Source organism: Paroedura picta, chromosome 9 (genome assembly GCF_049243985.1).
Source record: "Paroedura picta isolate Pp20150507F chromosome 9, Ppicta_v3.0, whole genome shotgun sequence".
NCBI lineage: Eukaryota > Metazoa > Chordata > Lepidosauria > Squamata > Gekkonidae > Paroedura > Paroedura picta.
The window spans coordinates 2,255,022-2,510,000 of record NC_135377.1 but is presented as its reverse complement, the minus strand read 5'-3'; the positions used below and the strand labels follow the sequence as shown (position 1 = coordinate 2,510,000).

At 52.3% G+C, this 254,979-nt stretch overlaps 6 protein-coding genes across 12 annotated transcripts; 2 read left to right on the top strand and 4 right to left on the bottom strand.

Annotated features, from left to right (window-relative positions):
* Positions 1-8,171: 8,171 nt before the first annotated feature.
* LOC143844366 (lymphocyte antigen 6E-like) lies at positions 8,172-19,602 on the bottom strand. The gene is made up of 4 exons (XM_077351351.1): positions 19,502-19,602; positions 16,030-16,096; positions 9,393-9,506; positions 8,172-8,589 (listed from the first exon to the last, which is right to left on the bottom strand). The coding sequence occupies exons 2-4, from the start codon at positions 16,079-16,081 to the stop codon at positions 8,393-8,395; spliced, it is 363 nt and encodes a 120-aa protein (XP_077207466.1). The 5' UTR covers positions 16,082-16,096; positions 19,502-19,602; the 3' UTR covers positions 8,172-8,392.
* An 8,454-nt stretch (positions 19,603-28,056) lies between these two features.
* LOC143844977 (lymphocyte antigen 6E-like) lies at positions 28,057-30,459 on the top strand. Its single transcript, XM_077352884.1, has 3 exons — positions 28,057-28,114; positions 29,473-29,592; positions 30,335-30,459. Exons 1-3 carry the CDS (start codon positions 28,057-28,059, stop codon positions 30,457-30,459), a joined length of 303 nt encoding a protein of 100 aa, XP_077208999.1.
* Positions 30,460-35,976: 5,517 nt separating this feature from the next.
* On the bottom strand, positions 35,977-43,111 carry LOC143845282 (lymphocyte antigen 6E-like). Its single transcript, XM_077353576.1, has 3 exons — positions 42,874-43,111; positions 41,054-41,173; positions 35,977-39,161 (listed from the first exon to the last, which is right to left on the bottom strand). The coding sequence occupies exons 1-3, from the start codon at positions 42,923-42,925 to the stop codon at positions 39,010-39,012; spliced, it is 324 nt and encodes a 107-aa protein (XP_077209691.1). The 5' UTR covers positions 42,926-43,111; the 3' UTR covers positions 35,977-39,009.
* An 11,418-nt stretch (positions 43,112-54,529) lies between these two features.
* On the bottom strand, positions 54,530-82,514 carry TOP1MT (DNA topoisomerase I mitochondrial). Of its 6 annotated transcripts, none has more exons than XM_077351346.1 (21): positions 82,388-82,514; positions 79,715-79,831; positions 78,749-78,868; positions 77,395-77,488; positions 76,983-77,041; positions 76,047-76,109; positions 74,344-74,419; positions 72,403-72,935; positions 68,377-68,492; positions 66,717-66,838; positions 65,677-65,799; positions 64,637-64,824; positions 63,414-63,558; positions 63,176-63,319; positions 62,563-62,748; positions 61,951-62,019; positions 61,004-61,118; positions 59,528-59,655; positions 58,065-58,159; positions 56,340-56,489; positions 54,530-56,220 (listed from the first exon to the last, which is right to left on the bottom strand). In XM_077351346.1, the coding sequence occupies exons 2-21, from the start codon at positions 79,810-79,812 to the stop codon at positions 56,118-56,120; spliced, it is 2,727 nt and encodes a 908-aa protein (XP_077207461.1). In that variant the 5' UTR covers positions 79,813-79,831; positions 82,388-82,514; the 3' UTR covers positions 54,530-56,117. The 6 variants fall into 6 exon arrangements, with proteins under 6 accessions (XP_077207461.1, XP_077207464.1, XP_077207460.1 ...); XM_077351349.1 differs by having other exon boundaries at positions 78,749-78,865; XM_077351345.1 differs by lacking the exon at positions 82,388-82,514 and adding an exon at positions 79,956-80,059.
* A 1,548-nt stretch (positions 82,515-84,062) lies between these two features.
* Positions 84,063-118,925, top strand: RHPN1 (rhophilin Rho GTPase binding protein 1). Its single transcript, XM_077351344.1, has 15 exons — positions 84,063-84,691; positions 95,963-96,078; positions 104,115-104,243; positions 106,103-106,178; positions 106,893-106,970; positions 107,344-107,468; positions 108,540-108,706; positions 109,651-109,838; positions 110,395-110,551; positions 113,690-113,809; positions 114,091-114,285; positions 115,533-115,609; positions 117,202-117,348; positions 117,754-117,912; positions 118,476-118,925. The coding sequence occupies exons 1-15, from the start codon at positions 84,584-84,586 to the stop codon at positions 118,662-118,664; spliced, it is 2,031 nt and encodes a 676-aa protein (XP_077207459.1). The 5' UTR covers positions 84,063-84,583; the 3' UTR covers positions 118,665-118,925.
* An 8,984-nt stretch (positions 118,926-127,909) lies between these two features.
* ARHGAP39 (Rho GTPase activating protein 39) lies at positions 127,910-253,682 on the bottom strand. 2 transcript variants are annotated; one of them, XM_077351342.1, is made up of 11 exons: positions 253,537-253,682; positions 189,185-189,619; positions 181,292-181,372; positions 160,245-161,640; positions 152,502-153,063; positions 143,776-143,868; positions 137,554-137,627; positions 136,124-136,323; positions 134,817-134,908; positions 133,220-133,389; positions 127,910-132,531 (listed from the first exon to the last, which is right to left on the bottom strand). In XM_077351342.1, exons 1-11 carry the CDS (start codon positions 253,545-253,547, stop codon positions 132,337-132,339), a joined length of 3,309 nt encoding a protein of 1,102 aa, XP_077207457.1. In that variant the 5' UTR covers positions 253,548-253,682; the 3' UTR covers positions 127,910-132,336. The 2 variants fall into 2 exon arrangements, with proteins under 2 accessions (XP_077207457.1, XP_077207458.1); XM_077351343.1 differs by lacking the exon at positions 143,776-143,868.
* Between the last annotated feature and the right edge of the window lie 1,297 nt (positions 253,683-254,979).

The window sequence follows — 254,979 nt, the reverse complement described above, 5'->3', positions numbered from 1 at the left end:
CGCACTCCTAACCACAACACCAAACTGGCTCTGCACATAGATCTTAGCATATCTCTCCGAATGTGATTTTTCAGTAATCCTTCCATTCTAACAATAGCCGGCAGAACACTCTCTCAGCATACTGACAACAATGCCCATTTTAAAGCAAACTCATCCCTGTAATGTCATGAAGCTGCATGTAAAACTGCCACATCCTTAAAGCTAGTTAGTATACAACGATTAGCATATAATGCATTTAATTATTTCCTCAATAACAAATATTATATATCTAAGTTGAAACCTATAATCATGCAATATTTTTTTCTTGGTCTTAAGGAAGTAACGTCTATAAATGACATGACAGTTCCAAATTTACATTAAGTCCATGGTGTGTACACATTTTAACATGTAAATCCAAGTCACCTCCTGATGGAATAACATTGTTTGAACATCAAAGAGGAGGAAAGGGAGGGAGATTGTAAATCGCTTTGAGGCACCTTATGGTAGAGAAAAGTGGCATATAAGAACCAGCTCTTCTTCTTCTTCTATATGTAAATGATAAATGTTTGCTTACTATAAAAAGTAGCTCATCAGCAAAGTGTCCCTTTTCTACAAAATTTGCTTCAAAAGGTGCTTTGATGTTTTTATTATGGATTTGTGATCTGTGTTCTATAAAGCATGTCTTTACAATGCATACACTTATTCCAACATATCAATGCTGTCATGTGCATGAAATGATTTCATGTTGCACTTCGTTAAATGAAAAATTGGTGGTATACAAAAGTTTCCATCACCAGTCATTGACTATGTTCTGTACTAGTTTTCAACTGCTTGAGACGTTGGGATAAGAGTTTTATATTTTAACCGCCATCTTGATTTTTATTATCTTGGGGAAATGTTGCTCTAATTTAATGTGTTTTCTAAGATCTGATTCATGTTTTAAGGTTGGATGCTGTATTTTTATGTGTATTGTGAACCTCCACGAGCCAGCTATTCTGGAAGCAGCAGTATATAAATATAACAAATAAATAAACAATGACCACATTTGTAATGTTCAGAAAGGCTGCCCCTATTTCTTTATTTACTAGCAGTAAAGCCCACTGTACAAAACATGCAATGGGCTACAGGCTGCCTGAGCCCATGGGGCTGTCATGATCAGCTATAGTTCAGGAGTGTGGTCCCTTTAAACCGAGTGAACCCCCCCCCCCCATGTTACAGCTGATCATGACATCACCACTTGGCTATCATGATCAGTTGTAAAGCAGGGGGTGGGAAGTCCCTTTAAATGCTCCTGGCCTTGGTGGGGAGTGTTTAAAAGCAGTTGGATCCCCCCCCCACACACACACACACATGACAGGCCATTATGGCAGCCACTCATCAGGCATCAGGCATCATGACTGTCATAATCAGTTATAATGTGGAGGGCAGTCCCTTTAATTGCTCTCCTCCAGCCTGCCAAGGCAGGAGGGAAGAATTTAAAGGGAGGGGCTCCTGCATTACAGTTGATCATGAGCTTCCCACACCTTTGCAGGCAAAACTGTTTCTGGGAAGAGGGGGTGTGCATCTTGAATATTCCAAAGCCTCCTCCATGAACGCTTTGGAGGGTTCAACACATCGACAAAAGAGCATGCACTTAATTATACTGTATAGATTATTATCTATTTATCCTATGGGACATGATTCTATGATTCTAATATAGCCACGAGGTCCTTAGATTATTAGGCTGCCAGGCAAGAGACGTTCGGAGGAGGTTTGCCATTGCCTGCCCCCATGCCACAACCCTGGACTTCCTTGGGGTCTCCCATCCAAGTGCTATCCAGGGCTGACCCTGCTTAGCTTCTGAGATATGACAAGATTGGGCTTGCCTAGGCTATCCTGGCCAGGGCATCCCTACTTGACTGGTTATCATGAAAATCAGAACAAATGAATGTCTCTCTAACATGCCTAATTCCCCTAAATCCAATAAGTGGCCAGTTATTACATCCTGGCAAATCTGCAACCTCATGCCAATGTCTATTCACGGTTCCATTCATTGAATTGGCTAAAGGTGTATACTGAAACACACCTTTATCACATATGAATTTCAATAACCACCTTTAGCCAATTGGATTAAAGAAATCATAAACAAACATTGGCGGGTTTGCAAATTTGCCAGGATGTAATAATTGATCACTCCAGATGGTGCCTTGATTTAAATTTCTGCATCCTCATCCTGTTTTATTGACTGCATTTGACTTACAACGCATCATTCGCCTTCGGTCTCAGTGATAACCTACAGTGTAAATAAGGTAAATTATAAATAATGTAAAGTATCGAGGACCAGCTCCTTCAATATATTCCTGGTTGGCGCCAGCCTCAGTCATCTGTCAGCCATCTGTTGACTATCCCACCACTCAGGTTGGCCTGCCTGGCATCAACCAGAGCCTGGGCCTCTTCTGTCATGGATCTTCCTCTGTGGCTCTCTCTCCTTGGAAATTTTCCGGGGGCCCTGCAAGGCCTGCCTGTTTGCCAGAGGTTTGAATAAGAACATAAGAGAAGTTTTGTGGGATCAATCCAGCACTTTCTGTCACACAGTGGCCCAAACACAGGTGGCATCAGGAGGTCCCCCAGCAGGGCTAGAACTTCAGAATCCCTCCAACTCGGGCCCCTCAACCACCAAGCATACAAAGCATCACTGCTCCAGACATAAGAACATAAGAGATGTTGGATCAAATCAGTGGGTCATCCAGTCCAACATTCTGTATCACACAGTGGCCAAACCCTGGTGCTCTCAGGAGGTCCACCAGCAGGGCCAGAAATCCAGAAGCCCTCCCACTGTGGCCCCCCAAGTACCAAGAAGAGAGAGCATTGCTGACCCAGACATAAGACAAGCCACATTGGATCAAGCTAGTGGTCCATCCAGTCCAGCACTCTGTGTCACACAGTGGCCAAAAACCATGTGACATTAGGAGGTCTACCTGTGGGGCCAGAACTCCAGAAGCCATCCCCCAAGCACCAAGGGTACAGAGCAGATGTCCCAGGTGGAGTGTCCCATCTACACCTTGTAGCCACTGATGGACTTCTGCTCCAGATGTCAATCCAGGCCCCTCTTGAAGCGGTCTATGCTTATAGCCATAAGAACGTAACATGGCAGGCATCTTTCATGGGGAAGAACGGAGGACTTGGGGGGTTGTTTTCTTTTTTATTTTAGCTGGGAATATATTTACCTGTTGTTGTAAGTCACCCTGGACCACGAGAAAAGTCAGGATATAAATGTTTTAATAAATTTCATTTTTAAATGAATGGAATAATCCATTGGGGAGACAGTTTGCTTCCTTGTAAAATGAAAGGACCTTTTAAGGGTGTTGCGCATATGTCATACAAACAGCATCTAAGAAATCTAGTAGATTACGACAGAGCTAATGGATCTGGAGGCCAGAGAATAGAACAGGAAGAGAAGGTCAATGGCGGGGGAGGGGCTGCAGCAGATTTAAATGGTCAATCATGGTGCATTCTGGGTCAAAAACAAATACGTTTTCTTGGATGCTTTAGGATGCTCTGGGCTGATCCTGCGTTGAGCAGGGGGTTGGACTAGATGGCCTGTGTGGCCCCTTCTAACTCTATGATTCTATGATTCTAAGTTGGTGCAGGAGTCACAGAAATTGCAGAAGAAAAAGTTACTACCATTCATGAGTCAGAAGAACTGGCCAAGGTGAAGGCAAAGGGGTGGCAGGTTACAGTAGATGAGCGATTGGGATGTGAGTGTCCTGCATAGTGCAGGGGGTGGACTAGATGACCCATGAGGTCCCTTCCAACTCTATGATTCTATGATTCTATGATTCTAAGGTGAGAGTAAAAGAAGATGTAGGTGCAGCTGCAAGGATGTTGAGAAGAGCCCAGTTTCAAGCAGAGCACAGAGCTATTGATTCTATTATCTCTGACATGTGTGCAGTGCAGCCAAGCAAGAGATGGACTGTCTGGCAGCCAAGCAAGAGATGTTCAGAGGTGGTCTGCCATTGCCTGACTCCAGGTCATGGCCCCTCGCGTTCCTTGGAGGTCTCCCATCCAAATACTAGCCCAAGTCTACCCTGCTTAGCTTCTGAGATATGACAGGGTCGGGCTTGCCTGGGCTAGCCAGGTCAGAGCTGGCTTGGAGCTTAGATGGCCTCCTGAAGAGTGACTGGGTAACAGGAGGGCAGCCATCATGTTTGGCTATAGAACAGCTAAATTTGAGTCCAGTAGCTTAGAGTTTCAAGACCAACAGAGAGAGAGAGAGAGAGAGAGAGAGAGAGAGAGAGAGAATTAGGCATAAGCTTTCATTTATGTTTATTAGATTTTTAGACCGCCCTCCCAGCAAGATGGTTCAGAGCTCAAAATCTCGTTGTCATACCAATCTCCTTGAATGCTATGGTGCTGCTGAACTTGAATTTAGCCCTGGGTACCAGGAGCAGATTTAACAAGGTGGCTCCTTGAACAAGAACCTATATTCCTAGCTGGAAGGTATCCTGTGCAATTTCCAAGCATGCAGGCATGGTAATCACAATGGGGTTTAGAATAGTTCTGAACAAGAGAAGCTAGAATTTCAGTTTCGTGCAAGATTCCTTTATAACTACGGCTCGTTATTCCTAGCTGGTCCTTGAATCTTTAAAATATCTTCATTATGTTAATTTTCTGCTCACCCTCTGCCTGTAGGGATGGACTGGTAACTTCCATTGCAATGTCTCTGAGGAAATGCATGCACATGTGAAAGCTTATACTTTGAATACAACTTTGTTGGTCTTAAAGATGCCACTGGACTCAAAACTGTTTTAGCACAGGTACCCAACAAAGGTTTATCTTGCACTGGTATTTTCCCCTTGCTTTACCATGTATATCTGTTGGATTTTCTTTGCCATTTGGCACTGATTTCCCTCCCTTCAGCACTCAGTTCCCTTTCTGGTTGCTGCTTCCCCAGATTTTCTGAGAGTGCTTTGGTGGCGATATTTCTACTGTTTCCCTTCCAAGCCAAAGATAATTCAAAAGCATATGGATTCGCTTAGATGTTCCTCCGCCCTTTCCCCTCCCCCTGAAGGTCACTCCCCTGCCCACATAGAGGTCATCTGCCCACTCTGCACCTCCCACCATCCTCCCTCTTCATCAATGTGAAAACTCAAATTTTCACTTTGTTGTTTTAATTCTTTTTAATTTTAATTTCTAGTGATATGAGTCTATAGCTAGTCTCAAATCACTGAATTAAAAATACAGTGAGGGAGGAAGTTTAAAAACAGCTGTACAAGATTTTGTTCCCTATTGGTATTACTTGAAAGAGGGATCAGAGAGGAGGCAAACAGCTGTATCCCCTGTGCAAAATAAAGAAGTACTGCAAACAAATAAAACAGGGGGGGAGGGGGATTATTAGCACAGAAAGAAATCAATATGAGACGTGGGGGGTCTGACCAGTGCCGTATACAATGGGACTATGACATCTTGTGATTTTGATGTGATGCCTCTGTTGATACAGCCCAAAATGGCATTTGCCTTTTTTACCGCTGCATCACACTGCCTGCTCATGTTTCGTTTACAACCACACGGACTTTCTGCAAATGGCCAAATTTAAGAATTGCTTGGGGTCAAACCCATTTTGAGGACAGAGCACCATCCACACAAAACGCCTTTGAAAAGCTACCCAAACCACCACTAGTGTGCAGGATCTAATTAGAGAATCACAAAATATGCAAATACGCAAGGAAGGGCAGGAAATTGGTGTTACTGTGCAGCTGTACTAGGGCATCGGCAAAAGTGCACACACTCCATATTTTGTCTAATTTAGTGGCACGAGACTAGAAAGTTCTCCAGAGCTTCTGCCAGACGACTCCTCCCCAATACAAACTGCAGTCCTCGGCAAAGTGTGGTGGAGTTGCAACCCATTCGCACTGGCACACACGCATACAAACACATTGATGATGATGTCATCCATTCAGTTGTGTCCGAACCTTGGCGATTCTGTAGGAAATTCTTCACCATGCGCCCCTGTCTCTGTCTGCTTCTTTCAGTTGGTTCATGGCCATCCCTGTATCGGCTTTGATCGTGTTGAGCCAGCGGATCCTTTGGTGACCACGTTTCCTTTTGCCGCTGACCATGCCGAGCATTAATGATTTTTCTAGCGACGTTGATCGCACGATGTGTCCAAAGTAATTTAGCTTTAGCTGTAATAGCTTGCCTTCTTATGACATAGTTGGTTTGCTCCTCTCTAAAACTATCCTTGTTGGTACCTTTGGCTGTCCATGGTGTTCGCAGCATTCGTCTCCAACACCCTAATTCGAAAGTACCTATTCTCCTCCTGTCTTTCTTCTTCAGGGTCCTCATTACACACATACAAACACATAACCCAGCTGGCAGTGCCAGTGTCAATGGGTTCTGCTGGGCATTGTGCACACTCAGCATGTTCCCCCATGTTATGAGATGGTGTCACTCTTTCCCATTCTTCATTTGGGTCAATAACACAGCTGAGAATCCCCTAGTGCAGGGGTAGTCAAACTGTGGCCCTCCAGATGTCCATGGACTACAATTCCCAGAAGCCCCTGCCAGCATTCGCTGGCAGGGGCTTCTGGGAATTGTAGTCCATGGACATCTGGAGGGCCGCAGTTTGACTACCCCTGCCCTAGTGGCAGCTGCATGTCAATTTCAAAAAAAATACTCTTGTCAATTTCAACATCTTTTGCTTGTGTTCTTTTCTTTTCCTTTCCACTCAATGAACTTATGCTAAAATGCAAACACAACACCTGAACCCTGAGGATTTAAATGGAAGACGCTTGCTGGACACTCCTGCAAAACTGCATCTGGATGAATTTTGAAAAACTTTGGACACTCCCCACACACATCATACGTGGCTTTCCACCCTGATTTGGAAAAGTGTGTGGGCTTCCTTTACTGTAGCTGCTTAATAAATGCACCAAAGGACAAAGAAGGGTGTGTAAGGCAGGCGCAGAATCCAAAATCACGATTAAAGGATTACAGCTCTGTAAAGCTGCAGTAAGATGTGTGGGCAAAGCAGTTGGGTCCCAAATGCCTAAAGTGGCGTTGTTGTGTTTTGACCACTAGAGAGCAGCATGCCTCAGCTAAACCAGCTTGGTGTAGTGGTTAAGCCAGGTTGACTCCCTGCTCCTCCTTCACATGCAGCCAGCTGGGTGACCTTGGGCTTGCCACAACCCTGGTAGTGCTTTTCTCACAGAGCAGTTCTGTCAGGGCTCTCTCAGCCTCCCCTCCCTCCCAGGGGGTCTGTTGTGGGAAGAGGAAAGGGAAGCCGATTGAAAGTCGCTTTGAGCCTCCTTCATGTAGGGAAAAGCGGCATCTAAGAACCAACTTCAGTAATATCAGGGCTCCCTCAGCTTCCCCTCCCTCACAGGGTGTCTGTTGTGGGGAGAGGAAAGGGAAGGCGAATGGAAGCTGCTTTGAGACTCCTTCGGGTAGAGAAAAGGACAAACTCTTCTTCTTTTTCGCATTTCAGGACCGTCCAACTTATGATTCATCCAGATGAGAGATTCTTCCTTGGGACAGTAACCAAAACTGAACTTTGCTAACTGTCCCTCAGCCTTTCCCTGCCCCCCTTCACACATATGGGGAGGGAGGTGAGGGTTACAAGCCCTGGGGACTGCTGGCACTCCTGGGGGGCTTCCATGGGCCTCCTTCCTGCTAGCGTCTGGGAACATGGTGGGGGAGAGAAGAGTCATTTGGGATGCCAGTTCATATCCCAAGGCAAGCTGGAGGCCAGAGCCAGTTTCACCCAGTTGCCAACTCTGAAAATTGGGGTGTGGAGCCTATGGAGGGAGGGGCTGGAGGAGGGACTTCAATGGAGCATGAATACATTGGATTCGCCTACCAAAGCAGCCATTTTCCCCCAAAGGAACTGATCTCTGCATTCTAGAAATCATTTTAGTTCCATGAAATATCCAGGACCCACCTGGAGGCTGGCAACCATAAGAAAACAGGAAAGGAAGTAAGATCCATAAGCAGAACAATAAGACAACTGACTGGCACAGAGAGAGGAAGTGAGAGAGAGAGCAGTCTGGGGGAAATCCAAGAGACAATCCTGATATTCTGTGAAATAAGGGGGCAGAAGTCTACTCTGCATTGTAATTTTGGCGTCAGTATTGTCGTTCCAATAGTTTTGACTGTTTCCACCCTCCCTAACACACAAACCATGGACTTTCTCCATAGACTGGCCACACCAACCCTTTTCTTCCTGAAGTGCTAGTTTACTTCATGCGGGGAGTTTTTACATGGGAAGGTTTTGTAAAGCGGCATCCCACGCCATGCCCAGGCAATGCAGGCAAGGTGGCTGTTCTGCATAACAACTTGTGGGGCAGCAGAAAGCAGTCTCAGTGGGGGGGGGGGGTCAGCGTCTCCCGCGAGCTTCCGGCAGGCACCCTCTCCGTGTCTTCTGGCCTCACCTCCATCACAGCCCAGTCCGGAGGGCGTAGAAACAGCTGGCAAGCAGAGCTGCACCCAGGAGGGCGTAATTGCCTCTGGCACCACCGGCACCCCTGTTGCAGTAGTCGGTCTGGCAGCAATCCACGGTTCTCTTGCCCCCTTTGATTTCGCCGGGCTTTGGGCAAGTTGGAGAACACCATTTGGAGACTGAGATATTCTGACCTGGAAAGTAGAGAATCCAGAAGAGGGAGGAAGAGGGAGAGGGAGAAGTTGTCAGAGATTTGGCTACAGGCAACAGAGAGTGTCCTAGGTAGAGGCTGTGGCTCAGTGGTAGAACTTCTGCTTGGCAGGCAGAAGGCCCCCAGTTCCTGGGGCCGAGAGAAGGCCGGGTCCCGCCCCCCACCCTCCCCGAAGACGGAAGAAGGCGGCGCGGCTCCCTCCCCACCAGCAGCTCTCTGGAGCCTTCTCCTGGCCACTGGAGCGGCCGGGAGAAGGCAGCGCCGCCCCCCAGAGAACTCACCGCATTGGCTGGCAGTCCAGTCTATGCGGTGATTCCCTGGCCAGGCGAAGCAGCCAATGCCATTGGTCTGTTTTGGTTTAATTTCTGTGAAAGAACACTGGCATAGTTTTATGGTTGGGGGTCACCACAACATGAGAGACTGTATTAAAGGGTCGCGGCATTAGGAAGGTGGAGAACCACTGATCTAGGGAAAGCAGAAGTCCTAGAGTGACACTGTACCCCTCCTGAGCTCTCTCCCCTCACCAATTTCCACCATCTCCACCCCCAAATCTCCTGGAATTCTCCAGCCCAGAGTTGGCAAACTTATCTATAAACGTATCGATTCATTCAGTTTGTTCTTGAGGCACTCCTTGTAGATGTCACCCCCTTCCCTCAGTTGGGGCGCCCCCAGGTGAACCCGGGGTGCCTGGCAAATTCGGCTTCAGAGGGAAGGATCTCAAGCCCAGCGCTTTGGCTGGCTCCTCCGGCAGCCCACCCACAGGCTGCACCTCTCGTGGAAACGTACCAGAAAATTCACTGGTCGCCGTCACACAATGAATCTCCATGTCGGAACATTTCACCTCCTTGCAGTCCTTGTGATACTTCGCATTCTCACACTTGTAGCAATAGAGAGAGGAAGCTGCCGAAAAAGAAAGAGGGGGAGGAGGTGGTTAAGGTGGACCCGGGGAGACATTCAGAGGTGGATTGGCATTGACCCTGGTATTCTTCGGTGATCTCCCATCCAAAGATTAGTCATGGCCAACCCTGCTTAGCAGCTGAGATCAGGCACAATCGTCCTAGCCTGCACTATTCAGATAAAGGCTTGATGGAATGGACCCTAGAGGTCATCTAGTCCAACCCCCGCACAATGTGAATAATTCACAACTGCCCTCCCAACTCCTCCAGTGGCCACGGCCAAGATAGAGGCAAAACCCTCAAGGATCCCTGGGCCGATCTGGCTTGGAGAAAAATTTCTTTCCAGACTCCAGGGTGGCAATTAGCCACTGTGTGGGATGGGAGGCTGGACCGGATGGATCCTCAGTGGTCTGATCCAGCAAGGCTCCTCTAGTGTTCTTCTCAGGGGAAGGCCTCGGCCTCTCTGCCCTCTTGTTGGCCATTCAGAGGAGCTGGCTGGCCCCTGCATGAGACGGGAGGCTGGACTAGATGGACTATTGGTCTGATCCAGCAGGGTTTTTCTGATGTTCTTCTGATGTCCAGAAAGAGGAGGTTAGAATTCTGGTGGCCAAATGGGTTGTACCACTTCCAACGGCTGGAGGGGGAGTCCAATTTCCATCATTCTGCCATGAAAAACAACCTGGCAGAATAAAAGATCACACATCAGAGAGTTGGGTTCTAGCCTCTCCATTCAAAAAACTGTGCTGGTTTTGCATTACCAGGGAACCCACTGCACCCCCCCCCCCCAGGCAAGCAGGTGGCTTTCTATCAAGCCAAATTATTTGGTCTTGCAACAGAGAGTACAGCCGGGCAAACCCAATCCTTTCCCCAGGGATATTTCCATGCCCAGGTGGTTGCTTCATGTGGGTCCCACCCGCTTATTCCAACCTGGGCAAGGCAAATACATTGTATGCAGATGAGGCCTGAGCTGGGGGTCCCGGACAATCATCCACCAAGCCTGTGTGTGCATCCCTTTTGTCGGAAGGGCTTTCCAGGTCTCTGGCAAGAAAGAGGACCGGGCTGACTGCCAGGTGGACGAGGATGAGACAGGACTGAGGGGGTACCAGACCTTTGGATGGGGAACCCAACGGAGGCAGGAGGAGCTGCAAAACAAGCATGAGCAGGTACAGTGCACTCACCTGTTGAAAGGCCACCAGGGATGAGGATGAAATACATTTTGTCAACAACGCTCGGTCATGTCACTGCATGTTCCTTATGCAAGCATCTGGTTCAGGAGGAATTTTTTCCGTGCACACGCCCCATTGAAGTGAACGGGAAATGTTTTCCCATTCATTTCAAAGGAGTCTGTGTGGGAGAGATTCCAATTGGGACAAAGGTTGCCTGCCCAGCAATCCCCCTGGAATTTCAGCCCCTCCCCAGACAACAGAGATCATAGATAGAGCAGGAAGCAACCCCAAAGATCATCTAGTAGTGCACAACCCAGGAAATCCACATCAGCCCCTCCATTTGTCCCTTCCGTCGCCAACCCTCCCATGGTTTCCCCACCGAATCTCCAGAAATTTCCCAACCCAGAGTTGGCAACTGGCTCTGGGTGTGACCTGCCCCGTTCCAGAACTCTAAATGTGATTAGCCCAATGTCACCAAGGGTGTTTAACATGGCCCAACTCAACGCAGGGCCCGGAATTCAGAGTGGTTTCCAGACTAGAAAGCGGGCATGTATCAGAAACCTCATACCGAGAATGAAGGCTGGTTCTGTGGAGGCTCAAGGGGGTGGCAGGTGACAGTGGGTTGTGAGTGTCCTGCATAGTGCACGGGGTTAGACTAGATGACCCAGGAGGTCCCTTCCAACTCTGTGATTCTATGACGTGTAGACTCAACCTTGGTTCTGTTTGCTTCAGACCAACACAGCCCCCCACCTGGATCTATCCCAAATGTTTCAGAACTATCAGAGGCTCGTGGGCTTATTTGCAGGGCCAGATTTTGCAGCCCAAAGTGAAAAACGGTGGCAGACGGGCCCAGTGAAGAGGTCCAGCTCCCCGTAGCGAGTTGTTGAGTCCAGAGTCTGGCCAAGTGGCCGCATGTTTGCTTTAGGATGCTCTGGGCTGATCCTGCGTTGAGCAGGGGGTTGGACTAGATGGCCCCTTCCAACTCTAGGATTCTATGATTCTATGTCCTGGCAGTGGGTTCTTCGAGCTAATGACGGGCTGGGTGAGGTTTTCTCTCTTGAGCAGGCCTTTCAGTCATCTTCCCGGATCACTCCCAGGGGTGAGCATTGCCCGTTCTGGATTGGGACATGCTTGGAGATCTGGAGGGGTGAAGCCTGGCGGTAAAACCTCAGCGCGGGGAATAATGCCATAGGATTCACCTCCCCAAGCCGACCTTATCTGGCGCTTCCTCACTGGAACAGGCTTCCTCGGGAGGTGGCAGGCCCTTCTTCCTTGGAGGTTTGGGAGCAGAGGCCAGATGGCCCCTGACAGCAATGCTGATTCTAAGACTTGGTATTAGTATAGGCAGATGGCGAGAGGGAGGGGCCAGGAGTAGTTATGAGTGTCCTGCATTGAGCAGGAGGTTGGGCTAGATGACCCTGGAGATCCCTTCCAACTCTAGGATTCTAGGATTCTACAAGACAGTTCTCAGCTCTCGGGTCCCTTTCTTACACGTCTTCATGGATCCTGGAGGTCTTCTGCCTTCGCCTGGCCATACCACAGCGGTCACTGGAGTACGGGGATGGGAGGTCCCTCTGCTGGCTTGAAGTTTCTGTGGCTGCAGTCTGGAGATCAGTTCTCCTTCTGGGATATTTCCAGGCATCACTTTTGAGGTTAGTAACCTTACCTGGCAGGAGTTGGATGTGTTTTCTTGTTAGTAAGTGCCATTTTTGGGCAGATTATGGGGCGAAATGGAATGTCGTTTTAATAGGAAATCTTAAAATTTTTATGATGTTTGGAAATTGGATTGTTGTTTTACGCTTTGTTGTAAGCTGCCCCAAGACTATTTGGAGAGGGATGGCCTAAATGTTGGATGGATGGACAGATAGGCAGACAGACAGATTCCACTTTGTGGCTTCTATTCCCTACTGGTAAGACAAAAAGAGGCATCTTTCAGGGCACAGTAGGAGCGCCAGGGGGCTCAGGGCAGAACCTGGAAGACACACAAATGGAGCTTAAGAGCAAAACGTCTCCTTGCACCAAGCCCGAGACAGTCTGTGCCCTCTTCTGTTTTGTATTTCTTTTTATTAGTCTATTGTACTCTGGCAAGCTCACTATAAGCAAAATCCTGCTGTTTAATTTTGCATTGTTTCCTGTGTCATATTAATTAACTCAGCCTTGCTCAAGTTTTTTATTGTTGAGAACCCCCTGAAACATTCTTCAGGCTCCGAGAAACCCCCAAAGTGGCGCATTTGTGCAGAATATGGGTGGGAAGGGAGCTCTGGACACGCCCACCCAAGCCCCTCCCCATCCCACCCCCTCCAGGCCCATCATTGGCCATTTTGGGAGGGAGAGGTGCAAGTTGACATGACTATGTATGACAGGACTATATATGACCTGATAAATGCTTAACAAATTTAAAAAATATATAGAAAATTAATGAACTCCCACCCTACCAGGGCCGTTAAGAAACCCCAGGGTTTCCCAAAAGCCTGTCTTAAGCTTTGCTTTGCTTCTCCTCTGTTTTCAGACATCTGGTTGGCTTGACAACTCTAATTCCTGTTGTGTTGTATATCCCAACCTATCAACTCTGTGTTGTAACCCACCTTGAGTTCAACTGAGAAAGGGGGACTAGGAAGGAAAGAAGGACAGGAGGGAGGGAGAGAGAGATTGAGGAAGGAAGGAAGGAAGGAAGGAAGGAAGGAAGGAAGGAAGGAAGGAAGGAAGGAAGGAAGGAAGGAAGGAAGGAAGGAAGGAAGGAAGGAAATATTTGGGCATTTTGGTTCTGCCTTTCTCCCCAAAGCAATGTACAGAAATTTGCAAAACAGAAGAGAACCAGTTTAAATATAAGGCTGGTGTCCCAGACAACAAGCCAAGCGCCAAGAGCCCTCTGGCTCTTCATCCTGCTCTTCCATTCATGCACCTGCATGTTCCTGCCTCTGGAATTCACACCTGCAACCAGAGGAAGGGAACCTGTCCCAGGTGATCCCCAGCGGCTGCTTACCAACTGGCTGGATTTCACCATTTTTCTTTGTTGTCTTCTCTCCTTTTGAGTTTTCTTTTCTCTTCTCGCCATGGCTAAAAGCAGCCTGGCAAGGAAGTGGGTGTTAATTCGATCACAATGCAGGGGAACCTGGCTAACTCCAACCTCTTTCCTCCGTACCCCAGTATCGTGTTGTGGTTAAAAGTGGTGGCCTCTGATGCAGAGACCCAGTTTGATTCCCCACTCCTCCACGCGCAGCCAGCTGGGTGACCTCAGACCAGTCCCAGTTCTCTCAGAGCTGTTCTCTTGAAGTTCTCCCAGCCTCACTTACTTCACCGGGTGTCCGTTGAGGGGAGAGGAAGGGGAAAGTGTTTATAAGCCGCTTTGAGGCTCCTTCGGGGTATAAGCGGGATGTAAAAAAACCCCACTTATTTGGTCAAAGCCACTACGACAAGGAAAATAGTCCTCCAAGGCTGTGTGTATCACGCCTGTTTTGACCCACCATGCTGACGACACTCTGTCCACATTTTGTGGAGAGCCACTTTGGCCATTCCCGTTGACCAAAAGAGCCACGTAGAATCATAGAATCGTAGAGTTGGAAGGGATCTCCTGGGTCATCTAGTCCAGCCCTCCTCACTATGCAGGATGCTCACACCCCTATCACTCATCCACTGTCCCCTTCCACCCCCTTAAGCTTTCACAGAATCGGCTGAATCACAGAATCAACTGTATAACCGTAGATTTCCCTGATGGGCTCCCAGCCAAGAACCAACGGGCCAGTCCTGATTAGCTTGCTGCAGCTGCTGGGATCCAGGTCAGGGCAGAAGACCTGCAGAGGTATGTCTAGGAAGCCCAGGGTTGCTATGCAGAGGCAGGCAATGGCAACCACTTCTCTGTGTGTTTTGCTCTGAGCTGGATGCCCTTGGCGAGCCTGACCCCAGCGGACTTCAGACATTAAGTAGGGTCGACCCTGGTTCGTCTTGGGTGGCTGCGTAGAGGCAGGGAATGGTCCGGGGATCTCCCAGAACTACAGCTCATCTCCACACGACAGAGATCAGCTCCCCTGAAGAGAAATGGATGCTTTGGAGGGGGGACTCTGTGGCATTGGATCCCACTGAAGTTCCTATCCCACCCCCCACCCCCCGCCCCCCGGCTCCATCCCCAAATCTCCAGAAGTTTTCCAACCTGGATTTGACAACCCTCCGTTAGCTGGACAGGCATTTATGCTCCAGAGCAGAGGTGGCCAAATTGTAGCTCTTCAGATGTCCATGTACTAGAATAACCATGAGCCCCTGTCACGCAGGGGCTCATGGTAATTGTAGTGCATGGACATCTGTAGAGCCACAGTTTGGTCACCCCTAAATGCACAATCTCTCTCTCTCTCTCTCTCTCTCTCTCTCTCTCTCTCTCTCTCTCACACACACACACACACACACACACACACACACACACACACACACACAGAGACCTACCCCTTCCTATATCCTTCCTCAAGATCCACCTGGGGCATGATCCTTTTTCCCTACTGATGCCAAACCAAAGCAAGGGACAAATACAGATTTGTTCTTAACCCTTTAATGGCCTCCTTCATCTCCCTTGTGCAAAATGTTGGGGCAGGGACCCTTCTTCTTGTCCTCCCCACCAATGTCACATGCAATTCATGGCTAGAAGAGACCTAAGGTCTCGCGTTCTAATCCTGCCACCCTGAGAGCCTCAGAAGGTTTAATTGGTGCCAGGTGATGGATAAGCTGATAAAGGAATCCACAAATAGTTAAAGCGTAGACAGCTGGGGTAGGATTTTGCCTAGGGTCATCAAAGGGGAATGGGGACAGAGTTGCTAGATCCAAGTTAGGAGACTCCTGGAGTTTTGGGGATGTTTCTAGGAAAGGTCAGAGACTTCATTGGGGGATAACGCCTGAGGGTCCCCCCTCTAAAGCAGCCACGTTCTCCGGGGGAACTGACCTCTGTAGTCTGCAGTCAAGAGTAATCCTAGGGGATCCCCAGGTCGCACCTGGAGGTTGGCATCTCTTCCTGAGCCAGGGGCGCACCCCAATCTTGCATCGTCTCCCTGCTTATTACAGTCCCTGTTGCAAATGCCTTTCATCCATGCAGGTCCCAAGCCCCCCCCCCCCAGGGTGGCCTTTTGGGGTGTTTGAAGGAGAGCCCTTCCTCCTGTTCACCCCAGCAGAAAAGCCAGGTGAATCCAACCCTTTATGCTGGGAAATCTAAGCATATTCAAGCTCCGAAACTGTTTCTCTGCTCTCTCTCTCTCTCTCTCTCACTTGCACCAACTCGGCAAGACAAGTTCGGCAGCTTGAGGTTTGCACGCCGTCTCCAAGATTCCTTCTCAAGGCCCCCTCGAGTTTGGCACAAGGCAACCCCCCCCCTCCAGGGCTTACCTCTCTGCACACTCAGAGCCACCACCAGCAGCACGACCGGGAGAAGCTTCATCTTGGCCGGGCGTCCCTGGGGAAGGAGAGACCAGTCAGCTCTTCTGACATTAGACAACTCCTGGCTACACCAGAGCCAGCTGCAATGCCCATTCAGGGTGTGTCGTCAGGGAGGGACCCAGATGAATCCTGCGCATCACGGCAGGGGTGCATTTTCCACAGCCAGTCCAAGTCAGGCGTATTGCAACCTGCATGAAATTCCAAGGAGGGGAACCTTGTCCAAGAAATGTCAGCATTTATTATTTATTTAGAAGGAGAAGGAGAAGGAGAAGGAGAAGGAGAAGGAGAAGGAGAAGGAGAAGGAGAAGGAGAAGAAGAAGAAGAAGAAGAAGAAGAAGAAGAAGAAGAAGAAGAAGAAGAAGAAGAAGAAGAAGAAGAAGAAGAAGAATTGGTTCTTATGTGCCGCTTTTCTCTACCCGAAGGAGTCTCAAAGTTGGTTCTTATATGCCAACTCTTATCATTTATTATTATTCTATTTACTTGTTCAAATTTATTATTGAGAAAGTGCACAGATGACTCGAACCTTTGCTATCTTGGTTGCTGGGGGCTGACATTCTCAAAGAGAGACCCGTGAGGAAGGAGGAGGGTAAAACTTTTGGCCAGGGTGGAAAGCGTTGTCAGAGTTTCGATAAGCAGAGGAGAATGGCACCAGCTGCTTAAAGAATAACTAGCTTTATTGAGTACAGAAAGAACTTTGCAAAGGGAGAGGAGGGAGATAGTCCTAACAGTCTAACCAACTGTGTTTTTCTGTTCACGATCAGGGAGGAAGTGTGCTCAAAGGAGCCAATTGAGACGCAGGAAGAAATTATTTCATAATTTCACTTATGATTCTATTTATCTGTGATTCTTTGATTCATTTGACATTCACTTTTCTGCCTCATAAAGACACCCTAAGTAACTAGGAGAAGAAGAAAGTTGATTTTTATACCCGGCATTTCACTGCCCAAAGGAGTCTCAAAGCAGCTTATAGTTGCCTTCCCTTCCTCTCCCCACATCAGACACCCTATGAGGTAGGTGAGGCTGAGAGAGCTCTGACAGAACTTCTCTGTGAGAACAACTCTAACAGGACTGTGACTAGCCAAAAGGTCATCTGGCTGGCTTCATGTGGAGGAGGAGTGGGGAATCAAACCCTACTTTCCAGATCAGAAGCTGCCACTCTTAACCATGACATTACACTGACTCTCTTAAAACTATAAAAGAGTATCAAAATGTTGATGTTGTTATGTGCGAAGTCGTGTCCGACCCATCGCGACCCCATGGACAATGATCCTCCAGGCCTTCCTCATTCTCTGTCGTCCCCTTCTTCTTTTGCCCTCGATCGCTCCCAGCATTAGGCTCTTCTCCAGGGAGTCCTTCCTTCTCATGAGGTGGCCAAAGTATTTGAGTTTCATCTTCAGGATCTGGCCTTCTAAAGAGCAGTCAGGGTTGATCTCCTCCAGGACTGACCGGTTTGTTCGCCTTGCAGTCCAAGGGACTCGCAAGAGTCTTCTCCAGCACCAGAGTTCAAAAACCTCAATTCTTTGACGCTCGGCCTTCCTTATGGTCCAACTTTCGCAGCCATACATTGCAACTGGGAAGACCATAGCCTTGACTAAACACACTTTTGTTGGCAGGGTGATGTCTCTGCTTTTTAGTATAGCTATGAGTAAAACCATCATCAGACCATCAGCAAACCCCTTCTGGAATTAAAATGTTTGGAATCTCTTGTGTGTTTTTCTGTTCTGAAAGGGAACCTGAAGGGAGAGGAAGTCCTTCAGATATGGGCTTCAGGTCCAGAAGGGGTCCAAAGGTGAGCACCAACAGCTTGAACTGGACCCAGAATCTAACTGGCAGCCTCAGGGGCCTCAGAACTGAAAGGATGTTTTCCAGCGGTAGGCATGCCAGCCTCCAGGTGGGACCTGGAGATTCCCTGGAATGATAGCTCGTCTTCAGGCAACAGAGCTCAGTTCCCCTGAAGAAAATGGTTGCTTGAGAGGGTGGACTCCATTGCATTATACTCCACTGAGCTTCTTCCCTTTCACAAATGCTCCACTCCCAACGTCTCCTGGGATTTCTCAAGCCAGAGCTGGAGACTCTAGTTAGCTGACGAATCTCCAGGAACAAACAAGCTGCAGTTTGTACTAGCTGCAGTTTGCATGTCAACCCGCCCCCTCCCTCCCAAAATGGCCAATGATGGGCTTGGAGGTGGTGAGAAGTGGAAGGGACCCAGGTGGGCGTGTCCACATCTATGCATCCCAACCATATTCTGCACAACCATGGCACTTCTGGGGTATCTTGAAGCCTAAATAATGTTTCTGGTGTTTCTCATTAGAAAGACTGACATAGAATCATAGAGTTGGAAGGGACCATACAGGCCATCTAGTCCAACCTCCTGCTCAACGTAGGACCTAAACCTGAAGGGAGAGGCATAGACAATCCCCCTTCCCCTGTCCCACAGAACACAGTTCCTTATCTTCAAAGCAATTTCAGAGCAATTTGAGAGCAGAGCTGGCACGGCCTTTGGCCTTCAGAGAAAACAGACAAGCATATACAGATGACACTGCCGAGAAACAGAACTTCCTGGGAACAGACTGCTGGGAACAGGGAGATTAGAGCAGCTAACTTCTCCCAGAAAGCAAAATAGGGATCTGGAAAAAGCAGGCATGTTCCTCAACAGGGACTCATGGGAATTGTAGTCCATGGACGTCTGGAGAGCCACAGTTTGGCCACCCCTGATATAATACCTTCAGAGCGTCCCTTTCAAAGCAGGTTTCCTTCAGGGGAACAGAGCTCTGTAATTTCAGGAGATATTCAGGCCGCACCTAGAGTTTGGCAAGCTTAAAACGAAACGGAGGAGAAGCAGGTGCCAAGCAAGTCATCAAACAACCAATCGAGCCGCTGCATTCAGAAATGCAATCAAGAAAGAAGTCAAGAATGAGGGTTTGCAGTAAGGGGAAAAAAACGGCAAAAAATTTAATTTAACGATGGAAGTATTTAGCAGGGAAGCTTAATAAAAGAGTAACAGGGAAAGATATTGTTAAAAGAACACTGCAGGAGAAGGAAGAATGGAAGAATTACCAAAAGTGAAGGGAAAAAGGAAGACGATTTAGACGAAGGATGACAAAGCAGTCATACATTTTTTGGCTTAAGAGTCAGAGATGCCTTAAGAAATACCAGCAAGAGAGTATCCGAGTTTAGCCGTGTAGGTCTGCAGCAGAAGAGCTAAATTTGAGTCCACCGGCCCCTCGGAGGCTCCAGCCTAGCAGCAAGAGAAGATCTTGGAAAAGAAAGATGAGAGTCAGAAGGAAGGGAAGAAAGAAGAAGGAAGGAAGGGAAGACCTATGGCTCCTCAGGAAAAACCACAGGAAAAGGAAGGAGACAAGCTGAGGATCCAGGACAGATCCTTGAAGGATTTCAGTGGGAAGAGGGAAAGAAGACTTACCAGTTCTAGAGACAGAGAAAGAGTGCGGGGAAGTGGAAAGGGAGAGCAGAGGCAGAAGAGATGAGTCACTGCTTGGCAGCCACAGCACAGCAGTTTAAATTAGATGCAGCAGGCCTGCTAAATTCCACAGGGGGGGTGGGGGGGCTTCCAGTCCCGTGAAATCAGAAGAAAGGCTACATGAGCTGTTTGTTTACCGGTGGTCTCTGGGTTCCCTGCTTTGCTCAGAGTGACACATCCCTGTTGTAGAACAACATTCGAGGCCAGCTGGTGCCTTTAAGACCAACCAGGTTTTATCCTGGGGATAAGCTTCCGTGCCCACACACCTCTCTTTAGACACACTGAAATGGAAGTTTCACATTTAGCTTCTTCAGGGAGATCTACACATATTTTTCTTCTGAGCAGGAATCTCAGGGCTCTCTCAGCCTCCCCCACCTCACAGGGTGTCTGTTGTGGGGAGAGGAAGGGAAGGCGACTGGAAGCCGCTTTGAGCCTCCTTCGGGTAGAGAAAAGTGGCATATAAGAACCAACTCTTCTTCTTCTTCAGTAATCTCAGGGATCTCTCAGCCTCACCCACCTCACAGGGTGTCTGTTGTGGGGAGAGGAAGGGAAGGCGACTGTAAGCCGCTTTGAGCCTCCTTCGGGTAGGGAAAAGCGGCATCTAAGAACCAACTCTTCTTCTTCTTCAGTAATCTCAGGGCTCTCTCAGCCTCCCCCACCTCACAGGGTGTTTGCTGTGGGGAGAGGAAGGGAAGGCGACTGTAAGCCGCTTTGAGCCTCCTTCGGGTAGGGAAAAGCGGCATATAAGAACCAACTCTTCTTCTTCTTCAGTAATCTCAGGGCTCTCTCAGCCTCACCCACCTCACAGGGTGTCTATTGTGGGGAGAGGAAGGGAAGGCGACTGTAAGCCGCTTTGAGCCTCCTTCGGGTAGGGAAAAGCGGCATCTAAGAACCAACTCTTCTTCTTCTTCAGTAATCTCAGGGCTCTCTCAGCCTCCCCCACCTCACAGGGTGTCTGTTGTGGGGAGAGGAAGGGAAGGCGACTGGAAGCCGCTTTGAGCCTCCTTCGGGTAGAGAAAAGTGGCATATAAGAACCAACTCTTCTTCTTCTTCAGTAATCTCAGGGCTCTCTCAGCCTCACCCACCTCACAGGGTGTCTGTTGTGGGGAGAGGAAGGGAAGGCGACTGTAAGCCGCTTTGAGCCTCCTTCGGGTAGGGAAAAGCGGCATCTAAGAACCAACTCTTCTTCTTCTTCAGTAATCTCAGGGCTCTCTCAGCCTCCCCCACCTCACAGGGTGTCTGTTGTGGGGAGAGGAAGGGAAGGCGACTGGAAGCCGCTTTGAGCCTCCTTCGGGTAGAGAAAAGTGGCATATAAGAACCAACTCTTCTTCTTCTTCAGTAATCTCAGGGATCTCTCAGCCTCACCCACCTCACAGGGTGTCTGTTGTGGGGAGAGGAAGGGAAGGCGACTGTAAGCCGCTTTGAGCCTCCTTCGGGTAGGGAAAAGCGGCATATAAGAACCAACTCTTCTTCTTCTTCAGTAATCTCAGGGCTCTCTCAGCCTCCCCCACCTCACAGGGTGTTTGCTGTGGGGAGAGGAAGGGAAGGCGACTGTAAGCCGCTTTGAGCCTCCTTCGGGTAGAGAAAAGCGGCATCTAAGAACCAACTCTTCTTCTTCTTCAGTAATCTCAGGGCTCTCTCAGCCTCCCCCACCTCACAGGGTGTCTGTTGTGGGGAGAGGAAGGGAAGGCGACTGTAAGCCGCTTTGTTACACCTTCGGGTAGGGAAAAGCGGCATATAAGAACCAACTCTTCTTCTTCTTCAGTAATCTCAGGGCTCTCTCAGCCTCACCCACCCCACAGGGGGTCTGTTGTGGGGAGAGGAAGGGAAGGCGAGTGGAAACCGCTTTGAGACTCCAATTGCCTTCCCTTTCCTCTCCCCACCACAGACACCCTATGAGGGAGGGGAGGCTGAGAGAACCCTGACATTACTGAAGAAGAAGAAGAAGAAGAAGAAGAAGAAGAAGAAGAAGAAGAAGAAGAAGAAGAAGAAGAAGAAGAAGAAGAAGAAGAAGAAGAAGAAGAAGAAGAAGAGTTGGTTCTTTTATGCCACTTTCCTCGACCCAAAGGAGTCTCAAAGTGGCTTCCAATCGCCTTCCCTTTCCTCTCCCCACAACAGGCACCCTGTGAGGGAGGTGAGGCTGAAAGTGTCTGATATTATTGAAGGAGGAGGAGGAGGAGGAGGGGAAAGAGGAGCTGGTTCTTATTTGCTGCTTTTCTCTATCCAAAGGAGTCTCAAAGCGGCTTACTGTGGCTCAGTGACAGAGCATCCGCTTGGTATGCAGAAAGCCCCAGGTTCGGTCCCTGGCCTCTCCAGTTAAAAGGACCAGGCAGTAGGTGATCTGTTCAACAAGCTAGCTAGCCAGCCAGCCAAGGGGCCAAGCCGTAGTCTGACATTCAGAGGAGCTTGGGAGGCTGTCTGGGGGTTGTTTTCATCCCAGAGAAGCAGTAGCCAGCAGACGCCCGCATGGGCAGTCTTTCCATCCTTGGCTGGCTCCTTTTCGGCTTCTTCTGGCAAGCGTCCAGTGTTCTCGTCCTCCTTATAATGGCCCGATCTGTCTTCTAAGCAACAGCCTGACAGCTGCTGGCCAGGAATTCCCGTAAAAGCAAAGCAGTGACTGAATCCCACCAGAACAAAGTGCTTTAAAAGCTCTCTCTGGCCGGGGTTTGTCCATTTTATTTATTTTAAAGTGTTCTGGGCCGGCCTTTCGCCTGGGCATCTCAGGGACCAGGGCTCTCCTATCAACCACCCAGAAATGAGGCTTCCCAGCAGAGTTTAATTATGCAAAGAGGAGTAAGGCACCAAGCTGCTTAAAAGAATAAAATAGTTCTATGAAAAACAGAGTCTAACTTTGTCCAGAAAGAGGGGGGAGAGAGTCCTAACTAACTGTCTAGCTGCTGTTCTATTGATTTCATTCTGTCTGTGGCAAGCAGGGAGGAAGTGTGCTCAATGGAACAGGAAGCCACCGAATGATCCAATGAGGACACAGGATGAGACTATTTGAAGAATACCACAAAGTTCATGAACTAACTATGCTAAATGCACATCTCCTCTGATGTCCCCTATAGTAGCGGTCCCCGACCTTTTTAGGGTTGAGGATCACCTCCGGGGGTGGGGAAGAGCCGACAGCCTGGGCCCTGCGCATGTGCGTTAGCGCCCCTGGTGGTGAAAACATTCATGCGCGGAGCTGCCACGCATGCGTGTTTGTGTCCTGCCTCTTCCCCCCCTCTCACAGCAAAAAGCTTCTCTCGTGGCCTGGTGAGCTTCTCGCTGGGAGGGAGGAGAGGCAGGCGTGGCGGCCCGTTACCGAGGCCAGGGCAAGGGAAAGAGGGTGGGCCCCTCCTCTAAGCCCCAACCCTGGGGAATATGGCTGCAGTGGGTGGCAGCGGGGTTGTGGTGGAGGGAGGGTGAGATTGCGTTTGAGTTGTTTTTAGACTGTTGTAAACATTCATGTGATCAACCTCTGCGAGATGGCTGGTCTAGGAGCGGTGGTCTACAAATGTGATTCATAAATAATGTGTTAATTAATTAACACCGCAACAAAGTTAACTGATTTTAACCAAACAAATTTTGAGCCCGGTGGCACCTTATGGGAAGCCAAACACAGCCACGGGGCTCTGACCGTCATTCCCATATTTAATCCCTCTGAGGCCTTCCAGGTTTCTCCTTCTTCCAGTGCGGCTTGGTTTGGTTTCAGGGTCTGTTCACCCTGGCAACGCCCTCATTCCTTCCAAATCCCATTGTGGTCCCGTCATTCCCCTGCTTCGTCTCTCCTTGTTCTTGTAAACATCTCAGAAGGTGTGACCAGTCATGCGGTAGCATCCCTTCAAAAAGAGAGTTGATTAGACATGTCTCCATAACACATTCCCAATTGGCAAAGTTCCTAAAAAGAGAACACCCTGTTCAGTAAATTACTAATGGTGGGATGTTTTCCTCCCCTGGGAATTGCAGGCTTCTTCGTATCCCACTGAAAAGGGGGAGATTTGGGGGCTGCACTCCTGGGAGATTGTGAGTGTTGTATTTGGGTGGTTCTGTTCCCACCTAGAAGGTGGGTGTCAGAAGGTGGGCCTGGGAGTTGGCTCCTCCGCCCTGGTGTTACATTCCATTTTTGTCTCCCACACTATTTAACATCGACCTGAAACAACAAGACAAATTTGTTGAGGGATGTGGAGTGCCACACCATCGCCTATGACAAACGCACTACGAAAGCTTCAAATGAGTAGCCGTGTTGGTCTGAAGTAGCACAATAAAATCGGAGTCCGGTAGCACCTTTAAGACCAGCAAAGATTTATTCAGGGCGGGAGCTTTTGAGTGCAAGGACTCTGCCTCAGACTATGAACTACCATCATCTTATTCCCACTGTCATGATGCTAGTTCTTAGGCTGAGGGAGAGTGCTTGCACTCGAAAGCTCACGCCCTGAATAAATCTTTGCTGGTCTTAAAGGTGCTACCTGATTTTGCTGCACTTTGAAAGCTGTCTTCTCACACTCCCAGGGTTCCACCGGGATCTGCCAATACTCCTTTGCAAGGTCCAGTGCTGAAAATATATTTGGCAGACCCTAGCTGGTCTATCAAGACGTCTCTTCTTGGCATGGGATAGATGTCAAACGTCACAATTTTGTTAACTTCCTGATGTTGTTGTTGTTAGTTGCGAAGTCGTGTCTGACCCATCGCAACCCCCTGGACAATGATCCTTCAGGCCTTCCTGTCCTCTACCATTCCCCGGAGTCCATTTAAGCTTGCACCGACTGCTTCAGGGACTCCATCCAGCCACCTCATTCTCTGTCGTCCCCTTCTTCTTTTCCCACCATCGCTCCCAGCATTAGGCTCTTCTCCAGGGAGTCCTTCCTTCTCACGAGGTGGCCAAAGGATTTGAGTTTCTTCTTCAGGATCTGGCCTTCTAAGGAGCAGGCAGGGCTGATCTCCTCTAGGACTGACCGGTTTGTTCGCCTTGCAGTCCAAGGGACTAACTTCCTGATAGGGCACACAAAACCAAATACTGCTGTCTGGTTTCAGGACCAGGACTATTGGACTCCTCCGTTCACTAAATAAGACTTTAATTACATCCATCCTTAGCATTTCTTGCACCTCCATGTCTACTTCTTCCCATCACTTCTGGGCCAAGGGCCTCCTGTGGGATTGGGCTACCACTCCTGGGGATCTGTCAATTCTGTGGGTGGCTAGAGAGGTGAGTTCTGATTGGGACAGAAACACCATGGGGAACTGGGCCAGCACCTGTCGGGTGGCTTCTTTTTGTACTCTAGATAGTTTTTCTTCCAGGTGGGGCAGTTGTTGCTCTTCTCCCAGTTTTTCCCACCATGGAAGCTCCTCTTTGCTAGTTCAGAGTGGTCTTCCATCAGCTGACGCTGGACCGTCATGTCTTGGAAGAATAATTCTTTGAGGAAGTTCATATGGAGTTGCCTCCTTGTGTGTTTCCCAGCTCTTTACTGAACCACATTGGTCAAGGGCCCCAGCATGTGCTTAATCACAAAGGGCCTTGCTAAGATTCATCTTAAAAGAAGAAAAAATACGCCAGATTTTTCCTAGACTTAGCTTCATGCAACTAGTGGGTCCTCCTTTTTTTCAGCAACCTGCAGGTGGGACCTGGAGATTCCCTGCAATTATGACTAATCCCCCAATGAAGGAGATCAGTTCCCCTGGAGGGAACAGCCACTTTAGAGCGTTGACAGAAGAAGAAGAAGAAGAAGAAGAAGAAGAAGAAGAAGAAGAAGAAGAAGAAGAAGAAGAAGAAGAAGAAGAAGAAGAAGAAGAAGAAGAAGAAGAAGATTTTTGTACCCCACTTTTTATTACCTAAAGGAGTCTCAAAGTGGCTTATAATTGCTTTCCCTTCCTTTCCCACAACAGACAGAACAGATGAGGCTAAGATAGCTCTGAAAGAATTGTGACTGCCCCAAGGTCACCCAGCTGACTGTACGTGGAGGAGGAGTGGGGAATAGAACTCAGTTCATCAAATGACAGGCTGCCGCTCTTAACCACAACACCAAACTAGCTCTCTGACAGACGCGGACAGCTAAGCCTGGAAAGTACCTTGCATAGCCTCTGTCCGTCATAATACTGGCCATGACTGTGCACGTACATTGATGGGCTACAACCATTCGGTCTCAGCAACCTGTTTTACAACTCCATGTTTATAATAATTAAGATCGTCTTACTTAACACCTACAATGAAACTATGAATCAATGGGTTGCGTTGGGTGGCTGATGGAGCCCATGTTTTGCCAGCCGATGAGGACTCAACTTCTGGGTGACCCCAAATGAGCCCCATCGTGGTATCATTTCCTCTGGACATTGGATGGCTGTATTCCAAGGCTGCGCAATAGTGGCATTCCCTTTGCCCAGCTCACTGCTGGAATATGTAATATCTGCATGGCTGAGCAGAATGTAAAGAGTGTCCTGCAGGGGGCATCAGAGGAGATGTGTATTTAGCATATTTTGATCAGGAACTTCCAGATATTTTTTTCAAATTCTCTCCTCCAGTTTCCTGATTGGCTCAATAGGAGACTTCCTGCTCCTTTGAGCACACTTCCTCTCTGTTGGCATCCACAACAGACTGAATGACCACAACCAACAATTATTAGAACAAATAATATGCTCTCTCTCTCTCTCCCCCTCTCTCCTTTCAACACAATGATATTTCTCTTCACAATAAAACTATTTTATTTGTTTAAGGTGTCTGGTGTTCAGCTTTCTACCAACACCCACAGGCTGCTTTTGACAGCAAAGAACTCGGATGCATCTAATCCAGCCGTGGTGTAACCAAGATGGTCGAATGTGTAGGGTGCTGAGTGGTGTAACAGTCATTAAACAGGCGGGGTCTGAAAGGTGTGCCTTCAAAAACACAGCCCAGGTGTTCCAAGGGAGAAGATACACACCAGACCACTCCAGGGCCTCCTGCACTGTGCAGAATTCCTCACACCACAAGCAGGTACTGGATCCAGTCCCCAAAGCTCCCCAGCCAGGAGAAACAGAACAGTTTCCCTTTGGCACAGGTGTCATGTTACCTCTTATCTCTTCCATCTGTGTGCAGAGCATTTCAGAAGGAAGGCTGGATTAGACTGAGATGAAGGCGGAGAGGAAAGTGGTGGAGGGAGCATTAACCCTTTGAGATACGCAGATGGCACAGTAGGGTGCCTTCCCTGCCTCAGGAGCACCCACTGCAGACCCTCCAACCAGTGGGATGGGCATGTGGGGTGGGCACTGGCCCCACCACCACCACCCCCATGCCTACCAGCCTGATGCAGACTGCTAATGATGAAATTGTTCCACGTTTTCTGTTCTTTGGCTCCATTGTCAACCGAGAGGGAAACCGCACTAAGAAACCAGAAGGAGACTGAAAATGGGAAGCGTAGTCATGAAGGAGCTAGGTAAGATCCTAAAATGTAGAGGATGTGGGTTTTAGACCAAATCATGCCCAAACTTTCCCAAGAAGCTACCAGGGGTAGTCAAACTGTGGCCCTCCAGATGTCCATGGACTACAATTCCCATGAGCCCCTGCAAGGAATTATGCAAGGAAAAGTGACAAGAGGAAAAAGCAACAGGAGAAGAAGGACTGACTACACTAGCCCTTGCCTATGACCACCCCTAGATGTGCCCATATTCTTCTGGGAAAACACAGAGACAGAATAGGTATTGAGCCTTTCTGCTTTCTCTCTGTCCTCTGTCAAAGTCTCTCCACCCAACAGTGGGCCTATTGCCTCGTTCACTTCACGTTTGCTCCTCACATATTTGAAGAAGCTTTTCTTGTTATAGCAGGCTTTCCCTGGCCAGCCTCAGTCCACTCCCAGCTTTGGCCTCTCTGACGGCTGACCTGCAGTGCCTGGTCACCTTCTTTAGAGGTCTGCCCTTCCCTCCATCTCTTGGACATTTCCTTTTTCTTCCTTAGCTCCTCCTGAAGTTCTCTGCTCATCCAAATACGCTTCTTGGATCCCCTACCAGGTTTTCATTTTGCTGGAATAGTCGTGGCTTGAGCACGCAATAGCTGTTGTTCAAAGAGAGCCCCCCCCCCCCCCCATCACTCACTCCTGTCTCTTCTAGCGTTCTGGTCCATGGGATGATCCTCATCATGTCTCTGAGTTTATCAAAGTCCACCTGATTATGGACTTCCCTGGCCCCCCGTCTCAAAAGGAATTTGAGAAGGACATGGTCACTCCCTCCCCCCCCCCAGGTTCCCCACTTCCTTCACCCCACCCTCCAGTATTTATCTGAGCATGGCCAAGCCACTGATAGCCCTAGTGGGAGCTGCATCCTGGTGGAGGAGGATTATTTGGGCTTTTCTTCCAGCATTATGTCCCTGTCCCCAGAGGCCAAGACGATATCAAAGACATCTCTTGGGACTCTTTCCTCATCTACCCACACTCCTCGAGCGCTCACGCCCAGTGCTTTTGGTCTTAAGTGACACCCAAAGGTGATCCCAGCGAGGGCGCCCAGATGGTGCATCGCCTCCACGCTGCCGTCTCAGAGCAAGGCGGGACGAGACTATGAAGAGCAAGTATTTCTTGGCTATCTTGGTGGGAGCAGGTCTCTTTGTGGGGATTGGTAAGTCCCTTGGGGTTTTTGTCCCTTTCTCGGGAGTGTCCCCTAGGGTTGCAGGTCCCCTTTGCTCCAGGGGAACTGATCTCTGTAGTCTGGAGATGAACTGCAATTCTGGGGAAATCTCCAGGTCGAACCTGGAGGCTGTGAAACCGAGGGTCTTTGGGTGGCAGTTCTTCCAAGATCTGGTGCAATCGGTCATACAAGGGACTGTGGCCATTTCCGCACTTGCAAAATCCATCAGCTTTGTCTTTCTAAAAGGCTGAAATTTGCACCCCTTTCTGCATTTAAATCTGCCTTACCCTGTGACAAATGAATCTCCAGATATATTGATTTTATTTTTGAGGTGGGTCCAAATTCAGGGCTGTCCAGTGGGGAGTCTCTCGCATTCGGGGGTTTTGCTGCCATGACCCCCCTTAGTCCCCTGCTGCCCTCCGGCATCATTTCTGTTGCCATCTTCCCTCCCTCCCTCCCTCCTTCCCCCCCCCCCCCCCGAAGCATTTTTTAAGGGGATGAGCGCATTACAAGGTTGCCTCTAAGAAATAAAATATATTGTGGCTGTCTTGATTTTATCACAGCAATGTAATGTGGTAAACAATTTTTAAAAATGCATGTTTGGCATACTGGGCAGGGCAAGGTAATCAGTAAGAACTCAGATTGGGGCACATTGCAAAGAAAGGCGCAATCCATGGTTTTGTCTGTTTGCATTTGGTTTTTCCATGAATATTATCCCTTTTAGGTTGGTTTTTACAAAAGGCATGATCAAGTAACATACCTGTGCTGGAAGCCCTAAACTACATCGTAATTCAGGGGTAGTCAAACTGCGGCCCTCCAGATGTCCATGGACTACAGTTCCCATGAGCCCCTGCCAGCGAACGCTGGCAGGGGGTCTTGGGAATTGTAGTCCATGGACATCTGGAGGGCCGCAGTTTGACTATGCCCAGCACTTTTCCTTGTTATGACTTTGCAGACAGGAGGAGAATAGAGGCTTTTGATTATGGTGTTGGAGACGAATGCTGCGAATCCCATGGACAGCCACAGTTAACAACAAGATTGTTTTAGGGAGGAGCAAACCAACTAAGTCATTAGAAGGGAAGATATTATGGCTGAAGCTCACTTACTTTGGACACATCCTGAGATCAAACTCGTTGGAGAAATCATGAATGCTCGGCATGGTCAGCGGCCAAAGGAAATGTGGTCGCCAAAGGATCCACTGGCTCGACACAATCAAAGCCGACACAGGGATGACCATGGACCAGCTGAAAGAAGCAGTCAGAGACAGGGGTGCAAGGCCAAGGCTTTCCTATAGAATGGCTGAAGTTCGGACACAACTGAACGGATGACATCAAACCATCTCTTTGCAGGCCGTTCCATCATGTGCTTCACGTGTAAAGAGGAGAGGTCGAACTGGGGCTGCCTCCGGCTGTCCTCCTGCCCCCAGAACGCCCAGAAATGCCTGACTATTTCGTTCTATTCTGGAACTGGTAAGCAGCTGGTGTACCTAGCCAATTCGATACCCGGGGCAAGTGGGTGACATGGGGACGGGGCATGCCCAGAAGGGCTCTGCAGCTGGTGGAGGCCACACCTGGCCACCTGGTGGCAAATTTCTCGTAGCCATCCTTGCTGCGGGGCTGAGTTCAGGAGAACCCAGTCCAGCCACAGAACCAAGGGACTCAGCTCCTTCTGCAACGGTACTCAGCTGGTGAGCCCTGGGCAGGCGGGCAGGCAGGCGGGCAGACAGGGGGAGGCTCAATGAATCTCAGCAGCAGCCCCCATAAAGCGACTCCCAGGGGACGTGCCCTAGCTGCCACACCCTAGAACAGGGGTAGTCAAACTGCGGCCCTCCAGATGTCCGTGGACTACAATTCCCAGGAGCCCCTGCCAGCAAATGCTGGCAGGGGCTCCTGGGAATTGTAGTCCACGGACATCTGGAGGGCCGCAGTTTGACTACCCCTGCCCTAGAAGATCATGGGTGGCCACACTGAGGATCTCCAGACATCCATGGACTACAATGCCCATGAGTCCCTGCCAGCACTACAGCAAGGGCTCGTGGGAATTGTAATTCATGGACATCTGGAGAGCTTCACTTCTTCAGATGCTTCGTTGTGGGGCCCCCATTGCTTTCCATAGCCCTGGAGCAGCACCATGGTTGCCGTCCCTCCTAGAGTCCAGGAAGGCCGCTCTGACCTCCTCCTGCGTCTCTCTCGTTTCCGCTTTCTTTTCCAGGGAGCCGACCTGAGCGCGTCGTCACCAAGATGTGTGCTCCACACTGTCCGTCTTTCTCCGACTACTCCAGTTCTATTTACTGCTGTGACCACTCCTGGTGCAACATCTGGCCTCCAACATCATAGAGCTGGAAGGTGCCTCCGGGGTCATCTAGACCAACCCCCTGCAGAACGCTGGAAATTCAGAAATGAAACGGCTGCATAAAGGGAGGGTTGCCAAGTCCGGGTTGTGAAATTCCTGGAGATTTGAGGGTTGAAGCTTGGGAAGGGGGTGGGGGGTGGGGAGAAAAAGAATCACAGCAACATTTGATGGCATCGTCCACCCTTCAAACAGCGCCTTCCCCTGAGAAGACCCTCAGAAGAGCCCTGCTGGGTCAGACCAGTGAAGGTCCATCTAGCCCAGCATCCTGCCTCACTCAGGGGCCAGCCAGTCCCTCTGGAGGGCCAGCCACAGGGCAGAGAGGCTGAGGCTGAGGCCGAGGCCTTCCCCTGAGGTTGCCTCCAGCCTCTGGGCTTCGGGGGCTTCGTGCCTCTCAATGTGGAGGTTCCCCCTTGGTCCACATGGCTAATAGCCATTGATAGACATCCTCTATCTGATCCCCCTTGTAGGGCTGTTTCTTCTTGTGACCATCATGGCATCCTCTGGCAGCCAATTCCATCCACACTTGAATCCCTCCCTGTGTAAAGCTGTGTTCCCTTTTGTCTGTCCTGAACCGACTGCCCACTGGCTTCATTGCATAGAGCTGCAGAGTGACAGAGCGTCTGCAGCTATCGGTTACCTTTGGTGGATTAGGCACATAACCAGACTCACAGAGGTTTTAAAGGGAAAATATTTACTGGAAAGATTGTACAGAATATAGATCGTATTTATCTGCTTCCGTCTCCTTACTGAAGCAGTGCATCAAAGCTTAAAAGTAGTTACAAAGAAAACACACTGCAAGCCCCTATGGCTGGCCTTGCAAGCAAGACTACATGACCACGCATCAGCAGCTGCTGAGAGCTGAGAGCTTAATGGAGAACCTCTTCCTCCTTGCTAGCAGAACAGCTTCTCATCCTGACAAAAGAGGAAGTGGGTGCTTAAACAAAGAGATCTGTGCTGGGGGATTTCCACTCCTTGCAGCTGCAAATCCACCAGTGGCCATTGGGTGTCACTAGTGAGCACATAAGGGCATCTTAACAGTTTAATAGCTTAACAACAACCCTGCAGGGTTGACTTCACCAAATTACTGTTGCCATTCCAACAGAATCCTGCTGCTAGATGCTTTGTGCCAGGCAAAGAGGATGGCAACGTTAGTTAAACCAGGCACCAAAACAGAATATTTAGTTGTACTCCTTCCCAAAGGAAAAAGAATTTCAGGAATCATTAATTGCCAGAGATTGGGGGGAAGGAATCACTGAGGTGTGCAGTAATTTTTTTAATCAGCTGGGAGCAAAATGCTGTTCCACTTACCATGGCCCCTCCCTGGTTCAAAAGGAAAGCAGGCTGAGAATTACTAGAGATATAGGAATGGGGGCTGCTGCCTCACACACAGCCATGGGATTGGACACACACACACAAACACACTTCCAGAAAAGCATCTCCAGGAGCGTCTTCCCCAAGGGCAAAAGACGGGCGGTGGCTCGACCCAGAAATAATTCCAGAGCAGCAGCTGTGCCTGGTCACTACAGACAACAATCAACAGAAGTCCAGTGGCACTTCCAAGACAGGAGAATTTTCTCTTCCAGCCCAGGGAAGGCTTCTGCTGCAATAAAATTTGCTCATTCCCCCCACGCCGGCTGGTTCTTAGCCCAGGAAAGAACCAGAAATTCAGGACTGTTCCCGTAAATAAAGGTTGGTGCAGCAAACATAATAACCCCAGCCCATTAAGGCAGGTTCCCCAGCTGGCCTTGGTCCACCGGGATGGGATGGAGTCCAGATGGGTGCCTTCCTCTGCACGGGCGGGAGAGAGCGGAGAAGGCCTCCAAACAAGGATCCGTCCTCCTGATTCACGAAAAGGTGCCCACGACGGGCTTGAGCGTCACAAGACTTGGTGGGAGCCGGGTCTGGGGGGAGAGGGGGAGAGGTATTGAAACCTCGCCCTTCAATCAGGTTCAGGCTGTGCTCAGCATGCAAGGTGAGGCTGCCAACCTCCAGGTGGGGCCTGGAGAACAACTGATCTGCAGGCAGTAGAGGTGAGTTCCCCTGGACACCATGGAGAGGGTGGTCTCAGTGGCACTGGACCCCTCCCTTCCTCCAAACCAGCATGAGGGAACAGGCTGTCCCACTGGCTGTGGGAGATGGATGCCCCCCACCCCACCCGTGCTGCAATTGCCTCATCCATTACCAGGCACAATTTGAGGTATTAGCCACCACACCCAAAGTCCTCCAAGCCTGGTCCCCTCATGTTTGCAGGACTTTGCTTAAGTCTAGGGCAATGATGCTCTATATTCTTGAGGCCATTCCACACTCGTTCAAAATTGCACAATGGTTGCAAATTGAAATTGCAACAGTTTTGCTGTTATGCACAACATCGTTGACAATCTGCAACACTCCTGAAACTGATCCGCAAAAAGCGCTTCGTTATAGCGCTTTCAGGGAAATCCCAAAAAGTGGATTCACCCTCCGGAAAGCGCTGCACTCTTGCAACCAATCTGCAACACTAGCGGGAAAGTTCTGTGCGTTACCATTGTTGTGGTTTCTGCAAAGTCCCTCCCCCTGGCTCTCTCCTCTGATCTTCCAGGGAAGCAATCGCCATTTTTTTTTCTCGGAGTGAGCAGAGATCAACGCACCGGCGAGCCTTCGTTTACCCAGCGAGGCTTCCCCGGCTGCAGTCCCTCCCCAGAGCTGTTTTAAGTCACCAAGCACCACACAGCCCTGTTTGCTGGTTTATTTTCCCGTTATTTTTCACTCTATTTTCGGCCGAAAATCGCGCCCGTGCGGGGGGGTTTCACTCAGGGGGAGCGTGGCAATGATGAAATGGCAGCTCAAACACCACCTGCCAGCTAGATGGGACTCTCCGTTGCAACGAATCAACGCAGATTCGTTGCAACGTGTTTTTTTTTACACCTTCCTTAAAGGGAAAGGGGCTTTTTGGGAGCATAACGGTCGCCCATTGGCTGCTTGATGGCCAGGGGCGGGACAAAGCTCGGCAATAGCGCTTCCTGGCTAGCGATTTTTGCCGAGACCGGAAACCTGTGGGAAACGATAGAAACGGAACCGGATTCCACTACAAAGGCAGGTATGCATAACGATGAATTCCGCTATTTAAAATGGCGTTTTTTTTTGTTCTGCAACCAATTTGCTACATAGATCCTGGTGCGGAATGGGCCTTGGTGTTTGGGGGATCACTGTGGGAGGGCTTCTAGAGTTCTTGGCCCCTCCAGTGGACCTCCTGATGACTCCTCGGATGGGGACACTCTGTGACACTGAGAGTTAGTCTTGATGTGCTACTGGCCTGATCCAACGTGGCTTCTCTCATATTCTTAACTGCAACTTGACAGCATTTTACCCAAGTAGAAGAAAAGATAGTTGGATTTATACCCCACTTTTCATCACCCAAGAAGGTCTCAACACAGCTTACAAGCACCTTCCTTTCCTCTCCTCACAACAGAGACCCTGTGGGGCAGGGGAGGCTGAGAGAGCCCCTGCTCCTAACCACTACAGCATGCTGGTTCTGTTCACGAGTGGCTTCTTAGGTGATATTGCAAGTGGCCATTAGATGGCAGTGTAGGATCCCAAATCTTCAAGTTAACAGTTTTGGGTGCAGGTTTTATATAATGCTTAAGGTAAAGGTAAAGGTATCCCCTGTGCAAGCATCGAGTCATGTCTGACCCTTGGGGTGACGCCCTCCAGCGTTTTCATGGCAGACTCAATACGGGGTGGTTTGCCAGTGCCTTCCCCAGTCATTACCGTTTACCCCCCAGCAAGCAAGCTGGGTACTCATTTTACCGACCTCGGAAGGATGGAAGGCTGAGTCAACCTTGAGCCGGCTGCTGGGATCGAACTCCCAACCTCATGGGCAAAGCTTTCAGACAGCTGCCTTACCACTCTGTGCCACAAGAGGCTCACTAATAATATAATGCTTGGCTGGTCTTAAAGGTGCCCCTTCTGGACTCAGACTTTGTCCCGCTGCTTCAGCCCAACAAGGTGATCCCCCCTGAAAGTCTTCCACTTGTCCGACTTTTCTCTGGACTCATCCGTGGCCTTTTGAAAAAAGGACCCCCATTGAATATCCTGCTTGTTAATTGAAGTTTTCCCCAGACCCCAAAGAGGGTCAGCAGTGTGACTCGGTGGCTAAAAAGGCAAATGGCATTTTGGGCTGTATCAAACGGAGGATCATGTCCAGATCACGGGAGGTGATGGTGCCGCTTTACTGTGCTCTGGTTCTGCCTCACTTGGAGTCCTGGGTTCAGTTTTGGGCACCCCAGTTGAAGAGGGATGTAGACAAACTGGAGCGTGTCCAGAGGAGGGCAATGAAGATGGTGAGGGGTTTGCAGACCAAGACGTAGGAGGAAAGGTTGGGGGAGCTTGGTCAGTGCTGTGGTGAGCCCGAGGTCACCCAGCTGGCTGCATGAAGGGAGAGCCAGAATCGAACTCTGCATTCCTACCACTACACCAAGCTGACTCTCACTTCACCAGCTTGGTTCGATTCCCCACTCCTCCACATACAGCCAGCTGGGTGACTTTGGTCGAGTCACAGTTCTGAGATCAGTTCTCTTAGAGCTCTCTCAGTCCCACCTACCTCACAGGGTGTCTGCTGTGGGGAGAGGAAGGGAATGGCGATTGGAAGCCATTTCGTGACTCTTTTGGGTAGTGAAACGTGGGGTATAAAAAAAACAGCTCTTCTTCTTCCGGTGTCTAATGACCTCAGGCTAGCCTAGGCAGTTCAAGAAGCTGAATGAACTGTTCTCCAGAAAGTTAAGGACTGGCTTCCCACTCATGTCTATTCCTTCCCCTTCAAAGCGCCAGGTGGTGAAATCCTGGCAGGGCCAGGGCAAGGAAGGGCACGTGAAGAACTGCCCACATTTCTACCCATCAGCCCACCTATCAGAAAAGTCTTACCAAGGCTCTCTTTAGCGCACTCCTGCCTGCAGAGCTGGCAACCAGCGAGAGATCCTTTGCAGTCGTGTACCCCACCAGTGGAACTTCCGTGCCTTGGGCCAGTACCTACACTTTGTGCCAGAATTCCTCAAACAGGGTTTTGTGAAACTCTGGGGTTTCTTGATGTTCCTGGAAGGATTTGCCAAATGGGTGGGAGTGGATTTTTTAATACATTTTTAAAAATCTGGTCAACATTTATCGGGTGATGTGACCATCATGTTCCAGGTGGTTCTCAACAATAAGAACATTGAGAAAATCTGCTTTAAGTGCTTAGGGCACTGCGAGATGTCGTCACCTTGGCCTTTGCAGAGGGATCCCGGTGTTGAGCTTCTCCCGCATTTACTGTCCTTGCAGGAGTGTCCAGGTCATCTTATATTTTGCAAATTGACTTCGGTGTCAATAATGTTGATTCGCTTGAGCTTTTATTGTTCTGAGCTGCTTTGAGGACCCCCTTTTAACATTTTAATCGAAGAAACATAATAAACCAAAAGACATTTCAAAAGCCACCAGCTCCCTTTAGCGACAGCGCAGATATGAACCAAGTCTGAGTCCAGGAACACCCGTAAGACCAAGGAAGTTTTATTCAAGGTGTAAGGTTCTGCATGCTCACTTTGTTCTTCAGTCCAGCATGGCTTGTCGATATTAACAGACAGACATTACATATTAACAGACAGACGTCATTTGTAGATATTAACAGATAAGCATTTGGCCCGGGTCCAAGTTTACCTGTTATGCGCAGGTAGGGTTTGTCTTATTTAAATCCAGATGAAGGTGCACCCTACTTGCTGGCATTCCATAATTTTATGGTGGGACTCAAATTTTTTTTTAAGAGAATAACACCCCATCCAGTGCCCTGCACATTTTGGACACAGAAGGGCAGAATTCTTCAAGATATTCAGTCAGGGAGAAGATAAGGACATCTTGTATCTCAAGATAATATTGCTCCACCTCTCCTGTCATTCCCTGGTTCGTGGAATCCTTTGTCTTCTTTCAATGCCTTTAACATCTGTAGATCCATGGCAGGAGCTACTACCCCTGTTTGGGTTACCAACCTCCAGGAAATGGCTGGAGAACTCCCAGAGCGATAATTATTTATTATTTGGATTTATATAATTAATTTCCAGGTGACAGAGACCGACTCATTTGGGAGGTGAATTCTAAGGTATCTCATTAGGGAAAAATCTGGACTGTAAAATCTGGGCTGTAAAATATGTCTACCCAGAAAGAGCACCTTAGTTCTATCAGGATTAAGTGGTGACACTCACTAATGGTATGCAATAGGTCCACCAAACACACGTATGGGTTATATGGAAGGTCGCCAGCCTCCAGGTGGGGCCTGGAGTTCTCCCAGCATTACAGTTCATCTCCAGGCTACAGAGATCAGTTCCCCTGGAGAAATGGCAGCTGCCAAGGGTGGACTCTGTGATGCAACAGGAGAAAAGGCAAATGCAGTCTTGGCTGTATCAACAGAGGCATCCCCACAAAATTGCACAATGTCGTAGTCCCGCTGTGTATTGCATTGGACAGACGCCACCTGGAGTCCTGGGTGCAGCTCTGGAGGCCCCACTTCAAGAAGGAGGTGGACAAAACTGAGAGGGTGCAGAGGAGAGTGAGGAGGGGGATCGGGGCCTGGGGATCAAGCTCTAGCAGGGAAGGCTGAAGGAATTGGGAATGTTCAGCCTGGAGAAGAGGAGGCGGAGAGGGGACAGGATGGCTCTCTTGAAGTATCTGAAAGGTGGTCACTTGGAGGAGGGCAGGGAAAGGTTCCTGTTGGCAGCAAAGGGCAGGACCTGCAGTAATGGGTTTAAATTACGTGTAGAAAAAAAAGTATTGGCTAGATATCAGGAAAGAATTTTCACAGTCAGAAGTCCAGCCTTGGAATGGGACTTCCTCAGGAGGTGGGGAGCTCCCCCTCACTGGCCATCTCCAAGCAGCGGCTGGACAGATCCTTCTCCTGGATGCCTGAGGCAGATCCTGCATTGAGCAGGGGGTGGGACTAGATGGCCCCTTCCCACTCTAGGATTCTATTCTATTGCATTCTATATCACAGGTCCTAGGTGAATCCCTCTCCATGTTCCCTCCTCCACAGGCCTTGCCCCCAGATCTCCAGGGCGGAGTTAGCAACCCTCGTTCTATACTCCCCATCATCCCAGACTCAATTAAATTCTGAGTGCCAGGCCAAACAGGAACCAAAGAAGAGTCAGAAGATTCTGCTAATCAGAAAGAGAACCCTGAGCCACACATTTCCATCAAGGGGCCTGATCCACTAGAGGTTTTTTGCTGTTTGTGCACTGGCCCCAATCCTGAAACAGGTGGGAGAAGTTGCATACCTTGAGAGCCGTAGCGTAGGGGTAGAGCAGCTGAATCTAATCTGGAGAACTGGGTTTGATCCCAATTCCTCCTCCACATGCAGCCAGGTGAGTGACCTTGAGCTAGTCACAGTTCTCTCTGAGCTCTCTCAGCCCCACCTACCTCACCTTGTTTGTAAGCTGCTTTGGGACATCTTCAGGTAGTGTAAAAAAGGAGCCCTTCGCTCTCTCAGCACAGCTTCCCAGAAGTCTACCCTTCTTGCTGACTTGCAAATGTTTTTTTCATGTTCTCAAAAGGTCTGAGGGTGGAGCTTGGGTACCGGGGGGGGGGGGGGTGTCTCATAGGACTGGGATAAAACCTGGCAGGTGAGTGGGGGGGGGGCGGTCTGTGCCCAGTGGACCTGTGGGGGGAGCTGATAAGCCAAAACTCTTGAGCCAATCGGAAAACAAGATAACCTGGTTCTGGATCGTACCCTTCAGATTTCAGTCCATTCTCAGGAGGCCTTGAGAAGAGACCTAAAACCTTGAAACTTCAGGTCCCAATTGGTGACAGGGCGCCCTTTTTCCTCCCTGGATTTGCCAGCCTGCAGGTAGCAGGCAAGCAGATGACCACTCAGTAGTGGGATAAGCAAACCAAGAACGAAAAACACGGAATCTTCATGGCTTCAAAGTCAGCTGTGGTCTCTCCAGTGGCTTGGTATTCCTTCCTGGCCACTGACTTATACTTTTAATAAACCAAGAAGGAATAGCACACCTCCAGAGAGATCACAGCTGACGTGGAAGCCTGAATTTAGTGTCTTTCGTTCACGGTTTGCTTTACCTCCCGGTGGTGCCTGGAATATCTCCTTCTCTTTCAGCCGATTGCCAGACAAAAGAGATCCCTTCCCCTGGAGAAAATGGCTGGCTTTGAAGAGGGAACTCAGTGGATGCTCTGAAGACCCTCCCCCAAATCCCACTCTACACAAGCTTCACCTTAAAAAAAAAACTCGTTATTTCCCCAGCAGCTGGTAGCCCTCCCTTCATCCACCATATTATCATCATAAGAAGTTCTATGGTTGCCAACTCTGAGTTGGAAAATAGCTGGAGATTTGGGGGAGGGGAGTCTTGAAAGAGCAGAGTTGGGGAGGGGCTACAATGGCCTAGAGCCCACCCCCCAAAGCAGCCACTTTCTCCAGAGCAACAGATCTCTGGCGCCTGGAGAGGTCTGTTGTAGAAGTGAGGGATCTCCAGGCCCCACCTGGAGCCTGGCAACGGGAAGCAGGTCTGTTGTGAGGCCCGTCCAGCCCTTCACCCCAGTGTCCACCTCCTGTACCCCCAGAGGTTGCATAAGAAGTGCTCGCAGCAGAAAGAAGCATGCGACATGAAGCCCAGATCGATGTTCAAAGACGGGCAAGTCGGAGAGCATCTCTTGGAGATTTTCCTTCGGCGGGTCAGGAAGGCTGGAGAAGGCAAGCAGAAACAGGCAGAGAAACACATTAGTGTCTATCCGCATGCAACAGATAGGAAGGAAATTATTGCAACAGTCTTGTTCTGAACACATTTGATCATGCACTTCCCGTGTGCTGTAGAAGCAGATTTTCCATTCTTTGAGGTTTCCCTTGGTTGTGACTCATATACGACCTGCTGGGCCCCTAAAACAGGGGTAGTCAACCTGGGGTCTTCCAGATGTTCATGGACTACAATTCCCATGAGCCCCTGCCAGCGAATGCTGGCAGGGGCTCATGGGAATTGTAGTCCATGGACATCTGGAGGACCCCAGGTTGACTACCCCTGCTCTAAAAGATATTTCATGTTGATATGGCTATAGGTTGTGTATTGGGGTGTGTGTAAAAACAATTTTGACTAATGAAGAAGACCGTATTGGATCCTTTGTTTATGATTCATGGGTAGACGAGAACCAAAAAGGTCACAATCATAAAGATGGAAATATCTTATTGGAGATCGTATATTTAAAAACATTGAAATCTCTGATGGCACACATAAAATATCTGGGTGATACATCCGCCTTGCCAAGTACTTAGGACCTGAACTCCAATAAAATGTTTCCATTTTTATAATTGCTTTCATCCCTAAAATTTGGGGGGTTTGCCTGTTTTTCAGGTGGGGTTTTTTGCTTCCCTTTATGGGACTTGTTGTAGGATCCATGTGTGACCTTCAGTGTGACTCTCTGGAACTGGACACACAACTCTATCCTACTGCTGTATACGAGGCTGTGAATATTTAATTGTGTCTTCGTAGGTTGTTCTTAATCCTATTTGTTATGCTGGGCTTGGTCAGCGATGAAAGGAAACCAGGCCGACAAAGAACATGAGGGTTCTATACGATCAGGCTGGACACCAGCCAGAGCATTATGCAACTAAAAGAAGGGCCGCAAGGTCGAAAATCGTGGCAGCAGTTGATCAGTAGAAGCACCAAGAGTCGGACATGACCAGGGGTAGTCAAACTGCGTCCCTCCAGATGTCCATGGACCACAATTCCCAGAAGACCCTGCCAGCGAATGCCAGCGAATGCTGGCAGGGGCTCCTGGGAATTGTAGTCCATGGACATCTGGAGGGTCGCAGTTTGACTACCCCTGGACATGACTGAATGGCTAACATCTCCAGCCCTCTCATTTGAGCGCCACGTAATAAATAGCTGCATTCTATTTTATTGTTTGCTCAACCTTCTTGTTCCTGGCTTAAAACCCCACCTGGTACCCAAGCTCCCTTGGCAATCTTGGGCCAGATTCAAGTTGGGATATTCCTGGAGATTTGGGGATGGAACCATGTGCAGGACAGGGACCTCGGTGGGGTCCAAGGCCACAGAGTCCCCCGTCCCAAGCAGCCCTTTCAGGGGAACTGATCTCTTTAGTCTGGAGACGTGCTGTAATGCCAAGGGGTTCCCAGGTCCCACCTGGAGGCTGGCATCCTTAGGACTTCTTTGGAAGTAGTTAGGGATGCCAACAGCCTCCAGACCGGACCTGGAAAACCCTGGAATTACAGCTTTTCTCCAGACTAAAGAGACCAGTTCCCCTGGAGCAAATGACTGCTTTTGGAATGTGAACTCTGCAGCTTTGTATTCCACTGAGGTCCCTGGCCTCCCAGGTTCCATTCCTAAATCTCCACGGGTTTCACAGTCTGGCCCTTGCAAGCCCAGAAGCAAGGGCTCATGGGTATTGTAGTTCATGCACATCTAGAGAGTCACAGCCTCCCCCCCCCCCAAATGATAGGTAACTTTGGTTGAATTGTATTCATGTCATGTTGGCAAAGGCCACCCCTGATATAGGTACGAAATGCCCAAGGGGGCAGATCCGCCGCTTGCTCAGTCTGCCGCAAGCTCATCTGAAACGTACTGAGTCCTGTCGTGCTGACAGTGGTCACGCAGTAGTTATCTTCGGGTGCACATCTGGTCGGCCTCAAGCACCTCCAGTTCCGAGACTGGTTCTCGCAGGTGAAGCACACGAGACAGTGAGCTGCAGGAGAGAAGGAACCGTGTCCGTGGCGAGCTAAGGTTAGAATGCCCGTTCCCAAACTCCCCTTCCAGCATTTCTGCTCTTAGTCGCGTTTGGCCTGGCTGAGATCACCTTGGAGACACAGAGCTGGAAGGGACCTCAAGGGTCATCTAGTTCAACCCTCTGCACAACGCAGGGCATTCTCAACTCCCTTCTTCCCACACTTCCCTAGCGACCTCTGCTCTAGGCCCAGAGGAAGAGAAAATACCTCCAGGATCCCTGGCCAATCTAGTGTGCAGCAAGATTCCTTCCTGACCCCAAAGTGGTGGTTGGCATGGCCCTGGGCTTCTAAGAAAGGACCCCCAGAACCGAAAACTGACTCCTGCCCTCCCCCTCTCCTGCCCTCGCCCTCTCGTGATCTGCCTACATTCACAGAAATGGCATTGGTGTCAGATGGCCGTCCAGCCTCTGCTTCAAAATCTCCCCAAAAGGAGGTGGAGGAAGAAGAAGAAGAGTTGGTTTTATACCCCGCTTTTCACTGTCCAAAGGAGTCTCCAAGCGGCTTACAATTGCCTTCCCTTCCTCTCCCCACAGGAATGAAGACAACGTCAGACCCAAGTACCATCTCTAGCTCATTCAAAACTGACAAGTAATCTTGTGCCTTTACGCTTCCCTTGTAAGGCGAGCCACTCGTCTCAGAGTTCGCGGCTGACAAAGATGCCTCCCCTGCAGGTCCTTGTTTAAGTAGCTCCATGAGATCAAGCAGAAGGCAGAAGGGGGGTGATGAAATTGCTCCCTCTAAGAAGGTGCAGACCACTGAAACAGTTCTCTGGGATCAGGTATGTTTCGCACTCAGCACTCTGGGGGCTGTGTGCAGCATTAGGAGAGGGCTTCAAAGAACTAGCACGTTATATGTACCAGAGTTGTCAGGTATGGGGGAAGGACCCTGAAACGGGCCATCCAACATAAAATAGTTTTTATTTATTTAGATGTAAAAGATTAGATTTATATAACCACCCCTCCCGAACGCCAGCTTGGGGCGGTTTGCAACATGATAAATGCAATAAAAACATTTATCATAAAACACTAAAACTGTAGCAATTAAACGGCTGGGAATCCAGCACAGCCCGCTCACAGGGCTTATACCCACTGCGTTCCACTGGAGAGGTTCTGTTCAGGTTGCTTTGGCAGCCATCTCAGTGTGGGATCCTCGAGGTTTATGTGACCCTGCACCGTTTAGTAAGATGGAGTTTGGTCCAGTGACTTAGTGGCAGTCTCTGCTTGGCAGGCAGAAGGTCCCCGGTTCAATCCCCGGAATCTCCAGTTAAAAGGACCAGGCAGGAGGGGATGGGAAAGACTTTGACGTGAGACCCTGGCTCAGTGGCAGAGCCTCTGAATGGCCTGCAGAAGGTCCCAGGTTCAATGCCCGGCATCTCCAGTTACAAGGACCAGGCTGGAGGTGACGGGAAAGACCTCTGCCTGAGTCCCTGGAGAGCAGCTGCCGGTCTGAGTAGACAATGCTGACCTTGATGGACCCAAGGCCTGATTCAACGGAAGGCAGCATCATTTGTGGGTTTGTTTGAACCCACCTGCCCGGTCTAGGGTCTCCACCAGGGCATTCTCCAGCATCCAAAAACCATCAAGTTTTTCCCAAGAGAGCTACCAAATTCCTTCTCATAAAGGGAGCCCAGAAAGACGGGAAGGTTGGGGTGGAGTCTTACCTTGCTCCATACACAGGAGGACGCACAGGAGGATCACCACGTACGACTTCATCTTCTCCTTCTGCCGCTGGCCACAGGGACTGGCTGCTCTGGGGCAGGTTCTGCACTTCTGGGCAGGACGTCTGAGACGGCAAGAACCGGGAGAGGCAGGAGCACCTGCAAGCCGTGGAATGCGTGTGGGTGAACCACCACCCGGCCGGTGTGGCTGAGGCTGTCAGAATGCAACCATTGTCTGCTCCCTGCTCCGGGCCTTTCCCACCACCCTGAACCTCGGCACCACCCACCCAAAGCTCCCTCCCATCTCCGCCCACGGAAACCCCGCCTATCCACCAGGCCAGTGACATGGAGCTTCCATGTTCCAGGGCACACTACCACAGAGATTGCCTAAGGCAGGGCTTCAAAGAAGGATCACTCATCTCCATGTGAGATAGTTGCCAGGTGGCCACCGATGGGGGCTGGTGGGGTACAGTTGCCAAATCCAGGTGGGAATGGAGTCGGGGGTGGGTGGCAGAGGCATCAGTGGGGTCCATCCTCCAAAGCAGCCACATACAAACTGGGTTTATGTATTCCTGAGACTGGCCCAAGGTCACTCAGCAAGCTGCATGCGGAGGAGGACTGGGGACTCGAACCCGGCTCTGCAGATTAGAGCCTGCCGTTCTTCACCACTATCCCACGCTAAGGGGCACACCTGCACGAAGAAGGGCCACCGAGAAAGAGTTTCAAGTGGGCAGCCGTGTTGGTCTGAAGCAGCAAATCTTTGTGGGTCTTTAAGGTGCTCCTGGACCCTGATTTATTTGTGCTACTTCAGACCAACACGGCTACTCTTTTGAATCTTTCTCGAAGTCCAGGGGGACCTTGAAGACCAACCAAGTCGTATTCAAGGTATTTGCATGCACACAGAAGTTCATGCCTGGAATAGAACTCGGTTGGTCTTCATGGTGCCTCTGGACTTCGAGAAAGATTCAAAAGAGTAGCTGTGTTGGTCTGAAGTAGCACAATGAAATCAGAGTCCAGGAGCACCTTTAAGACCAACAAAGATTTATTCAAGGCGCGAGCTTTCGAGTGCAAGCACTCGAAAGCTCACGCCTTGAATAAATCTTTGTTGGTGTTCCTGGACTCTGATTTTATTGTCCAGAAAAAGAGTTTGTCAATCAAGGTCAAACTCCAGAAAGCAGAGCAATTGGCCCCTTCCCACTCTAGGTTTCTCCACCGCGGGCAACACATTTCCAACTTTTCCAGGACCAGCTTTCCAAATAACAGAAATCAAAATGTTCCCTTTGGAAGAATATTCCGCTCCTTGGAAACAGCGAGGTACAGGAACACTCAGGCCATACGCAAGACAGCCAGATACACTTTCCCAGCTCAGTCTCCCTCGCAGGGATGTTGTGAGGATAAGAACCCCAGAATTACAGAGGTGGAAGGCGCCATCCGGGCCATCCCGTTCAACCCGCTGTCTGGCACAGGATCACCCAGAAGGATCCCTGACCAGGGTTTCTCCAGCTGCTGCTTGCAGACCGCTCGAAGAAGAGGAAGTGTACAAGCTACCAGGAAGAAAAGCGCAGCAGGGGGTTAAATGAGGGTCAAGGGGACGCTAGAGAGAGATCGTGGAACTATGCGTTGGGCTCGGCAGCTGCAGGCATGCGCGCACGTGGACATTCCGTGCAGATTGTTTTTATTTTGGTCTTCCTAGAGGGTGTGAAGGCCAAGGGAGACAAGATCTGCCCTTGAGAAACAAATCAGGAGGCCGGCACACATGTAGACTTAGTGGGACGGGATGGCAGAGAGATGGCACTTGATTAAGTGTGGCAGCCCTCATTAAATCCACCTTGGCCCCGGCAAGGGCAATATAAATAGAACAGTAAACAGGGCCTTTGACTAGCCTCTTGTAGGAAGCATGAGCATACGCAATAGTAATTTTTATGGTTCAATGAAAACCAGTCTCTCGAGGGAGTCAAGAGGAGTCTGCTGGACCAGCTCTCTGTACGTGTGCATCATTCCAATACCCTGGCCAGGCTGGCCTGGAAGAAATTCGCTTCCGAATCCTAAAAGTGGTGATTGGGCAAAGTATTCCAATAACAAATTAACAACTCAGCACAGCGCTCCACAGCAAACGGAACCATCGAAACCGAACAACTCTTACTTAACGACGTTTCCGGCCCAAACTTCCTGCATGCAGAACGAATAAAAACTGCTAACTTTGGATTTTCCCGCCCTGATACATTTCACCAGGCATGCAAGGAAGGGCCGCAAGAGCCATGCGCTGACACAACCCCTTCTGGTCTCTCACGCAATCTGCCAAAGTGCACAGAATCAGCCCATTGCATGGAGAACGTGGGCAGGGCCAGATAGGACTTTTGCCAAGCAAGGATCCTGATTGGCTAATGGAGATTTGATTGACTGGGCTGATTTTTTCTTTAAAAACATTTTTTTTTGCCCTGGCAGCAGCTTCCACCACAGCCCAAGAACCTTCACTGGGTGGCCAAAAGTCAGATGGCTAATTTGAGACTGTGCACTCAGGATGCCAGCCTCCAGGTGGGGCCTGGGGATCCCACCAGAATTACAGCTCAACTCCAGACGTCAGAGATCAGTTCCCCTGGAGAAGAGGGCTGCTTGGGAGGGTGGATTCCATGGCCTTGTACCCCAGGAGCCATCCCCAAATCTCCAGGAATTTCTTCACTTGGATCTGGCCACCCCGATCCCCCCCCCCAGTGGACCTTTCAACCCTGCTGTGTGCCCCCCCCCCCATGCGGAATCAGAATTCCAGCAGCCCCTGCAGGCTCAAACAGGTTGGGGACTCTCTTGGGTTGATCAAGAGGGTTTTTTCCAAATACTGTTGAAAACAGCGGGGCGGTAAAGACCCCAGGCTATTGGCTCATTCTGCAAGGGCATCATCTTTCCCAGCCTCCAAGGAAAGGGTACATTATCCTATTGTTCTCTGCGCAGATTTCGGAACTCCCCTGAGTCTATTTCTTTAGTCTAGTAAATAAATATTAAAAAGGCTTTCCCCTGTGTGATCACATTGGGAGCATTGCACTGGGCAAAAGAACCCTGAGTAGGTCGCTGGGCTATCACAATAACGACACAATAATAATTACAGGTAGAGGAATTACATTTCATCAACAGGTGCAGAGAATGTCTTTTTTAGAGAGCCAGGGTGGTGTCATGGTCAATAGCAGGGGCCTCTAACCTGGAGAACCGGGTTTGATTCTCCACTCTTCCTCCCCATGTAACCAGCTGGGTGACCTTGGGCCAGTCACAGTTCTCTCAGAGCTCTCTCAGCCCTACCACCCTCACAGGGTGTCTGTTCTTGCGGGAGGAAGGGAAGGCGATTACAAGTCGCTTTGAGACTCCTTCAGCTGTACCCAAAACAGCTGTCCTCTTCAGTAGAAGGACAAACACTCACACCTGGGACTAGTTCATTGGAAGTCCTTGCACGGCACGTGAGCACATCTAATTAAATGGGTTGCTGGTCTTTGACTCACTCCCCGCTCCCTGGTACAGTGGAATTCACTGAAGGGTGATAATTGGGTCAGCACAGGATGTGTCTGGCTGAGGAGTGACTTTCCCAGGACATGCAGCCCAGGGGCGTGGAGCGCCAGCAGCTATCTTTGCACAGCAACACACATGTCTTTCCCAATGGGTGGGTGGCGTAGCACATATTTAGAGCGCAGTGATGTGGCAAGAATTGGCATGAGCACGAGGGGACCTCAGCTCTGACCTGGATAGCTGTGGCCAACCTGATCGTGTTGGATCTTGGAAGCCAAGAGTAAATAAATCTAAGCCCTGCTTAGAACTTGGTAGGGATGCAAGTCCCCAGGTAGGATATTATAATAATACACATCTAAAGAGTGGTATCTTGTTCACTAAGCTATAGCATAAATTACCACATTGGATATTGATACACAGGTACAATATCAAGACAAGATGGAAAGGAGTTGGTTTTTATACCCCACCTTTCATGGCCCAAAGGAATCTCAAAGTGGCCTACGATCCCCTTCCTGTCCACTCCCCACAACAGACGCCCTGTGATGTAGGTGGGGCTGAGAGAGCTCTGACAGAACTGCTCTGTGAGAGCAGATCTAACAGGACTGTGACTAGCTCAAGGTCGCCCAGCTGGCTGCATGTGAAGGAGGAGCAGGGAATCAAACCCAGCTCCCCTACAGTAGAAGCCACTGCCCTTAACCACTATACCTAGCTGGCTCATGTTGTACCACCAGTGGACGCTGTGTTTCAAAGTGGTTTTTCATCAGATTTCCAAATGAAAAACACAGATCTCTTCTCAGCAAAATAACCCTCAAATGGCTCCAACATTTATCTGCGCAGCCGCATCATCCCTCCGTGTTCCAGCCCTGCAAGAGGACTTCCGCTGACTCCGTTTGAACCAGTCTCCCACAGCAATGTCAACAGACGGCTGTCCCTTAACAGAAATCGCTGGGCATCGTCCGCATATTGGTGACAACTCAGCTCAAACTCCCAGATCAACTGGACAAGGGGGCACGTGTGGACGTTACATAACACTGGAGAGAGTATTGTTCCCTGTGGGACCCCTCAAGTGAGAGCCTGACACTAGGAGGTGCTCCCCGACCCTGCAGAAAGGGCTGCAGCCACTTCAGGGCTGTGCCCCCATCCCCATGTTGACTAGACCAGGGGTAGTCAACCTGTGGTCCTCCAGATGTCCATGGACTACAATTCCCATGAGCCCCTGCCAGCTGGCAGGGGCTCATGGGAATTGTAGTCCATGGACATCTGGAGGACCACAGGTTGACTACCCCTGGACTAGACAGTAAGTCAGAAGCTTGGGATGGGCCATGTGTTGAATGCTGCTGTCAGATCTAATTAAAAGCAGGACAATAAGGAAAGCTTCTGTGAACAGGGTTTTTCTCAGGTTTAGAGAGAGGTTTGTCTCCTTCCATATGTTGCTCCAGTCTGCAGAATGAAGCAGCCACAGGTGGGGCCACAATCGTCAGAGTTTGACCTGAAGGAGGTCAAGGGGCAGGTCCCTGCTGGTAGGTCAGATCGGAAGCCAGAAAACCACAAGAACTTGGCTGGAGTCCACCCATGCCAGACTGACCTGGAGAGCCCCGATCCCATCAGATCTCGGAAGCTAAGCAGATCATTGTGAATTTCCTGCATTCTGCAGGGGGTTGGGCTAGATGACCTTGGAGGTCCCTTCCAACTCTATGATTCTACGATTCAGGGTCAGCCCTGGCTACCACTTGGAAGGGCGGCTCCAAGGAACACCGGGCCATGATACAGGGGCATTTGGAAGCCGCTTTGCGACTCCTTCGGGTAGAGAAAAGCAGCATACAAGAACAAACTCTTGTTCTTCTTCAGTAATCTCAGGGCTCTCTCAGCCTCCCCTCCTTCACAGGGTGTCTGTTGTGGGGAGAGGAAGGGAAGGCGACTGTAAGCCGTGTTGAGCCTCCTTCAGGTAGAGAAAAGCGGCATATAAGAACCAACTCTTCTTCTTCTTCAGTGATATCAGGGCTCTCTCTGCCTCATCTCCCTCACGGGGTGCCTGTTGTGGGGAGAGGAAGGGAAGGCAATTGTAAGCCGCTTTGAGACACCTTTGGGTAGAGAAAAGTGGCATATAAGAACCAACTTATTATTATTATTTTGTAAGCACACAAAAGCTTACACCTTGAATAAAATTTTGCTGGTCTTGACAGTGCCTCTGGACTCAAACTTTGTTCTGCTGGTTCAGACCAATATGGAAAACCATTTGAAATAATCTATTATTGGTTCGTCTGAACCTAGAGATACCAGGGATTGAACCTGGGACCTTCTGCAGGCCAAATGGATGCTCTGCCACTGAACCAGGGTCTCAGGTAAAAGTCTTTTCCATGACCTACTACCTGGTCCTTTTAGCTGGAGATGCTGGGTATTGAACCTGGGACCTTCTGCCTGCCAAGCAGAAGCTCTACCACTGAACCACAGCCCACCCTGTAGGTCAGGGGTAGTCAAACTGCGGCCCTCCAGATGTCCATGGACTACAATTCCCAGGAGCCCCTGCCAGCATTTGCTGGCAGGGGCTTCTGGGAATTGTAGTCCATGGACATCTGGAGGGCCCCAGTTTGACTACCCCTGCTGTAGGTGGTTAGAGACAGAGAAGGTAGATCAGGTAAGGAGTGCATGTAATGCAGAGTTGGAAGTGGGGTTTCATGAGGCCATTGTAGACTTCAATAGTCCTTCCTTTTGGCTAGAGGAGAGAACAGCGTGGCAATACTCCAGCACTGATTATATGTTAGCAAATCCAACTAGGAATTATAATTGAAAGGAAGACTCTGGGGGCAGGGAGGGAGTGGGTGTGAATTCCGCCCCAGCCTTTCAAGTGTAACATCGCTGTGTAAAGGACTGGAGTGAGATTAGCAGTTGCAAACAGATAAGGAAGGGGATGAAGTCAATTCATGGAGAAGTTGTTTAAGTCCAAGGGGAAATCAACAGGCCTAGATAACAAGGTTATGATCTGCTAGAACGTGTTTAAGCACAGCCTCCTCTAATCTGACAGCCTGGCAGATTCTAGGGGATTGGATAAATATCCTGCAGCGGCTGTCAGCCATGAGGTTTGGATGGGGCAGGGATGCTCGGTCTTCTTTGGGTTTGGGGGCCACAGTGGGAGGGCTTATGGAGTTCTGGCTCTCTGGTGGAGCCCCTGATGGCCCCTGGGTTTGGGCCACTGTGCAACATAGAGGGCTGAACTGGATGGGCCATCTTCCTGATCCAACATGGCTTCTCCTATATTCTTATGTCTGCGACAGTGATGCTGTGCATTCTTGGTGCTTGGGGGGCAACCGTGGGAGGGCTTCTGGCTCTGCTGGTGGACCCCCTGAGGGCCCCTGGGTTAGGGCCACTGTGGGACACGGAGTGTTGTCCTGGATGGGCCACTGGCCTGATCCAACAGGGCTTCTCTTAGGTTGTTAATTTACTATTTTATTATAATTACTAGAAAGAAAGCCCATTTTACCCATGGATAAAATGGGCGCTAGGATTTTACCCATGGATAAAATGGGTGCCCCCCCACCCACCAGCGGCTCTCTGGAGCCTTCTCCCGGCCGCTGGAGCCACTGGAGGGGCAGTTTAAAGATATCATTATAAACCTCTATTGGGTCGCTAAAAGCCAGGTACGATTCAACACTTTCATGCATCACCACCACCAACACGACTAAGGAAACTCAAATCTCTGTCTAGGCCAGGATGGCATGGCAAGCTATCTCTTGGGCACAGGGAGACTCCCATCTTGCCATGTCCTACCTCTGAAGATGCAAGCCACAATTACTGGCGAAATGTCAGGGGCTAAAACCACCAGACAGTGGCCACACCGCTGGAAATACCTTGCATAGTGCAGGGGGTTAGACTAGATGACCCATGATGTCCCTTCCAACTCTATTATTCTGATTCTAACCCACAACAGCTAGTTGATTCCATCTGTGAAAGCCTTCGACAACTGAAATGACAATTCAAATGAATATTTGGAAGAGGGCAGAGCATCTGATTGGCCTGTAGAAGGTCCCAGTCTCAATTCCAGACATTTACAGCAAAAAGAATGAGGATAGTCAAACTGCGGCCCTCCAGATGTCCACGGACTACAATTCCCATGAGCCCCTGGCAGGGGGCTCATGGGAATTGTAGTCCGTGGACATCTGGAGGGCCGCAGTTTGACTACCCCTGGCGCAAGGGATATGAAAGACCTCAGCCTGAGACCTTGGAGAGCTGCTGCCAGTCTGAGGAGACAGTTCTGCCCTTGAAAAGCCGTGTGTGCTCAGGTCTCCTTCGCAAGAGGATGAGGCTTGCAGCTCAATGGACATGCCACACAGCTGGGAACAAAGGGCCCTTGAGAGCTGCAATGCAACTAATTGCTTGTTGATCCTCTTTGATCACCCCCAGCAATTGTGCAGGTCCTCCCATTGCACAGGGAGAAGGGAATTTCTCCAGCTTGCATCACTGAAATCCAGAGCCTAATAACGTTCATGGGAAAGATGGGAGGGGCAAATAAATACCAAAAGAGAGCCATCCTTCAACAGAAACCTGGCACAACAAAAACACATTGGCACACAGTACCACGGGCCTGTTGTGTCCTTATTGTCATGAAAGGAAAACACTTCATTGCAGGGTACGTAACACACAGACGTATCCGTTTGCCAACGGGGTGGACTTTTGCCCAACACCGTATAGAATTAGGACACTTGCCGTGTCTAATGCGGTAGTAGAGAACTAGGGTTGCCAAATAACTTGCGGGTGCAGGAAGAAGTGCACTGTTTTGTTGTTGTTGTTGTTTTGGGGGGGGGGGGTTGTGATGAAAAAGACACCGACCTTCCAGATTATAGACAGATGGGCTAGTTCATACCTGATTGTCACTTCAACCCTTTCCAGGCAACCATAAAGTGGAAATCCTACGTCACCTCTGAATCATAGAATCATAGAATAATAGAGTTGGGAGGGACCTCCTGGGTCATCTAGTCCAACCCCCTGCACTATGCAGAACACTCACATCCCTGTCGCTCATCCACTGTCACCTGCCACCCCCTTGAGCCTTCCCAGAATCAGCCTCTCCGTCAGATGGCTCTCCAGCCTCTGTTTAAAAATCTCCAAAGAAGGAGAACCCACCACCTCCCGAGGAAGCCTGTTCCACTGAGGAACCGCTCTGACTGTCAGGAACTTCTTCAGGAGGTTTAGATGGAATTTCTTTTGCATTAATTTCATCCCATTTGTTCTGGTCTGTCCCTCTGGGGCAAGAGAGAACTATTCTGCTCCATCCTGGATATGGCAGCCTTTTAAATACTTGAAGATGGCTATCAGATCCCCTCTCAGTCACCTCCTCTCCAGGCTAAACAGACCAAGCTCCCCCAACCTTTCCTCCTACGTCTTGGTCTCCAAACCCCGCACTATGTTGCCCTCCTCTGGACATGTTCCAGTTTGTCAACATCCCTCTTCAACTGGGGTGCCCAAAACTGAACACCGGACTCCAAGTGAGGCCAAACCAGAGCAAAGCAGCACCATCACCTCCCGTGACCTGGACACGATACTCTGGAGCAATCTGCTTTTCGAGCCAGAGAAGAAGAACAGGTATTTCTACCCTGGGACACCTCACTGGCTGGCGGAGAGAACCAAAGGGATCATCTTCACCTTGAAGGAGGTGACCAGAGGTATCCCACAGGGTTCTGTGCTGGGGCCGGAATTGTTTAACATGTTCATTAATTATTGGATGAGGCAATTGATCAGGTCTGCAGATGAAAGGAAACGGGGGGGGGGGGGTGGCTAATAGCCCAGGCCCAGATTTCAAGGAAATCCTAGTTCCACAGGGCCTGCAAAACAGCAGTCTTCCACCCGGCATCTAGCTGAGGCCAAGGTCACATTGGAATGAGTCCCGCTGCCTAATTCCCTTGCTGGGACTTCTCTCTAGGCCGTCCCCCCCCCCCCAATGTAAGTCAAGTTGGCAGCTGGATGTTCACCTGCAGTGGTTTTAGGCTCTTGGAGGGGGCTTATAAGACAAGCAAGTGGCCAGTATACATTTTTACCATCTAATTTTTAGGATTTGTAATTTACTGCATGGGGATTGAGCTGCTTTCCCCTTTCCTTCCTTCAGAAAATAAATTACTCTCCAAAGTTCAAACGGAGGATTTTAAAAGCAAAAAGAATCCTTTTAAAAGACCCAAGAGCTGATGAGCACAAAGTCAAAACCAAGTGAAACCACAAAGACAGACGTGCCAAGGAAGAGAGCCAGCTGGGTGTCGTGGTTAAGAGGGGCGGCCTCTAATCAGGAGAACTGGGTTTGATTCTCCACTCCTCCACATACAGCCATCTGTGTAACCTTGGGCCAGGCTGTTAGAGCTGTTCTTTTAGAGCTTTCTGTGCCCCACTTACCACACAGGGTATCTGTTGTGGGGAGATAAAGGGAGGACAATTGTATGCCTCTTTGAGATGCCTTCAGATAGTGAAAAGCGAGGAATAAAAAGTTCTTCTTCCTCTTCAACAAAAGACCCCAGCTGTGGAGGATTTTCCCCCTCTCAAAACATCCATCCAAAAGGAACAGAAGTAACAGACCACGGGAATGGCAGGATCTGGGGATCTCCTAGAATTCCAGCTCATCTCCAGACTAAAAGATCAGTTCCCCTGAAGAAAAGGGCTGCTTGGGAGGATGAGCTGTTTGGCTTTATATCTCTTCTCCTTTAAACCCTTACCAGGCTCCACCCCCCCAAATGTCCAGGTGTTTCCCAACCCAAAGGTGGCAACCTGCACGTGTGAGAATTCTCTGCTATAATTGCCCCTCATTGTCTCTTGAACATCCTACCCCTGGAAGTCAGCATTCAGTACTGATGGTGCCAAACAGTCTCCACGGGCAGCCCCACGCAGAGCACTCTGCAGTAGTCTGTCAACCAGGCCATGTGATTGAAAAAGGATGAGCTCAACTGGTAGCATGGTGGCAGTCCTGCTCACAGCCCCCTGTTGACTTCCTGTGCAGCTTTACACAGATGCCAGCACCGGTAGGAGGAGGGGCTCCAATCATTTCTATTTAATTATATAACGCCCTGCCCAGCACCCTACCCAAACTGACCTACTGTGACTCATCTAGCTGGACACCGGCAACCGCCTCCGTCACCGCGGCCCTGTCTGGGGTGGCTTCAGTGCATCTATTCATGGCCCTTGGGCTGCGGTCCCCGCAGGAAGGGTACAATTTGGGCCCATTTACTGAGCAGCGAGGATGAAATGGCCCAGTGCAATGCACAGGGGACAGGAGCAGGATGACGGGTGCTTCCTGACTTTGCCTCGCCCCAATTTCACCCTGCAATTTAGGGCCCTGAATTAGCTAACCTTGTTTGCAAGAGAGAACTAATGCCCTAGGAATCCGCCTTTGTTCTACTTTTACATTTCCGATTCCACAGGCCGCCGTGTGCTGCAACGATGCCTTCTGCTCCCCCTTCTTTGCTGCAGCTGTCTCCCGTGAAGAAGAGAAGAACTGGGATTTCATACCCCGCTTTTCACTACCCAAAGAAGTCCCAAAGCCGCTTGCAATTGCCTTCCCTTCCTCTCCCCACAGCAGACACCCTGTGAGGGAGGTGCGGCTGAGAGAACTGCTCTGTGAGGAGAGCTCTGAGAGAACTGGGACTAGCCCAAGGTCACCCCAGCTGGCTGCATGTGGAGGAGTGGGGAATCAAATCCAGTTTTTCCATATGAGAGTTCACTGCTCTTTAGCCACTATGCTCAGTGGTAGAGCATTCACTTGGCATGCAGAAGGTCCCAAGTTCAATCCCTGGCACCTCCAATTTGAAAGCATCAGGCTGTAGCTATTGTGGGCTCAGAACCCCAGAAAGCAGCTGCCAGCCTGAGCGGCCAATGCTGACCTTGAAGAACCGATGCTCCGAATCGGTAGACAGCAGCTTTCCTTGTTCATTACCTACATGAGGTGAGGCCTGCCTGGGGGAAGAGACTTTCGCCCTCAAAGGTAGAACTGCTGCCCACCCCTCCCCGTGAGTTTGTTGATGTGCACTTGTGGCATGTGCTGGCGGGGGCTCATGGCAATTGTAGTCCACAGACATCTGGAGAGCCACAATCTGGCCACCCCTGGGCTAGAGGGTGCAGCTGGCCCAGGGACACCCAGAACGTGACAGATTCCATTCCAGAGTTAAGTATCCTGACAAACAAAACACAGGGACCAGCATGGAGAAAAATATTAATATTTTAATTAAGTGCTTCCCCAAGCAGCTCAACCTCAAAAACAAAAGGACGTCTCAGGAACGGCACCCGGACCCTCGAAGCCTGGACGTGAACGCAGAGAGTGGCTGGACATCGAGCAACCAGAGGGCCCTAAAGACCAAGGAACTGAGAACGGCCTTGCTAACTCGGCCAGCCTCTGCGACAGCCGCTGGTTTAAATGTGGTGCGGAAAATCAAAACAACCCTTTCCCCTCCCACTGGGCCCTTTGGGTTGGAATCATTAGCAAATTATTAGCAAACACCAGAACTGACCAGACGGTCCGACCCTCTTTCCTTCCAGGATCGTGCCCGGGACCCAACTCTGTCCACCCTCCCCACAATAAACTACAAGTATCGTTCAGCCAGTGAGTGAAGATGGTCGTGCCACAAACCCGTTATTTTGAGTACAAAACTACAGCAAATAACCCCTGTGCTGCCCTTCAACGTATGCCTAATTTGCTTCCGGTGATGAAGGTGTCACAATCTCCTTAGAAAGCCAAGGAGGCCCCACCAGGAGAGGACGGCTGCTGAGAATGAGCAGGGAGCCACTCATTCTGGCGTGAATTCAAGTGATACCCGCAGAATGTCCCCAGGGGAGTTAAGGTCCGGGGGCCTTTAGCACAGACCCCCCCCACCAATCTCTTTCTGAAGCAACATCATCTTCCCTGCCCTCCATCGCTCTGAAAGGTAGCGTCCCCGAAAGACGAAGAAGTAACACGGAGCACATTTCTGTGCAACCCCCAGTAAGACTCTCCACTTCAGTTGTTTGCTCCAACGTGGACAGGCTAATCTGGTTTGACGGCATCCAGGAATTCCTTGATCCTGCCCGCAAATTTCTAGTTGTGCAGATTGAGAAGTGTGGGGTAGGGTAAAACGGGATCTCTGATGCAGGGAACAGGGACCGGATCAGGAAAACCTAATCTCATTATTGGTCAGAATTATACCATCCCCTTTGTAACATCCATCTCCCAGACAGACAGCTACTGGACTTCTGGTTGACGCTACATCTCTCAATGCATTCTTTCAGGGGTCGACAAAAGCCAGAAACCCAGTTCAGCCTCATCCCACCCTCGGAAAAGTGCTTCTGAGTGGCACAATGTTTGGGACACATTCAACAAAATGGCTCACAGAAAGCATCTGCTGTCTCAGAACGGGACAAAAGACAAGGGACCAGGAAAAGGCGAGGGGAACGGCAACGGCTACATCTGCAGGACAGACCAGAATGGATGCTGTACCTGTCATGGCCTCCCCTACGGAGCCCTGGGATTTGTAGTTCTCGGGTGCCTGGTATCCAGGACTTTTATATCCCAAGATCCTTAAAGACAAACGCCATGACAGCTAAGCCTGTGAAGGGTAAAGGTGACCAAACCGTCACTTAAGTTCCCCAAAATAATAAACCGAGGGAAGGTTGCGGCCCAGTTACCCAACATGCCTCGAAGTACGTATCTTCTCAGCGACACAAAACGTGATAGAGACAACAGCTTCTTCCGTTAGAGATGTATTTTGCTGACAAAAAGGCGTAAAAATGATGACTCGCTACCCAAAGGCCGTGCCTTAGAATTCAAAATCTTCGTCCGCCATCGCTATGGCCCAAGCAAACTTCTCCCGCTGGGTCTTATTGTAAATCTTCTCAATGGGCACATCAAATTTTTTACACCTGTAGACAAAGACAAAAAGAAAGGTGTGGAGTAATCCAAGCTGAGCACCCCCCCCCCGCCTTCCCACTCCCCCCAGGCCTGCCTCCCCCCCAAACCCTCCAAGGCTGCCCTCACCCACCAGGCCACGCTGATGCGAGGATCCAAGTAATTCAGCTTGGAGGTGCCCAAGGCGATCTGCTTGTTCTCCTCCTTGTCGGTGGCTTGCATGCTCAGCTTGGACAGCTGCTCCTCAATCTTCTCCACCAGCTTCTTCTTCTTTTCCACGGCGCTAGTTGCAAAGAGGAGAGCGACCCAGTCATGCTCCGGGGAATGCACAGGAAGCAAAAGGCGCAGCGCCCCGCTGGGTCTCACCAAACACGCCAGATTCTAGTCCTCGTGCTCCGTGACGGAAAACCTTGTTTCCTGAAACACCCTCCCGATGAAGAGAAGGTTAAGGAGGCTAGGGCCCTTTGGATTGGAGAAATGCCAACTGGGGGGTCGACAGGAGAGAGGTATACAAAGTTTTGCTTGGGACAGAGAAAGCAAAGGAAAAAGTCCTTTTCTCCCTTTCTTACAAGAGCTGGCGGGCACTCTGTGAGATTAAGGAGCAGGAGGGTTAGAATAGAGAAAAGGAAGTCCTTCTTCACCCAAGGTCATTAACCCGTGGGATTCACTGCCGCAGGAAGTGGGGGTGGATACCAGCATAGACAGCTTCAGGAGGGGACTGGATAAACCTAAGGAGCAGGGATCCATGAGTGGCCATGAGCCACTCTGTCTGAGGCAGGGATGCTCTGTCTCCTTGGTCCTTGGGGATCAACAGTGGGAGGACATCTGACCCCTCTGGTGGGGGTCTCATGGCCCCTGGGCTTTGGCCACTGAGTGACACAGAGTGTTGGACTGGATGGGCCAATGGCCTGACCCAACACGGCTTCTCTTATGTTCTCTTATTCTCTCTGACAGATTTGTGGCGAAATACCCTGTGTTTATCTAATACTAGAATAACACAGTCCACAATAAATTTGCGCCTTATGAGACTCTGGCTGAGATATAAGTGCTTATCAAAGCGAGGTTCTTCGGCCGTCTGGATTGATTTTATCCACTGGACACGCTCTTGAATAGAATTACTAATGAATGTAAAAATTCCACTGTTTTTTCCGTGCAACTACACTTTTACAGCCTGACCTGAATGGCCCAGGCTAATCCCACCTAGTCAGATCTCGGGAGCTAAGTAGGGTCGGCCAGGATCAGTATTTGGATGGGGGGCCTCCAAGGAGGTCCACGCAGAGGCAAACCACGTCTGTTTGTCCCTAGCCTTGAAAGCCCTATGAGGTCGCCCTAAATTGGCTGCAGTTTGAAGTCGAAAAGAACCACCATAATAACAGTAACAAAAGGCTTAATCATTATTTTCTTGGCACTCCTGACTAACATGGACCCGGGTGGGCTACACAAGTACAACTAACATTTCACTATTTCCGTGAATAGAACAAGACATGCCCACCTCCCAAAGCAGCTCTGCTGGTCCTCTATAATGCTACAAGGGAGAGCTGAAGGCCACCTTCCAACAACACACTCTAAAAACCAGCATTACGAACATACCCAGGGGAATTCTGAAAAGATCCGTCTTATAGGATGCCGGTTATGTCCCCCAGTGAATGGGAGCTTTATCGTAGCTATGCTCCGCGTTCAGAGGGATTCACTTCCCCGGGATCACATGAGCACCGACAGAGATGGCAGCGATCCAGAAGAAGAGGATGTGTTCAGGCCGGCATCCAGAGTCCTTCAACGGCCAACCAGCCGCCTCCAGGAAGTCTCAGAGGTGAGTTCCCAACCTACCAGTTCCACGAAGGAAGAGGGATCAACTCACGCTTTAGATTTCACGTCCTTCTTGGTTTTGTGATCCGCCTTGGCCCTCTTCAGCTCCGCTTTGGCATCGGCCAGCTGATCCTTCTTGGCATCGATCTAAGAAAAAGGTAAAAATCAAGGTGAGCACGGACCTCACACCCCTCTTCCTAGTAAGCTGCATATATGCTGCTTCCCCTGACTCAACGTCATCCTCACAACCATCCTGCGAGCGGCAGGCCCAAGGCTGGCTGGTAAGCATCACGGCAAAGGGTTGGATTTGAACCCAGGCCACCTATGTACACCCTATCACACACACTCAAGCTGCTTTATCCTCAAGCACACCCAAGGTGAATTGGGATCAGTATTGCCCGCTCAGACTGGCAGCAGAGCTCCAGGGTCTCAGGAAGAGGCTTCTCCTGTCACCTGCTCCCTACTCCGACTGGGGATTGAACCTGGGACCTTCTTAATGCCAAGCAGAGGCTCCTGCCAATGAAACATGGTTCTCTCCGAGTCAAGTGCCCTCACCTCTGCACTGAACTGTGGCTCCCTGCTTCTTTCAGCAGTTGTTTGGAAGGAGACCTTCTCCCCTGCCCATCCACCTTCTGAAATACACGCTCAGGCCTACCACGCCAGCATGGTGTAGTTTTTAAGAGCGACAGCTTCTAATCTGGCAAGCCAGGTTTGATTCCCCGTTCCTCCTTCAGCGGGGGGACCTTGGGGCTCACACCACAGTCCTGATAGTGCTGTTCTCACAGAGCATGTGTTTAGGCTAGCATTCAGCGTCCTTCAATGGCCAACCAGCCGCCTCTGTGAGAACTCAGCCCCACTTCCCTCCCAGGATGTCTGTTGGGGGGAGAGGAGAGTAAGCCGCTTTGAGGCTACTCTGGGTAGTGAAAACCAACTCATCATCTTCTATTTATATTTTCATCCTGTGCTCATGGCGGGTTACAAAGTCCAGCTAAAATCCCCATTAAAACCCATTAAAAGGATTATTTAGGGATTTATATACTGCCCCCTCTTGGACATACCGTCTCGGGGCACAAAACCTTCCTGAACCCTGAGGAAAGGGCAGTCTAGAAATGTAGGAATTAAATAAGCAGACTCAGGCTAAGAAGCCCAATTCTCCCTCCCTCCACTTCATCACATGAGACCCAGAAAGGTCCAGTCCGGGGTAACCAGTGAACACCTGACTGACCAAGGATTCAAACCCGGGTCCACCACCACCAGACCCAAGGAATCAACAACACCCCCCCATCCCTGCCTGCGTCGAGTTCACAGCCCTCGCTGTACAACAGCCCGGAAGCCCCACCCCACGCTTGGGAAGTGGCCCCTCGCTAGCCGGATGAAAGACCACTCAACCGCAACAGGGAAGCCTGTTGTTTCCAGGCCCAGGCAGGAAGCCGCTAAACAAGGAGGCGCCCTTCCGCTTCGCCAATCAAATGCCCATGCAGTCGGTTTGCAAAACGCTCCCCCTGCAAGGCTCACCTTGGCCTGGAGGTTCTGCATAGACTTCTCAAAGGTCTTCGGGGTGGCCCGCTGATGGTTGCACAAGACGGCGACGGCCCGGTTGGCCCGGTTGTAGGAAAGCATCTTGGCAGCCACGTTGTCATCTTCTGTGAAAGTAACAACAACAACAAAAGGCTGCTGGGAGACGGAGGTGCCAGGATAGGGGACCAGCTCCTGTAGAATCCTAGAGTTGGAAGGGACCTCCTGGGTCATCTAGTCCAACCCCCTGCACTGTGCAGGACACTCACAACCCGTCTTGGGGAAATGTCTGAGGAAGCGTGCGTGCACACAAAAGTTCACACCTTGAATAAAACTTTGTTGGTCTTAAAATGCCCCTGGACTCAAATTTTGATCTCCCCTTCCTTTCCTTGCCCTTTCTTTTCTTGTTGAACGAATGTGGCATTTAGACATCAATTTGAAATTTTTGAGTTGTTTCAAACCTGTTTTAAGATGTTGTAAATCGCACTGATACAATCAAATCAGCAGAGCCACAGGACTGCTGAATCTAGAGGATTACAAGCAACATGCAGCCGCTGTGCAGGCCCCCCCTAACACAATGTCACAAACTCTGCAACTGCTTCTTTTTTGGCATAAACATGCATTTCATAACAGTGGTACCTGTTTAGCAATCAATACGATGTACCTGAACATGAATACTGACACCCCGGTACGAAATCAGACAAGCCACCAGTAAATGCTGGATTGCAAAATGTTCTCCAACAGCAAGAGTTTAGAACTCTGACCATATCACCATCTTTTAAATCATAGAATCATAGAATCCTAGAGTTGGAAGGGGCCATACAGGCCATCTAGTCCAACCCCCTGCTCAACGCAGGATCAGCCCTAAGCATCCTAAAGCTGATGCAGTCCAAGGCAGCTTCATATGCCTGCGGTGGGCAAGAGGTGGAAGCACAGCTTCGGACCACAGCCATGTTTAATGTATTCATGGTTTAATGTATTCATGGTTTAATATATTCATGGTTTTTTAGGAGTTTATTGTATTTTATTATTGTAAACTGCCGCAAGACTAATTGAGAGCGGTAGTATATAAATTCAAAGATAAAAAATAAGATAATTTGGGCTGATCCTGCGTTGAGCAGGGGGTTGGACTAGATGGCATTTATGGCCCCTTCCAACTCTAGGATTCTGTGATAATTTCCAAATGCAAAAAGAGACGTCTTCATAGGGAAAACCCTGTAATGGCTCCAGAATCTATCCATGTGTCCCAAATCTCTACCATGCAGCATACATGCTTGCAAAGTTGGGGGTCCTCATACCACTGTTACGAAATACTTGAGTATGCAAAAAACTAAAGCAATTATAGTTTGTAAGATTGTGTTAGGGAGTGAAAGCATCGACGCTGCATTTTGCTTGTAATTCCATGTAATCCACGCCCAGCTCACCGGGAAAGGTGGTCTAGAAATTCCCTAATAAAACAAAAATAAAATAAATTACCATTGGTGAGCGCTCTCAACTGTTCCTGCAGAGTGATGGATGCGTTGTATGTTCGGAAGACCTTGGCCGTCAAGCCGTCCATCAGATCCTGGAGATGTTTATTCAACGAAGTCGTCTGGAATATAGGATGGGAGGGCAAGGTCACGATCAGCCCACTGCAGTAAGGCCATGGCTGGGGACCGAAGCTGTGCTTCCACCTCTTGCCCACCGCAGGCATATGAAGCTGCCTTGGACTGCATCAGACTTCTGGACTCTGATGGGCCAATGCGCGGATGCACTATGTCAGAGGCAAATCTACACTGTGCTTCATGTCTCCTCTGTGAGACGGCTCCTTGCTTGCTGATGTGGGAACAGATTAAGAGATGTAGACCGGCTTCCTTCTTGGGTAAGTGTAGAGTTATAACTAAAAAGTCGAAATGATCCCAGGTAGCTTGTGTGTCCTGCATAGTGGACTAGATCACCCAGGAGGTCCCTTCCAACTCTATGATTCTATCTCTGGGCAGGTAACTCCTGAAGAAGACCTAATAAGAATAACTTCTGAGCAAGGATGGCTACGAAACGGGCTTACTAATTGAATGCTTGCCTATGGTTGTACGAATACATGATTGCTTGTTTTGCCTCTGGAGAAAAATTGCCTGCGGAATAGTGAATTTTAAAGGAGGAGGCCCCACACAGCCAGAAGCGTTTTGGAACTATTGGTAAGAGTTGACTTAGCCACAGGACCATGTCTTCTGGCTTTTATTAAAAAGGCTTTGTGCATCAACGTCCCTAGTTGTTTGGCCGCACTGAGCACTTCAATGTTTTGGGATTTTAGGCTGTAATCACCCCCACACACACATTTCTCATTGGTAGAAGAGGCCAGCCATTAAAGGCACGGGGAAGCCAAAAGCCAGCCAGACAGGGAGAAACGCCCACCCCAAAGCACCCCAGACGGACCCCGCACTTACGGACAGCCTGTCAAAGAGATCTTCCCCGGGGTCCTTGTTCTCCATGAATAACTGCAAGTTCTTGAACACCTACACGGATTGAGAAGAGAATGGCTACAGGGAAGACTCCGCTTCCAAAGGGACCGAAGGGACAGGGGGGCCAAGGTCCCCAAAGCAGCTCCAAAATAACCAGCCAAGATGTTGCACCGTTACCACCGCCGGGCCTGTGCCCGGAATCAAAAACCCACACGCCAAATCAAGGCTCGTTGGTCTTACGGCTCAGGCATGAGAGCGGGTAGGGGCCAGAATATCAGACTAGACCTCAGTACGAATTTGGCTGCAGCACAAAACCAGATTTGGGAATGACGGCCCTACAGCAGGGGTAGTCAATCTGCAGCCCTCCAGATGTCCATGGACTACAAGTCCCAGGAGCCCCTGCCAGCATTCGCTGGCAGGGTCTCCTGGGAATTGTAGTCCATGGACATCTGGAGGGCCGCGGTTTGACTACCCCTGCCCTAGAGTATTCCTCTTTGTCATCTCCCACCCCACGCCCACCCCCATATCCCCAGGGCCCTCTGAAGCTGCCTGCACTGGGGACAGGTTGGGTGGGCCCCACGGAGGTGCTGTGCTCACCTGCTTCTCCACGGGCACCTTGTTGTAATAGCGGATGCAATCCTTGCCCAGGAAGTCGAACTCCACGACATTCTCCTTCCCGTCCAGCCGAGGGTGCAGCATGAGGTGCTCGACACGCAATGAGCAGCAGCCCACCGTGTCCGCCGTCTCCCCCTCCTCCTTTTCATTCCCCGCTCTCAGGGCCAGCTGGACAGGGACATGGGGGGGAGAGATATGGGTGGGGGAGTCAGAGGACATTCACTCTACCCTGACCGCTCCACGCTGGGGTGTCGGGGCTCGACTTTGACCATGTCTTCAACCAGACAGGAGCCTGTCAGAGTTTAAATATGCCGACGCACAGGAGACTTAAAGTATAGTTTTACTGAGAATTGAAAAACCTTTGCAAAGAGGAAAAGAGAGGGATAGTCCTAACTGTCTAACACTGACCGTGTTTTTCTGGAACTACAAACAACTTAGCAGTTACTGTGCAAACAGGAATTAACCCAAGTATTCTGCATTCCCTCCATTATAGTACTCCTCATGCAGTTCTGGAGGTGGACCCTGTTGTACATCACCTTCCTACCAGCATTCCTAAGGAACAACAGGCCCCAGAAATCATCAAAGCAGCCCTCACCTTATCAATAAAGTAAAGTGCCACGGACCGCTGACGTTTCTTCATCTCCTTGGACTTCCAGTCGGCGCGGTACTGAGATCGGATCTTGCTCACCACCTCCTTCAACCGGCGTGCCACTTCGTACTTCTGCCAGTCCTTCTCCCCCTGGAAAGAGAGCCCAGCATGGGGGTCACCTTTCCCAGAAGAAGAGCTGGTGTGAAGTGCACAATGAGCTCCTGAGCCCCCCACAAACACACACCTTCAACTTGGAGCTGGGGTTCAGCATCACGTATTTGATGGAGCCCTGGATGTTCTCTGTCCAGCACGCCAGCCAGGTGACGGTATTGTCACACCTCACTTCCTTCCACTTGTGCCCTGGAGGCGGCGGGGGGATCAAGGAGTCTCTGGCAAGAGCAAAGGAAGAGGAAGGACGTGAAATGTACAGAGGGAAAGAGAAGTCCCCTACGGCAGGGGTAGGCAACCTGTGGTCCTCCAGATGTTCATGAACTACAATTCCCATGAGCCCCTGCCAGCGTTTGCTGGCAGGGGCTCATGAGAATTGTAGTTCATGAACATCTGGAGGACCACAGGTTGACTACCCCTGCCCTACGGTGGTGTTATGACCTGAATTATCCCCTCTTTAAGTGCTCAGAGAGGGAAATTACTCCCAGGACACGGCCACTGGCCTCCGAACTCTGCTTTGCTAATCTGGACCGGCCTGCACATTTCCACTTCCTGCAAGAGCTGGGCAGTGCTTCTGGCCCTCGCAAGAGGCTTCCAGTAAGATCCGTCCTCTGCTACGCATTTTGTGCCGAAAATCTTGTTTCTTCCCTATAACAGGGAAGAAATATATAATTTTGTCCTTGAGTGTAGGCCTGCAATTTATATTCCTTTGTTTTCTCCCAGCAGGGCAAAATTTGAGCCCGGGGTCACCCTTACAACCAACCAAGTTTCACTCAAGACATATCCAGCGGCTTATGGGCTCAGCACATGGGTTAGACAGAATCACAGAAGCCATTTGATCCAACTCCCTGCTCAATGCAGGATCAGCCTCAAGCATCCAGGAGAAGGATCTGTCCAGCTGCTGCTTGAAGACGGCCAGTGAGGGGGAGCTCCCCACCTCTTTGCTGAACTTCTGTGGCCCTTGCTCGCCTTCTGTGTTTCATCTCATTTGGGACCTTCTTCTCTCTCTCACCTGAGCCTCACGCTATAGCTAGTTAAACTTCAGAAAGTTTATCAGCTCACAATACGTTAAATATGCCTACATGAAAATGTCATGTAAGATGTGCTCCTGTTTTTGCAAGTAAAATTTCTCCCTCTTGTTACTGTTGGAATCAGGCCATCTTTGTCATTTGTTTGAACAGCATCCCCCCCCCCCCCAACCAGAAAGTGAGGAGGGGATCAGGGACACCGCGAAAAAACACCTGAGCTTCCAAGGCAAATTTTTTCCCTCCCACCAACCGTCGCCGTTCAGGGGCCCACCTGCTGCAGTTGATGATGATGTCCTCAGGCAGTATCCTTTTCTTGAGCATCCCCATTTTCGGGTGGTCCCCGCGACCCCGGAAGAGACCCGGAGGTTCGGTTTTGAAGTTGCCGATCTTCTCCCGGTGTCCGTCGATCATGCAGTAGCCGTACTTCTCTTGGATTCTCTCTGCCTCCTGTTTCAATTTCTGTTTAAAAACAAAACCAAATAAGGGATTACTTTTATACGACCTTCAAGAACACTGACCCTAATTTCCGGTCACCGTAACGGAGACTTTGACTCCATTCATGGTTTCGTTAAACAAAGCATGGTTAATGTGATTGTCCACCAGCAGGGCACTGCACTACCTGTGGCGAGTTACAATCTGTGTGGTCTCAAAGCTACGATCCGTTGATTAAGCCCTCTGCTTACACCTCTCTGCTTACACCCCCCAAAGAGCCTTACACTCCAGCACCTCCAACTGCCTGGTGGTCCCTGGCCCCAGGGAAGCCCGCTTGACCTCAACCAGGGCCAGAGCCTTTTCCATCCTGGCCCCCAACTGGTGGAAGGAGCTCCCGGAAGAGATCAGGCCACTGACAGAACCTAAACAGTTCTGCGGGGCGTGCGAAAGGGAGCTCTTCCACCTGGCATTTGGTTGAGGTCGACCCGTGCCATCCCTTCCCATGGGCCCTCCTTCCTGAGCCCCCTCCTATGGCACCCACCATAATTCTGCCCAACCCACTGGGCTATCAGTAGGAGTTACTTTAATGTTTCCCACATTGCTCCTTGGTGATGCCCTTCCCAGCAACTGTGCAAAGGGAATAATAGCAGCGTTGGTCCAAGGTTCGGACGACTGACCACAGACCAAAAAAGCCTGTGTGAGGCCTGGATTGAGCCCTTGACAAGGTCGGAACAGGAAAGCCGAGCAGACACTGTCCCTGGCAGCACCTGCCATTAAAAGGGCCAGGCAAGTGGAGATGCAAAAGAAAATACTCCGGAGAGCGGCTGCCAGTCTGGCCCAAGGACCTCCGATTCCACCGCTCAGCAATGGTGACCATACCTGTTTCTCCTCCTTGGCCAGTGCTTTGTGGGCCTCGTGCTTCTCCACAAAATACTGATGGATCTCATCAAAATTGCACTTCCCCAGTTCTTTGATCTTCTTCCTCTCCTCTGGGGTCATCTCCTGCGGGGAAAACCAAGCAGCAGCAGAGAAAAGGGTTCTCGTTCCAAGAGAGGGCCGGTTCCTGATTTGTAGGGGAGGGACCGGGCACAATTCCAGAGGTCCCCTTCCCACCCATGCAACCCACTGGACGCCTTCCCTCTGCCCTGCTCCCTCTCCCACTGTGCTTTTGCTCACGGCTCTCCCTGGTGGCCGCTGACCACTCGGGCTGCAGGGGGACCTGGCAGAGGAAGGGCGTGAGATGCCGGGGGGGGGGGGGGGGTCAGCGGCAGAAGCCCCAACCAACCATATGCTGAAGCCTGCTTTGCTCCAAGAAATAAGGCGACTGGCAGAAGAGCAAGGCAGGGGGGAACTCCACGGCCAAAGCATGCTGGGGAAGTCAGGGTCACATGGACGCTATCGAGAATTTTCTTCTGTTTTGATGCCATCATTTGGGCCTCTAAATTGTTTTTAATCATTTTGTAATTAATGCATAGGGTTTTTTTTTTGTATAATTGATGACTTTCATGTTTTTTGTTGAGAGTTTGAATCCCTGGGCCTTTAAATTTTAATTTCTTTAACCTATCAGCTTTTGGCCATCATGGCTCACTCCTTCAGGGACGGCTAGAAGGGTGAGTCCGTCTGTCCTTATCTCTCGGAAAACAGAAGGAAAACGGAGGGATTTTGGGCGGAAGGACAAAAGCCTCTGCATGCCACGCCTAATCCAATCACGCCTGCTCTTGTCCCATGAAATCTCTCCACCCTCCAAGAGATAAGCACAGACAGACTCACATTCCGGCTGTAGCTGAAGAGGTGAGCAGTGACTCCCAAAAGCTCCTCCCCTGCCACAAATGTGGTTCTGACGAGAGATAAGGCAGCTCCATGCGTTCCCGTGATTCACGCACACAAGGACGCCACACAACCGTGCACGCACCAATTACCTTTGTCCAGTCGTTGAAGAAGTTATTCTGGAAGATGTGCTTCCTTGTGTAGTCGTGATCCAGCATCTTGGCATAGAACGTCGCAATTTCCTCGGCTGCCAAACTGAGCTTCATGGGCTTTCCTGCAAGAGTCAACAGGGAGACCAGCGGCTTTGCCTCCACGTGCTTCGTGGCCTCCCCTCTTGGCATGAAGGGCCTCCCCCTGCTGCACGCTAAAGCCCCGTGGACCCATCCGTGGCACCTTCACTTACATGGAGCCAGGGAGGCACAGTGATTAACAGTGTCAGATTAGTATCTGGAAGGACCAGGTTCGAATCCCCACTTGTGCCATGGAAACTCGTTGGGTGACCTTAGGTCAGTCACCCTGTCAGCCTGGCTTACCTCGCAAGATTGTTGTGGGGAAGAAATGGAGAGAATGACGCGGGATATAAATTAAATTTAATTAATTAATCAAATAAAAATACAGCTGTGGCTCTCAATTTCTGAAGCAGGTGCCCCTTTCTAAGCTGATTTTGCAAACAGAATAACTCCACTCCACTTTCCTTTCCCAACATAAAATACAAGAAGAGTGCATAAGCTAACCCTGGACATGTTCTACTTTTCTTTCTCTCAGTGTTTAGAAATATTTATCTGCTTCATTGACGCCTCCACCTTTTCAGCCCCAACAGAAACACAACGGGGCCTACATCCGACTCCATTTTGTCCTCACAACAAACCTGCAAACCTGAGAGAGTGTGATGGGGCCAGCAAGCCTCCATGGCAGTGGGGATTCGAACAGCTGCCAGTCAGAGGAGACAATTCTGACACTGATAGACCAAGGGCCTGGATACTTCTGATCAGATAACAGCATGGATTCCAAACACTGTGGCAAAATGTATTGTTGTTGTTGTTATTATAATTATTTATTCAGTCATACCTCAACCTCCTTCTCAATATGCAAGATCTGTACTGTGCCTGATTTAACATCTCCTCCAATATCCCCTGTAGCATACTCTTCATGTGCTGTTAAATTATGTAGTTAGCATATTTAGATTAAGAACTTCCTGGTACTTATCAAATAATCTCCTCCTGATTGGCTCCAATGGAGACTGCCTCTTCCTTTGAGTACACTTCCTGCCTGCTTTCCCTCTAGAGAACCTTAGTCGGTTAGACAGCTAGGACTATCTCTCTCTCCTCTCTTCTTTACGTTTTCTATTCTTTCTTAATAAAACTATTCTATTCTTTAAGCAGCTGGTGCTTCTTAATTCTGAGTATAAGCTTTCAAGTGCCCAGATATGCCATCAAGCCTTCCAAAATTCTTCACTCCACCTCCTCTCTCTTGGCCTCAAGAGTCACCTCAGAGATGAATCCGAATGGCCTAGTTTGAGGTCCCAACCCACAGGTGGGGAACTAGAGAATCTCGGAGGTAGCAAGGCTGAGTGAGACCTCACCCTACAAGTGAGAGCACCCCTGGCAGTCAAAATATCCTCTTCCTCCCTTGCCGGCACAGGAGACCTTAGAGCAGGGGTAGCCAAACTGCGGCCCTCCAGATGTCCATGGACCACAATTCCCAGGAGCCCCTGCCAGCATTCGCTGGCAGGGGCTCCTGGGAATTGTAGTCCATGGACATCTGGAGGGCCGCAGTTTGACTACCCCTGCCTCAGAGCAAACAAGGCCCTACCGTTGTAATAGAAGCGGACGTCATCCGGCAGAGGCTCGTAAGGCGGTGCGAAGAAGGGCCCGCTGTGCTCCAGTTGCTGCCACTTGACCCCATCTTCTCTTTTCTCCTCTTCCCACCTGGGGAGACAAACGTCGGAGAAGACACAAAGGGTCACTGGTCACTCCCGGCTTTTAGGAGGCAGCTGAAGAGGGGTGGCTTCATTCATGACAGCGGTATCTTGAAAGCCAAAACCCTTTTGACTTACAAAAGATTATGCTCCTTTGACTCGGGACGCAAAACTTCTCCCCACCAATGAACTGTTTGGGTCTTAAAAGTGCCACTGGACTCAAACCGGGTTAAATTGTGCATCTGATGATGCCTTGAAAGCCTACCTTCTAGAGCATGAGACTGGAGGACTGAAATATTTATTTATTAAATTTTTATACCAGCCTTCCAAAAGGTTCAAGGCGGCGTACGACTGTAGAGCATCCTTCCTGAAGGCCCACAGCTGCACTCACGGAAACTCCCACTCTGTTTTCTTCGCTAAGCAAACTAATAACGAAAACTCTCTTTGGCACACGGCACACACCTATGTTCAGCCTAACCATTTTGCTGTACCGTAGTGGATCAAAGCCCATGGGGACCTGATGCGTGAAGTGTTGTCTTCAGGTAGCATCTTAAAGCAATTTTAAAGAACTTTTAACATTTAAGATATTTACATTTTTTAGAATCATAGAGTTGGAAGGGACCTCATGGGTCATCTAGTCCAACCCCCCGCACTGTGCAGGACACCCACAACCCTCTTGCTCATCCACTGTGACCTGCCAACCCCTTGAACCTTCACAGAATCAGCCTCTCAGTCAGATGGCTACCCAGCCTCTGTTTAGAAATCTCCAAAGATGGAGAACCCATCACTTTTAGCATTATACCACAGACATACTCATGAGAAAACTTATTCCCTAATCAATTCTCTTCTTTGGTTAGCTGCTATAATGTTAAGACATTCACAATTAATAAAATGAGGGCCCTCCCCTCCTGTTTCTTACCACCAGAGACAAGGATAGGAACAAGGCCCAAGAAATGAAACCCAAACTGGGCCCTCAAGATATTGTTTTATCTCTTTGATTTTACTGTTTTATCAGAATTTGTATTACAGTTGTTTACGCCACCTTAAGCCTGACAGGAGAGGGCAGTTTATAAATGGAATACATTATAATAATAGCAACTATTTTGTACCTAATTAATGTTTTGTGCCTAATTAATATTTTTTAAATTCACAAATATGCCGAGAGATGCAGCATGCTTTAGTGGCTAAAGGATGCAGGAGACCCAGGTTCGAAGCCCCACCCTACCTTAGAAAAATGTTGGGTGACTTTGGCCTACTCACACACACTTAAACCTACCTTACAGGGCTGTTGTGGGATAAAGCAGAGAAGAGGAGAACGATATAAGGCAGGATATAAATGAAGTAAATAAGTAAAATGTTAAGGCTATCGGTTTTTGATAGTTTGTTTATTTCCCTCCCTTAAAAAACAATTTACAGTGGGAAAAAATTAAAAGGAAAAAAGTACAGGCGTTACTTTAACTTTTTAACTTTTAACTTTACTGGATGCATATTTAATCCTAAATCTAACTGCTCCCTTTTCTCTACGTGGATATTTAGGCCCAACTCTCGCATTAGAATTGCTTCGGCCGTAGCTTGAAAACCAGATGCATCAAACCTTTGGCAAGGATAAAGTTTGAGTCCGGTGGCACCTTTAAGACCCCAAAGGTTTTATCAAGGCATAAGCTTCCATGTGCATGCACACTTTGAGGAGTCTTAATGCCTTAGGACAGGGGTAGTCAAACTGCGGCCCTCCAGATGTCCATGGACTACAATTCCCAGGAGCCCCTGCCAGCATTCGCTGGCAGGGGGCTCCTGGGAATTGTAGTCCATGGACATCTGGAGGGCCGCAGTTTGACTACCCCTGCCTTAGGAGTAATTGTCCAGATGTTTACACGAGAGGCATGCTTCCCCCCCAAACTCATACCGTCAATAACCTTCCCATCTCCGCCTGGCCTTACCTGCCCTTGAGAATCTCCGCCCTTTGGGGCAACGCAGAAAACCTCCGGAGAGCAACCCTCAGGGAATTGCAGCAAAAAGCCGAGCCGGGCTTGAAAGTGACAGGCGGGCGGCTCAGCCAGCACATCCCCAAAAGCAAACCTGCCCGTTTCCTCCACATGCCAGCCGGCCCCTGCTCCAGCTGTGTGCAGGGAAGCGCCCACCGCATCCCTTGCAGTCAGCCACACGCCCACAGCGGTGCAGCGGGGCATGCCAAGCACGCTTCCCCTTGGAGATGTGCAACCCGGCAAACCACGGAGCGCGGCATTACAAAAAGCAGCAAGGAGTTACATGCAAGCAGGGGCTGTCAAATGAGACATGTGAGGCACCCTTGTGGCTTCCTGGTTTCCCCTACCCATAATGCCAGAGCGAGCAAGGAACCCTGGGAAATGGAGTCCAAAATACACGGGAAATGTTGCTTGACAGTGACCTCTGGTGGGTAAAGCAGATACAAGGCAGGACAGCACAGCTCAAGAGAAGAGGTTGTGAATGAAACCCCTGGCTGTCAAGCAGAACAGAGTCTGGGCACCTTCCTCACAGGGTGGCTGTTGTGGGGAGAGGAAGGGAAAGCTGTTTGTAAGGCATGTCAGGACTCCTTCAGTCAGTGAAAAGCGGGGAATAAAAACCAGCTCTTCTTCTTCTGCAGCAGAAATAGAGCCCATCCTCCAAAGCAGCCCTTTCTTCAAGGAGGGCTGAATTCTAAACTAGAGATCGGCTATAATACGGAAAGATCTCCAGGCCTTGCCTGGAGGTTGGTAACCCTCCCCCCTCCCCATTAAAAAAAAAAACCCCAAACTGAACAACCCAGACTGCCAGAAGAGCTCTAAGGCAGGGGTAGTCAAACTGCGGCCCTCCAGATGTCCATGGACTACAATTCCCATGAGCCCCTGCCAGCGTTCGCTGGCAGGGGCTCCTGGGAATTGGAGTCCATGGACATCTGGAGGGCCGCAGTTTGACTACCCCTGCTCTAAGGAGTTTGCCCTGCGCCACTCGGATTGGTTCTCCAAAACAGGCAAGGCATGCTGTTGTGAATTTGCAAATTAACTGCTAATCCCCTCCTAAACTCCCTAGAGATAATTTTAAACAAGCATTTTAAAGTGCCTCCAGCCTCCTCCTCCCCCAGCTTCAAAAATCAGCAAGCAGGAAGACTTTAGGTGGGAGTCAAGCAGCCTCCCAGCTGGAGATCCCTGCGGTCAGCTCCCACGCAACAGAAACGCTTGGTCAGAGATGTGAGCAATGGTTTAAAAATTCCTGGCTTCCCCCCCCCCCGTCACAACACAGGACTCCTTTTCTCTCTACCCCCAATGAGCAGCGATGAAGAAGATGAAGAAGAAGACGTCTAACAAATAAACAAGATCCACAGAGACAGGCCATGGCAAACCACCTCCGAACGCCCCTCCCCAATCTGGTGTTCCCTTAAATAATAGGTTTGTTCTGCGTGGGTTAGAGAGAGGCACTGGTTATAGCGTCAGAGTAGAATCGGGAGACGACAGTTCAGATCCTGCATGGAAGGTTGGGCTGGGTGACTCACACCTTAGCCTACCTTACAAGGCTGTTGCGAGCATAAAATGGGTTCGCCATAAGTGGTGTGAGAGCAGCAACCAAGGAGTGTTCAAAAATATTTCTCTGGATTTGTTTGTGGTTTTTTTCCCCAGTGGCAACCAGAGCAGAAAGTATTGCTTGCTGTTGCCCAAGGCTGCCAGCTCCGGAACGGGAAATAGCCGAAGATTTGGGGATGGAATTATGCCAGACCTCAACAGGGCATAAAACCACCATCCAAAGCAAGCCACTGTGAAAGCAGCAGGAGACCTCCAGGTAACCCCACCACACCAAGCCCAAGTGGGGATTTGAATCCAAGTCTCCCAGCTCCTGGTCTGCCCCTCACCCACCTAAGGCTGGCCCCCTCTCTCTCCAGGAATTCATGCTGCGTTCCTCGCCCCACTTACCACTTCCACTTCCCCCCGTCCTCCTCCTCGCTGCTCTTCCTCGGCTCCCTGTCCTCCTTCTTCGGCCTCTTCTTCTTCCCGCCCTTGCCCCCATCTTTGGCTTTCCTCTTTTGGGAGCCCTTCTCGGCCTTCTTGCCGGTTCTTCTTCTCTCGGCCTCCTCGGCCACGTCTGCTTTCCTCTTCTTCTTTTTCTTGGGCTTTTCTTCCTCCGAGCCTTTTTCTTGGGAGCCTACCTCGCAGGGCTCTCCCAGCAGCCTCCTCACTCCCTCCTCTGCCTCCAGGATCCGTCTGGAGATCTCTTCGCTATCACTTTCTCGGTCAGGAAGCCCCTTCTCTTCCCACTCCCCAGAGCCCACCTCTTCCTTCACCGGGGGTTCCCTCCTTTCCTTTCCAGACTTTTTCAACCCTTTCTCCTTCTTCTTTTCCATCTTTGCTTCCTCCGTGGCTCTGAAGTTCGCCTGCTCCGGGTTGGACGGGGCGCCGGAGTCCAATTCCGAAACGGCCGATACTTTCTTGGCTTGCTGCCTTGCCAACTTAAGGGAAATTAAGAAGCCCAAATTATTGCTCAATACTTCTGCCCTGTTCCTCCAGAGCTGGGAGTAGCTCAACACAATTTAAAGGCAATACAAATTTTTATTAGGTATTGGAATTGCCTTAAAACTCCACCAATTAAGACCTACCTGGCAGAACCATAGCAGGCGATTTTAAAGGGGATTAGACAGATGCATGGAGGCTAGGTCAAACAGCAGCTACTAGACATGGGGACTAAAGAGAACCTCCATGTTTGGAGGTAGGGAACCTCTGAATTCCAGTACCAGGAGAAAACTTCAGAAGATTTCTTCCAGGCCACACTGGCCTGGGATTCTGGATTTTTTTTTTGGGGGGGGGGGCTCATCTGGGCATGGTGTTGGGGTCACTGTGGATGGGAAAGTAGTTGTGATTTTGGGGTAGGACTAGATGACCCTGGAGGTCCCTTCTGACTCTATGATTCTAGTCTATGATTCTAAGACCTCCGCCTCTGCACCCTTTTTTGGATCTCCAGAAGAACTACTTAGCCACTGTGTGAAACAGGATGCTGGATGAGATGGACCACTGGTCCGATCCAGCAGGGCTCTTTTTGTTATAGAATCATAGAGTGGGAAGGGGCCATACAGGCCATCTAGTCCAATGCAGGATCAGCCCTAAGCATCCTAAAATCCTACTTAGGATTGTTATTAAATTTCCATCCAGTCCAGCATTTTGTTTCCGACCAGATGCCTAGAACATCTAAAGCAGAAACACAGAGGGGCCAGCAGCTGGCATTCAGAGGTATACTGCCACTGTACATTCAGGTTCTGTCGTTTAGCCATTATGGTTTATAGCCAGGGATGGGTCCCTCTTCTGTCGATTTGTCTAATCCTCCTTTAAACCCATCTCAACCATCCTGTGGCAGTGAGTTCCACAAATTATGCACTGAATGCAAGAGTACTTTCTTCAGTCTGCCCACTAGTATCACTGGGTCCCCCAGAGTTCTTGTATTTTGAGGAAAGCAGGGCAAAAAATACCACCCACTTTCTCCATGCCTTTGAGAAGCCTCTAGCAAGCCCCTCCCCTCTGCTTCTCCCAAGGTAGTCCAGCAACCTGCATGACTGGGGGGGGGGGGGGGGGCTCAAATTAAGTCTCTTCTTAACTTAAAAAAAATCTGCTTCTGAGATTTCATCAATAGCCCATTTGCGTTCAGGACAATATTTTGCAATCTGAATTGATACCCCAAGCACATTTTAGAGAAAGATTTCTAGAGAAAGAAGGCTGGTCTTTGCAAACAGCCAAAGAAATTCTGCAAAGTATTTATGTGCAAATGTGGGTAACATACAACTCCAGAATCTCTGCTTTTGTTGGCTCAGAATTAAGATGCAGGATTCACCAGCCAAGATCACAATTCCAAAATCTGACATTACTTACACCACGGTTGTCCTCTGCAGGCACACATGGATCTTCTTCCATTTCCAGCTTAATTTTCTTTGGCCTGGGCACTAGACTTTAAATGCAAACAGAGCACAAGAAGACCCTTAAATGTACTATTAGACAATTCCACAGCCATCTTCCTCCGCAAGGCGAGACCCTCTTGACCCTGGCTCAACCAGGGCAGCCAAAGGAGCAAGCTAAATGCTGAATAGGGCCAAGAGAGTCCTGGATTGAAAACCTGGCTAGTCCACGAAGCACATAAGGCCAGCAGCTCTGCAAGGACAGACTAGGGTCAGCTTGGGACACGTTTCAAGTTCATCCCAGGTGACTACTACCTGCTCTCACACAGGTTCATCACAGGCGAAACTTGCTCTAACATAATAGTCCCTCTTTTTGCATTCTCGTTCCCCATCTCTGCTCCACCCAACCCTCACGTAACACCCTGTGCTGATGGGCTCAGAAATTCCACGCAGATCTGCTGTGGGAACCAGAGAAGCCAGGAGTCCAGCCTTGCAAGGCAAGTAGATCTTGTGCCCTCTATGCGCAAGGAAAATATCTCTTCCATGTGAGAGCATTTAACGTAAGAACATAGGAGGATCCAAGTTGCATCAGACCAATGGCCCTTGCAATCCAACACTCTGTGTCACACAGTGGCCAACATGCAGGAGCCTTTCGGCTAGGCCAGAATTCCAGAAGCCCTCCCACTGCTGCCCCCAAGCACCAAGAAAACAGACATGCATGTTCATAAGAGAAGCCCTGTCGGATCAGGCCAATGGCCCCTTCTGTCAAACTCTCTGTGCCACACAGTGGCCAAAACCCAGATGCCCTCAGGAAGTCCACCAGCAAGGCCAGAAGCCCCCCCACTGTGTTCCCCACGCTCCAGGAAGACACAGCAGCCCCACCCCAGACAGAGTTTGCCACCTATTCCTTGTGGTTAAGAGCCGCTGATGGGCCTCTGCTCCAGATGTTTATCCAATCCCCTCTGGAAGTTTTGTTTCCAGCTGCCACCACTTCCTGTGGCAGGGAATTCCACACGTTCATGACTCTGGGTAAAGAATGTCCTTGGATCTAAGCCTACTGCTCATGAATTTCATGGAGTGCCCAGGAGTTTACTTATCACTCTATCATCTGTATCCAATGCAACTTAAATACGCATCTCTCCTTCCCCCAAGTAAGAAGAAGACAAAGAATTGCCTTTCCCTTTCCTCTCCCCACCTCAAAGCGGCTTCCGGTCGCCTTCCCTTTCCTCTCCCCACAACGGACACCCTGGGAGGGAGGGAGGGCTGTCACTCAAAAAGGAGGTCTTGCATTTGACTCTCTGTCCTGCAGTCTCTCTTTGGAACCTGAGAACCTGCTAAAGGCCCATCCCTGACCCTATTAAAACCAAAAGAAACCAGAAGCAGAACTTAAGAGGATTCCCCACCCCATCCCAAAGTGTTTCTCTTCTAATTCTCCTAGAGCACACCCTGCAAGGAAACTTCCCAAGCAACTGCAGTGGCCCCCTCTTCATTGTTTGTCTTCACCCTTCCTTTGCTAGGTGTGTCATCTCATTTCTCCCCCTTCCTCCCACCCCTCCCCCCCAAATCAATGGTGTTTCTATGTCTCATGCAAGTTTGTGGACATTGCAGCACATTTGTCTGGACAGTCAGTGACACAAGACCCTGTTGGGGCATGCTTCCCCCACCCTGTCCTCCTTTTACCTCTGACTAGGAACGCTGTCATGGCCATTACAGTTGGAGAAGTCCACGGCACCTTTGAGATCTCTGGAAGAGAAAAGGCCAAGGTGTCCTGGTCAAACATGGCTGGGGGTGCAAGGGAACCCAGCGGTCTAAATGCAAAAATGGTGTTCATGGGGTGGACCAGAACCAATGGGATGAAATTAATGCAAAAGACATTCCATCTCAACATCCTGAAGATGTTCCTGACCGTTAGAGTGGTTTCTCAGTGGAACAGGCTTCCTCGGGAGGTGGTGGGTTCTCCATCTTGGGAGATTTTTAAGCAGAGGCTGGAGAGCCATCTGACGGAGAGGCTGATTCTGTGAAGGCAAAGGGGTGGCAGGTGACAGTGGATGAGCGATAGAATTGTGAGTGTCCTGCATAGTGCAGGGGGTTGGACTAGATGACCCAGGAGGTCCCTTTTCCAACTCTATTATTCTGTGATTTTATTGGGTTTTATTGTTGGATTGTTTTTATGTGACTCACCGCAAGCCGGTTTCTGAGAGTGGTAGGCTGTAAATCCAATAAATAAATATTTTTTTAAAAAAAGGTTTGAGTCTCGTAGCACCTTAAAGACCAACAAGTACTTTGAGCTTTGGAGAGGCAAAACCTCTGACGAAGAGAGCTTTGAGTCTTGGAAGTTCATAGCCTGATCATCTTGTTCGTCATAAAGGTGCTCCTGGAATCAAATTCCACTCCACATGGCTCGAAACTATATCCAGAATAGTCCTCCTGCCTCTTGAAACTAAATCATGACTATGCATAAGACACCAAATTAAGAGCAGGGTACAAATGTCCATTTTTTAAAAATGAGGAATGCCCCTGATTTCCCAGCACTTCACGGCCCCCGACCTCTCTGCTGTTGGCAGAAGCTTAAGCAAGTCCCATCAGGGGCAGCTGAGAGGCCTGAAACAGACTCACCTGGGCAGGTTCTCTCTTTTGAGTGAAGGCGACCGAGAGGGCCTGGATTCACCCGTCCCCTGGAAGAGAAAGGGGCAGAACAGAGAGTTCTAGAGTTTGTCACCAAGGCATAGCAGTGCTGGCCTCCTGCACTCCGCCTCGGGCTTCGGTGATCACCAAGACAGCCGAACCGAGCCGAAGCGCACATCCTTAGTAGTGGATACAACCACAACATGGCTGCCACAACAATGCTCAAAGTTCTGACAGGGCCCTGACTGTGCATTTGGCCAACTTCCAATTCTTACCCATGGGAGACAAAAGCACACCTACAAAATGTCCAGCACATGGCCATATTAGTTAGCATTATGTGAAAACAACTCGCTGATCTCCTCCTTTTGCCCCCAAGCTGCAGTCCCAATCGCGAGGGACGTACCTCAGGGCTTTCATTCCTCAGCGTGCCGGAAGTGTTGGCGGCCTTCTGGTGTGCCTCTCTGCCCCTCTTGGTCTCCTCTGGCTTGAGAGAGCTTCTTAGCAAAAGAAGTAAAGAGAGAGGTCGGATTCTGGAGCATCGGCCTGATGCCGGTCACTGATATACGTGAAGGCACCTTACGCTGAGCCAGGTAACTGGCCCGTCAAGGTCAGTATTGCCCACTCTGACCGGCAGCTGCTCTCCAGAGTCTCAGACCGAGGACGTTCACATTGCCTGTTGCCTGCTGCTTTTTAACTGGAGACGTTGGGGACTGAACCCGGGAGACGTAGTAATGGTAGGACAAAGCAGAAGATCAACAAAGATTTATTCAAGCTGAGGGCTTGTGTCTGCCTGCACTAGTCTTCAGACCATGAGATGGACATCACTAGACCACACATATAAGGGGAGAGTAAATCACTAGGCTAGGCCACATATATAAGAAGGTAAATTACTCTCTCCTTATATTCGTAGTCTAGTGTAGTGATTTACTAATCTAGAGTAAATTACTCTCTCTTTATATACGTAGCCTGGTGATTTCCATTTCACTGTCTGAAGAAGTGTCTCTGCAGACGAACGCTTACACCTTGAACGAAGGTTTGTTGGTCTAAAACAGGGGTAGTCAAACGGCGGCCCTCCAGATGTCCATGGACTACAATTCCCAGGAGCCCTTGCCAGCATTCGCCAGCGAATGCTGGCAAGGGCTCCTGGGAATTGTAGTCCATGGACATCTGGAGGGCCGCCGTTTGACTACCCCTGGTCTAAAAGGTCCCATTTGACTTCATTCTGCATCTTCCGACCAGCGCAGCGGCCCACCTGAACCTACGGCTGTGGGAGTTCAGCCTGCCTTAGGGACAGCCCTCGTCTGGCCTTGCCAGTTTCTGCATGGAAGACCGACAGAGTTCCAAGTGTGCAGTTTTATTAAAAACGCCTCTGGGCTGGGAAATGCTGCAGCCATCCGTGCATTCCTGAGGAAGGTGAATGGCCTTGACCTTTTCTCCCATGGCTGCCAGTTGCATCACACGCAGTTAAGGCTGCCTTCAGGGCCTGACATCAAAGGCAGTCACCCACCAGGTTTTGCAGAAGAGCCAGGATCAAAATGGAAAGAACAAAAGCAAGAGACCGGTGCCTGGAGAATGGGGCCCAGCTGGGAATCTAAGGGCAGAGTGAAAAGAAAATGCCCCCCCCCCTTTTGCCTGACAGACAGTATGGTGGGTGCCAGGTGAGCCTCACGGGGGAAAGCGCAAGCATCAGACCTGGGTGTGGGAAACACACCGAAGAAGGTTTAAAAAGTGTATTAAAGGAAAAGAAGGAGAGTTACCTGGAAATGGTGTTCTCTTGCAGCGGTTTCTGCCTTGACGGACGCTTCTCCTTGGCTTCTCTCACCCTCGGCTGCCTTGGTTTTTCCGGCATCCACGACACAGTTTGGTCCCTCTTGCTCCTTTACAAAGTTCAGAGCAGAAAGAGGAAGACACCTTAGAAGCAGGATTTGGAGACCAGGTGGGAAAACGCGGATAACCTTGCCGCTGCCACCAGCCGATTGAGCTCATATTTGTACTGACAGGTTCTGGGTTGGTTCATAACTACAGGGAGTTATTAATCCTAGTTTTATTGATTGTGTACACTTATATTTTACGGTTTTAAAATGACGTTAATACACCTACATTGTATTTTATTCATGCTGCTATAGGTCAGCTATAGTATATAAGGGGGACAGAAATCTATTAAAACAATAATGACAACAACAACAACAACAACAACAACGTTGTGATACGCCCTGAGTGTGCCAAGAGAGGGCAGAATAAAAGTTACAATAATAATAGGGGGAAGATGGCATTTTTCTGCCATCTTGGGAGGATTTAAGTCTTTTAATGGGAGTTTTAATGGGATTTTAAGACATTGTGACCCGCCACGAGCCATCTAGGGCAGGGGTAGTCAAACTGCGGCCCTCCAGATGTCCATGGACTACGATTCCCAGAAGCCCCTGCCAGCATTCGCTGGCAGGGGCTTCTGGGAATTGTAGTCCATGGACATCTGGAGGGCCGCAGTTTGACTACCCCTGGTCTAGGGAATGGCAGGAAATAAATCGAATCGAATCGAACGAACGAACGAAGGACCAACCCAGTAAATGTTCCACCTTGTGCTCCCAGTCAACTCTTTGGCCCTTCCTGACATGAGGTTGGTGCAGACACGATCCAGCCTGTGCCCCTTCCTCCCCTGCCCTCCTGAGCCCACCCATGCTGCCCAAAGACTGGGAGGCCATCATGCCCCGAGCGCCATGCCTCACCGGAAGCCCCCATCGATCCTCTGAAGCGAAGGCTCCCGCCAATCAGGTTCAAGGGCGCCCCCCATCGATCGCATGGCCAAATCTTCCCAATCGGTCATTCTGCAAGCAAGCTTATTTCTGCAGAAACAAAAAAAGGATGATGCATTCGTAGAAATCCGTTATCAGCAACACCCGCCCCTTCAAACAGCTTGATTCGGTTACACTCTGACAGCCGTAGCCATCTATGTTGGGGAATATGTACATTTCATGAGCAAATAATCTTGAGAATTCCTGTTTTCATTCCTGCCCCCCAGAGATGTTACGGCCGTTGTTTAGTTCATAACTGCCTTCTGGGGGGGGGGGGGATAGCACTATGACATCAGCAATTAGCCCAACCAATCACCTCTGCTGCCAGGTCACTATGATGTAACATCACCTGGGGTTTAGGGCTGCCAACCTCCAGGCGGGGACTGGAGATCCCAGAATTCCAACTCATCGCCAGACTACAGAGATCGAATTGCCTGGAGGGAAGGGGTGCTTTGATTGGCAGGGCATGATTACTTATCATCCCCCTCATGTATCAGTCGTCTCTCTCATTCGAACTCAAGGCAGACCATTCGTAAGTGAGTCAATACGGTCCATGAAGTGGGACAACCAATATAGGAAGAGGAAGAAAAAGAGGAGGAGGAGGAAGAGAAAGAAGGAATTGGTTCTTATATGCCGCTTTTCTCTACCCAAAGGAGGCTCAAAGCGGCTTACAATCTCCTTCCCTTTCCTAAGAAGTTAGGGTTCTAGAACCAACCAGAAGTCTAAAGACAGAACTGAAGCAAGGTCCAAATGTTGCGACAGCATGTCAAATGATGCAAAAATTCCACCGCAGGGTCCTAGGCTCAGCACTCTTAAGCACTCCAGCACACTGGCTTATTGTTGTGTGAGGAGAGAGGAGAGGAGCGTTCTAAATAAGTGATTCTGCGCCCCTATTAGGGAGAAGTAAGAGCCTCTTTGTGGCGCAGAATGGTAAGGCAGCAGACATGCAGTCTGAAGCTCTGCCCATGAGGCTGGGAGATCGATCCCAGCAGTCGGCTCAAGGTTGACTCAGCCTTCCATCCTTCTGAGGTCGGTAAAATGAGGACCCAGCTTGCTTGCTGGGGGGTAAACGGTAATGACTGGGGAAGGCACTGGCAAACCACCCCGTATTGAGTCTGCCATGAAAACGCTGGAGGGCGTCACCCCAAGGGTCAGACATGACCCGGTGCTTGCACAGGGGATACCTTTACTAGGGAGAAAAGGAAGTAAACAGAGGGCGTTTTTACAAAATAACATGTTTTTAATCCAGTTTCACTGCATTTTGCACCTGGATTGAACTGTGTGAGATAGCAAAATCCGTTTGCAAACCGTTGCTGAAGCGGACTGAAGCCACCAAGGTGCCCATGGCAAATGCGTGCAATCCACTGCTTCTTTCCCACACAGTTTAGGATCACCTCTGAGAATGGAAGGGAGCTTTTTAAGCAGATGCACATTTTAATCAATGCCGATTATTCCACGGCAGGAAATGGAAAATGCAGACTTAAGCACTGCCTGTGGGAAACCCTCAAGGGATAATAAAAGCAAAGACACCTTTCGCTTTTTCATCAAGTGACATCTGCTGTAGAAACTCATCCCACCCCCCTTGAAGGCTGGGGAGACCTCAGGGCAAAAGAGCAGCCTGGTTCTGGCTGCCAGATGTGTCGGGCACCGGAGATGCCAGGAGCAAAGAGCTAAATATTGCTGGGGAAGCGTGGAGAGACCTTGGCTGGTGTTTATTTCCTTTTATTTCTTTTTTATACTGCCCCTCTCGGACGCTGCCATCTCAGGGCGGTGAACAACGATTGAATAAAACATTTTTTAAAATTGACATAACGATAAATAGAATCACAATGCCATGGACACAACCAAAGAGGTGCCTGCTGAAAGGTTTATGGGCACAATGGAAGAAGCCTTCATGCAAATAAACAAGGCCGCCATTTTGTGGCTGCCTCCAGCCCCCTGCAACAGAATTCCAAAGATGCTTGCAGGCTCAAAACATTTGGGGATGCAACAGCATGGTGGGCTGGAGACCCCCTCCAGTCCAACGCTCTGCGTCACACAGTGGCCAAAACCCAGGTGTCATCGGGAGGTCCACAGCTGGGGGCAGAACTCCAGAAGCCCTTTCCCTCCTGCCCCATGCACTGAGCTGGCAGAGCATCCCTGCCCCAGGTGGGGGAGGGGGGCAATGAAGCTTGTGGGGCCACAGGTGAGCCTCTGCTCCGTACCTTCCTCCAACCCCCCCTTGCAGGGGTCTCTTACATTTGGTGCTCCTGCCACCCCTTCCTGCGGCGGTGGATTCCAGGCGTTAAACAGTTAAAACACAGGTGTGCCATATTTTGAAAAACAAAAAAACAGGGCCTTATTTCCTAACCAGTGGCCACTCTGACCGGCCTCCTTTTAAATCCCTCTGCCAGTTAGGCTGTGATCATTGCTACTGACTAGGAACAGGATTCCAATCCCCAAAGAGGGCATTTTCATCATTTTTTTTAAAAGCCCCAAAGAGGGCCCTCAAAAAAAGAGGGCCCTTGGTCACCTTCTAAACCAGCAAGCCCCCCCCCATTTCCCCCCTTTAGCTTTTCCTCCTCCCCACCCCCTGTGCTCCCGACTCAGCAGGCAGCTGCCACCCACCTGCCCAGAGGCGCTCAGCACCCGGCCGCTCCTTTCCTCTCCTCTAGGGCGCGGCCCCCTCCCCAGCCCCCCGTTTAAGGATCCCGCTGGGCTCTGATTGGGGCCCAGGAACGACCCAACGCGGCCGGGAGGGGGAGCTCCGCGCGCTTAAAGCGGAACGCGGCCTTGCAAGGTGGGAGGGAGGGAGGGAGGGAGGAAACGGGACTCCGAGCCGATTCTCGGCCCAGGGGGTCGTCTGAGTGCAGCGTCGGCAATTGAAACCTGGTCCCCAGAGGGAAACGTGGCTGGGCTTAAAGGCGCGCGCGCCATCCAAAGCGCAGATGCGCTTTGGATGGCGCGCGCGCCTTTAAGACCAGCCACGTTTCCCTCTGGGGACCAGGTTTCGTGTGCACGCGGGCTTTTTCAAGGTCCAGGCATGCACACGAAAGCTCATACCCGGGATTAATCTTCACTGGTCCCGAAAGGAGGCGAGCTAGTTGCAGAAATGATACGGAATTTTGCCTTGCTTTATTGGTGCCTTTCTTTGTCGCGCGCTGTTCCGGGGACTCAGGGCGGCTCCCAACAATGTAAATTACAAGGGAAACGGGGTTCCAAATGGATCGATCGATCTGGGCTGCCTTATTTTATTTGAAGATGGGGGGTGGAGCAGGTCGCCGTGTGGGTCTGACGCAGCAGGGCAAAGTCGCGAGTCCGGTGGTCTGTCCACCTTGAAGCCCCCGCAAGGTTTACTCCCGGTGGGAAGTTTTCGTGTGCACGCGCACCTCGTTAGAGACGAAGAAGCGCGCGTGCACGAGGAAGCTCGCACCTTGAATGGAAAATGGGATTTTAATGTGTGTATGTGTGTGTTTTTTTTAATGTTAATGTTTGGATGTTAACTCTGTGATTGTTTTTTCCATCGCGGTGCGCCGCCCTGAGCCGGCACGGGAGGGCGGTGTACAAATTAAATAAATAACAGAAGTGAAGCGGCTTACTCAGCAGTTACTCCTGATTTGAGCGGCACTTACTTGGGAGTAAGCAACGCTCCCGCCCGGTCCTTTGCACGCTGCCTTACCAACACCTAAACCCACAGGCTGCGCATCGCCCGGCCCCCCCTCTTCTGCGGAGACCCAACCGGGGCAACCTTTGCGGGCGCTTCGCAGACTGCAAAAACGCCCTCGGCAGCAGCAGCCGCCCGGGGCCTCGCAGGGACGTCTCCCCGCCTGCACACCGCAGGCACAGGTGCCACCGAGGCCAGGGCGGGTAAGCCGGCCGAGCTCTACCTGTTGAACGAGCTTGCTCCTCGCACGATGCCCCCCACTCCACCCCACCCCCCGGCATCTTTCCTCGACTTCGGGGCGGCCTTACTCCCAAGTAAAACTGCAACAATGGCTTTGCACCTGGGAAGCGAGTCCTGCAAGCCTCGCACGTGACTCGCGCCCTCCCAACAAATATGAAGTTCAAAGGGAGAAAGTGGGCGGGTCCCTCTCCTCCCCCTCCCCCCGCGGTGGCAGCAGGGCCCGCGCGCGAGTGAATGGGCCGCCCGGCGTGACGTCACCCGCGTTCTAATTCCCACGGTTGCCCCGGGAGACAGGAGGGTTCGGCTACATCGCTCGGGAAAAGAGTCAATGGGCCCGCCGGCCCCCCCTTCCCGGCGCTGCCATTGGGCGGCCGCGCCGTCTCTCAAAGCCCCGCGGCCCTTCTATTGGCCCGGGCGGCTCCTCCCCTCGCCGCCTCGCTCTCGGTCGCGCTGCAAAGCTCCAGGGCGAGGAGCGCCTCGCAGGTCCGCCGAGCGGGCCATTTTGGGGGCCGGGCGGGGAGGGATGCTGCGGAGTCTCCGCGGGAGTCGGGGCGGCTGAGAGGTCCGGGAAGGGGAGCAGGACCGCAGGAGAAGGCAGCCCAGGCAGCGCCCCACTGCAAAGCGGACCTGAGCCCCAAAACCAGGCAGGTCCCTACAGGTGGGGGGTCCAGTTTCTGCAGGGTCCGGTCCAGGGGCTTCCCTTGGGCCTGCAGGGCAAAACGCGCCCAGAAGGGATCCCTTTGGAAAGAGCACTCAGGAGGACCCCACGGTCAGGGGCCCTACATCCTCAAAGGTGCCCAGGTCTCTGCAGAGGGGCCCCAAGGACCCCGGAGGGAATGCCCAGGGTCCAGGGCCCGCGGGTGCCCTAGAGCCATAGTGCCGTCTGGGGCTGCCCCACAGATGTGCCCCCCATTCCGGTGATGATGAGCCCAGAAGAGGAGAGGGCCCCGCCCGGAGAAGCCTGCCAGGACGGCGATGAAGGCTTCCCGCTGCTGCGCCAGACCACCCAGAGCTCCAGCACCCGCAAGGTAAGGCTGGGCAAGGGCTCTGCACCCGGGGGACATCTCACGGTTAGCTGGCCGGCAGAGCTTCTTGGCTGAATTTGAGCGGGGTTCACTCCATGACGAGACCTCTGCTTGGGGTGCAGAAGCTCCTAGCTTCCGGTCCAGGCCTGCAAGGGGACCAGGGGGTCGGGGGTGTGAAAGCCCCTGCCCGGGACCCTGGGAAGGGGCTGCCACTCTGCGTGGACAATACTGACCTTGTGTTCAGGTGTCGGTAGAGAAAGACCTCCAATTGAGGCATTAGAGAGCGGCTGCCGGTTGAGTTGGCAATACCAACCTTGATGGGCCGAGGGTCTGATTCAATACAAGAAAATGTTATGCGTTCCCATGGCTGTCCAGGGTATAGCGTTGATGAGCGTGCGCTCTAACTCTGTCTGACAAGAGCTTCTTGTGCCATGTCCATCTATCCGTCCACGTAACGCCTGTGTACGGAGCTGGTCAAGTGTCACTTCTTTTAACTTAACATTTAGCGTTCGTGCCGATTCTGCTCAGCCATCGAGCCTCCTGAATTGGGTTTTGTTACTTCACTTTTTAACCTTAGACGGCCACAGGCAGGGGTGCAGGAAGGGGCTTTGAAGGTAAGGGCAGGTGGTTGCGGTGGGAGGTCCCCGGAGAGGAGGGTCCCTCTGCCAAAACCACCCTAAGGGGGTGGGCGTGGCTCAGCATCTGCTTGGCCTGCAGAAGGTCCCAGGTTCAATCCCTGGCATCTCCAGTGATGGGAAAGACCTCAGCCTGAGACCTTGGAGAGCTGCTGCCAGTCAGAGTAGAACAGGGGTGGGCAAACTGTGGCCCTCCAGATGTCCATGGACTACAATTCCCATGAGCCCCTGCCAGCTTTGCTTATCTGGCAGCTTCCTGGGTGCGTCGCGTCTTTTTCAAGATTGGCCCATCCCAAAGTGAAACTCAGAAGTTCTTTCTCTCTCTTCCCACTGCTGTTTGAAGCCGGTCCAACTCAGCTGATTCTGCTGTTGTAGGCTGAAGTTTTCCCCACAGGCTGCATGACGGCTGTGCTCTTGGCAGCGATCCGGACCTGCTCGTCAGCAAACACATCACCAACTCCCCCCCCCCCCAAATCCTAGCCGTGGATTGTTGGCCCATGGCTAGTCTTTCCAAAAAAGAAGGGTCTGGCTTCACTGGGTGGAAGTCCACGTCAGCTGCTTGCTCCCTGGCCTGGGGTCGCTGGTTGGAGATGCCTGTTGGAAACGGGCTGACCGTGGAATATGTTTTCCTGCTCTGTTTTATCCTGCTTGTCAACCGGTTACTTAAGAGTTTTCATTCCCTTGTCCAAGCGGGCTTGTAAACAGCTCTTCGGTTGCAAAAGCTGGCTGCAAGAGGCTTGTTTTTGGGGGGTTGATGATGCCCCAGGAAGAGAGAATCTGTTTTGCTGGCAATAAACTCCTCTCTATCCCTTTATTCTTTTCTGCCCTGGTGTTTACAGCTCTCCACCGCACCTGGCTCAGCCTTGCCTCCCCCGCATCCCTGCCCTGCTCTGGCCCTTTCACATGTTCCTTAAGGACAAAGAGGAGTTTGCCTGCCTACATGGTGTGCACACTGAACAGGGGATCCCCCCCTGGTCCTGGGTACCCCTGAAGTGGAGGTGCATGGTACACATGCTGGCAAACATGTTTTTGTTGCATTCCCATGTGACCGTCGCAGGTGTGCATTGAAACATTTTGTGTATTTCTGTCAAGGGGCTGTAGCGGTCTTGTTTGTTGCAGGAGTTGTGCGTTGCTCTGAGGCCCTAAGAAGGGAGAAAGGAGGATGGGGCACCCCACTTCTTTCTCCACTGGGAACCCTACGCAGCTTACATCTTTCTCCCCCATTTTATCTTCACAATAACCTTTGAAGGTAGATTAAACCGGGGAGCCATGTTGTTCTGAAGCAGCAGGACAAGATTTGGGTGCCTTTAATTTCTGGAAAATAAATTTTTATTAAAGCTTTTTTTCTTTTTTAGTAAAGGCAAAGCTAAAACCTAACGCAAACGGCAAGAAAAACAAAAATAAAAGAAGAAAGAAGATAGAGAAATAGATTCAGAAATATAAAGAAGCAGCATCTGATTTTCTCCATGGAAAATATACGTAGAATTACAAACTTGACACATACTCCAAAGCTGTAAATATGAAAAATAAATAAAACTCTCTTCTTTCTAATTATAATACATTTTTTTCCTCTTAGTCGTCAAATCCCCAAAGCATCGGTTCCTTTCTCCCCACTTTGAGCAAAAAGTTTATAAAGGTTTCCAGCCAGTCATTAATCAAAAAATTGTTTTTTGTCTGATCAAAGAAACAAGCTTGGCTACTCCTGCAAATGCCGTCATCTTCACCAGCCAGTCTGCCCCTGTGGGTAATGTCGCATCCTCCCAATTTTGCACATATTAGCCTCGCTGCTGGTGTTCCGTGACTTCCTTCTAGCTGTCCCCAAAAGAAAAGCCTCCAGCTTCAATTGTACGCTGATCTCTAAAATCTAGATCAGTGGATGGATTTGTGTCTCCATAAGTGGCACGTTCAAGGCCAATAAAGTTTTATTCCGGGAATAAGAGGTGCGCATGAAGAAGTGTGCATACATGCGAAACCTTATGCCCCAAATAAGACTTCGTTAGTCATGAAAGTGTCACTAGACTCAAATTTTGTTCTTCTAAGGTAGGTTCGGCTGTGAGAGTCACTGGCCCCAGATCACCCAGCGAGCTAGGTGGGGATTCGAACTTGGGTCTCCAGCGCTTGTTCTGACACTCTAACCACCGCACTTTACGGACTCTCAATAATTCTGCTACAACATGATTTCTATGAAGATGTAAAAGAAGAGCCATCTTGGTGCAATGGTTAAAGAGCGGCAGCCTCTAATCTGGAGTTTTATTCCCCGCTCCTCCTCCGCATGCTGTCAGCTGGGTGACCTTGGGCCAGTTACAGTTCTCTTAGGGCTCTCTCAGCCCGTCTGCCTCACAGAGTGTCTGTTGTGGGGAGAGGAAGGGTACCGGATGGTGACCCACTCTGAGACGCCTTAGGGTAGAAAAGAGTGGGATATAAAAACCCAGCTCTCCCTCTAAAATCCAGTTCTGCACAGCTCTCAAACGCCTGCCATTTCTCCCTAACCACCCGTCACTTCAGGGAATCGTCCTGACACTTCAATCCTGAGCAGAGTTAGCCTCTGCCAAGTCCTTTGAAGTCAGTGGGTTTAGAAAGGTGTAACTCCGCTTAGGATAGAACCGTAAGCCGCGAACCTGTTTGGTCGGTGGCCGTCGCCAATACTTCTCCGGACTGGTTTCTGCTAGGAGTGGGGGGGGGGGGGGGGCTCGTTCCCTGTTGACTCCGGGATGGGGGAAAGGGCCTTCCCCAGTTCAAGCAGCCCTGGGCAGACAGGACAGGAACTGTAATAGTTCTCGAACCGAATTCGCAGCCTGCCGAGATTTGTTGGATAGTGCGGTCATGGTCCTTTTTTTTGTTTTCACAATTCAGAAAGAAGGATCAGGTTGTATAGAATGCGGTTATACAGTTAACTGTGCACAGATATTCATTCATTCATTCATTCATTCATTCATTCATTCATTCATTTAATATGCCGCCCTCCCTTGAGGCTCAGGGAGGTTTACATAAAACAACAGAAAGCTCAGCTTTTCAACAATAACATTAAACGATACCAGAGTATAACGTTGCAAACTGTTTTTCACAGTCAGAGTAGTTCAGCAGTGGAATAGGCTGCCTAAGGAGGTGGTGAGCTCCCCCTCACTGGAAGTCTTCAAGCAGAGGTTGGATACACACTTTTCTTAGATGCTTTAGGATGCTTAGGGCTGATCCTGCGTTGAGCAGGGGGTTGGACTAGATGGCCTGTGTGGCCCCTTCCAACTCTATGATTCTAGGATTCAAACAGGTCCAGAGCAGAACGCATGGGTGAGTTTCTGGGAGGGAGGGAGGGATCAGGGGCCCTGTAGATGTTGCTGGTGACCTGGTCTCAACCAAGTACCTGGTGGAGGAGCTCCCTTTTGCAGGCCCTGCGGAACTGTTTTAGCTCCATCAGGGCCCTGATCTCCTCCAGGAGCTCCTTCCACCAGGCGTAGTCCTGTCGGCCAAGATTGTGTGGTAGGGAACAGAAGCAACAAAATCCTGACCTCATTCGGAAGCTAGCCTGATCCCATCTCGGAAGCTCAGCAGGGTCAGCCCTGGTCAGTGTTTGGATGGGGGCCCACCGAGGAAGTCCCAGGGTCGCAGCACAGAGGCAGGCAATGGCAAGCCACCTCTGCATGTCTCTTGCCAGAGTCACCCTGTCAGCTGTGACTTGACTGCCAGGAAGAGACAGATTTGGGTCGGTGGCCGTTTTCGCTTCCTTGCACTCCCACCATAAGTGGGACCTTCAAGACCAATAAAGGTTTATTCTGGGAATATGCTTTTGTGTGCATGCACATGAAGCCATATACCCCGAAGTAAATTTTATTAATCTTAAAAGCCAGCAAGGGGGGACTTACGGGAAGAACCAGGAAGTAAACATGAGGTCCTTGTGTCACCTGGAAGTGACTTGGGGGTGACACTCTGATTCAGAGGTAGTCAAACAACGGCCCTCCAGATGTCCATGGACTACAATTCCCAGGAGCATTCGCTGGCAGGGGCTCCTGGGAATTGTAGTCCATGGACATCTGGAGGGCCGCAGTTTGACTACCCCTGCTCGGATTTGTGGGCAAAACCTCTGTGTTAGAATAAGCTTCTTACTGTAGAATATTGCCCCAAAACCAGTATGTCACCCATGTCCCTACGTTGCTTCCAAGTGATGTAAGGACATCCAAATTTACTTCCTCCTTCTTCCTAAGTTCCCCTAATTTCTGAGAGCCTTTAAATGGGGGAAGAGGCTCCAAACCAGCGGATCCCCTGGCTCCAACTGTGGATTAACAACCTTAATTGGACCCTGCTTTGTCCAAGACAGGTTGTGCCCCCTAGACTTACACTCTAGACTTCAACAGTAGGGGAAAGCAGCAGAGAAAAATTGGGTACCAAGCTAGAGGAAAAGGGCTGGCCAAGAAAGACTCAGAGCTCACATGGCACCAGTGTGAGTTGCTGGGAACATTGGAACGGAGCACTGAGGAAGGATTACTGTTCCATGCGTGCTGCTTACTATTTAAATGCAGTCGTCTCGGTTTCCACGTGCAGACGGGCATTGTCACCCCTGCCTGGTTACGCCCTCATCTGCCTGTAATTCATCCAGAATAATTACTTTCCCACGGCTCAGTTCTCGCTCTATAGTTGTGTGCATTAAGACTCCAGCACTTTACCCAGAAAGCAGGAGCTGACAGATGGAAATAATTCACCGGCTCAAATGTCAAATTTATTTTGATGTCACGTGTATGGGAATGGTGCAAAATCCCCTCTAAGAAGGAAACAAATTAGGAAAGCAAAGCCTGAGCCTGGGAGCCCCCGAAAGCTTCTGCCCAGGATAAAACTTGGTGGGTCTTCCAGGCGCCCCTGGACTCAGACTTTGTTCTGCTGCTTCGGACCCACACGGCAGCCCCACTTGAAACGAACCGGGAGCACAGCTACCCAGGTTGACCCACAGCAGCAATCCCCCCCCCAGCCTTGGGTTGGGATGGAGGCTTGAAAAACAGCCTGATCACATCGTTGTTGTTCTGATAGGCAGCACGGCTGGACTTGACAGCGGATCAGAGGGCTTTTCTTTGGCGCGGTCCACCGGAAGCCTGGCAGGAGGGATGCGGTTGCCACGGCGATCCCATGCGATGGCCTGTTATCTCCCTGGCTTGGATAATGCTATCTTGTCACCGAGGTCTGAATGCATCTGTTTCCTGCTTCTGATTCTCAGTTTGGCCCGTGGCCCTGATTTTATAACGCACAGCTCATTTGCAATCTGGTTTTTGTTTTCAATTCTGAAAGGAGTGTCAATTCCCAACAATTTGGGCTCTGCCTGGTTGAGCCGAATAGCCGGGGCTGGTGCCCATCACCTGCTCTCACAGTGGCTTGCGTCCTCCTTGCGTGAGCCGGGCGGTGTGAGAGGGGGAGAGGCCTGTGGCTTCTCTCATGGTTAGCAATGGGGCGCTTTCTGCTGGGCACATTTTATATCCAGATTGGTACAGTAGTTATGGTCAGGGACCCAAAAGTTGAGCTGCAAAACAATATTAAAATCATTACAAATATTTATTAAACAAAGCACACCAATGATATATATTAAAAACAAAGTAAAAACAATACATGTCTAACAGCACATGACAGATTCAAGTGGGTCGCCGTGTTGGTCTGAAGCAGCACAACAAAACAAAATCAGAGTCCAGGGGCACCTTTAAGACCAACAAAGATTTATTTAAGGTGTGAGCTTTCGAGTGCAAGCAAGATTTAAGACCAATCTTTGTCTGGACTCTGATTTTGTTTTGTTGCACATGACAGAACAGACCAAATGCCTTTTGACCCCCAGGGGTCTTCCTCAGTGGTCAATTTACTGTGTGACATGCTCTCTTGTATAAGATCAAAATCTAAAGGCTTGCTGGGTGGCAAAGAAAAACCTGTTCGGTGTAGCTCCAACTAGTCTTTCTAAAGAATCTGATTTGGAGCCCCCTTCTAAAATATGTTTTATCTGAGGCCCCCACTCTCAGCTGTTGCCTAACTCTACATCAAGACTGCATTCTCATGGGTGTCAGAAAAAGCTTCTTCTTTTTTTTTTTTGCCCGCCCCCCTGCTTAATTAGCACATAAACAATCCCAGAGGACAGTGAAGAGGCTGTCTCTCTTGGCGTTTCCATAGCTGGATCCCCCTGGTTTTGCTCCTTTCTAAACATCCATAGACGGTCATTTGGGGAGGGGCTGTGGTCCAGGGGCAGAGCCTCTGCTTAGCATGCAGGAGGTCCCCGGTTCAATCCCCGGCAGCATCTCCAGTTGAAAGGACCAGGCGGGAGGGGATGGGAAAGGCCTCAGCCTGAGGCCCCAGAGGAGCTGCCAATCTGAGTGGGTAATATTAACTTTGACAGACCAAGGTTTGGATTCAGTAGAAGGCAAGCTTCATGTATGTTGCTGCTGTTGTTTTTATTCCAGTATTTTATATTTTAAAAAATCACACACCATCTGTCTTGAACAACTTTGGAAAACTGAACTGGAATTTTGGAGAGGGGCAATTTAGGAATGAATGAATGAATGAATGAATGAATGAATGAATGAATGAATGAATGAATGAATGAATGAATGAATGCATACTCAGCCCCAGGCCACTAAATCAGGGATGCAGTGCAAGTCTTACGAGGAGTGGATTTTGGTTTTCCTTTTGGAATGAGCATCAGACATGGTTTTATTCACTCGAAATATATCGCAAGAAAACATCCGGGACTGTTTCTGTAGGGAAAATGGGAAATTTGGGGAGTACAAGAGAAAACGTCTATGAATTGGATTCGTTTTCTTTTGGAATGGTTGAAATGTGCTGAGATGGCCTAGGCCACAGCAGCCTGTATCTCTCTGATATATTTTGGTGATGTTTGCAATTCTGCAATCCGTTAAGGCATTTCTACTTTTAAATTGCACAGATATGCCACTTGATATACCTTCTATGCAAAGTTTCTTTTTAAAAAATCATGCATCTTATGATGGCAGCAAAGCACGTTTAGGTGTTGCATATATTTCAAGTTTTCCAAGAATTTCCGTTCCCCCCTCCCTTCCAAATGTTTGGGAGTTTTGCATCTCTCTTCTCAGGTGGCTCGTCCCACGGAAATGCTCGTCTCCCATTCATTTCAGCAGGGCTCGTGGAAGAGAACTTTCCACCCCTTTGTGCCCTTAGTTTTTCCAAAGCGGAAAGAAGAGAGGAACATTTTCCCATGTGCGTGTGTGGTTCAAACCACGGTTCCCCAACATGGTGTTCGTGGGCACCGTGGCTTCTGCCAGTACTACTTTGGGCACCACCAAGCGTTTCTGAAAGTGGGCTGGAGGGATTGTGAGGAAGGGCTTCTACGTGGCTGCCTTCCCTTGGATGAGGTGGCTTGCCACTGGAGGATCAGGGGAGCTGGTGAGCATCTGGGCTTTTCGTGGTCCCTGTGGTTTGACTCCCCCTTCAGGATTCCCTTTTCCCAGGAGGAGTAAGGAAGCACGTGTTTCATTTGGCTTCCCCTCCTGCAGAAGCCTTTAGGGGGCTCATCCCACCTCCTGTGGAAATTCACCACCTCCTCCCAGATTTCCAAAATGGTCCCCCACCAGGCTCAGAAAGTTGCCTTTTCCTGCACACGGGAGCCAAAGAATTCTGGCCCGAGGTTCAAATTTGTACCCAGAGGAGATGGAAATTTGGGAGTTGCACCTGAATTACCCCCCTCAGTTCCTCCTATACCCAAATGTTTATATGAATGGCCCCGCAGTGCGAACTTCCTAAAATGACAATGTGATTTGCTGGGCACTAATCCTTTGCGCTCAAATTTCGCACCGGAGCAGCCCAAATCCCATGCGGAGAAAAGGTGATGAACGCCGTATAAATTATGCAGACTCAGCTATTGTGCCCGTATTTCTTTGTGCCGCCCGATGAACTCTGGCCTCGGGTAGCAGCCAGGGCAAAGGGGGTGAGGTCATGCTTTAACCCCGGCGGATTCTCTTCGGCTTGGAATGGCTTAGGTCTTGGGTTCTGGCCTGGAGAGTCAGGCTTTAGCCTCCCGGGCATAGAAGATCCAAGACAGGACTGGAATCTTCATCCTGGTTTGGCATTTTAGCTCTCCTTCACTGTGGGCACGGCAGACTAAAAACATCTGAAGAGCCCTGCTGGATCCGGCCAGTGAGGTCCAGCCTCCTGTCTCACACAGGGGCCAGCCAGGTCCCCTGGAGGGCCAACAACAGGGCCTGGAGGCTGAGGCTTTCATAAGGACCTCAGAAGAGCCCTGCTGGGTCAGACCAGGGAAGAGGGTCCATCCAGTCCAGCCTCCCGTCTCACCCAGGGGCCAGCCGGTTCCTCTGCAGGGCCGTCTGTGCCGGTGAGCATCACTCCATCCCTGCTTTCACATTCTGCTTTCACAGCCCGCCTCTGTCCTTTTCTGGGGTTTCTTCAGAAGCCTTTGTCAGTGCCTGTAGAATCACAGACCCATAGAGTTGGAAGGGGCCTTACAGACCATCTAGCCCAACCCCCTGCTCCACGCAGGATCAGCCCAAAGCATCCGTGAACCTTGCAACCCAGTTCTTACGCACGAGTACTTAGAGTTAAGGCTTCTTGCGTTCAAAGGGAGTCACTCCCAATTAATCATGCCTAGCATTGCATTCTTAGAAAGTTGAAGCAGACAGTTTAAGAAGATTGAGGGGAGTTTCACAGCCACTCCCCTTTGGACCGGCTGGTATTAGACCGGCCTTGATCCCGTGGGCCCCCTTGACATCCTCCCAACTTTCCATTGGCCCTCCTATCCCACCCAAGGGGCTTGTGTAGGATGTAAATGATATTATATTCCTATCGCCATGACTTGTATGGAATTTTAGTATCTTGTTTTAATGGGATTTTATGGGAATATACTGTATGATTTATATGACAATATTGTGAACCACTGGGAACAGCGCTAACAGAAATGTCAAATACATACCTACATACATACATGCATACATACATACATAGGTAAAGGTATCCCCTGTGCAAGCACCAGGTCATGTCTGACCCTTGGGGTGACGCCCTCCAGCGTTTTCATGGCAGACTCAATACGGGGTGGTTTGCCATTCCCTTCCCCAGTCATACATACATACATACATACATACATACATACATACATACATGTTTTTGAAATGGCAGAACAGCCTACTGAATTTGTTAAATCAAGTGGCAATGTCTGTTGAGGGTGTCAACTAGGAGAATCAACTTTTCTTTCAAAGTGACTTCAGCTCCTTTAAACAACAACAAAAGGCAAACTGCCCTCTGTCTCAAAAGAATTATTTAGGAATTTCTATCCAGGGTGGTGTAGTGATTGAGAGGGGTCGGTTGAGGGTCTGGGAGACCCTGGTTCAAATATCTCCTCATGCCACGGAAGCTAGTTGGGTGACCATGGGCTAATCAGACTCTCCGCCTACCTCGTAGGGTTGCTGTGAGGATAACGTGGAGGGGAGGAGAACAGTGTAAGTTGCTTTGGTTCCTTGTTGTGTGGAAAGGCAAGGTGTAAATCAAGTAATTAAGTTAATAGAATGTTAAGAATAAATGCTTTGCGATCAGGTTGCTTGGATCTGTTGTTCTAAAGGCTGAAATGTTTGTAAAATGTTGTTATGCACAATCTAAACCAGGAGTAGTCAAACTGCAGCCCTCCAGATGTTCATGGACTACAATAGTCTAAACCAGGGGTAGTCAAACTGCGGCCCTCCAGATGTCCATGGACTACCATTCCTAGAAGCCCCTGCCAGCATTCGCTGGCAGGAGCTTCTGGGAATGGTAGTCCATGGACATCTGGAGGGCCGCAGTTTGACTACCCCTGGTCTAAACTATTTTCCTGATGTATTCTTATAACATTTAAGTATGGCTGCATTGCTAAGGCAAAAATACTTGTGAAAAAGGGCACAAAGTGTGATTGCTGTTTTAAGGAAGCCCATTTCTGCATCAGCATTCGAAAGTAATGCCAAAATTTTAAAATGCATTTGCCATTATATTGGTTTTATGAGATTCTCATCCTGTTGCTAGCATTGACTGTATCAACTGCCTCGAAACTCATTGAGAAATGTGAGCCGTTAAGAACATAAATATGCCAATTCAGTGACTGGTAGACTCCAGAGGGGTGGCTGTGTGTAACCCGCTACAACAAATGCACAAGGCCCCCACCAACAGAGGGTTGAATCCAAAGGTCCTTTTCCGCTGCTTGTAGAGGCTTCCTCCCAGTTAGAGAAACTTCCACCTGCATGTAGAATTCTGCTTGTGGGAAGGAGGGGAGTTCTGACAATGGAAGTCTTCTTGTGCCAGCGGAAGTTCCCCTGTGTGGAAGGACTGATGAACCATGAGCGGAACACATCCTCTGGACCCAGCCCAGAGTCCTTTGAGGTTTTATTTTTTGTGTCCATGGGACAACATGACTGATACTTCTGTCCTATAAGTCTTTAAGCAGGATCTCTTGTGGGTGTTTCCCCTGCCTTCTCAGGCATCCAATTCTAAATGTTACAGATATTGCTGAAGAAAATTGCCCGTCTGAGACAGGATTCGGCATCCTGAAAATTCCCCGCTTTGACTCTTTTAAAAACAAAGCAAGTTTCTCGTCCTTAGGATTACAGGCTTGAAAAGAGGCAGGCAAATCTCCAAGCCAAGTTGTGTTTTTTAAAGCCGGGTTCTTTTTCCGCAGGGCTGCGACCCTTTAGCGCAGACGCAGCGGAGCAAGCTGCAACACCGGCGGGCACGAATCAACCAGCAGATCAACAAAGAGATGAGGATGCGTGCAGGTGCAGAAAACCTGTTCAGGTGAGCTGGGACCAGTCTCCAGGTTGCTGTCCCTGTCTTCGTTGTTTGTCTGCAACAACGTGACGTCGAGATTGGGGGAGGAAGTTACAGTGGGTGTGATAGGGTGTTGATGTGTCCTGCACAGAGCAGGGGGTTGGACTAGATGACCCAGGAGGTCCCTTCCAACTCTATGAGATCTCTGCACTCTCCTTTTGTGAAAGTTATCATGCTCAGGAATCTGCTGCATTAATCTGATGCCTCTCTAAAATCCACACAGAGAGTGAAACACCAAAGAGGAAAGTTTTGGGGTACTTAAATCAACAAAATTGTTGAACAAAGTTTGAATCTAGTGACACCTTTAAGACTAATCAAGTTTAATACTGGATATAAGCTTTCATGAATATTCTTAAGTTTACACTCTGAATTAAACTTTGTGGGTTTCGCAGTTAGCTTTTAAACCGCCCAATCAGAGGTCCTGCTGGGCAAACGCACCCTCTGGCCCTCTCCGCTTTGTAGAAGTGCCGGGCAAGCACCAGGGAACGTGCCGGGGGCACTGTGGCGCCCATGGGCACTGCATTGGGGGCCCCTGAGGAGCAGCATTAGAAGCAGTACCCTGGGATAAGGAACCTTTAAGATTTTTTCAGCATTCCTGCAAGGCAAATTCTCCGCCATGAGAGGCCAGTGCGGAACTTGCGTCCAGAAAGCTCAAAGAGTAACGTGGAGTATTAACTAAGCTCCAGGATTGTGCCAAGTGATTCAAAGAGCAGAGAAGTGACTCATCCGGGAACAGGATGGTTATAGATTCCCGAAGACAGACACCGGGGGAGGAGAAGGGGGTTAAGCGAAGTCAGAAATTGACCAATGAATAGGGGGTCACATTGGGCAGGCGGACGGGCAGGTTAAAGGGAGGCTTGGGGGGTGGAAGAGAAGTTTTGCTGCCAGCCTGAATCACACGGTGGGAGCTCCTTTTGTTTGTGTCTCCATTTGAATTTTTGAAAGGGGGGGGGGGAGATTCGGTCACCAGGCCATCAGTTCAGATCTAAAAGTCCAGACTCTCGCACTGAGTTTCTAAAATGCAGCATTCTTTAGGGAGAGCTGTGTGGGATTACAGAAAACTGTGAAGATTACAGAAAACTGGCTGTTGTGTAGTCCCTTTGCTAGCCATGAACGCACAGCAACTGGGAGGAAGGCTCTACAAGCGGTGGAAGGGGACCTTTGGATTCATAGAATCATAGAGTTGGAAGGGACCTCCTGGGTCATCTAGTCCAACCCCCTGCACTATGCAGGACACTCACAACCCGTTAGGGTTGTGAGTGTCCTGCATAATGCAGGGGGTTGGACTAGATGACCCAGGAGGTCCCTTCCAACTGCTGTAGACTGAACCAGATCTTTGGTCCCTCGAGGTCATTCTTATCTACCCAGACTGGCAGCGGCTCTCCCGGGTCACAGGCTGAGGTCTTTCACATCACCTGCTACCTTAATTGGAGATTCTGCCAGGACTTGAACCTGGGGCCTTCTGCATGCCAAGCGGAGGCTCTTTCACTGAACAATGGTTCCGTCCATTGGAGACCACCAGCTCTGAGAAGCCCCCAGGAAAGAGGGAGTGCGATGATGGGAACTGCGCTGATAACTGCTTCCTAATCGGAAGAAACCAAAATGGGACGAAGCAAGAAAAACGTAAATTGCAGCCAGTTTCTCTCAGCTGGAGCCCTCCTTGTCACTTATATTGAGCAGGCAGGAGTGTACATCTGTACATGCAAACATGCAAACTGCAAAGGAACAGTGATTACCAGAAACTAAAACAAAAGCCAGAACGGCCAGCGTTGTGGGACAGGGGTGAATTTCACCGCAAAGCACAGGTGAAAGCCAGAGTCATTTAAAAACGCAGGTATGGACTACTTTCCGAGAACAGGCCTCATGGAAGACTGGTCTGTCAGAATGTCGGAGGGGTCTGTCTGCAAACCTCGCCTCTTCTCCAGCAGTCTGGCTGCTTTACCTTTGCCAGGTTACTGGGCAGGCGACAAAGTTCTGCAATTCGTGGCTGCAGAGCCAACAAAGGTTTCTCGCTTGGCAGACCGTACCATATAACGTTACTTATGGGGCAGGTGCCGGTCGAGAGAAAGGAGGCGGGGCACGAGGCCAAGGCTGCGTGGTGACAGATCTCTTCATTCAGGGGAGGTTAACGAAAGTTCCTCCATTGTGCCTGACCTTGGATGGTGTGCCAAAGAGCTTCGGTGTCCCTTTCAGAACGTGGTCGGAGGGGAAAATGGTAACCCAACTGGATGAGTATTGGTAACAGGACACATTAACTAGGGTTGCAGCTCATCTGTGCGCGTCAACTGTGGCTACCTGCATGTGCTTGGCTTTTGTACTTAAAGAAATGATGGTTTTTCAAGGCATGCCTCTAAAGCAGAGTCCCCCAACCTGGTGCCCATTGAGTTTTCCTTTGGTGCCGGCTGAATTTTTCAGAAACGGGAAAACGTCGGCAGTTGAATGAGGGCAGCCAATAACAAGGCCTGTTTATAGTGGCCTGATAGCCTGAGACAGGGCTTGTTATTGGCTGCCTCTTTCAAATGAAAACGTTTTCCATTGGAGATTTCCTGGGATTTACTTAGTGAACTTGTGATTTCATTTTTCATTCAGGTTTTCCTTCCCAGGGATGTGAGGCGGAAGATATTCCAAGCAGCTTTGCCTCCTGTGACAGCCATTTTGTTTTTTCTCTTCCTCCTCCTCCTGTGGCAGCCATTTTGTTTTTTCTCTTCCTCTTCCTCCTCCTCCTCCTGTGGCAGCCATTTTGTTTTTTCTCTTCCTCCTCCGCCTCCTGTGGCAGCCATTTTGTTTTTCTCCTCCTCCTCCTGTGGCAGCCATTTTGTTTTTTCTCTTCCTCCTCCTCCTGTGGCAGCCATTTTGGACCGTCATCTCAGAATTCCAAATGTGCCCACAGGCTCAAAAAAGACGGTTGCCAAATTCGGGGTGGGAAATTCCTAGAGATCTCAGGGGTGGAGCCTGGGGGAGGCGGGATATGGGGAGGGGAGTGTCTGCAGGGGGCTCCACTGCCATACAGCCCATCTTACAAAGCAGCCATTTTCTCCAGAGGAATTGATTTCTGTTACCTGGGAGCTGGTTGTAATTCCAGATCTCCAGCCCACACCTGGAAACTGGCAACTGTGCTAAAGAGACTGGTGCCCCCTTCTCTCTCATGTGATGGGGGTTAATTTTTTGTTGACATAGAAAGGTTTGCGTTAGAAATTTTTCTCTCTAGGTGATCTTTCTGGCCCTTCATCACCAGAGGCCAGTTGATCTGCTACAGAACATAGCATTGTTCCCGGGACATTCATAAGAGCACAAGAGAAGCCCTGCTGGATCAGGCCATTGGCCCATCCTGTTCAACCCTCTGTGTCACACAGTGGCCAAAATACAGGTGCCAACAAGAGGTCAACCAGTGGGACAAAAACCCGAGAAGTCCTTCCAATGTGCCCCCACCCCCCCAGCACCAAGAAGACGGAGCATCACTGCCCCAGGCATAAGAACAGAAGAGGGGCCATATTGGTTCAGGCCGAAGGCTCATCCAGCCCAACACTCTGTTGCACAGTGGCCCAAACCCAGGGGCCATCATGAGGTCCACCAGCAGGGCCAGAACTCCAGAAGCCCCCCCCCCCCCCCCCGTTGCCCTCCAAGCACCAAGAAAACAGGGCCTCCCTGCCCCAGACAGAGTCCTTGGGGCTGTTCCTTGGGGCTAAGAGCCACTCATGGGCCTCTGGTCCAGATAAGAACATAAGAGAGGCTCTGCTGGATCAGGCCAGTGGCCCACCAAGTCCAGCACTCTGTGTCCCACAGTGGCCCGAGCCCCACATCAAGCTTGTTAGTTTTCGGTTTTGTTTCTTTAAAGCAGGGGTAGTCAAACTGTGGCCCTCCAGAGGTCCGTGGACTGCAATTCCCAGGAGCCCCTGCCAGCGAATGCTGGCAGGGGGCTCATGGGAATTGTAGTCCGTGGACATCTGGAGGGCCGCAGTTTGACTACCCCTGCTTTAAAGGAATTGTCCTGCGTCAGCTGGAAAGTGGTTCCCAAAAGCAGAGTTCAGATTGTCTTCTCCCCTTCTTGAGTCAACCATTAAAACCTGACCCATTGTAAGAAGGGGGGGGGGGAGAGAACCTGCAGCCTGCTGGAATCTGGAGGATCTCAAGGGAGTTTCCCAGTCAGGTTTGAGGAGTGCCTCACAAACAAGCCATTTGGATTCCTGGATAATTGGAAAGGTTCTCTTGGGTCACAGAGCCCAGCCTCCTCCGGGGAGACAGGAGTCCCAGCGGAGGGCGAGATTTCCTTCCCAAGGACACAAACAAGGCACAAGAACACCCGACCTGTTGAAGGTTTCAGGAGGACACAAGAGCTTGCATCTTGCAAACCGGAGCGTGTCCAGAGGAGGGAAATAAAGATGGTGAGGGGTTTGGAGACCAAGACGTAGGAGGAAAGGTTGGGGGAGCTTGGTCTGTTTAGCCCAAAGAGAAGACAACTGAGAGGGGATCTGAGAACCATCTTCAAGTATTTAAAAGGAAGCCATGTAGAGGATGGAGCAGAGTTGTTCTCTCTTGCCCCGGTCCAGAACCAATGGGATGAAATTAATTCAAAAGAAATTCCGTCTAAACATCCGGAAGAAGTTCCTGACAGTCAGAGCGGTTTCTCAGTGGAACAGGTTTCCTCGGGAGGTGGTGGGTTCTCCATCTTTGGGCGTTTTTAAACAGAGGCTGGAGAGCTATCTGATGGAGAGGCTGATTCTGGGAAGGCAAAGGGGTGGCAGGTTACAGTGGATGAGCGATAGGGTTGTTCAAGGACAGTGCAAGGGAGGTGCGAGAGGGATGTGAGTGTCCTGGATAGTGCAGGGGGCTGGACTAGATGACCCAGGAGGTGCCTTCCAACTCTTATTCTATGATTCTATGCTGTCAACCGGTCTTTGGCTAGCCCTGGTAAAAGACTGAGAGCCAGTGTGGTTAAAGCGTCGGACAAGGATCTGGGAAACCCACGTTCAAATCATTGCTCAGCCATGGAAGCTGGCTGAGAGACTTTGGGCCCGGCCAAACATGCTGTCCTCAACCTACCTCACAGGGATGTTGTGAGGATAAAGCAGAGGAGAGGAGAATAGTGTGAGCCCTGTCAGAAGGCATTATAGAAATTAAAAAATATTCCCCCCCAATCTGCCTGTGAACCGACCTGCAGCCCTTTCCCTCTCCTCTCGTGAATGTTGTTTCCTGTGGCCCCTCCCGTCTCTCCACCCCCCTTGTGTGCCCCGGGGTGGGGGGGGGAGAGAGGGGCGCATGGAGCTGCCCCACCAGCCGTGCTTTTTGGCAAGGCAGCTGCCCAGGGTAGCTCCCTTATCTGTTCAAACAAAGCAATCGAAACAAAAACAGGCAGCAGCGAAGCGCCCAGTCTGCTCATCCGGAAGCCCATGGACCGTTATCACTCCCAGACGGGGAGTTTTGGCTTCCATTTCTGCCTCAAACCCCAGCTTCCTCTGACCGGTTTGCTTTGTGCTGTTGTTGGGGGGGGGGGGGAGGCCCACAAGAGCTGGAGCTGGAGAGGTGTGTAAAGCTCAGCCAAGCCTCAGGGGAGGCCTGCAGAAGGTCCCCGGTTCAATCCCCGGCAGCATCTACACTTAAAAGGGCCAGGCAGGAGGAGATAGGAAAGACCTTGGCCTGAGACCCTGGCTCAGTGGCAGAGCCTCTGCTTGGCAGGCAGAAGGTCCCCGTTTCAATCCCCGGCATCTCCAGTTAAAAGGACCAGGCAGGAGGGGGTGGGAAAGACCTTGGCCTGAGACCCTGGCTCAGTGGCAGAGCCTCTGCTTGGCAGGCAGAAGGTCCCAGGTTCAATCCCCGGCATCTCCAGTTAAAAGGACCAGGCAGGAGGGGGTGGGAAAGACCTTGGCCTGAGACCCTGGCTCAGTGGCAGAGCCTCTGCTTGGCAGGCAGAAGGTCCCAGGTTCAATCCCTGACATCTCCAGTTAGAAGGACCAGGCAGGAGGGGATGGGAAAGACCTTGGCCTGAGACCCTGGCTCAGTGGCAGAGCCTCTGCTTGGCAGGCAGAAGGTCCCAGGTTCAATCCCTGACATCTCCAGTTAGAAGGACCAGGCAGGAGGGGGTGGGAAAGACCTTGGCCTGAGACCCTGGCTCAGTGGCAGAGCCTCTGCTTGGCAGGCAGAAGGTCCCAGGTTCAATCCCCAGCATCTCCAGTTAAAAGGACCAGGCAGGAGGGGGTGGGAAAGACCTTGGCCTGAGACCCTGGCTCAGTGGCAGAGCCTCTGCTTGGCAGGCAGAAGGTCCCAGGTTCAATCCCCGGCATCTCCAGTTAAAAGGACCAGGCAGGAGGGGGTGGGAAAGACCTTGGCCTGAGACCCTGGCTCAGTGGCAGAGCCTCTGCTTGGCAGGCAGAAGGTCCCAGGTTCAATCCCCGGCATCTCCAGTTAAAAGGACCAGGCAGGAGGGGGTGGGAAAGACCTTGGCCTGAGACCCTGGCTCAGTGGCAGAGCCTCTGCTTGGCAGGCAGAAGGTCCCAGGTTCAATCCCCGGCATCTCCAGTTAAAAGGACCAGGCAGGAGGGGGTGGGAAAGACCTTGGCCTGAGACCCTGGCTCAGTGGCAGAGCCTCTGCTTGGCAGGCAGAAGGTCCCAGGTTCAATCCCCGGCATCTCCAGTTAAAAGGACCAGGCAGGAGGGGGTGGGAAAGACCTTGGCCTGAGACCCTGGCTCAGTGGCAGAGCCTCTGCTTGGCAGGCAGAAGGTCCCAGGTTCAATCCCCGGCATCTCCAGTTAAAAGGACCAGGCAGGAGGGGGTGGGAAAGACCTTGGCCTGAGACCCTGGCTCAGTGGCAGAGCCTCTGCTTGGCAGGCAGAAGGTCCCAGGTTCAATCCCCGGCATCTCCAGTTAAAAGGACCAGGCAGGAGGGGGTGGGAAAGACCTTGGCCTGAGACCCTGGCTCAGTGGCAGAGCCTCTGCTTGGCAGGCAGAAGGTCCCAGGTTCAATCCCCGGCATCTCCAGTTAAAAGGACCAGGCAGGAGGGGGTGGGAAAGACCTTGGTCTGAGACCCTGGCTCAGTGGCAGAGCCTCTGCTTGGCAGGCAGAAGGTCCCAGGTTCAATCCCCAGCATCTCCAGTGAAAAGGACCAGGCAGGAGGAGATGGGAGAGACCTCTGCCTGGGACCCAGGAGAGCTGCCGCAGGTCTGAGTAGACAAGACTGACCTTGGGGGTTCAAGGGCATGGACAGGGGCTTTGGCTCAGTGGCAGAGCCTCTGCCTGGTATGTAGAAGTCCCCAGGTTCAATCCCCGGCTTCTCCACTTAAAACAGACCAGGCTTCATGTCCTTTTTGTGGCCGTCAGACTCCCAAGGGCGCCTCCGAGCTCAAAACGGATGGAGACTCCTAACCTTCCTCTCCGAGGATAACGGTCGCAACGGTTTAGTAAGCTGCTTGGAGCAACTTACTGGCGAAAAAAATTCTTCGTTGTTTATTTTTTTCTCTTTACGGCACGTATCGCCCACCTTTCTCATGAGGACTCAAGGTGGACTTCACGGACTGAGTCTACGCAAGCAGCAGGGTGGACCATCCAATGACCAAGGCAATAGGAGCTGGTTGTAGAACCAGCCAGAATTCTGAACACAAAACTAAAGCAAAGTGTCAGTGTTGACATGATGCATTAAATCAGGGTAGTCAACCTGTGGTCGTCCAGATGTCCATGGACTACAATTCCCATGAGCCCCTGCCAGCAGACGCTGGCAGGGGCTCATGGGAATTGTAGTCCATGGACATCTGGACGACCACAGGTTGACTACCCCTGCATTAAATCCTTCAGAATTGCACAGTGGGGTCCAACCCACGGCAAACCACATGCAGAAATACAGACCGCACTCCCCACTAATTCATTTGAGTAACTCACGGTGCCTTTTGTACATAACGTGTATTTGTTTAAACAGGAAATGACTTAGCCCAGTTCGCATTGGGCTCCTTGGAGTAAGTTGGAGGTGCAAATTTGACAAGCACGACCTCCCCCTCCCCTTTGCTCTGATTTCAGGGCCACCAGCAACCACAAGGTGAAGGAAACAGTCGCTCTGGAGCTTAGTTACGTCAATTCGAACCTGCAGCTTCTGAAGGAAGAGTTGGAGGAGCTGAACAGCTGCATGGGGGCTTACCAGAATGACAGGTAAGGGGCCTGGCGGCGATTTGGTTGGGAGAGGAAAGCAATTAGGGTGGGGCGGGGGAATCTTCGTGCCTCCTCCCTCCTTCCAAAGAGCTCCGCGTGGCATACGTGGTTCTCCCCTGCAGTGTTTAAACCTCACAACAAACTTGGTGAGGCCAGTGGCCAGCAGCCCTAGGAATCCTCAAAGTCAGATTCTCACTTGGTGGCCTTCAGTCCGGCGAGGTAGGCGAGGCTGAGAGAGCTCTGAGAGAACTGGGACTGGCCCAAGGTCACCCAGCTGGCTGCATGTGAAAGAGGGGGAGTGGGAAATCAAACCAGGTTCTCCAGATTAGAGGCCACCCTCTTAACCGCTGGAGGAAAGCAAAGTATAAATAAAGAGGTAATTTATTTTTATTTTAAACCACCAGCATCCCAAAGTGTCTGGTGAGAACAGTGAAGAGGCAGGCAGGGGGAGGGGAGGGAGGGCTTCAGTTGGTTGGATCTTGCCCCATTTGCCCTGTGCCCTCAGTCTTTGGGGGTTCAGTGCAGGGCGGACTCTGACGCCTCTAAAATAAATCACCCCTTATTGGCTTCTCTGGCATTTGGAAGGGGCCTGACTGTCTTCTCATGATCACCTTTGGCTAAGCTGTTTCCTTACTTCCCGGCAAGTACAAACAAAAGAAGATTTGCTATTTAAACAAAATCCCACCCTCGACCCCCTTCCTCATTTCGCGCGGACCCTCTTGCCTTTTCCAAGTGGCTAGCCTGACCTCTTGGATGTATGCAGATGGGGAGAAGGGAATGGCTCTCTGATGGAATCAGCGGCTCAGGCTGCATAATCTGGTGAGGGTGTTGTGCAAGGGACTTGAGCGCACGTAAACTTGCCGTCCCGCGTGTCTCTCGCTGCCTGGGATGCACAACGAGAACTCAAACAGTGTGCACCACAAGGGATTAGTCTGGTGCTCCTTTCTTTGAATGCTGCTTCCAAACAGTGTGCCTTTCTCCATAGCACTGTGCAGAGCTGAGGGAGGGCTTTACATGCATGTTCAGTTCCTGGCGGTCCCAGGCCTAAAAAGGGATTGGAGACTTGGTGAAAGGCTCCACTAGAGACACTGGGAAGCGGCTGCCGGCCTGAGTAGACAATACTGACCTTGATGGACTGACGGTCTCATTGAGTAGAAGGCTGCTTCAGGTGCGTTAATGTGTAGATAGAGAAAGACCTCCAGCTGAATCATTTGAGAGCAGCTGCCGGTTGAGTAGACAATACTGACCTTGACAGGCCATCTGAGACATTGAAGAGCAGCTGCCGGGTGAATAGGCAATACTGGCCTTAATAGGACAAGGGTCTGACTCAATAGAAAGTAGTTTCATGCGATCAAAGATGGCTGAAGGAATGGGGGGGGAGAGCTGATTGGGTCTTCAGATACCTGGGGCATTGTCACTTGCCAGGTATCTTTTGCTGTTCTAGAGAACAAAATTAGATTCAATGGGTCTAAGGCAGGGGTAGCCAACCTGTGGTCCTCCAGATGTCCATGGACTACAATTCCCATGAGCCCCTGCCAGCAAACGCTGGCAGGGGCTCATGGGAATTGTAGTCCATGGACATCTGGAGGACCACAGGTTGGCTACCCCTGGTCTAAGATGCATTTTGGTTGTGCATTAGAAGGAACTTCCTAATGGTAAAAGCGTTTATCTTCAAGCAGAGACTGAGCAGCCAGTATGCAGGGCACCTCTAGCCATGGAATTAATTTGTTGAGCAAAGGGTTGGACTAGATGGTCTCTGAGATTCCTTTAGGCTGTTGGATTCTGCAATTGAAAACTCCGTGTCGTGTGCAGAGCGGCAGGTGGGCTTTCAAGGTGTCCCCCACTGTTGTCTTTTTCAGTGACTCCATCAGTGTCCCCATGATCCCCCTGGGGCTGAAGGAGACCAAGGAGCTTGACCTAGCTGGACCGTTGCAGGTAGGAGAACCCCCTGCTGACTGGCGTGGAGATGACCCACTCTTCTCAGGGGCAGTAGAGTCAAGCACAAGGGAGCGGTCAGCATATGAGGCCCAGCAGAGTTTCTTGCTACGCAGTGAAAAAGGCAACCTCTGTGTAAAGGGTACTCAGGAAAGGGACTGAGAGTAAAATGACCGATATTGTAACCAGGGTTGTGCACTTCGGCGCGCACCAAAGGACCGCGCAGAGATGGGAAAAGTCCAGAGGGGGCAGCCAAGACGATTAAGGGGTTGGAGCACCTTCCCTGTGAAAGAAGGCCAAGGAGTCTGGAACTTTTCAGTTTGGAGGAGAGGTGGAGAGAGTTGCCAAAGAGAATTCTTTCTCCCTCTCCCAAAATACGAGACCTTGAGGGCATCCCAAGAAGGGGATGGGCAGGAGGCTCATGCCACAGGATGTAGTGAGGGTCCCAGGCCAGGCCAGGAGTGTCAAAGCCCTGTCCAGGGTGACATTTCTGTAGCCCACATAGATCTTTGTCCCCACCCAGAGGGGGAGATGCTGGCAGCCTCATGCAGTGACTCCCCTGTCCAGCAAGCCTCCAGCATAGGGGTGGGAGCTATTTTAATTATTTTTTAATCAAAGCTGTCTTGTCCTGTAGAACGTGGGGGTGGGACTAAAGATTTGAGTGAAAATCCCAACTTCTTCTCTTCCCCCTCCTCTTCGTTTCTGCCCTCCTAGGACATGATTCGGGACCACTACGGCGAGGACGGGGCCCTATACGAGGCCGAGATCAAAGAGTTTCTGGACTTGCGGCAAGTAAGTGAACCTTTCGTTTTTTTCCTTAGGAGGAAATGGCCACACTCGGAATTCGGGTGCTTTCTCCTACTGACGAAACACCCTGCCCTGTTTCCACACGGCCCCCCTCCCAAATATGTGCTTTTAAAATTAGTTTAAAACTACGGTTGGGCCCTTCGGCGCGCCTCGGCTGCTTCGGGGATCGCGGAAGCCCGAGGCGGCCTGTGCCGCCTCGGGCTTCCGCAATCCCCGAAGCAGCCAAGGCGCGCCGAAGGGCCCAGTCCTATTTAAAACCTTAATCAGTTAGCAAATGCATCAGAATCCTTTGGACTGCGTGCCTCGTTCCACTTCTCGGTCTCTTGCCTCCTCCGGCCCCCTTTCTCTCCCCAAACAGGCCATGCGGACCCCCAGCCGAAACGAGGCCGGCCTGGAACTGCTCCGAGAATACTACAGTCAACTTTACTTCCTCGACAGCCGCTTCTTCCCCCCCAATACGAACTTGGGGGTCTTTTTCCACTGGTCAGTAGACCGCCTGGTTCTCTCTCTGGGAACGAGTGTTTGTTTTCAATTTTATTGACGTTTTGTTTTATATACACAACGCAAAGACGTTAGCCTGCAGGTTTACGTTGCGTCGTGAGTCAGGTTGTGTGAGTTTCTGCTTCTTTTGGTGTGAACCAGTTGTGTCCAGCCTTCCAGCGTCAGTCTGGGGTACATAAGAACGTAAGAGAAGCCATGCTGGGTCAGGCCAGTGGCCCCTCCAGTCCAACACTCTGTGGCACACCGTGGCCCAAACCCAGGGGCCCTCAGGAGGTCCACCAGCAGGGCCAGAACTCCAGAAGCCCTCCCACTGTGGCCCTCCAAGATCCTAGGAGAGAAGAGCATCACGGCCCCAGGTGAAGTGTCCCGTCCTTGCCTTGTGCCTAAGAGCCACTCAGGGACCTCTGCTCCACAGCTCCTTCAGGTTTTTGCACAAGCCCCGTTGGGTTGGATCCAACCAACCGTTTTGCAGCAGCAGTTTCTTCCCGTACCAGCGGTCCTCCTCAGATGTAGGAGGCTTGCAGGAAGGCGCTGCTGCTAGTGGAACAGATCGGTGGGTGCAAGGGCGCTGTGCCAGATTGGTGTGGCCACATCAGTGGGGGGTCTCCATGCAGCTCAGAGTAGATTTTGCTTCCCCAGTCACACCCCCACACTCCCCTCCTGGGGTCAGCCGTGTTGTTGTCCCTCATCGAAGGGCGGAAATAGAACACGGCACTGGCCATCAGCTTTTTGTCCTGGCTCAGCCCCTGCACCCAGATGGGCACAGGACCTGAGGAGCTGGGTGCATGCATGTGGGTGTCTGGCATGTGGGTGTCCTGCATGGTGCAGAGGGTTGGACTAGATGACCCAGGAGGTCCCTTCCAACTCTTGATTCTATGCCGGATGAGGTGGATGCAGGTGTGCTTTCTCTTTCATTGTGAAGTAGATCAGCCATTTCCTATTTGACAGGTGAGAGAGCTAAATACCTGGGTCTTCTCTGGGTGGGGGGTTTGGCTCCCTGTTTGCTGTGGCCCCCGTTTGCCGCGTAATGTTCAGCAGCCTCCCTCTCTGCAGGTACGACTCGTTGACCGGAGTACCTTCACACCAGCGGGCGCTGGCCTTTGAGAAGGGGAGCGTCCTCTTCAATATCGGGGCGCTGCACACACAGATCGGAGCCCGCCAGGACCGTGCCACCCTGCAGGGCGTGGACTGCGCCGTCGATGCGTTCCAGAAGGCAGCTGGTATGACGGCCGTTCCAGCGGTGGAGGGCGTGGAATGATAACATCACATTGTCCCCCGTGTGTATGTGGGCAGAGATTAAATTAGCACAGAGGGGTGACGCACCAAGCTGCTTTAAAGAATGAAATAGTTTTGAGAAGAAAAGCAACTTGAGAAAGAGAAAGAGAGAGAGAGAGAGAGAGATTCCTAACCGTGTAGGTTCCCTGTTCTCTGGTTTTCCTCCTGTCCTGGAGGCAAGCAGAGAGGAAATGTGCTCAAAGGAGCAGGAAGTGGCCAAATGAGCCAATCAGGACACAGGAGGAGAAATATTAGAAAAATATCACAAAGTTCCTATTCTAACTATGCTAAATTCACATCCTCTCCAATGCCCCCTGCAGGACACTCTTCATATTCTGTTGAATCATGCACGCTGCAGATCTTGCAGAACCCATCAATATATGCAACGTGCATTTAGTTGCTTTGATTTACTCAGAAGAATCACATCGCTGCCCTCTGTCTCCCAAGCACAGCCTCATACCCCACAGACGGCCCTTCCTGAATTCTGCCTTCTTCATACTCCAACCCCAACTCTCTAGGAATTTCCTAAACTAGCACAGAGAAAATGATGTGCAAAAATGGACTGAGAGGGAAATTTCTCTCCCTTTCCCACATTCCTACAATTCAGGGTGGCCAAATGAAATACACAAACAGCAGACTCAAGGAGGTTCTTCACCCTGAGCACTGTTAACTTGTGGGACTCCCTTCCACAGGATGTGGTGGTAGTCAAAGATTGCCTTTTTGGGGTAGGAAACTGTCCCAGAGGTTTGGGGGTGGAGGTTTTGGAAGGCTGGCTTTGGGGAGGGGAAAGGCCTCCGCTTGCGTCCTTCCATGGCGCCCACCCTGATGCTGCGCAGCCCTTATCCGCTGGGTCGATGCAGCTGCTTACGCCTTCCGGTCTCTCTTTCAGGGGCTTTCAACTACCTGAAGGAGAACTTCTCCAACGCTCCCAGCCTGGACATGAGCGCGGCCTCCTTGAACATGCTGGTGCGGCTGATGATCGCCCAGGTGCAGGAGTGCGTCTTCGAGAAGTCCCTCCTCCTCTGGCCCCAGCGGGACTTCCTCACCCGCCTGCAGCTGGCCCAGGAAGCAGCCAGGGTAAGCCGATCCGGGCCCACACAGGGGTTGGGGGTGCAGCCTTGCTGGGCGGGCAGGGGCCCTTCGCTGCCCCTGAAGATGCTGATTTCATGGGCGACTGCAAGCGAAAAGGCACAAGCTCTGCCGGGCAAGATTAGGAAGGGGATTGAAACCAAATCATCCGGCCTCATCATGCTCCTGAATGAATCTACTGGGGGGCCTCACTTGGAATCCCGCGTACGGTTCTGGTCGCTGCACCTCCCAGCAGTGATGGTCCGTCTTGGGGTGTTCTGGTCCTGCTGGTGGACCTCCTGAGGGCCCCTGAGTTTTGGCCACTGTGGGACACAGAGTCTGTGGACTGGGGTTGCCACTGGCCTGATCCAACATGGCTTCTCTTATGTCCTCATTAACTGCCTCAGAGCACACACAGCCCTGGCACTGCTGAGGAGGAGGGTCTGCTCTCTCTGTCCATGGCTCAGGCCCCCTGGGCGGTGTCCCCTCTGTGTCCTTGGTCTTGCCTTTGGGACCAGACCCACCTGTACATCCCCAGGCCATTCCTGTCCCTGTTTCCCCCCAGGTGGACGAGGTGTACTCTCTCGTGTATCAGACCATGACGCAGCCCCACGTGAAGGACTACGTCCCGTTCTCCTGGACCACCATGGTCCACGTCAAGGCGGAGCACTTCAAGGCCCTCTCCCACTACTACGCCGCCATCGCCCTCTGCGACTGCCCACGTGAGTACCCTGGCAGGCAAGGGGGAGGGGGGGCTCCTGCTCCATCCTCAGGCACTGGCCTTCGCGTTCAGCTGAGCCCAGTTTGGTCCCAAGTGAGCAGGGGGCCCCAGGAACAGGGCGAAGGACTTGGCGAGCCAGTGACAGTCATGGCTGACATTCTTGGCTGGATGGGCCCTGCAGCTTGCTGCTTCCACTCTCAAGGATACCTGCTTCCCCTGCGTCACCCAACAGCAAACAGCAAGGACGTTCCATGTGCCAGGTGCCATCGAGCAGCTTCTGATTGGTGGCGACCCTTTAAATGAAGAGCCTGCTAACAGCCTTGCTCAGCATCCGTCTCACCCAGGGGCCGGCCAGTTCCTCTGCAGGGCCAGCCACAGGGCAGAGAGGCTGAGACCTTCCCCTGAGAAGACCCTCAGAAGAGCCCTGCTGGGTCAGGCCAGGGAGGGTCCCTCCAGTACAGCCTCCCGTCTCACCCAGGGGCCAGCCAGTTCCTCTGCAGGGCCAGCCACAGGGCAGAGAGGCTGAGACCTTCCCCTGAGAAGACCCTCAGAAGAGCCCTACTGGGTCAGGCCAGGGAGGGCCCCTCCAGTCCAGCCTCCCGTCTCACCCAGGGGCCAGCCAGTTTCTCTGCAGGGCCAGCCACAGGGCAGAGAGGCTGAGACCTTCCCCTGAGAAGACCCTCAGAAGAGCCCTGCTGGGTCAGGCCAGGGAGGGTCCCTCCAGTACAGCCTCCCGTCTCACCCAGGGGCCAGCCAGTTCCTCTGCAGGGCCAGCCACAGGGCAGAGAGGCTGAGACCTTCCCCTGAGAAGACCCTCAGAAGAGCCCTGCTGGGTCAGGCCAGGGAGGGTCCCTCCAGTACAGCCTCCCGTCTCACCCAGGGGCCAGCCAGTTCCTCTGCAGGGCCAGCCACAGGGCAGAGAGGCCGAGGCCTTCCCCTGAGGAGACCCTCAGAAGAGCCCTGCTGGGTCAGGCCAGGGAGGGTCCCTCCAGTCCAGCCTCCCATCTCACCCAGGGGCCAGCCAGTTCCTCTGCAGGGCTAGCCACAGGGCAGAGAGGCCGAGGCCTTCCCCTGAGAAGACCAAGAGAAGAGCCCTGCTGGGTCAGGCCAGGGAGGGTCCCTCCAGTCCAGCCTCCCGTCTCACCCAGGGGCCAGCCAGTTCCTCTGCAGGGCCAGCCACAGGGCAGAGAGGCCGAGGCCTTCCCTTGAGAAGACCCTCAGAAGAGCCCTGCTGGGTCAGGCCAGGGAGGGTCCCTCCAGTCCAGCCTCCCATCTCACCCAGGGGCCAGCCAGTCCCTCTGCAGGGCCAGCCACAGGGCAGAGAGGCCGAGGCCTTCCCCTGAGGAGACCCTCAGAAGAGCCCTGCTGGGTCAGGCCAGGGAGGGTCCCTCCAGTCCAGTCTCTGTCTCACCCAGGGGCCAGCCAGTCCCTCTGCAGGGCCAGCCACAGGGCAGAGAGGCCGAGGCCTTCCCCTGAGGAGACCCTCAGAAGAGCCCTGCTGGGTCAGGCCAGGGAGGGTCCCTCCAGTCCAGCCTCCCATCTCACCCAGGGGCCAGCCAGTCCCTCTGCAGGGCCAGCCACATGGCAGAGAGGCCGAGGCCTTCCCCTGAGAAGAGCCTCACAAGAGCCCTGCTGGGTCAGGCCAGGGAGGGTCCCTCCAGTCCAGCCTCCCGTCTCACCCAGGGGCTAGCCAGTTCCTCTGCAGGGCCAGCCACAGGGCAGAGAGGCCGAGGCCTTCCCCTGAGAAGACCCTCAGAAGAGCCCTGCTGGGTCAGGCCAGGGAGGGTCCCTCCAGTCCAGTCTCTGTCTCACCCAGGGGCCAGCCAGTCCCTCTGCAGGGCCAGCCACATGGCAGAGAGGCCGAGGCCTTCCCCTGAGAAGAGCCTCACAAGAGCCCTGATGGGTCAGGCCAGGCAGGGTCCCTCCAGTCCAGCCTCCCGTTTCCCCCAGGGGCCAGCCAGTTCCTCTGCAGGGCCAGCCACAGGGCAGAGAGGCCGAGGCCTTCCCCTGAGGAGACCCTCAGAAGAGCCCTGCTGGGTCAGGCCAGGGAGGGTCCCTCCAGTCCAGTCTCTGTCTCACCCAGGGGCCAGCCAGTCCCTCTGCAGGGCCAGCCACAGGGCAGAGAGGCCGAGGCCTTCCCCTGAGGAGACCCTCAGAAGAGCCCTGCTGGGTCAGGCCAGGGAGGGTCCCTCCAGTCCAGCCTCCCATCTCACCCAGGGGCCAGCCAGTTCCTCTGCAGGGCCAGCCACAGGGCAGAGAGGCCGAGGCCTTCCCCTGAGAAGAGCCTCACAAGAGCCCTGCTGGGTCAGGCCAGGGAGGGTCCCTCCAGTCCAGCCTCCCATCTCACCCAGGGGCCAGCCAGTCCCTCTGCAGGGCCAGCCACATGGCAGAGAGGCCGAGGCCTTCCCCTGAGAAGAGCCTCACAAGAGCCCTGCTGGGTCAGGCCAGGGAGGGTCCCTCCAGTCCAGCCTCCCGTCTCACCCAGGGGCTAGCCAGTTCCTCTGCAGGGCCAGCCACAGGGCAGAGAGGCCGAGGCCTTCCCCTGAGAAGACCCTCAGAAGAGCCCTGCTGGGTCAGGCCAGGGAGGGTCCCTCCAGTCCAGCCTCCCATCTCACCCAGGGGCCAGCCAGTCCCTCTGCAGGGCCAGCCACAGGGCAGAGAGGCCTTCCCCTGAGAAGACCCTCAGAAGAGCCCGGCTGGGTCAGGGCAGGGAGGGTCCCTCCAGTCCAGCCTCCCGTCTCACCCAGGGGCCGGCCAGTTCCTCTGCAGGGCCAGCCACGGGGCAGAGAGGCCGAGGCCTTCCCCTGAGGTTGCAGCCTGGCTCTGGGATTCTGAGGTTGACTGCCTCTGAATGCAGGAGCTCCCTTCTGCCCTTGGCATCCCACTGTTTCTTCTGGTGACGATTGTTGCATCCTCTGACAGCGAATTCCTCAGTCTGATCCCTCTCCTGTGCTCTGCCATTCTCATCCCATCAGCTTTAATGGACTTAGGAGGGTCTAACTCTGCTGAGGATCTCTGCCAAGGGTCTCCCCTGAAGATCCCCATTCTGGGGAAAAGAGGACCTGAGCTTTCTCAGCTGCGCTTGGCAACCTTCCATGCATTCTCTTGAGTAACCCTCTACTTGATGTGTTCTCTGCAGCTGCACCTGATGTGGATCTCCCAGACCACGAGAAAGCATTCCTTCAGTTGCATGTCAGCATGCCGGAAGGGCCAGCCCCCTGCCAGCTCTTGCAAGACGCCGAGGAGCGAAGGAAACTGGGTAAGTGCCCTGCTGGGTCTCCTCTGACCTCCCTCCCTGACCCAGCAAGAGCCAGAATCCAAGGGGGAATTGGGAGAGAATTCTTCCCAAGGAGGCGGGGAATCCTTCAAGCAGCGGCTGGACAGATCCTTCTCCTGGATGCTTGAGGCTGGTCCTGCACTGAGCAGGGGGTGGGACTAGATGGCCTTCATGGCCCCTTCCCACTCTGCTGCTGTACGTGAAGCCGAAGCAGTACCCAGAAGTGCTACTGCTCCACTGTTGCCCCCTGGTGCTCTCCGCAGGGAAGGCGCACCTGAAAAAGGCCATCATGCGGCACGAGGATGCCCTGTGGTTGCACAGCCTGTGCCGGGTCCTGCGGAAGATGGACATCCTGCAGGAGGTGTTGTGCCTCGCCCACCAGCGCTCCCTCAGCAAGTACGCGGAGATCGACCACGAGGATGACTTCTTCGAAACCGTGGATGCGCCCTATGTCCACCGTAAGTGAGACTTAATGACCTTATAGGGCAGCTTTGCCTGGTGTGAGCGATTGCCCCATTGATCAGCTGGAAATCCTGGATGCATTTCATATTTATTGCAGCAAACAGGAAAACACAGACTCCGGGGGATGAATCCAAGAAACCCTGCACAGGGAACAATTACAATTCCATCGCGTTCAATACCTTCTCCTTGGAGGCCTGGAGGGAAAGTGCCCTTCCAGGATGGTCTCCACCCCCATATTCCACCTCATGGGACCACCCTGCAGCTACTGAACCAGCCGCTCCTGAGCTGCTGACAAAGTCCAAAAAGCTGCTTATGTATCTCCCTCCCCCAGCAGCAGGAGTGGCGATCACTTCTTCCTCCCGACCTTGAGATTAGGGCAGGTCAACTCCATAAACATTGCTGCTTTGTTCACAAGCTTATCAAAAACGTCATTTCAAAGGACAGCAAATTGCATTCCCTGCTGCAGAGCAGGCCGGCTGAATCGGAAAACAATTTCCTGCCCAGCATCTATTAGCTCAGCAAAAGTTTTAGGAATTTGTCGCCCCTCCCCCCCCCATATCAGGCAGGCAGAGGCTTGGCTATCCGGGCTGGTCATGGCTCTTCGGTGTAGGAAAGAGAAGATTAAGGAGGGATGTGAGAGAGTTTTATAAAATTAGGCATGGGGTGGAGGGAATGGACAGAGAGGACTTTTGCTCCTTCTCGCAAGAGACGAGACCTTGAGGGCATCCAAAGAAGTGGATGGGCAGTAGGTTCAGGATGGACAAAGGGAAATACCACTTTACACAGAGATTGAAGAAAATGTGGAATTGGCTGACAGAGGATGCAGGGATGGCTACAGGAATAAGCAGCTTTCAAAAGGGATTTGATTCGTGGAGGAGAAGTCTGTCAACCAGCTATGGTGACTGAGGGGAACCTCCACATTCAGAGGCACTAAACCTCTGAATCCCAGAGCCAGGAGGAAACATCAGGGGAAGAGAGCCAGCTCATCATTCAGGGTGTCTTATTCATGCCACTGACGTGATTGCTGGGTCACAGACTCCCTCCCTTTGGGCAGTCACCGCTTCCTGGTTTCAAGCTTCTCTTTGCAGATTTAAGGACTAGAAACTTGGTTCGTGGAAAGGACAGAGAGAGCAAGTGCTCAGCTGAATTGTGCATAGAACCAAAACATCCTACATCTGCCTCCTCCAGTTGTGCAGCAGTTTTAACATTGTTGTCGTCCCTGTCCTCCCCGCTCTCCTTTTAGCCAAAACGCACCAGAGGCCAGAAATCAAATCCCCCAACTTCTCCAAGGTGAAGGTCACGGACATCTTCCACAGACTGGTACGTACCAAGGTGCAAGCTGAGGCCACAATGAGCAGTCGAATCAGATAACTGAAAGAGGTTAGAAGGCTGGATTTGAGTCCTGTGTAGACCAACAAGATTTTTTTTTGGGGGGGAGGGGGGGGTTCTGACTTTTGAAAGTCAAAGGTCACTTCCTCCAGACCAACATGGCTACCCTCCGAAACTGTCTTTGCAGAAGGCTGCTGAGTTTAGCGCAGTTCCCTGCATCTGCCTTGCACAGATGAATTAGCAATCAGTACAATTGTTGCATTGCAATTGTTGTATGGTTGGCAGGATATTTCGGTCCTGGACCCTTCTTCCAGGACTGGTGCGTTCTTTCTTCCTATTTCTAAAATTATGCAAAATGAACAAACTCAAGCTTACCCCAGTGAAGCTGAGGGACGACAAATTTAGGACGCGGAAAAGATGGTCCTTATTCACCCGGTGCTGAATGGCCTTGTGCAGTTCCCTGCTGCACACTGGAACAATGGCCCCAGATTAGAGGGGTCCAAAAGGGGGTGAGACAAAGGCATAGAGGAGAGGTTCCCTCAAGAACCGCAATAGTTAAGTAGAACCTCCAGGTTCAGGGGCAGTGGACCTCTGAATACCAGTCGGGGAGGGCTGCCTCCTTTGTTCACTGCCTGTGGATCCTGGCTGGCTGGTAGAACTCAATTTGGGATTTTAAAATGAATTGGGAGGTTTGTTTTTTTAAACCCAAGAAAATAGCTGTGAATCAGATAGGTATGCATGTCATATAAAGGATGGGGAGGGCTTAAGAGAGTCTAGTTATTTGTACCTGGATAGCATCTAACATGGTCTAGAGTTTAGCATGGTCCCCCTAAATCAGGGGTCCCCATCCCTTTCGAGGCTTTGCGGCCCCCCTTTGGCATTCTGGCAAGGTGTGTTTGGAAAAAGAAAGAAGTGCATTATCATGTTGAAGATTGAGGAAGCCCCCTCGGAGAAAGAGTGGGGTGATGTGGGCCATTTAGCCAGCACCCCCATAGCGACGTTTTGACCATCATGGGACGTTTTGACCGTCGCTTCCTTGTGCTCTTCAACAATACATGTTAGAGATTGCAAATTCACTTTACCTTGATGTTACGAAAAATGTCTATGTATGATATTTATTTTGTGAGTCTCTAAATACATTTTGCATTTTGTTACATGGTCTCTGAACGGATGAGTGCAATTTACACAGTTTGCCTTTGCATTTTTGTCATTTGTGGCTACGGCAAACTGTGTATCCCTTTTGGCGTGTGTCTTAGGGAACTTCTTCAAAACTCTTGGCTGTAGCCCCAGGCTGGGAGGGTCTGGATCAGGGGTAGTCAAACTGCGGCCCTCCAGATGTCCATGGACTACAATTCCCAGGAGCCCCTGCCAGCAAATGCTGGCAGGGGGTCATGGGAATTGTAGTCCATGGACATCTGGAGGGCCGCAGTTTGACTACCCCTGGTCTGGATTCTAGCCTGGAGCTCTATCTCCCCAGCCCTTCTGCTGGAACAACTCGTCAGCCTCCAGCTTTGTTTCTGCCGCTGCCCACTTGGCATGACTGCCCCTGCCGCCTCCTTTAGCGCCCGCTCTGCTTCCCCCAGGGCCCGCTGTCTGTTTTCTCCGCCAAGAACAAGTGGCAGCCCCCGCAAACGGTGCGCCTGGTCCGAGGCGGGAACGGCTTTGGGTTCACGCTGCGAGGGGATTCCCCGGTCCTCATCGCTGGGGTGGTCCCCGGAAGCTGTGCGGCGGTGAGTTGCGGATCTTGGCCTCGTGATTGTGTATGCTCTGTAGAACATGGGGAGAGTTAAAGGGGCGGTTTTCTCCCAGTCCCAAAAGGTGGGCATCTAATGAAGCTGATGGGCAGTAGGTTCAGGGTGGGCAAAGGGAAATACAACTTTACGCAGAGAGTGATAAAAATGTCTGCTGGAGCAGGGGTAGTCAACCTGTGGTCCTGCAGATGTTCATGGACTACAATTCCCAGGAGCCCCTGCCAGCAAATGCTGACAGGGGCTCTTGGTAATTGTAGTCCATGGACATCTGGAGGGCCGCAGTTTGACTACCCCTGGTCTACTGAATCAGACCCCTGTCTGTCCTGTCTACTCAGGCTGGCAGCTGCTCTCCCGACTCAGTTGGCCTGCATGGTTGCTTTTCAGGAAGCCGGCCTGAAGGAGGGGGACTACATCGTCTCCGTCGGCAGCCAGGACTGCAGGTGGGCCCGACATGGGGAGGTGGTCCAACTGCTGAAGGGGATTGAGGAAGAGGGGGTGGACGTCACCGTGGTCACGCTGCAGCCCCCCGACGGGCAGAGCACAGTAAGTCAGCCGGTGGTGGGTCGGGGAGGAACCCCCTGGCCAGCAGAAAAGAGCTTGCTGGAAACATCGGGAGGGCCGGTGGCCTTGGCTGCCTACAGGGGCCGGGTGGACCCTAACCCTGCAGCTCGAGCCCCTTGGGTCTCATTCAGAAATTGAGGGCATCGTTTGAAGAAGACATGAGGACTAAAGGAAATCTCCAGATCCAGAGGCAGCATCAGGGGAAGGCCTCGGCCTCTCTGCCCTATTGTTGGCCCTCCAGAGGAACTGGCTGAGAGCCCAAGGTCACCCGGAGACCAGGGACTGACTGCCTGTGTGCAGGGCAGCCACGGAGCAGATTTCTGGAGATTTCTGGCTGAGGGGCGCCCTGGTATGATTACGTGACCAGGAGGGGGCACTGCTCCTCCTGTTCTCTCCAGGCCACCGCCCCCCCCCCCCCCGAGACTGGCCGAGGTCATCCAGACGGGGGTTTTCCAACCCCTGCCCTGCCCGGGCTGTTGCTTTTGCCCTCCTCCCCTCTGGCTCTTCTCACGCTGCTCCTCCCTGTCCCTTTCCCCCCCTGCAAGGCAGACAAGAAGTCGTCGGCCATGTCTTCGGAGGCCAGCAGCCCGCTGAAGGGCAACAAGGAGAACCGGCGGAAGAGCTTGCTGCCGGGCAAGGGGGCCAGCACGCTCCTGGCCTGGGGCCGCAAGAGCAAGCGCAGCACGTTTGGCCGCCCCTTCGCAGCCGTGGGAGACAACGAGCAGGCCTGCTGAGCACCCCGCTGCGGGGGGAAGAGGAGACGTCAGACAGCTCCTGCAGCAGGCCTGGACTGCGTGAGATCAAGCCTAGGCGATCCGAACGCTTTTCCGGAATGGAGCCTCCAAATCCCAGATGAGTGGGAAGGGTGCGGGGTGGGCTCCCAGCTGCTCAGCCACCGGACCCTTGGCTAGACAGAACTTTGGGCTGTGACCTTGCAGGACCCTTTCAGTGAGTGAGGACTCTTGACACAAACAGATTAAAAGGTGTTCTTTTTCTTTGTGTCGTTTTCCCTCTGCCCGAGTGGCCTGCTCTGCCGTGGTCACCCAAAGAGCCACAGACATTCGGGGCTGCGTTGGCGGGAGGATCGCGCCCAGGCCCTGTGCAAGAGGAGGTCGTGCCCCTTTTTGGAGACCCTTGCCCTCCGTTTGGGGCCACATTCCTTTGGGAAGTGGAGGCGGGAGGGTTTAAGGCAGTTAAGAGCTAGGAGGGCGACCAAAAGGGTCTCAAAGATGAGCCCTCGAGGAGCGGAAACTCAGCTCAAGAACTGGGAAGCAGCTTCCACAATCCCTGCGCAGGGAGGCTTCGGAGGAGGGACTGTGGCTCCGTGGGAGAGCCTCTGCTTGTCATGCAGGAGGTCCCCGGCATCTCCAGTTAAAGAGTACCCGGCAGGAGGGGATGGGAAAGACCTCTGCCTGAGACCCTGGAGAGCGGCTGCCAGTCTGAGTAGACAATACTGACTTCCATGGGTGGAATCCCCCTCCTCGCTTCGGCTTCACTTCCTGAAGATGAGCTTGGCGATTTTTACAGGGTTTGTACGGGGGAAGCCCTTGACCTGACAGGACCCTGAGCTTGTCACATACCCAGGAACCCTGAAGAGGGATGGCCATTTGGGGGTTCAAGGCCAGGAGAGGCTCAGGAGCCCAGCAGGATCCAGCAGCTGCAAAGTGCCTTTTGTTGCAGAGGGACCTTCAACTCTCGGACGTTCATTCCCTGAAGGTCTGGCTTGTCTCTAGGGGAGGGGCTCCCAACCTTGGCTCCACAAAGGCCCCTCAATGGTGCCACAATACGGGGGTGGGGGGGTTCAAATTTTTTGCTGGGGAGGGCCCTGCCACTCTGTGCCTTCCGTTTCTGGCTCTGAGCAAACGGGGGGGGGGGGGGTTGGTTATGTATATTTTTAAAATGTCTGCCGTTATTCAAGCAGGTTGACCCACCCCCTCCCCACATGGCCAGTGATGGGCCTGAGGGGGTTGGGGAAGGGAGGGGTCCCAGGCTGAGGCTCCTCTCACTTCCAGGGGTGACGTGACCAGTCTGTTTGACCACCTCTGTAGCTATTCCAGCATCTGGGGTCCGGGTCTCAATTTTCTCCAAATTGTACACGCCTTGGGGCAGAGAATTCTCACAGCTTGGCATCCATTCGTTCTGAAATATTTAATCGCCAGATTAGACAAGAATCCCTCTGCGTCTCTGAGCATTCTTTAGGAGAAGGGAGACAGGGTGCCAGCACTTCCTGAGCAAAGGTAACTGGCACACTGTTCTTAAGCAAGATCCAAAGTCATGCGGTAGGATCAGGTGACCACCTGCTAACCAGAAACATGGTGGCAATTTCTAGGCAGACTGGAGCCAAACTGGGCATGGACTGGTCCCAGATGGAATGACCTGAAGTAGGTCAGACCCACAGGTGGGGGAGTTAACTTTTTGACTCACTTTTAAAAACACAGATTCAAGTGGGTGGCCATGTTGGTCTGAAGCAGCACGACAGAAAACAGAATCAGAGTCCAGGGGCACCTTTAAGATCATCAAAGATTTATTCAAGGCCTGAGCTTTCAAGTGCAAGCACTTGAAAGTTCACACCTTGACTAAATCTTTGTTGGTCTTAAAGGTGCCCCTGGACTCTGATTTTAAAAACATGATTAAAAAAAACATGAACACATTCCCCCTCACCTGGATGGGCCAGTCCAGCCCAATCTCCTCTCTTGGAAGCCAAGCAGGGTCAGTATTGCTGGCAGAGTCTGAGTGTGCAGAGAGGGAGCCGCATCAGGCTGCTTAAATAATAAAATAGCCTTTATTCATGCAGAGAAACCACTTGGGTTGCACGTTCTGACATGTTTTGGCCACTTTGGCCATCACCATGGGGGGAGAGGAGGGGTGGCAGTGGCGCGCCAGCCGGTGCCCCTCCTCTCCACGGCGCTGAGCACCTCTGGCTCTGGCGATCGCCCGAGCGGCTGGAGCACGCAAGCTTAGAAGCAGCTGTATAGAAAGAGAGCGATGGAGACCTAGCTGCAGTCATGGTCTCTTCAGCTGCTGTTTGGAGGCAAAGAAGCAGTTAAGTCTCCCGTTGAGCCAATCAGGATGCTGGAAGAGAATCTGAAAAGCATCAGGACGTTTATCTATGCTAAATATACATCTGCTCCGATGCCCCCTGCAGGGCACCCTTTATATTCTGCTCAACTATGCACGCTGCCGGTTTTGCATGTTCCAGCAAGTATTTGGCTGGGAGACCCCCAAGGAAGTCCAGGGCTGCTCTGCAGAGACAGGCAAGGGAAAACCGCCTCTGTTCATCCCTTCCTTGAAAAACTTTGCCTCCTCTGCTTGGCCACAACTTGACAACACGGGGCACCAGCCCCAAGACCGGCGTTACCATTCCTTGCTTCTGTGGATCGTCAGGCTCCTGGTGTCTCCACAACAGAACCACCAAAACGTGCCTCTAGAACCACCTGCCTGGTTCTGTCCTCCCCTTGGGGGAGCTGGGGTTGGTTTTTTGGCACTTGGCCACCATTCCGAAGGAGAGAGTCCCACCTCCCTGCTTTCTCACCTTGCTTAACTGCCTCCCAGGCCCAGATAGGGCTGTGCTGAGAGCAGGTGGCCATGTCAAGGGGCTTCTTTGCAGCGTTAACCTGCCCTGGAAAATTTGGGGGGGTTCCTCCTGCGGAAGAAATGTCAGCACCATCCCGTGTTTTTCTGTGCAAGGCCTTGCTTAAGTTTGCCATTAACAGGGCTTATCACTCGGCAAGGATCAAGATATCTATCGGGATATCCTATGCGGATTAGGGCTTGGCTTTTCCTGCAACTAGCTGACCCCAACAATCATGTTTTATATTACACTCTTATGTTGATTTTTTTTTAGCTGTTGGTTCTGCCCGTTTTGAACAGCACTGGAAGGGAGGGGGCTCCCTCGTGCGCCATTTGCTGAGAAATCAGGAGTCGTAGCAGAGTGTCTTTACCTGTAGTGGTTGCTGGAACCAGTGTGCAACGGCCATGCACTGCCTTGGAGCCATGATGTAGCAATAAAGAGTGCCTCAGCGCATGTGCAGAGTGTTGTGTTCTTTTCCACTAACTGGGAAGGATCTCTTAGTTGGATGAGTTCTGGTGTTAGAAGGGAATAAACAGGAGGGCAGAAGAAGAGAAAGAAGAAAGAAAATTTCTGCTCTGCAGGGACCGTTTCTGCTCCAAGACAGGTGTGTGCAGAATACTGGAGAAGAGGGATTTCTTCAAGGGGGAGAGAGATGATGCGGATTGAACGGGGGCTTCCTGCATCCCATCCACCCGGGCAGGGCCTGGCGTAGGCTTCTTAGCCTCTCTCTCCTCGGCATCCCTGCCCAGGTTCTTGGCCCTCCAAGGTACCTCTTCTAGCCGCTTTGTGAAACAGGATGCCGCATGAGACCCCCCACCGGCCTGATCTGGCAGAGCTCTCCGGACGTTCCCCGTTCGGACCACTGCTTAAGCCAGCTGTCTGCCCAAGCGGCATCTGTCAGGAATCAGAGACAGGCCCCTGCAAGTAATAGCCATCGTCATCTTTATTCACACCACATGGAGTTGCCTTCTACATTTCCATGCTTTATAATTACAAGAGTTAGTCAGACAACGTTACACAGTAGGTTGCCCCTCTCAATCGCTCTGCAGGAACATCCTGGCTCCGTCCAGCTTGGGGGGGGGGGGACAACTGACCCAGAGATGCCCATCCGTCCCCCCCACCCTTGCCTGCCTGCCCACCCAGGGTCTTAGATGATTGTCCAAGGACAGGGGGGACGGGGAGGGGGTGCTCTGGTTCTAAAAATATCTGGGACAGAACGGGAAGGAAAGTAGAAATTGAACGCACTCGCTTGTCCACCCCTGCCCCCCCCCCAAATCTAAGTAGCTGGCCATTCCACAGCCTGTTTTCTGCTCCGCGTTTCTCCTCCGTGAGTCAATGCTGGAATGGGTCCCTGCTCTCCTCACACCCACTCTTAAGTTGCTTAGGCCGAGAGGCCACAACTGGGCCAAGGCCGCCCAGTTCCCACTCGCTACAGAGTGGGGAGTCAGACTTGGCGTTGGTCTTCCAGATCGTAGGACAGGGGTGGCCAAACTGTGGCTCTTCAGAGGCCCATGGACTACAATACCCATAAGTCCCTGCCAGTGCTGGGGGATTGCACATGGGATTGCGCACGGGATTGCACAGTTGCCAATAGCCCACAGGTAATGCACCGAAAGCTGAGCCCTGCCCTGCCCTGCCCTGCCCTGGATTGGCCCATACTCAGATGGTGGTCTAGACCAGGGGTAGTCAAAGTGCGCCCCTCCAGATGTCCATGGACTACAATTCCCAAATGCTGGCAGGGGCTCATGCTAATTGTAGTCCATAGACATCTGGAGGGACGCACTTTGACTACCCCTGGTCTAGACACTCCAGCATCAGAATTCCGCACTATTTTGACCCATTCCTTTAAAAAGAAAAATCTCTTGCCGCTGACAAAGTCATAGTTGAGACTTTCACACACACACACACACTGTTAATTCAATTGATATTTTTAGATTGGCTTTTATTATTTGTTCAATTTTTTTTTAGATTGATTTGTCTACCAATTACGTACTACCACCTAAGGATGTGGGGCCGGGGATAGTTTGAGAGTTTTTAAAAACCTGGCAGCTTGGGGAGGCAGCCCTGACTGAAACGCCACATTTTGCAGCCGCGGCTCTCCTTGGACAACTCTGACGAATCCAGCCGAATGCTTCCGGAGAGTTCTACTGAGGATGGCAGAGCGGGGTAGGCACAAGACCATCCCCGAGGCAGGCAAGTTTCCTTGCCTCCAGTAAACAGGTTCAGTGGGAAGCTAAAAAAAAACTTCACCCCTTGTGTACGGGTACTGCTCTTTCTTTTTCTCCATGAGTTCTTTACTCCCTCTAGTGGTCACTTTGACAGTACATCCCTGTGTCTCCGGCATGTTGCCCTCCACTTAAAATATGCGTGGGAAGACTCTGGAAATACAGCAATGTAGTATCAAAATGACTGTTAGAGGGAGTAAAACGTGGGAAAGGAAAAAATATCCACAAGCAAGAGAGCCAAACACACAAAGAAAGGGTGGCAGGAAGCCCAAATATGAGCACTGCCTTTCTCGGACCAGCTATTTGAGAACGGGGGGGGGGGGGGACTCAATGCTTATTGACGGCCATTCCACCACCACTCCGTTCTAGGACTTACGCTCTGATTCAACACCTTACTGGCCTGTTAGTGATTACTCCGTGTCATTATAATGCATTGGCGAAGAGAGGGTCTGGTGAGGAAGTGATGCATCCACAACTCCCTTGGGCTCCTGGTCTTGCCCATGCATCTGCTGGGTAAAGGGACTAGGATAACCCAGGAATTTGTGCACCTGTGTCAAGTAACCCCAAGGAGATCCTCCACCAAGGGCCTCTAAAAGGATATTGGCAAGAATTGGTTCCAGGAAGTAAGTAGAGGCATTATAAAAAATAATATTAAAAACCCTTTTATGGTGTTTTGCAAACCAAGAACTGCTGGATGAGCGGCTTCAAAAAGTTACTCCTGCAGTAAAGATAAGGCAGTTTTTCAAATGTTTTGAGAAAGAAGCCAAATAGACCCAAGTTAGAATAATCACTACGGAATCCTTTTGGAGTGCTTCGCTTTTGACGCCATGGAGGTTGTCCCCGGGGTGGTGGTATTTAGTTTCCTGACAACCTTTCGGAGGGCGGGGGGGGGGTTGATGTTATTAAGCGGGGAAATCATAATGGAGGGGGAAAGTGAAGAAACCCCCTGCCTAGTCGCAGAGATTATTTGGGGGAGAGGCCGACTTTTGAAATAAATAATTTTTTTACAAGGAGCGTTTAATGTACGTGTGTTTATACCATGTTTTATGAGATGAAAATAAGTTTACAGCAAGAGAGAGCAAGATCCCTCAAAACGTACGAAAAGGGGAGAGGGAATGGGCTGCAAAATATCTGACTGGCTTGCCAACCAGACAGGAAAGAATGTGTATTGAATGTGTAGAAACGAGCCGTTGAGGGAGGCATTAGATGGACAACTGCTGCTCATCAAACTGATGTTCAAGGGACAGCTCTGAGGAACAGGTTTAAAAACTGGCAACCCGACAAGAAACCCATGCAATGTTTTTTCCCCCTGTGGTCTTGGTGAAAAGTGCTGTCAAATTCCAGCTGACGCGGTGTCCCTGCAGGGTTGTCGAGGCAAGAGACATAATTTCCCTCTTGGACGCAACCCTGGGTTTCCTTCGTGGTCTCCCCTCCTAGCCAGGGCTTAGAGCAGGGGTAGTCAAACTGCGGCCCTCCAGATGTCCATGGACTACAATTCCCAGGAGCCCCCTGCCAGCATTCGCTGGCAGGGGGCTCCTGGGAATTGTAGTCCATGGACATCTGGAGGGCCGCAGTTTGACTACCCCTGGCTTAGAGTCTGAGATCTGGCAATGTCAGTCTCACTTTGGACCACTGTTTCTGAAAAAAGGTTTAAAATCCGTGCAGCTGCTGAGCTTGAAAGCTCTGTGTCTTCAGCGGCTCTAGCCCCTTAAAGGCTGCGGCTTCACAAGGGGGGAAAGCCCCTTCCGCCTCCTTTGGGTAAGGGAACTTGTCTTCTGCTTGAACTTCTCAGCCACAGCAGTTTGCAAAATTCCCAAATGGGCTGGAGACGGACCTGGTAAGAAGAAGCAAGCCCGCAATAAGATGCTCTTTGTCGCCATGTCGAATCCTTTCCTCCCACACCAGACTCATGATTCCAGGCAGGTCCTCCGTTCCTGGATGTCTGTTATATCAGCCATTCTCAACGGGGGCCACATGGACCTGTGGGGTGGCCCTGGCATCTTTCGAGGGGTCCACAGACTGAAAAATGTGAGGAGGGGAGCCCAAAGAGTTTGGGAGGGGGCTGGTAACTGAACCAATGAAATATTATTTTTGCCAGATATGTCATTAATTGCTAGACAGTCAAGGGGAAAGGAAAAAAATCACGTAATCTGTTCCTTTGTCTGTGGAAAAGATGCAGAAACATCTTAGGCGGCAGCCCTGGCTCACTCGTGCCTCTCTTGTCAAAGGGGGGGGGGGCACCACGACTGGCCAAGCACTGCACTCCCTCCTGGGCTTCTGGGCTCCCCATCTTCCCTTGCTTGGTGGGGTGAAGATGGGCCAGGAGGACAAAGAGGAGCTCAGGGGTCAGCCAGCTTTTGCGCTGGATCCATCTGGCCGTGACTCCACCAACGGGGGGCTGCGGTGGGCATGGGGCTTCAAGAGACCTCCTCCTCACGGGGTTAGCTAGCTCCATGGGGCACGAGGTCAGGGTGAGCCCCATGGGGATGGGACGTCAGAGGAACCGCTGGTGGAAATGGGAACAGCTGCCCCCCAAGAGTAGGGCACTGGACAAGTCCTGCCTGCCTCCTCTGTCAGCCATTGGAGCAGTGGCCTGATGGATGCAGTGCCAGCCAACCCCCGGAACTCCTCTGTGCCCAGCTGGTTCACCCACATTGTGCCTGCTAAGGGTATATGAGGAGCACGTCGCCCTTCTTTGAGCTTTGGGGCGGTGGTCAAAGGGAGTCTTCTTGGCGGACCTTCCCCTTTGAGGCAGCGGACCAGGAGGGGGCCAGCCTCTCACCCTGGCCATAGCAGTGCTGCTGGCCAGAGCACCCTGGTCAGGTTATCCTCCTGGACATGGGTATGGGTGGGAGGAAGTGGAGCCCGGAGGCCCAGGAGGCAGCGCAGTGCTTGGCCAGCCACAGCACCCTCCCTTGATGAGAAAGTGCTGAGCAAGCCAGCTTCATAGAGCACCCACAACGGTGGTGGAAGGGCAGGCAGGGCAGGACTTCTGCCATGCATTTCCGTTGCATTGCCTTATTAAGGGTGCCACATAAGATGTTTTCACATAAAAAAAAATCAAAAACATGCACGCTTCTCTTGGTTGAGTATTCTAGAAAAGTCTCGAATATAGATAAGACAAGGTACGTCAAGTATAGTTAATTCACTCTTGGCTCAGGCCTTTTTTTACGCAAGTGGCCAGGCGACCGCAGGGGCCCTGGGACCTGGGAAGACCTCCCAAAAGGGCCGTGGCCTAAAAAAGGTTGAGAATGGTTGTCTTTATTTACAACACATCCTCTTAAGACAGGAGGACCAATTGGCAAGAATAAGCAGCAAAAAAGGTCTCCAAAACCGGATTTGGATGACTTCGTTGGGAAGAGGGTGCACACTGGAACCTTGAAAAGAAAACGGAAGCTGCAGGTATGAAAAGGCTCAGGCGGTAGCTTGGTCAGCAATGGGCAGCAGCCCATTAAGGTCTTAAGGCACTTGATTAGACTAAGTTCTTTGCTCATTCAAGGTCCCAAACTAAATGTTTACTGGAACATTTAACTCCTTTTCAAACTGTGTCCTCAGAGCTGCGAACTGGCTTTTAGAAGTCAGACACTGATGGGCAGGTAGCTGGCCTTAGGCATGGCTCTGTTGGGGTTGGCTGCGTTGTAATTCCTGCCTCCGCTCATTGGGAAGAAAAATATTTTTGCTGAGTTGGTACTTTTTGCCAGCACAGATACAGCAGGGTGGGGAAGCAGCGAGGAGGGGGGTGAAAAGTTCCTCCAAAGTCAGAAGTTGGGACCCTTTCATTTCCCAGACAGAGCTGATAATACAGTCCAGGGCACACATCGGTTTGCATTAGAGCATGGTTGGTGCATGACTGGCCACAATGAACAACCATCAGTTTCCCACCCGTACCCAGCCATGATATGCTCAAGCCCCCAAGAGGTGCTGTCCATCTCCTGCTGTGACAAACTGAAGTTGAGGGACAAGCAGGCAGAGAATGGGATAGGCACGAGGCAATAAAAGCTGTGAAATTTGTTTAAATTGTTGTCGGTGTCTCTGCTGGGAACAAAAACTCCTTGGATTTCCATAATCCAATAATCTAATTTGACAGGAAGTTAAATTAAAAAAATTAAAGAACCAAGATTTGCATAGAGGGAGGGAGACAGGGGGACGGACAAAAATACAAACAGAATGGCACCTCTCCAGGTAAAGGGAACAGAAAGGAAATTTTAATCTAGCCACTTTTGACCACCATTCATTCGTCAGCCATACTGGAATGAAACTTTTTTTTCCCTCCGAGAAAGTTGTTTACAATTAAATGCTTCCACTTGAAGGAAAACCGGCCTCTCTACATGAGTGCCGTGTAAGACATACGTTACCAGATGAGAAAGCTCCGTCAAGGACTGGAAGGGAATAAATATATATTTCGGGGTCAAACTCAAAGTGAAGTGAATGTTCAGGAGAGCAAAAAAATAAATAGCGAAATCAAGATGAGAACATCTCCCCACCCCACCCCACCCCCGGTACAAATAAAAAGCCCCAACAATGGGTAATAAGATATATACACCTCTGGATTAAAACTATGTCGTTAGCAAATTTATAATGGAACGCTTTTGTCATATATCTCTGTATAAATTCTTACTCGCCTGGGGCGAAGATCGCACGCTGCCTGGGGTCTGTGCAGGTCTGACCCTGGCAGCCTGCCGGATCCTGCAGGGGGCACGGCTTCTCTCAAGGGGGCGGTTTGCTCCTCCACTCCCACCCACCCACCCACCCTCCAGGACAGCTGCTCAGGAAGCCAGCTCACCTGGAAGACGGTCTGATTTGCACCAGGAAGGATTCAAGGTCACGGATTAAGATGCCCCTCGATTCCCACATGGAGCTGGTTGGGCAGGCCACACTCGCTGCCCACCCAGAACACTCCTTTGTTGGCTCGTAGCATGGAAAGTCCGGTGGATTTTCTCAACAAGGAATCTCTGCCCAATTTTGGGCAAACCCTGAACTTCCTAGGAGCACAGTTTGGAAACCTCTTTGCCGACAAACGGCACCGGGATGATAGAGCTCCGTTGGCAGCCACACACATGGCCCGTGTACATCCAGCGAAAGGCAACTTCAGCGTTGCCACCACGCTGCAGGGGGGACCAAGGGATGGGGCTGACCATCTGCCGGCTGGGGGGTCGTCCTTTTGCAGCGTTGCTCTGAATCCTTTGCGTACTCTCAACTCCCAGAGCCCTTTGAAGCCCCCACCTCTGTGCTGCTCCCCAGCTCATTATGATCAGCAGAAAAGACCAGATTGGAAGACGGATGATGCAGAAGTGCTTGGCTGGCACGGCACGGGGACTGTACCGATTACGGACCTTCCCGAGTCTTCCTGCCGACCTCCCATTTCAACTCCGCAGTCCTTAGCAGGGCCTCCGAAGATCCCAAGGCAGGTCAATTAACTTCCCTGGCAAGGCTTCCTTTCCGAAAATCATATTCACAAGAATCTCCTTGGCCTTCTGCTCATTGCAGAGGCTGCATTTTTCGTTTCACTACACTGACAGGCCCGTCGGCCTCGTGTCAACCTATTCTTCCCTGTGGCCAGGAGTTGCACGGATCTGGGTCTACTCAAGAGTTGTGACACATTTGCATGCATGAAACAGGCAGGTGTCTCGCCGCCGGGAAGTTTTGGCGTCACACATATACCAACCAACATGCTGGATGCTGGACGAGGGAAGGAGGGATGTCAAAAGGGGGGCGGAGATGACCAATTTGGGGCCCTGATGCCATCGAGGTTCTCCATAATGGTTTGGTCTGGGGCTAAGCAACCAGCCCAGTTAAACCACGCTGGAGAAACTATTCAACTGAAGGTAAGAAAGCATCGGGGGACGGATGACCGGGGGAAGGGAGTGGCTGGCTTGCTTGGTGGTTCTTGTGAGAAGACAAGGCACTTTCTCTGGAGACACCCTTTGGCCCACTGGCGCAACCAGGATCCAGGTTCAAAGCCCCAATGTACGGGGCATGGCTGACACCCAGCTGAAACATGGGGGAAGCTCTTTTTGAAAATCAACCTGCCACCTCCCAGGAGCAATGAGCAACGCTGGCTAGCAGCCGCAGCAGAGAAGGGTCAAAGCTCCTGGTTGATGGCCACATGCTAAAGGACGGCTCTAAGCTCTTGCTGTAACTGCTGTGAAGTGGGTCCCATCCGTGGGTCAGCGGGGAAGCCCTGCCCCATCACTCTTTTCCACCTTCCCCACTCTCCAAAACTCCTCCTGTCAGGTTCATCCTGCGTGGTGAAAAGGGCTGAACCCCGCAGTTCAGAGAAGGCCGTTTCCTCCACTGGCAGACGCCCGTCCCAGCTACCATTGGAAGAGCCGCACGTGTTGGCAGGAGGGACCTGAGAAATCCAACCTGTCATCTTTGGTGGTAGCCGAGCGGAAGCCGAATCTTTCAGTGGGGCAGACGAGAAGAGGGAGGTCCCATCCGCAACGCGGACGTAAAAGAGGAGAGGGATTCATCCCACCAAGAAAGGAGTGATGGGGGGATTTCCAGCCTGACACCTTTCATCGTCTGTGCCCAGTTTTGCACAGAGATTTTGGCAGACACCGAGAACGGGCTTTACAGGTCAGGCAAACGGGCTTCCAAGAAGGGTGGGGGAAAGACGGTGACAAACAGAAATTATTCTGCCCCCTCTAGAAGCTAAGTCAGCATGGAGTGAGCATGATCCAGTTGCTCAGGGAGAGCACAGCTGCAGGGCCCTCCCCTGACACCAGCTAAGCAAACCTTTTAAAATTGCCTCTTGCCTCCCCCCCCCCCAACACCACCCCAATACTTCTTGGCTTATGTACACAGGATGAAACAAGAGCTTCCTTGCCCATATGCAGGGCAGAGGGGTGTGTGTGTGGGGGGGTGAAAGGTGAGGCAGAAAAGCCCCCCCCCCCCAAGTCCTGGTCCCAAGTGCTTCAAAGATAGGGTGTAAACAAAATAAATAGCACCCTCCCACACACACACCATTTCCCTGGAAGAAGAAAAAATACAAATGGGGGGGGGGGGGTAGAATACATAAACAGGACAGACCTGCATGGAGAATAAAGGGGGGGGGTGAGCAAGGGAAAACCCTCATGTTTTTAGGTTAGCAAGCTGGCGGACGGGGGGACGTTGGGCTTCATTGTGGAAAGAGAGAGGAGTTCTCAATGGATCTGCCTCCTTAGGGGACAGTCAGGAGTAAAGGGGGGTGGGTTTTATTCCCCCCTTGCCAAATTCCCGGGGTCCTCATGCTCCCAGCCCAGAAGGGAGCACCACATTTGCTGACCGTGAGCCCAGGGAACTGGGAGCCACTGGAGAAAAGCACACGCAGAGGGAAGTGCCGGATCGACAGCAGTCCTGGAACTTCGTGGGCCTTTGGCCCCTCTTCAACACTAGCCAGAGGGGGGACTCGTCTCACGCCTGATTCAGCCCCCCCCCCCTAGCAATTGCCAAACCGTAAAGCGGGGGAGATATCCTGGGGGAGGGGGGAATGGAAAAGCTACATGCGGTGCAATACAATCTCATGCCAATATTGCCCGTCCCGTGGAAGGCACCAACTTGGCCCGTCTGGCTGAATGGGGACCCTTCCCCCCCCCCCAGTTCCCACGCCACCTCTGAAGCAAACACACCCACATTTAACCAGCCTTTCTGGAGAAGCAACGACAGAACAGAGGGTGGCTTTTGGCTGTCCTGTGCGAGATACACACATGGACAAGGAAGCCAGGTCAGCTGCACAGCCCCGCACCAGCTCCTGGCGTCTAGACAGTGTCACAGGCCCATTTCTTGGGCATTCGGGGGTGGGAGAAAAAAGTCCTTTTGGGGAGAAGGGAGCAGGGCTTGGCTGGCCCCTTCTGGCAGTGGCTGTGCTGGAACAGGAAAGGGGAACAGTAAGGAGAGCCATGAGAGAACTGTGCCCAAGCCAACACCCTCCCAGCCCTTGCCAGGGAGTCCTTCCCATTCCCCACCCGTGCCCCCCCCCATGAGCCCCGTCTGACCGCCATCTCCCCAAGAGGGTCTCAAGGAAGGGGGCCAGACTGGTCGAGAGGCTCGGACGGTGGGACGTCTAATCGCACGCCCCTGCTTGCCGCTCTCCAGCCAATTCAGCGGCCACTTAGCGACTCCGTGCTGAAGCTATCGGTTCCCTCCGCAGGCCTTTGGGCCCAACCCCAACCCCAAGCACAGGTAACCTGGGAGGGGTGTGGGGGTGGGTGGTCTCCCCCCCCTCCCATCAAATGGCGCCATTGTTCATCGGAATTTTGCCAGGCTGCCCATTAATTCCTACTCTCTTTGGACTCCCCCAGGAAGCACTTTCCCCCAAGACAGCTGGACCGCGATGCCTCCGGAAGGGGGCCGGCTATGGGGCAGCGCTCTTTTGTCCACAGCAGGAGCACCAGGCAGATCGCGAAAGGGGTTCCCGTGCAGTTCTCGACGGACAGACCAAGCCAGCGGGCACGTCCTCCCCCGCGGGAGGTGAGCGATCCACAGCTCTCCCCTCAGAGGGACCGACCGAGGACTTTCCCTCTCACTGCGTTCAAGGCTAGTTCTCGCGGACTGATTGAGTTGGGGGGGCTGGGGGGAGGACCTGGATTGATGGTGTCCCATTCTGTTCCGGGCGTGTGGGTGCCACCGCTATAGGACCCCCTCCATGAAGCTTGTGTCCAGGTGCTGGATCAGCACCCGGATAAAGGACATTTCTTTGCGGGTGTTCTCGAAAATGATGCGCGGGTCGTCCGATTGGCAGCGCAGGCAGTTGGGCGCCATCACCATGGCCAAGTTGTTGACGTCCATCTTGGTGACCGCCACGTTGGCCGGCTGCACAAACACCTGCCAGGGAGGGAGGGGGGAGGGGGAGGTTCGTTACTGTCCACTAAGGAGGAGCAACCACAATGCAGAAGATACGAATATGTACAAATGGCTTCGGAGGAGATGGTCAAGGGCAAACTTTATCCACCCTGATGAAGACGGACTGCAGAGTCTACGGTTGGGTGGTTCGGCACGCCTTGGCCACTTCGGCAATCACCGAAGCGGCCGAGGAGCGCTCAGTTGTCCACCCCTACTGCAGACCTGTTCTCCTGAAGCTCTCCAAGGAGAACTCCTCCAAAGGGCAACTTCTGAAGCTCTCCTTGGAGGGTCCCCCCTCAACTCTTCCCATTCCACAGAGCTGGAGCCGAAGCTCGGCTCCAGCTCTGTGGAATGGGAAGAGTTGAGGGGGGACCCTCCAAGGAGAGCTTCAGAAGTTGCCCTTTGGAGGAGTTCTCCTTGGAGAGCCAGACGGGCCACCCTAACTGGCGGGCGAGCCAAGAAATGGCTGCGTTGTGACTGGGGTTGGCACACAGGGACACGTGGAAGGAGACCGTCTTTAAAAGACAACCGTTCACGGCCATGAAGAGCTTTAAGCACCCGTGTGCTCCTTTGTGGCATTCAGAAGCATGCGTTAAGAAATACACGCGTTTGGAAAGGCACCAGAATCATGTCAGCGACCCTTCTCGGCCTCCCCTCCGGACGAGCTCACCTGTAGGAAGCGGATGAGGTAGCAAAGCACCATTTTGTTGATCCGGGGCAGGGAGAGGACGACAGCGATGGCTGCTTCCGGGTTCTCGTAGTGAGTGATGCACTGTTCGTAGAAGTCGTGGGGGATCAAAGGCTCCTCCAGTTCCCGGTACCAGAGCTTCAGCAAGGAGGCTGGGGAAGCAAAGCGGCTGAGTCACTCCAGCACAGGAGGAAGAAGGAAGGATGCAGCAGGAAAACGGAACAAGCCACAAGAATGGGGGGCCCAATTCCTCAAGCTGCGATCGAACCTTCCCTACGAAATTTCAGTGAGCTTCCGAACTTCACTCCAGATTAGGGAAGTGCGCTTTGGCTCAGTTCACCAAAGCCCGAGGTGGCGCATAGGGGGCCTGCGCCACAGCACGGAGGAAAGAGGTAGCTGGTGCACCGCCACTGCCCCCGCTCTCCACACTGTGGCGCTGGCCTTTTACGCACTGCCTCGAGCTTCAGTGGTCGCCAAGGTGGCCAAAGTGAGACAAACTGCACATCCCTAAATCCAGGAGAAACCAGAAACAGTTTCCGCTGCCAGAGCTCAGCTCTGCAACATGGAACTCCACCCCAAGAGAAGGACTCAAAACACGGTCTGTTGCCGTGGCTCAGAGAGCCTCTGCTTGGCATGCAGAAGACTGCGGGTTCAATCCCCAGCATCGCCGGTTGAAAAACGGACCAGGCAGGAGGGGATGCGAAATGACCCCCATCTGAGACCCCGGAGTGCTGCTTCCAGTCTGAGTGGACAATACCTATTTTGAGGGACCAAAGCTCTGATTCAGTAAAAGGACACCTGATGTGTTTAGAATCATAGAGTTGGAAGGGGCCACACAGGTCATCTAGTCCAACCCCCCGCTCAACGCAGGATCAGCCCAGAGCATCCTAAAGCAAAGTTTGTGTGCAGAGAACCTCCCCATGACCCAAAACATGCAGCCATATCTGGGATCTGGGCGCTATTGGGCAGTGTAGCTTTCACTGCTTGGTCATACATAAATCTGAACAGACCACCTGTTCCGTTGGCACTCCAGCAAGAGAGGAGCTGCTCTCAGTTCCTGCCACCCCAGACAACAATCCTGGGCTGACGTCTCATAGAATCCTAGAATCCTAGAGCTGGAAGGGACCTCCTGGGTCATCTAGTCCAACCCCCTGCACTGTGCAGGACACTCACAACCCTTGTGGTCTGTTTTAACCGGGCAGCAGGAAAAGACAGCCAGCTCCAAGTTGCGTTATTAGAGCCTGTCTTCTGTAGCCTCTTTAAATTGTATAGAGATGGCAGAAGCCCTACAAAAAGTTGAGAGGATCTATCAGGAATTCCCGAATATATCCAGAATTTTCTCAGGATTCCCACCCACCCTGTTTTCCTGAGGAAAAAAAATATATCTGAAGAATACTGATAAGGTGTACTTTCAGCTCAGGAGGATTTGAAAGCACACCCCTACAGGGAACCCTTTCCCAAGGAACAAAACTGACTTTCTTGGCCACCATCCAAAGCAACCAGCTGGGCTGGAGTTCACCAGGTTCTAGCTAAGTGAAGACAGAGCTGCCCTCCCAAGGATCCACCTGGCCGTCCTCACCAGGAACATGAGGGTCTTCTAAGCCAGTAGGGATTTTCCACTGGTCCACCTGAAGTTTGAGGGCATTGACCTCATCAATGTCTCCAGGGACTCTGGAAGAGAGAGAGAGAGGGAGAGAAGGCCGGACCTGAGTTTCAGAATAATAGAATTCAAAAGTTGGAAGAGCCCTAAAAATCATCCAGTCCAACATCCTGCACCGGACAGTTTAATCTAAAGAACCCCCAATAAATAATCGTCCAACCTCCATTTAAAAACCTCCAAGGAGGGAGAACCCACAACAGTCAGTCTGAATAGGCTGGGGATCCTTGCCCCATGGGAAGTGGACCTGACCTTGGCCAGAGCCAGGGGCTTTTTGGTCCTGGCCCCTAACTGGTGGAATGAACTCTCAGAAGAGCTGAGGGCCCTGTCGGAGCTTTCACGGTTATGCAGGGCCTAGAACAGGGGTAGTCAAACTGCGGCCCTCCAGATGTCTGTGGACTACAATTCCCAGGAGCCCCTGCCAGCGAACGCTGGCAGGGGCTCCTGGGAACTGTAGTCCATGGACATCTGGAGGGCCGCAGTTTGACAACCCCTGGCCTAGAAGATGGAGCTCTTCCACCAACAATTTGTTTGAGGTCCAGGTAAGGAGGATCTGCTGGGTTGAAGGGTCCATCGAGCCTGTTGGGGGCTGGGTCTACGGGTTGGCAGGAATTTGATGGGAATGTGGGGGTTTTATTGCATTTCATGCTTACAGATGTAAGCCGTCACAAGGCGACTAGACTGAGAGTGGCGGTCAAGAAATCTAATAAACAAAATAAATACCCAGGCGACCGATCCCACCCACCGAAATGTCCTTCTCGTTCAAAAGTTTTTTCTATTAACCTGCCGCTCCCTCCCCATCACAATTTAAATCCATTGCTAGAAGTCCTGCCCTCCGCTGAGCGCTGAACCGGATTCCTCTCCTCCTCTCAGAGACAGCCCTTCAAATCCTGATAAGGCGTAATCGTATCCCCGGCTCCATTTTCCTCGCTCCCCTGGAACGAGGGCCCTCTGGCCCATCAAGAAAGCACCTCCTGAGTCTGAGTTGGCTTTCCCCAGGCTTCCCACTAGCCCAGCATTTCTGCTGTTTGTCGCTCAAATTCAGTCCGCTGCCTACACCCCTTCGTGGCATCTAATGTAGGTCAGAATACAGGTCGACCTATGTGCCTGGAACTCTACACCAATCCCACAATGGACGGATCTTCACCCTGTGGACTTCTGACGGCACCCTCTGCTTCAGGAAGACCAGATTGCTTAGGGGGTGGCCTGGCAAGGGGGGGTGGGGGTACCTGAAAATGCCCTCCGTCTGGTCTCCGTTGAGAGCCAGCACTTCCTCCGACAGCCTGGTCTGCACCCACGGGAGCTGGCGATCCGGGTACCTCTCCTTCTGCATGTTCATGATCTCTTGCAAGGAGCTTCCGAACATCGAAGGGCTGAAGACGGCGTTCTTGGCATGGCGGATCTCCTCGATGTTTGGCTTCTTGAGACCCTGCCGAAAACGAGTTTATGCAAGCGGGGCGTTAACGAGGAGGTGGGAGGCGAGGCCTGGAGCCCCATCCCCCAACACAGCTAACTAGACTTTTTAATGGCCCCATCAACACCCCCACCCACCCCCACAGCCCTTGGAGGAGCAAGGGAAGCAAAACGGAGACCGCTCTGCCCCAACGCTCTTACAATCTAAGGGATGGGGTGTTGCGATGGAGCTGGGGTGGAAGAACTCCCTAGAGCAACTGACCCCCATCCCCCCCCACCCCAAGATCTCTCATGCTCCCGCTCTGCTGCCGTTAATGGCACCCAAAGTCACCACTCACAACGGAGACAGGCACTGGGGTCCTCGGTTCAAATCTCCCCACGGCCAAGACCCTTGGAGGCTGGCTGCAGATAAAGCCCACCCGTGCCCCTCCCCAGCAAGATTTTGCTCTGGTTTGATGGGGGAGGGGCTGAGCCCTCCTATGACGACATCTCCTACTCATCCGCTGCCTGGGCTTTCCCTTGCTTAGTTGAAATCTTTCCCAAACTGGGTTTGCACGTTTGCATTGCTGAAGGGACGTGGGGGGGGGGGGGCATTTTCGCAGGCCCTACCAACATCTGGAAATTTCCGTTTGCCTGGGACACTACTTCCCCCGGCCACCAGAGGGCAGCTGAAGCTTCCTTTAAAAACTGGCAGCCTTAGCCAAACTGTGGCTCTCCAGAGGTCCATGGACTACAATTGCCATGATCCCCTGCGGTAGTCCATGGACCTCTGGAGAGCCACAGCTAGGCTGCCCCTGTTCTACTGTTTCCTCTGGTACATTCTGTGAATTTCCAACTTTCACTTCAATAATCAAGCCTTTGTCTTCTTTTTGGTTTTGAGTCGTGCTTTTCATTTCATTTATTTTCAGATCTTTAGCCTGCCCATCCGCCAGGGCCCAAGGCAGCTGACAAAAGCCTGAACTGTCTGGGAACAACATCTGCTCAGGGTCCCCGGCCCAAAAGCGGTGGAGCGGGCCCACCCAGAAAGGCTGGTCTCACTGCAGGAGGAGGAATGAGATGACACCTGTGCTACCGTTGCACAAACAAAAGACTGAATCAGCGCTGTCTGGCCAGGCTGGCAGCCCCTCTGCAGGCATCCCAGGCCGTTGTTCTGCCGCAGAGCCCACCGTGCCCTCCCAGACGCCGGCCCTTGGCTCTCTGCAACGGCCCACCACCTCTGGAACCCACATCCAAAGGCTGGACCTACCTTCTTGGCTCCCGTCAATGCTGCTTTCTGAAGCTTGCTGTAGCAATACTTGGCGTAAGTGCTGATGGCCACCCCTGGAAGAGAGACAGCGAGAGCAGGAGAGAGGGAGGGAGAAAGAGAGAAGGCAGAGTCAGAAGGAGGCAGGGCACTCCGGGGGAGGGGGGCAGCACTAAAGGGCAAAGCAGAGGAGAGAGACCCCAAACCATCCAGGGAGGGAGCCTCCGGCACGCACGGCCCTTCCCAAGCCACGTTCAGGCCAGAGGTCACCGGAGGAATCGCCCTTCCCTCGGGCATCTCCCACACAGCCTCGGCCCAAGACGGGGGCTTCTGGAAAGGCTCTGCTCCAGAGAGAGAGATGCCCCAAAGGTCACAGATGCCGAGGCCTGTGAGGACATCAGGACCCCCCAGGACTCCCCCCGAAGCTTCCACGCTTTGCGGTGTCCTGGAACTGCCGATCCTCCACTTGCAGCCTTTGCCTCCTTCCAGCAGGCATTCAGGAATCCCCAGCAGCTGGACCCGGGAATCCATCTCACACCCCGTGGGACCCAGCCTTGCCTCCAGAGAGCAGCCATGGGGGTCACGTCCAGTCGGGCCTTGGAAGCCAACAAGTTTTCGGGGATGAGCTTCCGAGAGTCTGACAAGGGGGGCTTTGACTCTCAAAAACGTACGCCCTGAAGATCATGTTTTCTCTGCGGTGCTCCTGGGTTCAACTCTAGCTAAGCCAGCGCGGTTTGTTCTGATGGGCAAGGGCTCTCCTGATCTTTAGAATGCCTTTAACTAGAGGGCCTGGGGAGAGTCCTCCTGCATGTGGAAGCTCCACGCCCAAACCCTGTGAGCACTTCAAACAAGCAGGTGGGTTTATTAGCAACAGACAGAATGACCTAATGATGCTTTAGGGCTGATCCTGCGTTGAGCAGGGGGTTGGACTAGATGGCCTGTATGGCCCCTTCCAACTCTATGATTCTATGACCAGCTAGCTGTCAATACAGCAGGCAGATTTATGGACTGCAGACTCGACAAGGCCCCGATCCTAGGGGTGCACATTGCATTCATGCCAATCCAGAGGAAATTCCAGCTGAGTGTAGATGTGGTGATTCTAGTGTGCTGCAGGCTGGTCTCTTGCTAGTTGCACAACCCTGTGCAAGACAGACGTATGTGCTAGCCCCACTGTGGTTCCAGCTGCTAAACTGGGGCGCATTTAAGACCAGCAAAGTTTAATTCTGGACACAAAGTGTGCAAGCACATGAAAGCTTATTCCCAGAATTCAACTTTGTTGGTCTCAAATGGGCCACTGGATTCAAACTTAACTCTATGTCTAGTATCTGAAGGACAGCACACAGGTCACCGTTGTCTCTCTTTCCCGCCTTTCAAAAGACAATCCCACATCAGCCTTCTTGCAGGGAAAATGAAATCAAACTGCAGCCGCACCATAATCATTCCAGCATCTCCCCAATGCAAAAGAGCTGGATGAACACGCACGAAGCTGCCTTCTACTGAATCAGACCCTGGGTCTACCACAGTTGGTCTATCAAACTCAGCCTGGCAGCTGCTCTCCAGGGTCTCAGGCAGAGGCCTTTCCCCTCCCCTCCTGCCTGATCCTTTTAACTGGAGATGCCGGGGATTGAACCTGGGACCTTCTGCATGCCAAGCAGAGTCTCTGCCCCTGAGCCAGGATCCCAGATCAAGGCCTTTCCCTTCCCCTCCTGCTTGGTGCTTTAACTGGAGATGTCGGGGATTGAACCTGGAACCCCCTGCCTGCCCAGCAGAGGCTCTGCCTCTGACCACGGCCCCGCAAGGCAGAGCACAGACCACGTGTGTTTTTCGCCCTCTAGTGGTCGATTCGAGGTTACTCTGGTTTAGGTCCAGCATAAAAACTGGCCATTTAAGTGGACATAAATTGGTGTCGTATCAAATTGACTGGTAGAGGGAGCAAAACATGTGTGGAACAAAAACACACACACACTCCCCTGTCGAAGAAAGAGGCACCGTGAGAATGCAGAAAACACTAGTTACACCTGAAAGCATCTTAAAATCTCTCGGCCCCCTGAGATTCGAGGCAGGTGTTTCCACGGTCATCTGTCGCAATGCAAGCCCACCAGGGAGAGGTTTCTTGGGGAAGGGGGTCAGCCCCCGCCCCTGCTGCTGCCTGTCTCAGGGAAACCTTGCCTGTTCTGCTTGTCTTGCCCTGCTTTTCACGCCTGTCAAGAGGGGGAGGGGGGCAGATCAAGAACTGTCAGGCAGGAAGAGGGGGAGAGGGGAGTGGTCCCAGGGGTCCCCACCCAGGAACTCTCGATCCCCACTGGAGCATGGCAGCTCTCAAACCACAGCTTCTCAGCAGGTTTAAGGGGGCTGTTTTGTTCTGTCTGGGCTTCTCTTGGGCCATGCCTGGTGCTCAGAGACAAATGCAGCTTCATCTTCTGGGCTGGTTCACGAGTTGAACGATTCTGTTGAGCTGGCATAGCTACCCGACTGATCTAGGCTCCTGATCCACAAAACCATAACGGAATCCTCACTTCACCCCAAAGCAGGCACTGAGAAATGCGGGAGGGGCAGAGGGAATCCCAGCTTTGAGGGGCAATTCACCAGCATGGGCTGTTCCCGGGTCTGATCTACATCAGGGGTAGTCAACCTGTGGTCCTCCAGATGTCCATGGACTACAATTCCCATGAGCCCCTGCCAGCAAGCTGGCAGGGGCTCATGGGAATTGCAGTCCATGGACATCTGGAGGACCACAGGTTGACTACCCCTGATCTACATAACCGGCCTGGGCCCCCCCCCCTCCGTTTCCAGACCCTCCGTGCAACGAGTCGATGCTGAATGGCGGACAGAAGCAGCGGCAGCTCTGCATTACCCAGATTAGGATCAGAAACTGCCCAGGCGACCCCGTGCCTTTCCTCCTCTGTAAGCACTACCCATTTAATTAAAACACACTTTGCACGGCCGCTTGCAGAGAGAGGGAGGATTAATTCCTGCCTGCTGGGAAGCACACAGGCCTGACTGGCCATTAATTGCTTTTCCTCGGGCGGAGAAGCCCTGGTCCCAGAGCAACAATATTTGGGGCACCGGTGTTGCTTTTGCAGGTGAGGCATCAAAGCACCGCATCCCCAGATCTATGGGTCTCTTTGCAATTATGCCTTGCCCCGTTCAGGGGGGCAACAAGCAGCCCTGAGCTCTGCTGATCCCTTAGCTACACAGAGCCGGTTCTCATCCCACGTCCCCGTTTTCTGAGACAGGGGAAGCTTTGGAGCTGCCCCCATGCAGAACTATTTCACTCGGGGCCAGTTCTGGGGGGGCAGACCAAGAGTACCCAGGGCCCCCATGCCCAACTCCCAGAAAAAGAAGAGGAGCTGTTTTTTTTTGTATCCTGCTTTTTACTACCTGAAGGAGTCTCAAAGCAGCTTAAATGGCCATCCCCTCCTCCCCCCACAACAGCCACCTTGTGAGGTGGGTGGAGCTTAGAAAGCTCGGAGAGAACTGTGCCTGGACCAAGGTCACCCAGCTGGCTGCATGTGGAGGAGGAGTGGGGAACTGAACCTGGTTCTCCAGACTGGCGGCCACTGCTCTCAACCACCTCCCCATGCTGGGCCTGCCCTTCCTGCCCACCAGCTGGTATTCCATCTCTGCCCACTCACCGGCTCTTCCACCCCCTGGAGTCGCAGCTTTCCACGTTGCCTGCACAGCTGTCACCAGTAATGGGTTAGGAGCGCCACCTTCTAATCTAGCAAGTCGGATTTGATTCCCTGCTCCCCCACATGCAGCTAGCTGGGTGACCTTGGGTAACTAGCCCTGATACAGCTCCTCTGACCGGGAAGTAATCTTGGGCATTCTGTCTCTGGGCGGTTTACAGAAATTAAAACACAGTAAAAGCCGGTATACATTCCATATATAAAAACAAGACATAGTGGCATCAGCCAAGTTACTGAAATTCGATGAGTTCTAACCTGCCAGGTGTTAAGTCCTAGGAGGTCTCGGAAGAGGGCAGGAGAGCAGAAGAGGCAGGTCTGAGATGTTGTTATAATCGGCTTTAACTGGAAGCCCAGCAGAAGAGTTCTGCCCCACACGCCCCACAGAGCTCAGAAAGTTCGGGCAGGGCCCTGATCTCTCTCGGGAGGGAGCTCGTTCCACCAGGGAGCTCATCCCTGCTCACCTGAATGCCCTTCCATGTGCAAACGAAGGGGGTCACTCCTGCAGGCCGCCTTCCTTGCCTGTTCCAGCCCTCCGGTCCTCAAACAAAACCAGATACAGAATCCTGGGCAAAAGCTACCTTTTGACTCTATTTCATTTGGGGCACAGTAAGCAAGGGGGGGGGTCGTCTTTTATTCCTGGGGATGTGGTGACCCAACACCCGAGAGCCAGGCACTGGCAAACCAAACAAGGGGCTCCAGACCCCCCCCCCCCCGGCCGTCGAGGCAGTAACTCAAAGCAGCTGCCGACTTGGTAGCTTCCGCTTGGCTGCGCTGAAGGTGGCATTGCCCGTCCGCCCACCCAAACTCCGTCAGCAACTTCTGCAGAATTCTATTTAGGAGGAGAGGCCTAAAAATAGCCAGGGAGCATGGGTCGTATTTCTGCTCTCCGTTAGGACGCGGGAGCAGAAGGGAGGAAAGCCGGATAGGGTCACTCCTTTGTCAGCACGAAGGGGAACGTGGCGACCCCCTCTCCACCGAGAAACCTTTCCTCCCGTTCAGCTACCTGGGACCACGGCTTGCAACCCCTCCCTGCCTGCATTTCAGGTGGAATGGAGATTTTTTCCTGATCCTCATGGGGCTGTCGATGGAATCAGCAGCCCCGCCTTGAGCTCGTCCTTCCGTTAACCCTGCAAAAGTATTCACCCGCACATCGACGATGTCTTGCTATGCTCTGTGGCCTGGCTTCAAGAGAGGTGGGACCGTTTCGCTAATAATAGTCCTCCGTATTTGCACTGCGCTTGTGAGGGAATTTAGGAAAATATGTGACTAAATCTGAAGGAAGCGGCTTGGAAACACATGTGCCCCTTGGAACATAAAGTCCATGCCATGAATGCAAACCGTTTCCGCCATGAGCGAGTGGCCACCACGCAAAGACAAAGAGACCAGGTTATAATGCAGGAAGCCCCGAGTTTGAATCTCACCTCCGCCTGGAGTGCGCCAGGTAATTTTGCAAGCCATCTCTTCCACATAATATACTTCTGGTAAGGGCTGGGAGGAAGAACGTGTCTCATGGCTTCAGTGCCACTCAGCTGTCCCGCCCCTGAGTGCCTCCTCCTCCTCCAACCGGCTTGCCTGTCTGTACAGCAGCCAGCCAATCATCTTCCGTCCCCCACCCCTGACCACCCCCTCCTCCTTCCACTTCCTTCTGAGGTTCGGAGGCTGCAGATCCCTGCGGTGTGAGAGCTGCCCCTGCCAGTGAGTTCCCTAACAGTTGCCTGCAGCATTTTCAGGTCCTGGGAGATGGGGGGGAGGTTGGCCACAGAGCTCTTCCCCCCCCCCCCAATCTAGCACCCGTTGTATTCCAGAATGCAGTGGGCTTGGTCCCTAGTTTGGATATAATCCTAAACTGCGCTTCAGGGATGCTACACCCATTAAGTCAAACTGGGGCCTCCCTCCTTCCTGCTGAGCTTCCGAGGCAACCAAGCCTGGCCCATCCAGGTCTGGGCAAACATCTTGAATACGGATACTCATAACGCTCCCCCCGTGGGACCCAGTGCTCTTGGACTTTCCACTCCCTTGAGTGCTCGCAGTCAGAGAAGCTGAGGCATCGTGGCGCATGCAGCCACGTGGCATGCGAAGGAGCCCTTGCCAGCTCTGCGACGTTGGATGTGGCCTAATCAGAGAAGAGCCAGAGCACAGTGCTGCCCATCCAACACTGGGCACGTGGGAGCCACCAGCCACATTGGCAGCCACACCGAGACGGTGGCACCCTTCTGCACCATCTCTCTCTCTCCCCCTCTTGCACCCACACCAGGCTCAAGCCAAGACACTCGTCCACGGGTCAACCCCAAGGTCGCCCCCTGTCGAAGAAGCGTGGTCGGCAGCAATGGACCGGCGTCCGGCATCGAGGGCTCGGAGAGAGGCACGCCCCAAACCCAGCGGTTAAATTGGGGGCGGGGAGGGAGCGTGAAGCTGATGTTAGGAGAAAGATGAGCAAGTGATTAAGAAGCCTGCAGACAGATCAAGCAGAGTGGGGCGTCTACGTCTAAGGAGAGGAAGATGCTCCGGGAGCGCTCGGCCCGTGGGGCCACCCTACCATCGTGGTCTTCGATATAGGGCTTGGGTTTCTTTCTCAATTTGGACTTCTTCTTAGTGTTCCTTTCCAGGAGCTCTTTAATGTGCTGAGTCACTGGGAAACAAACAGAACGGTGAGGACGACGGAATGGAACGGGGAAAATAAAACAGGAGGGGCGGGGGGAGGAGAGAGAGAGAAAGGGGAGGAGGGACAAAATTTCAAACACAAAATGTGAAATCAAAAATGCCTGGAGAGCCCCGCTTTCAATGCTGACAGGTTGGCTGGATTCTCATCTCTCAGAGTTCAAATTGGAGCTGTGTGCAAATATCCTTTTCAGTTTTGGGGTGCAGGAGCCAACCAAGGCGGCAGGGCAGAAACGGAGGTTGAGGACTGGAGATCTCCTGGAATTCCAACTGACCTCCAGGTGGCAGAGATCAGGGCCAGGGGGGGAAATGGACAACTGGGGGGGGGGGGGGCTCTGTGACATTATACCCTGCGGATCTCCACCCCCACCTCAGTCTCCATGGCCGAACCTCCAGGAATTTCCCAAGCAGAGATGGCAACTCAGGGCCATACAAGTCTTTAACTAACCTCTCCTGTTTCCTGCTTCCCACCCCCCCCCCCCACACACACACACACACACGCACACTGTTCATCTGGATTAGTAGTGTGATATAACAATTCTGATGCAGAGTGGGAGGGCACAGCCCCAACATGGCTGCCCCAGGAGGCGGAGCCAGCCCCATCATGGCTGCCCCAGGAAGCAGAGCCAGCCCCATCATGGCTGCCACAGGAGGCGGAGCCAGCCACATCACTGTGGCCACACATCACGGCTATCACATCTTCAATCTCACAAGAAAGATTCTTGTGCTGTGATGGCACCTGCTGCTAAAGAAGCATTGTTAAAAATCTGCCCGGCCAATCAAATCTCCAGTGGCCAACCAGAAATCTTACCAGGCAGAAACCTGCCCTGACACTGTCCGTGTTCTAAAAACACTGGATGGGCACCAGGGAAGGTTTCAGCAGGTGCCTTGTTGCCCACGGGTATCACGTTAGAGAGAATGTCAGCCCAAGCACAGATTTCTGCAGACACCCAAGCCCAATCCCCATTCCTGCCTTGGCAGCGCCCCAGGTGATATTGTGGACCCAGGCCCAGAGCTCCTCCAGGAAGCCGCGCTCTGCCACCTGCTTTCTTTCCCAAGAGCAGGCCGAGTGTTTCCATCCTTCCAGTCAGCTCCGGCAGCGGAGAAAGCGAGGCTCTGCTTAACGTAAATGGCAAGGGGTGTGGGACACATATAAATGAACAGAAGGCCTAACCGGCAAAAGCCCAGCACGGGTGGGCTGCAAGGAACTGCCTGCTGGGAGGCCCACAGCTTACCCCCCACACACACACACACACTCACAGAGGGGGTTGAACTCTGGCACTCCCAAGAGTTGAGCCTGGCAGGCAGACATCAATCCAGCACGGGACTCAGCCCTCCGTCAGAAATGAGCATGATGCACCTGCCGTCTTTTTGTGCCGATCCGCTGATCCCTAAGTGAGAAGGTGCCCACCTTCCCCTGTCAAAATTCTCCCAGCTCCTTGGATCAGGGAGGACCCAGAGTCACGCTTACGTGGGGGCAACTCTTGCGTCACGCCCCCTGCCTCACCCACCGTGGTCCAAGGAGGAAACGGAGAATCTACTCTTGGGTCAACTGGGAGGAATCACCGTGCCAACTAGCTTTCCCGCCTCTCCCTGTTAATTGGCAGGTCTGAGATTCTGGAAGCGAAAAAGGCACCCTCCCACCTTGCTCCCCTGAACTGGATCACTTCTTCCCCCCCCCCCCCCCCGGCCAGGCCAAGCTGGGCCAGAGAAGCTGTCCCTGGAGATTCTTCCTGGAGCCTTTCTAGTCTCAAGTATCCTCCAAATATCTGACCCCTGCTTGGAGAAGGAGGAGAGGCTGAACACCCCATTGTCTAGACCAGGGGTAGTCAAACTGCAGCCCTCCAGATGTCCATGGACTACAATTCCCATGAGCCCCTGCCAGCGTTCGCTGGCAGGGGCTCATGGGAATTGTAGTCCATGGACATCTGGAGGGCCGCAGTTTGACTACCCCTGGTCTAGACCTATTAGCTTTGGTGTGAAGGTGGGCTGAGCTAAGCCTTCCCTCCTTCCTGCCTGTTATCTGCCCAGAGAGAGAGAGGAAAAAAACCTTTTTAAAACTGAGAGTGAAGGTTTTGCTCAGTTCTAACCTCCAAGGGAAGAATTGCTCTTCTTCACGGCATGCACGGGGAATCCTCAGCGGTGATTTCTGGCACTTCAGGTGGGACTTGAAATCTGGGCTGTGCGTGGGAGGAAGCAGAGGAGGGAAGAGATCCCGGCTACTTTGCTGAGTGAGAAATCTACTGGTAAAGGTCAGTGAGTTGGCTGTGGCCAGGAATCGGCTCTTTTTCACGGAAGGATTTAAAAGAAGAAGAAAACCAGTCCTACCCAGCTTATCTCATAGGCCGCACACTGTACCAAGCGGCATTTCCGGTGACTCCGGCCTGTCAGGGAGTAATGTCAAGTCTACGCAGGGGGTTTCTGGTTGACGATGAAGACCCTCTGTGACTGACATGCCCTCCCACCCACCCTGAGATGCCAACGTCCCTGGCATCTCAGAAACAGCTGCTTTGGGAGGCTATTCTTCATTCCTAACTGGCAATCCCAGCGGACTTCCAGGCAATCAAGTGCAGCATCAAAAGAAAGCACAGAGATCAACACTCTGTCTGGCGCAGGGAGGCTCTGTCCTCTTGGTGCTGGGGGGGGGCAAGAGTGGGGGGCTTCTGGAGTTCTGGCCCTGCTGGCGGACCTCCTGAGGGCCCCTGGGTTTCACCCGCCGCAGGACCCAGTGTTGGGCTGGAGGGGCCACTGGCCTGATCCAACACGGCCTTTCGGATGTTCTCTCTTCCCGCAGAACCCCCTGCTGAGGCTCAGTCACCGCCAAGCCTTCCAGCCTCCTCCAAAGACCACTTAGTGCTACTCATTTAAGTCCAGGAATGCTGCCGCCTAATTAATGGCTGCAATCAAGCCAGCAAAAAAAGAAGAAGATAAAAAGCGTTCCTTGAGAAGAAGCAATTAAATGCTCCTCTGGATCCTGGGCAATAATTTGAGTCTAGTTACCGGCACTGTGAATTCCCAGGGCAGCCTGTCTGAGCCAAGGCCAAGTCCGGCTTGAAAGGTTTTGCCATTGCCTGCCTCTGTCCGGCAACCCTCAGCGGTCTCTAACCAGGACTGATTAGATTCTGAGATCTGATGAGAAGGGTTGAGCCTGGGCCATCCACGTCAATAGTGTTGTGTGTGAAGGGCTGTAAGTTGCAGATGGCTGATGGAGAGTCTGAAGGCTTTCCAAGGCAAGAGACATCCAGAGGTGGTCTCTCATTGCCTGCCTCTGCGTAGCAACCCTGGACTTCCCTGGTGGTCTCCCATCCAGGTACTAACCAGGGCCAACCCCTCTTAGCTTCCAAGAGCCCATGAGATCGAGCTGCCTGGACCATCCAGGTGAGGCTAGACATTCAGAGGTGGCCTGCCTCTGCACAGCAAGCCTTGGACATCCACAGCGGCCTCCCCTCCAGGTCCTCCCCAGGGCCCACCCTGCTTTGCTTCCGAGATCCGACTAGATCAGGAGAGGCTGGGCCACTCGGGTCAGAGGGTGATGCAAGTACTTGCAAGAGTTCAGTGCTAGCTGGGGACATCCGATGCCTGGAGGAGAAATCCCTGCTTCCGTTGGCAGCACGGAGGGGCTTGGGGGCGGGGAGGGGAGGCTCTCGGGGGCGTCCTGTTCTCATTTTTCCTTCCCTGCAAAGGCCAAAGAGGCCTGACACAAGAGAGAGACTGTCGCACATTCACAGCCCGCCGGCATCCTGACATCACAAAGAGCCGCGGATGAAGGACAGAGGATGTGAAATCACTTGCATGGAGGGGGTGGGAAGAACCAAACGTGGCCAGAACAACACGGCCTCTGTTCCGTCTGGTCCGGTCATTGCTTCCAGGATTACAGGCCTCTCTGATAACTGGGGGGGGGGAGTTTTATCATGACTGACGGGGCAACCAGGAACACTTCCTGGCATCAGGGCAGCTGGCCTCCAGAGGGGCATGGAGATCTCCTGGATTTACAAACTGATCCCCAGAGTACAGAGATCAGCTCCCGGGGGGGGGGGGTTAGGATTAGGGTTAGGGTTAGGGTTAGGCTGCTTTGGAAGGTTATACCCCTCAGGGGCCCTCCCCTCCCTCAGCCCCAGCTGCCCTGAGCCACAAGGGCAGGTGGTATAAAAACGTAAGGGCATTAAATAAATAAATTGACCATTGGATTGGCATGGCACCCAGTCCAACAGCGGGCAAATGAACTTTGCTGGAGCTGCATCGCAGAATGGGCAGCCAAAGAGGGTGTGCCCCACCACCTCTTTCAATTCATCGTGTTTAGAAATTAGAATAATCTGAAGTAAGAACTATTGTTGCGATTAAGATGAAGAGGATGCTGGGGAGAAATCTTCTGGGATGTTTCCCCCCCCTTGTTTATTCTGTAAACTCTGAAAAGTCTAGTAATTCTTTAACGCTGCAATTTTGAGTCCCTTCTCTGTATGATGTTTTACTGTGTCTTTTATGATGCTTAACGGACATTTTCACATGGAGAGTTTTTTTAGCCGAGAACACTAATATTTCTGATTTAATTAAACTTCATAGTCTCCTTTTCGATACGGTGCCTGAGAGTCTGGAGAAAGACAGTTTTTTACAGAGTGTTCGATGACTTTTAATCAAACGGAGGATCGTGTCCAGATCACGGGAGGTGATGGTGCTGCTTTACTCTGCTCTGGTTCGGCCTCACTTGGAGTCCTGTGGTCAGTTTTGGGCATCCCAGTTGAAGAGGGATGTAGACAAACTGGAGCATGTCCAGAGGAGGGCAACAAAGATGGTGTGAGGGGTTTGGAGACCAAGACGTAGGAGGAAAGGTTGGGGGAGCTTGGTCTGTTTAGCCTGGAGAGGAGGCAACTGAGAGGGGATGTGAGAACCATCTTCAAGTATTTAAAAGGCAGCCAGGTAGAGGATGGAGAAGAGTTGTTCTCATAGCAGTTCTGTCAGGGCTCTGTAAGCCTCCCCTCCCTCACAGGGTGTCTGTTATGGGGAGAGGAAGGGCAGGTGATTGTCAGCCGCTTTGAGACTCCTTCGGGTAGAGAAAAGTGTGGTATACAAATCAACTCTTCTTCTTTACCAGATTATCTTAAGCCTTCAAAACTAAAACAATTTGTGACACAATATGAGTTTTTGTGGGAGTCGTTCTTCATGACTTCAGAACTAACTTCTTCAGCTCTGACTTGCAAAACCTCATTTCCCCTGCAAAAGACGGACAAGCACAACCGCCCCCCTTGCTCGATCCTGAGCCCGCCACCTTCCATCTACTGCATGGGGCTACTGTGAGTATTAAGCAAAAGGGAGAAATGTTTTATGCTCCCTGCTAGACAGGAGGGGGAGAGGGATCATAGCTGCTGGAAAGCAGCCTCCTTGCCTGCGGGAGGATCGATCCGTGGCATTACCTGATCTCAGGCAGCGAGAGGAGGGGATGACCCTTCTCGGTTGGGGACTTTGGAAAGGAGCTGCCGTTCAGAGGAGGCAATACCGAGCCGTATGGATCCGTGGCCTGAATCAATAGAATAACAGCTTCTGATGTACATCCCTGCGTGTGTTCGTGATACCTCCTCCTGCATTCCTTACATCAAAAACCTGTTTTTCCTACTTCCCGGGAGTTGGTGCAGGCGGTATGTTTGGGGCACAATGTTCCCAGCGTGCGCTTGCTCTGCAGGAGCATGAATTCCTCCCCCACCTGGAATTTAAACTGTGATCAAATGTTGTGCTTTCGGCAGCGGTGCCCACGGCTGCAGCAACCCAAGGCCCTTGCTTAAGGCGGGTTTTGAACGCACGGGACTGAATCGGATCCCTGGCCCATCAAGGGCACGGCTGCCTCAGGGGCCGAATCGCGGGGCCACAAAAGGCAGCCAAGCGCTGCATTTCCACACCTCCTTACGGGAACCAGGCAGAGAACATTCGGAGGTGGCGACTCGGTCAGGAGCCGGCCTGCAGTTTGGCGGTTAATGGTTTAGAATAACAGCACCTGCATTAACCACAGAGCAAAAACTGCGGATGATTCAAGGACTGCCATATTGCCAGTGACATTTATAAGGAAGTGACACGCGAAGGGAGAGGCAGATGGCACCGAGCTCTGCCAGGGAGGCTGCGGCTGCTGGTTCCACACGGTCAGCGGAGGATTGAGAAACGGGGAACGAGCCCCACCCCCTGGGAGGTTCGGGCTTTCCTTGGCCTCCGCTTCCTTTGATGTGGGCTCCCCCCACATCCAGTTCATTTATTTATTTTATTTACACCCCGCCTTTCTTCCCAATGGGAACTCAAAGCAACCTCACGTTGGCCACTAATCCGTTTTATCCTTACAACAACCCTATAAGGTAGCCTAGTTGGGGGTGTGCGACTGGCCCAAGCTCAACCAGCAAGCTGGGCAGGCAGAGGAGGGATTCCAGCCGAGGTCCTGGACTGATCCTCTGACCGCTTGCACCACACTGGCTCTCAGAAGACCCCACACCTGGTAACCAAACAGGCATGTTTCCTGCATGTGAAGAATTCACTTTCAGTGTGCTTTTGCAGCTGGATTGTCCTGTGCAGAACAGGAAAATCTACTCCTAAAGTGCATTAACTAATGTGTGCGGAATGGGCCAGGGTCTAAATAAAACTGTTTTCAGTTGCCTGTGGAAGATGGCGAGTAAGTGGGCCAGGTGGAGCACCCTGGGGAGATTGTTCCGGAACGGCAGGGCCGCCACTGAAAAGGTCATCTCTTGTCTACCCAACAAAGGAATTGTTTTCACTGAAGGCCTGTCCCTAAAATCTTTATCCCCACCACGGTGCTTGCAGTGACAAACCACAATTGGGTAGGGTCTTGGAGCGGAGTTCTATGTGGTAAGCCTGGTTTCCACCACATCCTCCTCATTTACTAACTTCTTCTGGCATGGATACCAATTGCTTAGGGTCGCAGGGGGAAAGGACCCCTTCCCACCTCCTCTTCAGACCCCCCCTTCCTTCATGATTCTCTTTATGCACGGCAGGGAACAGTCACGGGTGGGTGGGCACCCCATTAAGGTTGTCTCTGCTACGCCCAAGCTTAGGCAGCTTGGACTGGTTTCCGGATTTCTGTCATCCTAGGCCTACCGCAAATGAGCCTCTTGTGGCGCAGAGTGGTAAGGCAGCGATATGCTGTCTGGAGCTGTCTGCCCATGAGGTTGGGAGTTCGATCCCAGCAGCCGGCTCAAGGTTGACTCAGCCTTCCATCCTTCCGAGGTCGGTAAAATGAGTACCCAGCTTGCTGGGGGGTAAACGGTAATGACTGGGGAAGGCACTGGCAAACCACCCCGTATTGAGTCTGCCATGAAAACGCTAGAGGGCGTCACCCCAAGGGTCAGACATGACTCGGTGCTTGCACAGGGGATACCTTTACCTTTACCTTAGGCCTACCGCAACGTTGCTGGGGCTCTTGTGCTGCCTGATTGAACGGTTTTCTATCATTCTGCAGACCACTTTGAGTCTCAATGAGAAAAGTTGGCTCTAAATGAAGTAACTAAATAAGTAAAATGAGATCTACTTAACTCGCCCAAATCACATCCTTTGCTCCAAACACGCAGGCAGAAGGATGGCTTCAAAATTTGCAACCCATGTCCCACCCCAACAGCCTAAAAGTCCATTCCCATCCCAATTCAAGGAGTCATGCAAAAGGACTGCTAACATCTCGGAGTATTTATTAGCATTGTTGACCCAGAAGATTCAAACAAGTGACTCGGGACACGATATTATTTCCTTCAATGGTGTTATTTTATTGGCTTCCTTCAGATATATCTCCCCCTCTCTCCCCAGTGGCGACGTAAAGCAGCTTCCATTGTGTCCCTCTCATCCTCATATCTCCATTTCCATCACGGAAGCTCACTGGGTGACCTTGAACTGGTCTCAACCTCAGAGAGATGGAGAAAAAATATATAAAAAATTCACTCCCGCCTGTTCAGGAAACCCTTCCAGGACTCCCAAGAAACCCCAGGGCTCCCAAGAAACCCCAGGGCTCTCAAGAAACCCCAGGGCTCACAAGAAACCCCAGGGCTCCCAAGAAACCCCAGGGCTCCCAAGAAACACCAGGGCTCTCAAGAAACCCCAGGGTTTCATGAAACCCTGGTTGAGAAAGCCTGGGGTAGAGAATAGAAATGTGAGGCACAGGTGAAGAAACAGAGAGTATTCCAAGATTTAAAAAAGACAAGAAAAAAAAGACAGCAAAGGAGATCTAGAGGAAGGTGCCATCAAGGATGCCTGTTCTCCATAGGTAAGCCAGATTCCTGCTCTGTAGCACATGGACCATGAGAGTTAATCAAGCCTTGCTTTGAGATACTTGGACCGTGAGATCAATGCAACCAAAGAGGAAAACAGGCCCAATCTTCCATGCTGCTTGGATCTCGTGCAAGCCTAAGGCTCTACAGGACCTGAATCTAGGTGCCCATCATGCTCATGTCACAGGCCGCTGGATGTTGCTCAGGGAGGGAATGCCAGTGTTAAAGCCCAGAACTGAATTGTGGGGAGGGGGGAGAGACTCTGGAGACAACGTCAACCACTGAAAACACAAAGAAGAGCTCCTGGTTTGCAAAGAGGCCGAGCCAGGCCTGCTGCGGCCTCCCCTCCTTCATTTCTTACCTTTCGTGTCGTTGACCGGATCCATGTGCCTGTAAATGTACCCTTCCAGGTAGGAGTGGAATTTGGGCGTGGGCGGGAAGAAGGCCAGGCAGATGGACATAAGCTCCCAGCCGCGGGCCAGGCTCTCGTAGCGGAAGTTCTCCGTCGTCTGCCGGCACAGCTGGATGTAGAGTTCGTCTCGGAGGCCCTGCATGCTCCAGCCTTTGGTGGCGATCTCCAGGGCCACGTTCAGCTGGTCCGTCTTGGCCCGCCGGTCCCCCATGTACATCTGGATCAGCTTGAAGATCTCGCAGGCCTCCTTCTTGACGTTGCGGTCGGTGGTCATGATCATGGGCTTCTTGATGGACTCGCTGCTCCAGGCCAGCATGTTGGCGATGGAGACCTTGCGCCGGAAGAGGCCTTGCGTGTGCTTGTTGAAGTGCTTGGAGGCCCAGTTCTCAATGTCTGTCTCCGAGGAAGGCTTCCTCAGGTTGAAGGTCGGGAACACGCAGCTGCTGCTGGGCATCATGTTCCGGTTCTGCCTGCTGCTCTCGAACTGGGCACAGGCGCCGAGATCCTCTGACTGCGGAGGAAAGGGAAAGACAAGGTGACCACCTGCGGGAGACGGGAATTCGTCACCGCCAAAGAGAGCAGGGTCCAATCCCCCCACACGCACCCCGCTGCCCAATTTCTATCCTCTCCCCGCTCTCCTGGCAGAAACGGCAGCTGCTGCCTCTCTCGCCCTGCTGTATGTCATCCACAGACTGCTAAGTGTGTCATTTCCCTATAAATGTGAGCTACGGTACGGCCGTCCTTGAGTCATCTGCAAGCTGCACCTTTCCCCCCGTTTAAGGGTCCACTCTGGCAGTTAAACCCGGCTGTCGCTATGGCGTGCTTTTGGGGGAAGAGGCCATTGTTCAGGGAGAAGGGGGCCTACAATACAGTTAGACACAGGTAGGGTAGTTAAGTGGTGTTTGGCAACCAGCCGGGGCCTTCCGGGGAGGCCATGCCACTGCTGGAGAATTTTTTTAAATTACAGCCTTGTGTACTTATCGGACGTTGACACAGGAAGTCTACCTGGTAATCAGCAGAAACGGAAGTTAACACAGGAAGCGATAAAAGGGAGCTCTAGGAATGGCAAGAAGCTCTATGGTTTTTACCATAGATTCTTGCAGTTCCTAGTGCTACCTTCTACTACTTCCTGTGTCAATTTCAGTAAGAATATGAGGCTGCCTTCCCCAGCCCCCTTTTCTCCATTGCCACTCAAGGTGATGACAGCCAATGTCACCTGCAGATGAGGGGTATCCCACTCCCACCAAGGGCTAGGTAGGGCTGGGCTTCAAACAACAGACGTGGAATCCCACTTAATTAACATCGACAGAGCCCATTGGCTGCACAGTGGGACTGCAAGTATCTGGGGCTGATTATTTTTAAGTGCCAACATCTGTTGTTTGTTGATGTTCTTTAAGTTGTTGGGGTTTTATGGGGATTTTATTGTATTTTATTATTGGACTTTGTGAACCGCCATGAGACAAACCGTCACGAAAGGCGGAATATAAGTTGTAAAATAAATCAATAGATCCATCAAAGGCTAAACCAAGGAAGTCCTTTTTACTGACCAGGCATTACAAGCTCTAAAGGCAGCCGTTCCTTTTTTTTACTCTGAACCCTCAAGTTGGGTAACTTTTGAACAGTGATCCTGCTAGAGACCCCAGGGTTGCTCCATGTCGAGAAGCATTTCGGGTGTTGCTAGATTGTGATCAAGACCCTTAACCCGGACAACGTCCTTAATGGGGAACGCCGTTAAGAAATGTTTCTAGTGAAGGTCTAGCTTTCTGTAAACTCATTCCTGTTAGGAAACTTCCCTTGGCGGGAGGTTAATCCGACCCCTGCGTTTACATTTTTGTGCATACAAAGCCAGTTTACGGCTCAGACCCCTTTGGGCCAGCTGGCCTCCGAGGGCTACTCCGACCCGACACTTTGGTGGTCTCACGTTGAAGGCCCTCTCTACCTGTCACCTTTTCGTTTTCAGGTAAAGGTTCTGCGAATGGAGCTTAGGAACTCGGGCATGCTCTGGGGCTGAGCTGAGAGCTTTCCCTGGACAGCTGCCTTCCCTTCGATCCTGCCCACTCCGGCTGCATTACAGAACAACCCTTTCTTCTCTGGCGCCTTCTAAACAACAAAAAGAGCTTTCTTGGATATCACGGCATGGACGCAGCTCACAGATTCCACTGAGGTTTTGCAAGACCTTCGGTAAACCAAATGAGGCAAAGCCAAGAGTGGATCCAGGACCAGATTAACGACCGTTTCCACGATCTAGGGCAGAGTTTAATACTTGGGGGTTTGTGTGGAGAAGCATCTCCTACGGGGCTCTTTCTCGAGATGCCAGTGGATCACAGGAGGGGAGGACTCGAAATCCCACAAAAGAAGTCACGTCATGCAAAATCGTTTCCAGATACTGAGGGCTCACCCCCTTCCCCCCCCCCCAGCAGCCGAACAGTTTGGGACTTCCAAGAAGGGAGCCAACAAACCTCAGGCGGGCTTACAATCAATCTCATGCTCTGTATAAACCTGCTCCTGAACCAGCCTGGAGATTCTCAGGGCTATAAACTGCAATGCAAACAAGTCAAGCAGTGAGAAGGCCGGGTTTGCAGAGAAGCTTCCAGAAAGGAAGGAAACTAAGTCAGGACAGCAGAGCCCGTCTCAGCTGTTAGAAGCATGGGGAGGACACTCTCTAGAAGTGGATGGAAAGTGGGAGGATGGATGCAAGGAGCCACCCACCCACCCACCTGACCTCAGAACACACCTTACTGATCAAGGCTTGTCAGGGGGTGGGGAGTGGAAAACGGTATAAATGCAGACAACAGGATAGAGTGGTTAAGAGCGGCAGACACAAAGCTGGAGAACTGGATTTGATTCCAATCTCCTCCACAAGCAACCAGTTGGGTGACTTTAGTCTAGTCACAGTTCTCTAAGGACTGGTCCCCCAGAGCCATTCTCTTATAGCTCTCTCACTCCCAGCTACCTCACAAGGTGTCTGTTTTATTTATTGTCATTATTTATAATTTAATTTATATACTGCCGTTCCCAGAAATTCTGGCTCATGGCGGTTTACAACATGTACAATAAAACAATACAATCAGAACTGATAAAAAACAACATCCAATAAAACATTTTATTGGGACCTTTTTGGGTAGTGAAAAGTGGGATATTAAAAAAAAAAAGCTCTTCTAACTCTTCTTCTCCTGTTTGCAATGGGGCAAAGCTTGACTCAAAATCAAAATGGGCTGCTAGTCCTACGGCGACTGCATGAGCCTCTTCAAACACACGCAAAGTTGCTCTATACCAGGGGTAGTCAAACTGCGGCCCTCCAGATGTCCATGGACTACAATTCCCAGGAGCCCCTGCCAGCGAATACTGGCAGGGGCTCCTGGGAATTGTAGTCCATGGACATCTGGAGGGCCACAGTTTGACTACCCCTGCTCTATACTGACCCAGGCCCTCAATCCATCCAAGTCAGTCTTGTCTACTCCAGGGTCTCCGGGCGAGGTCTTCTCCATCCCCTCCTGCCTGGTCCTTTCAACGGGAGGTGCCTGGAGCAGAACCCGGACCTTCAGTATACAGAGTGGATGCTTTGCCATTAAACCTCCGGCCCTGAGCCTCCAGGGAGGGTGGTATATAAATATAATAAATAAATAAATAAATAAATAAATAAACCTCAGCTCCTCCCCGTCCCTGATTCTGAGCTCCCATTTCTCCCCTCTCAACCGTCACACAATTCTGCAATCCGTGCTTGCTTTTCTCCAAGTAAGGATTTCTTCCTGCCTCCGAGAAAGTAAAGATTAAGGGCCGTGAGCCACAGTTCTGCAGCTTTCTCGCTGTGGTGCTGTATATATTCACAACTACGATTGCTGGAAGAAAGGCCTTTATATATCTGCATTCTAGAAATAATCCAAATAGTAAAAGTTTTATATGCCAAGATACGGACTGTGTATTTTATGTTCTTAAAAGAGTAAACTTAAGTGCATGGGATATATTTGATAAAGGAGCTAGGGCCTATATTTGATATCCCCCAAATATTTCTTTTTGCACAATGCCCATGAGGAAAAAGCATGCGTGGAGGGGATTTGTAAGCTTTAAAATTTCTGGGAATTTTATATCTCTGCCCGGGACCCTCATGTCGGCACAGGCTCTCCGAGCCCTCCAGGAAGGTGTGAACTCAAGCATTTCTGGATCCAGTCCAGAGAAACCGAAGATGGTGGTGACAGCTCTTGCGGGGTGTGGGGCCCATTCAAGCAGTTGGGTCTCAGGAACGGCCAAGGTCTTGGGCCTTCCCCAAAGTGCTTTAAAGTGCTTTTCCAGCCTGCTGCCGTGTTAATGACTATTTTACGCTGCCTGTTCCGAAGGCATAGATCACAGCGGTTTTATTTCACTGGATTTCACAGGATTGTTTTTAAGGTGTTTTGCAGACACTGCTGTTTTAAGCTAGAAAATAGAGAGAGAGTTCAACGAGATCTGAACACGCTGGAAAAGTGGGCAAATGAGAAGCAATTCCATAAGGAGAAGTGCAGAGTTCCACATCTGGGTCACACAAATGAGAAGCAGGCCTCCTGGATGGGAGATGCACTTCTGGGGAGCCGTGTGTGTGAACGAGATCTTGGGGGCCTCGTGGACTGTAAGCTAAATGTCAGCAGACAGTAAGATCCGGTGGTAAACAAAATGCAGTCTTGGGCTGTATCATCAAAATCACAGGCTGTCCTAGTCCCCCTGGCCAGACCCCACCTGGAGTCCTGGGTGCAGTTCTGGAGGCCTCACTTCCAAAAGGGCGTGGACAAAACGGAGTGGGTGCAGAGGAGCGCGAGGAGGAGGATCCAGGGCCTGGGGACCAAGCCCTAGCAGGGAAGGACTTGGGAACGATCAGCCCGGAGAAGAGGAGGTGAGGCTCCCATGAAATTTATTTTAGATCTTATTAACAGTAGAAACAGACAAGCGTCCAGGAGCACCTCAACGACTAACACAACTGGTGGCCAGAGAGGCGCTTTGGGAGTCACCGCTGACTTCTTCAGGCCCCCTCAAGTAAGGAGCTCTTCACGAAAGCTTTCACGAAAAGGGTTGGACTAGATGACCCTGGAGGCACCATCCCATCCCATGAATCTATGATACTGTGAAAAATAAAACAGCAAGCCCCAAATCTATGACCCCCCTTCCCTTAAAAGATGCCTGCTAACTCACACACTCCAAGGCCCTGGCAAACAGGCAGGCCTTGCAGCCTGAAGATCTCCAAGGGAGGCAGAGGCTCTCCCCTGTTCAGGGAGCCCGCCCACAGAGCCGAAGCCACGGTGGAAAAGGCCCGCAATCTGGTCGGTGCTGGGTGGGCCACCCTGAGTGGTGGGCTGGCCAACGGGTGACTGCCTGGTGACCACTGCTGGCACACAGGGACATATGGGAAGAGAAATGCCACCGGGCGGGGGGGTCAATGGGACACCTGCCCCAGATTTCAAGCAAGTCCCTCCCCAGTGAGGCTTCTGGTTGGCAGGTGGTTGTTTTCCAGTTTCAAAAAGGCCACAGCCTCTTTTGGCGGAAGACAGTGCCGGATGGCGCTCTCTGCGGAGTGAGTCGCGCTGCCTCAAAGACTAGCTTGTCCCCCGATTCCGTTTCCAAATCGCTGCTGGGTGGAGAAGCCTCCCTTGGAGGATTCGGAACTTCTGCAGCCTTTGGGGGGGGGGGGGAAGTGATGCATGCGCATTCCTTAATTAAACTCAAAACGAGGGAACCAAACAGGGGCATGGGCGCTCTCAGAACGCCCCTTGCAGCGGGCACGGATGAATCAGAGCCTTGCGATCGGGCCAGGCTCATTCATGCTCCCCAGGCAAGCAGCGAGCGCCAAGCGTGACTCACTGGAGCTTCTTTAAAGCTTTTGTTAGTCACACAGAAAGGCCTTTCCTTTCCCAGAAGAAGACGCTTTCAAGCTATTCTCCCATTGACCTTCTTGCGTCTTTCCTTCAATACCAGCTGCTCAGGGTCTCTGAGATCACCGGGGACAAGCTGAAAGATGCCGGAGAGCAGCTAGATCCGCCTTCAGCAGTGCGCTGGAGACCAACGAGATGTTGGGGGGTAAGAGCTTTTGGGAGCCAAACCCTCCGAAAACCGTGTTTGTCTCTACGGTGCAACTGGAGTTCATTTTGTTGCAGACCAATATGGCCGCCGCCTGAGACGAGAAGGCAGGTTAATTGGTAGTTAATTGATCAAATCCCAACCGTCGTTGTGCCACGTGGAGTGAGCATTAATTTTCCAATTCACCGGCTGAGCCCGCCTTGAACTGGGAAGTTTGTCCTAAAAGGCAACAGGGGACTCCAGAATGGCAACCAGACCCAGGGGCTTCTGGGTGCCCTTTTTCTTGTTCTTTGCCCCCTCGCTGGCCTTCAGTCACCTTGGCCCTCACTGCCCTCATCTGATTGGCTGTAGGAACACTTTATTTTGCTCATGAGTGTTGGGGATATTGACACAATGAGACTCACTGCCACAGAAATAAAAAATGGCGCCAAACAACAACAGATTTTATATTATTGCATGTTATTTTATAATATTAAGAAGAAGAGTTGGTTCTTATATGCTGCTTTTCTCTACCCGAAAGAGTCTCAAAGGGGCTTCCAGTCCCCTTCCCTTTCCTCTCCCCACAACAGACACTCTGCGAGGGAGGAGAGGCTGAGAGAGCCCGGAGATTACTGAAGAAGAAGTAGATTTGGTTCTTATATGACGCTTTTCGCTACCCAAAGGAATCTCAGAGCGACGTCCCTTTCCTATCCGCACAACAGACACCCTGTGAGGTGGATGAGGCTGAGAGAGCCCTGAGATTCCTGCTCTAAGAGAACAGCTCTAAGAGAATTGTGACCAGCCCAAGGTCACCCAGCTGGCTGGATATGGAGGAGCGGGGAATCAAACCTGTCTTGCCAGATTAGAACTTGCCACTCTTAACCACGATACCACGCTGGCTCTCAAAGGTTTTCAAAGTTTTTATCTTTGCCACCTTGGGGACCCTGGGTGGAAACGCATCCTTTAAATGTTTTTAATGAAATAATAAAGAAATCAAAATGGCACCACACAACAACGGAACAAGAAAACAGCAAACAGCATCAAAACTCGAATCCCCAGTAAGAAATAATAATGATGCCCAGCAACAACGGAGCAACAAGTGAGCCACTTGAGACAGGGCTGGACAGAAATTTAAAAAATGAATCAAACAAACAAACAACATCACCGCCAAATGGCATCCAAACTTGAATTTCTGGCAAGGTGTTCACTTGGAAATTTATTCAACAGCATTCAGATCTTAATTGCGGAATGCTCCATGCCGTTCTAGCCGGAATAGAAACAGAAGGGCCTTGAGCTAAATCCTGCAGATTCATTGTTTGAGCAAAGGGGCTTTCCAGCGCTTGAAGGAGCAATAGAAGAAAGCTCTCGAGTCAGAAGGTGGTCCCTTACGCCAGGGGTCGTCAACCGGTGGACCTCCAGATGTTCATGGACTACAATTCCCATGAGCCCCTGCCAGCCGGCAGGGGCTCATGGGAATTGTAGTCCATGAACATCTGGAGGACCACAGGTTGACGACCCCTGCTTTACGCCTCGGAACAACACCTCCGGATGCAGCTCTTTTTAGTCATTACATCCACCTCTACCCCAAAGACATTACTTGCTTCCCATGGCGGACAATTCCAGAACACTGTAAATACCTGGAAACCTGCCTCGCGGTTGCAGGCGCCTTACCTGAGACGGATGCAGGTAGGGCTCAGGTGAAGCCAGGTTCGTCTGCACGGACACGCTCTTCTCCAGGAGGATCTGAGGGAAGCCCAGCTTCTCGAAGGTGTTGCGCTTCCAGTGCTTGTTCTCCTGCTGCGCCAGGGCCTCGTCCTCGCTGAAGGCCCGCACCACCGGGCCCGGCATGGGCAGCGGCACGGCCCCGTCACTCTCGTAGCCCGAGCCGTCCTTCTGGGAGTCCCAGCTGCTCCGCTGCTTCATGTGGTAGTGGGCCTGCTGAGCTTCCCAAGCCAGACGGGCCTGGGCCAAGAAGGGCTCCGGGAAGCCCCTCGACGACTCGACCTCCACGGACCGGCTCTCCGTGCGATTCATCTGAGACCTGTTGCAGCCAGAAGGCGGCCTCTCCTCCGGCAGCCCGTCCTCCCGCTCCCCCGAGCCGTCCGTGGAGGAGGCGTTCGGGTCGTACGAGAGGGAGGGCTTCCTGCTTTTCCGTTTGCGAGTGCCGGGGGAGTACCCCGTGGAGGACATGGTGTTCTGCTGGCTGGACCACGACATGGAGTCTTCCCCCTGCGACGTCTGGCTGATGGGGGGGCTGTGCCGGAAGTCAGACCCTTCCATGCTGCTGTAGTCCCCGGATTTGACCTCCAGGCGTAGGTCCCTCATCAGGCAGGGGCTGTGCTGCAAGGAGTAGGAGCCACCGATAGGGTTGGGAGAATATTTGTGCCGGAGTCCGGTCTTCATTTTGGGGCTGGAGCCCGACTGCTCGACGTAGACCAGCTGACGGACGTATTCCTTGCCGGCAGGGCTGTACTCCAGGCTCATGAAACGGTCCGGGCCCTTCTGCTTGGTCAACACCAGCTGCTGGTAGGGGGAGTTGGAGCCCTGCTTGGGGGACTGCAGGAAAGGGTGGGGCTTCCGGATGGGCGATTTCTGCGGGGAACCCGCTTTGTAGCTCCCGCTGGCCTCAAACTGCATGTCCACAGGGGGCTCGTCGTAGATGGGGGCCTGGTACTCCATGGGAGGTTCCTCGTACAAGGGCGGCTCGTAGGCGTAGCGTGGGGAAGAGGGTTGGGACTCGCTAGAGTGTTTCCGGTGCTGAGCCTGGAGCGGGGAGCAAAACGACTCCCCCCGCCCCAGCAGCGGGGAGCAGCTGCCCATGTGCTCGGCCCGTTTGAGGAAGGGGGACTGCTTCCTCTCTGGGAAGAAGACCGAGTTGTCCGAATCGGAGGCAAAGGTTTGGAGATTAGGGGAGGGCTGGCCTCCCGAGGGTCTGCGGGATCGTGTCCCCTGCTGGTTGTCGGGGATGTAGCCATTGCCTTGGTGCATGAGGAAGCTCGGCTCGCGGTCCGTCACTTTGATGAGCATCCGCTCCTTGGTGCCCGTGTTCCATCGGAGAGAGGAGGCCCTGAGGAGAGAGAAGACCAGGAGGCAGTTAGAAGCAGCAGGGGTGAAAATCTCACCTTCTCGTCCACGCTGTCCTGCTCTTCCGCCAGGCCGATGGTCAAGGATGCTGGCCTCCCTGCCTGGAAATTCACCCACAGGCAGAAAAACCCGCCAAGCCCTGTTCAATCCTCAGAGGGTTAAATCATAAGAGGCGGCTGTTTTTATATTACAAAATTTTTTATTGTTAATTATTGTTTTAAGTCTGCTGCTGTCTGCTGCCCTGAGCCAACCAGGAAAGGGAAGTATATAAAGGTAGACAGACAAAATATTTCTTCATTCTGTCTTACTGTGACTATCATATACGCTCAACACACTAGACCAGGGACCCCTGAAACAGTACTTTTCTTTCTTTGTAGTGTTTGGCTCAGGGCACTGAACAAGAGATGCATACATTAAAACAATTAAAACATGCAAAAACATTTTAAAATTCTGCTGCTGCCATTTCCACTCCGACGGTTGTCTTGCTTAGTGCTGCCATGGGATGTCAAAGGCTGGATACACACTTTTCTTGGATGCTTTAGGATGCTTACGGCTGATCCTGCATTGAGCAGGGGGTTGGACTAGTTGGCCTGGATGGCCCCTTCCAACTCTAGGATTCTATGATTCTATGATCTCCGAGTGCAGCGGGGAGTTTGGAGCAGGAAGAGACACGAGATGGGGAGGCGGAGGGAGGCTCGAAGTGGTTCTTGTGCCCACAGAGTTCTTAGAAAATCGGATGGGGCCAGGTGCAGCTGTTGGCCAGCAAGCCTTCGCATCGGCCCCTAGAAACTTGACTGGCTCTGCAGATTTTTTTTAAAACCTTGCTTTAGCAAAAGTTGCCCCCGCAGCACAGGAACCTACACCGTGTGACTGAAGTGACCCTGCATCATCTTTCTGTGCCGGCCAGTTTTTGGCTCTCTCAGAATGTCAAAGGTGTCCACAGCCTCAAAGACATTGGTGACCCCTGTGTCCCGCTGCACACTCTGCTGAAGGACACCAGCCCTGCTGACAGACATCGAGGGCTACGCTGGGCAAGCAAAACACATGGCAGGAAGTCAAGAACGGCCATGAAGGACTGAGAAAGACAGTATCTGACCTGGCTGGGAATGCACAGCTGACCCCAAACAGCCCTGAGCAAGGCCTTTCCCCTCTTATTGAGACAAACAGGAAAAGGGCACTGAAATGTTGGTTATACCATGAAAAGGTTGTTCCACTAGCAGAATCGCACCAGGTAATGGTTGAGGCCAGGGGTAGTCAAACTGCGGCCCTCCAGATGTCCATGGACTACAATTCCCATGAGACCCTGCCAGCATTTGCTGGCAGGGGCTCATGGGAATTGTAGTCCATGGACATCTGGAGGGTTGCAGTTTGACTACCCCTGGTTGAGGCCAATGCAAGCACAATATGACATCAGAAAACAGCCCCCTTCTCCTCCTCCTGAAATCCAGCTATCAAATCAATGCCAGGGCTCCTTCTGACCCATGTGGCTAAAGTCACTCAGTAGGGTGTAGTAACCAATTTTAAATTGCCGTTTATAAATATTTTTGCATAGGTTTTTACTGCTGTTAGCTGCAATGAGCCTGTTGACAGGAAGAGGTGGCCCATAAATCATAATAGTAGCAGCTCTAAAATCCCAAAAGGTGTGAAAAGGGAAGGCCCCAGCTGGAGAAGAACAATCAGGGCCTTGTTATGGAATCACAGAATTGGAAGGGAACTCCAGGATCATCTAGTCCAACCCCCTCCACTATGCAGGACACCCACAACTACCAGCCCACCACAGTGACCCCAATTCCATGCCCAGATTACTTCCCCCCTAAAAAAAACCTAGAATCCCCGGCCAATCTGGCCTGGAGGACATTTGTATGAACACAATCCCTTCTGCCCACCCACCCACTCCCAATCTGCCTACGTTTACGGGATCAGCATTTCTGTCAGGTGGCTCTCCAGACGCTGCTTAAAAACGTCCAAGGATGGAGAACCCACCACCTCCCGAGGAAGCCCACTGAGAAACCACCCTCGTGAGGAGAGCCAGTCAGCACCCCCTCATCTTGCCGTCTTCCCAAACCGCGGGAATCCCAAATGTGTTCGTTTGTTTGGAACAATTCTATACGCTTAAGACAGCTAAACAAACAAAACATCCATCAGAGGAAAAAATGACCCTTAATAAACTACTGGAAAAAAAACTCCAGCAAGGCATAAAACTGTACATTTAATTATTTACACATGGAGCTCTTTGAGAGCTTCCCCACACTCCAAAAGCCAGGGGTGACTGACTGCCTTTGCTTTCAGCATATTGTCAAAGGCCCCATAACTCCCTCCCAAGCAATGCGCAAGGGCCAGGGCTCCCTTTTGGAAAGACCAGAGGGTTTATTCCGCTCGAGGGGCAGGGAAGAGACTGAAGCTACAGTGCTGGGGAGCTAGGGGAAATTTAGTCCCCCCCCCCCGCCAATGCTTCTTCCCCAGTTGAAAACCCACCCACCCCACAGCAGCTTTGAATGCCCTGTGCCTGGCATTTCCCCCTCCGTGTGCCAAGTGCCACAGAGTGGTTTCCTAGCAGACCTCTAAATCTGACAAGTAGGACTCGGGAATCCAACCTGGCTCTCCAGATCAGAGGTTGCCTCTCTTAGCCCCCCTACCGCACATTCTGATTTCAGCCAGGCCCTTGCAAACGCAAGAACACTAGAATCCAAAATAAAGAGGGAGAAAAAAAGAAAACTTATCCCCAAAATTGGACTCAAAACCAAAAGGTTAAAGTACATACACTCGGTGTATGAGAAACTGTTGTATTAACACCGCAACATCTGGAGCCATTGTGCAAACACCATGCTTGACCGCTGAAGAAGGTTTTTGGCCAAAACTCATCTAGTCAGGGTCACATCAGGTCTATATTTGACATAATTGTATGGTGTGGGTTTTTTTCTGTTCTGAAAGCATTATATATTTTGAGCCCTATTGATCTTTTCCTATATTTGATAACGTGTTTGTCATATATTACAACAACAGCACTGCTGATCTTTTGGCTCTTAACACACTCACAATCCCATGTCAAACTCCGTGGTTAGTCTCCCTAAGTTTCCATCAGGTCTACTAGGGTGGGGCTGGGGCGGGGCATCAAACCTGATCTCAGGTGCTGAGCCCCTTGGCCTGGATCCACCCTGGCTGCCCATCAGTTGTGGCTCCCCACAGGCCTACCTGTTCCTTTACTACCCCTAATATATTCCCCCCCTCCCTGGAGGCTCACCCAATACGTTGAAGCTCAGAGGAATTCTAGACAGAATGCTACCCCAAAAAAGATAGACAGATTCCCTAAATGCCACAATCTGGACCTTAATACCACTCGGTGAAGCAGCAGAAGCAACTGACAGTTCAAGCATGTCCTTTTGGCCTTGGCTTTCGGGAACTTTATGGCTCAATCTTTGGAGCAAAGTCAGGCTGGGGCTGGGATTTGGGATGTCAGTAACAGGAGATTGGACGGCAGCCAGCAGGTCAGTATTGTCTACGAGGTAGTCAAACTGCGGCCCTCCAGATGTCCATGGACTACAATTCCCAGGAGCCCTTGCCAGCATTCGCTGGCGAATGCTGGCAAGGGCTCCTGGGAATTGTAGTCCATGGACATCTGGAGGGCCGCAGTTTGACTACCCCTGGGACTGGCAGCAGCTCTCCAAGGACCTCTCCAAGGTCTTCCCTATCACCTGCTGCCAGATGTTGTAACAGGAGATACAAGGGATTGAACCTGTGACCTTCTGCATGCATACTCTGATGCAAAAATCTCTTCCACCAGTAGAGCACCCCTCACACTTTTTGCAGGAAAATGCCACCAGCTGAGGACTACATGAACACGTGAAACTGCCTTGAATTAAACTCTGGTCCATTAAGGTATTGTCCACTCAGACTGGCAGCAACACTCCCGAGTCTCAGACGGAGGTCTTTCACACCCACCTTCCGCCTGTTCCTAAACTGGAGAGGCTGGGGATTGAACTTGGGACCTTCTGCATGCCAAGCAGAGGCTCTGCCACCGAGCTACAGCCCCTCTCACAGGTTCACAGAACCTAGCCTAGGCTTAGAACGTGATTTAGATGGACAGACGAAGGAAGGAAGGAAGGAAGGAAGGAAGGAAGGAAGGAAGGAAGGAAGGAAGGAAGGAAGGAAGGAAGGAAGGAAGGAAGGAAGGAAGGAGTAAGCCATGCATGTTGTGGCCCGTGGATCCGATCTCCTCCAGCCATTACCATTCCAACGGTGTCTCCTCCAGTCAAGCGCTTCCACTTTAATTGGGATTTGCAGCAAAACTGAGGCTTGCCGCTCTGCTCCCAATTAATACTGCATGGACAGAAATAATTATCATCTCCGCTTCGTCTTAGCTCTGCAATATTAACTCTTTGGGGATTGCGCATCATGCTCTGCTCCACCACTGTGCCCACACATTCACCAGGGAGGGTGCGTTGCCAAGCACTCTGGGAAACTCTGCCGATGCCGGGTAAGAAATCCCTGGAGGTTTAGGGGGCGGAGCCTGGAGGAGGGACCCACTTCAATGGGGTAAATGTGGCAGAGTCCCCCATCCAAAGCGTTCCTTTTCTCCAGGGAACTTCTGCCTGTTGTCTCTGAGAGAATTCCAGACACTTCCTGGAGGTCGGCCATCCTTAATTCTGGGGCCCTGTCTAGGACTCACTCCCCGGCCCCAAGAGTCATCCTCCAGCAGGGCTACTGGGCCTCACTTTCACCACATGTGAACCACAGATATCCCATGGTGGCTGTTTTGGCTTTTGAGGCCTGAAGTCAAAAGCAAAACACAACAGGAAGAACCCGGTCGGTGGCCACAGTGTGGCTTCCAAGATACTGCCTGGAAGCCCAGGAGATGGAATGGCCCTCTTGGGAAGAACTAAGGAAGTCCAGAGAGAAGACAGGCAAGGGAATCTCAGGGGGCCAAAGAAGAGGCCCCTAATGGGACCCCCCACCCATCTGACTCACAAAGCAGGCTCCGGATGGAGGAAAAAGCCCCCTTGACAGAGCCTTTGTTTTCACATGGGTGGGTTCAGGTTTGGTCCCTCCCATATGAAGCTGCCTTCCACTGAATCAGACCATCGGTCCATAGAGGCTGGTATTGTCTACTCAGACTGGCAGAGACTCTCCAGGGACATGCCCATCCCCTCCTGCCTGGTCCTTCTTACTGGAGATGTTGGGAATTGAACCTGGGACCTTCTGTGTGCCAAGCAGAGGCTCTGCCACTGAGCTATGGCCCTCCTCTGTGGCTCTCTAGAGTCCCAGGCCACAGCTGCCAGCAGGTCACCTGCTGCCTGGTCCTTTCAACCTGGAGCTGCTGCCAGGCATTGAACCTGGGACCTTTTGCACACCAAGCAGAAACTGGACCACTGAGCCACGACCCCTCCCCTATTAATACATGAACACATGAAAGTGTATTAGACAGAGAGACCATCAGTCCACCAGGGTCAGGACTGTCTGCTCAGACTGCCAATGGCTCTCCAAGGTCTCACGCAGAGGTCTTTCCCGTCACCCACAACCTGACCCCTTTAGCTGAAGAGGCCGAGAATCAAACCTGGGGCCTTCTGCATGCCAAGCGGATACTCCACCACTAAACCTTCTGTCTCCTGCTAAAGGGTATTTATGCCACAGGATCAGGACGGAGACCTGGACCTTGATGGGCAGCCGATATTACTCGATTCATGGCAGCGGCTGTTTTTCCCACTCCTTCTTATTAATGTTTTGTCCTCTCCGGTTCTTCTCTCTTTTATTACCCGGACAGATACCCTTGACAGGAAACCTTCGTAACTCCTCCAAAGAAGGGTCGGAAGCATTTGTCCAGGAAATTCAGAATCCTACGACTCATTCTGGCGAGCTTCAGTTGATGGAAGGGGGATTTTGGGAGAGATCGGCATGGTGCGTTCAGTGCGTGGAGAGCGGCGATTCAAGACACGCTGGGAACGTCTTCAAAAACCGGGCCGAATCCAGGACATGCTGTTTCCCCATCACAGCCCACGCTGGGCTGCTCACATGGCCCCTCCAGCCCTTCTGCAAACCCTCTGGAAATAATATCAGCGTTCCCTTGCCTGGAAATACGGCTACGGCTAAGCGGCAAGCGAGACTGTTCTTTTCACGCTTTGGGCTGAACAACGGCCAAATATTTCACCACGTGGCCTTTGTTCGTATTTTAAGCAGATTTCTGCTCTTGTGCTCTTCTTGGGTCCTGCTTAGAGAAACGGAGGGATTTGGGATTTCAAGACACACCTTTAACCCAAACCAGCAACACTGGTTGGCGCCTGTTTTTTTTAAGAGTTACTTGAGTGTTTTGATCTTTCCCCAAGCTCCATTCAGACACAATAACAGACCAAAGTTAAGGGAGGGAACTCTAGGGCAGGGGTAGTCAAACTGCGGCCCTCCAGATGTCCATGGACTACAATTCCCAGGAGCCCCTGCCAGCATTTGCTGGCAGGGGCTCCTGGGAATTGTAGTCCATGGACATCTGGAGGGCCGCAGTTTGACTACCCCTGCTCTAGGGTATCCAGAAGGAAGTGGATGGGCAGTAGGAACTATGACTTTGTGCAGGGAGTGGTTCACATGTGGAATTCGCTGGCAGAGGATGCGGTGATGGCCACAGGAGTAAGCAGCTTTCAAAGGGGAGTTGATAGATTCACGGAGGAGAAGTCTATCAGTGGCCAGTGGCCGTGGTGACCGAGGGGAACCTCCACATTCAGAGGCACTCATTCTTTGACTCCCAGAGCCAGGAAGCAACATCGGGGGCAGGCCTCGGCCTCTATGCCCTGTTGTTGGCAGCTAAGAGGAACTGGTTGGCCACCCGGTGAACGAAGAAAATCGAAACAAAAAGAATTGGTGTTAGAGGGAAAGAATCTTTAAAGTTTATGATACTGAAATGTGTTTCGCATCAAGCTTCTTCAGGGAAGGAAGGGAGGGGATTCTACTGGGAATGTGAAGTGAGATCCCCTGAAGTTTGACGCAAAATGCATTGGGAGTTTCACAAATACTTTCTTTCCCTCCAAGCACCATTTTTCTATTCCTGTTGTTGGACTAGGATCAACCCTTTACTTCATTCAGTGGCCACTGTGTCAGACAAGAAGCTGGACTAGATGAACCACTGGCCTGATCCAGCAGGGCTCTTCTGTGGTTCTTATCAGAGGAAGGCCTTGGCCTCTCGGCCCTGTTGTGAACTGGCTGGCCACTTGGTGAGACAGGATGCTGGGCTAGGGGGCTAGGGGGGCTAGGGGGCCCACTAGTCTGATCCAGCAAGAGTCTTCTGATGTTCTGATGAGCACAGAGCTTCTTCGCTCCAAGAAACACTCAGCCGCCCATGTCTATTTTGCTCTGCTGTCTTCAAAGCTTCCTGTACCACTTGAGAAAAAACAAAACTGCCCAGGAACAGTCAGGTCAGGCACCTTCTCCCTGCTGCTGTTACTAGGACGGATACCCTATGGCTGTGGCATGATGTAAAATGCCACACTCCACTCACAGCAAAGGAGGGCCAGGGCACAGGGAAGAAGCCAACCCTTTGTGCAAAGGGAGCCCCAGAGATCCAGCTGCTCAGCTGGCCCTGAGGGGCACCTAAGCTAACCTCCAACCCCCCTGGTTTCAGAAAGAGGAGCATCTGCAGCAGATACAGGAAGGGCACAACACTGTATTTACGCTAGACAAACGTTTCTGAAAATGCAGAATGACGCTGTTGATTCTGGTTGAAAAGTATATGGTGGCTCAGTCCATTTTTCTGAGAGAGCCAAATCATGCAGGGGTGTTCCCAGTCATTGAACAGCTGGACTCGGACTCATTCAGCAACAGACTCGGGCAGCATCTTCCGGAAAGGGGTGCTGAGCTTCAATTCTCCAGCCTGAGAACGCCCCCCTCCCCCTCCCCAGGGACCTTGGAGAGGAGCTTGAAGAAGCCAGATTCTGAGACAGGAGCTCAGAGTCAGCTTGGAGCCAGAAAGACCCCCTATTTCCTCCGGGGGAACTGATCTCCGTCGTCTGGAGAGGAGCTGTCATTCCTGGAGTGCTCAAAGCCCATCCTGGAGGACGGCAACCCTCCGAAAAGAGAGGGAAAACCCAAAGAACTCAGAGCCACAAAAACAGCAGCAGCAATCACAGAATTGGCTTTAGATCCGCAGGAACAGCAACCAACTCAATCTGCCAAAAACTTACAGAGCAGCAAAGGAGAGGAGAACGTTTTCTGGCAGTGCAGCAAATGCAAAGGAGAAAGGCTCTCCCGTCGGCCAAGGGAAGGCAAAGCGGGAGACGTTTTCCCACATCAGGTGTTTCCTTGCAGGCAGCAGAAGTCACCACATGAGTGTATTCTGGTCTTGAGAGGCCCTGCAGCACGGATTCCTCCACCTGTCTCTGCTTTTGCCTCTTCTGACAACCCAGCTGGGGATACAGGCGGGCGGCGGAGAGGCGCCTCTGGGGTCGTCCGGAAGCAAAAGAGACGCTTGGCTGGGATTCCTTTCATGTGGGATGTTCGTTCCAGTTCAAAAAAGGGGTGGGGGGGAGAAAAACTGACCACCCCCGATCTTGAAGCTTGGGGGTGCCAACCTCCAGGTGATGGCTGGAGACATCCTGCTATTGCGATTGAGACAAGAGCTCAGTTCCCCTGCAGAAAAAGACTGCCTTGGGAGTCCACAGCATTATACTCTCCTGAAATCCCTCCCCAAACCTTCCCCGACTCAGGCTCCATCCAATTCTCCAGGTGTTTGCTAATGCAGAGCTGGCAACCTTACTGAAGCTACTTAAAAGGAGTGTTTCCCTTCCAGGAAACCACCTGCACCGTGCAGGCAAAGAGGGACACGCAGAAATTGCATCCATTTCTCCTCCCCACCTGGGCTCTGGAAATCAGTTGGCCAACCAGCTCAGTCACCCCCACGAACTGACCTTTTCAGGGGGAAATCTCCCTTTTGGTCCCCCCCCCCCGTGAATTTCCCTCCCCCTGAAATCCCAGCCCTTGGATGTTTTGATTGAGCCTGTCACGGTTCAGATTCTGAGAATCGCAAATCAGCCGTGGAGAAAAGAGGCTGATTATAGGTGGCCCTCTCCACTTTTATCGACAGCGGCAGCTCCCCGCTGGAGGCTGAGGGCCAGGTACTAAGAGGGGGGCTTGGGTCTGGGGAGCGTGGGATTTGCATGTCACAAGGAGGAGCCCAAAATCTGCCTCGTGGGGACTCTCTTAATGGGGGGGAGGGCGATTTATGCTGCTTATGTTGGCAAAACCAAGCAGGCTCTGCCAGCCCCCGCCCCAATCCCGGTGCTTCTGCCGCCATGCAAGCTTCAGTTTCTGTGTGCCAAAGATGGAATCGGCATTCAAGAGCTGCATCTCCCTCCCCGGCCCGACTCAGTTCCCCACCGTCTGTCCGTATTAATTTGTTTACAACTTGGCCTGCTTCTGCTCCGGCAGCGTAAAAGCTGCTCTCTCGTAGCGGCTCCTCTTGACTTGCGTCCAAGAGCAGGCGGCCCCGGCCTCGGCCCACGTCCTTGACAGGCGGGCTCAGATATCTACATGAGGGCTGCATTTCCGGGAGGGCGGGAGGGGAAGGGTCTCCCCTGGGGACGGCACAAGCAAGCACACATTCTCAGCTTCCCAAAGAGGCCTGCGTCTATGCCGTGATTCCGGACAATTACCAGCACTGGCAGGGTGACGACGGAGCGCGTCTCCCATTTCTTAGTTCAAACAACGTTTTGGGTCCTTATGAATGCAGAGAGAGACTTGGAAATGGACTCTCAGGAGACACGAACCTTTCCCTGCCCTCCTCCAAGGGGCAGCCTTTCAGATCCCTCAAGAGAGCCCTCCTGTCCCCTCCCCTCTTCTCCAGGCTGGACCTTCCCAAGTCCCTCGGCCTCTCCCCAGGCCCCGGATCGCCCCCCTCGCTCTCCTCTGCACCCTCTCCATTTGCATAAGCCCATGCAAAACAGGGTGCGACATCTTAAAGGCAACAGAATGCGACTTGTAGAAATTGGAAACCGATCAGAGGCCCAGCCAAGCCACGCCAATGCTAGTGAGAGGCTGCACTGAAAACCTTTAGGACTCGTGGAGCATAATGGCCACGCCTCCTAATGTGTGCGCAGCTAATGGAGGACCGCAGAGGCCGGTGGCGTTAGATGGGAGAGGCGTACCTGAGTTCTGCAAGCCAGGGCAATCTCCTCTTCCTCTGACCATTCTGCCAGGTCTGTCCCTACCATCACTGCATCCGCACGGCTGCTGGCAACGTCCCTGGCCCACCAAAGCCATGGAAGCCGAAAGGAACCTCCGGGAAGTGTGATCCTAAGCACGCCTCCTCAGAAGTCAGCCAGCCCTCCCCACCCCACCCCCGAGCTCATTGGGGCACACTCCTTAGCAAGAGCACGTTGGGATCGCCACCTGACTGGCTCACTGTACCCTGTCTGTACAGCAACACCATTCAAGGGGGTGGCAGGTTCCAGTGGGTGAACGAGAGGGTGGTGAGTGTCTTGCATAGTGCAGGGGGTTGGACTAGATGACCCAGGAGGCCCCTTCCAACTCTAGGATTCTATGATTCTATGATTCTATTCTAGGATCGAGCATGAAATTAAGATCTTAACACATATACATTGTCCGTGTAGATGCAGGGTTATTGTGTTCCAGGTGCGGCCTGGAAATATCCTCGAATTTCAACTGGATTCCAGAGTGCAGGGGTCAGTTCTCCTGCAGAAAATGGCTGGAAGAGGGATTCTATGGTCTTACATTCCATCACAGTCCCTCCCCTCCCCGAACCCGGCTTCCCATAGGCACCATCCCCAAACCTCCAGGGATTTCCCAACCTGCCGCTGGCAACCCTATACTGAGGGTGAAAGGAATGCAAAGTGGAGTCCCTACCCTCTGAACAGCTGTCCCCATTCAAAAGCACTTCCCGGATGGAGGTTTTTGGAAACGATTTCTGGGTGTAGGAGAGGAATCGGAAAGACTGTAAACTCCTCCGCCCACCAAAACCTTCCCAACAGATGGGCAGCTCTGGGCTGCAAAATACCTGGAGAATTTGTTTATTTTATTTTTTTTAATTTATTTCGAGAAAGGGAGCTCCGTAGGGTGTAATTTCACACAGCCCCCCCCCCCTCCCCAGAGCAGCCATTTTCTCCCAGGGAGCTGACGTCTGTTGTTCTGCCGGGACATGTGCAGTCCCATCTGGAGACCAGCAACCCAACGCCGTGTCCGTCCGGGATTTCTTAATTCTACCGAACCAGAAAAACCTCTTGGGCAGGAGGAACACAAGAACACAACCCCCTAGCCTGCCCCCCTTAGCGGAGACTCAGAGGCCCTAAATTATTATATATTCAAAAAAACATCTCAGAGCGGTCCTTCAAAAGAGGGGGGGGGGGGTTAATCACACAGCTTGCTGCCAATAAAACCCAGAGGGAAGCAGACAGATTTATGTTCGGTTGCAAAACACGTGCCCAAGCAGCCGGCCGTTCTGTGCTCGCCACGTTGAAATCTAATCTCCTAATTGCTCCTGTGCTGGAAAAGGAAGAAAGGGCAGGCAGCTGCTGCAGGAGGCAGAGGCAGGAAAGGGAGGCCCTACGAAGACCACCGCCTCCCCCCCCTTCTCCAACTCCTGCACTTCGAGCCTCGGAGAGTTCTGTACTCAGCTCTACAGGGTAGTCAAACGGCGGCCCTCCAGATGACCATCCGATCCCCTCTTGGTCTCGTCTATGTTTGTAGATGCCAACACTTCCTGCAGCAGGGAAGGCCACCTGTGCATGACTTGCCCTTATCTGCTCCTAGCCTACTGCTCATTAATGTCTCTGCATGAGTTCCTGTACTGTGAGAAAGGGATCAAAGTACGTTCTTCCTCTACCTTCTCTATCTCGTGCACATGTGTATCCATGAGCAACACTCTACCATAGCCCTCCCAGACCCCAGGCTCCAAGAGTCCAGTGCCCCTGCTCTTCACCCCAGTAATCCCAGTTGTCCTTTTCTGGCCCCCTCCCCAGTTCCACGGCATTTACTCCAAGTGGCAATCAAGACCACCGAGCACCTTCGGAAAGGTCACTGCAGCATGCGTTCATCCACTGGCCTCGTGACTCTTGCCATTTTGTTTGGGGTCCCTGTCCTAATAATCCCTCACAAGGAACGGGCTCTTCTCCCTGCCTCTAGACCAGGGGTAGTTAAACTGCGGCCCTCCAGATGTCCATGGACCACAATTCCCAGAAGCCCCTGCCAGCATTCGCTGGCAGGGGCTCCTGGGAATTGTAGTCCATGGACATCTGGAGGGCTGCAGTTTACTACCCCTGCTCTAGACGCTAAGCAGATGTTTTGAGTTTGGCCTTCAAAGAGGACTCTCGGTGATCTTTCCTGCCAGCTTAGACATCAGTATCTTCTCAGGCGTTTGTAGCACCGAGAAAATAAGAGGAAGGGCTGCTGGCCCAAATCCCAGGGATTCTTTCAGCTACGAGACGCGCTTCCCCCCCCCCCCCCCGGAAAGCGCCCTTTGCCAGAGGAAAAAAGCTTTGAGTTACGGCATTTTAATTTCTGATTGCACATAGAATCATAGAATCATAGAGTTGGAAGGGGCCATGCAGGCCATCTAGTCCAACCCCCTGCTCAACGCAGGATCAGCCCTAAGCATCCTAAAGCATCCAAGAAAAGTGTGCACGTTCTCACCCATGCAGATTTTCACTCAAATCGCAGACGCGGGAGATAGCACACAGGGGGGGAGCTGTGTCTCTTCCTGACACACCGGTCAGCCCACGGAAGGCCCCAGGTTCAATCCCCGGCATCTCCGGGTAAACGACCGGGTGGTAGGCGGTGTGAGACCCTGGAGAGCGGCTGCCAGTCTGAGCAGGCGATACGGACCTTGAGGGACCCAAGATTCAACAGAAGGCAGTTCCATGTGATAATCCAGGGGTGGCCAAACTGCGGCCCTCCAGATGCCCGTGGACTACAATTCCCATGAGCCCCTGCCTGCGCATTCCACCATCCCCTCCAAACGGAGGAAAGCAGAATGGACTGCTTGAATGGCTTGCAGGAGGCTATGGCCGGTGCCAAACGCAGCCCTGGGTGTGTGGCTGAGGGCTGGATGTGTCCAACGAATCTTTGCACCATCCCAGTGGCTGCCGGCTGCAGAGTTCCAATCAGAGGCTGCCCTTGGCCTTTAAGCCAGTGATGCCAGGGGGTCTGCCGGGAAAAAGGGGCAGAGCCCTGGCTTGGTGGGGCTTCTGGCTGGCAAGTGGCTCTCCCCTTGAATCAGCCGCTGCCAGAGCTGCAAACCTCCCACAAGGATGGAAGGAAATGTGGCTGTGCAGGCAGAAAACAGTCGCGAATGGGCCTGAGTGTCGGCCGCAGAGCAGGGACTGGCGCCCCAGGCTCTTTCAAGGAACCTCGTGGCCCTCTCCGTACAAACCTTGTTTCTGGCTCTGGTCAAGCTGGCATCTGCACCCCCCTTAGCCCCGTCGGAAAGGGGCCACAGAAAACCAAGGCCCCGGCCTTAGGGAAGCATCTCTCCAAAGGGCCCCAAAGCCATTTTATTTGGGAATGAGGTATGTAGTGCATCAATTTTGGGAGAGAAATGAATTTGACAGTCTGCAGACTGCCCCTGAAGGGAGGGAGGGCCAAGTTATATCGGCAGGTAAACCTTCCTGTAATTGAGCTAAATTCGAGTCCAGTGGCACTGTAGAGGTGAAGAAGATTTTCCGAGCATCAGCTGCCCGTGCCTGTTCTGTCTGGGGCGATCCTTGAAGCTGGACAAAGAGCAGGTCCCCACTGGAGCAGCACTTTCCTTTCAGCTCTGTGCCGTGGCTGAACAAAGCGCTCAGCCTGCCTGGCACGCATGCTATCCCGGCAGCCCATACGCCAAGCCGTGCCATCCCTTCCGCTGGCAAAAGGGCTCCGGCTGAAATCTCCACCGGGGGCTTCTCGGCTCATCCCTCGTGCCTCTAAGCAGGCAGGCATAAGGGATGTCTGAGAGGCAAGCTCCCAATGAGAAGCGACTGGATACCAGCAAACGGCCCACGGTATGTTTGGGAAGGAGGAGCTGCCCATTTTAGGAGCGGGATTTTCATCAGGGGAAACTGGGGTGTTCCCAGCCATGGAGGGGGCCACTGCACTCCATGAGCCCCACTGTCAAGCAGGGCATCTTGGAGTGCCTGGACGGTTACAAATTGACGCCGGGCTGAGAAATCTCTTCTGGGCCAATCTGCTTCCCCAGGAAAGTGGTGATGGGAAAATGTCTGAGAGTTTGGGTTCAAGAGGAATGTAACCGGGTGAAGGTTTTCCACCAGGATGGGCACCTGGTGGGTTCCGAATGGTGGCCTGATTGCACGACCCAAGGGGTCAGAACTTAGGGCCTGTGCGCGTAGAGAGGAGAGGTTAGTTGTGAATTTTGATATGCTTAACAGCGACAGACTGTGCAGGAAGAGATGCCGGAATCAGGAGCTTATCTTTATGCATCAGATCAATTCTGCCTTGAGAGGGAGCAGTCTTGCATCCGGAGACGTGTCCGTGCACCACGAAAGCTCATCCCTTGTTGATCGTAAAGGTGCCCCCTGGACTCAAACTTGGCTCTGCTGCTTCAGGCCAACTAGTCTTCACATTTATTTATTTTATTTTATCTATTTATTTATTTATTTTAGATTATTATACCACCCTTCCGTACGGCTCTGGGCGTTGTTTTTTTATTTTGCATATTGCATGCAGCATGGGCCTTAGGCTGTATTGAATAAATGGAAACCAAAGATGGCTTACTCTCTCCTCCATTTTTGCTTCCCAAGAACCTTGTGAGGTAGGTTTGGATGAGAGTATGTGACTGGCCAAAGGTCATCATGCACAGTTCTGTGACAGAGGGGAGATTTTAACCTGAGTAGGCTAAATAGGCTGCCTAAGGAGGTAGTGAGCTCCCCCTCACTGGCAGTCTTCAAGCAAAGGCTGGATGCACACTTTTCTTGGATGCTTTAGGATGCTTAGGGCTGATCCTGCGTAGAGCAGGGGGCTGGACTAGATGGCCTGTATGGCCCCTTCCAGCTCTATGATTCTGTGATTCTGAGTCTCCCAGATTTTAATGCAACGCTCTAGAGCTGAATGGGCTCCCCTTGCTTCCCACACACCAGCCTGATTTGATTTTTATCCCTCTACGGCAGAGCAGAACACTGTGAGTGGGCATTTAGCAAGAGAAAGGATTGCGGCACATTTGCTCTCTGTTTTGGGCTAGGGAGCAATGTGGTCTGGGGGGGGGGAGGCTCGAGGCTTCATAAGATACAGCCCACCTTTTCTCCCCCCCCCCCGCCCCCGCCACACACAGAGTACACTAATCCGCTCAGCCAAATGATGCAGATGAGAAGAACAGACGCTGGGCGCTTGAAGGCTGCCAGCTGAGCCCCCGGGCGAGAGAAACCAGAAGCGGCCCAGGCGGTGAGTGACTCTCCAGCCCGGGGGAAGACCCAAGCAGCAGCACGATTGGGACGGGGAGGGGCGTCCCTGTACATCGACCTCGGAACCCCCTCGCAGCCGCCTGAGATCAGCCAGCACAGAGACTGTGGCCGCTGTGGAACAATGCCTTCCTGACCCCAGATTGGTAGGGCGGGGGCTCTTGCTACGTCCCCCCCCCACACATACACACATGCTATCCGGAAGGGGCCTCTGCATTGGTTTCCGTGCCCAGCGGTGGCCGGAGAGAGATGGCCCCGTTTGCAGAAGCCTGAAGGGATCTCTGCCACTGTGGTTTCCCCTCCTGCAAAGAGGTTTGCTTGGAGAACCCCGAAGACCTCTTTGGACGAAAGCGGGGGTCCTCGACCTTCGTGAGCCAGCAGAAGCCTTCGCATCACAGGGCAGTGGGAGCGATTGCAAAATGGCTGCCGACGGAGGCGGAGCCAACCACCAAACGCCAGGGAATGCTATATCATTCGTTACTCTCTGAACACATTTAGAGTCTGGGGGCACCTTTAAGACCAACATAATTTTATTCAAGTTCTATGAGCTTTCCTGTGCGTGGACAAGTGTGGCTGTTGGTCTTAACGGTGCCACTGGACTCCAACTTCATTTATCATCTTCTTCTTTATTCTTGCATCCTGCCCTTCCTGATAGCTCAGGGCAGGTCACAGCATGTTGAATCCATCAACTTCAGAATCTCTCTCAGAGAATCTCTTTGACATTCTGGGTGCATGTCATTTTCTCAATTACTGTTCTGTATAGAGAAGCTTGGTGTACCAGACTGTTTCCTAACAGAAGGCCCAGAAACTTGTTCTTGACTGTCTTTTGAAATGTTACCAAGGCTGATATGTTCTATTCTCAAGGCCGGGTGCAATTGTTTATATTAACAAGAGAACTTTCCTATCCTTTTCCCGGTGACTTAGCATAATGGCCCTGGGGTGGTCCTGTGGGATGTGCAAGGGGGTGGGGACCCCAGGTTATTGGTTTGCTCCAAAGAACATCATCTTTCCCTGCCTTCAATGGAATATTATAAAGTCTCATGCAATCCTTTGTTCTGCACACAGGCTCTTTTGGGACCAACCCACCTGCGTCATTTTTGTTCTTCTGCAATTGAATAAAAATCATAAAAGGTCACTCTATTTGGGTCCTGCACAGTAGGCAAATGATCCCAAAAGGCCCAGACCAGGCCTTGGGCCATCAGATGCTCTGCTTACCAAGGTGCCTTTTCAAAGGAACGCAGGGTCTTAAAATAGTTTCTTGCATGCCCAGAAGCAATACTAGGCGAAAGACCCACCCACTTTTAAGCAACACTTTGTGGGTGCCACAATATGTGTCGGGGAGCACCATGACCATGCTGGGGACCCCGGAACTGAGGCAGCTGGGGAATGTGTCCACCCCATGGGAATGGAAGCCTGTTTCTAATCATTTCTACCCCCCCCCCCCCGCCCCAAACGGTCTCCTGACTGCAGCCATTTGTAGCTTCTCGTTGGAATATGGGGTAGGGAGCTGGTAACGCCCGAACCGAAGAGCGGAGCTCGCTTCAAAGACCTCCTCCACGGCAACCGTTGTGGCTCCCGCCTCTTCCCACCCCCCTGCCCAAAGTGGAGATTAAGTTTGACAAGGCAGGCAGCCGACCTGAATGAGTTTGTCTTGTGGGGCCGGCGTGGCTGAAACCAAATTGCAGGGCTCCGGAGACCACCTCCAGGATGGAGATGTTTATGTCTCATTTCGTGTGCCAAAAACTGATGTCTGGGCCCTTGGAGGCTTTGGAAGCAACATTCTGGGCAGGAAAAGGGGGGGGGGAGCAGCCCTGCCCCACGCCTCCCTCCCCGAGGACTTCGTGGCTCGCGCCATTCTGGCCAAGCGGTTCCTCTGGCCACGTTCCGCGGGAGGCTGATGGGGTGAGCCAGCAATTACGACTCTGGAAAGTAAGGGGGGAACTTGCCCTATTGCTCCCACGGCACTCGCCTTGATCCACCATCAGCAGTGGTGGGGGAGAGCGCCGATGGCAGTGTGTTCGAGGCAGGAGACGCCCAGAAGAGGTTGGTCCTCGCCAGCTCCAAGTAGAGAACCTGGGCTTCCTTGCTCTAACCAGGGCATTCTCTGCTTAGGTCCTGAGATCTGACGAAATCAAGCTAGTCTTAGGCATCCCGGTCCGGACCAATCTCCGGGCAGAGATGCATCTTTCCCGACTCCCGCTATGCAAATGTCTTTTTTGGTTGGATATTCTGAGGACTGAACCTTCTGCATGCAAAGCAAATGGAAAGGGGTATTTTTCAGTAACAGCTCAGAACTCAGCTTCCCTAATCTTCCCTGGTGTGAAATAACTGGCTGGTCCTTCCAAGCCGGTGGGTCTCCATCCACGGGGGATGAGGCTGGTCTCCTTGCTAAGGGGGCAACATGAGGGCCCAGGGCTCAAACCGGGTCCATAAAAATCACTGGAAGTCTTCAAGCAAAGGTTGGATACACGCTTTTCCTGGATGCTTTAGGATGCTTAGGGCTGATCCTGCGTTGAGCAGGGGGTTGGACTAGATGGCCTGTATGGCCCCTTCCAACTCTATGATTCTATGATTCTATGGCCTGTGTGGCCCCTTCCAACTCTATGATTCTATGATTCTATGATTCTATGAAAATTACCCTAAAGGCCACGTAAGAGTAAGAAACATAGACACAAGCCCTTCATCCGGCTCCCTTGTTAAGGACGGGGGACTGCTATTAATGAAAAAGGAGAGCAAACTATTGACAGCTGGGCACAGTGCAAACATCTGGGCTCAATTCAAAGCAGACGTCTGTGGGAAATGCGACTTTTATAGCCTTCGACAGGAGCTCAGAGTCATCTGTGCTGCAGAGGAGGCATCCTTCACGGACACGGCAGCCAAGCATCTGACCAAACAGGCAAGGTGGAATTTTTAGTACTTCCGCTGCTCCACTGTTCTCCCCGTTCCCCTCCCACAAGGCCAAGGGGGCACAGATCTGTTCCAGCAAGCTCATTAAAATGTGCCTTTGCAGCACAGAAGCTGACCGGGGGGGGGGGGGGGAGAATCACTGCCCCCCCCCCCCCGTCTCAGAACAGCCCCGATGGTCAAACAGCCGCGCATGAATGGAAACTTTGACTGCTGTTGGGGAAACGATGTGGATTCCGACTCTAAGGGGGTCTCGGAGGAGGGAGTTCCCGAACTGGTCCACAAACAACCAAGAGTGCTTTTCTCCACACGCCTTTAGCACAGTGCTGGAGGAGGAGGAAGAATAAGGAGGAGGAGGAGTTGGGTCTTATATCCCTATTTTCACTACCCAAGGGAGTCCAAAAGTAGCTTACAATTATCATCCCTTCCTCTCCCCACAGCAGACACCCTATGGGGTAGGAGGGGCAGAAAGAGCCCTAAGAGAATTGAGACTGGCCCAAGATCACCCAGCTGGCTGCATGTCGAGGTGAAGCGGGGAATCAAACCTGGCTCGCCAGATTAGAAGCTGCCAGTCTTAACTACACCAAAAAGAAGAAGGAGAAAAAGAAGAAGAAAAGCTGTTTTTTTTTATACCCCACTTTTCACTACCCTCAACAGACACCCTGGGAGGTAGGTTCGACTGAGAGAGCTCTAGGAGAACTGCTCTTTGAGAACGGCTCCAAGACAACTGTGAATCCACACCCAACTGCCTGCATGTAGAGGAATGGGGAATCCAACCCAGTTCTCCAGACCAAAGTCTGCTGCTCTTTTATCACTACACCACACTGGCTCTCAAAAATGGGTCGTGTAGTTTCTGAAAGTGGGTGGCAGGCGAGCCCACCTTAATAGCTGATGCTTCCCTTCCCATGGCTGTCTTCTGCATTCTGGAAACTCAGATCTGACCCTGCAAACAGCATCGTCCACGTCACACATTAGCTGGGTTTGTTTTTCTTCACTGCATGTACATGTTGATCAAGTAAACTGCGTCCCGATGTTAACTTGAGTGAGTTTCTAAAAAACTTAGGGGCAATTAGAGCAGGGGTGGGCAAACTGTGGCTCTCCAGATGTCCATGGACCACAATTCCCATGAGCCCAGCAGAGCTTTTCTGATGTTCTCAGGGCCCAAGATGTTAAGGGGGCAGAAGAGCTTCCAAGGAGAACTATTCCAGAGGAGGGAAAACACCATCCCCTGCAAAGCAGACATTTCTCGGGGGTTCCTCCCTCAGAAGGGGCTTATCTCTCCTCTCTCTCATTTCTCCCCACCGGCTGATGCAACAAGCGCTCGGGAAAGAGCCAAAGAAGAGACCCGCTAACCTGTAGTGGAGGCGCTGCCCGTCGGAGCTGTAATCGCGATAGATCTCGTATTCCTTCTCGAAAACTCCCGGAGGCGATGAGCTGAAAAGAGGACGAAAGGAAGTGATGTCATTGAACAAGACAAGCAGGGGAAAGACATAGTTCTTGGCAGCTCACCACTCCCTTTTTTACTTGGAGTCTCCCGGACAAGAAAAGATGGACCCTCCACCTTCTGCAGAAGTTTGAGGCAGTCAAATCTTGCAGACATCAAGCCAGTTTGCCAGCCTAATCAGGATTTTCAAGCAGGTGATCCTAGGGTTGCCAACTTCCAGGCAATGCCTAGAAATCTTCCACAATTATGGCTTATCCCTAAATGGCAGAAATTAGTTCCCTTGGAGAAAGCTGGCTGCTCTGGAGGGTGGACTCTATGACATTAGAACCCACTAAGGTTATAACCCTTCCCTAAACCCACACCTTCCCCAGGCTCTGACCCCAAATATTCAGGAATGTCCCAACCAGGAGTTTGTGACCCTAATAGGCCTAGAAATGTCTGCTGGAAGAAGGAAGGGGGTCAGGACATTCTGTAAGCCAGGTCTTATTTATTATGAATTCATTTCCAAAATTTACATCCCACCATTTTTCCCCCTCTGATGAACCAAGAAGTGAACAAATTAAAACATATATATAATGAAATCACCATTGAAACAACATTAAATCAATTAAAATAGAGCCACAATTTGTACAAAGATGTAAAAACAAAAAGTTCGGTGAAGCGGGGGGAGCACCACATGAGACAAAAAAGTTTACACCCACTGGCAGAAGCCAGCAACAGAAGGGGACGGCCAGATTCTCCGAGACAGAAAATTCCAGAGTTTTGGTGCCTGACAGAGAAGGCCCTGCCTAATCAAAGAAGATGGGGGCACCCAAAGATGGGCCACTGAAGAAGGCCATAGTGGTCAGGTGAGTTCAAAACAAACTGGGCGGTCATTCATCCAACTTTTCCCCTTGGCTTTTAAGTGGAAATTGCTGCAGATCCATACCCAGAAAATACTGGGTATGAAACCTGGCAACAAGAAAACCTGATCCATTACATGCCCCCCCACACACACACACACACACACACACAAACACAACTGTGTACAATCACAGTACCACAGGCTTGCAGAATTTGCACCCAAACCTTGCAACCCAGACTCAGTGTACAAAGAGTCCCAACTAACCCCCCTACTGCTATAATTCACGCCTAAGGCATCTAAGATAATCAACCACATGGACAGAAAACGGAGCAAAGCAATAAAAGAGCAAATGGCAGACTCGGGCATGGTTTTGACAGCACCCTGCCTGACCCCGGTTTGGATCCCCCTTTCAATCATAGAAGCTTGCTGGGGGACCCTGAGCCCATCACAAACTCTCAGCTTGGCCAACCTCACAGGGCTGTGGCTGTCCGCGAACAGAGGGAGGAGAGAATGAAGAGTTAAGAGCCACTGTGATTCCAAAATAGAGGGAGAAAAGCGGGACAGAAAGAAATAAATGCTCTTGCATCTCTGCTCTCCAGCAATGCAGCCTGGAAGCTCAATAAAGAGGTCGGCCTCGTCATGAGACGCACTTGGGGAAGACGCTCCCTCCCCAAACCCCCATTTTGGCAGTCCCAGAAACCTCCGTGCGTAGACAAGCATCCTTTGCATGTACTGTTCAGATCCTAGCACAATGGATAAGGCCCGAGTCTTCAGGGAAGAGCTCTCAGCCGCCAGACCCCCCCCCCTTCCCCGTCCGATCGCCAAGATCTTTGCTGGAAAGAGAAGTCTCAATTGGCTTTCCAGACATCGCTTGGCACCCTGCCCAGGAGAAGAAAGAGAGCCCGGCACGTTGGAGTGGGCAGTGCAGAGCATGCTTGCCTGGGGGGGGGGAGCAGAGGAACAGCATCTGCTGTCAAGAGCAGCCCGGCGGGGCCTGGAGCGTCGGAAGAAAGGTTGCTTTGCTTAGCAACGCGTTCGTTCCCTTGGACACGTACAGAGAGCGGAGCCTGCCGCAGAATCAAAAAGGCTCTGGGAGGGGGCCGGAAGCATCTCTGCAGAAGCCTGGGAGGCCCGGAAATCAAAATGGAAGGGCAGGAGGGCTTGCTTCTGCAGCGTTCGCAGGCCTACACAAAAGGCCGTCAGGAGGGCCCCGCTGGATTAGACCATCTTGTCCAGCATCCTCTCTCACACAGTGGCCAACTGGTCCATCTGGAGGGCCAACAACAGGGCAGAAACACTGAGGCCTTATCCAGATAACGAGCTCAGAAGAGCCTTGCTGGTCAGGCCAGGGAAGGTCCATCTAGTCCAGCCTCCCGTCTCACCCAGGGGCCAGCCAGTCCCTCTGCAGGGCCAACAGCAACGCAGAGAAGTCAAGTTCTTCATAAGAACTTCAGAAGAGCCCTGCTGGGTCAGACTAGTTGTCCATCCAGACCAGTCTCCTGTTTCACACAGGGGCCAGCCAGTTCCTCGGGAGGGCCAGCAACAAGGCACGGAGGCCGAGGCCTTCCCTGAGGTTGCCTCCCAGTACCGGGACGTTCAGAGGTTGATTGCCTCCGGGTGTGGATATTCCCTTTAGTCGCTAGGCTTGTCATCTGGTTACTGGTCAATCAGCATTTCTACAATCTCGTCAGGTCCAGCATAGCTGGCAGCTCATGAACCTGCCGGTCAGCCAACACCATCTTTTGAAGCTTCTCCCCTTGGAGGGTAAACAGCTAGACCCACTCCGTCTGTCTTGCCCTCGCATGCTTGTGCTGCTGGCTTTTCGTGCTCTTTTACTTATTGTTTTTATCGTGCTGCTTGCTAGTTTCACTGACTGGTGCAGTTTTCATGCTTGATAGAGAAAAGGTAATGACGAAGGGGTAGAGTCTCTTTCAGATGTTCCTGCTTGCAGAACTTCCTGCATCTTGGCATAGTCTAAGACAGGGGTAGTCAAACTGCGGCCCTCCAGATGTCCATGGACTACAATTCCCATGAGCCCCTGCCAGCAAATGCTGGCAGGGGCTCATGGGAATTGTAGCCCATGGACATCTGGAGGGCCGCAGTTTGACTACCCCTGATATAAGAGGTCTTTACTAGGGGAATGTCCCGACTTGGGTGGCCCAGGCTAACCAGATCTCAACAGATCTTGGAAGCTAAGGAGAGTCAGTCCTTGCTAGTACATGGATAGGAGACCCCCCCCCCCCAAGGAAGACCAGGGTAGCTCCACAGAGACCGGCACCGGCTGACCACCTCTCAATGTCTCTTGCCTTCCTCCCCAACATAAACACCTAGCTAGTCCCGCATCCTCACTTCCTCCTCCTCCTGCGTACTCCACAGATACGTGGCCGTCCGAGGTCTCCATACCAGGACAGAGCTTTGGCCCAGAAGCCAAAGAGAAATCGAGAGCATTTTGAAACGGCAAAACCTGCAAGTGAGCCGTTAGAATAAAAAGAAACAACATGCCTAAGCAGCAAGTAAAAGCAGGCTGCGGAGTCAAGTAGCTGGCTCGTGTCAAGGGAATGACAAAAAGGGCCTTTTGTGAGAAACGGAAGAAGCAATTAACTCCCGGGATGTGCAGAGATTGCAAGAACCTCTTTCTTGGCACCTGCAGGAGGGAGAGAACAGTGATGTCACTTGACAGATGACAAATGGCACGTCGGAAAATGAAGGGGGGGGGAGGAGGGGGGATTGACAAGGCTTCGGGCGTTTTAACAAGGAGAGCCAGAGGCTACACGAAGCGACTGGGGGAACCCTCTGCGCTCCCAAGGGAAGTGAGAAAATTCCATTCTCCATCTTTGGAGATTTTAAAACAGAGGCCGGAGAGCCATTTGATGGAGAGGCTGATTCTGTGAAGGCTCAAGGGGTGGCAGGTGACAGTGGGTGAGCGAGAGGGTTGTGAGTGTCCTGCATAGTGCAGGGGGTTGGACTAGATGACCCAGGAGGTCCCTCCCACCTCTATGATTCTAACATAATTAATTTTTGCTTTATATTCCCACTGTCACGATGGAAGGTCATAGTCTGACGAAGAGTGCTTGCACCCGAAAGCTCACGCCTTGAATAAATCTTTGTTGGGCTTAAAGGTGCCTGATTGGACTCCGGTTGTTTGGTGCTACTTCAGACCAAGACACCCATTTGACTCCAAGTGAGGCCGAACCAAAGCAGAGGACACAGAGAAGAGGAGAAGGATGTAATCCACTTCACGTGCCTCCCTGGGCAAAATGGTCACATATGAATACAGCAAATAATCTGCTGCCAGCCCAAATTCAACCCAAAGAATTCCAGATGCATTATAGTCCTGGCCTCCTTCTCCTCTAAACCCAACGAAGTACAAGAAGTGTAAAGGGGAGAAGTTAAAGGCCCATATTTCATATCTCATGCAACTTAAAAAAATCAGAACCCAGAGGGCAAACCCAGAACAAAGGGGGGGATCAGGAAAATGCTTACGACAGACGTTACATATCGTAAAACGACCCCGAGCCCACAGGGATTGGCGTCAAACAAATTTAATTAATAATTAATCGCTCAAGGCATGAAACATTAGAGTTTGTCTGTGGAAGATCCAGATTCAAATCCTTGCCCTGTCACAAATCCCTCAGACAGACAGACAGACAGACTCATGGTTTCTGAGCTCAGGTTTCCGCCGCGGAGAAGGGAAATGAGATCGTAATTGCGAAATGCCTGGTGGAACGAACAGTGTCACTGAAAGTAATCGCTTAGATTTAGAGATTGCTTTTCGAGAGACCCTCAAAGTGACAGGTAGGAATACCAGCAGAGATGGCTCCCTCCTGTCAGCTGAGAGCCGATTAATTTCCCCTGCCTTTAATTGCCTTCCCAGAGACGCTGACCTTAGTTCTGAACTTGGCGGAGGAGCAATTGGGGAGAGGGATTTCTGCTTTACCTGCTGAGCAGTTTTCCACCTGGCGCAAACCAGTCCGGCCACCTACCCCTGAGAGCTGCAGGCCCTTCTGGAGGCAAGGAAGGCGGCTGGAGGTTATTGCTTCTCACCTGACAACTCTGAAGCCAAATGCTATGAGTCTGAGAAGGTCAAAACGTGCTACAGGCAAGAGAAATTGCAGGAAGGAGCCTGTGTTGCAGGCAATGCACAGGCCCAAGCAAAATCCTCAATAATAGGCATAGAGAATCCTTTCTCCGCTTTTTTTACCATTGAGAAACCCCTGAAATATTCTTTAGGCTTCAAACCCCAGAAGTAGCATAATGGTGCAGAATACCATTGGAAAGCACAGCTGTGGCCACGCCCACCCAGAGCTCCTCCCCTTCCCACCAACTTGAAGCTCCTCACTGGCCATTCTGGGAGGGCACGTCGGGTCGACATGACCATATAGGGTCATATCACCCAATTAACAAATTTTAAAAATATATTAAAAACTGATTAATTCCCACCCATTCGGGAAACCCTTCCAACATTTCCAGGAAACTCCAGAGTTTCACAAAATCTGGGGCCATAAGCTAGGAGTAGCTACTGTTATAACAACCTTATACTCTCTTTAAGAGACATATATTTACTAATCTGAAGTTTGTCTGAAAACTATAAATTTAATGTCCCTTGACAAAGCCAGTGGGCGAAACACATTGGGACTGTTTTGTACAATAAAGAATAAAGAAATAATAGAAGATTCAAGACTCCACAGAAGTCTATTTTGGATACTGTACTTGCCACCTTGGTATCCCAGAGCCTCTATACTTGATATGTATTTCATCCTTTGAAGGCCGCAACCCTGCAGCCCTGATCTCACCCCCTTCAGAAGCCTTGTTTGACCCCCAAACTCAAAGCACAATTAAAAGCAACACAATTTGAGTCCCTCAGGGGCACCAAAACTGCCATTTTGACAGGGTGCAAACCAAAGAGTGGAGAATTCTTCAGGGAAGGGTTAGAGCAGGCGTAGTCAAACTGCGGCCCTCCAGATGTCCATGGACTACAATTCCCATGAGCCCCTGCCAGCGAATTGTAGTCCATGGACATCTGGAGGGCCGCAGTTTGACTACCCCTGGGTTAGAGAGATGGAGACGCTGACTTTGCACTTTGATATTGTAGTTTAATAAAGAGGGTTTATTATTTTGCAGCAGTACTTTTTGACTAACTCCTCGTAGTTTGCACCCTCGGCCTGCCGGGAGAGACCCCCATGGCGGCTGCCCTCTAACGTGTCTGCAGGTGCCACTGGATGGGCAAGAAAAGATCCTCTCCCCACCCCAATTCTGCGGAAGACCACCTGTTGCCTCCTCCCAGCTGATCTTTAATTACCAGTAACACTGATCTGCTAATTGCTATTATTAATTATATTAATGATCCCTGTTTGCAGCCTCCAGTGGATTGTGCAACCAAGATGCTGAATTCCAGCTCCAACAAGCGATAATACTGCAGCTTTCCTACTACTAGTCATGTGCACCCAAAAACAAATTTGGACCTTTTCAGATTGGGCTGAGCCTGAATCATCCTGAATCTCCCTTCACTGGGTTGAATTTTGTTGAGTCGATTTGGCTGAGTCTAAAACGGTCTGTTTTTTTTTTTCAAATACACCCCCCCCCCAAATATCTTCCCAGGCAGCAAAGAACTTCTGCACTGCCTGTGAAATTGGGAGGGAGGCATGTAAAGGGCACAGCAAGCAGCTGACCTGTCATGATTCACTGTTTGGTGTGTTCTTTAAATGCCTCCCCCCCCCCCTCAAGTCTTCTCAGGAAGCAGAGACATGGCCTGAGAGGGCTGGGGGGAGGCATTTAAAAGGCCCACCAAGCAACTAATTATGACAGCTCAGCTGCTTGGTACGCTCTCTTCCTTCACCCAGACCCTTCCTTTAAACTGTCCCAATTGTGGCCAAATTGCAATTCAGACACCGCTGGTTTGGCCAGTTTAAAGTACAGGAATGGGTGATTCTGTTCGGATAGGTCCAGAAAGTATCTGAACCAACATTGATTCAGGTACTTTTCAGCTTCTCTGAACTGAATCACCCACCTGTACCTCATACCTGGATTCTGGGCCTTGAGAATTAGGCTGGAAGCACCCAGGGGGGAGGACGCCAATCACAGACACCAAGGCCATCGGCCTGGCAGATTAAAATCTCCCATCTGCACTGTGCTTAATTCTTTGCCCTTTAATCAGAGGCAGACAAGTGAGGACCCTGAAGTGCAAGTGTGCTAGAGCCCCGTGCCCAAGACTGCTTCCAAAGGCCGACCCCCACAAAAGACATCATAGGAATCTAACCAGGATTTGAGCAAACCGTGGTTCGCTGTAGGCAAGGGACATTTTCCTAGGAACAAAACAGAACGGAGGAAGCATTTCTCCTCCCCCCCCCCAGTTCCAGTTTTACACCTCTACATGTGAGCGCGCAGGAAGCTGCCCCATACAGAATCAGACCCAGAGCCCCAATCAGGATCAGTACTGCTTCCTCAAACTTGCTGAAGCTCTCTAGTGTGAGAACATTCCTATCCCCTCCTGCCTGGTCCTAACTGGGCAAAGGACATGCCAGCAGGCCAGGGGATTGAACCTGGGACTTCCTGCAGGCCAAGCAGAGGCTCTGCCACTGAACCAGGGTCTCAGGCCAAGGTCTTTCCCATCCCCTCTTGCCTGGTCCTTTCAACTGGAGGCACCAGGGATTGAACCTGGGATCTTCTGCATGCCAAGCAGAGGCTCTGCCACTGAGCCACGGCCCCTCCCAATAAAGATGACACACACATGAAGGTGCCTAATGCTGAAACAGATCATCTGTCTCTCAGGATCATTAGTGTCCACTCAGGCTGGCAGCAGCTCTCCAGATCTCAAGCAGAGGTCTTTCTACCTGGAAATGCCGGGGATTAGACCTGGGTCCTTGTGCATGCTGAGCAGACGCTCTGCCACTGAGCTATGGCCCTCCCCGCAATCTACAAGGCTTCAGAGTCCGGCCTGCTTCTGCCACCTGGGGGTTACCTTTCTGTTTCCTCTTTGACGGTGGCGAACTGGGACGCCTGGCGGTTCGGCCGGCTCTGCTCCGGCACCTTCTCGCCGCCCTCCAGCTCCTGTTCCAGGGAAGAGCTGGTGCTCCCTTCCCGGCTGACATTGCTGCTGCGGCCGGGGCTGTTCTCGGTGGAGGCCCGGGGGGACTCCGTGTTCTGCTTCAGGGTCTGCAGCTTGGCCAGCGGGATGATGTCGCAGTTCTGCGGCCGGTGCCACACCGTCCGCTGCGTGGTGGCATTATAGTAGTAGAAGCGCGAGGTGTTGGGGTCAAAGAGCTCCCACCACTGGTTCTCGTTGGTGCGCTTGATGCGGACGCCGGCGGGCGGGTCCCACACGCACTCCCCCGTGATCAGGTTGGCGTACATGCGCTCCCGCGTCCGAGGCTCTATGATTTCCACCCATTCTAGCCTGCAAGAAAAGGCAGAGAGACGTGAAGTTAAAAAGCTGGCAATTCTCTGTGCGACAATCAGCAGCTCTGGACCAAGTTAGGGGGCTTCCAACTAGCCCGTCCCTCTAGGATCAGGACAAAATGCCCCTTGGAAGGTGTTGGTGGAAAGTGTATTTAATTTTTTAATTACTTTTCTGCCCCTCTTGGAATGCCACACTAGTTGCAGAACAAAGGAGTAAAAATAGTATAAAATTTAAAATGAATAAAATAAAACCAATCATCGGCGGTCTCCTGTCCTGCTTAACTTCTGAGATCTTCCGAGATCAGGCTAGCTTGGACTATCCAAGTCAGGGCACCTCTAGCAGGACCAGGTGCAAAACACTTCAATGCAACTGCCACACAACCATGGATACGAAGCATCAGATCTTATTTATTGCAGTGGCACGCAACCACGTACCACAGACTCCCAGACACAAAAAGGGGAAGGTGCAGTTGAGAAACCGGATGAAGCCGTCCTGCTCACAAGTGCAAAATTCCTGGACAATCTGAAGCCGGAAGGGGGGAATGTACGGAGACGGGTTTTCTCCATCTTTCTTGCCCAGTTAAAAACGGAAATTTGTGGGATACTGACTTTGTTAGCCAACCCTGTCCTTATTTTAACACTTTACCATCCAAAAATGCATTACTTAAACCAGGGTTGGCACACAAAAGCTACACTGCTTGGCAAATGGAAGCATCATCGTCTTGGAGGCAGCAGCATGGGCTGCCCAGTCACACCCACGTTATGGCAACCCCCTGGTGATTGATTCACTGACGGATTGATTGACTGATTCTTCACCATTCCCTGGAGGCTCAGGGCGGATTACAAAAGGATTAAAAATACTACAAATTAAGGTCTTAGAATTGTTTTAAACTTAATCAATATTAAAAGTAAAACCAGTTAATTCATAAAAGGGGGAGGCATAATAAAACTCATGCAGATTGACTTTAGCTGGAAGGGTTGTAGACAGGGAAGGCCGGGAAGAACAGCTCTGTCTTGGAAGCCCTGCGGAGCGGTTTAGGGTCCCACGGGGCCCTGATCTAGTTTGGCAGAGCTCAGAAGGCCCTGGCCCTAGCAGAGTTCAATTTTGCTTCCTCGGGCAAATGTTCATTAGAACGTAACGTTCATTTGGGTGGGGGGAAGCGGTGGTCCCGTAGGTCCTACACCGTTCAGAGCTTTGAAGGCGAGGACCAAAACCTTGAATCTGACCTGGTCCTTAGCCTGGAGCCAGTGCAGGTGGGAGAACACAGGTCGTAGGTGAGCTCTCCACGTAGGTGAGCTCTTACATTCTTGGAGGGGTGGGACAGGGGGAGAATTTCCATGCCCCTCCTGTGTAAGGTCTCCTTTCTCAGACTGCATCCACGGTGGCTCTGGATAAAAGGTAACCTGGGGAGTAAAGTACATCTTTGCATGGTGGTCTCCCGAACATACCACCAAGATACACGTCACACAGGAGCTGCGCAGTTTCCTGACTGTCTCCCTTTCATTTTTTCTCCTTTTAAAGGGGCCACGATTTGGAGCACAAGAGGGCTGTGGAGAGAAGGGGGCACTTGAACCTTCTCCCTCCCATCGCCGGTCCATTCCGAGCAACACCCCTCATGCTGCTTCCAAACCAACAAGGAGGGAGAGAAAGATACCAGGGGGTCCCTGTCTTTTTTTTCATGGCGCTGCGGAGGGGTACCCGGAGTCAGATGCAGCCGAAAGAGGGCGATTTTGAGCGGAGAAAGGGCAAAGGCAACTTTGCACCCCTCCCACACAACAGCTGCTTCGGCCCACGGAGTTGGATGCATTTGGCCAGCAGAGACGCTTCTCACCGGCAGAAGGAGCCCTCTTGTTCTAAGCATCTTGGACCAGAGGAGAAGGTCAGAGTGGCGCAACGTATCCGAACGGGCTTTTGATTCTGACTGACGGACCGCGCTCATTACAACAGACTTATCAATATCAGAGGCATGGTGTCAGAAGCACGGAGTCACATCAGATAGCGTCACCTGATCCAGGTGAGCCTTGGGCTCTTGGCAGGTGTCACAGTAACCTCCCTACCTTGCTGTCTGTCCTCCAGCCCCAGAGAAAATCTCGCTTTACTTATTTTTCTGTAAAGGAACAGACCCTGGCCTCCCATGCATGCATCAGAGAAGGTCACGTAGTTTTTAAAAAATTAATTACGCAGGTGGCCATGACAATGCGCGTAAGCAAGATATGCCTGCAGTACACGACAGCTGCTATGCAGGTGGGCGACGTGGTTGCAAAGGGGGGGTTGGAAGCCTGGACGGGATGGGCTGGCATTGGCTGGGAAGATCACAGGCTGCAGCAGGAGCTCTAAATTTTTAATCTGCCACCCCCACCACCCCTGCAGGATGCAAAACGTTGCTGTAAGCCCCTGCTCAAGCCACAAGTCAAAAAGGTAGGACGTAAGGACTGCAAAGAAGGCGATTTTATTTCTACAGGTATATTTATGACCTCTCGCGTCTGATACCCAGACTTTGGCCATTCGTTCCTCAATATCCATGAACCCCGAGGCCATCAGCCAACTCTTAGATTCCTCTTTGGGGGGACAGGGGGAGAAACCAACTGTATCTTGGCTTGTATCTTTTCCTAAGCCTTCCAAGCACAGCCCACCTTAGCTTTCAGAAAGCGGAAAGGCAATATTTGCCGGGGATAAGATACAAAGAAAAGAGCACAAGCCATGGAAACATTCAAGTCTAACCACAAGGACTGTTTCTTCAGCAATCTGGCACCGAAGAGAGCTTCCTCGTTTCAGTCCTAGAATGTATCTGGGCAAAGGTTGGATGAAGATGGAGGAGGAGGAGGAGGAGGAGGAGGAGGAGGAGGAGGATGGGCTGTTTTTTATACCTCGCTTTTCACTACCTGAAGGAGTCCCAAAGTGGTTTACAAACTCCTCTTCCTCTCCCAACAGACACATCCTGTCAGTCATGGAAGGCAAAGAGGTCTGTAAGCCACTCTGGGACCCCTTCAGGTGGTAAAAAGTGGGATATAAAAACCAGCTGTCAGTGAAGTAGGTGGGGCTGAGAGAGTCCTAAGAGAACTGCTCTGCAAAGAGAACAGCTCTACGAGAACTGTGAGCAACCCAAGGTCACCCAGCTGGCAGCATGCGGAGAAAGAATCAAGCCCCGTTCTGCAGATGAGTACCCGCCACTCTTAAGCACAACGCCAGGCTGGTTCCCGGAACAGGAGGGGGTGGGGAAGAAGGGGGGGAGAACTGCAGAGCCACCCCTGGCAAAACAGACAGAAACACACATTTGGGTAGGGAGCCCCCTCTCTCTCGACCATCCCATGGGAAAGGGTGGGGGTGGGAAGGAAAGAGAGAGAAGGTCAGGAGCCGGAAGGCTGAGGGACGTCGGCTTGCCTAAGGGTGCCCGCTGCATGGGCTTGCAAGTTCATGCGCCCCTCGTTCTCAGCCCCTCTGCCCCACGGACACTTTTCAAGCAGCAGTTCTGAGCTATGCCTCGGGAAGCGACTCCAAGCTGGGCTCCTCTGCTTCCTCCTGCACCTGCCAGGTGTGCAAACACAGCCCGGCTCTGCACACACGCTTCTCCTTGGGCTACCTTGCCCGGGGAAAGGGCCACACGGCCAGGACGTGTAGCCCCCTTCATCCTACCCAACGCCCCACGGCTCCTGCGCAAGCCCCACGGCCGCGGCTACCTTGTCTGGAGGAAGGGTCCCAGCCCCGGCTCCCCGCCTTCTCCATTCGACTCCCCTTCCGAGTCCCGCACAGATCGGCTTCTCCAACGGTGCCGTCCGCCAATTAAGCCGGGAGGTTCCGCCGCCTCCCCGGCCAGCCACCTGCCTCCCCGCCAGATGCGCCCCTTGGTCTGCCGGGCCTCAGCAGGCAGCCTCTGGCTAGAAGGCTTGCAGCTGGCTGGCAGGCGCAGCTGCCCAGGGAAACCGGCTGGGCTTGCACAAATCCGGCTCTGGCATGCCACAGAAGCAGGCGCCAGGTGGAAAGGGGGTGCGCCTGCAAGCCGGAAAGCGTCACTCAGCCAATCCTCTACGAGGGGGGGGGGGAGGCAGTGCCCTAATTGGAACGCCTTCGCAGTTGGCCATGTCGATACCAAGAGCTTTGAGCAGTGGGCAGAGCCCTTCAAATCGCCCACGGAAAAGGCCTCTTGGAGGCATTGGTGGAGATTCCAAATAGCTGGCTCCCGAATGTCTATGTTCCAGCAGCTTCTTCAGAGACCAGCAGGACTGTCAGGGCCTGAGCTTGCAAGAGTCAATGTTTCCTTTGACGGAGGGAGCTTTGACTCAAAACCCGTTGAAAACCAACAGAGCTCTCCTCTGGACCCATCTTCGTCACCCCCAAATGAACAAGCAAGGGCCTCATCGCAGCAGTCAAAGAAACCCAAAGGGGTACAGCCTACCCCCCCCCCCAATCCCTCAGGCAGAGGCCCTTTTCCCTGGCAGGCATATTGCGTTGGGAAGGCTCACGCTGGCAGAGGAAAGCAAGACAGATCCAAGAGCCCCTACGGAGACCACAGCAGATCCCCCCCCCACACACACACCCCACTCCAGGGTAGCTGCCACGCCCCAGGGCTTGCAAAAACTCCCTACCCAGGTGCCACCAGTCCATGTGCCTGTCAGGATCAGCCCTCCGATCTCTGCCATGATTTGTGACTGACCAGAGAAACTCCATGTTGGTTTGATGTGTGTGTCTGAAGAACCTTTTGTAACCTTACAAAACCTTACGGTGCCAAGGCTTGCTTTTGGAGAGCTCCCCCATGCACACTTCCAGACACATATTCTGCCCAGCTTCACTGAGAAGAGGCACGCAGGGGTGTGGGGGGAACAGAGGTGCAGGTGGGGGGCTGGTGGAGGGGAACGGGTTCCTAGGCCGCTCTCTGCCCGGGGTCCCCCCAAACCTGGAACCAGCCCTGCCCCACCCCCATTATTTTAGCCCTGCAGAGTTTATATGTGCTCCAGAGACCAAAGGGGATGCAGGGCAAATGCGCCTCACCTATGGCAGGATACAAGAACCTTGAGCGTTCCAGACCCGAGGGTTAGCAGTCATTCACAAAACCAGGGTTCCTCCTGCACAAGGCGGGAGACAGCTGCCCAGCTTGGTGGACAGAGCTTTTTCCAACGGTGTCCTCCGCCAATCAAGCCGGGAGATTTCACCACCTTCCTGTGAGGCTGAGAGAGCTCTGACAGGAGTGCTCTCTGAGAACAGCCCTATCAGGGCTGTGATGAGCCCAAGGTCACCCAGCTGGCTGCATGTGGAGGAGCGGGGTATCAAATGCATCTCGACAGATTAGAAGCCGCTGCTGCTCTTAACCACAACACTGAGCTGGAACACTGTCATGTTTCTCATGCTGGGCCTCAAATGACGCACGTGTGACATGTCACGCTGATGCTGGGGACACACTCTTCTTCCCACAGGCTCATTCGATGTTAACACGTAAGGACCAGCAACCAGGCAAAAGGCCTGGCGGGGACGGCCCAGGCTAGAATCATAGATAATCACAGAATCACAGAGTTGGAAGGGACCTCCTGGGTCATCTAGTCCAACCCCCTGCACCATGCAGGACACTCACAACCCTCTCACTCTTCCACTGTCACCTGCCACCCCCTTGAACCTTCCCAGAATCAGCCTGACCTGATCCCATCCAATGTGGGAAGCCAAGCAGGGTCAGCCCTGTTTAGAATTTGGTTGGGAGCCCACCAGGGAAGTCCTGGGTTGCTACGAAGAGGCAGGCAAGAGCCAACCACCTCTGAATGTCCCTTCTTGCAAACCCCATACCACGGCTTCAACCTTCACATGCAAAATCCTGGCCTGATCCCAACTGGGATGGCCCAGCTAGCCTGGCCTCAGCAGACCGGATGGGAGACTCAGCCCTCGGGTGGGAGGCCGGCTGGAAGCCCAGGGTCGCTACGCAGAGGCAGGCGATGGCAAACCAAACTCATCGCAAGTGGGCTGTGACCAGCCCCATCACAGTCTCCCTCAGAACCCGGCCGGCCCAAGCGGCTTCCGGACTTCAAACCCAACAGGAGCGCCGTGCGGCAGACCCCCCTGCGAGGTCTCACGGGAGCCCAAGTGCTGGGCTGGCTTCTTTGAACACCAGGGCCTGCCGCACGGGGAGAGAAATGCATCTCCGCTTCCCTGCAGCACGAGACGCCGCTGTTCCCTTCCCCAGACCAGGCGTCTCCATAGGGCTGTGACAGCCGCGGAAGCCAATGGGAAGAGACGGCACTGGCCAAATGTGCCGGCACGTTGCTATGGCTCTCCTCGCGCATCGCTCTTTCTCCCCCCCCCCCGAACCTCTGAGCACCAGCACGCCTCCCCCTCCCCTGCGCAATCACCCTCCCCCTTGCGGCAGAGCGGAGGCCCCCCCCCCTCTAATCCAGCAGGTATTCTTAGCCTGCCTGGGCGGCTCCAGGAGGGGACTGATCCCTGTTTGCTTTAGGGGAGGCACCAGGGGGGGGGGATAAAAGGCAGGGGGGGCACCTTCTCTCTTGGAAAACGAAAGGCCCAGAGCGTGTGAGAATGAGGCGTTTGGTTTCAAGCCGCAAAAGATGGCCGGGGATGCTGAGCCAAACAAGCAAGGGGGCAAGGGGGCAAGTGACGCCCACCATCTCCTCCGAAAGCAGAGGTTGCCTCTGATTTGGGATTTCTTTCAAGTGCCGGGAGAGCAACAGGCCAGAGGGGCGCTGAAAGCCTCCCTCCCCGCTGGGCTGCTTCTCCTTTGTCCTTTTATCGACCACGGGTGCCACGCTGAGGCTGATGGCCTTTGATGCTGGGAAATAAGGAGGGAGGGGGAGCCGAAGAGGGCCAGGCTCCGGGGGGGGGCAGGTAGAGGGGGGGAGACAACACGAGAGGGGGCTGCACTGCAGCCTCTGCTGTTGGGGAAGGGTCTCCCTATTGACTGGCAGGGCCTCCAAAAGGCAAGTGGGAAGCAGTCAGTGGGCTGAGAGGCGAGGGCTGGACGCTGGAGCCCAGGTCCCCTTATCCGCCCCAAATTGCCGCCTTCCTCAGCAGGGCAAAACAACCGGAACCGAAATCTGCACCTAGACGCCAGGTGCGCGAGGGTTTGGATTGCGGCATGAGGACCCGGTCAGCTCCCTTCTTGGCTCTGCAAGCGGGAGGAGCGGGGGAGGGGGAGGGGGAGGAAACCGCTCAAGTGCCAAGCATACGCTTGGGATGCAAAGGCCCTCCGTTCGAATCCTGGCCCCTCTAGCTGGACTCAGGACTAGCAGGGCCGGGACAGACCCCAGAAAACTCTCCAGCTCTAGGAATCGGTTAGCAAGGCAGTACCCAAAGGCAAACGTCAGATGGGAAGAGAGACTTGAACAAAATGTTGCAGGGAGCAGCATGAATGTGTGACCCTCTGGCCTGGATGGGGGCAGAATCGCCAGTAAGATCAGAGGCTCACTAACAACTAGCAGGAAGAGGGTCTAGGAGACTCAGGCAGTAAAACAAAAGAAGAAGAAGGAGAAGGAGAAGGAGAAGGAGAAGGAGAAGGAGAAGGAGAAGGAGAAGGAGAAGGAGAAGGAGAAGGAGAAGGAGAAGGAGAAGGAGAAGGAGAAGGAGAAGGAGAAGAAGAAGAAGAAGGAGAAGAAGAAGAAGAAGAAGAAGAAGAAGAAGAAGAAGAAGAAGAAGAAGAAGAAGAAGAAGAAGAAGAAGAAGAAGAAGAAGAAGAAGAAGAGTTGGCTCTTATATGCCGCTTTTCCCTACCCGAAGGAGGCTCAAAGCGGCTTACAGTCGCCTTCCCTTTCCTCTCCCCACAACAGACACCCTGTGGGGTGGGTGAGGCTGAGAGAGCCCTGATATCACTGCCCGGTCAGAACAGTTTTATCAGTACTGTGGCGAGCCCAAGGTCACCCATCTGGCTGCATGTGGGGGAGTGCAGAATCGAACCCGGCATGCCAGATTAGAAGTCCGCACTCCTAACCACTACACCAAACTGGCTCACCAAGGGATGGGGAGGGGAAGCAGCGTGGCACTGCCCGATCACATCCGATCTTGGAATCTGAGCAGGGTAGGTACATGGAAAGGAGACCACCAAGGAAGGCTCTGCGGAGGAAGGCCGTGGCCAACCCCCTCTGCTTCTCGCTTGCCTTGAAAGCCCCTTGCTGGGGTCCCTGTCAGGAAGGCCAGCTGGGATCGGTCAGCCCTACACCCTGTCCCACCAGGGGCTGGAAGGAACCTGGCAACAGTGCTTGGCAAGCTTCGATGGCAGAGCGAGGATTCAAACCCGGGTCACCTAATTCGACTCGCTAACCTCAGCATTGCTCTGGCCCTCGGAGTTACGCATGTTCTTCCAAAGTGCTCTCAGCCAGAGAACTGCACAAGAACATTTTGCAGCTCCCACCCGTCAAAGCTCTGCAGTTGGGGGGTGGGGAGGAAAATTTCCTTTGCAGCAAGGACCGGGGCGGGGCGGGGTGGGGGGGATAAGCGCTTGTGGAGCGGGCCGGAAGAGAGCGACGCATTCCCTGGCTAGGCCGACTCCGCAGGAACGTGTTCTGCTGCCCCCTCCGCCCCCCCAGCAGCCCAGAGAAGCACAATGGAGGCCGAGGGATGGATGCCGGCCCAGCCCCGTTGCTGTGGGAACGGCACCAGTGGGCATGCCTCCGGGACGCGGGAGGGCTCGTGGCTTGGCGGGACCCCAGAATCACCTTTCAAGTTGCCGCAGGCGGCACCACACACCCCGCCCGGCTTAATTGTCAGGGCCCTGGTTGCCATGCCCTCGGATCACGTGCGGCCCGCGTCTCCCTGGAAACGACCATCCCTTTCAACCCACCTATCCCCGGAAGCCTTTCAACCCTCTCAGGAGCCAAGGGAAAGGGTGGGGAGGGGAACGGGAGGCTTTCCGGCGAGCAGCAGAGAAAGGGTGGGGAGAGACCACGTCAAAAAGATCAGGCGGCCTCCGCCAACTGGGCCCAAATGCTGGCTTTGACCGTTCGGCCCAAGAGGACTGAGCCAAACTGAGCATCAGAGGCCGGCTCTACATGTCCAAAACATGTCCCGTTAAAAGGAGCAGGCGGGAGGTGATGGGCAAGACCTCAGCCGGAGACCCTGGACAGCGGCTGCCAGCCTGAGAGGACATCCCCGACTTTGACGGAACGGGGTTCTGATCCAGTATAAGGCAGCTTTGTGTATTCACTTGGCAGCCCCCGATTTTGTTTATTTATGGGGCACCCTTCGGGCTAGGGTGGGGCGCTTCGTTGCGCCTCGACCGTTTTGGCGATCGCGGAAGCCCAAACCCTACTTCTGGCTGAAACTTGAGCCAAATTGCAGGTTGTAAGTCAAGTGCAATCGAAAGGATGGGACACCCAAGGACCAGTGCAAGGAGCTTTGGACGACAGAAACCGGAGACCTCTGACAGAGCTGAAGCAACACGTGAGCTTTTGAAACGCGATACGTGAAGAGGAAGAGGAGGAAGAGGAAAAAGAAGAACTGTTTTTGGTACCCCACACTTTAATACTCTCTCCACTAGAAACACCCTGTTAGGTAGGAGAAGGCTGAGAGAGCTCTGAGAGAACTGGCACTGGCCAAAGGGCCCAAGGTCATCCAGCAGGCTGCAAGTGGAGGAGGAGTGGGGAATCGAACCCAATTCTCCAGCTTAAAGGTTGCCGATTGTAGCTGCAACACCAAGCTGGCTCTCAACAGGCAGGAAAACAGGAGTGTCCTTTTTCCAGGGCAACTTTCTGGCTGTTTCATTACAGAATGGTCCTATTTAGCTCCCGGATAATTCCATTTTGCACAGTTTGCAGAAAGCCAAGAGAGCGGGAGCATCCCTGAACTCCCCAGGCAGGCCATTCCACGAGAGGTCGAACCTGAATGTAAGACCACCCCTTTAACAATCTCACACAAGGGAGGGGGGAGAAATACTGTTCTACATCAATGTTACTCCTGCTCCCCCCCTTCTTCAACTTGAATCATTAGTGAAGGGGACAAAACCTGTTGAGAGTTAACACTGTGATGGTTGCAGGCCAAAAAGAAATCCTAATCTACCCCCTGCCAGTCCCACCCACCCAGATCCACACGGCAACTCACGATTTAGGGTGCTCTCACTCGCACCCTCACTCTGCAAATAGTTTACTGTGTGAAATGGCAAAATGTTCGCTGAAATGAACTGAAACTGCATCATTTAGCACATGGGAAAGCGCTCTTACTCCATAGCAGAATTACATCCACTTGAACTTGAGAGGGTTTGCTTCACTTCCAACAATAACTGCTAAGGTGGTTGTCCAACCATTTTTGGTAACCGTATGCCATGCGATAAAGTGGAGTCGCTGAGTCGAAACACTGCAAAAGAGCTGCAAAAGCCCTTCTGTGCAGACACCCGAATTTGGTGCTGGCAAACCGTGCTCCAAATGAGCCCCCCTGACTGTGCGTCCTCCTATTCGCTGGCCCAAAAGACAACTTCTCACAACACACTCTTAACTCGGCCGTCCTCACTTGCCTGCTCTGAATTACTGCTAATTAGTTTACAAGGTCTAGATGCAACAAGAGGATTAAGTGACATCAGGAAAGAAATTGCTGGAAGATGTCAGGGGAAAAGCTCTTTGCTGGCTGCGGGATGCTGGAAAGGGCAAGTGAACAGGGAGGGAAGAGTCGGCTTTGGGCAAAGAAGGAAGAAGGGGTTGCCTGACATTGCCCCGCCCTTCTTTCCAGCAGCTGCGAGCCTTGGCAAGATTTGTGTTCCCCCCACCCTGTCTTTGTTTCTGATCTGAAAGAGAAGCCAAAGCAGGTAAACACATGAAGCTGCTTTCTACTGAATCGGGCCCTTGGTTTATCAAGGTCAGCATAGTCTACACCAGGGGTAGTCAAAGTGCGGCCCTTCAGATGTCCGTGGACTACAATTCCCATGAGCCCCTGCCAGCTGGCAGGGGCTCATGGGAATTGTAGTCCATTGACATCTGGAGGGCCGCAGTTTGACTACCCCTGATCCACTCAGACTGGCAGCAGCTCCCCAGGATCTTGGGAAGAGAATCTTTAACATCACCTGCTACCAAATCCTTTTAACTGGAGATGCCGGGGATTGAAGAAGAGCTGGCTTTTATTCACTGCTTTTCAGTACCCAAGGGAGTGGCTTCCGATCGCCTTCCCGTTCCTCTCCCCACAACAGACACCCTGTGGGGGTCGCTGAGGCTGAGAGAGCTCTGAAGGGACTGTCCTGTGAGAACAGCACTATCAGGACTGTGACGAGCCCAAGGTCACCCAGCTGGCTGCATGTGGAGGAGGAGTGGGGAATCAAACCCAGTTCTCCAGATGAAGCCGTCACCATCCAGCTGGCACCGGGGCAGTGGGAAACAAAGCCAGTACATTGATAACGATAATTATCAGCTGCCGCTCTTAACCACGACACCAAGATGGTTCTTGACCAGGGACCTTCTGCATGCCAAGCAGATGTTATTCCACTGAGCCCTCCTGACCTGGAGAGCAACCTTGGAAGCTAAGCAGGGCCAACCCTGGCCGGCATTGGGATGGGAGGCCTCCAAGGATTTGGGCGGCAGTTCCTCCAAGGAATACCAGGAGTCATGGCGTGGTGGGGAAGAACGCGCAAATGGCCTCTGAACGTCCCTCGCCTGGCTGCCAAACCATCCTCGGATCCCCTGGCTGCACTGCTCACGGGCCATGCTGCAAATAAATAAATAGACCAGGGTAGCCCGGCCAAGTCCAACCCCGTTAGACCTTGGAAGCTAAGCAGGGTTGGTCCTGGAGAGTATTTGGATGGGAGACTTGGGTGGCACTTGGGTGGCATTTCCCCCAAGGAACAGGGGGGGGGTCCTAATGCAGAAGCAGGAAATGGCCACACCACCTCCCAACCCCCTTTGTCCAGCTGCCAGACAATCCCTGGATCTCCGAGCTACAAGACACTAGTGCCACATGATAAGTACCTGGCCCCACTGAGGCCCAGCCGCTCTGGGGAAAAAAATACAAACTAATCAGGCTTCCTGAGCAATCAGTTCCACACGATAAAATAAAATCTCCCTGCATGTGGTTTTACTGTGCCTGCACACTTGTTTTCTTAGGACATCTTTTAAAAATATATATTTTAAATCTATATATATAGATGTCTTTTAAAAATTTAAATTGTTTCACCAGCCCCAAAGTCCGCTGGCAGAATAAAAACCTGACTCAGACTCTTCCTCCCGAGGGCCAGCCCCATGATGGCCACGGATACTCGGGGCACAAATCAGACACGAAAAATCCAAGGCGATGGGGCTCCGTAAGCGATCCAGTCCTCGCGATCGGATGAAATCCGCCTCTGTGTGTGGCTGGGTCACTTGGTGCTTTTGTTTCCCTAGCATCCCATTATACAGGACCGGCGTCTAATGACAGAGTCGGGACCTGAATTAAACGCTTCCTCTTCCCCAGCCTGAGATCTAAATTTAGGTGGGGGGAGGGAGATACCAAAGAGGCAAGGGAGGAGACGCAAGAGCCTCAGCCGACGGACGCCGGGTGGAAAACATGCCCAGGTCAAATGACGGGGTGAAGCTAAAGCAAGGATCCCCAACCTGTGGGCGCAAACACAAAATGGCAGCCACAAGAGGCGGGGCCACCCACAAAAATGATAGGGAATGACGCATATGGTTATGGGTAACTCCAATAAATATTCTTCAACATTTCAGGAAGACTCTCTTTTGTATCATGCTTTTTGAAATTAACAAGACTCTAGACTCCTTTATTTATATCTATGTATTTATTTCTTATATCTATATTAGGGGCCAAGCATTCAAGAATACAACGAGTGCTAGATGGGGGAGGAAGAACTCTGCAGATGGCCCCTCCCTCCCCCCAGGGCCTGGAAAGGCTGCAGGCAGCTGTCAGGGAACTCACCAGCAGGGGCAGCTCTCACACAGCAGGGATCTGCAGCCTCCGAGCCTCAGAGGGAAGTGGAAGGAGGAGGAGGTGGTCAGGGGTGGGGGACAGAAGGCGATTGGCTGGCTGCTGGACAGACAGGCAAGCCGGTAGGAGGGGGAGGCACTCAGGGGCGGGACAGCCGCCCTGAGTGGGTGTTAAGTGCTGAGTGGCACTGAAGCCATGAGACACGCTCCTCCTCCAAGGCCTTATCAGAAATATATTATGTGGAACAGATGCTGTCATTCTTGGCCCAATCGCTGGCAGGGGCTCATGGGAATTGTAGTCCATGGACATCTGGAGAGCCGCAGTTTGACTACCCCTACCTTAAGGGATTGCAATGGGGCTCCTCCCCTCCCCATTGCTTAAGACAAGGCCTGGGCTTCTCTCCAACGGCCAAGACCGGACCCTGCGCTGACCGCTGCCCAACGCGCCTCTGCAGAGGCACACCCCTCCTGAGCAGCTCAGCTCTGTGGACACACCCTGAAATGTCTCTTCCTTCCCAGCTGCCAGCTCTTTTCTTGCAGGCCAGCCCACCCTACCCTCCCGCAGCCCTGCTTGCACGTGGGGAATGCGTGCCTCTGACCGTGCCAGTTATAACTTTTAAAAAAGGAATTTAAGTAAGCAGCGTGAAGGCTTGGCCACCCAAGACGTCTAACATTCGTGGTGTGTGTGTGTGTGTTTGTGTGTATTCATAGTCCTTTCCTATCCCACACTCAGACGCACCAAGTCTCTGAGTCCCGGGGCCAGGAGGCAACTCCAGAGGAAGGCCACGGACTCCAGGCCCTGTTCTTCTGAACTGCTTTTTACATACCACAGTGGGCCACCATGCAGAGTGCAGGCACTGGGCGAAGATACGTTCTCAAAGCCCGAATGTGCCCCAGAATCCTCTACAACAGGGGTAGTCAACCTGTGGTCCTCCAGATGTCCATGGACTACAATTCCCATGAGCCCCTGCCAGCGTTCGCTGGCAGGGGCTCATGGGAATTGTAGTCCGTGGACATCTGGAGGACCACAGGTTGACTACCCCTGCTCTACAATGCAGATAACGCCCCACGGCAGATGAGTGGGTCAACGGAGAAATTGTTCCTGGAGGACAGAATTCTGAACACCCCTTGTACGGGACCAAGAAGAGTGAGGTTTTAAACCTTGCTTTGCCCTGCCCTGAGTGACTTAAAATTGCCCTCCCTTCCCTTCCCCACAACAGGCCCCCGTGTGAGACGGAGGGGGGGGGCTGAGAGAGTTCGAACTGGGAATGGCCCAAGGTCACCCAGCAAGCTTCATGGGGAGGAGGAACGAGGAATCAAACCCAGCTCCCTAGATCAGAGCCCTGCGGTTCCGTCCCCAAGCCAACCCTTCCTGCCCCTCCCCAGCAAGACGTCCGAGGTTGTAATTTTTACTTTACGGGTTTGCTTGCAGAGAAACAGACGGGCACTCGGAAAGGGCAGCTTTTAGAAAGTGGAAGGCCCGGATCAGATTCCCTCTCCCTCTCCCAGGTTTCAGCTGCAAGGCAAGGCCCCAACAAGCGGCTGGATCCAAACCTTCCCTGGCCACCTCTTGGTACATTTTTTATCTCTTCTGCACAAAAAGCGTCAGAAAGCTGATAACGAAGCGACTGGCCACAGCAAGGCTGGTCTCCGACCTACAATCCCGCTCGTAGGGGGAACTAGACGGCCTCGTCCCCCACTTTGATCCTTCCCCTCCCAGACTCCATCCTCAAAGCTCCAGTAACCTCCCAGGCCAAAGCTGGCAACCCTGGAGGGAGGGGGGGGGCAGAACGTGTTTCGGGATACCGTCCAACCTCTCTGCCAAACGGATTAGCTGGCCAAGCCCTGGAGAGGCAATCTGTCTTCCCAACTAATTCCAAGGCAGCAGCGGAATTGGCTGTAACAGGCAGGAATTTCAGAGTTGAAACGGGTTTAATTGGCACATCAATCCCTGGTTACGCAGGCCTGAGAGCAGCTGCGCACTGCTGCCTCCACGCAGGTGGGGCCGTGGCACAGAAGACGTCCGTGCAGTTCTGGCGCAGGATGGCCCCCGAAGGCCTCGTACCCTGGGCCCCAAAAGTATGCACTGACCCACCCGTCGAGACCCACATTAGGAATTCATGGAAGAGGAGGGAAAGAGACTGTGTCTCGTAAGGTTGCCAAGTCCAGTGGGTGGCACCTGGGGAGCGCGGGGTTTAGGGAGGAATAAAGCCCTGTGGTCCTCCTTAAATGGCAGCCATTTCCTCCAGGGGAACGGATCGCTGTTGTCTGGAGATCCATCGTAAGTCCGGAAGATCCCCAGGCCCCGCCTGGAAGCTGGCAACCCGAGCAATTTGGAACAGCCCTCTGCCAGACCGATGAGTGTCCCTCTTCAGCACCCTCAATGCCAAGGACGTGAACATCTTGCGGTGTGAAAAATGCCCATTTTAAACTGGTTCCCAGAGTTGCTTATGCATTCTGGCCGGAATTCTAGGAGGGGGGTTGACTCCATGCTAGAGCACGGGTTTTGCATGTGGAAGGTGACGAGTTCAGATCCCGGGAAAGGGTGATCTTGGCCTGAGACCCCACAGAGCCCCTGCCAGGCAACGAAGACAATTAAGAACCAGCCCACCGACCATCGTATCGCCCAGGCAAGTGCAATGCCATCCGATCTGGGAAGGTAAGCAGGGCCGACTCTTGCTGTTATTTCGATGGGAGACCTGCAAGAATTTGGATGGCCTTCCTCCTAGGGACGTGAGGACACAGAGGCATGACACAGAGGCAGGGAGTCTCAAAGCAGCTTTCAATCCCCTTCCCTTCCTCTCCCCACAACAGACACCCTGTGAGGTAGATGGGGCTGAGAGAGCCCTAAGAGAACTGCTCTGTGAGATCAGCCCTATCAGGACTGTGACGGGCCCAAGGTCACCAGCTGGCTGCATGGAGAGGAGCAGGGAAACAAGGCTGCTTATAGCAAGTTGTGAATCAGCGCAGAAATCCCTTGTAAGACAAAGCTGAGGGGATCCTTGTCCCTTATCCTGAAGGGGCTTGTCCCGCCCTCACCCACCCACCAGCCTTTGCCAAATACATTAATCTGGCACCCCCCAAACTGGAGGCATTGCCAGAACAGCCCCCGACCGACCTGAGCCCAGTTCTCGTGGGCAGTGAAGAGCTGCGAAGAGCGGACCGGGCGAACGAAAGGCAGAGGCCCTCGGAGAGGGAGCTGCGTTTGAGGGGAACGTTCTGAACTCGGGGCCCTGTGCCAACCTCCGCCGAACAGGCCGTGACCCAGAAAATCCATGTGAGCAGAAGGGGAGCGACAAGCGGCTGCCAAACACAAACTAACAAGCCGCTTTTACAATGGGAAGGGGGACCAGAGGGGGGGGGGGAGGCAGCTTGCCAAGACCGGCGTGTGTTAAAACCAAGCACCCAACTGCAGATGGGAGGCCTGGAGAAATGAGGTGTCTCCCCTGCCCCCTAATATTTATTTACTTCACTCGCGCCCTGCCGTTCAACCCCATGGGCACCCAAAGCAGCTTATGTTGTTCTCCCCAGCCCTTTTTAGTTCCCCCCAACCCCCCTGCGAGGTAGGTTCGTCTGAGAGAGCGTGACTGACCCAAAGTCACCCAAGTTAGCTTCCATGATTGAGTGGGGATCCGAACCTGGGTCTCCCAGCTCCTAGTCCAACGCTATAACCACTACACCACACTGCCTCTCATAGAGACCAAAAGCCTCCGGAATAACCACCGGAAGAAACTCCCCTTGGCTGCTCCTCCACTGACTCCTCCTCCAAACTCAGGTGGGTCGCCAGGTTGGTCTGAAGCAACAGAACAAAAGTTTGAGTCCAATGTCATCTTTAAGACCAAGCCTTTCCCAGTGGAAAGCTTAAGCCTAGGGCTCAAAAGCTGGACCAGAAGAATTTGAGAGGCACTGGGTTCAAATCCACATTCTCCCATTGAAGTTTGCTTGGGCTGGAAATGCATGCAGCCTGTCCTACCTTGCAGGGGGTAGGGGCCCAAGTAAGCTGCTTTAGATTAATTAATTTAGGTGCATTTGTTGGTTGTTCTCAGCTCTTCTCCAGGCAACTGTCTTGGGGCACAGCCAGACGGAGGCCGTGCCCTCTGCTGACACTCTCCCTAATTGTAGCTGAGGAAGGGTGCGTGCCCACAAAAGCTTATATCTTGAATAAAAATCTGTTGGTCTTAAAGGTTACAATGGACTCTAAATTTGTTCTCCTCGAGTAGAGTTTCTCACGGGAAGCAGCAGTCTCCAAAAAAGTGCATTCAAACAAGAGCAACATCAGGATACGGAGATGTTAAACCAGGGGTAGTCAAACTGCGGCCCTCCAGATGTCCATGGACTACAATTCCCAGGAGCCCCTGCCAGCAAATGCTGGCAGGGGCTCCTGGGAATTGTAGTCCATGGACATCTGGAGGGCCGCAGTTTGACTACCCCTGTGTTAAACGCAGCAAACAAAGAAGGGGAGGGGAGGGGAGCCAGTCACTGAAAAGGACATCTTGAGAACCTCAGAAGAGCCCTGCGGGGTCAGACCACTGAGGCCCCATCTCCTCCAGTCCCCCGTCTCACCCAGTGACCAACCTGCAATTAAGCCCCGCCTCGCCAGCCAAAGATGGTCTGTGCAATTATCATAATTCCGCGCACGCCTGCCCTACAGCCACAAGAGGCTTTGCAAATAATTCATCTTGGGGGGGGGGGATTTCCCCCCTGCCTCGATTCTGCACGCTCGAGAAAGGGACAGAGCAGCCGCACCAAAGCTCTGCTCGCTGAACCAACGGCAAGAGCCAGGAAGCCAGGATGCGCACAGGCGGTTGGATGCCATGGGAGCCGAACAGCTCCTTGGTTACAGAAAATGGGGCTCTGATGCTAAGCAGGCCACCCTCCCGAGCCAAGGCTTGCCAGCCTGCGCCGTGCTTATAAAACCGCTTCCATGCCATGCTTCCCGCCCAGCTGAAGAATGCATTCGCCGGGGACAGTTGGGAACAGGATCTGTCGCCTCAATCTGCCACCCTGATGAAAGCCCAAGGAAGCAGATTGTCACACGGGATCTGGTGTTTCTACAACTTCAACACAACCCTTGAAAGCCTCGCCTGGGGATGGCGGAATAAAACCTACGCTCAGTTCTCAAAATTACGTAAACGGCCCACGCGTGTCCACTGGTCATTCACTTTGAGGGGAGGGGTTGTTTGCAGCATCATTCGTTTAAATCAGGGGTGGGCAACCGTGGCCTTCCAGATGTCCATGGACTACAATTCCCATGAGCCCCTGCCAGCCAAAGGGAAGAGCAACCCCTACAAGATCCTAATGGGAAGTTTACTCGTCAGCTGCCCTGGATGATCATTTCCGCTTATGAAAGACCATCGCCATCATTTCAAAGCTCAACCAAGGCACATTGCCCTGTTTGAGGAGCTGCCAGCCCACGTCCTCAGCAGTGACGACCCAAAAGGGTGGGGAGAGCAGAAGCAGACAGGCCTCCCCTGGCTTCCCTGCAGCCAGGGATTTCTTCCCAAGAGCAGGGAGGGTGAGAATTTCAACAAACCAAATGTGGCACCCTGGCGAGGCGCACCCTCACCAGCCTGCAGCCTTCCCCAGGAATCTTCGACAGGACCCGCTTTCCTTTCCGACGGCCTCCCAGCCTGGCAGGACTCGGCCCTCCTCCCACTTCTGGGGCTCGGTTGTTCTCAGAGTGCCTGACGTGGCTAACGGCTCCCGCTCCCCTGCCCCCCAAAAGCTCACCCCTTGGCTTCGTTCCGGCATGCCACACCGAAACCTGCAATTAAGCCCCGCCTCGGCATCCAAAGGTGGGCTGCGCAATTACCATAACAACATGCGCGCTTGCCAGCGGCCACACGGGGCTTTGCAAATAACACATGGGGGGATTTTTCTCCCCCCCTCCTCAATTCTGCACGCCCGAGAAAGGAACACGGCAGCCACGCCAAAGACCCGCTTGTTCATTCGGCGCGGAAGCAAAGGGCAAGATCCAGGAAGCCAGGATCTGCGGCTCCGGAGCCAGCAGCGATGCTATTCAAGGTATCCGGCTCCCCTCCTATTTCTGTCAGGCAGGGTGAAAATTAAGTTCTGCTGGCAGCTTAAATGCGGTGTGTCCTTGGCCAAGGAGCGGCACGGAGAGCCAACTCTGCATGGCGGAACAGATGCAGGCACAAGGGAACAGCAGGGCTGGCCTCCTCCAGCATCACTAACCTTGGCTTCTCAGGGTCTAATGACAGCAATCAAATGTTTCCGGGTTCTCAATGCGCACAACCAAACTGGGGAGGAGCAGGGGCTCAGTGGCAGAGCCCCCGCTTGGCACGCAGAATGTCTCTGGCATCTCCAGCTTAAGAAGGAGCAGGCAGTAGGTCAGGGGTAGTCAAACTGCAGCCCTCCAGATGTCTGCGGACTACAATTCCCACGAGCCCCTGCCAGCGAATGCTGGCAGGGGCTCCTGGGAATTGCAGTCCGCGGACATCTGGAGGGCCGCAGTTTGACTACCCCTGCAGTAGGTGATGAGAGAGGCCTCGGACCCTGGAGGGCTGCTGCCAGTCAGAGAAGACAACGCTGACACCTTCATGGACCAAGGGTCCTTCAGGAACCCCAGGAGAAGAAACGGAACACGAAAGGGAGCGTGAAGCTTCCAGCGGCGTTCAAAGGAGAATTTAATGACAGCCAAATTGCATGACATGTTTCAAACCAGCCAGGCACCTTCCTCCAGAGGTGACGCCTGCACCTCCTTGTGGATCCAGATGGGATTCCCAACGAGCCGTGCGTGCAGGAAGCAGCACGAATGGGGAGCAAGACGGATTCTTCTTCTTCTGCACTCTGTACAGAGCCCGTTGCTCAAGATGGGAGGAAACGATAATCCTGCTTTGATATGGCAAATTCTGTGTCCGCAGGCAGCCATGCGACCAAGCGGTTCCAAGCAGCCCCAAGAGCAAGGAGGCAGGCTCGCCACGAAAGCATCCAGAAAAGCAGGGAGGGATGCCGGGTTGCCAGCCTCCAGGCTGGGCCTGGAGTTCTCCCAGAATTACAACTGATTTCCAGACAGTGGATGTTTATTTGTCATGGAAGCTTTGTTCATTTGTTCTTAAATTTATTTAAAGGTGCCTGATTGGACTCAAAATTTAAATTCAACTACAGTCTATGACAGGCTTTCTCAACAGGGGTTTCATGAAACCTTGGGGGTTTCTCAACAGCCCTGGAAGGGTTCCGTGGATTGGGTGGGACTTAATTATTTCTGAATATATTTCTAATTTTAAAAAATAATAATAAGAGGGGATAAAACCATATATGGTTAAGGTCAACCTGCCGCCCCCATTGGCCAGTGAGGGGGTGGAAAGGGGAGGGGCTCCACAGGCGGACCACAGAATGTCAGGGAGCGAGGTTTATACATACTTCTAACAGTGACAATTTGACATTTCAGACCGAAGCTCTGATTAACAAGATGCTTTTTTAATCTGCGCAGCCAATCAGGTTCCCTGCTGCCCAAACAATCCATCTAACCCCTCCTCCTTTCTTAAAGCACTTAGCAGAGGCCAGGACAGGTGTCAGAGGCCGCCACGTGGCCACTTCGTCTACGCAGACAAATAGCAAAGTGAAACGGCTGCACCGTGCAATCCAAAAGGGGCACCCGAGGGTCCCTTGGAAAGTCAGGGACGATGCTGAGGCAAAGCTCAGGTCATGCGCTGTTTTTAACATGGCTCCTTCAAGCCGATGCTTGCAATTCTGATGCCGTCAGGCCTGCTCAGTGTGCAGGCAAAGTGGCGATCATTATCCAAGGCAGGAACAGTAGCTCAGGGGGAGTGCAAAAGGAGCAAAAAAGGGATGAAATGTAAAGAGGGAGCAAAAGCAGCGACTCGCAAAAGCTCATCTCCTGCCAGGAGTTCGGCTGAGCAATGTGTATAGGCATGTGCATATTAGGTACACTTAAGTCGCAGTGCACATGACTCAAAACATCCAGCCTATAAGATCTGCACCTCTCTGGTTTAAAAAACAGCCTTGCGCTAACCCCCACCCCATGCCACGTGTTGCCCAAAGAACATACGGATGCTTCTGTAGCACGGCTTGCATCCACAAGACACACACAAAGGCCTCTGGAGACTGCAGCCAACATGTGCATCCAGACCCCTCTGCCCCTTGCAAAGGGCAGCCCCTTCGCAGGCCACCCCCAGCCCAGTTTCCCCTTAATGGTAGGAGCCGTTTGCTTAACCACACAACGATATTACAACCACTCTGTGACCTGCAGACCGCACTGGATATTTAAACATGATGGAAATTAATGGGCTGCATTCCTAGATCCCAAACCCCGGGGAGACGTTGGACAGGCCATTAAGCAGGTCTCACGACGGCTGGGAATAGCGATTGAATTTGAAAAGGGGTTTCACGCCAGCCAGCAGGATTAGCTCCTCGTTTCAATGGCGCTCTCTCTGGCTCGGAATCCTGATAAGATTTTGCCCGGCAGATGATGCTCAAAACGGGGGAAGAGAAAGGTCGGTAAAATTACAAGAGAAAGAAGACAGTCGTGAAGGAGACAGCAGCAAGCAGGAAATCCCAGAAAGCACCTCCGTCGTTGCAGAAGATGCTCTGTGGGTACAGCTCCACACAGGGGATATTACTGGCGATTTCAGGGTGGGGCTTGGGAAGGGCGGAGCTGGGAAGGGGAGGGGCCTCAGGACGGTACACAGCCATACTGTCCATTCTCAAAAACAATTGTTTTATCCAGGGGAGCTTATCTCTGTCATCTAGGGCAGGGTTAGTCAACCTGTGGTCCTCCAGATGTCCATGGACTACAATTCCCATGAGCCCCTGCCAGCGTTTGCTGGCAGGGGCTCATGGGAATTGTAGTCCATGGACATCTGGAGGACCACAGGTTGACTACTCCTGATGCAGGGATTTGTTTTGATTTTGGCTCCGCCCCAGGCCCCACTTTGAGGTCGGTAACCCTCCCCAGGAAAGACACAATAGAGGGCCGTTGTGTTGTGTCTCCGCCCAATTTTAACAAATGCAACCAATGGAAAACGGGGAGCCAAATGCTTTGCTTTCTATGCACCTTTGCTTCTGCAAACCTAGGAAGAGACGGAGTCACTGTTTCTCTCTCTAAACACGTTCTGGAATTTTAAGAAAAACGGTCTTGCTTCCCAAACCAGCCATCTGATTGTTCTGCAGAGGGAACCTTCAGCTCTGTGGCCTTTCTCCATGGCTGGCTGCCTACAGCTCAGATATAATAAAAACGTGCCTAATATGCGCATGCTCCTACCTACTGACACATTACTCAGCCGTACTCCTCAGACATGCCTGCCGCTTCCTTAAACGCTGGTTCAACTGAGCCTTTTCTTTCCCGCTCCATGCCAGGTGGGGTGTCCGTGTAAAAATAAAATTAAGATTCCAGACGCAGGCTCACCCTTGCATTTGCTGCACTGATAACAGTGACAGGAAAATTACTCGATGTGCAAAATGCCTTAAGGGAGGAAAGGGATCTTGGGAAAATCACCAGGCACTGGCCAATGAGTGCTGTACCCTGCAGATGCTGTTGCCAACATGCAACCGTCCCTCTTCTCAAAGCTCGGTCCTGGGGAGGAAAGGGTGCCTTCACACCAAACCGATCACGCCTGCTTCTAAATCTGGCTCAGAACTCTGCATAACAGAGTGGATTCAGTTCTCCCTAGAAGAACAAGGGCTGTTTTCCTTGCCCTCTTGCCCTCCCATTCCAGGAATGTGCCAGTTTGGTGTAGTGGTTAGGAGTGCGGACTGGCGAGCCAGGTTCGATTCTGCACTGCCCCACATGCAACCAGCTGGGTGACCTTGGGCTCACCACGGCACTGATAAAGCTGTTCTGACCGAGCAGGAATATCAGGGCTCTCTCAGCCTCACCCACCCCACAGGGTGTCTGTTGTAGACCTATCCTTTGTTAATCTATTGAATCCCCTTCTAACGTTGTTTCTTCCTGTGGCCATCACTGATATCCTCTGGCTGCAAATTCTACATTTTTATCATGCTCCGGGCAAAGTTATACTCCCTTTTGTACGTCCTGAATCTACTGCCCACCATGTTCACTGGATGCCCTTGAAAAATGTGTGGGGAGGGAGAAAAAGTTCTATAGGGCAACTCTCTCCACCCCACTCATTATCATGAACCTTCCTCATGTTCCCCCCCCCCCTCCTTGGTGGTCTCGTTTCTAGGTGCTCAACCCTCTCACATTCTTGGCTTCCCTCCTCTCAAGGGTCACTTAGTCCACCCACCTGCCCAATGCAGGGAATCCCAAGCTAATTCCCCCCCCCCACGCTTCCCCAGCGACCCCTGCTCTGAGCCCAAAGAGCAGTACAAAACCTCTGGCCTGGAGGGCAGCCCCCTCCCGACCCCCACGTGGTATGGGGAAAAGTCAATTTGAGGTCCAAACAGCCTGCCTCCAAGGACAGCAGATGCAAGGAGCCTCCCATCTCAGCTTCAGCCCCCTCTCTTGATGGCTGAATTCCTCCTCTCCCCCATTCCAGATTCCTCCCCTTTGCTGCTGACGGGGACAGACGTGCTGCAGAGTCTCTTGCAAAACACAGAGAAGGATTTTGCGCCAACCTTTGAAGGGGAAAGCTCTGCAAAGGACCCGCTTTGAAAAAGAACGAAACCTGTTTAATGGGCCAGAGACGGCTGATTTACAGCATTTGACTAGGAGTGCTAAATTTACCCTGAGCAGCCACAGGCCTGATGCATGGTGATCTTTAGCATTATTCTCTTTGAAAGGCACTATCCTTGACCCCTGGCAGCCTGCCATCCAAGCCCCCCCCCCCAAAGTATGCAGTTTGATAGAGCGTGCCGATAAAAGGGGAAGGGGGGGGGGTCTTTTCAGCCCCCTTGAGCAGGGAAACGCAAGATGGAGAGGGAGGAACCAGCAATGCTCCGGAACATTTCCCACGACATAGTCTCCGGGCAGAACAACGATGCTGTCCTTCATTCGGATATAGAGGCCGCCCGATTCCAAGAGATTGAGGTGACGGAGGGGAGGAAAGGATGCGCATGAAACTGCCTCATGCTGAATCAGGCCCCTGCTCCATCCTGGTCTATTCTGTCTACTCCAGGCTTTCTCAAGCAAGGGGTTGGGAAACCCGGGGTGAGGGGTTCTTGACAGCCCTGGAAATGTTTCCTGGATGGGTGGAAATTAACTGATTTTTAATATATTTTTAAATTTAAAAAAATGTATCCGGCAATGTGACTATATATGCCACGGTGGCCAATCTGCGGCTCTCCAGATGTCCATGGACTACAATTCCCATGAGCATCTGGATCCTTTCATGAGAGTTGAACCCTGGACCTTCCACGTACGGTATAGATCCCCTTCCCACTCAGCCACAGCCTCTCCCTTAGGACCAGGGCATCTGGCCAGGAGACAATGGGGCCATGCTTGTGTCCTGGAATATGTCTCCTCCATCCATTGCTGCTGCCTCACGCACTAGGAAAGATCCTTCTGATCTCAAGAAGGAACATGACATTCAGCTTGAAGTCAAGTCAAAGATTTCAGAAGGAACTGCTCCTCCCCGAACAAACAAGAAAGGATCTTTTTAATTCTTCTTTTCCCGCATCAGAACAAAGACGTGAGACCCCCCCTCCTTGGGATGCTTGTGGTTGTGGATTCAGCAAAACCAAGGAAAACACAACTCATCCCCGCCCCTCCTGCAGAGGTGTCAGTGAGTGCCACAGTCTACCAAGTTTATTGTGGGATAATATGATTCCATGAATCTATGGTTCTAAGTTTCTTCTGCGAGGTTATCTCAAATCAGTTCTAGCCTGTTTTACAGAGAAGCCCTAAGTTAAAACAATCAGTCCTTATGCCCCGAAACAGGTTACAAATTTCAAATCAAGTGATTTTATGAATTTAGGCAGATTGTGAGTGGGTGGGCCAGAAGGGATGTGCCAGGGTTTGTCTCCTGTGGCCCTTCCTTGTGTACCAGGGAATTGCTGGTTGCCACTGTGGGATGGCAGGTGAAATTCCTCCAGGCCAGGCGGGATACTGAAGATTTTTGGTGGAGGCATCCCTCAGGCATGAAATTGGGGTCACTGTGGTGGGCAGGTAGTTGTGAGTTTCCCGCATTGTGCAGGGAGTTGGACTAGATGACCCTGGAGGTCCCTTCCAACACCACGATTCTAAGTCACAGGCAGAAGTTTGTTCTCCCACCAAAATCTCCAACAATGTGCAAGTCCATTCAAGGCCTACATCAGGGGTAGTCAAACTGCGGCCCTCCAGATGTCCATGGACTACAATTCCCAGGAGCCCCCTGCCAGCGGATGCTGGCAGGGGGCTCCTGGGAATTGTAGTCCATGGACATCTGGAGGGCCGCAGTTTGACTACCCCTGGCCTACATCAAAGATGTTTTGCCCTCCCCCTCTCTTCCCAACCAGGTCCCGGGGATTAAGCTTGATGAAAGATTTCTTCAGTCTTGCTTCAACTCCGTTCCCCCTCCCACCAACTAACAGAGGGAAAGTTACAAAAGCCCCCCCCCCTTTCAAAAAGATCTCTACATCTTCATCTGGCAACAGACCTATTCAAAGGAACACCGCTAGAAATACTAGCTGTAATTGATGTCGCCTTTACCTTCTGATTGTTTCAAAATGTATTGTTTTAATTATATTATTGCTTTATTGCATTTCACTAGACAGGCTGCCTTGCAGGTCCTGTCTCCAAAAATCCGAACGGGCAGGATTCAGCGGACCCACATTGGCGGCAAGACTCTTTCGAGGGAGACTCCTACAGCCCTGCCTGCCCCCCCCCCCCCCACTGCAGAAAACCCATCGTTTTTGCAGCATCGTTCTTGGAGACGTGGGTTGAAATATTCTGAGCCCGGCTCAGGTCTGCGTGTGGGCCCAGAATCTCTCAGCCACGCTTGATTTTTCCACCCATCCAGCTTGAATCGTTTCGCGCCTCTGAACGGTGTGGAGGTTGCCCTTCAGTGGTGCATAATTTACCTTGTCAAAAAAGGGAGGAAAAAAATTGAAATTCTACCAAGGACAAGCCCTTCCCAATGCTGACACAATTACTGATAGGCTCGGCCTCTGTTAAAGCGTTTGCCCTTGTCTGAACCGGAGCCCCAGAACGGGAAAGATTTTACGCGTGGTCACGACAGAAGGAGAGTCTTGCCCTCTCTGCCGGCAGACGGCAATTTGTGCGGCAAACTCCGTTGGGTTCGTGTTGCTTGCAGGATGCAATTTTTTTTTTAAATAAGCAAACAACTTTCAGTCCCACCAATCGATGAAACGTTATTTCCATTGTAACGAGCAACAAATGCCACCGCGAACGCTGAAATCGCATATGAATTTTTGTTTGTTTGTGCATTTATATACTGCCCTCCCCTAAGGCTCAGGGCGGTTTACATGGAACGAAAGCAACATCACGCTCAGCGACTGTATCAAATGAAAGGCAACAATAATAATAATATAACAATCAGCAGAGAAAATATCATTTTCACAGGCCCAGGGTTAGTCGGGTCAGTCCTACAGGTTCAACAGAGGGAGGTTCGGGGGCCCAGTGAAAGTTGTTAGCTTCGATTGACCTCAACCAAATGCCTGGTGGAGGAGCTCCCTTTTGCAGGCCCTGCAGACCTGTTTGGGTTCCATCAGGGCCCTGATCTCCTCAGGGAGCTCATTCCACCAGGTGGGGCCAGGGCAGAGAAGGCTTTGGCCCCGGTTGAGGCCAGGCGGGCTGCTTTAGGGCCAGGGATCATCAGCTGGTTGGTGGTAGTGGAGCGCAGAGCTCTCTGAGGGGCACAGGCAGGGAGGCAGTCCCTCAGGTACTCTGGGCCCTGACCGCGTATGGTCTTAAAGGTGATTACCAGACCCTTAAGCCTGATCCAGAATTCAACTGGTAACCAGCGCAATTGTTGGAGAACGGGCTGGATATAGAATGCAACTGGAACTACACGTAGCAAAAATCCTATGCAAACAGAGGGATTTGGCACTTCCAAGCAAGGTAGGCCTTAGAATCATAGAGTTGGAAGGGACCTCCAGGGTCATCTAGTCCAACCCCCTGCACAATGCAGGACACTCACAACTACCTGCCCACCCACTCACCAATTGCCTAAGTTCACAGAATCAGCATTTCTGTCAGGTGGCTAGCTAGCCTCTGCTTAAAAACTTCCAAAGAAGGAGAACCCACCACCACCCTGGCTAGTGCTTCAGTAGGAGACCACCCTCAGTAGGAGACAGTAAGAAACAAAACATCAATGTTGCCTCTAAAGCTAGAGATACCACAGGAGGTGGAGCCAGCAACAAAATGGCTGCCACAGGAGGTGGAGCCAGCAACAAAATGGCTGCCACAGCTTACAGTCAATCACACACTGAAGATCATTGGGCCGTGGTGGCAGCTGCTGCCAGAGGAACATTTTTAAAAATCTGCACAGCCAATCAAATCCTCGATGGCCAATCAGAAGCCTTGCTGAGGAAAAGCCCTGCCCCCCCGGCCCTGCTCACTTTCTAAAAACACTTGGCAGGTGCCAGGAAAAGGGCTGGTGTGTGCCATGGTGCCCACAGGAGACCCAGCATCAGATCCCCACTCTGGAGTGAGTTTCACAAAAGCTTCTTTCTGCCTAGCTCGTATCACCAGGTTGCTGGAAGGATAGAAGGGAGAAGCAAAGAGTCACGAATGCTAGGCTGGGAAGGATTAAAATATGCCTTGAGAACAATGGGCCCACATTGTATAAGCACGGCCTGCAATCCTATCCCCCGAAAAAGGCCAGGGATAAAATTTCACGCCACCTGCCCTGCAAGCATGCTCCAACAGAAGACCCACTTGGGCCTGTCTGAAAAAGACTAACACGTTTTATTTGCAGAACAGCAGAAACCCACCAAGGAAAGCAGAATAACCTGTAATAATTGTGTGAACATGTACCATTCCAGCATTATTATGCACGACACAATCGCTCCCTTCCTGAGGGTTTTTTTTTTTTTTTGGCTTGGTTTGGTTTGAAAGTAGAAGCACTTCTTCCCAAATCTGCCCAATTATTTCTTTATTGCCAGGGATCATTCAGTTGTCTTAGCGCTGTTCTGAATGTTATTGTTATGGAAAGCGTCCCCAAATTCTACCCTGGCAGGCAACCATCAGAAAAAAGAGGTGGAATAAGATAAGGGACAAAGCTGAAGTAATCTCTGACAGCTTGGAGCCGGAAATATTTCTTTCTTCTAGCTCTGAATAAAAGATAGCTACACCCATGAAAGCTCTTGGGATGAAGGAAGGTAAGGAACAAATCTAAATCCACTAACCCCTTCCTGGGCAGAGCCCTTCAGGGAAACCCTACCGGTGCCGCCGTTCTGAATGAAGCCCATTCTTTTTCGTGACATCGAACCTGGCACACCTTGCTGCACAAACAAATGTTAATCTTTTCTTTTATCCAGAAAGCGAACACCTCCTTGGCTCCAAGAACCCCTGCTGGTTCCTAGCCCTTCGGGACTTGGTTGGGTTTTTTTTTTTACCCTTCCTAACACAATACCTGAACTAAAATGGCTAATCTGAGGCTATCGTAGTTTGGTCACATTTCGAGTAGAGACAAACCTGCTAGGAAAAGGTGAAGGCAGAAGGAAAAGAGGAAAACCCAACACAAGACGGACGGACTCGGTCAAGGAAGGAACGAAAGCCTTCCGTTTGCAAGATCTTGTAAAATCGAAGGCAGAAGCTCAGAGACGTAACCACCTTATGGAACGCCGAAGATATGACGACAGAGCTCCTGGCTTTAATTTGCCTGTTTCAAACTTTCTTAATATCAAAATTCCCAATAAATCGCAATCTTCATTCAAGAGTATGAGGTTTTTCTAGAGTATGCAAATGGTGTCTCCATACTTTGCATGTATTGATTTGACGTTTGTCAATATATCACTGGCAGTCTTCAAGCAAAGGTTGGATGCACACTTTTCTTGGATGCTTTAGGACGCTTAGGGCTGATCCTGCGTTGAGCAGGGGGTTGGACTAGATGGCCTGTATGGCCCCTTCCAACTCTATGAGTCTATGATTCTATGATTGATTTGGACATGTGTTTGAGATACCTTGTTTCATGGTTGCTTTTCTGCCCCCACCTCCCCACCCCCTCCCATGATACAGCCAGGAAAGAGGCCCAGATAAACAAGGTCGGACTAGATGACCCAGAAGGTCCCTTCCAACTCTATGATTCTAAGGGGAAGGTGCAGCAGAAGCATAATGGCCTTTTGCATGCATGCCCCTGAAGTCTGGTAGACTGGGGGGGGGCTATCTGGAGAGCTGGTTATTCCCCCCTACTTCTAGCTAGCCGCGAAAACAAGTTAAGGAGAAGAAGTGATTGGCACTCCTGTGGGGCTGACAATCAGAAGGTTAAAGAGGGAGGCAGTGGCCCGGAAGGACCAAAGGTCACAGCCCAGGACGGGTCTCATTGCCCGGGGCAGCAGGTCCGTAAGGCGGTTAGTTCTGACCAGAGGAAAACAGGGAACCTTGCCAAGGCAATATGTTTGCAATAATGTATACAATGAATTTCAATTCAATTTCTTTTGCAATTCTTTTATATACCAGAAGGAACAACCATAAGGGCTTCTAGATCAATTCCGTTTTCATTGACTTCATCAGTGGTTGAATCCTCCAGTACTCCAAAAACAGTTGGCTGTATCAAAGGTGGCAAAATCCTATCGCCTTTCCTTATATTACTGTTTATTTTTGCTCAAACAGTTTATATATTGATTGATCTTAACAGAAAAACCATTTTCTGATTGTTTAAACTCCTTGATTTGTGGTAAGTATTTGCAGCATATACATGAGCCACACCTGTAATTCCCAACCGGTAAAGGGGTTCCACCTGCCTCCTTGCTTAGTCCCCTCTTTGTTACCAACTCTCCAATGTTATGACTTCCCCTCCATGCCAATCTATAGCCATTTTCACAACCTGGAATGTCACTAATCACATGCCAATGTTTCTGCAATGTTTTGTGGCTTCTGAATGAGAATGTCAATCCATTTAAATGGTATATATATATATATATATTATATACCAGATTCCTTGATGATATTTTTATCATTTATTCCAATAGCGAAACCGTGGTGCAATTTATCGAGTGGTGTAATAGCCTGCACCCTACAATTAAATTCACTGGTCAACATAGTTTTCCAGTTTTCCTCTGCACCAAATGAGCCTCTTGTGGCGCAGAGTGGTAAGGCAGCAACATGCTGTCTGAAGCTGTCTGCCCATGAGGTTGGGTGTTCGATCCCAGCAGCCGGCTCTAGGTTGACTCAGCCTTCCATCCTTCCGAGGTGGATAAAATGAGTACCCTGCTTGCTGCTGGGGGGTAAACGGTAATGACTGGGGAAGGCACTGGCAAACCACCCCGTATTGAGTCTGCCATGAAAACGCTGGAGGGCGTCACCCCAAGGGTCAGACATGACCCGGTGCTTGCACAGGGGATACCTTTACCTTTATAGTTTTCCCAGTTGATCTTTTTAGACACTTTGGTTGCTCTTGATCCTCAAGGTAAAGTTATTACAGCCTCATATAGGAAACCTACAGATAGGAATACGCTGCTTCATTATAAAAGTTTTCACCCCTCGCATTTAAAAAGGAATCTGCCCTATGGGGCCGTTATGAGGCCTGCTTGAGTTTATCAGAAGCAGCTGGCACGCAAACATACTTGCAGCAATACCTGTGACCCAAGGAATGGAAGGGAGTGTTGGTGATGATGACGCCTGCACAGGCCAACATCTTGAAGAAGGCATCTCCAGTGTGATCACCAGGGGGGCAGAAAACGAGGGTAGCTAGAGCACGCATTAACACTCCTTCAGCAGCTGAGACATATCTCAACATAATCCAAGTACATCCACCTGGACACCCTGCCTCATTACCAAGGCTGATTTCTCCATTCCTACCAGTCCTCTGCTTATCACACCCAATACAACCCCTTGTCATTCACCTGCTCGCCTGCTATTGTCAATTGTCATCTGCAATCACTCCACTCTCCAAGATATAAGGACACATGGCCTCACATCCCAGCTGTATCGGAAGAAGGGAGCCGTGACTCAGGAAAGCTCCTCCCCGCCACAGATTTTGTTAGTGTAAGGCAGGGGTAGTCAAACGGCGGCCCTCCAGATGTCCATGGACTACAATTCCCAGAAGCAAAAGCTGTGCAGCCACAGGAGCCTGAAATGGCTCAGAGACCCCCCTCTGCAAGCAGAAGACTCGTTTTAAGTGCTCTTCAGCAGGGGTAGTCAACCTGTGGTCCTCCATATGTCCAGCATTCGCTGGCAGGGGCTCATGGGAATTGTAGTCCAGGGACATCTGGAGGACCACAGGTTGACTACCCCTGCTCTTCAGGATCTTTGTCATGCCAAGTCCTCCTCGTTGCAGAGACACGATCGGCAACCCCTCCTGGCAGTCCTTCAGCGGCTTTGGGGGTCAGAAATATTGGACGTGGATCCTCTGGGCAGAGATCCCAGCACGGGAACACGGACAACAAAGCAAGTTTGGCTGCCAGAAGGCCCTGGCTCGTAAACGCACTTCAGGCTCAAGCTCAAAACAGCAAGGTTATTTAATGCTGCTTTTCAAGTTGTTTGTGGAGCCTGGCTAAAGGCATCGGAGGCTTCCAGGAATCTGCCTTTGCCAGGAGCTCGGAGATGAAGCACAATGGAAAAAGAATACAGCCTAACATAACCCAGGTGGGTCGCCAACTTGGTCAGAAGCAATTTTTGAGGCCAGCAAAATTTCATTCTCGCATATAGGCTTTTGTGGACTCAAGGTTTGTTCTAGCCTAACCCTCTTATTTAGCATTCCCTGGATCAACTTTTGAGAGCCAGCACGACTTAAGGAGGGGTGGACTCTAACCGGGAAAGCCAGGTTTGATCTGCTACTCCTTCTTCACAAACTGGGTGACCTTGGGCCGGGCACAGTTCTCTCAGAGCTCTGCCCCACCTGCCTCACAAGGTGTCTGTCGTGGGGAAAGGAAGGGAAAGGTGTTTGAAAGCTGCTTTGAGAGCCAGCGTGGTGTAGTGTAGTTTGGTGTAGAATCCAGAATTCTAATCTAGTGAGCCGGGTTCGATTCTGCACTCTCCCACATGCAGCCAGCGGGGTGACCTTGGGCTAGTCACAGCACTGATAAAATTGTTCTAACCAAGCAGTGATATCAGGGCTCTCTCAGCCTCCCCTCCCTCACAACGTGTCTGTTGTGGGGAAAGGAAGGGAAAGGTGTTTGAAAGCTGCTTTGAGAACCAGCTTGGTGTAGTGGTTAGGAGTGCAGACTTCTAATCTAGTGAGCCAGATTCGATTCTGCGCTCCCCCACATGCAGCCAGCTGGGTGACCTTGGGCCAGTCGCAGCAATGATAAAGCTGTTCTGACTGAGCAGGAATCTCAGGGCTCTCTCAGCCTCCCCTCCCTCATAGGGCGTCTGTTGCGGGGAGAGGAAGGGAAGGCAAGTGGAAGCCGCTTTGAAACTCCTTCGGGTAGAGAAAAGTGGCATATAAACACTCTTCTTCTTTGGGCAGTGAAAAGCAGAGTATAAAAAAAACAGCTGTGCTGCTGCTTCCAATTCGACCCCCCCCCCCCGCCCCACCCTACAGCAGACGTGTATCTGTGGTGGAGAATTCCTGAGACAACAAAAGCTATCCAAGAGACTATTGACTCAGTCGTAAAATGGGCAGCAGTGACAATGAGGACAGAACGGCCTCCCTGGTCCTTCGCTGCTGCTTCCTCACCCTCCGTCCCCCCCCCCAGCACAACACCCAGTGACGCTCAGTCTTAGCACCCCAACATCGCAGGAGCACTACTACCCCCGATGTCCTTGCCCCTAACTCAGCCACCACACGTTCAAGGTCCCATCTAAACAAGACCAGCGCATGTTCCATGCACCAGCTGCGCACTCCCAACCCACGGAAGATGCCAACCCTGCTTGGGAGACTGCGCTCGAGGGCATGGGCCAGTCGACCGTGGTAGCCGCTAGCGTGGCCACGGAGCGAGCGATCCACCAAAACTTGTTGCTAGACAAGGCGACATCCTTCAGTTGGGCCTACCCAAAGCGACGGGCGTGTCACGGATGACGAGCGGCCTCCGGCTCAGCTGCCGGATCCGTAACGCCTCGCTACCTTATCACGCAGCTTTTTAAAATTCATTGCCCACTTCCCGGACTCGGCTGAATCAAATTACTCTCCGATCCTCCTGGAAGAGGCAATTTGACGGCGAGAGAGACGCCCACTTCCCTTCAGTTACCAACGGCAACGTGAAGCGTGCGACTCGGTTCTGAAATCCCTGAGAACGCTCAGCGACGCAGCTCGGAAAAGAGCCCTCCGCTTTGATGGGCTGCTGCAGAGATCTTTCTCTAATCTAATCCTACCTGCCAAAAATAGATCTATTGCTGCAGAGAGCACCACGCCCAAGGGGGGGGAGCAACGCACAGGAGCCTGTTTGGCCACACTAAAGTGGAGACAAGTCAACGAGGTGGCGATTCTGCCAGGCGAGAACAAATCTGCCGAGGGCATGCACCTGTCCCGTGCCGAAGGGCTTGAGCCAGAAGACGGCGTGATCATTTCCGGCTCCCGGCCCGACCAGACACAAGAGGGACCGGCAGACAGTTCAAGCCAGGACATGAACACCCCCGATCAGAATGCACCACGCCCCGGAGAATCCGGTCAATCTCGGCTGTGGAGCTCCCCGGGTCCCACCGTGCAGCCTGTGCCGCATCGCCTCCCTTTCAGCCGCTCTGGCAGCTGCTGCCAGATTGCCTTTGGGATAAAAGCACAGGCACACATCCGGGACAGGGGGATTAAAATGCTCACGCACGAGTTCCTTAGGATTTTGCTAGCCTCGCTAGAACTCTCTCAGAATACGCAGCGGCGAGAAATGCCCAGCCCCTGTCGAAAGACGGGGGAGCAATTCTCCGGGACCCTGTTGCTAGGGAGGTGCCAAGACCGTACCGCTGGAATGGTACGGCTCCATCGTGCACATTTAGGTTTAAGACTAGGTTCCTCTTGCCCGCTTTCCTATTTTGACTTTACGTCACAGCTGTGCCCTGGGTGCTTCACGACTAAATAAAAGGAATTAGCAACCTAAACAAATCTATCACACAGGACACAGTATAAACCGGAACAGATGCAGAGCATCAAATAAAAGCCCAGGTAAAAAGAAACGTTTGGGCCTGGCACCTGAAAAAGAAGAAGGCTGGCGCCAGGTGGGCCTCAAGGGGGAGGGGCTCCAAAAGTGAGGTGCCTGGTCTCTAGTCACCATCCAGCTCACCTCTGCAGGTGGGGTGCAGAGATCACGGTGCAAGACGTACATCACAACTAGTAGTCTGGACAGTGCAGCCGGCAAAAGTTCTTCGGGCCTTTTTCGTGTTTTGTGTGGCCTGGTCCTTTTAGGGGGACTGAACCTGGGACCTCCGACCTCACCCCAGCCCACCCCATCTCTTGTCTTGAGATCCCCTTCAGGTGGGATTTCACGGCTCACTGTGGGCCAGCTGCCGTTCGTTGGCACACTTTCCCCTTTAGCATCCTGCCTATAATGCAAGATGCAGAGAAAGCGCCATGTAAGTGTGCCAACGTCAGCGGAAGCCCCGCTCAGCAGCAGTCTGGAGTCACACAGGGTCTTGCGCTGCCCATTGTCCGTTTTAGGATTACAGCCGTTATGGGATGTCAACTGCTCCACTGGGGGGGATTAGAGGAACCACTGCTGTCCCCCCCCCTTTGCCCCCACTGTGTACTCTTTATATCCATGGCTCAGGTCGGGGAATTTCTGGCTGCCACAGCAACCAACACGCAGCTGGCATTTGTACTCTGGTGTTTGGATTTGTGATGCTCAAATGTTCCTGGTCATTAATACATGAATGCCTGAAGCTCCCATACCTGCCTTGGTCAATCGGAGCCTGTCCTGTCTGCTCTGCCTGCCAGCGGCTCCCCAGGGTCTCAGGCAGAGATCTCTCCTCGCACCGACGGCCTCATCCTTTAGATGGGAGATGCTGGAAACAGAGCCTGGAGTCCTTTTCCACGCGAAGGAGAGGTTCTGCCCTTGAGCCACAGCCTCGTCCCCACCACGACTGCACCATCCCCCACAAAGCCTCCTGGGTCACTCTTATCTACCTGTTTGTTCACCTAATCAAGGTGTGGAAGTCCTCACAGTGTGATCTGTTGTTGCCCAGCTACTCCCAGCATGGCCATGCCATCATCTCACAGTAAGCGTCTGTTTTCCTTCAGAGGGCACAAGTCCTTCCTGAGACTTGCAGGCCCCCCAATATGATTTTATTATAGATTTTGGATTTTTCTGCAAATACCATCGGTTTGTTCCCAACCCCTATGGATGGAGTTTTTGATCTGCGTTGTGAAGCCAGGTGCAGAATTACTTCTATAAGATGCTATGTCTCCCCGATGGATGAAGATGAAGAGCAGGTTATTTGTACCCTGCTTTTTACTACCCGAAGGAGTCTTAAAATGGCTTACAATTGCCTACCCTTCCTCTCTCCACAATAGACACCCTGTGGCTTAGGGCGAGGCTGAGTGAGCTTTGAGAGAACTGTGACTGACCCAAGGTCACCCAAAAGTCCAGTTGGCTGCAATGAAGAGGAGGAAGCAGGCGTCACACCATCCTATGGAGAGCACAGGCAAAACAAGAATCCTGCTGTCCAGCCTATGCATTTGAACCCAGCACTGTGCGCAAAGGTCCTTTCAACAGAATGTCCTCATATACTAGGAGCTCCCGGGAGAACTGAGGGCCCTGATGGAGCTCTCTCGGTTCTGCAGGGCCTGTAAAAATGGAGCTCTTCTGCCAGGTCTTTGGTTGAGACCAGGCTTCAGAGACAACTGCGGCCCTTCCTTCAGACAGCGCCATTCCACTCTGCGAACCTGTACCTGTGGTGGTTTGACCGTAACTTGGGCAAGGTTTGGGGATGATGCCACCATTTTATGGGTTTTAATATTGGGGATTGTGATTTATTTTATTGGGGTCTAATTCTGTCTTTTGTGTAACCCGCCATGAGTCTCCGGAGAGTGGCAGGATAAATTTTTTTTTTAAGCTGTTCTTTTTAAAAAGCTGTTCTAATAAATAATAAATGATAAGTTAAAATGCCTCTAGCAAAAAGGATCCAACTAAATATACTATCTCAGCATGCAGACGTGGCACAGCTCTAGTGTCTTAAACCAGGGGTAGTCAAACTGCGGCCCTCCAGATGTCCATGGACTACAATTCCCACGAGCCCCCTGCCAGCATTCGCTGGCAGGGGCTCGTGGGAATTGTAGTCCATGGACATCTGGAGGGCCGCAGTTTGACTACCCCTGGCTTAAACAGACAACACTGGATCTCTGTCTCCACTTTAGATAAATTGCCATTAGCAAAAGAACAAAACCTCCAAACCAGCATAACTGCCTTTGAAGAACAATCGGAAAATGGCTTCCCTCGGAGGGGCTGCTGCAGGAGGGTGCCTTGGCCACTGCTATTAAAATAATCATCGTTAGCACGGCATTTAATGGCTGCCTGCCAAGATGAACCTCAGCACTTAGTGCCTGAGGACCGGGGCCACGAGGTCAAGCGTCGCTGCAAAGGATCATGGGAGCTGCTGGCGCGGCAAGGTTGCGGCCTGGTCAAACCGGAATTACCTTTCAGACGCCACCGTGCCATGAAAGCGGCCAAGAGCATGTCAGGGGGCAAGGCGCCCTTCCCCGTGGAGTCTCCGCTGCTTTCTTTTCAAGGAATCACAACTATAAAATCCAGATGTTGGGCAAGATTTTCACACTCTGTTATTTGGAAGCTTCCAGCCCTTGCAAGGGATTGTGTCATGCAAATATGGCACTCCAGCCCTGGTCGCTGGAGAGAGAAAGGCGAGGGCAAACCAGCTCTGTCCGTCTCTCGCCAGCTGCAGCCGCCCTGAACGACCGTTCAAGAACTACGGAGAAGACGGGGAGAGAGAAAGGGAATTTGGTTGGGACATTAAATCATCCAGGGCAGGGGTAGTCAAACTGCGGCCCTCCAGATGTCCATGGACTACAATTCCCAGAAGCCCCTGCCAGCATTCGCTGGCAGGGGCTTCTGGGAATTGTAGTCCATGGGCATCTGGAAGGCCGCAGTTTGACTACCCCTGATCCAGGGGACCATAACCTAAGTCTGAAGCACTGAAGGATGCTCAAAGGCTAACCCTTAGAAAAGGTCAAGAAGGATTTCCTCCAATATCACAAGATAAAGAGTTATTCGTCCTGTTAGGGCAGGGGCCACAACAGAGACGGCTCCTGTACGGGCAGTTTTAATGCCTTCTTAAGGACCAACAACCGAGCATTTGCAGCTCGGGGCAGCTTCTGGCAATGGTCCTTATCAGGTCGTGTGCACAAGGATGGAAAGAGGGAGACCACACTACCGAATGGGGAAATGGAGAGGATTTGTAATAGCAATCTGGTGAGTCACCTACTACACGTGATCTCAGAGGCAGTGTAGCTAATATCTCTTGCTACTGCAACAGCACGGAGGGAAAGGACTTGTTTCTTCCACCACATTATCACACAACTCTGGACCACTTTGATACCCCTTTCTGGTAGAGAAAACTCGGGTATAAAAACCAACTCTTCTTCTTCAACTCCAAAACCACAATCCTAGAGAGAAGATTGTACATGGAACCAGAGAAAGCAGACTCCAAGGACACAGCTCCCAACCATCCCGTTGGCGGGGCTGTCAAAATACTAGCAAAGGCACCGTCAGTCCATTTGGTGTATTTAAGTGGGGCCTCATCTCTTTAGTGCTCAAAATAGATTTTAGTGAGGTCACGGCATGGCCTTCACACGGCTCATTGGAGCAAAAAATTAGCCATGGCCAACCAAGGCTAGAGTTCCATCCAGTCCCAACATGCTGACAAGTAATACAAGGAAAGACAAACCATCTACAGCTCTCAACTGGATCAGCTGAAAAAACAGGAGGAGAAAAAGCTCTCAAACCAAACTGGAAGCTCCTTCCATGATGAGAGAGCCCACAGGCAGCTGCCTGATGACTATCTGTGGCACCCAGGGAGACGCGGAAGGAAACAGGACTTCGAATACAGGATCTGACTGGCCAGCACCCCATTCTTACTAGTCCACAAACCAGTTGATAGCACAACTTAAAAGATACCAATAAAACAAGAGGAGACAATACTAAACCCCCAAAAATGCAATCAAGGAATAAAAAAAAGATTAAATATCAACCTGAGGCCTGATATTATAAGTGCATTATGCAGAAGAATGAAAAAAAAATTTAAATCTGTGAAAATAGATGTATTTATTTACAGTGAAAGTTGCCAGCGCTGCCCCCCACATACCCTTGATAACCCAAAGTGCTGGCCACAGGAAGAACTTCTGCAGCAGCAGCAGCCATGCAACCAGGGCCCTTTAAAGCCCCAATCCAACCCCCTCCCACCTGCTGCGTCTTAGCTCTGGTCCTCTGAATATCAGCTTGCTAAACGAACGCCTGTTGGTTATTTCCCTGCAGGTTCCCCCCTCCCCTCGGCTGTGCACGGCTTTAAAATAACTTCTACGTTGCTTTAAAAGACGTCCTCTTTTCAACAGATTGGAAGAAACATTAATTTGGGGAAAATCATAAATAATAGATCACCTAATTAGAATAAGTTTGCATTGCGGGAGGGGGGGGGAGAAGACACTGGAAGGCAGAACTGCAGTATTTCAAGAACCACATGAGGTCCACGGGCCATATGCTTCCCTTCCCTGGAACAGGAGCCCCACTCACCCACCCACCCACCCACCCAACACACCCACGTACATCTTTTCCAGCCTCGCACCGCTCACCAGAAAGCTGCAAAACGTAGCCAGGAGCTGTCTTTCTGCTACAGAAATCCTTTCCCTTGGCCCACCGTTCCTCATGCATATTCAGGGTGGCAACAGGCAGAGAGAAAACAGCGAGCCCTTGTTTTAGGGTTATCGTAGCCCCTTCTATCTCAAAGCTGCCCGGGCAGAACAATGGCACAGGGAATGGCCGCATCAGCAAACCAGCAAGGGCGCCGAAACGCAGTGAAGGATCTGCTTGCATCGTTTTCCCAGCAGATTCGCCCAGACTGTTTCCCCTCCTCCAGTACAAACACTAGAAGCCAAAGTGGTAGAAGGAAATGCCATCCCGTGAGAGACCAGTGGGTCAAGCAGAGTCGCCTATTGACCATCCTCCATGCTGTACCTCAGGGGTAGTCAACCTGTGGTCCTCCAGATGTCCATGGACTACAATTCCCATGAGCCCCTGCCAGCATTTGCTGGCAGGGGCTCCTGGGAATTGTAGTCCATGGACATCTGGAGGGCCGCAGTTTGACTACCCCTGGTTTATTCCCTGGATCCAAATGTTGTGCTTGCAGGATTTGTGCAGATCTTATTGCCGGGTGGCACACAGAGGTCAGCTTATGAACTGCAGCCTTCCTTTGGGTGGGGAAGTTTCACTTCTTGCCAAATGCTGCTTGCCCACGTTCAGAGGGACCAGGACTGGCCGTGTGAAAGGAATTGCCTCTGTTCGGAGCCCAAGCTCAGCAGGTCAAACTCAAAGTTGTCAAGCTGCGAAAGACCCTCCCCAAGCCCTACGGAGCTGGTCCCGGTCAGAGGAGGCCATACTGGACAAGGGAGACCAAGGGTCCAACACAGCATGATGGCAGCTTGGCCTACAAAATCTGGCTCAGCAGCTTCCTGAACAGACTCCACTGCAGGCATGAGGCCAGAGGGCTACAGGCAGCACCGTAAGACAGCCGTCACAGTGGGTCCCCGTGCTTGCTTCTCTGAGGACAGGAAAGACCAGATCATGAGAGAGAAAGCAGGAAGAGATGAGCCAGTGTTCTTGTGGCCCAAGGTAACGTCGACTGCCATTTTGGGGTCGGGAAAGAATTTCCCTCCAGGCCAGCTTGGCCAAGGGTTGCCAAACGCTTTTTATCTTCCTCCGGACACAGAGCAGGAGTCACTGGGGGAGTGTGAGGGAAAGGTATTGTGAATTCCCAGTGTTGTGCAGGGAGGGTTAGACTAGATGACCCAGAAAATGACCAAGGAGTCACAGAATCAAAGAATCCAGAGTCATCTAGTCCAACCCCCTGTGGCATGCAGGAAATTCACAACTGCAATCAGACCACATGCAACCAATTTTGACTGGTGGGCATACAATGGGTGACCACCATACAGAGCTTCCAGTTAGCCGTCACAAAACCCCAATCTGTGTCCCAGCCCACAGGCATGAGGCCCGTGGAAGTTAGAAGCAGGGAGTCTTGGTGGGTGCTCCCCTTCTTGGGAACGCTGGCCCCTCAACGCCAACCTGGCACCCACCAAGGGAGCCTCTAGGCATCAAAGTGAACACGGCTTTGAGCCAAAGCTTCACCCCCACCGTTTATATTCTGCAATTTTCACGCTCTTGGCCTGGTTCCCGTGCTTGCCGGATATTACTAGGACCAGATTTTCAATCTCTTTTTTTTACATTGTTGTTATGGCCTCAGCCTACGCTGGTTTTATTGCTGGGGAGGGTAGTTTTATTGAATTATTTTATTGGCTATTGCTTTATTCAATTAAGTTTCTGTAAAGAGTGAATATATGTGCTGGAAGGGTGAATTTCCTCAGCCAAGCCCGGCTCCCTCCTTCCTCTCTCCTGGTGATGGGACAGCTGATAAGGAGGAATTTGGAGCAAACCTTCGCCAACCTGCAAGCTCAGGTCCCCGCCATTTCTTGTCAATCCGGGGCAACCCAGATTCTGAGAGGTGGCCGATGCCTGGTGGCCCGCTCGCCAGCCTTCCCTGTCATCTGCCCCCAACATAATGACCTGGATAGCCCAGGCCAGCCCAACGTCATCAGATTTTGGAAACTAAGAATGGTCGGCCCTCGCTAGTACTTGGATGGAAGTCGACCAAGGAAGCCCAGGGTTGCTGCTCAGGAGAAAACAATGGCAAACTACCTCTCCTCATTCCTTGAAAACCCTACAACCAGGGGTGGCAGGGGCTCATGGGAATTGTAGTCCATGGACACCTAGAGAGCCACAGGTTGGCCACCCCTGCCCTGCACACTCACTATACATTGGCTGAAAAATAATACCACCATTGGAACTACCCACCTCCCTGAGATTGTGCATTTGTGCATTCCAGAAAGTCCTGCTGTAATGAAGGCAAGAAGATCAGAACTAAGAGAAGCCATGTCGGGTCACCAGTGGTTCATCCAGCCCAACACTCTAGTCACACAGTGGCCAGAATCCAGGGGGCACCAGGTCCACCAGAACTCCAGAAGCCACTGTGGCCCCCAAGCACCAGGGATGCAGAGCACTCCTGCCCCAGGTGTTGCATTCCATCTCCAGGGGTAGTCAAACTGCGGCCCTCCAGATGTCATAGAATCATAGAATCATAGGGTTGGAAGGGGCCATACAGGCCATCTAGTCCAACCCCCTGCTCAACGCAGGATCAGCCCTAAGCATCCTAAAGCATCCAAGAAAAGTGTGTATCCAGCCTTTGCTTGAAGACTGCCAGTGAGGGGGAGCTCACCACCTCCTTAGGCAGCCTATTCCACTGCTGAACTACTCTGACTGTGAAAAACTTTTTCCTGATACCTAGCCTATATCGTTGTACTTGAAGTTTAAACCCATTACTGCGTGTCCTCTCCTCTACAGCCAACAGAAACAGCATCCTGACCTCCTCCAAGTGACAACCTTTCAAATACTTAAAGAAGGCTATCATGTCCCCTCTCAACCTCCTTTTCTCCAGGCTGAACATTCCCAAGTCCCTCAACCTCTCTTCATAGGGCTTGGTCCCTTGGCCCCAGATCATCCTCGTCACTCTCCTCTGTACCCTTTCGATTTTATCGACGTCCTTCTTGAAGTGAGGCCTCCAGAACTGCACACAGTACTCCAGGTGTGGTCTGACCAGTGCCGTATACAATGGGACTATGACATCTTGTGATTTGCTGGCAGGGGCTCATGGGAATTGTAGTTCATGGACATCTGGAGGGCCGCAGTTTGACTACCCCTGATCTATACTTTGTGGCTCACAGCCACTGTTGAACTTCTGCTCCAGGTGTTTACCGAATCCCCTTTTGAAGCTGTCTAGCTTGTAGCCACCACCACAATGTCCTGGGGCAATGACTTCTACCTGTTAAATGGCCAGATACATGTGGGACCAAGTTTTTCTTAGTCAACTGGTCCCAGAGAAGTGCCACAAGGCCCCCCCCCCCAAAAAAAAAACATCCATAACACTCAGTTTAATGCCGCATGTTTCATCTCCACTAAAGCCCTTCTGGAACATGTTCTTTTTTGTGTTTGTGGGTTTGCTTTTCCTTCTCTGATGCATAAATTCTTTGTCATTTGTCTTTGAGATAAATTGGCAACACTAGGCTATAAATAGCAGGCTGCTGAATTACAGTCATTTTGTCCCCTAATCCTCACCCCCGGAAACCTTCGCCACCCTCCCCCTGTTGCGCTGCCTGAAAGTTTGATGAGCACACGCTCCAGTTCTTCATCCAAGCCTTTAAATTAAAAAAAAAAAAAACCAGCACCAAACTTCTGTTTACACTGACAGAGGAAGAGAGACTAGTCCCGACACTTGGCGATAAGATCTGCACACATCCTGCAATTGCAAAATTCCAATCTAGGGAATGAATGGTTGCAAATACGGATGCAATCAGTTCCAACCGATATCTATGATAAACACCAACAAAGGGGCCTATAGGATTGGATTTGCCAGATAAAATATGGAAGACAGCTAATAGAATACGAACAGACTTTTGCAGTTTAAATGGGGCAAAAACCAGGTCCAAAATGTTATTGCAGTGTAGTCCACCAAAGTATTTCCCATCAGCCACAAGAATGTGAGCATTGTGCTTTCCAGGGAGATGTGACGGAGCTCTTGGTACTCTCCCCAGCTGCGGTGGAGTAGACTGAAAACCTAGATATTCACATTTAAGGAGATGGCCCACTCTGTCTGCATAACCACTGTACTTACTTGGCTACATATTTTATATTGTTGTATATGCTTTCTCGTGTAACTGTGCCCATACAACAAATAAATAAACCAAGTGGTTTAATTTAGACCCAGAAGGTTAAATGAAGACGCCGGGGGATCTTTTTAGAACGTCCCCTTTGCCAGCGGAACGGCACTGCCATCTCCGGCAAGGCTGCATCAATTCTGCCAGGGTATTGTGCACGCAAGGCAACTGCCCAACTTCCTTTGTGCCATCACGGCCTCTTCTGTAAGCCACGTAAATAAGAGGGTAGGAGAGAGGTTGTGTGGACCTTGCACTAAATCTGACTTCAGACCCAACTGCAAAGTGACAAGTACTTTAACCTAAAACAATCTGCCACAGCAGCTGCCAATGAAAGCACACCTGAAGTTCCAGGTGCAGGTGGAGAGGTTGGCACACGGACTGACTCCTTAGTTCCTTGGAGTAAGACCGATTTGGCACGCCAAGTGGCAGGGGCAGTGCCAAAGGGAACTCAGCTGGCCAAAAACATTGTACAAAGGGTTTTTAGGGAACCATAACATCACAGGCTTCTTCGCCTAGTACGCTGTCCTGAGGGAGGGTTTCCTTAATCCAGTCAATAAATTATCCCATCCTACACAACAGCCAACACAAACTCAACATATTTGAGAACAGAAGAAGGGCACTGCTGGGTCAGACCAGTGAGGGATCATCTAGTCCAGCCTCCCGTCTCACCCAGGGGCCAGCCACTTCCTCTTGAGGGCCAACAACAGGGCAGAGGGGCTGAGGCCTTCCTAAGACCATCAGAAGAGCCCTGCTGGATCTGGCCTAGTCCAGCCTCCTGTCTCACCCAGGGGCCAACCAGTTCCTCTGGAGGGCCAACAGCAGGTCACAGAGGCTGAGCCCTTCCCCTGATGAGAACAACAGAAGAGAGGCTTCCAATCACCTTCCCTTCCCACAGCAGGCACCCTGTGAGGTAGGTAGAGCCAAGAGAGCTCTGAGAGAACTGCCTATGGAGGAGGAGTGGGGGAATCAAGCCCAGTTCTCTAGATCAGGGGCCGCCGCTCTTAACTACAACACCAAGCTGGCTCTCTAAATAAGAGCACGTTGCTAGCCCAGTCTGCCTACAGAATACAGGCGATCAAATCCAACTCTCCTTAGCACAGGATCTAAACTGGCAGAGAGCAAAGATTTGTTGGGGCTTTTTAAATCATTTAAGTGAAGGGCTCATACATCCTGAACACAACACACTGAAGAAACGTTACAGCGCACAGCATCCAGATGCAAAAAAGATAATTTCATTTTTTGAAAGGCAGGCAGCCAGCTTATCGCCTCCTGACTCCCTACTGTAGAAGGGCAGATAAGCCACACCGTTATCATCCGGCCATTACTCTCCCTGCAAGTTCTCCAGATGGCTCCAGAGCATTTACCCTTCTTCTGTCTTGTTCCTGCTTCTTCCCCCCTGGGCAAAGGGACAGAAAGGGACAAGGGCTCCTAATGGCAAATCAATAAGCAGAGCTCAGAAGAGGAGAAAGGGGAGGCGGGAGAAATCCCAGCCAAGGAGAAGGCACAGAAAATCTCCCCAACGGAGGCTCATGAAAGATTTACAATTTTTTCCTTGCCTTTTCAAAATTACTTCTCACAGTTTCTGCACGCCAGGAACTCCCGATGACAAAGTACACAAACAAGTCATCCACCAGAAGCTTTTCCATTGAGCTAAATCAGCCGGGCCCCTCCGCAGCTTCCACACTGTATGGGGCAAGGGGCCGAGAAACCATGTTCTGTTTCATGGGTCTGAGAGCCTGTTGCAAAAACCTCGAACAAACCACACAAACCACACAACACAGGCATGCAGAGTAACTATTTTCAAATAGCATGACGGTTTATTTGCGGGATAATTTTGAGGGGGGGGATTCAAGGGCCGTAGAACAGCCGCTCCACACAATGTTGTTACCTGAAGGTTTAAACCAGGGGTAGTCAAACTGCGGCCCTCCAGATGTCCATGGACTACAATTCCCACGAGCCCCTGCCAGCGAATGCTGGTTTAAAGGGTCCATTCCAGCGTGGGTAGCTGGAAATGAGAGTAGGGGTCACCCTAACTAGATGCCTGCCACGGCCCACCCAAAAAGGCCAATCTGTGGGTTCCAGATGAGGAGGACAGTAAACATCTAGCTCTGTAGTTTTGGTGTTACCAAGAACATTGTATTGTTGGTTTTATCCTTTTAAACATTTTAACCGTATTTTATCAGTGTTGTGAACCGTCCTGAGAGGACAGGGTCAGCAGGGGTGGTCTGGGAATGTAAATAATAAATAGATAAATGATTAAATTTGAGGCTACGGTGCTTTGGTCCTGTTACCAGGTCTTCTGAGACAATAATGCCAGGGAAAACAAAGGCCGCAGGAAAAGAGGAAGACCCAACAGTCTGCAATTCATTTGGGAGGATGTCCGTTCATGGGGTCACCCAACGCAAATAGAGATGGGCCCAAACAAACCGCATTTTTGCATTTCGGTCCGCAGTCCGTGGAGCTATTATCTTGGCCACCTGCCCTAGATGCGTGACCTGATCCAGAGGATATCGTGACAGTTCCAGAGTGATGAGATGAATACTTGGGTGAAAGCAGCAGAAAAGAGCCAGAGTCCAAAAGCACCTGAAAAAACTACACAATTCATGGCAGGGAAGAAGCTCTGGTGAGTCACGGCAGACAGAGCAAGAGGAGCTGTGTTAGCCTGTCTCCAGAGGCAGAATAGAGCAAGAATCCAAGAGCATCTTCAAGACTAACAACAGACTCACACACCTGTATTGGCACATAAAAACTAACAACATTTGTGGCCCGGGAGAAGCTCTCGGGAGTCCCTGCTCACTTCTGCAGATACTCACCAAAGCTCCTCTCCTGCCACAAATCTCGTTCGTCTTTAATGCGCTACTAGATTTTGGCTCTTTTCTGCGACTGTTCTGCTACTGTTCATCTTGTCGTTTTAGAACAACGAAGATGTCTTTTGGAGCACAGGCCATGCATCTAAGGCAGCAGGCCAAAACAACAGAGCACACCCACACCAGCATACCGGACTACAGAAATGTGGGTTGAGGAATCCCAGCATTGGCCCTATAAACTGTCCTCTTTTGCAAGAACCCTAAAAGGAGCCAATGGTGCATCACAACTATTCACCTTTCAACGCTGGCTCATCTCCCTGATCAATGAACATACCAACATAAAAATCTAGCCCTAGACTCGGGCAGGGGGGCGGAAAGGAGAAAGAGCGAGGGAGGCAGTCTGAGTTTTTGCTGCATTGTTTTGGAAACAGCTTGCAACCCCATCCTCTTGAGTCCTCAAGCAAAAGATTTACGTGCCAAGCTTTCCGAGGCCTGAGCTACGCTGTGCTAGAAGCAGAGCAGGTATTTGTTCCTGAAGTTGTTGGAAAGGGGGGGGGGGTTTGTCAAAGGTTTACCCCCATTAAACACTCCCCAAAGCAATAACAGATGACAAAAAGGGCCATTCTGCCATCTGAGGTGCAAGGCTTAAAAACCAGTTGCCTTCAGCCGCTGGAGAAGAACCTGCATGCATCTCAGGGTAATCTTACACATGGACCTCCAGGTAGCTTTCTGCACACCTCATTTCAGGAGGCAGAGAGAGCCACAACCTGGGACAGGGGGTGGAGGGGCACTTTGGTTGGGCCAGCAGGGCCAGGACTTTCCCACTGTTGCCCTCTGTCCTTGTGTCTGGGCTAGAGAGGAATTGTGTTCTTGGTTCTGGGGGACAACAGCGGGAGGCCTTCTGGAGTTCTGGCCTCACTGCTTGTCCTCCTGGGTTTGGGCCACTGTGTGATACACAGTTCTGGGCTGGCTGGACCACTGGCCTGATGGCTTCTCTTATGTTCTTAACATGGACTTTGACAGACCAAGGGCCTGCTTCCAAGAGAAACCAACACGTGGAATTCACTGCTGCAGGAAGAGGGGGTGGCTGCAAGCACAGACAGCTCCAAGGGGGGGGGATGGAGAAAGGTCTGGGGAAGAAGTTCATCAGGAGATAACGGAAGCTCCTTGCTGCACCCAATGGTGTTCCCTGTTCTCTATGAGCCCTAACGTTGCGCAGTGGTCAGCTTTCCAGAACGGGAATCGTATAACCGTGGAGGTGCCCGGAAGACCCCGCAGCCCTCTCTTTCAACCTCCAGAGGGGCAAGGAGAATAAAACGGAGGCAAGGGACCCTCGGAGGAGGAGCAGGATGAAATAAGAGAGAGGCTTATCCATCCCCGCAGGATCACAGCATGCGCAGACTGGAATATATATTACATATAAATGATTAAATACCCAAGAGGGGAACACCTACGCGCCACACACCCCTCCCCTTTTCATGGCAACGCGAAGCATCGCAGATCAAGGCCCCAAGAGCGACAGATGCAAACTCTTCCAAGCAAGAGTGAGGCAGGGCCAGGGTTTGGGGCGGAAACGTCACCATCCATGGTTTGGGTCTGACCAGGGGATGCTGAGGCCTGCTTCACATCAGAAGCTCACGGGGGGAGGGGGAGATATTAGTTGCTGACCGGAATGGAAACACGGCTGCTTCTTTCCTCTTCCTGTTCACTCAGCCCAGTGGTCTCGGACAGCCGCTGAGGGTTCGTGTTGAAGCTACAATCAGAAAGCTCCCCACGTAATGGGCTCTTCCCCAATAAGAATGATAGGGCTTATGCGGGTGTTTTAGAAGGTGTCTGCTCCGGTTCAGCCTCCCTTGGAGTCCTGTGTTCAGTTTTGGGCACCAAAGCTGAAGAGGGATGTAGACAAACTGGACCATGTCCAGAGGAGGGCAACAAAGAGGGTGAGGGGTTTGGAGACCAAGACATATGAAGAAAGGCTGGGGGAGCTTGGTCTGTTTAGCCTGGAGAGGAGATGACTGAGAGGGGATCTGATAACCATCTTCAAGCATTTAAAAGGCTGCCATGCAGAAGATGGAGAATTGTTTTCTGTTGCCCCGGAGGGACAGACCAGAATGAATGGGATGAAAATAATGCAAAAGAAATTCCATCTAAACATCTGGAAGAGGTTCCTGACAGTTAGAGCGGTTCCTCAGGGGAACAGGCTTCCTCGGGAGGTGGTGGGTTCTCCATCTTTGGAGATTTTTAAACAGAGGCTGGAGAACCATCTGATGGAGAGGCTGATTCTGAGAAGATTCAAGGGGGTGGCAGGTGACAGTGGGTGAGCGAGAGGGTTGTGAGTGTCCTGCACAGTGCAGGGGGTTGGACTAGATGACCCAGGTGGTCCCTCCCACCTCTATGATTCCACATTGGCAGCCAGAAATCTTGTCACTCTGTATGTAGCCCATCCACCCGCGTTGCTCAGTAACCTACAAGTCCCAGCAGTTGGAGAAGCAGAGTCGGGGGAACTGGGACCAAGAGGGTTATGCCCCTCAACCACCCCCCTTTTCCCCAAACTAAATCAGTTCCCTGGAGACCTCAGAGGCTGTGGCTCAGTGGTACAGCACCTGCTTGGCATGCAAAGGCTTCCAGGTTCAATTCCCGGCAGCATCTCTGGTTAAAAGGCTTAGACAGCCTTCAGGATTATGAACTGGGCGAGGCAAAACACTTCTTCTACCTCCCCCCCCCCAAAGACACATCTGCAAAGAACACCACACCTTATTTACGACATCTAAAGAGCCCTGCTCCACACACATGGCCCCGCTTTGATGGAGAAAGAGAGAGGAGCACATTTGTACCCGCCCGGTTGTAGCTGTGGATCCATCACTGATTGATTCCTTCCCCAGCATTCTCCGGCTGCCGAAGCCTTTCTGATCTTTCGCTGTGGCCAGGAACGATCAGAGAAGTAATAATCAAGGCCATTAGCGCTCCAAAGGCCCTCGCTGGATGACCTGTACTTTAAAAAGCCAACAAACACAGGAAGCACCCAAAGGAGGGAGGTGGGCCTCCCTCACTTCCAAGTGCAAAAAGCTGCAGGCCACTTTAGGCTCCTCCGCCTTCGAGATGCCAACGGATCCGGCGGTTATCACGGCTAAATGCACACTCCGTGGCAGAGAGATGCTTGCTCCCACTTAGCATGCAAAATGGATTGGAGAGCGGGGGGGGGGGACTCTCGCAGTAGGAATATCAAAGGAAGGGCGTGATGAACATCAGATGACTAGGTACCAATATCAAGGCACCAAGATTTTGTTGGAAGAAGAAGTTGGGTTTTATGCCCCACTTTTCTCTACCCGAAGGAGTCTCAAAGGGGATTCCAATCACCTTCCCTTTCCTCTCCCCACAATACACACCCTGTGAGGGAGGGGAGGCTGAGAGAGCCCTGATATTACTGAAGAAGAAGAAAAGTTGGTTCTTATATGCCGCTTTTCTCTACCCAAAGGAGTCTCAAAGGGCTTCCAATCACCTTCCCTTTCCTCTCCCCACAATACACACCCTGTGAGGGAGGGGAGGCTGAGAGAGCCCTGATATTACTGAAGAAGTGTCGGGAACCCGCTTGCTAACTGAAAAACAGGGTGCCCCTTTGAAGAAAACGTCACGCCAGGCCTGGTGAACGATACAACAGGAACAAGCTTTATTTCAGCAACGTGGAGTCCGCTGGTATGGAGTAAGAGCTTCCACCGAACTCCAGGTGGAAGCTCCCTTTTATACAAAACCCACCTCCTTAGGCTGTATTGCCCCACCCAGTACTTGCGGAGGGAACATGCTGATACAATCATGACTCATGCACATATGCGAGGTTTTCCGGGGTTCCTGATGGCCCATTTTCCTGGAACAAAGGGCCATCTCCGGGCCCTTGTCGAAAGGTGGAGGGGGACATTGAGGTTCTTTAGCGGCCATTGCCACCTCAACGATCGGGTGGGGCGCCCAGCTGCCGGCTTGCCTATGATCACCATGCCCTACCTCCGTGATCGCGGGCGCCTCTGATGGCGGGGTTCGGTCCCGTTCCCAAGCCACCAAGGACCGAACCACGACATTCTGCCCCCCCAAAGGTCCATTCTCCAACCCCCCGGGGCGGCCAGGATACCGCTTGTGGAAACGTTCAGTGAGTCGGGGCGCAAGGACGTCCGCTGCCCAGACCCATTCGCGGTCCCCCAAAGCGAAGTCCTTCCATTCCACGAGGTACTGCAACTTCCCCCTGTGGAGTCTAGAGTCCAGGATATCCGCCACCTCGTGGTGCTCCCCCCCCGGCAGGACCTCGGGCGCTGGCGGGGAAAACACGGGGTGCCAAACGTCACCGTCCGGAGTTTTTTTTAGAAGGCTCACGTGAAAGACGGGATGGATGTGCCGGAGGTTCTTGGGGAGCTTGAGCTTGACCGAAACTTCGTTGATCGGGGCCAAGACCTCGAAAGGCCCCAAAAACCGAGGGCCTAGCTTCTTGCTGGGCAAATTCAACCGTAGGTTCCGGGTGGAAAGGTAAACTCGATCCCCCGGTCGGATCTCCTCAGCTGGTCGTCTCTTCCGGTCGGCGTCCTCTTTCTGCGCTGCCTTGACTTTGTGGAGCTGCTCCTGCAGCGACTTCCAGCAGCTCCCGGCACGCTTCCCCCACTCGCGAAGGTCGGCCGATTCCCGGGCGGGGACCTCTCCAAGCTCCGGGAAGTGTCTCAGGTCTGTCCCGTAGACGACGGCAAAAGGCGACATCTCCGTGCTGCTGTGGTCTGCGTTGTTGTACGCGAACTCGGCCAGGGGGAGCAGGGGCACCCAGGTGTCTTGATGATAGGAACCGAAACACCGCAAGTACTGCTCCAGTACTTGATTAACCCGCTCGGTCTGCCCGTCCGTCTGGGGGTGGTAAGCGGAGCTCAGCCCTTGCTCGATGTCTAACAGGCGCAGGAAAACTTGCCAAAACCGGGACACGAATTGTGAGCCCCGATCGGAAATCACCTTGTCCGGCAGCCCGTGCAGTCGGAACACGTGATCCAGGAACATCCGAGCCAACTGTGAAGCACTGGGGACACTGGCGCAAGGAATGAAATGGGCCTGTTTGGAAAATAGATCTACCACCACCCAGATCACCGTTTTCCCCTTGCTGGGAGGCAAGTCTGTTATAAAGTCCATGGAGATCACTGACCACGGCCGGGTCGGGACCTCGAGCGGGTGCAGCAGACCTTTCGGCTTGCCAACCCCCGGCTTGCAGGTCAGGCAGACAGGACAACCACTGACGTAAGCTTTTGTGTCCCGCCGCAGACTGGGCCACCAAAACCGCCGCCGGGCCAACTTCCAGGATTTTACGAAACCGAAGTGCCCGGCGGTCTTAGCATCGTGGCAGAGGCTGAGGGCTTCCCGTCGTAGCCCTTCCGGGACGTAGACAGCCTCCCCCCTCCGCCAGAGACCGGAGTCCAAAATCAAAGAGTCCCGGAGCTCAGCCAGCTCCTCGTCTGCCCCATAGGCTGCCACTAGGCGGTCTCGGAGCGGGGCGGTCGCCGGGTCGGGCTCCCATTCCTCCCTGGCCCGCCGCCTAGTGACGACCCCCCGTCCCAGCTGCTCCTCGCCAAACACGGACCTGGTGCAGGGAGCGTACCCCTCCCCATAATGCGGCAGACGGGAGAGGGCGTCCGCGAGGAAATTCTCTTTGCCGGGGATGTGACCAAGCTTGAAATTGTACCGCGAAAAGAACTCCGCCCACCTCATCTGCTTGGCGTTCAGGGATCGCGGTTGCCGGAGCGCCTCCAGATTCTTGTGATCTGTCCAGACCTCGAACGGCTCCTCTGTTTCCTCCAGCCAATGCCGCCATTCGGTGAGGGCGAACTTAATCGCAAACGCCTCCTTCTCCCAGGTAGACCAGTTCCGCTCCGTTTCGGCGAATTTTCGTGAGAGGTAGGCCGCCGGCCTCAGCTGTCCCGCCTTGTCTCGCTGCAGGAGAACCGCCCCGGCTGCTGCGTCGCTGGCGTCGACTTGTACCACCATCGGCTGGGTTGGGTCGACGTGCAGTAGCGTGGGCTCAGACGCGAAAGCTTGCTTGAGGGCCAGGAACGCTGCCTCCGATTTCTCATTCCAGCCGAGCGCTGCGCTGGGCCGCGTGGCGCGAGGACCTCTCCCCTTGGTACCTAGCAAGTCCGTGAGGGGAGCCACTACGGAGGAGTATCTGGGGATGAAGCCTCTAAAAAAGTTAGCAAACCCCAGGAAGCTTTGTAGCTGTTTCCGGGTGCGGGGCCTTTCCCAGGCCAGCACCGCCTGCACCTTCTCGGGGTCCATAGCTATGCCCTGGGCTGAGATGCGGTAGCCCAAATAGTCCAGGGAGGGACGGTGGAATTCGCACTTAGCCAGCTTCACGTATAGGTGGTTTGCCAGCAGGCGCTTTAACACCTCCCTCACCAGGGTCACGTGCTCTTGGGGATCTTGGCTGTAGATCAGGACGTCATCCAAATAAACCACCACCCCCTGAAACAGAAGGTCCTGCAACACCTCATTAATTAGACTCATGAAAACCCCAGGTGCCCCGCTTAAGCCGAACGGCATCACTTTAAATTCGAATTGTCCCAATTGACAGTTAAACGCTGTTTTCCACTCATCCCCCTCCCGGATGCGTACCCGGTAGTACGCCTCCCTTAGGTCCAGTTTAGTGAACAGAGTCCCTTTGCCCAGCCGGGCCAGCAAATCCGGGATCAGCGGGAGGGGGTAAGCGTTCCCCGCTGCGATGGCGTTGAGGCCCCGGTAGTCCTGGCACAGCCGTCGGGACCCATCCTTTTTCCGGACGAACAAGACTGGAGCTCCCATGGGACTGGAAGCGGGCCGGATGAAACCTCGGGCCAGATTTTTATCCAAAAACTCCCGGAGGTCCTTGAGCTCACCCTCACTCATCTTGTAGATGCGCCCTTTGGGTAGTACCGCCCCCTCTGGGATGTTGATAGCGCAGTCCGTGCGGCGGTGTGGGGGTAGCTCGTCCGCTTCCCGCTCGCTGAAAACGGCTGCGAGGTCTCGGTACTCTGGCGGGACCTCGGGCTCTGGTTTCTCCTGCTGCGCCGCCGCCGCTCCCCTGGGACGCGCCGCCGTCCCCTTGTGGCTGGAATTCTCGTGGGGGACCCGATGCCGTGCACCCACCGTCAAGTCGAACTTCAGGGTCCCCGCCCGCCAGTCCACCACGGGGTTGTGTTCCTTCAGCCAATCCAGGCCCAACACCGCCCGATATCCCGCTACGGGGACCTGGATCAGCCACCGCAGCTCTTGGTGGTCCCCTATGTGGATGGCGATAGGACCCACCTCTTCCCCGAAAGGTCCCCCCTGAATCGGGCTGCCGTCCATCTGGACGAAAACCAGGGGAACCTTCCGAATGCGCTTCGGTAGCCCCAAAGCCCGGGCTATCTGGGGGTGGACCATGCTGTGGTCGCATCCAGAGTCCAAAAGAGCCTCCCCCACCCAACTTAGTCCGTTCTCCGGGTTCCGGAGCTCTAAAATTACCACGTTCGGAGGTCGCGCCTCATGCTGCAGGGGTTTTCCCTCGCACCGCGGGACCTGCTGCCCGGCGCCGTCTACAGCAGGTCCTGGCCGTTTCCCGTCGCCTGGGCGCTTCCCGGTTCGTTGCGGAGGTCCTCCGCCCGGCGTGCCTGCTGGGGGCGTGTCGCACCTCCCCCCTGGGAGAGCCCGCGGTCCTCCCCCCCTTGCCGTTGGCACGCTGCTGCGAAATGTCCTGACCCCCCGCATTTCAGGCACAGACCTTCCCGGCGTCTCCTTTCCCGCTCGGGGTTCGGGGGTCGTTTGGGGCGAGAGTTGTCGGGGCCCGGTCTCGGCGCCTCGGCTGACCCGCCTTTGGCCTCCCGGGGGGGTGCGGCGGCCCAACCCAGGCTGGCTTCCAGCTTGGCGACCACAAAACACCACCCCTCCAGTGTAGACAGATCTTCTTCCGTCCCCTTGATCACGGCCCATTCCCTGAGCTTCGGGTTAAGGCCCTCCCGGAAGTACTCTATTTGGGTCTCCTCGTTCCAGGAGAACACCTTGCCTGCTTCCCTCCGGAAAATGTCTATATAGTCCATAACCCCCCTAGTACCTTGTCGAAGTCCCTTGATCCGACTCTTTGCCTTGTCCTCAGCCTGGGGGTCCTGGAATCGTCGGCGGAGCGCGACCACGAAGTCCTGCAGGTCCCGAGTTGCCGGGTCGCCGCGCTCGGCCAACCCTAGGTACCACTGACCCGCCTTGCCCTGGAGACACGATGCCACCCCCCAGACCAAGTCCTCGGAGTCCTCATACCGGTCTCCATACCTCCGGGCATGCGTCAGCGCGTGGAGGAGGAACTGCGGGAGGTCGTCCGGCGTCCCGTCGAAACGCGCCTTAAGCTCTGGGGGGGAACGTTTTGGAGAGTAGTCCGACCCCCTCCGGATCCGGGATTCTCGGCGTCCGCCGTCTCGTCCTGCTCCGCTCCACCGGCTACCAACTTGCCCAACGACGCCGTGCCGTTCCCTGCCTTGCACGTCGCTCCTGCGTTGGTCCGGCTCTCGCCGCCCCGTCGGCTCACCCGCTCCCCCGAGATCCTCTGCTATCTCGCCTCTCCGCTGGCCGTCTCGCCTACTCGGGACTGAAAACTGCTCCGGGTCGGGGTCCGGGGCCCGCTCACCAGTACCGGGCTCGTCCTCGTCGCTGGAGACGTCCTCACTCGACGCGATCCCCTCCGCCGTTGTATTACCAGTCCCCCCGGGCCCGGCCCGAGCTTGCTCACGGGCTTCAGCTGCCTGCAAGCGCCTGGCCAAGTCCGCCATGGCCCGCCGCAGGTCCTCTAGGGATTCCTCAGGTCCTACCGGGCGAAGCGCCTGCCTCAGCTGGGTGTCCCAGGTTGGGGCCAACCCCCCAGACCTCGGCGCGCTCCCCGCCGTGCTTGGGAAGCCCATGGCCCGGCGCCTTCCCTTGGCCGCCGCTGCCGAGGGTCTCGGGGTCCCGGACAGCTGCTCCTGGCCCCCCGATTTTCGGAGGAAATCTCCCGGGGACATTAAACTCATGTTCCCGGGGTTCGTGGGGGTCGAGACCGCCCCGTTGCTTGAAAACGCCATCTCTGGATCCGTCCCGATAAGCGCTCGGATGCGATGCCGACCCTGGAGTTCGGTGGGAAGCTCTTACGATGTCGGGAACCCGCTTGCTAACTGAAAAACAGGGTGCCCCTTTGAAGAAAACGTCACGCCAGGCCTGGTGAACGATACAACAGGAACAAGCTTTATTTCAGCAACGTGGAGTCCGCTGGTATGGAGTAAGAGCTTCCACCGAACTCCAGGTGGAAGCTCCCTTTTATACAAAACCCACCTCCTTAGGCTGTATTGCCCCACCCAGTACTTGCGGAGGGAACATGCTGATACAATCATGACTCATGCACATATGCGAGGTTTTCCGGGGTTCCTGATGGCCCATTTTCCTGGAACAAAGGGCCATCTCCGGGCCCTTGTCGAAAGGTGGAGGGGGACATTGAGGTTCTTTAGCGGCCATTGCCACCTCAACGATCGGGTGGGGCGCCCAGCTGCCGGCTTGCCTATGATCACCATGCCCTACCTCCGTGATCGCGGGCGCCTCTGATGGCGGGGTTCGGTCCCGTTCCCAAGCCACCAAGGACCGAACCACGACAAGAAGAAGAAAAGTTGGTTCTTAGATGCTGCTTTTCTCTACCCGAAGGAGCAAGAGGCTTGCAATCCCCTTCCTTTTCCTCACCGCACAACAGACACCCTGTGAGGTGGGTGAGGCTGAGAGAGCCCTGACATTCCTGCTCGGTCAGAACAGCACTATCAGGACTGTGACGAGCCCAAAGTCACCCAGTGGGCTGCATGCGGGGGAGAAGTGGGGAATTAAACCAGGCTCGATAGATTAGAAGCTGCCGCTCCTGACCACTACACCAGGCTGGCTCAAGTTAGCCCGAAACGTCAAGTTTTGTGATGCTCTGAGGCCACTCATAAGGAGATGCCCATTTGCTAGAATCTCTCTGCAGGAATCTTATGACAAAGAAACAAAGATGACTCCTGGAACAAGGCAGCTTGATGGGGACTCTCAATTGAATGGTTGCTGAAAATGAAGCTTTCTGACCTGAAGGATCTTGCAAAGCTCATACTCCCCAAAATCTTGCTGATCTTGCAGATGTCATGGGGCTTGAATCCAGCTGTTCCGCTGTGGATCAACCCAGATCCCCTTGGACTCTCTCTTCAAGAAAGGGGTCACAGTAATAAATATGGACACACCAGCCAGGCTAAACACACCCCGCCATGCAGGGCTGTTTAAGAAATCTGCAGAATCTCTCGGTGTGCTTAGTTATGAATCAAGAATGCAATCCTCCCCCTCCCCCGGAAAAGGATCACTTGTGATCCCCAGAGGACGAATACTCCCACCCACCCACACTGCATGGAGAAGACAGAAAGCCAACGAACGCCACTTCCTGTTGGGCTGCCTGGCTGCCAGCATGACCAAGAAACCAGGCCCGAGGTCCTGAAAGGTTTTAAGCCTATGCAAGATTAATGCTGCCATGAAGGCAACGGGGCCTGCCGGCTTGCAGAGCTAATGATGCTTTTAGGCAGCGTTGGGGAGGCGGGATTATTGGAAGGGGGAGCGTTACCCGCAGAAGTCATTCACATTCGGGCAGAGCTCAGAGCCAAGCGGTTGATAGAAATGCATCGAAGCAGACAGAAAAATGCCAGCCTCTCGAAAAGAGAGGGGCAAGCAAAGGCGGCACCGGCACGCGCAGGGAAACCAGGCGGGCGCTCGGCTGCCCTGCCCAGCCTCATTGCGCTGCAAAGCTCCAGGGATTCCCGTGCCACTGCCCAAAGGCAGACGGTGCCCCTCGTACGTGCAGGGCATCCTACGCTCTGCCACGGCAGCTGCATGCATCGCAGCAGGTCCTTGTGCCTGGGCAGTGCTGGGACGTGCCGATCAGTCGCAGCTGACTTAGGGTGACTCCGTAGGGCAGGGGTAGTCAAACTGCGGCCCTCCAGATGTCCATGGGCTACAATTCCCAGGAGCCCCTGCCAGCGTTCGCTGGCAGGGGCTCCTGGGAATTGTAGTCCATGGACATCTGGAGGGCCGCAGTTTGACTACCCCTGCCGTAGAGCTTCCAAGGCAAGCAGGGATGGCTTTCCCTTGCCTGCCTCTACGTAGCACCCCTTGACTCCCAACCAACTGCTATCCAGGGCTCACCCTGCTCGGCTTCCCAGATTTGATGAGGTCAAGTTAGCCTGCACTCTCCAAGAAAGGGGCTCGTGGGAATGGCAATCCACGTACATCTGGAGAGCCACACTTTGGCCACTCCTGGCATAGAGGTCAGTGACAGAGTCCGATCAGGCCTGCGTAAGGAGGCAGCTCCAGCCACCAGGCCAGGGTTTGTGCAGAATTAGCCCGGTATGAGTCTGCAGACACGCAGAGAAGGACTGCCCTGTGAGGGCAAGAAGGTCCGCTTTGTCATAGAATAGTCACAGAGCTGGAAGGGACCTCCAGGGTCATCTAGTCCAACCCCCTGCACAATGCAGTGTCCCGAGCACTTTAGGAGCCAGTCCTGTGGTATGGTCTCTCCAAGGAAGCAAGGAAGGCCCTGACCTCTGCAACGGTTTCAGACACTCTGTAAAGCAGAGCGATCTCCAATTGAATTTAATAACCTTCAACTAAAAGCCAGTCTGAAGATTTTTTTAATATCCCACAGAAGGATTGAAAGGGGGATGAAGCAGCGTTATGGAGGAGAGGTTCTGACCGTTTTTCCGCACACATCCCAGACCAGGAATTAAGATCAGAGGGAGAGGACCTCCTGACTGCCCCACCAACCATCCAGGAGGGAACATGAGACACGGTCTCTTTGGTGGCAGCCCCACAATTATGGAAGTCCTCACCAGGGGGCTGCACAGGACCCCCTTCACTGTCAGTCTTCAGATGCAGCTGGAGACAAGTCTGTATAGGACTGCATTGGGATTGAGTCAGCTTTTACTACTGGAAGTCATAACTGGAGTTTTTAAACTTTGACTTCTGCGGGTTTCGTAACTGCTGCTTTATTGTGCTTTTAATAATGTTTTATTTATATTTCAAGCCACCTTGAGTTCTGTAAGGGAGAAAGGTCACTAAAAATGTTTTAAGTAAAATGAAGAGAACTTCTACATTCAGAGGCAGTAAACCTCAGCATGGTTAGACCACAGGGAGGTCTTGGCCTCTGTGTCCTGCTTGCTGACCCTCCAGGAAAACCAGTTGGCCCCTGGGTGAGACCGGATGCTGGACAAGACTACTGGCCTGACCCGGCAGGGCTCTTCTGAGGCTCTTAGGAAGGCCTCGGCCTCTCTGCCCCGTTGCTGGCTCTGCAGAGGAACTGGCTGGCCCCTGAGTGAGACGGGAGGCTGGACTGGAGGGACCCTCCCTGGCCTGACCCAGCAGGGCTCTTCTGAGGGTCTTCTCAGGGGAAGGCCTCGGCCTCTGTGCCCTGTGGCTGGCCCTGCAGAGGAACTGGCTGGCCCCTGGGTGAGACGGGAGGCTGGACTGGAGGGACCCTCCCTGGCCTGACCCAGCAGGGCTCTTCTGAGGGTCTTCTCAGGGGAAGGCCTCGGCCTCACTGCCCTGTGGCTGGCCCTGCAGAGGAACTGGCTGGCCCCTGGGTGAGACGGGAGGCTGGACTGAAGGGACCCTCCCTGGCCTGACCCAGCAGGGCTCTTCTGAGGGTCTTCTCAGGGGAAGGCCTCGGCCTCTCTGCCCTGTGGCTGGCCCTGCAGAGGAACTGGCTGGCCCCTGGGTGAGACGGGAGGCTGGGCTGGAGGGACCCTCCCTGGCCTGACCCAGCAGGGCTCTTCTGAGGGTCTTCTCAGGGGAAGGCCTCGGCCTCTCTGCCCTGTGGCTGGCCCTGCAGAGGGACTGGCTGGCCCCTGGGTAAGACGGGAGGCTGGGCTGGAGGGACCCTCCCTGGCCTGACCCAGCAGGGCTCTTCTGAGGGTCTTCTCAGGGGAAGGCCTCGGCCTCTCTGCCCTGTGGCTGGCCCTGCAGAGGAACTGGATGGCCCCTGGGTGAGACGGGAGGCTGGACTGGAGGGACCCTCCCCGGTCTGACCCAGCAGGGCTCTTCTGAGGGTCTTCTCAGGGGAAGGCCTCGGCCTCTCTGCCCTGTGGCTGGCCCTGCAGAGGACCTGGCTGGCCCCTGGGTGAGATGGGAGGCTGGACTGGAAGGACCCTCCCTGGCCTGTCCCAGCAGGGCTCTTCTGAGGGTCTTATCAGGGGAAGGCCTCGGCCTCTCTGCCCTGTGGCTGGCCCTGCAGAGGGACTGGCTGGCCCCTGGGGGAGACGGGAGGCTGGACTGGAGGGACCCTCCCTGGCCTGACCCAACAGGGCTCTTCTGAGGGTCTTCTCAGGGGAAGGCCTCGGCCTCTCTGCCCTGTGGCTGGCCCTGCAGAGGAACTGGCTGGCCCCTGGGTGAGACGGGAGGCTGGACTGGAGGGACCCTCCCTGGCCTGACCCAGCAGGGCTCTTCTGAGGGTCTTCTCAGGGGAAGGTCTCAGCCTCTCTGCCCTGTGGCTGGCCCTGCAGAGGAACTGGCTGGCCCCTGGGTGAGACGGGAGGCTGGACTGGAGGGACCCCCCCTGGCCTGACCCAGCAGGGCTCTTCTGAGGCTCTTCTCAGGGGAAGGCCTCGGCCTCTCTGCCCTGTGGCTGGCCCTGCAGAGGAACTGGCTGGCCCCTGGGTGAGACGGGAGGCTGGACTGGAGGGACCCTCCCTGGTCTCATCTAACAAGGCTCTTCTTATGTTCATTTCCCAGTTAAAACTTAATGTGGGTTTTATGATGTGAACTGCAGGTCAAGAGCAAAGCAGGATATGAATATTTTAACAGGAGAGCTGCATTCAAAATGTTTTTCTGCCATGGGGCAATGTGCATGACCAGGATTGGTTATTCCCTCCCAGCTTCACCCATCTTGTAGAACACTGTTTTAAGGGAAGAAGCTGTGTCTCAGTGGTAGAGCCCCTGCTTGGCATGCAGAAGGCCCCAGGTTCAATCCCTGGCATCTCCATTTAAAAGGACCAGGCAGGGGGTGATGTGAGATTCCTCTCCTGAAAACCTGGACAGCAACTGCCAGTCTGAGTAAGCAGTGCTGACCTTGGGAGACCCAGGATCTGATCCAGAATAAGGCAGCTTCATGCGTGCACCACCTCACAAGAACTGCTGGGAGCGTACAACGAGGAAAGGATGAACCACAGACACCCACCTGAAGTCCCTGGATAAAGCGTGGGATTAAGAGGGCCTGAATCCTGCAAATTAGAGCTCTGGTCCAATTTGCACCACACAAGTTCATTTAGAACATTTTATATTGCTTGCATATTAAAATACATTAAGAAGTTTACGACTTTATACAAACAGCAATGAAACTTATTACGAGGCAGTAAGAATAGCCCTTATACACAGCCAGAAATAACAATTGGAGATTCTTTAATTAAAATCTCATTTAAAGACTAGTCAGCATTGAAAGCTGCTGGAGGCCCTAACCATTTTTAAAAACCCTCGGAGGCCATTAAAAGGCTGCTAGAGGAAGAAAATCTTAAACCATCAGCTAAAGGAGTTGATATGATCTCATCTGGGCATCCACCAGGGCAGAATTCTATGATTCACCAGGACAGAGGGTGTGCGATGTGCCCAAGCGAGGTTCCATAGCACAAGCAGAGATTTGAACCTGGGTCCAAGCCCAATACTCTTAGCCACTATACCTGACCTGCTCTCAAGGTCAGGGGGTCCTACCTCTCCTTGCCCACTTCCTGGCTATTCTTAACTGGCAATGCCAGGGACCAAACCAGGGACTTTCTGCGTACCAAGCAGATGCTCTGCCACTGAGACACGGCCCTTCCCCAAAGTCTTGCAGCCACGTATAGGAGAGGCAGATGAAACAGGCAATGGCAGAGTGGCCTATAAAGCACAAGATGAGGCATCGCCTTCAAGAATCCCCACCACTAGCTGCTCTAAAGCAGTCTGTCACTGGCTGACCCTGCAGAACCTAAAAGGCTAGCCCCTACTGTGGCTTAAGCTTCCAGGAGACTAGAAATAATCCCTTTGTTTGTGGTGACAAAGCCGCACTCTTAATTTTGCTTTGCATTTCTTGACTACGCAGAGAAAAACCATTCCCTGAATACCAGCAACACCTACAGAATGTCACACAAGAAACACAAATATATTTTAAGAATGCAATTGCTTCAAAAGATGAAAGCATTAAAACAACTTTGCATGCCAAACTGGCCTTCTTGGATTTCTTATTTTAAAAAATGGGTAATTAGCGGAACTATTTGGCATGTTACCTGCTCCCCCCCCCCCCCACACACACACACAGAAACATACACGTAACAAGAGGAAATTGGGAAAGTACTGCAACCAATTGCAGCAGCAGCAGCAGCAATCCAACATATCTGCAGCTACACTGACCACAGGGAAACCAATGGGATCCTGACTTTTCACGCGTGCAGGGCCACATGAAACCAGGCTGGCCAGCACCTCTGGCGAGGGCAACAGCAGCCCAGGTCACACTAGAAAGTTCAGCCTCAAGTGTTTCCTATGTTTCATGGGGTTTGATTTTTAATTTGGAGGGGATGTCTGCTTTGAGTGTTTTATTGTTTTTATTATTGTAAAGGCTGTTTGCCTTCTTTGTTAGCCGGCTTGTTGAGAGGGGTGGGGCATTAGTTTAATAATAAATAAAATTAAAATAAATAAATATTAGTCCAACCATCTAGTCCAACCCCTTGCTCAATGCAGGACCAGCCTAAAGCAATGCTTCTCAACCTTCCTAATGCCACAAACCCTCATGTTGTGGTGGCCCCCCCAATCATAAAATGCTCTTTCACAGAAATTAAACCAAAACCGATCCATTGTTCGTCATTGTATATAAATTGGGTTTTTTCTGGGGTTTCTCAGTTCAGTTCTGCCTCTTGTCCCACCATGCTGATCGCACTCTTTTCCGCTGCTCCAGACAGACAAATGCTCTAGCTTGATCTATCCCGCAAGGCTGTTGTGTAGATGCCCCCCACCCAGCCAGGCTGATTGCCCTGACACAACCCCTGTGAAAGGGTCGTCTGACCCCAGGTTGAGAACCACTGGCCTAAAGCATCCGTTACAATTGCCTTCCCTTCCTCTCCCCACAGCAGACATCCCGTGAGGTAGGTAGGGCTGAGAGAGCTCAGACAGAACTGCTCGGTGGGAACAGCTCTAACAGGATTGCGATGGGCCCAGGGACACCAAGGGTCCAGGGACACCAAGGTCACTGGTTTCCCTAAGTACATCTGCAACTGCCTTATATTGAACCTGACCACCAAAGTCAGCATTGTCTCCCTGGGAATTGTAGTCCATGGACATCTGGAGGGCCGCAGTTTGACTACCCCTGTTCCAGACCATTCAGGACTCAGCATGCAGATTGCAGATCAGCAAGTGAGCCAAGCCACAACACATCATCATATCATAAAGCTAAAAGAAAAGAAAGAAAAATACGATAGGCGTAACCCGATAAACCTACTCCTTACGCCAAAAGCAGGCACTAATATTCTCCATTCAAGATAAAGCTCTGATGTTCTTCTGGACTGACGTGTCCGGTGGTCCAAATTCTTACACCGCCTCCTCAAAAAAACCCGACCCAGTTTCTTTAACCAGGGGGCCTCGTTCCGAACCCCGCCTACAGACATAACAAACAGCCGCACTGCAATTCTCTGTCCTCCATAACAAACAAAACTCAGCGAGCCGGGTCTAAATTTAAGCTCCGTTACTTCAAATGCAGGGGTGTTGGTTTCCTCCACCCCCACGAGGCCCAATTTGCACTCGTCAGCACAAGAGGCAAAGGCAGCCTGCTTTCCCCTGCGCACACACACTGGTTTTGGTATTCACGGCAGCCGCTGGGGCACACATGGACACCTGAGAGCCAGATTCCACCTGGTGAGGCCTCTGGCACGGAGGGAGCCCCATTGGCTGGGGCACGACTAGAGAAATGCACGCCCCTTGCTTTGAGTCACCTGCTGCCTCCCCGCAGCCAGGTCTTCATCAAATGACAGCCGCTTGCCAATTCGAAAGAGCCCTTCTGCTTATTTGCCAGGTGTGGGGGGGGGGGAGGAGGACTGTCAGCCAAGGTCAATACTCGAGAATTAATTCAAGCGGTACTGCCTACATCCAGGGGTGGACCCTGATCGTTCCTCCATCCGCAGCAGCTTAGAGGCAGACGGAATCCAGAGCAAAGGAGGGCAGGAGAGGGAAGGAGAGGGGAGCTCTCTGCGGAGGGCAAGAGAAGGAGCATCTCTGCCAGCCGCACGCCCATCCTCACCCTCGGTGCAACCCTCCGCACCCCCCTGCCCGCGGAGGGAGACACGCACCCCACCCAAATGCCAGCCGTCGCCCTCGGCATCCCCCAGCCCCTCCCACTGCAGCAGCAGCAGCAGCAGCAGCGCCCCCCCCCCAGCCCCTCGCAAGCCTCCGGACCCAAACACACACACGCCCCAGCAAGCACATGTGCGGCCCTCCGACGGCCCCCGCAATGCATCCCAAGGAGGGAAATCGCTCCGCAGCTCTCACGCCCAGCCCGGACCAGAGGAGAGGAGGCGCTCGAGGGATGCGCTGCTGGGGCTGGAGGAGGGGCAGGCGGCTGGGCATCGTCTCCGGGGGCAGCCCCCCCACCCCCACCCCCACGACCCCCCCCCCCTCTTGCCAGACCCGGGTCCTTCAAGGAAGGGCACGGCGGTTCCCGGCCACACGCCCCCTGGCCAGGCCCCCAAGGACCGCCGCCCCTCTCGGCATCCCTCCACCCCCAAGAGGAGAGCGCCCACCCGCGGACATGGCTGCGGAGGGGGGGGGGGGAGCCTAGCCCAAAGCAGACCGCGATGGGGGCCGAAGCCTCCCCCGGGGCAGGCAGGGCGAGGGGAGGGCGACGCGGCAGGGCGGGAGGTGGGGGGGGGGGGCGCAGCCACCTGCCTGGGGAAGGACGGGCGGCAGCAGGTGCCGGGGGGGCGGGGGGGCCCAGGCAGGCCCTCTGGGGCAGGGGGCGATGGGGGAGGGAGACCCCCGAAGGCTCGCCTGGGGTTCCAGCCTCGACCGAGCACAGAGGGGCTCCTAAGGCCGGGGGGGGGGGGGGCCGCAGAGGGCAGGACCTGCCCCGGGGGGGGGTCGGAGCGCACTGTCAGCGCAGGGCCCCTCGCTCGGGGGGAGGCCCGGGGAGGAAGGGGAGGGGGCCTCCCGCAGGAGCCCCTCGCAGGCAGGCAGGCACGGACGGGGTCCGCCTCTCGGAGGGTGGGGGGGGGTCCCCGGGGCCAGCCTGACAGCAGCCGGGGGGCGGGAGGGGGAGGGGGAGGGGGGCTGCGATGCCCTTGTGGGGGGGGGTGTGGGGGGCGTGGCGCAGGGGGGGTCCCGCGGGGGGGTCGTCCTACCTCTCCGCCATCTTCTCCTCCCCGGGGCCGTCGGGCTCCTCACCGGGCGCGGGTAGGGGCGGCGGCGGCCCCCGCCCGGCAGCCCATGGCCCCGGCCGCGCTGCGGCTCCCGCTCCGCCTCAGCCGCCGCCGCCGCCGCCTCCTGCCGGCCACTGAGCGGGGCCGCCGCGTCCCGCCGTCACCCGCGACAACCGCCCTCCGCCAATCGCCGGCGCCCGGGGGCGGGCCCTGGCCGCCGCGCCACGCCGACGCCACGCCCCCTCCGCCCGCCCGCCCGCAGGCGCTGCTGGGAGTTGGAGTCCGGGCGGGAGGCGCTCGCTGGGGCTGTCTGCGGCGGGAAGGCGAAGGGCACGGGCGGCGGCGGGGGGGGGGGGTGGATCTGCAGCACCTGGGAGGCTCACCCCATGGGTGGCGGGGGAGGAGCAGTCCTTGCACAGGTAGAGCCCTGGTGGGAGCCCACCTGGCCTTCTGGCGCAGGGGATGGATGGGCTGCCCCTCCAGGTGCCACCTGCGGAGCCTCCCGCGGAGAGACATCAGCTAGGCGGCCAGGAGAGGAGGCCAGGAGGAGCTCCCTTGAGCCACGGCTCCCTTCTCGGAAGACAAAGTTATCCCTCTCCCAGATCCCGCCTTCTTCAGACACCCCCCTTCCCCAAAATGCCACTGGCCGCTCTCACGACAACTCACCTGCAGGCCAGGAAGGTCGGTTCTCCTGGAGAAAAGGATGGCTGAGGAACGCTGACACTGCCAGGCATCCCAGGAGGTCTTTCTGCCCCACAGTCGCAGCCTCCAGGCGCACCCTGGAGATCTCCCGGCATTACAACAGATCTCTCCAGAGCAGTTTCGCTCACACGGAATTCTCCACCTCCGTATACCAGGGTCCTGCCCTTAGAAAAGTACAGTTTGAAATAAAATGAAAATGCTTTTTTTTTAAATGAGAAAGCAATTTTAAAATAAAATTAATGCACTTGCACACAACTGAAGTTAAGCATTCATGCAAGAGGAAAAGCAGAGGTGAGGTGGTGCAATAGGGGAATATAATTGGGAATGACACGCCAAAGTCCACAGAAAATCAGCGTCCAGGAGCACCTTCAAGACCAACAAAGATTTATTCCAGGCGTTAGCTTTCTAGTGCAAGCATTCTTAGTCTGAGGAAGAGGGCTTGCACTCGAAAGCTCATGCCCTGAATAAATCTTTGTTGGTCTTAAAGGTGCCCCTGGACTCTGGTTTTATTGTGCTACTTCAGACCAACACGGCTACCCATTTGAAATAAATCCACAGGGATTTCGGGATAGATGAAGCACCTACAAGAATGTAGGGCTATGTGGCCCTCTCCTCTTGTGGGTGGTGGGACAGGTGGGCAGAGGGATGCAGAGAGGGACTTTGGTCTTTGGGGCCAATGCTGGATGCATGCCCAGGGAAATGGCACGAAGGGGGCATGTGGCC

What these genes read in the sequence shown, in the direction of transcription:
- ARHGAP39 (XM_077351342.1), bottom strand. An exon ending in CCTACCTGCATCCGTCTCAG is followed by an intron (nt 153,064 to 160,244) that starts GTAAGGCGCCTG and finishes TTTCCTCCGCAG; the next exon opens with TCAGAGGATCTCGGCGCCTG. An exon ending in TCCGGTCAACGACACGAAAG is followed by an intron (nt 143,869 to 152,501) that starts GTAAGAAATGAA and finishes TTTGTTTCCCAG; the next exon opens with TGACTCAGCACATTAAAGAG.
- LOC143844977 (XM_077352884.1), top strand. Translation starts at nt 28,057, where the DNA reads ATGAAGAGCAAGTATTTCTTGGCTATCTTGGTGGGAGCAGGTCTCTTT. An exon ending in AGGTCTCTTTGTGGGGATTG is followed by an intron (nt 28,115 to 29,472) that starts GTAAGTCCCTTG and finishes ATCTCTTTGCAG; the next exon opens with GCCGTTCCATCATGTGCTTC. An exon ending in TTCGTTCTATTCTGGAACTG is followed by an intron (nt 29,593 to 30,334) that starts GTAAGCAGCTGG and finishes TTTCTTTTCCAG; the next exon opens with GGAGCCGACCTGAGCGCGTC.
- LOC143845282 (XM_077353576.1), bottom strand. Translation starts at nt 42,925, where the DNA reads ATGAAGTCGTACGTGGTGATCCTCCTGTGCGTCCTCCTGTGTATGGAG. An exon ending in CCTCCTGTGTATGGAGCAAG is followed by an intron (nt 41,174 to 42,873) that starts GTAAGACTCCAC and finishes TCTCTCCTGCAG; the next exon opens with CTCACTGTCTCGTGTGCTTC. An exon ending in TGTCAGCACGACAGGACTCA is followed by an intron (nt 39,162 to 41,053) that starts GTACGTTTCAGA and finishes TGCCTTCTCCAG; the next exon opens with CCTTCCTGACCCGCCGAAGG.
- TOP1MT (XM_077351346.1), bottom strand. Translation starts at nt 79,812, where the DNA reads ATGACCGATTGGGAAGATTTGGCCATGCGATCGATGGGGGGCGCCCTT. An exon ending in CTGCAGAGGACAACCGTGGT is followed by an intron (nt 72,936 to 74,343) that starts GTAAGTAATGTC and finishes ATTTCCCTTAAG; the next exon opens with TTGGCAAGGCAGCAAGCCAA. An exon ending in TGCAGAACCTCCAGGCCAAG is followed by an intron (nt 58,160 to 59,527) that starts GTGAGCCTTGCA and finishes CCTTTTTCTTAG; the next exon opens with ATCGATGCCAAGAAGGATCA.
- RHPN1 (XM_077351344.1), top strand. Translation starts at nt 84,584, where the DNA reads ATGATGAGCCCAGAAGAGGAGAGGGCCCCGCCCGGAGAAGCCTGCCAG. An exon ending in TGCGTTCCAGAAGGCAGCTG is followed by an intron (nt 108,707 to 109,650) that starts GTATGACGGCCG and finishes TCTCTCTTTCAG; the next exon opens with GGGCTTTCAACTACCTGAAG. An exon ending in CCCCCGACGGGCAGAGCACA is followed by an intron (nt 117,913 to 118,475) that starts GTAAGTCAGCCG and finishes CCCCCCTGCAAG; the next exon opens with GCAGACAAGAAGTCGTCGGC.
- LOC143844366 (XM_077351351.1), bottom strand. Translation starts at nt 16,081, where the DNA reads ATGAAGCTTCTCCCGGTCGTGCTGCTGGTGGTGGCTCTGAGTGTGCAG. An exon ending in GGCTCTGAGTGTGCAGAGAG is followed by an intron (nt 9,507 to 16,029) that starts GTAAGCCCTGGA and finishes CTTTTTCGGCAG; the next exon opens with CTTCCTCTCTCTATTGCTAC. An exon ending in GGCGACCAGTGAATTTTCTG is followed by an intron (nt 8,590 to 9,392) that starts GTACGTTTCCAC and finishes TCTACTTTCCAG; the next exon opens with GTCAGAATATCTCAGTCTCC.